The sequence below is a fragment of the Balaenoptera physalus genome (genome assembly GCF_965194825.1).
Source record: "Balaenoptera physalus genome assembly, chromosome: 15".
NCBI classification, from domain to species: domain Eukaryota; kingdom Metazoa; phylum Chordata; class Mammalia; order Artiodactyla; family Balaenopteridae; genus Balaenoptera; species Balaenoptera physalus.
The window spans coordinates 9,550,032-9,803,219 of record NC_138894.1 but is presented as its reverse complement, the minus strand read 5'-3'; the positions used below and the strand labels follow the sequence as shown (position 1 = coordinate 9,803,219).

The 253,188-nt window shown below is 39.9% G+C and overlaps 4 protein-coding genes and 1 long non-coding RNA gene across 22 annotated transcripts in view; 2 read left to right on the top strand and 3 right to left on the bottom strand.

The window, feature by feature from the left end:
• Nucleotides 1-9,811: 9,811 nt before the first annotated feature.
• Nucleotides 9,812-22,186, bottom strand: TXNDC9 (thioredoxin domain containing 9). Of its 3 annotated transcripts, none has more exons than XM_082427375.1 (6): nt 21,980-22,186; nt 20,233-20,363; nt 17,161-17,379; nt 15,271-15,389; nt 12,329-12,583; nt 9,812-9,987 (listed from the first exon to the last, which is right to left on the bottom strand). In XM_082427375.1, exons 3-6 carry the CDS (start codon nt 17,347-17,349, stop codon nt 9,870-9,872), a joined length of 681 nt encoding a protein of 226 aa, XP_082283501.1. In that variant the 5' UTR covers nt 17,350-17,379; nt 20,233-20,363; nt 21,980-22,186; the 3' UTR covers nt 9,812-9,869. The 3 variants fall into 3 exon arrangements, with proteins under 3 accessions (XP_082283501.1, XP_082283500.1, XP_082283502.1); XM_082427374.1 differs by having other exon boundaries at nt 20,215-20,363; nt 21,980-22,185; XM_082427376.1 differs by lacking the exons at nt 20,233-20,363; nt 21,980-22,186 and adding an exon at nt 19,942-20,064.
• Nucleotides 21,341-87,690, top strand: EIF5B (eukaryotic translation initiation factor 5B). Of its 2 annotated transcripts, none has more exons than XM_082427253.1 (24): nt 21,341-21,559; nt 44,450-44,575; nt 44,679-44,763; nt 45,434-46,106; nt 47,524-47,741; nt 48,150-48,300; nt 54,126-54,221; nt 54,715-54,804; nt 56,400-56,474; nt 60,945-61,228; nt 70,848-70,955; nt 71,133-71,243; nt 73,641-73,708; nt 74,273-74,414; nt 78,970-79,101; nt 79,515-79,697; nt 79,840-80,001; nt 80,510-80,641; nt 81,703-81,834; nt 81,942-82,018; nt 82,140-82,304; nt 83,744-83,882; nt 85,611-85,772; nt 86,148-87,690. In XM_082427253.1, the coding sequence occupies exons 1-24, from the start codon at nt 21,525-21,527 to the stop codon at nt 86,253-86,255; spliced, it is 3,654 nt and encodes a 1,217-aa protein (XP_082283379.1). In that variant the 5' UTR covers nt 21,341-21,524; the 3' UTR covers nt 86,256-87,690. The 2 variants fall into 2 exon arrangements, with proteins under 2 accessions (XP_082283379.1, XP_082283378.1); XM_082427252.1 differs by having other exon boundaries at nt 60,942-61,228.
• Nucleotides 87,691-87,885: 195 nt separating this feature from the next.
• Nucleotides 87,886-171,034, bottom strand: REV1 (REV1 DNA directed polymerase). 12 transcript variants are annotated; one of them, XM_082427238.1, is made up of 26 exons: nt 170,770-170,914; nt 166,511-169,970; nt 165,752-165,795; nt 147,030-147,090; nt 145,568-145,694; nt 142,350-142,385; nt 133,423-133,591; nt 126,653-126,805; nt 123,204-123,907; nt 120,936-121,043; nt 119,358-119,474; nt 114,803-114,911; nt 109,746-109,874; nt 107,144-107,298; nt 104,821-104,940; nt 99,273-99,493; nt 98,830-99,002; nt 94,133-94,235; nt 92,842-93,007; nt 92,406-92,611; nt 91,003-91,236; nt 90,186-90,306; nt 89,316-89,536; nt 89,053-89,209; nt 88,671-88,773; nt 87,886-88,296 (listed from the first exon to the last, which is right to left on the bottom strand). In XM_082427238.1, the coding sequence occupies exons 4-26, from the start codon at nt 147,078-147,080 to the stop codon at nt 88,185-88,187; spliced, it is 3,795 nt and encodes a 1,264-aa protein (XP_082283364.1). In that variant the 5' UTR covers nt 147,081-147,090; nt 165,752-165,795; nt 166,511-169,970; nt 170,770-170,914; the 3' UTR covers nt 87,886-88,184. The 12 variants fall into 12 exon arrangements, with proteins under 12 accessions (XP_082283364.1, XP_082283359.1, XP_082283363.1 ...); XM_082427233.1 differs by lacking the exons at nt 165,752-165,795; nt 166,511-169,970 and adding an exon at nt 160,531-160,619 and having other exon boundaries at nt 170,770-170,916; XM_082427237.1 differs by lacking the exon at nt 166,511-169,970 and having other exon boundaries at nt 170,770-170,910.
• On the top strand, nt 88,780-99,451 carry LOC309644054. Its single transcript, XR_014254213.1, has 2 exons — nt 88,780-88,901; nt 99,332-99,451. It is a non-coding gene; the product is annotated as an uncharacterized lncRNA (long non-coding RNA).
• Nucleotides 171,035-217,217: 46,183 nt separating the features above from the next.
• AFF3 (ALF transcription elongation factor 3) overlaps nt 217,218-253,188 on the bottom strand; it is a 557,646-nt gene continuing 521,675 nt past the window's right edge. For all 4 annotated transcript variants that reach the window (XM_082427229.1, XM_082427230.1, XM_082427231.1 and 1 more), the window contains 9 exons: nt 249,709-249,910; nt 246,849-246,973; nt 236,052-236,115; nt 233,382-233,518; nt 228,469-228,540; nt 226,345-226,438; nt 224,174-224,223; nt 223,811-224,034; nt 217,218-220,885 (listed from right to left, as the gene is read on the bottom strand). In XM_082427229.1, coding sequence (XP_082283355.1) covers nt 220,764-220,885; nt 223,811-224,034; nt 224,174-224,223; nt 226,345-226,438; nt 228,469-228,540; nt 233,382-233,518; nt 236,052-236,115; nt 246,849-246,973; nt 249,709-249,910 — 1,090 coding nt within the window. In that variant the 3' untranslated portion in view covers nt 217,218-220,763. The remainder of the gene's footprint in view (nt 220,886-223,810; nt 224,035-224,173; nt 224,224-226,344; nt 226,439-228,468; nt 228,541-233,381; nt 233,519-236,051; nt 236,116-246,848; nt 246,974-249,708; nt 249,911-253,188) is intronic.

Here is a 253,188-nt window from a genome sequence, read left to right as displayed (position 1 = left end):
ATTATTGAGTTTTAAGAGTTATTTTTATATTTCAGGTAAGTCTTTTATCAGTGTGTCTTTTGCAAATATTTTCTCTCATTCTATGACTTGTCTTCTCATTTTCTTGATATTTGTTTTCACAGAGCAAACATTTTTAATTTTAATGAAGGCCAGCTTATCAATTCTTTCACTTATGGATTGTGCTTTTGGTGTTGCATCTAAAATGTCATCACCATACCCAAGGTCATCTAGGTTTTCTCCTATATTCTAGGAGTTTGAGTTTTGTGTTTTACATTTAGTTCTCAAATCCATTTGGAGGTAATTTTTTTTTCCTTTTTAAAAAAGTTTTATTGAGATTTTTATATATCATAGAAGGTAATTTTTGTGAAAGGTATAAGGTCTGTGTCTGGATTTGCTTTTTTTGGGGGGGTGGCATGTGAATGTCTAGTTGTTCTAGCACCATTTGTTGAAAAGATTATCTTTGCTCCATTATATTGCCTCTGCTTTTTTTGTCAAAGATCAGTTAACTATATAAATATATATACACACACACACATACACACACACATACACATACATACATACATATACATATACATATATGGGTTTATATCTGGGCTCTCTATTCTATTCCATTGATTTGTCTATTCTTCCACCAACACCACACTGTTTTGATTACTGTAGTTTTATCATAAGTCTTGAAGTTGCGTATTATCAGTCTTCCAACTTTGTTCTCCTTCAATATTGTGTTGGCTATTCTGAGCCTTTTTCCTCTTCATATAAACGTGAGAATTTGGATTGTGTTGAATTTATCGATTAAATTCATGAATCCGTGAATCAAGTTGAACCTATAAATCTATATATCAACTAATATCTTAACAGTATTGAGTCTCCCTATCCTGAACATGGAATATCTCTCCATTTATTTAGTTCTTTTTGATATCTTTCATCCGTTTTATAGTTTTCCTCAAATCTTGTACATATCTTATTAGCTTTGTCTATTTCATTGAGCGCTAATGTAAATGGTTATATGTCTTTAATTGCAAATTTTACTTGTTCATTGCTGGTATATAGGAAGGCAATAGACTTTTGTGTATTAACCTTGTATCCTGCACTTTGCTATAAACTTTTATTAGTTCCAGGAGGGTTTTTTATTTTGTTCATTTGCTTGTTTGTTTTTGTCAATTCTTCCAGATTTTCTACACAGACAATTATGTCATCTACAAATAAACAATCTTCCTTCTCAATCTGTATATATTTTCTTTTCTTTCTGCATTTGCTAGGACTTCCAATATGATGTTGAAAAGCAAAGGTGAGAGGGGCAGACATCTTTACCTTGTTCTTGATCTTAATGTGAAAACTTCAAACTTCTTCCCATTAGGTATGATATTAGCTGTAGGTTTTTGTAGATATTTTTTATCAAATTGAGGAAATTCCCCTCTAATCTCAGTTCCCTGAGAGTTTTTATCATGAATGGTGTTGGATTTTGTCAAATGCATTTTCTGCTATATCCATTGATATCATTATGTGATTATAATTCTTTAACCTGTGATTACATTGATTTTTGAATATTGAAACAGTCTTGCATACCTGGGATAAATCTCACTTGGTTGTGCTGTATGATTATTTTAATACACTGCTGGATTGCTTTGCTAATATTTTGTTGGGAATTTCTGCATCTATGTTCATGACAGATATTGGTCTGTCGCTTTCTTGTCTTTTTTTTTTTTGGCATTAAGGTAATGCTGGTCTCATAGTATGAGTTAGGAAATATTCTCTCTGATTCCATCCTCTGAAAAAGATTGTAGAGAATTAGTGTAACTTCTTCCTTAAATGTTTGCTGAAATTCACCTGTGAACCCATCTGTGTCTGGTGCTTTCTGTTTTGGAAGATTAGTAGTTGTTGATTTTATAATACAATAGAAAGAGGCATTTTGAGATTTATCTATTTCTTGTGTGAGTTTTAGCAGATTGTGTCTTTCAAGGAATTGGTCCATTTCACCTAGGTTATCAAATTTGTAGGCACAGATTTGTTCATATTATTTCTTTATTATCCTTTTAATGTCCACGCTCTGTAGTGATGTTTCCTCTTTCATTTCTATAAAATAGTTTGTGTCCTTTCTTTTTTTCTTAGCCTGACTAGAGGTTTATCAAATTTGTTGATATTTTCTAAGAGCCAGCTTTTGGTTTGGTTGATTTCTCTCTATTGATTACCTACTTCCAGTTTCATTGATTTCTGCTCTAATTATTATTATTTCTTTTTTTCCTGCTTGTTTGGATTTAATTTTCTCTTGTCCAACTTTCCTAAGGTGGATGATTTATTTAGACCTTCTTTTCTAATACATGCATTCAGTGCTATAAGTTTCCTTTTAAGCACTGCCTTTGCTGCATCCCATACATTTTTTAAAATTAATTTTTATTGGCGTATAGTTGATTTAAAAAGTTGTGTTAGTTTCTGTTGTACAGCAAAGTGAATCATTTATACTTATACATATATCCTCTCTTTTTTAGATTCTTTTCCCATAGAGGTCATTACAGAGTACTGAGTAGAGTTCCCTGTGCTATACAGTAGGCTCTTATTGGTTACCTATTTTATATATAGTAGTGCATCCCATAAATTTTGATAAGTTGTATTTTCATTTTCATTTAGTGAAAATATTTAAACATTTCTCTTGAGACTTCTTTGACTCATGTGTTATTAAGAATGTGTTGTTTAATCTCTGTTTGGGGATTTTCCAGCTATCTTTTTGTTATTAATTTCTAGTTTGATTCCACTGTAGTCTGAGAGCAGACATTTATATGATCTCTATTTTTTAAATTTGTTAAGGTGTATTTTATGGCCCAGAATGTGTTCTACCTTGGTGAATGTTCCATGTGAGAAGAGTGTGTAATCTGCTGTTGTTCAATCAAGTAGTTTATAGATATCAATGATACTTAATTGATTGATGGTGCTGTTGAGTTCAACTATATCCTTACTGATTTTTCTGCCTGCTGGATCTTTCCATTTCTGATAGAGGAGTGTTAAAGTCGCCAACGATAATAGTGGATTCACTTATTTCTCCTTGCAGTTCTGTCTGATTTTTTGCCTCACATATTCTGATGTTTCAATGCACATGCAAATTATATTGTCATGTCTTAGATTATGTAAGTCTCCTTTTTATCTTTGACAACTTTCCTTGCTCTGAAGTCAGCTCTGCCTGAAATTAATATAGCTAGTCTCAGTTTCTTTATGATTAGTGTTAGAATGGTATATCTTTTTAAAGATTAACATTTAATCTATATGTGTCTTTATATTTAAAGTGGGTTTCTTGTAGACAACACAGTTGGGTCTTTTGTAAAACTCCAGTCTTACAATCTCTGTTAATCAGCATATGTATACCACTAATCTTTAAAGTGACTATTGATATAGTTGGGTTAATAGATATAATATTTGTTTTTCTATTTTTCTTGTTCTTTGTCCCTATTTTTGTCTTCCACATTTTTTCTGTCATTTGTGGCTTTAATTGAACATTTTATGATTCCATTTTCTCTTTCTTAGCATATTAGTTATACTTTTTTTTAAGAGTTTGCTGTAGAGTTTGCAATATATGTTTACAACTAATCCCAAATCCAATTTCAAATAACACTGTACTGCTTCACAAGTACTGTAAATACCTTATAATAACAAAATAATCCTAATTCCTCTCTTCTATCCCTTGCATCATTGCTGTCATTCGTTTCACTTACACATAAGCATATATACATACATATGTGTGTACACACACAAGCATACATAGACGAATAAGGTATTGCTCTTATTATTATGAACAAACTGTCATCTTTAGATCAGTTAAGAAAAAAAAGTCTTTATTTTACATATTCCTTCTCTGATCTTCTTTCCTTATTTGGATCCAATTTTCTGTCCTACATTATTTTCTTTCACTCTAAAGAACTTTTAACATTTATTGCAAGGCAGGTCTACTGGCAACATATTTCCTCAATTCTGTTTGTCCAAAAAGGCCTTTATCTCTCCTTCACTTTTGAAGGGTAATGCCACAGGGTACAGCATTTTAGGTTTGTGGGCTTTTTTCTCTCAACATTTTCATTTCACTATGTTCTCTTCTTGTTCACATGGTTACTGAGGAGAAGTCTGTAATTCTTAACTTACCTACAGAAGAGTGAAAGGTATTTTTTCCTTCTGGTTTCCTTCAGGATTTTTTTCTCTATCTTTGATTTTTTCCGTAGTTTGAAAATGATAAGTCTCAGTGAAGGTTTTTGTGGGTTTTTTTGTCTGGCATTTTTCCTTCTTGGTGTTCTCTGAGATTTCCTGGATCCATGGTTTGGTATCTGATATCAATTTTTGGGAAAATTTCAGTCATTATTGTTTCAAATATTTCTTCTCTTCCTTTCTCTTTTCTCCTTCTGGTATTCCCACCATGCTTATGTTACACCTTTTATAGGTGTCCCACAGTTCTTGGATATTCTGCTTATTTTTTTTAGGCCCCCTCCCCTTTTTTCCCTCTTTTTCAGTTTTGGGGGTTTCTATTGCAATATCATTAAGCTCAGATATTCTTTCCTCATCCATGTCTACTAGTCTACTAATAAGTCCATCAGAGGTATTCTTTATCCGTGTTACAGTGTTTTTGATCTCTAGTATCTATTTTGTTCTTTCCTAAACTTTAGGTATCTCTGCTTACATTGCCCACCTGTTCTTGTATGCTGTCTACTTTATCCATTAGAGCCCTTAGCATAATAATCATGGTTTTAAAACTCCTAGTTAATAATTCTGACACCCTGTGATATCTGAGTCTGGGTTTTATGCTTGCTCTGTCTCTTAAAATTGTGGGTTTTTTTTTGCTTTTTACTGTTGTCATTTAATTTTTTCTTGATAGTTGAGCATGGTGTACTGGGTAAGAGGAACTGTTGTAAACAGGCTTTAGTAGTGTTGTGATAAGGTTTGGGAGGAGCAAAAACATTTTATTCCTATGATTACGTCTCTGACTTTCAGTGAGCCTGTGCTTCTGGACTGTGAACTTCACTCATGCTTTTTTTCTCCTCACCTCTTAGGTAGGACAGGATGGTAAATCAGGACTAGGGTTGGGTATTTCCCTTCCCCAGGGCAGTTAGGCTTTGGTCTGAAGGCCAGACCTTATTAAGGGGAACAGAATGCTCTGGCATATTTCAAAACGGTTCCTCTTCCCTTCCCCCTGACAGAACCATGAAGGGATTTTTCTTTGACATTCACTTTGAGAATCTGATAGAGATCCAGGAGGTTAACACTCACCAGTGTAGGGTCTCCCCTCCCCTGATGAATGAGTTCCCCTGGAGGTTTTAACTCTGACTTGTCCACACTGAGCCTCCAGAAATTCATCAAACTATAGTTGAGGTTTCCCTACCCTGGCACTGGTTCCCAAGGAGATTGCTGCTCCAGTAAATTGTAATTCTCTGTATTATCTGTTGGTCTAATTTTAGGAACAGTGGTTTTCCCTGTGACCTAACTTCTCTTATGGATATAAGAAGAGTTGTTGATTTTTCTGTTTGTTCAGCTTTTTACTTGTTAGGATGGAATGGTGACTTCCAAGCTTCTTACATGCTGGACCAGAAACTGGAAGTCTCCCTCTTTTTAAAATGTTTACTACTATAAATTTCCCATTTACCAGTATTTTAAGGTGGAAAGTCATTGACTTGAGATCTTTTTATCTTAATATAGGTGTTTACTGCTATTAATTTCCCTGTAAATGGTGCTTTAGTGGCAGCCCATAAGTTTTGTTATGTTGCATTTTTATTTTCATATAGCCCAAAGGATTTCCTAATTTATCTTGTGAACTTTCCCTTTGCCCCATTGGTTATTTAAGAGTTCATTAAATTCTACATATTTTTGAATTTCTCAGTTTTGTCTTTATTTCATTCCATTGTGGTCAGAGAACATACCTTTTACGACTTTAATATTTTTTCAGTTTATTGAGGCTTTTTTATGGTCTGACATATGGTCTATCTTGGAGAATGTTCCATGTGATCTTGAGAATTGTCTATTGTGTGAAGGTTCTATAGATGTGTTAAGTGTAGTTGGTTTATAGTGCTGTTCAAGTCTTATTTCCCTGTGGATCTCCTAACTAGTTTTTCTATTCATTATTTAAAGGGGAGGCAGGGTCATGTCTCTGACTAGTATTGCTGAATAGTCTTATTTTCCCCTCAGTTCTATCAAATTCTGCTTCAGAATTCTTGCAGCAAAATACAGAATTGTCAAGAACATGAGTTCTGTTGTGAGGTACACAGATGTTTACGTTGTTATAGTTTCTTGACAGGTTCTTTTCTATTATAAAATTACCCTCTTTATCTGTAATAAGCTTTTATCTTCAAGTCTTTTAGTTTAGCCACTCCAGTTCTCTGACTGGTGCTTGCATGGTATAGCTTTTTCATTGTAGATTTACCTTTGATTTTAAAGTGTGTCTCCTGTGGACACAATATAGTTGTCTTGTTTTTGTTATCCAGTCTGACAACCTTGGCCTAATCATTGTTAGGCATGAGTAATAATTCACTCACATGTATTGTTACTATGTATATGGTTGGGTTTACATGTCCTTTTACCTTTTTGTCTTCTATATATGTTACATCTTCTTTGTTCCTTTGTTCTCCTTTTTCTGGTTTCTTTAAGTGAATATTTTCTAGTGTAATATTTTGTTCTTTAATAATATTTTTCTGTATATTTTGGGAATTATTTGCTTAGTGGATACTCTAGGACTTACAGTATGCATCTTGTCAGAATCTACTTTAGCTGTATAGCAATTTAATTCTAATGAAATGTTACTCCTATAAAGCTCTATCACTTCTTCCCTTTGTTACACACATTGCCTTGCTATATGTTAAACATATAATACTTTCTATAATTTTGTTTTAAAGTAGCTGAATATATTGTTAGATTTTTAAAATTAACCTTTTAATTCACAATTTATTAGCTTTTTGTTGTTTCATTATTGAAGTATGAAATATTTGCTCCCACCTGCTTTATGGTGTTATATGCAAATACACATTTCCATATGTTATAGGTGCAACACCACAATTATATATATATGTATATTGTTTTATACAATTGCTTTTATATCAGCTGAAAGAAGGGAAAATAAGTCGTTACAATGTCTTTTATAATTTCTTACATTTTAATTGGCATTGTTTTTTGGTAAGGGTTTGAATAATTGTGGGATCTCACTTCCTTTCAGATGGAAAAACATCATTTGGCATTTCTTGTAAGGTGGGTTTCCTGGGAATGAATTCTTAAAATCTTGTGTGTCATTTTGCCTCCATTTCTGAAAGACTGTTTTGTTAGATATAAACTCTTTGGTTGAGTTTTTTCCTTTTAGCAGTTTGCATGTCCTTCCACTGCCTTAGGTCCTCATTGTTTCTGATAAGTCAACTGTTAATGTGGTTTCCTTGTACATGATGAGTGGTTTGTTTTCAAGATTCTTCTGTCTTTTAACATTTTTATTCTGGTATGTACGGGTGTGGATCCTTTTATTTTCAGAACCTGACCTTCTTGGATTAATGCTTTTCATCAAATTTGAGAGTTTTACGCATTGTTTCTTCTAATAACTTTTCTACTCACTTGTTTCTCCTCTCCTTGTGGCACTTCCATGACATATATGTTGATGTTCCATGTTTCTCTGAAGCTGTTTTTCTTTTATTCCTTTTTCCTGTTCTTCTGATTGCATTATCTATATTGATTAATCCCCACATTGGCTTTCTTTCTACTGCAAAGCTACTGTTGAGTCCCTCTAATGAATCTTTCATTGCAGTTATTATACTTTTTAAGTCCAGAGATCTCCATTTGGGTCTTTAAAAATAATTTCTATCTCCATTAATATTCTTTGAGGGAATATTATCATACCTCCCTTTACCTTCAGCATGGTTTTAGTATGTGTATTTGTGTATGTATGTATATATATTTAGATGCTTTGAGGTTTTTGTCTGCTTCCAATACCTGGACCCACTCAAAGGCAATTTTTTTTTTTTTATTGCTTTTTCCCCCACCATGTATGAGTCACATTTTCCTGTTTATTTGTAGATCTTATTTTTTTGGTTCAAAACTGGACATTTTACGTAATACAGCAGTTCTGGAGACTCATAGTCCCTTCTCCTCCAGGGCTGGTTTGCTTTTATGGTTAGTGACTTAGCTGGACCATTTTGGCTAAGTCCACTTACCCTGAATTCTATGGCCTCTGATGTTGCAGTATGTCACCTGGGCATACGCAGTGTCCCTGACGCCTCCCTTCAACCCCGAGGATGGTAGTTTTAGCAGGGCTCTCTTGCTGTTTCTTTCCCTGCCGTCCCTGTAAGAGTTCTAGTTGGTCTGTCTCCATTGTTATCACGCTGTGCTATTAACATCCACTAATTGATGGCGGACCTCTCTATTATTTGACAATGCCCTGGGACATAAATTGCCACACAGTTCAATCTAATTGAATTTAGGTTTTTGTAGTTGTTGAGGTTTGTTCCAACCGTAGGGCTACTCTGAACTGCCTCTTTGGTTCTGTGTTGAAATTCTCACTGGTCTTCCTTTCTGCTTGTTTTGCTATCCTGGAGATCCCAGGCTCCTCTCACTTCACTCCCAACCCCACCCGAAATCTCCTCTGTCTGCAGCAGCAACCTTATGCTTCAACTTCTCTCACTCTGTTCTAAATAAAGTCAGTCCCTTAAGGGAATGCTATGGAACCTGTTTTTACAGCCTGCTTCTCCCACTGGGCAGAACCTCTGTGCTAATCCCCCAGCACTGGGGATGGGGAGAGTAGCTGGCTTTGCTAGGAATGGTCTGTAAGTAGAGCAGTGGGTGGTAGCCCCTGATCTTCTCTGCTTGCCCCTCCTTCCATGGAACCTCCACCCTAGTCACTATTGCTCCAGTTTATGAGTACGCCAGGGCAACAGTGATTAGAAAACAGTATTCCTGGGGTAGATATTCTGTGCTACAAGTGGGGACTGGGTGGAGGAAGGAAGCCTCAGACCTCTTTGCTACTGCTGATTGGAACAGAGCTTCTGCAACACAGACGTTGGGGGAATGAGAGATGCTAGCAGTCTGCTCCTCCTAGGGATACACTGTAGGCCAAGACTGGGAGATGAGGGGAGGAAGGGTGCAGGGTCATGGTTCAAATACCACAGAGACTCACTATTCTTACCAAGATTGAGTATTTTCTTGGATAAATGTTTCTGTTTGCTGTATGCTCTTATGACAATTTCCAGAGACTTTAATTTCTAAAAAAATATTTCCCAGTTATGATTGTTTCACTGAGGGGTCTGTAGGTCTCATGTTGCCATTTCGAAAGTGCTTCGATTGTTTAATACATGTCTTAAAATACAAGCAATCAAGACCCTTTAAATAAGGCAGTATGTTCACAACCTGAAAAAGCTTTCTGTTGCCATCAGTTGATTCAACAACACCATGCAGCATACAGAATAAATACAGTTCTTTAATAGTTACTTAAATATATTCCAGAAGTAAAGAGTGTTTCTAATCATTTACAAGTGCTGCCTGTTACACCAGTAAATGTTACTTGACCTCTTTATAAAGTAAATAATGCTGGGTAAGAATTAGTCCTGGAATAGTGTGCTGAATTTCTATTTCCAATCCAGTAGATTAAAAACACAATTGTGAATGGTATAAAAATGTAAGAATCATATTGTGATAAAACCAATCTCAAAAATAGAGAATCCAGACCCTCCTCAGATAATTTTAGAACTCAGAAGTTTTCCTCAACTTAAACACGAGCTCCACAAAGAAAATATCACACATGTTTTTCAATGTGATGCAACTGCATAAAACTCTAGAATGTGACCATTAGGAGACGAATGTACTGAAATCAACAGAATATAGAAAACACATCTAATTCTGAAGTCAGGAAAAATAAAAAGACGATTTACAAAGAATTAATCATCATCAGAGTCAGAATCATATTTCTTTCCTCGAATAGTTTTCTTTTCCAGCTTTGTGAAGTTTGTTCCAAATTTCCTTTGGCTCTGAAATGGTGGCTCCATTAAATTTCCACTAAAAAGAAAGCAAATTTAAAAAACACTTATTCTGTATGATTTAGTACAGCTGGTATACTAAACTGCACAAAAATCTATCCTCACTATAACACAAGGAATAGAGTAAAACTTTCTTTAAAATGTTGGTGTCAAGGAAGAGGTATATTATTTACACTGATAGTTAATAGTTTTAAAGCTTACTATGTACTACTAAATGCTTTAGATCAGCGTTTTATTTTCTTATCATTAATTACTGATTAACATTTCACAGGATGCACCAACAAAATTGACTGAAAAAGCACAGAAGGAAATCAGTTAATTTTTATCTGTTTTGGGTATGCTGAATCTGTATTAGATTCTTTCCTGAGAATGACACAGGAAAACCATGCTCTATTTTTGATAGCCTGTTATGACTGATTTGATTCTATTTAACATCTTTTAATGCTTAGATCTCTATAGACATCAACAAAACTCATGGAATTCATTATCATTAACCCAGAATTAGTATGGAACTCTTTTCATGACGCCTGAAAAATATTTCGAAAATATCTGGAAATATTCCTAGCAGCTAGATCTTGGTTTTGAAATAATCACTTGCCACTGAAAGGAACCATGGTGTCTCGGAGAAAAAGCCAATTCCTATGGAGAGTGTAACACGAGGCCCCCTAAAAGACCTTACGTGCACCAGAAAGAAAGTGCTCAAAGAATTATGGGGACGTGTCAAAAGGACACAGAAGCCAGTATGAAAGGCTCTCACTTGCCAAATCTGAGGCAATCTGAGCTTCAAAGTAAATAATAACAGCAACAGACTATAACCCACTGAATAAAAGAATCCACAGCCCATTCTAATACAGATAAATGAAGAAGTAAATTAATGTGGGGTCTGGAAAAGTTCTTCCTTAAATCACCAGTTGGCTTGGTGGACAACTGGTTAACCAGTGCACAGTTACCACCACCAGCAATGAGACAAACCATCACATATCTCCTGATATGGTACACTGAGAAGAAAGAATACAACATCACTTCCATAATTTACCTGTGGAAAACATGCAGAATCTGAATCTAATTTTGAAACAAACTGGGAGATGCTCTATAAAATAACTAGCTTGTACTCTTCAAAAATGTGAAAGTACTGAAAAACAAAGGAGGGGAACAAGTTGCTACAGGTTAATGGAAACTAAAAATACATAGTAAGTACACGGAACCCATTTTTCCAGTATGGAGGACATTATTGGGACAATGGTGAAATTTGAATAAGGTCTGTAAACTATGTATTTTATGTTTTAATAAGTTGTACTGTGGTTGTGTAAGAATGTTCCTGTTCTTAGGAAATGCACACAGAAATATTTAGGAGTAAAGGGACAATATATCTACAACGTCCAATCAAATGGTTCTGAAAAAAAGTTTATATATATCTAGAAAGAGAACGATAAAGCAAATATAAAATGTTGAAAACTGAGGGACATGGGTGAATGATATACAAGAATTCAAGAATTCTTTGTACTAGTTTCCAACTTATTTAAAGTTTGAAATCACTTCAAAATAATTTTATTTAATATTAACATTTTACTTAATATTAAGAAAATAAAACCTAAAACTCCAAAATCAATCACTACAATGTAGGAATGATTTATGCATGTGGAGGAGAGATTCAGTGATAAAGGAGGAAGGGAAGTAAAAAGATGGGAGACCTTCCTACTTATCAAAAGGCACTCTGACTGGAATAACTGGAAAATTTTACCTGTTATTTTTGCAAATCAAACACAGGCACAAAAGATAAGATGATATGCTCTGATTTGTGGAATTAGATAAATTATTTGTCTAGAGATTTGGACAATGAGATAAGTGGAAAATGGAAGTTGGATTTTATCAACAGATCGTTTTCTGAGACTGTTTCCGAGAGTAAGTAATTTAAGCTAAGCATAGAGATGAGATTTTATACATTTTATCAGATCCTACAAGTGATACAGGAATATCTACTTTCAAACATTAGATTTTTAATGTAAGTCATTATCAATTTGATTAATCTCGTTTAAATCAGGAAGGAGTCAATTCTTCTGGAGTGTCATTTTGGGTTTCCAGATTAACAGAGAATTAGGTTCCATAGGATCTGTTAGTTTGAAAACTTTTATAGTTAGATGGACTCCAAGATCCAAGATCAATTTTATTTATAACTCTGATTTTGCTGTAAGATCATGCTAATGTACACTTTAAGAAATATGCCTTTCCTTTGTGAAAACTTTTCTACAACTCAGCTTAAAGATCTTAGTTCCATAAAATAAATGTTAACATAAAAAAATTCTCTAAAAAATCAACTGGATATGTGAATTAATATAAATTGATAGTTTACTAAAAGTTACCTGTAATTGAGAATATCAGAACAACCCAGCCTCCATTCTAAAGTTTCTGTGGTGAAGTCATCTGTATTTCCTAGGTCAGAAAATCCAACAATAAAATCTTGTGTTTTTCCATCTTTCACCAGTGCTAGCGTGGGAATGACTTTGATATGCAGTCTCTCACAAAGGAAAGGTGCTTTTTCCACATTCAGCTTCAAAAATTTGGTCTCAAGATGTTTCTTGGACAATATCACCAAATGTCTGTCTAGTATTTGACACCTATAAATAACAACACATAGAAAATCAAAAGCTAAAAACAACAGATTTCTTTTTCAAAATAAATATTAAGGCACATCTAAGTTTTCAGTTTTTCTGAATCTCATAATTTGGCAGCCAACCTATGCTTCTATCAGATAACCTCATTTCCATTTCATAGGTTAGGTATCTCTTTTTCTACATCTCATGATATCGTATTCTAGAAAGTCAGGTCTCCCTTAATGATACTTATAAAAAACAAAGTATTCAACTTATGCCTTAAGTGGTTCACAAAGTTGTCATGTTCATGGTTAAGAATAAAAAATTGTCATTTCCCTTATGCATGTTTCCTGGCATCTCACAGGTGACAAATCTGAACTTGACAGAACTCGGAAAACAGTTCTCAGAATTAGAAATGAACGTGTGGTGCCATATTCGGAAGTCACTAAGAAAAGACTGAATGGTGTCACTGAGAAGGAACCCTTCCAACTGTGCAACTCTGTTAGTGAGAAGCATATCAAGGTTAAGGGCTACAAATATGGTCATTACGGTTCTAAAGAAATGAAAATTACCAGCAGTAACCTTTATTAAGCCACCTGAATGAAAAGGAAAGTGGAAAGCGATATTTTCTTTAAATTATATTTTAAACTGGCCAACCCTCTAGTGTTTCTGAAAGACTACTGTAATAACCTTTTGAGAAGTAGTTCTTACCCAGAGGTGATTATTACAGTCAACTTTTAAAATACGCAAACGAATCAAAATTCTCTGGGCGTTGAGCTGAGAAACATGCAAGTGATTCTCACGCCCAGCAAAGTTTGAGAACTACTGCTTTCGATGACTAAGACCCGAATGCTTCGTAGCTGGTTTTACTAGCAGGCTTTTTGGGTACTTCTTGGTATAGTTTTTCCTGAGTTAGGTTTGGGTCCACGGAGTTTCTTATAACCTTGATGCATCATCACCTCTGAGTGATTCTTTTTATATATCATCCACGTAGTGCAGCAATGGGATTTTAGTGAAAAATGGTAGGGGAATAAGCCGTTTTTGAATGAAGTTCCGAACAAGTGACAAATCATTTTGAGAAATACGTTCTTGAAGATTTGTACAAAAATCAACTCCATTGTGTTACTGGAGTAATACGGAATCTATTTTAAATAGGTCTGTGTCCCACTTGTCAATTAGTCCATTTTTTAAAAATCCAGAAGTAGTAGTTATGGTGTAGTTAAAACAGCATTAGGCTTAAAACCTGGGTTCAAATCCTCTTTTATCATTTAGTAGCTGAGTGACATTAGGTAGGTCACTTAATCTCTCCAAGTCTTGGTGTCCATGCATGAAGCATAGGAATTATATGTACTTACCTCAAACGGTGATTGTGAATGCTCCAGGATTTTATACAACATGAAGTATCTAGCGTACTATGTGCTAGAAACTTTGATATCTACCTATCTATATATCTCTCTCACCTCATCTCAATCTTGACTTTCCAGTTCTGTCTTAAGGTAAGTACTGCTGGTGCTGCATTGTTTATAAATCCATCAAGTATACTTACTGAGTACCTACTATGTGTAGTCAATGCTGCTCTATGGCTAGGAACCCAGAGCACAGTGGGCCACGACACAAAGGCAAACCCTCTGCCTTCACAAAACTAACAATCTAGTGGGCAGAGACATCTAATAAATAAGTGGACAAATAATACCAATCTTCTATTTACCTTCCTAATCCCTTTCCCACTTTCCCTTATAGGAGATTTCATCATCTCAGTTATTTTCTTTCATCTTTATTTTCTTAGTCAATAAATCCCAGGCAATCAGTCCCTGAAAGGTGTTAACTAATAGCCAGGTTGTTGGGTGATGAGGCAAAGACAAGGGCCAGGCAGGCTATGGAAATGCGAGAAGAGGGCGGGGCTGGGATCCCAGGGAATAACAGACTCTGCATTGGAGTGTGTGTCTAAGGGGGGCAGGAGCTACTCGGCTTCAGTGAATTGCTTTCATACAATTCTAGGTCTGTTATCAAGTTATCTGATACTTAAAAAAAAAAATTTTAAATCTGATTAGTTGCCAACATTTAAATGTTGGCAAGTATTCAAATTTGGGGGCTAAAAAAAAAAAAGGCTTGAGTCCTCTGGTTTAAGATATAACCTCTTCTGGGGCTATTTTCACTTTGAGGGATCTGCCTCCAAAAAGAGGTTGGCAGATCTGGGTTCGTCTAATAGAAATCACTTTATTCTCCTTCCCACCATGCCTGATAGCCCCAACTCTGCTTCAGGTGAAAGGCTTGGTCAAGCCACTGTCTCCCAGTGAATTGCAAGTTGAGAAGAAGTGACTGAATTCAAAGCTCATGTTCAGGTGTTGGCCCCATTTACAACACTGTGGCTGTATCATAATAGTAGGGACAAAAGTAGAATTCTTTTGGCACTGATAAAAAAAATTAAAGTGTTCATTTCTAAGATGTTTTAAAAATTAGCTAGTGAAAATATAGTTCAGGAAATAGCCATTTCTATGGAAATACTGATCTTCTATAATTTGTACTTTTGTATGTTACTGGTTTTTAAGTTAATCTTTAATGATTGCTTAACTTTAATATAATTCTAGTACAAAGAGACAACTTAGGAATTACTTCCTTTTATATTTTTCTTAATTTCTCTATTAAGTCAGTGCATCTCTATTCAACAATCTCATCATGTTCAAGAACAGTCACTGAGGGAAACAAATTACCTCAATGTGGAGTCTCTGTAGAAATGGCAAACCACTTTTTTACTCTCCTTGACTTCTTGAAAAAAGTCTCTCTCACTAGGGATTTCTCTGTATTCCCCATGTCCTTTTGAAAGCCATTCCTGATTTGGAGAAAAGGGAAATATCACACATTTGAAATATCTTTTTCAATATCACTTTATATTTTATGTCCAAATCACTATAATATTTTGTAATCAAGCTGATTTTATCTTAGAGAGAAATGAATTCCTTTCGGTGATGTACTTTCCTATGTTGCTAGTTGTCAATGCAAATACAGTCTGTGGGCCATGACTATCTCCACAGCATGGCTCATATTTAAGATGATTACCTCTCTTGGTAACTTAAAACATACATTTTCTTAGAACTTCGAAAGTAAAAATTCAGACTATAAAGAGACTTAGAATGTAACCGTCTACTTAATTTCTCTGCACTGAAACTATTAAAATCAGAAGCATTTGATCCAAGTTACTATGTAGCTTTAAAAAATAATGCTTGTGAGATAAAGCCAATCCGTCTTTGGGGAGGGGGCAGGTACTGCAGCTCTGAAGCTCAGGAGCCCTGTTTGCTTTTGATGACTAACTCAGAGACAGCAAACCTCCTCTGTACTGGCCACCAATGGTATAGTATCCTGGGAAGAAAAAGGTGTTTGTCTTCACGTGGTGTCCAGAAACAAAGATCCCGCAAGTCACCTAATCCAACTCCCCAAATCAATAAATCAACCCTTATCATCCATGTCGCACAGACATTTCAGCTTCTTGAACCTTTCCTGTGGCAGGAAGCTGGTCCCCTCAACTGGAAGCTTGTTTCCTTTCTCAGGAGCTGGTTTTAATAAAAGCGAGGACTGGACTTGCGGGCAGAAGGCATGGGCTTGAATCACTGCTCTACCACTCATCAGGCTGTGAATTGTAACAACCTTTCTGAGTCTCACTTTCCTCGTTTGTAACGTGGAGATCATAAAGCAACTATCTCACTGACTTACTGTGAATGGACAACGTGAAAATAACTACAACAGTGTCTGGCAGGTGTGCTTAAAAAGTATTTGTATATGTACTCTCTGTTCTTAGAAAAGTCTTCTCACACTGAATCACAGTATATCCAGAACAATGGGCTGTGGATCCCAGCTTGGACCTCAGATGAGAAAGAGAAATTCTAATCTCCTTCACGTCAGCCCTTCAGATATCCTACATCGCCTATGTCCTCCCTGCTTCACACTGAACATTTCCATTTGCTTTTGACTTCCTCATATGAAATGACTTCTAGACTCCTTCGTCTTCTGGCTGTCCTCCTCTGAACAGTCTTCCAGAAGTGGTCCAACTAGAAAGGGGCAGGAGTGCCATCTCTGGACTTACACAGCCGAGACTGTGTCACTAGTTTTGGTATCTATACATTTCGTGCTGGCTTACACTGAGCTGAGACCTACCGGAGGCCCTGATATTTTTCTCCTTATTTCTTTGGTAAAGCTTCCACAGAGAGTTTAAACTCTCACATACACTCCTTAATGACGCATTTGCTTTGAGCACAGCTAAGTTATGACAGGCTTTCTCATAACTCCACCTGGAAGGGAACCCACTGACCCCTCTTCCTCCCAGTGTTCTTCCTCGTCCACTCTCTCCTCAACCACACAAATCAGAGCTCGGAAGATTATCCTGGGCACGTGTTTCTTGTACTTGACTGTGGATTAATATACTGATAAGGCTAATTCTGAATGTGTCTTTAAAACTAATCTTTCTTCTGGGCAAATTTTTAACGGCATTAGGTACTCTGAGGTCAAACCACCCTACAAACTACAAGTGACTACTGCAGCACGGGTATAGATAAGTTGTTAGAAGCATACTGTTAGAGCAATTTCAGAAAGCAGGGCAGAGAGGTTACTTGTTTCTGCTGCTGAGCTTTCCTCAGGGCCTCGAGTCTCTTTTCTTTGAGGCGTTCCAATTCATCCTCATCCATCTGATCCAGTTTCTGAATTTCCGAATCCAGCTGTTCTTCCACTTGTTTGGTGGTCTGTAGCAACTGATTCTCTAGGACTTTTGAAAACATTTCAACAGATGCATTCGCTTCCATTTTTCTAAATGGTACAGTTCAGCCTTGATGCTGGGGAGAAGGTTTACAAAGTTAGAGAAAAAAATAAGACAGTTTTCTCTTAGTTTCAAAAATGTTAGCAAGTATATAATTTGTAGTCCACAAAGTGTTCTGCTGACAACCAAGCACGTCATGTTAAGAATTTTTATTTAAATGTTTTAAAATTTAATTTTCAATGGATCATAGTCACACTACTCAAAAACGATTTAGACCAAAGTTTAGGTGCTTTTGATTTAGTCTGTGTTTTACTATCCTAAAGCAAAGACAAATCTGTAAGACCATCGCCAGACCAGAAAGAAATGAAAGATGAAATTAAGCCTAGTGCTGTATACTGACAGTGTTCTTTACCAAAGGAAAAGGGAAGAAAAGCAGGAATGACTGTGAACATGATAAAGTTTAACTGCAGTGAGGTTTTACACACACATATACACACCAAACTTTGCTTCAACATAGAGCAGGGTTGAGCAAAAGACATATCTTTCATCTCTGACTAAATGATTTTCGTTTAACTCTGAAGAGAGCTCATTACAACTTATGTAAAGAACTCTGCCTGATGTTCCCTAAGCTTTAGTTTCCATTCCTGTTCTCCCATTACCTAATAAAGTCTATGAGGCCACAAAGATTGATACTGGTATTGATTTACTGACACTCAGTGTTCTTAACTTTGAGGTCAAACAATATAACACTACAAATATTAAAAAGAATATTGATTTTTCCATCAATCCTCTATGTAAGATAAGAGTTTAAAAATAGAATCTAGGGACTTCCCTGGTGGTCCAGTGGTAAAGAAACCAACTCCCAATGCAGGGGACGCGGGTTCGATCCCTGGTCGAGGAACTAAGATCCCACATGCTGCGGGGCAACTAAGCCCTCGAGTCGCAACTACTGAGCCTACACGCCTCAACTAGACAGTCTGTGTGCCGCAAACTACAAAGCCTGCATGCTCTGGAGCCTGAGCGCCACAACTAGAGAGAAGCCTGTGCCGCAGTGAAGAGCCCGCATGCCACAACGAAAGATCCCGTATGTTGCGACTACTAAGACCTAACACAGCCATAAATAAATAAATAAATATTAAAAAAAATAGAATCTAATTCAGATTAGAAAAGAAGATCTCTCTCAATTACATATTTTATATTGGCACATAGTTGATTTATAATGGTAATTTCAGGTGTACAGCAAAGCTATTCATTTATACATATACGTGTATCCTTTTTCAAATTCTTTTCCCATTTAAGTTATTACCAAATATTGAGTTCCCTGTGCTATACAGTAGGTCCTTGTTATCTATTTCAATTACATATTTTAAAAGAAATGTATTATTGTTGCTGGTAGAAAATCAAATGTTTTATGGGTACCCCTGAATTTCAATTTATATTTTGCCTATCAAAGCAGGAGGCTGTTGCATCTCAGTTAGTTATGTGATACATCTGCAACAAGTACTGAAGCACTTTCAAAAATCTGAATAAACTTGTGAGCTTATTCACCCAGCTTCAGACACGCAGCCTGGCCCACCAAACCCTCTATAAATGTTGAAGTGAAGAGAAATAGTCTTCTTGCAAACTTCGCTTCTGATTCCATTTTTTTACACATGAAAAGAAGCTGAAAAGCATACTCGGGACCTCCCTGGTGGCGCAGTGGTTAAGAATCCACCTGCCAATGCAGGGGACATGGTTGGACCCCTGGTCCGGGAAGATCCCACATGCCGCGGAGCAACTAAGCCCGTGCGCCACAACTACTGAGCCTGAGCTCTGGAGCCCACGTACTACAACTACTGAAGCCTGCGTGCCTAGAGCCCGTGCTCCGCAACAAGAGAAGCCACCGCAGTGAGAAGCCCATGCCCCGCAACGAAGAGTAGCCCCCGCTCGCCGCGACTAGAGAAACCCTGCATGCAGCAACGAAGACCAAACGCAGCCAAAAATAAATAAATTTAAAAAAAGCATACTCGACTTCACCTTTGTATTCCTGGAGCTAGCAGTGCTGAGAACACTGCAGATGCACAAAAAATGTTTGTCAACTGTTGAAGGAACATGTGCGTAGCTTTTGTTCAAATTATCGTTAAGTTTCAAAAGTATTTCCGGGTTTAAAAAAACCCAAAATGTAACTTCCTCATAAACGCTATAAAATTTTAAAGGAGCTGTATTTCAAATGTAGCAAATGAATTTCACACTCCCTACCTCCCAAGAAAAACGTAACGCTGTGACTCTCAGGACTGGGGCCGGATGAGGCAGAAAGCTCGACATTAAACATTGACTTGCATGTCAGACCCCGTTCTTTACCAGGGGCGTAGCGGTTGCTTATCCCTGGAGGTTTATAGGCTAAGCTCAGAATTCAATTCTTCGATAACTGGGAGGAGAAACGATTAACAAGGGCTGCTCTGGGGGCAGGTGGTGCTGGTCACCGCATTCAGAAAGGGGGAAAGGAGATGGTGCAGAGATCCTGAGAACTTCATTCTCCAAACAACAAGCTTCTTTTTTCCAGTTCAACTGAATGGTGGGCAGGGACTTGTCCTCAAATTACCTAACCATTTCCTTGATTCCCCGGCATGCACCCGCCAAAACAACCAGGGGGCCTCACCCTTAACTGCACGCCAGCCGCTTCCCAAAAGCACCCTCGCCACTCCCTGCGCCCCCGAAGACAAATGAGGGCAGAGTTGAGGTGGTCCCGGCTTCACCGCCTCCCGGGGCGCATGCGCCAATGCTTCCTCCGCGGCGCGGACACCCTCGCCCGAGCCGCGCCCACCCTCGCCCGAGCCGCGCCCCTCCCCCGGCCAGGCAGGAGGCTGAGCAGCCGGGTGTCCATTAGCACCGAGATGCATGGCCGGCTTTTTCACACCACTCTCTGCCTCACCTGAGCTCTCGGTGATACCTGAGAAGTGAGGAACCAGCTTCTCCAGAAAAGCAATGCACTCCGGCGTCAGCCTCGTAGCAGCTGCGTGGGCCTGCGAAGCGGCCGTCACTTCCGGCTCCTCATTGGCCGCGGCTCTCACGCGATACAATCTGCGACGCCCCAGGAAGTGGAGGGGGGGAAGGGAGGGGACGTGCGTTCGGAGAGCGCTTCTGCGCGTGCGCTCCTCCCCCACCCTTCCCCCGCCCCACAGCCCGGAACCGAGGTGGCCCAACCTCTCCCTCCCTCCGTGTAAACAGCCCGGAGAGCGAGGGAGCGAAGTATTCTGGAGTTTGTAGTTTCTTAGTGCTCAGCCTGGAGTTGACGGTCTTAGCCTCTGACATAATGTTACATCAGAAATGAAATAGCTACTGTCTTGCTCAGGAGTGCTACTCCAATTTCGTTTCCATTCTGTTTATTGAACATTTCCCCCTTTTAAAAAAAAGTTGAAATATAACTTATACGCCATAGTTTTTACATAGTTAACACTCGTAGTGTCATCGTCCAGATCCGTATATAGAACACTTTCACAACCCTAGTAGGTTTCCTCGCGACTTCCCTGACACACATTTTTAGAACTTGCTCTCGCTTTGAATGTAAAGATTATGATCTATTTTGCAGAATTAATGGGTGTGTCCTTGTTTTATGATTTCTGGTTTGTTTGGTTTTTTTTTTTGGTAAGTCGTGGACTCATGTGCTGGATTTCTCTATCTCCCTTGGGAACACCTAGACAGTTCACCAGGGGTTCATTGTGGTTCTTTACTGAACTTCACGCAGCTGCGAGTACAAAGGGACAGAGGTTAAAGGTGGAAGGGAAACCGAAAGTCTACTCCTGAACTGAGATCCGATTCCCCAAGTCTGCGTTCCCCACAGGGAGAAGGCTGACGGTGGAATTTCAGCCTCATTGTCCACCTCCGGGTTCTAGAATCTGGAAACCGCACGGGCGTCGGTGCACGGCTGACGCTTGCGGGAAGGGGGCGCTCGGGCTCCTGCCTGGCGGGCGGGTCAAGTGGAGACGCTCTACCCGAGGCGCAGCTCTCCATGAGCCGCGCCCTGCGTCCACACGCCGAGGCGGCGGGGCGATGCGCTTGCGCACTCGGAGCTCACACCATATGTGCCCTGTCCCAGTGCGCGGGTCTGTGGAGAGCCGGGTGCGAGAGGCGGCAGCGCGCGGCGGGGGACGGAGCCGAGCGGAGACCGAAGTCGGTCGGGGGACAGTGGGTCTGTGAGAGACCGAATAGAGGGCCTGGGGCTGCGAGCGCCGCTGACACACGATGGGAAAGAAGCAGAAAAACAAGAGCGAAGACAGGTAGCCAGTGTCGGGGTCCCAACGGCGGCGGCCGGCGCGGCTGAGGGGGTGGCGCGGGTCCCGTGGGCGGGCGGTGGACCGGGGTCGAGGCTCGAGAGCGGCCCCGCGGGGCACCGGCTGGGGCCCACAGTGGGTGGCGCGGGCCCGAGACCCCAGTTCCGGGCGGGCGCGGAGGGCCTCCGCGGCGGGCGGGTTCCCAGCCGAGACTCTGTCCCTTTGCCGCTCCTCGCCCGGCCCGGGAGAAGGGGTGTCCGGCCTGAGGAGCGGGGCAGTCGTTTGGGGTTCGAGGCCCCGCGGGGCAGGGCTCGCGGCCTCGCGGGGCCGGGGGCGGCTCAGCCAGCGTGGCCCGGAGGTTGGGAGTTGTTTTCGTGGCGCTACTCTTGCTGGGGGTCAGGAAGAGTTCTTTTTATGTCTTTGTACCTTTGAATTCTTGGCGAGAGAGGGAGTTGGGATCCGCTGTGTCTCCGGCCAGGTGTTCCCACCCTCGGAGCCGCTCAGGTGCGTTGGAGTTACCGGGAGGAGCGTAGCAGCAAGCTCTCTCTTAACTTCATTTAATTTAGGTACAGCTTTCAATTACTTAAGGGCTGATTGTCCAGACTCCATGCTTTTCGCGTTCCTTCTTCCGGCCTTTTGGTCATTTCTTTGCTCTCTAGCACCTCCCCTAAGAAAGGAGGAGGAGATGAAACAAACCAACCAGGGTCGGTCTTTTCTAACCACTTAAAAGACTTCTGGGGCGAGGGAGCGTAAGGGTGTATGTAGAGTTGCGTACCCCGAGATTATTGGAACATTTCTGGGTGTCATATTCGGTTGAGTTCTTTACCCTTTTTCATTGAAAGGGTTGTACTTCCTGGGAGTGAACAACATTTGTTACTTTTTGCCTTTCTGTACTACTTACCAAACTTAGTTCAAATACTGGGGATAGTAAGAGACATTCAAAAGACAGAAACAACCTGTGATAGCTCATTTTCACTCAAAACGGATATGTGGTCTTGAAGTTAAAATCAGATTACCAGTTGTGAGTTGGAATTCTGGGTTGTGTCCTCACTGGCCTTCACCTTTCTGATGAATGGCGTTAAAAAGACACCAAGGTGAGTCTTGTATTTCAGTTACAGGTCTATTGGAGGAAGTTAATTGGTTTCAAGAATAGAACTTATTGTAAATCAAAGCAGATAAATAAGAAGAAAGAAGCAGAATTCTGGGGTGATTTAGTGGGAGAGAAATTTCTATGCTTTTGACAGGATGTTTTGGTGCCTAGGATACTTTTTTTCTTCGACCTCATACAAGAAATAGAGATGAGTGTAATAAAGCTTCCTGTACCAGTTACCCAGCTTCGACCATTGTTGTCACATGACTGGCCCTGTTTCATCTCTCTGCTAGATATGGTAAAGCAACTCTCAAAATCCTTTCATGTGTAAATCCTTCAGGTGTATCTGAAAGATAAATACTTGAGGGAAAAAAACCCCACAGGAACACAACATAAAACACAACCACAATGTCATCGTTAAGCCTAAGGAATACTAGCAGTGATTTCTTTTTTTTTTTTTTTAATAAATTTTCTCTTTTTTTTTCTTTTTGATAAATTTATTTATTTATTTATTTTTGGCTGTGTTGGGTCTTCGTTTCTGTGCGAGGGCTTTCTCTAGTTGTGGCGAGCGGGGGCCACTCTTCATCGCGGTGCGCGGGCCTCTCACTGTCGCGGCCTCTCTTGTTGTGGAGCACAGGCTCCAGACACGCAGGCTCAGTAGTTGTGGCTCACGGGCCGAGTTGCTCCGCGGCATGTGGGATCGTCCCAGACCAGAGCACGAACCCCACGAAGCCCCCAACATAAATATTTTTTAATCTAAAGAACAAACTTCTGTAATCCTGATCCAAACAAACCAATTGTAAAACACAAAACGAAAAAAAAAAAAAAAAACGCAAAACCGAATTTTAATTAGAATCAGTGAAATTAGAAAATTGACTAGACAACTGATAATATTTAAGAAATCACTGGGCTTCCCTGGTGGCGCAGTGGTTGAGAATCTGCCTGCCAATGCAGGGGACACGGGTTCGAGCCCTGGTCTGGGAAGATACCACATGCCGCGGAGCAGCTGGGCCCGTGCGCCACAGTTACTGAGTCTGCGCGTCTGGAGCCTGTGCTCCGCAACAAGAGAGGCCACGATAGTGAGAGGCCAGCGCACCGCGATGAAGAGTGGCCCCCGCTTGCCGCAACTGGAGAAGGCCCTGGCACAGAAACGAAGACCCAACACAGCCATAAATAAATAAATAAATAATAAAATAAAAATTAAGAAAAATTTATGTATATGTTATTTTAGCTACAGTTTTTATTTTTCAAGCTCTTTCACGTTGGAAAAAAGCTATTCAGAGGAGAGATTTATTTTTGTGCGTGTATTTTTAGAGAAAAGTGAACGTCTTTTGCGAATTCATCAAGATTTTCATGGATGACAAAGTTTAAATTGCAAACACTAGAGCCTGTTAAATGATTGGTTAGATAGTATAGAAGGAATGCTACTGGGTTTTTTCCCTCTCCGACTAAATCTGCAGTGTTTACTTTTCGGCTCGTGTTGAAGGAAAAATGGTGGCAGTGTAATGGAAAAACACATTTTCTCATAAGCCAATATCAAGTTTTTTTGTTTGTTTTTTAATGCTTCGTGGACTCCTCCCACCTCTCCTTCCCTTCCGAGCTGTCCTCAGCCAGACGTGTTTCTGCTCAGGAAGAACTGGGTGAGGAATGAGCAGCTGCTTATTAGCTATCAAGTTAAGGCATTGAGCCACTTCTCAGTTATTGGAAAGGACATAAAATACTTGAGTGTTTTAATCCTTATATTGTTATTTTAAATTCTTAGCCACTCAGTGTTCATTTAAATTTAGATTTTACTATCTAATCTGAGTAATTTTATTCGGATTACATATGCTTTGTTTTATCAGTGACTGACCTTTGTTTAAACATTGAGTTCTAGAATCTTGTTTCAGCTTGTGAAATTCTGAGAATGAGATTTTGATAGGTGTTCGGCAAGTTTTCCTGCCTTTTTCAGTTGACTGGGGTAGGATTCAGTATTCATGGATCATATAGACAAAATATAAGGCCAATATTTTCATTTCTTCTTATAACCTTCCCAGTCATCAGCTTACATAATGGGACCATATCTTATGGGATCTTGTGTGCTCTAGCGATGTCTTACCATTTCCATTTATACAACACGATGAATGTTCTCTTATTGATGTGTGCAGAGAAAAAATGATCCTGCTTATCTAGTTTTTCACAGTTAGCCTCCAATTCTTCATTCTGATCCTTTTTTTTAATCCCCCAAGTGTGGTAGTTATATTTTTCAGGTTGTAAGGAATGTGGTACGTTACCTTAATAAATGGGATTAATACATCTACACCCCCTCACAAAGGATATAGAGGGAAGGAAGATCATTATTTCACCTATCTCACAGTCAGACATGAAGGTGGGGATGTCATTCAGGAATTAGGAGGTCTTTCAGGATTGAGTACAGGTATCTTCAGCTATGATTCTCTATGCTGGTGGTGAGCTAGTATAGTAGCTCTTTGTTTTTAACTACACATAATGCTCCTATCATCCCTGGCAAAATTCCTCCTTTTGGGGGAGTTCTGGCTATCTCTGAGACAGCTGCCTACGTTTTAGATTTTTGTCCTGGTGTCAGACATTCATCCTAGCCAGGTATGATCAGGGTATCGGGTCCCTCTCCTGTGATAGAAAGCATGGTGATCTGCTTAAGGAACCTGTCCAGAGGAGCTGTGAGCATAGCAGGTACTCTAAAGCGTCCCAGAGAGGAAGTAGTCCAAGTGGCAAATAGTTCAAATAGTCTAGTTCAACAAAGGAATTTATTTCTCATTTGAATATATTTGAATTAATAATAAACTATCTGCATACATTAGATCAAAAAAGAAAAAAAGATGTATAACCTGAGAGTTCTCTTGGCTTACCTTGTTCCTACATTGATACTTTAGGTAATCAATATGTGGAAGGACGGGAAGAAGTCCTAGTTTATAAGTGAATAAGTCCTAGCTATGAATGAATAAGAAGTCCTAGCTATAAATGAATAAGAAAGCAGATGATAAACTTGTTAGCTTATAGAAACCTCTTCTGCCTTCTCTACTGGTGATCTCTGGGGAGCTGATGTAGCTACTTTTGATGTTACTTGCCCACTAGTTGTGCTTTACTTATTCTAAGTTTATTCCAATCTGGCGGTTGATCTATACGTTGGGCAAAGCATTGTTTAACTGAGGAACTGAGTGTCTGCTTAGGTTAGAAAAGCAGTTCTCAAACTTTTTGGTCCTAGGACCCCCTTACACTCTTAAATTACTAAGGAACCCAAAAGGCTTTTGTTTATGTGGGTTATGTCTATCAATACTTACCATATTACAAATTAAAACTGAAAAGTTCTTTAAATATATTGATTTAAAAGTAAAAATAACATCACATTAACATAAATAACACTTAAATAATCACTTTCAAAAATTTATGGAAAGAGTGGTGGTAAACATTTTGTAAACGTTTACTATCTGTCTTAGTAGAAGATATCTTGATTCTTGCCTGCTTGTGCATTCAATCTGTAGCAATATCACACATCGTGTGGCCTCTGGAAAACACCACTGTACAGTTGTGAGGAAATGAGAATGAAAACTAGGCTAATAGCCTCATAGTACTATGTTGAAAATAGTTTTGACCCCTTGAATTAGTTGAGACACCATGAATTGTGTTGGGGGGAACTACTCTGAGAACTGTTTATTTAGGGATTCCTAAACCAGATTTAGGCATTTGTGAGACATTTCCCAAGCCTTTCAACTTCCATTCATGTTTGTCCAACAGGTGCTTAGAATGTTTGAGAAGCACTCAGAGGACAACTTAAGACATTTGTGGGTATGTTCATGCTCTTGATATTTTACCCACTTATGATTTTTTTGATTTTTTTATGTAACGGGTGAGTTTATCAAGGTCTATTAAAAGTCTTTTGGGACTGATTTTAATTGGGAGTCCCATTAAGTTTTTAGATTATTTGGTACACTTATATCTTTATGGTATTGAATCATTCCCTTCAGGAAATATATTGTCTGTTTAAGCAGTTAAGTGCCAGCTGTTGTTCTAGGTGCTGAAATATAGTGATGAACAAATTAGTAACATGACATGCTTCTTTATTTGGTTAATTATCAGTAAAACTTTATTATTTTCTTCGGTTGAACCTTTAGGATATTTCTTGTTTGGTTTATTCCTAGGTATCTTATAGTTTTGGTTGCTGTTAATGTAGGAAAACTTTTTTTCAAGATGGTCTGACCAACTTAACTCTCTCTTATTATTAAAAGTAGGTGTTATTAAAGGATGAGGCCTTAATTGCGATTTGGTTATTAGTTTGTGATAATATATAACAGAGGGGGAGACCAGGGAGAAAAATTAAAGACATTACAGCAGCATTCAAATGTTTTAGTTAGTGACACACAAATGACTCCTTTTTCCCTCCCTTTCTAACTTATGCCTTGTGTCAAATATGTACTGTTAAGAAATTTCAAATCAGGTATTTTGAACTATTGAAATAATCGCAGTATACTACTTGCTCTAGCAGTAATCACAGTATTTACATAACTTTAATAATGAAGACACTTAATGTAGAAGAAATAACTATGCTGTAACCAGTTTGAGAATCTGGAGGAAGGGAGAGGTATAAAGATAAAAGAACTACTTTATAACATATAGAAGAGGAAACAGATTTAGCATAATAATGTGCTTGAGGCTTAGAGCCTCTCAGCTGTTAAGCCAAACCAGACTCCAGAACCTGTGGTTTTGTTTTTTTTTTGTAACTGTGCTGTACTAGCTGATTTAAGAAATCCTGCTATTCCAAAATGTAGACTTTCCAAAGGATCTTTACTGGTGAAGCAACTGTTAAAGAGGAACAGTTTAACAAAGGAGGGAGAATAGAAGAATGACAGCCGTTGTCCATAGGTCAATCAGTGCCAGAATTTCTTTAAAAAAATGTTCTCACTTAACCTTAGTTGAATAACTGCCTGTCTCATAGCCTGTTTAAAGTGAAAACAGTGATGATTTAATGTTTCATTCCTTCCCATTTCAGACATGGTATATAAAATTTCAGGTATATTTTTTCAGAGGAATCCCTACTTTTCACCCAGGTAGCAGTCATTGTTTAGAATCATTGGTTTTCAAATCTCCCTTTGGTGATAGAAAGATACTTTCTATTGAGATTTAAAATAGTGTTTGGTTTTTCTGTTTTTGAAACTTTCTTCATACTGTAAACTTATATAAACAGTCTCTGAAAATACAATAAGTACTGTGTTAATTAAATTTGTGTCATTAGGTTTCAGGTACTGAGCTCTGGTGAAACTAATGGATGTGATTGATGATAATGTAGTAGTTGGAATTTTTTATAAGTCTGGGATCACATGTCCTAAGAATTCATTGTATGGGTGTGCCACATTTTATTTACCCGTCCATACATCAGTTAGTGGATTCAGGGTTGTTCCACTTTTTGGCTGTTATGAATAATACTGCTAAAAAAATCTGTGTATAAGTTTTTGTGTGGACTTGTGTTTTCAATTCTTTGGGGTATATACCTAGGAGTGAAATTGCTGGGTCGTAGAGTAACTCTATGTTTTAACTTTTTTAGGAACTGCCAAGTAGTTTAACTTTTTTTCCAGGAACTGCCAAAGCTGCTGCTCCATTTTATATTCCAACCAACAGTGTGTTAGAGTTTCAGTTTCTCTACATCCTCATCAACACTCGTTATCATCTGACTTTTTGATTATAGCCATTCTAGTAGGTGTGAAGTGGTATCTTATTGTGACTTTTGGTCTGCACTTCATGATGGCTTAAGATGTTGAGTATCTTTTCATGTGTTTATTGGGCATTTGTATGTCTTATTTGAAGAACTCTCTATTCAGATCCTTTGCCCATTTTAAAATTGAGTTCTTTATTATTGAGGAATAAGTTCTTTATATACTCTAGATACAAATCCTTTATCAGATATGATTTGCAAATATTTTCTCCCATTCTGTGGGCTGTCATTATTTTCTCCCATAGGAGGTTGTTGTTTCACTTTCTTGGTGGTGTCGTTTGTAGAACAAAAGTTTCTAAAAAGTCTGATTTATCTATTTTTTCTTTGGTTGCTTGTGCTTTTGATGTCAGATCTAAGAAATCATCACCAAATCTAAAGGCATGAAGATTTACTATGTTTTCTTCTAGTAGCTTTACAGTTTTAATTCTTACATTTAGACCTTTGAGCAATTTAGGGTTAATTTTTTTATACTGTCTGAGGTAGGGGTCCAACTTCATTCTTCGCGTGTGGATATTCAATTGTCCCAGCACCATTTAAAAAAAAAAGACTATTACTCCTCTAATTCCTTGATCAAATCAATTGACCACATGTGTAGGATTTTATTTCTGGACTCTCAGTTCTGTTCCATTGATCTGTATGTCTATCCTGATGGCAGTATCACACTGTCTTGATTACTACAGCTTTGGTATTAAGTTTTGAAATTGTGAAGTGTGATTTCTCTTTGTTCTTTTTTGAGATTGTTTTGGCTATTTTGGGTTCCTTGCATTTCCATACAGATTTTACAATTAGATTCTCTCAGTTACTGCAAAAAAAAAAAGAAAAAAGGGGCAGCTGGGATTTTGATTGAGATTGGATTTCTTCTGTAGATCAATTTTGGGAGTATTGTCAATGTTATGCCTTGAGATCCATGAACATGGAATGTCTTTCCACTTATTTAGGTCTTCAGGTTTTCTTTCAATGATTTTTGTAGTTCTCAGAGTACAACATTTGCAACTCTTAAAAAATTATTCTGAGACATTTATTTTTTTTTATGCTATCATAAGTGGAATTATTTTTTAATTTCATTTTCAGATTGTTTATTGCTAGTGCACAGTTTAAATACAGTTGATTTTTATATATTGATCTTCTGTTCTGCAATCTTACTGAATTCGTATTAGCTTGAATGTTTTTTTGTTGTGTATGTGGATTCCTTAGGATTTTCTATGTACATGGTCCTGCCACTGCAAGTTCAGATAGTTTTCTCCTTCTTTTCCAATCTAAATGGTTTTTATTTCTTTATTTTACCTTAAGCTCTGGCTAGATCCTGCTGTACAGTGTTATATTGAATGGGGTGAATGGACATTCTTGTCTTGTTTCTGATCATGGGGTGGGGGGGAAGCTTTCAGTTTTTCGCATTAAGTGTGTTAGGTGTGTTTCCCCCCGCCCCTCCCCACCGTGAATGGGTGTTGGATTTTGTTACATTGCTGTCTCTTCATCTGTGAGATGATTATGTGGTTTTTGTGTCTTATACTGTTTATACATGGTGGATTACATTAATCAATTTTCATATGTTGAACCAACTTTGCAATCCTGGGATATATCCCAGTTGGTCATGGTGTGCAATCCTTGTTATATGTTCTTGGATTTGGTTTGCTAGTGTTTTGTTGAGGATTTAATTTTTTTTTTTAACTTTTAACTTTTCTATGTACTTGTTTGAGGTCTTTGGATAAACTGCATAAAATTGAATTCTTACTAAATCAATTGGATAACATCTTTAAGAGTTTAAAGTTAGTTACACATTGCTTGTGATTTATGATATATTTGATCTTATTTCAGCCATCCTGGTTTGTTTTTTATTTGTGCCAATTCTGCAATGCTTTGTTTCTATTTTTCCCCCTTCTTATCTTGGGTTAGAGTTTATACATGCTATTTCTATTTTTTTTTTAAGTGGTTTGACTTAAAATTTTACCTTGCATATACAAAGTCAATATTTAAAGCCCTGTAAAACAGTACAAGGACAGTAGTACTGGTGTCTGGTATTTTGTTTTATAATCCCCCACTTCAGGTCAGTGACCTTTTACTTAAGATTGGATGTTACTTAAAGGCATTACTTGTCAGGAATGAACCTGGGGGGGAAAAAGGCACATACTTACTGGATTATCCATTGTTCTCTTAAGAATTTAAGAGAACAAAATGACTATGAAAAGTGATTTTCTCTTTCAGACATGTTAGTAGCTAATACGTCTTAAAAAATGAAATGTTGGGATTAAAGTTTAAAATTTTAATTTTTTATTATAAAAATTTCAAGCACACAGAAAAGTTGAAGGAATAGTATAATGAACTCATATACTCATCACCTAGATTTAATCATTACTAGTATTTTGTCCTCGTTTTTGCTTTATGTATTTTATTTTATAGACATCTTGACATTTTCTCTCTAAATGTTTCCTTATGTAACCATAATACCCTTATCCCACCTAGTGCAATTAACACAAATTCTCTTATATTTAATATCCAGTTCATATTTCAGATTTCCAACTCCACAATGGCTTTTCAAACCAGGTTGCAGAGGAGGTTCACCCTGCATTTCATTGTGGTGTAGCTCATAATGTTTAAAAGTCACACTTTCATTATAGGTATCTGGCTAAAGTTATTCTTTTTTTTTTTGTCTGTGTAAGTCTTCTTTTCACGTTCTCACTCTGAACTTAGAATTTTCAGGACTTGGTTATCTCAGACTATTGGTAATTAGAATGGAGGGGAATTATTAGAGAGACTTGTAAGTAGCAGTTGCATTCTGTGCTGTTGTTTGGTTTAAGAACAAAATGCTTTTGCAGGCCTACAAACTTGTCACTCCTGAATGATGACTGAAGTGCTAAATTATATTAGTTTACTCCCATTCAGGTTGGTATGAAACACGTAATCAGTTTTGTGAAATTTTTTTGAGACTGAATTCATATAACATAAAAGTAACCATTTTAAATGTACAATTCTGTGAGATTTAGTACATTCACAGTGTTGTGCAGTCTTCTCTGTCTAGTTCCAAAACATTTTCATCACCCCCAAAGGAGTTCCTGTATCCATTAAGCAGTTACTTTCCCTTTCTGTCCTCCTCTGAGCCCTTAGCAACCACTAATATACTGTGTCTTTTGATTTACCTATTCTGGATATTTCATATAAGTGGAATCATACCATGTATAACCTCTTGTGTGTGGGTTCTTTCATTTTGCACGTTTTCGAGGTTCATCTATGTGTAGAATATATCAGTACTTCATTTTGTTTTTATGGCTGAATAATATTCCACTGTGTATGTATACCTCATAATGTTTATCCATTCATCCGATGATGGATGTTTCAGTTGTTTCCACCTTTTGGCTATTGTGAAAAGTGCTGCTATGAACATTTGTGTCTAGATGTTTGAGTACCAGTTTTCAGTTCTTTTGAGTATAGTATATACCTAGGAGTGGAAGTGGTAGATCATCCTATGTTTAACTTTTTGAGGAACCACCAAGCTTTTTTACAGCGGCTGCACCATTTTACAGCACCACCAGAATGTACAAGGGTTCTGATTTCTTCATATCTTTGCCAACAATTCTGTTCCTTTTTTTTTTTTTTTTCCGTTAATAGTCATCCTAGCGATTGGTCTCATTGTTTTGATTGGCATTTCCCTGGTTACTAATGATGTTGAACATCTTTTTATGTACTCATTGGTCATTTGTATATCTTTGGACAAAGGTCTGTGCAAGTCCTTTACTCATTTTTAAATTAGCTTGTTTCGCTTGAGTTTTAAGAGTTCTTTATATATTCAGGATACTTGATCCTTACAAGGTACATGATCTGTAAATATTTTCTCCCATTATGTGGGTTGTCTTTTCACTGTCTTGACATAGTATCATTTTTACAAAAGTTTTAAAATTTTGATACAATCCAGCTCACTTAATTTTTGTTACTGTTGCTTGTGCTTTGGGTATTGTATCTAAAAATCTACTGTTAAGTCATGCCAGGCTGTGAAGATTCACCTATGTTTTCTTCTTAAGAGTTTTATTGTTTTAGCTCTAACATTTAGGTTATAACCCATTTTGAGTTAATTTTTGTATATAGTGTGGGGTAGGGGTCCAAAACTTCATTCTTTTACGTGTGGAGATATAGTCCCAGCACCATTTGTTGAAGAGACTATTTCTTCCCCTATTGATTGGTTTTGGCACCACTGTCAAATCAGTTGACCATGGGTGAATGGATTTATTTCTGGACAGTTTTATTCTTTTGATGTTTATCCTTATACCAGTACGACATTGTTTTGGTTACTATAGTGTAAATTTTCTTAAATAAAAAATTTCAAACGTATACAGAAGCAGAATAGTGTAGTGAACACACCTGTCAATCACCTGGTTTCAGGTATTACTGATTCACAGATAACCTTGTTTCATCTGCATCCTACCCACTCTCCTCTTCCCTCTCCCCATTATATTGAAACAACCCCAGACATTTGTAAATATTTCAGGAGGTTACATAATCAATTATAAGAAACATTTACATTTTAAATATAAATTTAAAAGAATGATATGTTTCCATTCATTTGGAAAATTCACATACAAAGGATCCTTGTCTGTGTTAGGTAAATAAAATGTAGTTGTAGTTTTCTCTCAGTGGGATTTTTAAACTGGTGTTTGAATTTATTATTTCAGAAAATTTAATTTGGTAGTTTTACTACGATCAAAATATAGTAATTGTTATGGTGGTAGACAAGGTTTTTATTAAGCCTCAGTGATGAAACTGGTGAGCCTTTCTAATTGTATGAAAATTGTGGTTGCCATTCTAAAATAGGGCTTTTTCTTTAATAGTGCCTGTTAAGAATGTGTTACATTCCCTGCTGGTTGTTAGTTGTAAAAGGTAGGGAGGTGGGGACTTCCCTGGTGGTGCAGTCGTTGGGAATCTGCCTGCCAGTGTAGGGGACATGGGTTCAAACCCTGGTCCGGGAAGATCCCACATGCCGCAGAGCGACTGGGCCTGTGTGCCACAACTACTGAGCGCGTGTGCCACAACTACTGAGGCCCGTGTGCCTAGAGCTCGTGCTCCACAGCGGGAGAGGCCACTGCAATAAGAAGACCGCGCGCACTGCAGTGAGGAGTAGCCCCCGCTCACCATAGCTAGAGAAAGCCTGTGTGCAGCAACGAGGGCCCAGTGCAGCCAAAAATAAATAAATAAATAAATAAATATTTTAAAAAGGGAGGTGAATTGAGCACACAAAAAGGAGTTTTCTGTTCTCAAAGGAGCTTACATTTTAATATAGCAAATTGGCATATGCACAGATAATACAGTGAGGAGATGAAGGGAGAATGTGAAGTTTAGGTTAAGTATGGGAATGCTACCCTTGAGATTTCAAATTTGCCTCCTAAAGTTATTACATATGTCTTCCAGATCCCTTTCTAATTAAATCTGCCATCAGGAGAGCAAGCCAGATTGGAAGGAATGGGAGTGTGCTGTATGTTTCTGTCTCTTGAGTAGCAAGGGTTGATGATAAAGAGTATCCAAGATCTTCAGTTGCCTAGCTATTGCCTGCACACAGGTGCAGCCAGACCATTCTAATGATGGTGTTGTTCAGCAAGTGAGAAGTACCCTCTCCTGAGAGTAGTTACCTGCATCAAAATTTTATTAATATTTGTTTGGTTATGCCAGGTGTTACAAAAGGAAATTAGGTGGGAAGAATCCTTTAACAGTATTAAGGACCAGAGTTACTTGTACGGAATACAAAGATTATGAGTTCACTATCTGTGAGTGCTGGAAGTGCTCAATTTAATCAATTAATTTAGAACATAACTTGTGTCCTTAAGGTGTTAATTGAGAATGTTGACTTAGGTTATCAATATTGCTTATATATATATATCTTCAGGCCCAAAACTAAGTATAAACTTACCTCTTATGCAGTTACGAAACCCTAAATACACTTATATCAAACAGTAACAAATATAAAAATTTTTGAAGTTCGAATTTGCAGCATTGATGTGAATGATAGTGTTTTATTGATTCTAAACCAGTGCTTCTCATATTTTAATGTGCGTGTGATTCACCTGTGGGTCTTGTTGAAATGGGGATTTTGATGTAGTAAGTCTTGGGTGGGACCTAAGATTTTGCATTTCTAACAAGGTGATACTAATGCTGCTTATCTTGGAATTATTCTTTTGAGTAGCAGGATCTAAATCACCATTTTATTGTGAAAGTATTGCCTCCTATAATGGACTTCTTTTGAGTTCAGCATGCATATACTAGTAAGAACTCAATTTTTCTAATCTTTTTCAGTATGAACTAATGATTTTCACCTTTGTTTTATAGCACCTTCTCTTGGCTAAAATGTTTAATTTACATATTAAGTCTGCTTCTGATCTTTTTCGTCAATGTGAAACAACTTAGTGGAGGTTTGTAAACAAAAGCTTTGGTTGACATTCTATGACAGTGAACTGTGATAAAGTGTCTATCCGTATGATTCATGGAATGTTCATCTTAAATCTATTATCATATTAAAATTAAAACAAATTAAACAGATAAAAGTTACTGGGGAGAATTTTCAGTCTTCTGAAATTACCCACAACCCTGCGTTTCCCCCTCCTAACCCATCTCACCTGCCCCCTTTGAGGGTACACGCTCTGGTTTGAAAAAGCTGCCCTAAACTGATTTTATAGTTAAACACATTGGAATCCATAAAAATGTGTGAACTTAGATTATGTATATTTGGAGGTCTATAAGATGATGCTTATACTTGCTTTTGTATTCTTACCGCTTCAACTATGAGGTATTTAGAAAGTGGAGAATTAGGCTGAATTTTGTGGAAGGTAATAAGATACATTCTGTTTGCTTGCATTGTACAATGCAGTATGGTTTCACTTCCCTTTTAAAGACGTCAAGACCCAGTTCATAAGGAAATTTTAAGCTCGGAGGGCTTTTTTTTTTTAAAGGCATGATTGGGTACCTCTGAATTTATTAATGGGTTGTGGTGCTTAAGATAGAACTCCATTGAGGGAGTGGGGAGTGAGAACTGTTGGGTTGTGCAAATGGTGAGAGCTAGTGAGGAGCAATGACTGCTGGGCTTTTCCCTCTTTTGTCTTGTTTTTCTTGTTTGTATATGTAACTGTTGTCAAGGAGTGCTGGGTAAGAAGAGATGGAGGTTGGAGGAAAAGAGATGCTAAAAGGCATCTTATGGCGAAGGCAGGACTAGATTTCCCTGTTTCCTTTATTGCTACTGGCACTGCTGGGATAGAGTTAGGAGTAAAGAATGGGATTCCTCCTTATGTTTTTCCTCTTGTTTGCTCTTATTGAGCCTGTTTCAGGGGAGGAGCAGAAACCAAAGTAACGTGAAAAGGGTTAGATATCACCATTTCTTCCCTCAGTACTTAGAGATTATGAAAAAATTTTTTGTTTTTTTTTTGGTCAAGTTGGGGGTGGGGAGAGAAGAAGGACTGGTGTGGTTTCTACTTCTGTAGGCCCTGGTATCCATTAGGAACAGAAAGAAATATGTGAGTGCTTCAGTTATTATTGTATCATAACAGGTCATCCCAAACTTAGTTGTTTAAGACAACAAAAATCATCCTCTGTCTTGGTTCTGAGGCTTGACTGAGCTCAAGATTGGTCTTGCTTGGAGGTTCCATGTGGTTGCAGGTAAATGATGACTGTGATGGAGTCATCTTAAAGGCTACCTCGCTTGCACATCACTCACTTCTGGTGGTTGATAGTCGCTGTTGGTTGGCACGTCAGCTGGAACACCTATCCTTGGCCTCTCTGTGTGGCCTGGACATCCTCATTAGCTTGGCAGTGAATGTCTCAAGAGCCCAGAAGTAGAAGGCCTGGGCTTAGAAACTGTAACATCATTTCTGCCATATATCCTGTTGAGTAAACAGTGACACAGTCTCATATTAAAGGGGAGGGGCATAGACCCCTACCTCTCAGTGTCAGAGAAATTTTGAGCCAGGATATAAGACCTCCTCAGAGGGTAAAAATAAAGAGACATTGGAGAAGAGGGGTTGGTAGGAGAGAATCCTAGGAAGCTTGGAGATTTTGAATCGTGGAATAATTTGGGAAAGGGTTGGATTTCCTATGTTCTTGTAGAACTTAAATCAGACAACTTTTTAGTGGAAAATGTCTGTCATTAATAAATGAAATTTGCCAAGTTCAGAATTGAGAGGAGATTTGCAAACAAGTTAATTTTTCTTTTACTTCTTTACAGTGAACTTTTTTTTGTTATGTATATTTAAAAGGCTTTAGTGTATTGATCTCTAAGTGAAGTGTCTCATTTTTTATTTTTATATATGATTTTTATTTGACTATTCCAAAAAGCCAAGCACCAAAGTTGATCACATGCCTTTTACATACAATTAAGAAATACCATGTTTTTAAAAGATTCCTTCACAGTAACGTCATTTTAGTTACATACTACATTGTGTTAATAAAAATTGAGGTATTATAAAAATATTGTGTTGATTCTTATTTTTATAACTTTAAAAATGGGTAAAATGACTTATATTAGGTATATATAATTTTAACCTTAACTGTTTTCAGTAAACTGATAAATCCATTCTGTAACTTCTCATCCATTTTTATAGTATCCCTAGAAATTTAAATTCTCTTTTGAGGTGTAATTGACACAAAATACACAAAGTTAAAGTGTGGAGTTAATAAGTTTTGATAAATTATACAGTTGTGCTTCTTTCACCTAATCATGATTCTGAATATTTCCATTAACCCAAAAAGTTGCCTCATGACCCTTTGTAGGCAGTCCTTGCTGGCCAAAAATCACTGTAGCTTTTGTGTTTTGTGGCGGGTCACTGTAGTTTTCACTTTTCTAAAAATTTGTATAACTAGAATCATAGGGAATGTAGCCTTTATTGGCTGGCTGGGTTTCACTTAAAATAATCTCTTTTGAGATTCATCCATGTTGGTGTGTGTAACATTAGTTCTTTACTTTTATCATTGAGTAGTATCCTTTTGTGTGGGTAGATGACAATTTGTTTATGAATTATCTGGTAATTGGATATTTAGTGGGTTTTTTTTCCCAGCTTCTTGTGATTATGAATAAAGCTTCTGTGAACATTTGAGTACAAGTCTTTGTGTGGACATATGTTTTCGTTTCTCTTAGGTAAATACCTGGGAGTGGTATTGCTGGGTCATATGGTAAGTGTGTATGTTTAACTTGAAGAAACTGCCAAACTGTCTCTTCCAAAGTGGCTGTGCCAGTTTTGCATTCCCTCTAGAGGTGTGTTCCAGTTGCTCCACATCCTCTCTCAACACTTAGTATGATCAGCCCTTCATTTTAGTCATTCTGGTGGCTGTGTAGTGGCATCTCATTGTGATTTTGTTTACATTTCCTTATTAGTTAGTGATACTGACTATCTTGTCATGTGTTTATTTTCCATCATTGTATCTCATTTGGTTAAGTGTTGAAATCACTTGCCCATTTAAAAATTGTGTTCTTTAATGTTGGGTCACAGAGATTTTTTAATATATTATAGACAAATCTTTCATCAGATATATGTATTGCAAAAATTTTTTTTTCTCAGTATGAGGTTTGCCTTCTCCTTTAAACAGTGTTCAGTTTTGTTAATTAAACTTTTAAGATTATTATAGATTCACACGCAGTTGTAAGAATTAATACAGAGGGATTTGTGTCTTTTATTCGGTTTCCTCTAATGATAACATCTTGTAAAACTGTACAGTATCACAACTTGGATATTGATGCCGATACAGTTCACTGATCGTATTCAGATTTTCCCAGTTTCACTTGCACTAGCACACGTGTATGTTTGTGATTAGTGTTATACAGTATTATCACATGTGCAGATTTGTATATTCACTACCGCAGTCAAAATACAGACCATCATTGCAAGGATCTCTCATGTTGTTCATTTGTAACCATAATCATATCCTTTCTGTGCACCTCCCCTCACTAAACCCTAGTAACCATGAATCTTTTCTATACTTATATGAATTTTTGAAAATAAAAAAATTTATAAGTGGAATCATGTATGTATATAACCTCTGGGAATTGGCTTCTTTCCAGTCAGTCTGATTTTCTTGTGATCCATCCAAGTTGTTGCATGTATCAATAGTTCATTCCATTTTATTGCTGAATAGTATTCCATGGAATGGGGATGAACCACAGTTTATTTAACCATTCACCCATTGTGAAGGACATGTGGGTTGTTTCCAGTTTTTGGCTGTTGCAAATGAAGCTGCTACAAGCATTTGTCTACAAGTTTCTGCATGAGATAAATTTTTTGTTACCCTGGGATAAATGTGCATGAGTGCAATTGCTGAGTCATATGGTAAGTACATTTTTAGTTTTCCAGGAAAATGATAGACTGTTTTCCAGAGTGGCTGTACCAGCTTACATTTTCACTAGCAATGTGTGCGTGATCCAGGTCCTCTTCATCTGCAGCAAACACTGGTTATCATCAGTGTTGTTTGGGGAGAGGACATTCTGATGGTGTAGTGATATCCCATTGTGATTTTAATTTGCATTTCCCAAATGGCTATTGATGTGGAACATCCTTTATTTGCCATCTGTAAATACTCTTTAGTGAAATGTCTTTTCATGCCTTTTGTCCAGTTTCTAATTGGATTGTTTGGGTTTTTACTGATGTGTTTTCAGAGTTCTTTACATAGTCTAGATACTAGTTTTTTTTTTTCAGATACGTAGTTTGCAGATATTTTCTTCCACTTTGTGGCTTGTTTTTTTTAATTCCCTTCATATGGTCTTTTGCACAGCAAATATTCTAAATTTTGATGAAGTCTAGTTTTTTGGGGGGGGGTGGGTTGTACTTTTAATTTCAAATCATAACTCCTTGCTTAGTGCAAAGAACTAATAAGTGGGTTCAACAAGGTTGCAGTATACCAGATCAACATAAAGAATTCAGTCACATTTTTGTATATTAGGAATGAGTATGTAGAAACAGAAATTAAAAATACTACTTCAGATTACTTTAAAAATTAAATACGAATTTTGTGAAAATCGCAAAACACTGGTGAAAGAAATCAAAGATCTAAATAAATGGAGAAATATGGTGTTCATGGATTGGAAAACTCAATAAAGATGTTGGTTTTCTTTAAATTCACATACAGTTAATGCAATTGCTATTAAAATTACAGCAAGACGGACTTCCCTGGTTGCGCAGCGGTTAAGAATCCGCCTGCCAATGCAGGGGACACGGGTTCGAGCCCTGGTCTGGGAAGTTCCCACATGCCGTGGAGCAACTAAGCCCGTGTGCCACAGCTGCTGAGCCCGTGCTCCACAACTACTGAAGCCCGCGCACCTAGAGCCCGTGCTCTGCAACAAGAGAAGCCACGGCAATGAGAAGCCCATGGACCACAACGAAGAGTAGCCCCCGCTCACCGCAGTTAGAGAAAGCCCGTGCACAGCAACAAAGACCCAACGCAGCCAAAAATTAAAAAAAAAAGAATAAAAATTAAAAAAAATTACAGCAAGATTCTTTTTGTGAATTCACACAAGAATATTCTAAAATTCATTTGAAAAGTTTGAAGGAATTAATAATAGATAAAACAATTCTGATAATGAAGAATAAAAGGAATCACTTTGATTTCAAGACTTTTTGTATAGCTACCTTAATCATGACAGTTTATTAGTGTCAGAGGGAAAGACATAAATCAATAGAGCAGAATAGAGGACTTAGAAATAGCCCCATACAAGTATGGCCAAGTGGATTTTGACAAAGGTGCAAAAGCAGTTTTATGTATATAGGATGGATAGTTGAAATGTTGCTGGAGCAGTTGGATAACCATAGGCAAAAGATCAAAATACAAAACATTAAAATACCCAACTTTTGTAATATAACATAGTTAAAAATCTTCAGGACCTATGAGTTGGTGCAGAGTTCTTTTTCATGACACCAAAAGCATAAAGAAAAAAACTTGATAAATGGTACCTCATGAAAATTCAAAATTTTTGCTCTGGTTAAAAAACCCTGTTAAGTGGATGAAAAGACAAGCTACAAATTGGAAGAAAGTATAGGTAAACCACATATCTGACTGATGACTCATATAGAGGGCATATAAAGAGTTCTCAAAACTCAACATTAAAAGAAAATCCAATTAGAAAAGGGTAAAAGATATGAAGACACATTTCACGGAATGTATATGAATGGCAAAGTACACGAAAAAATGTTTAACTTCACTAGCCTTTAAGGAAATGAAAAGGAAGACCTTGATATCACCACACATCTATTAGAACAGCTTAAAGGAAAAGTAGCCATAATGCTAAATACCAGCTGAATGTGGAAAAATACTAAATACTGGATGTGGAAAAAATACACATCTCCATTCATTGTTGGTGTGAATATTAAATGGTGAATCCACTTTAGACAGTAGTTTGGCTGTTTCTTAAAAAAACTACCTATGCAATATTTTTAACATCTTCATTTTAAAAAAATTAATTTTTATTTTTGGCTGCATTGAGTCTTTGTTGCTGCGCACGGGCTTTCTTTAGTTGCGGCGAGCAGGGGCTGCTCTTGGTTGCGGTGCACCGGCTTCTCACTACGGTGGCTTCTCTTGCTGCGGAGCATGGGCTCTAGGCGTGTGGGCTTCAGTAGTTGTGATGTGCGGGCTCTAGAGCGCAGGCTCGGTAGTTGTGGCACACGGGCTTAGTTGCTCCGTGGCATGTGGGATCTTCTCGGACCAGGGATCAAACCCATGTCCCCTGCATTGGCAGGCAGATTTGTAACTACTGCGCCACCAGGGAAGTCCCAATAGCTTCATTTTTTTAAAGGCCATTAAGTTATAACATTTTTTCTGTCCTGATGATGGAGGAATGTGGCCTATGAAAACACTGAGTTGAATACCATAGAAAATTGCCTTTTATTTCTGGAAGTCTGCAGTAAGTTTAGAATAAAGGATTGGGGCTGGAAGGGCAAATATTAGTAAGACTACTGTAGCTTTGATAAAGGGGAAGTGATCTGCAGAAGGATGTACCTACATAAAACTACTCTTACACATCCCTTAAAGGTTTTAAAGCTTTCATTATCAGCGTGACTGGATTGTAGATTTGACTCTTGGTTTACTGAAATCTTTAAGCTGTAGTATGTAATGGGTAGGTAGAAAAGTAGGGCTGAAATGTAGGTAGAGTATAGTTTAAAGTCTCAAGTTAAATAACTGATGTTATGTGTCACTTTCATGTCCTTTTGTAATATAGTTGACATTTTAGGACGTTCTCTTGAATCAGGGGTAGGAAGTTCAGTACACATTGAAAGAACACTTTAGAAACCATGGTAGGTAAAGACTGTTAAGCATGTTGTTATATCATTGATATATTTTGTACCTGTGTCAAATAATTTTCGGAAACTTGATTACTGTATTTCCCATTTTCTAGGAAGTCAGTACAATTTTGGTGTCAGATTTGGGCTTGAGTTCCTGGTATGTAACTTTCTAGCTGGATGCCTTTTATAAAGTATCATCATCTTTAAGCTTAATTTAATAGAGTTGTTATGAGGATTAAGTGACATATAGTATGTCTGGTGATTGGTCAGCACAATGCCTGATGAACAGTAAGCACTCAGAAACTGTTAATATCTATTACTAGCCAGAAGAGCTTTTCAAACTCAGCAGCATACAGATGTAGTCCGATGTTTTGTTATTCTGGAAATGTTTGTTAATGAATACTGTGGCAGTATAGGCAATCACAAACTATTTTGATGAGATGAATATAGTCAGATGAGGGCTGGCAAGTTTTTGGAGGTAAGGTGCCAAGCATCGATCATTAACCACCTTCCCTTGTCACCCTATCTCGGAAGCTGCTGTAGTGTGGAATATTGGCAGAGCTGCCTTTGGAGTTGGTACTGGTTGATCTCATGCTGCTGGGCCGGATGGTTGATGCTGGGCCAGACTTAGGTTTCTGTTACCTGATGAGACCTGAGAATCATCCTTGAGTCTTCCCTCCCCCTTTCTATATACAACCAGTTGGTCATTTGTGTTGCTGATTGATCTCCTTAGTATTTATCTGACTCATATATCTTCATCTTGCCTGCCACTGCTGCAAGTCAGATGTGTGTTTGTCATCCCAATTAGCTAGAAAAGCTTCCTACCTTTTCCTGCTTCCTAACTAGTTGGGATTCTACCCTATCATTTATACCAGAGGTAGCTTTCTAAAATGCAAATTTGATTATGCCAGCAGGGTTACTATCTTTGACTTCGGAATCAGAACTTCCTGGGTTCAAATCCCATCTCTGCCTTGTGTGATCCTGGACAAGTTCTCTGTGCCTCAGTTTCTTCATTTATAAAAAAAGAAAAACCATTCAAATCTGACCTGGAAAGATTGCTAAAAATACACTGCCTAGCTTCCACCCCCAGTTTCTGGTTCCCTAGATCTTGAGTGGGCTCAAGAAATCAATAACCTACAAAAAGCTTCTTAGTTGATTCAGATACCTTTTTATGAGTCCTCCTGAGGCACCATGCATGTTATTACCTTTAGGTTTTTGTGCTCATTGTGTCTGATATATGCACCCTCTTTGCCTGGTTAACTCCTTTTTCTCCTTCAGTAACTTGGGTCTAGGTTTCTCCTTTGCTAGGAAGTGTCTGACTTTCTCATTCTGGATTTGGTGCTTTGGGAAGTCACCACCAGTACAGTGGTTCAGTGTTCTATGATCCCCCTCAAATACACTGTCAAAAATGTAGAACAAAAGCACATTTCAATTCTGGTCACCTATAAAAGCATTAAATTCCTTTAATTCATGGCACTTAGCATTTTGCAATTCCTGGTTTTTTACTCATTTGCTCTCTCTCTCTCTCTTTTTTTTTTTTTTAAACTTTGGGTTTATTTATTTATTTATTTATGGCTGTGTTGGGTCTTCATTTCTGTGCGAGGGCTTTCTCTAGTTGCGGCAAGTGGAGGCCAGTCTTCATCGCGGTGCGCAGGCCTCTCATTATCGTGGCCTCTCTTGTTGCGGAGCACAGGCTCCAGACGCGCAGGCTCAGTAATTGTGGCTCACGGGCCCAGCCGCTCCGCGGCATGTGGGATCTTCCCAGACCAGGGCTCGAACCCGTGTCCCCTGCATTGGCAGGCAGATTCTCAACCACTGCGCCACCAGGGAAGCCCTCTCTCTCTTCTGTGAAGCTCCTTGAGGATAAATTCTGTATTCTCAGTGTCTTGTTACATAATCATTATATTTATCATATTAGGAATTATCTTTACTGAAGTGAAGCATTTTCACAACAAGGCATCCACCAGTGGAGGCCATGTTGCGTGAGGTCTTTGTTTTCTGATTGTATCATTTATTTGAATTCATACACCTTTTCTACTTGTACATCTCAGACCTCCTTTGTTTTCTGTAGGTTTTAACTGGAACTTAGTTTGGTTTATTATTCCAAGTAATATTGGTAGATGGAGAACATTGTGGGATGGAACCAGAAACGAAACCAGGAATGTAAAAGATTGTGAGCAGGTTTGGTTCTGGATTTTGGGGTGTTTTATTTACTGAATCATTCCTGATTTATTTAGATTTGGATGTGTGGTGATGTTTTGCTGAAAGCATTCAAACTTTGTGCATCTTGTTTTCCCTTTGGTAAAATGAGATAATAGACTAGATGAAAGTTCCTTTCAGCTCTAAAATTTTTGCTATTCCAAGTAAAAATGCAAAGGTTTCCAAAGATTTAGGTGTTACTGATAATCAAATAATAAGAATCTTTTTCTCTTTTAACTGCTCTTCATTTTATAAATAATTCTATTCAGACACTCGCAAAAAAAACTTTGGTATCAACAAAAGTGAATTTCCTTTTCTTTTCCTTTCTTTTTTTTTTCTTTTTCTTTTTTAGGGTTACTTGAATACAAGCATGAATTTCCTTTTCTTGATTACCTAGATTTTCTTCCTGGAGCTGTTCATTATAACTCTTTCTGGGTTTGAGTGTAACTCAAACTTTATTGAAGCAGATACGGAGAGGCTTATGAGTAGTTATAACTCAAGGGTTGTCATGAAAAAACTTGCCAAGTGATTTTTCTCAGTGGGCTGCTAATGCATGAAAAAGGCTAAAGTGAAAAAAAAAATTCTCTGTAAGTGAATGTGACAGATTATTTTGCTCTGGAATGACATTTAGGTCTTCTTTGTTTTCATTTAAGTGCCAAGGATGACATTGATCTTGATGCCTTGGCTGCAGAAATAGAAGGAGCTGGTGCTGCCAAGGAACAGGAACCTCAAAAGGCAAAGGGGAAAAAGAAAAAGGAGAAAAAGAAGCAAGATTTTGAGTAAGTATATTTTAAATATATTTGATTTTTATTAGCTTTGGTACTAGATTTACTTATTAAACTAATTCAGTACCTCAAAATATATATTTTAATCCATTTCTAGTGAAGATGATATCCTGAAAGAACTGGAAGAATTATCTTGGGAAGCTCAAGGCATCAAAGCTGACAGAGAAACCGCTACAGCAAAGGTGAAACACAGATTGTTGTTACCTGTTTATGCTTCTTCCTAGCTCCAGTTTTAGGGACTGTTTTTGGAAACTTCTGAGCAACATATATATGTTAGTTTAAAGTTTCCATAAAATTTGATGCCAAAGGGGGAAAACAGTTTTTAGGGAATCAATAATGCATTTTAAAACCTTTCACAGATACAAAGATGCTTTATTTGGAATCTAAAGGTATTTTGTGATATGTTGTCTGTTTATAAAATTGGTACATTTGGAAATATAACATTTCCCAACTCTACCTGCAGTTTTCTATATTATTGATACTTCCTTTCCATCCTTTGAAATTGGATAAGCCTCAGAGTAATGAGAGAGGGATGGATATTTTTTCTTTCAATTTTCCCCATAGGCTTTTTATGCCATTTGAAAAAGGTAGTAAATGTGGACTGGTGATTAGTGTTTGCTTCAGAGCACCTGGATTCTGAAATTTACAGTGAATATGAGATGTGCCTGAGGCCTAGGTTAGCTTCTGTTACTTGCTTGAGTTTTATATTCTTGTAAAAACGACCTTATTTTAAAATTATTTTGATAATTTTTCCATGTGTACTTAACGAAGTACATGACTTTGAGGAGTTTCAATTATTAAAAAAAATAAAGTATAACTCTGTTAATATTTCTAACAATGGAATTTTTTTAGCCAACAGAAAGTAATGAAGATGAATCCACCTCAAAACAAGATAAAAAAAAGAAAGGACAGAAAGGCAAAAAACAAAGTTTTGAAGATAATGATAGTGAAGAACTGGAAGATAAAGATTCAAAATCAAAAAAGACTGCAAAACCCAAAGTGGAAATGGACTCTGGGAGTGATGATGATGATGATTTTAGTAAACTCTCCAAAAAAGCTAAAGGGAAAGCTCAAAAATCAAATAAGAAGCGGGATGGGTCAGAAGAGGATGAGGATAACAGTAAAAGAATTAAAGATTGTATCAGAGTACCTTCTTCTGGTGAAAGTAGTGATGAATCAGATGAATTTTTGCAGTCCAGGAAAGGACAGAAAAAAAATCAGAAAAATAAGCCAGGTCCTAATGTAGAGAGTGGGAATGAAGATGACGACTCCTTCAAAATTAAGACAATGGCTCAAAAGAAGGCAGAAAAGAAAGAGCGTGAGAGAAAAAAGCGGGATGAAGAAAAGGCAAAACTGCGGAAGCTGAAAGAAAAAGAAGAGCTAGAATCTGGTAAAAAGGATCAGAGTAAACCAAAAGAATCTCAAAGGAAATCTGAAGAGGAAGCTGTAAAATCCAAAGTGACTCTTGATTCTGGAGCACCTCCTGCCTCTGAAGAGAAAGGAGATGCTCGCATAGCTGCTGAAGGTTGGTAATAATATCGAGGAAAGGGCAAAAGGCTTGGATTCATAATCAGCCTAAGTTTTGATCATTATGCCCCAAAGTCATTTTGTTGTTTGTCCTTGGTTATAAAGGTACTAAATTGTAAGAAACTTTAAAAAAATTAGGTCTAAGTACTCTTTTAATTGATTTTCATTGTTAAACATTTATGTATGTAGTATAAAATATCTTTCAAATGATTTGTGCACAAACTAGGATTTTTACGGAATTTCACTGTGGAAAACAATTTTTTGCTGCTGATGAAGACTGGAAGTTGCCTAATGAAAAATTTATTCTTCCTTTTGATACCTCAGTGTGAGATAATATCTGAGTTCTTTCCTGTTTTTAAAAACCTAATTCGATCTATGAAATGGAAAAGTAACATGCTGAAATTAGTTAACATCTTTTAACCAATACTGAGGCATGTTTTTGTACTAGAACCAATTAGCAAAAAAGAAGCTTTCTAGTTAAATTTCCCCCTTATTCAGAATGAAAACAAAAATCAAATGATTTATATAATTTTTCTTTAGACTAGAAAACTTTTAATGGGAAAATTGACATAGCTTTTTTTTTTTTTTTAATTATTTAATTTATTTATTTTTTGGCTGTGTTGGGTCTTCGTTTCTGTGCAGGGGCTTTCTCAAGTTGCGGCGAGCAGAGACCACTCTTCATCGCGGTGCGCGGGCCTCTCACTGTCGCGGCCTCTCCCGTTGCGGAGCACAGGCTCCAGACGCGCAGGCTCAGTAGTTGTGGCTCATGGGCCTAGCCGCTCTGTGGCATGTGGGATCTTCCCAGACCGGGGCACGAACCCGTGTCCCCTGCATTGACAGGCAGATTTCTAATCACTGCGCCACCAGGGAAGCCCGACATAGCTTTTTAACCACTCAGATTTTTACTGTCTGGACGTGTTTGAGGAGAACCATCAAGAAAGTAACTTCATAGTCTTTCATTCTTTAGCATAATGCTATAGAGTCCTTGGAATATATTTATATTTTTGTATGTTATTCTTCTAATGTCTATCCCCTTAAGGTAGGCATCATTCTTATCATCCCCATCTTACAGAAGCAAAACTAGCTACAGAATTTAGGAATTCAGACACCATGGATTAAGAAGATACATTAGGTACTGTATATCTTCTCCCTGATGACAGGGTCCTCCTGTCTTCTTGAATCCCTCAGGACAACTCAGAGTAGCACCAGCATTGTAAGCTTCTAAGGAGGCCAACTGGGTTGTTCGGAGCTTTTCTGGTTACTCAAGTGCTCAGGAGGCCTTGATACCCAAAGCCCTTAGCCTGCTGCTGGCATCAGCCCTGGCCCATTATGGTTCCTGCATTCTGGGGTTTGCTTACCATTGCCGTAGGAAACAACTTTTAAAAATATTCTTTGCCTCTCTTCTTTTTTGGTAGATGACAATGAAGGAGACAAAAAGAAAAAAGATAAGAAGAAAAAGAAAGGAGAAAAGGAAGAAAAAGAAAAAGAGAAGAAAAAAGGACCTAGCAAAGCCACAGTTAAGGCTATGCAAGAAGCTCTGGCTAAGCTTAAAGAAGAAGAGGAAAGACAGAAGAGAGAAGAGGAAGAACGGATAAAACGGCTTGAAGAATTGGAAGCCAAGCGTAAAGAAGAGGTATGTCATTGTGAAGTTGCTGACTTTGACTTTGTGTTTTACTTAAATCCGCTTCTCATAAAATATCTCTAGCTTTCTAATTCTAAAAATTTCTTAGTTGCATGGTAATTCAGTTACACTATTGTTCAGATATAAATAATAAGATGAAGAGGTAGAGAAAATCCTACCTTATTTCCTCAGGTACAGACAGGAGTTGCTTGTGCATCATTGCCAACACATAGTCTACTGTCATATGATACTAATTAAGACTCATTATGTACAACATTTAAAGTACTTTCATTTGGAAGCTCCTAACATAATACTTTGCATGTATCTCAAGAGCTTTGTTAGAAATTTGGGTTGTTTATGTTTAAATTTTGTAATTCGTTAAGCTAATACAATTTTTGTCTGATACATATTCTTTTATAGGAAAGATTGGAACAAGAAAAAAGAGAAAGGAAAAAGCAAAAAGAAAAGGAAAGAAAAGAACGCTTGAAAAAAGAAGGGAAACTTTTAACTAAATCCCAGAGAGAAGCCAGAGCCAGAGCCGAAGCTACCCTTAAACTTCTACAAGCTCAGGGTAGGTGGTGTTCTTAATTAACTGAATGCTCTAGAAACTTCTCTCATGCAGTTATATCTCTATAATGGTCAAAAGGAGAATTGAATCAGAAGGAGAATTCTATGAAAATGCTGTGAAAAAGTCCAATAATAATGTAAGGAATAGGTGAGATAATTTCATTATTTAGGGAGATGACGTCTATACTGTGATAAAAATTTGTGTGTAAATGATAGTATGTCTGTAAATGAAAATACAAAGTAGTAAAATGAGTCCCCATGTAGACATCACTCAGTTTCAACAATTATCACCATTTACCATTCTTGTTTTGTCCCCCCTCCACCCAGTTTTTTCCCCTAGAGTATTTTAAAGTGAATTCCAGATGCCATTATTATTTTACTCACATTTTACTTTAGTATGTATCTCTAACAGATAAGGACATTTTACTTTTTAATATAAGTGTAGTATGTATTATTATATTAAGCAAAGTTCCTTGACATCTTGATTTTGTCCATGTCTAGTTTTTTCCACTTATCTCCAAAATGTCTTTTATAATTGATTTGTTCAAATCAGGATCCAGATTAGATTCATGTGTTGTATTTGGTTGATAATGTCTGTCTCTCATTGATACCAGTACCACCCCTATTTTTGGCATGGATTTATTTGTTGAAGATACTGGATTTTTTCCTAGAATTTCTCCTATTCTGGATTTGTCTATTTGCATTCTCCTGGTGTTGGCTAACTTATTTCTCTATACCTTGTAATTTTTTAGATCTAGCAGTTTGGCTACTTCTTAGTGGTGCTTTACCACTTAGTGCGTCACGTGAGGAGGCATGTGATCTGCTTGCCTTCTGGTGATGTCAAGATTGATCAGTGAGTTTAGCTATTGGCAGCCTTGTCCATTAGAAAAGTTCTTCATTGACTTTTCATCTAATAATTTTAATTCCAATTGGTGATCATTGCCTATATCCAGTACTTCGTTAGGAATTGCAGAATTGTGATAGTCTGTCGTTCTTTCTGCATTTATTAGCTAGAATCTTTCTGTAAAGAAAAGCTTTCCCTGAAATACAGTTCATGCAGGAAAACCAGGATATATGCTTAATTCTTTCCCTTTCTTTACTAATTAGCAAAATAATAAATTGGTGTCCCCTTAACCTCCAAAGGTGACCAGTGAATTTAATTTTGTTTTGCATGTATATCACTTTATCTTAATGGAGTTTTATATAATTGATACGTTTTCATCTCCTAAAGTCATTTATGTTTTTGATACTCAAATTATACCATCTTTGGCTAGCAGGAAGTCATTCACGTTGGTCCCTGTGACTTTTTCACTTGACTACAGTATTCTTGGACCTCTTCCTTGCTTTCTAACACCACGAGATATCTCAGGTTCATCTTGCACATTTTCTCCTCTAGACCTTGAAATCAACTGTTTACCCAAGGAACCTTGGTTCCTTTTAGTTCAGAGACCATAATATGAACATTTAATCAATTATGTTTTTGACAAGCAAGATGATTTAAAATAGTGCCTTTGCTCCTTTGAGAAGAATATTTTGCGACCTCTCTTAATGTCCTGTCCCTACATTCCACAGATTTTTATATTATAATAATTTTGGTGCTTACGGTGTAATTAAAGTAAGAGCTACCATCTGTTATGTATTTAATATGTACCTGATGTTACCTTTGACGTTATTTCCTCATAAATATCTTCATTCCCATCATATAGATGAAAAAATGGAGACTCAGAAAACTTTAACAGCTTGTCCAAGGTCCTAGAACTAAGATTTAATTGATCTGTGTGATCAGCTCTTTGTTTTGCATTATATGGTCAGCTGGGAGCAGTAAATGTAGAGAAACACAGTACTTAGATTTCAGAAAGTCTTATTCTCAGTTGGGGATATAGCTTTTTAAAAAACAAAAGTAAAGAACAAATTTGAGTACAACTAGCACCCAAATATCAGATTTGACTGGTGGCTATCTGACAGGCTAGAAGAACTCTTGGAGAAATTGGGATCGGACCACGTAGGGAGTAATTTGCCAATCTCAGAAATGCTGTTTTATGGAGTAGTTTGACTTGTATTTACAAGATTAGATGAAAATTATTTAAAATTGTGAACTTGGCATCAATCTTTAGGACAGGCTTGGAAGAGATGGTCTCTCAAGTGGCATCTCTGGCCCTAGTCTCTTTTCTTATTCTTCATAGTGTTGCCCAGTTTTTGCCCTCTTATGGGTTCCCTATTGTCTGTTAATAAAAATGTCCAAACTTCTTAGCCTGACATTAACGGCCCTCCACAAGTGCATTCATTGAAAAGATACTACATGCTACGTCTCACCGTATCTTTAAAAGCCGCCTTGTTAAGTAAATATTATTTACCACATTCATTACCTAGAATAATATAAAACTTATTCATTGAGCTCAAAAGGTGTTCTTAGAGAGGGTATCTGCAGATATTTTCAGATAATTACGCTGAATTGTGTAGCAGGTTACCTTTTCAGTCTGTTCCATAGCCTTTAGCCTGTAACTACTAAGCATATAGCAAGTACACATTCCCCTAAAAGACACAAACTACCAACATGCAAAGAAATGCATAACCTGGGTAGTCCTATATCTATTTAAAAAATATACTGCTATATCTATTTACATTTTATCTAAGTTAAAAAAAATTTTCCAACAAAGAAAACTCCAGGCCTCTATGATTTCACTTGGGAATTCTAACAAATATTTAGGGAAGAAATATTGCTAGTTATGAACATTATCTTCCAGAACTACCCAACTCATTTTATGAGGACAGCATGCCCTTATATCATAGTGAGACAAAGACTTTACGAGAAAGGAAAACTGTAGACCAATATCCCTCATGAACAAAGATGCAGAATTTTTCCACAAAATATTAGCAATTTGATTCCAGCAATACAATTGACCCTTGTACAATCTAGGGGTTAGGGGCAACTCCCCATGCAGGCACAAACCTGTGTATAATTTTCTAGTCGGCCCTCTGTATCCACGGTTCCGCATCCACATATTGAACCAGCAGTGGATCTTCTAGTACTATAATACATATTTAGTGAAAAAAAATCTGAGTATAAGTATCTGTGTAGTTAAAACCTGTGTTATTCAAGGGTCAACTATATAAATATTTATGTTTATGTGCGTATATTTATGTATATTTATATTTAGGGATAATCTATTATGACCAAGTGGGTTTTATCCTGGTAATGCAGGGTTGGTTCAGTATTTAAAAATCAATAAATAGTTCACCATATTAATAGACAAAAGAAGAAAATCTACATGATCATCTCAATAGATGGAGAAGAATCATTTGACAAAATTCACCATTTATATATAATAAAAATTCACAAACTGAGAATAGAAGGGAACTTCCTTCCCTGATATAAGACATTTACAAAAAACATACAACAATTTGCAGTTACTGGTGAATGACTGAATACTAATAAACACTAATATTGTGATTAAGGCAAGGATATCCACTCTCATCACAATCATTCCACATTGCACTGGAATGTCCTAACTCAGGCAATTAGGCAAAAAGAGAAATAAAGGCATGCAGACTGGAAGGAAGAAGTAAACCTGTCTATTCACAGATGACAATTGTCTACATAGAAAATCCCATGGAATCTACCCCCCACAAAATCCTACAGCTTAATAAGTGAGGTTAACAAGATTATAGATAAGGCTAGTATGCAAATACCAACTGTATTTCTATATGCTTGCAATTAACAGTAAAAATAAAAAATTAATGGTACCATTTACAGTATCCCCCCATAAAAGTAATTGAAACACTTAGTATTTGTGGAATCTATATGCTGAAAACTATAAAACACTGACGAAAATAATCAAAGACCTGTGTAAATGGAGAGATGTTGCATTCATGGATTGGAAGATTTGATGTTGTTAAGATACCAGTTCTCCTAAACTGATTTGTAGATTCAGTACAATCTCAATCAAAATTGCAGCAGAATATTTTGTGGATATCTATAAGCTATTTCTAAAATGTGTATGAAAAGATAAAGGAGTTAGAATGGCCAAAGTATTTTTGAAAAAGAACAAACCTTGGAGGACTCACAATATCCGATTTCAAGACTAACTGTAAAAACAGTAATCAGTACAGTGTGATACTGGCAAAAGGATAGACAAATAGATCAATAGAACGGAATAGAGTCTATGTATGGTCAGGGTTTTTTTTCTGTCATAGGAAAAGACAATTCAGTAGATAAAAATATGATGTTTGCAACAGGTGATAGTGGAACAATTAGACATTTATTGTGTAAAAAAAAAAAACCTCAAAACAAAAAAACTTAGTCCTAAATCTCAATCGTTATATAAAATTTAACTCAAAATGGATTGTAGATCTACATATAAAATATACAACTAAAAAACTTTTAGAGGAAAACATAGGAGAAAATCTTTGTGAGTTTGTGTTAGGCAGGGAGTGCTTAGTTACAACTTCAAAAGCATAATCCATAAAAGGAAAAAAATATAAAATTGAGGAAATCCAGTTAAAAACTTTTGCTGTGTAAAAGACACCATTGAGAGAATTCAAAGACAGTACCTGAAAGTCACACGTGATAACTGTGTGTGTGTGTGTGTGTGTGTGTGTGTGTGTGTATAAAAATATATATAAAGATAACTCGAAACTCAACAATGAGAAAAACAATCCTATTTAAAAATGGGCAAAAGTTTGAAGAGACACTTCACCAAGAAACTATTCAATATAAGCACATGGGAAGAATGCTCGACATCATTAGGGAAATTCAAATTAAGACCACTATGGGATATCACTACACATTTATTAGAATATGTAAATTTAAAAGAACCCAGCATCTGTCTTTACCAAATGCTGGTAAGAGCAGTTGGAACTCTCATATATTACTGGTGGGAATGCGGAATTGTAAAGCCACTTTAGAAAACAGTTGGCAGTTTCTTACAAATTTAAATACAGTTGACCCTTGAACGACACGGGTTTGAACTGTGTGGGTTTACTTATAGGTGGATTTTTTTCCAATAATAAATACTACAGTAACTACATGATTTGTGATTGGTTGAATCCGAGGATGTGGAACCATGAATATGGAGGAAACATGTATACAGAGGGCTGACTATAAGGTATATGCAGATTTTCGGCTGCGAGGAGAGTTGGCAGCCCTGACCCCCATGTTGTTCAAGAGTCAACTGTACATATTTATCTTAATGTCCCATCATTCCCACTCCACAGTATTTACCCCAGAGAAATGTTCACAGAAAAATCTGCATGCAAATGTTCCTAACAGCTTTATTCATAATTGTCAAAAACTAGAACTCAAATGTCCTTCAGCTGTCTGTCGAATCAAGGAACTGTGGTACATCCATACAATGGAATACTATTCGGCAATAAAAAGAAATGAAGTACTGGTACATATAGCAACGAGGATGACTCAGATCCATTATGATGATAGCCAGACTGTAAAGTTTTATTTCTGTGACTTTCTGGAAAGAGCACATGTTTTGGGTTGGAGAACAGATCAGTAGCTGCCAGGGGCATAAGGATGTGAATAGGGTTTAACTTCCCAGAGCAGCACAGGGTGATGGAACTGTTCTGCATCTTCATTATGATGGTGGTTATGTAACTACATGCATTTGTCAAAAGTCAGAGAACTGGACACCAAAAAAATGGAATTTAAACGTATATAAATTTTAAAATACCTTACATTAAAAAAGAGGGTTTTCTATGAATGTTCGTTTATATTTTAGGGTATGTATCTCTGAGGTGAATAAAATGTTATCTTCTTAAGTAGTATTTCTTAGGTGACAAGTAGTATAAACCCTGAAATTTTCCATTTTTATCCCTCAGGTGTTGAAGTGCCATCAAAAGACTCTTTGCCAAAGAAAAGGCCAATTTATGAAGATAAAAAGAAGAAAAAAACACCACAGCAGCTGGAAAATAAAGGTTTGCATACAAAATAGCCTGTGATTTAGAAACAATTTTGTTTGCCTTTTCCCCCATAACCTGCAAGACAGAAGTCTTAAAAAGAAATGAACAAATCAGAATTGTAACTGAAACTTACTTCCTATACCTTGTTTCTTGTTATTATCATTCTCAACTGATTCAAATGACAGGTTAGTGGGAAAGTGCTTTTGTTTGAAGAATCTGGATCCTATGCTATGAATAACTGTTTTTAACTCTGAAAAGCACAACTATCATTCTTATGTTTTCTGTTTCCTTCTCAACCTTCTGTAATTTTACATTCTATTCTTGAGCAGAAAGAAAAACTAGTTTCCTGTTTAAAAAAACAACAACGCATAGCTGATATTTAAATGTTTTCTAAACTTGCTAAAGAATTTAGGTTGTACTACTGGTTTTTATTCAGTACTTAACAGAGTATCCTAACAAATTATGCACTGAAAAGTATTGTTAACTTGGTTTCTGTTCCTGTTTTCAGTATGTGAACCAATGGAATTAAGTGCTGCTGTAGAAGTTGTGGAACAAGGAGTACCTGAAAAAGAAGAGACACCACCTCCTGTTGAACCAGGTCAGTAGTGTTGACTAATTAATTCCTATTAAATATCACTGATGTGTCATAAGTTGTCTTGGTTATCGTTAGTTTGGGGAAACCAAATGTCTGGCAAGATGACCTTCTTCATAGTTCTTTCTTTTCTCTAAATCATTTCATTTCCACTGAAAAAAGTGTAGAGGTGAGACTTGAATCACTTTTGTTCTTTACAGTAGTGTTGGTAAAATGTTTTGTAGAGAGGATAGAGAGAGGTATTTGGATTTTCTCTTTTCTTTTGGATGTTTTTATTTATGGGTCAAAATTCTTAAGCGGTACCAAGAAGAACTAAAGTTCTTTATTTAATCCTTTGGAAGCAAATTGGAAGCATTTTTAATTAGAACTTTCATTAAGAGTCATAAAAATTGGCATTTTAAAATCTTCAGAGGTCAGCTTCTCTTTACTAAATTAGTAAGGGGATTCAACTTACTCATTTTGTATGTGTGTTTTGAGATTGGAGAAAATCTCTGGATTTTTTTTTTCTTTAAGATAAACATTGTTCTAATTCATGAGATAGCTGTTGCTAGGAGAGCCAGAGGCTGGCTAAATGTATGTTTCATAAAATCAGGAGAATCTCCAGTGTTTAAAGACAGGAATGGGAGCAGCTTTAGAGAATGTTAAGACTGACCCACGCTGGTGAAAGGTGTTACTGATCCTATTCTTCTTCCCCTCTTATTCTCAATATAAAAAGGATCATTTTCCTGGGCACACCTCAGCTTAACAGGATGAGATTAGAGAAATTCACATTGATAGACTTAACATCAGTTCCCTATTTTAGGTGATATTTGTAGCACTAGAAAGAATTGCTAATTTAGGAGGAGTTAGGGGTATGTGTTTCTGACTCATTTCCTCCTCAAGAAGGCGTATCCAAACTTGTTGGCAAATAGTAATTATGACAGGGAAACAAATACTACAGTGTCCCAATCTCATCTTCCTTTCATTTGAGAATAATTTTGCTTGATTAGATTTCAGTAAAAAGAGTAATTTTTGTTAATGAGTGTTTAAAGTCTATAAATTCAAAATTATCTCTTTCTGGCTATTTTTTGGGTTGTAAGCACAACGTACTGTTCTTATTTTCAACTGGAATAGAAGTGTAGATTTGTACCTCCAACTATGTAATTTAAGTTGTATTTATATATATTTGTAGAGGTTAAAGCAAAATAAACAGTACATTCTTACGTATAAAGTATAGGTTGAAGATCAGAAAGAAGATATATGTGAAATTTCTTTTATCCTCAAGAACTGAATGCCATCATTTACCCTTTTCAAGATCTAAAGGAACATTTCAATGAGTTGCCAATATTTTAATTACCTCAGATATGAAATGTGCGTTAAGTTTAATATAGTGTATTCAAAACACGAGGAAATTGTGAAGCATTTAGTAATAGTAGAGGATTTAACATGCTAGATATATTGAAAACTAGTTCCAAAGGTAATGAAATTGTGTACGTACTTTTTGCATAACTAAAACATTTCTTTTTTTATGTCAGGATAATTTTCTACATAATTTTTTTTTCTAAAAGCAATCTTATGTGTCTAGATATATTCTGTGTCTTTAATGGAAATTTTATTTACAGAAGAGGAAGAAGAAACTGAGGATGCTGGATTAGATGATTGGGAAGCTATGGCTAGTGATGAGGAGAGAGAAACAGGTGAGTAGCTCATAAGCACACACTGATAAGTCCAGTGGTTATTGGAGGTGTGTATATATTTAAAGAAATAGTCTCCCGATGATGAACGCTGTATGAACATTCCTGGGGACAGAGACCAGTCTTGCTCTCTCCATTGCCATGGTTCCTAAGTCCTCATATGGGTCCTGATTTTATTAATAAATGGTTTTTCAGAAAGTCATTTGTAAGATAGTTGCCTAGGCTTTAGAATACATTTTTTCCCAGAGTGATAATGTTAAAAATGGGGATAAGTTATTAAAGCTAACCTACCAAAAAAACCTCTTGAACTTAAAAGGTAATACAAAGATAATACAAATGAATAGTTTAGTTCCTAATCACTATGAATAAAAAGTGTTTTTGTCATTTCTTCCTGTCTTTTTTAAGGGTTAATTTGCTGGCTTTTTGCTAACTTTTTGAAATGAATATTTGGCTCTGTTTTTTCAGTCGTTTTTCAAAACTACATATTTTTCTTTAAGCCTGGCTTTAGCCAAATTCTGTAAGGTCTGATATGTTGATATTTTAAAATCTCTATTTTGATATATTAACTTTTACCTGTGATTTATTTAGAAGTATATATATATTTTTTAAACATGAGAGATTTTCTATATATATATTTTTTAACTTATTTATTTATTTATTTTTGGCTGTGTTGGGTCTTCGTTTCTGTGCGAGGGCTTTCTCTAGTTGCGGCGAGCGGGGGCCACTCTTCATCGCGGTGCGTGGGCCTCTCACTATCGCGGCCTCTCTTGTTGCGGAGCACAGGCTCCAGACGCGCAGGCTCAGTAGTTGTGGCTCACGGGCCTAGTTGCTCCACGGCATGTGGGATCTTCCCAGACCAGGGCTCGAACCCGTGTCCCCTGCATTGGCAGGCAGATTCTCAACCACTGTGCCACCAGGGAAGCCCCAGAAGTATATTTCTTAATTTATGAAAGTGAGGACTTTACGTATCTTTGTTACTTCATTGTGATCAGAAAAATACATGGTTCTATCCTTTGAAATATGTTGACTTAACCAACCATTTGTTGGGTTGTAAATTATTATAAATGTTTCATATGTGATTGGAGAGAGTTTATATTCTGCATTCGTTGGGTGACTTGTTACCTATATTTAGTTAAGTTTGCTGATCATTTTGTTCACCTCTTATGTTCTGTTCTGAGTTTTTTTTTCTGGTGTGCTTTTTCTCTCTCTCACTGAGAGTTGTGTGTTCAAATCTCCCATCGTACTTGTAGATTGTCTATTTCTCCATGAGTTATATTAATTTTTGCTTTACATATTTTGGTGCTATATTATTAGATGAATGTAATCTTATATCTTTCTGATGAATTAACTGTTTTATCGTTTTATTTCTAGCGATGTCTTTTGCCTTAAAGTCTACCTTATCTGATATTAATAGCTATACCAGCTTTAATTTACATGATCTTCTGTCTTTATTACACTTTCTATATCCTTAAACAGCATATAGTTGAGGTTTTAAATCTAGTTTGTCAATTTTTATATTTTACCTAGAGTACTTAGCCCATTACATCTAACATTTGATAGAGTTAATAAAGTATATTGACTTTATATTTATCATCTTATTAAGTTCTTCTTATTTGTTCTGTTTCTTTTTCTCTCCTTTCTAACCATCTTTTGGATTATTTGAATTTTTTTCTCCTTTCATGAGCTTGGAAGTTTTGTAATTTTCTGCTTACTTTTAGTGGTTACTCTAGAGAGTTTTAACGTGGATCTTTTTTTTTTTTTTTCCCTTTTTCTCTTTTTTTCCCTTTTTCTCCATCTTCTCACCCAGTATTCCTCCTCCCAGTCCTTATCACCTCCTCTCACGTCAGCCCCCACTAGAAGATGAGGACTTGATTTCTCTGTTCCCTGCAATGCCTGTGGCAGTGCTTTGCACACTAGACACCCCAAACAAGGATTTGTGCAAGAATAAATGGATGGGTGGGCAACTGCTCTGTGTAAGTGCCCACCTCTTCCTGATAGATGCCTTTTAAATCCTCACAAAAGCTGAGAGGGGCTGAGGGGGTTAGGAAAGTTGTCAGAGGGTAGGCAGCTGTCCTTAAGTGGTGGAGCTGCATCTGGAGCCGCCTGGGCCTGATTCCAAAGCCTGCCTCTTCCCCTTTCCCTCTACGGATTCCATAATGACATGGCTCCTGCCCTCAAATCTGATGAGAGACAGAAACTAATGCAGAAATTAAAAAACAGTGCCTGGCAAATAACAGGCGCCAGTAAACACGTTTCGTTGTTGAGGGAGCGAAGCCCTAACAGCGGTGTTCAGACATTTCTGTGGGGCCCAAAGGAGACACCTAAGTGTGTTGGATGAGGGGCGAGGAAGGGGCTGTAAAAGACTTCTAGAGGGGGACACTTGAGGGGGACCTTGAAAGGTAGGTCCTTTCCAGGGGTGCGGGAACAGCACGGAGGGATGAAAAGAAAGCAATCTGAGAAAATGGAAGACCTTTAAAAGCCACGATAGGGAATAGCCTTAGTGTTAAACCTCCCCCAGGCACCCCCATGGCTCCAGCCCGAGATCAGCAGACAGTGCTGGGGCCTGACAGGCTACAGAGCTGGCAGCAGGTTGGGGGACTACGCTGCACAACGGCTGCACCCTGCCTTCCCCCTCTCTGCCCAACCCGGACCACCACTCCTCGGCCTTCCGACTGGGCCTAATGTGGATCTTTGAACTATCACTGTCTACTGTTACCTTCTTTGCAGGCAATGTAAAGACCAAAGAATACATAAACAACATTTAACCAATTCTCAATTTATATACCATTGTGCTCATTAATTTTAATTCTCTGTTTTAAACCCCATAATAGCTTTTTTTAAAAAGCAGTTAGTATATATTTAAGTTTACCCACATTCTTAGCTTTTGTTATGCTTCATTTTTTCCTGCACCTCTGACCTTTATTTGGGATCATTTCTTCCAGCCTGAAGAATACCTTTTAGAATTTCCTTCAGTATGAATCTGTTACTGAGACATTCCATTTTTGCTTTTCTGAAAATATCTTTATCTCATCTTCATTCTTGAAGGTGACATACTGAATGAGGAATTCTTAGTCGTAATTTTATTAATACTTTGAAGATATTAGTCCCTTGTCTTGGCTTTTATTGTTTCTGTTTAAAAGTCAGGTACCAGCCTAGGGCTTCTCTGGTGGCGCAGTGGTTGAGAATCTGCCTGCCAGTGCAGGGGACACAGGTTCGAGCCCTGGTCTGGGAAGATCCCACATGCCGCGGAGCAACTGGGTCCGTGAGCCACAACTACTGAGCCTGCGTGTCTGGAAGCCTGTGCTCCGCAACAAGAGAGGCCGTGACAGTGAGGGGCCCGTGCACCGCGATGAAGAGTGGCCCCTGCTTGCCCCAACTAGAGAAAGCCCTCGCACAGAAACGAAGACCCAACACAGCCAAAAATAAATAAATAAATAAATAAATAAATAAATTTATTTAAAAAAAAAAAAAGGTCAGGTACCAGCCTAAATTTTTCATGTGTCTTTCGTTTTCATCAGTTTTATTATAATGTGGCTAGGTTTGTTTTCTTTTTATTTAATCTGCCTATATGTTTTTATCAGTTTTGCAGTGTTATGAGCCACTATTTCTTCTCAGGGATATTAGTTAAGCCTATGATAGACCTTCTTACTCTATCACTGTATCTTTTCCTCTTTTCTGTATTTTTTACCTATTGAGTCTCCATGGTTCATTGTAGATTGTTTCTTCTGATCTGTGTTCTGGTTCATTAATTTTCTCCTCAATTGTTTGCAACTGTAGAAATAATTTGATGGCAAGGTTGGTGTTTTCTTCCTCCAGAGAGAATTTATATGTACATCTACCAGGAGTCTGAGTGAACTAGCAACATAGAGTTATCTTATTCCACATGTGGAATTTAGAGAATCTGGAGGTGATGTGCCAATAATGGGGAGGCCCTGTTTACTTCTCGTTTATCCTTACTGCTACGATACAGTTTTTCAGGATTTCACCCCACGATAAGGGTATTACCCAGTGTCCATCTCCCTCGCCCTGTGGAAATCCTTGGTAGGCCTGAACTCCCAGTGCCTGGACCCCTAAGCTTTCAGGAGCCACTACGAGCTTCATAGCTTTTCAGCTGCCTCCTCCAGGATCCGCAAATGACCCCACGGGGAAGAAAGTACTAGGCATCGTGTCCACCTCCCTGGGTTTCTGTCCTCTCTTGTATCCTGGCTTAGTAATGCTTTTCTTGTTTATTAGCTTAAGTATGGTTAATGCATTACGTTTTTACTGTTAAATGGCAGTCTTCATTGTAGCAATGTAGACAAACACTTTGCATTTATGATGTATGAAAACATTAATTTGGAATTAATGCTGTATTAAAATGTTACTGCCTTACTTAGTACATGTTCAGTATTATTTTTCCTTTAAGATCTCTATCTTGATAGAAATCCCATTTTTAACTTTCATTTATTTCAAAATCTCTTTTCCTGAAAGTAGGAAACACGGTGCATATAGAAGTAAAAGAAAACCCTGAAGAGGAAGAGGAGGAAGAGGAGGAGGAGGAGGATGACGAAGAGAGTGAAGAAGAAGAGGAAGAAGAAGGAGACAGTGAAGGCAGTGAAGGTGATGAAGAAGATGAAAAGGTGTCAGATGAGAAGGATGCGGGGAAAACATTAGATAAAAAGCCAAGTAAAGAAGTGAGCTCAGAATCTGAGTATGACTCTGATGATGATCGAACTAAAGAAGAACGGGCTTATGACAAAGCAAAACGGAGGATCGAGGTATTTATTCTTCCTCTTCTCTTTCCTCCTTTCCTCCCCACTCCTCTGTGATCATTAAAACTATACAACTAAAGGCTTTTATTGAGGAGCACTTTTAAAAATACAGTCTCAGAGTGGTATCTTTGTCCAGTTTTTGTGGAGGCATAATAGGTCTTTAACGGGGTCTAACCCAAGGACCTCACTCTTACCTAAGACAGAATGGTGACTGCTTCATCATTTTTTTCTTTGTTCCTCCAAATTTTAATGTGCTCGTTGAGTGATGGTTTATCGGTATACAGAGGTATTCTGAGCTTATGCCCTCTAGTTGAGTTTTTGCCTTATGTATTTAGGTTAGTCATTCTGAGGCATCTGATCCCTTTAGTGGTTTAAATCTGGTGGGTTAATGAGGCTTCTATCAATATTTAGTCAAGTTCACATGCCTAGCTGGCTTACTGTTTGACCTACTTAATGAGGTGGACTTCTACTACTACTTCTACTAGGCTTCAAGAGAAAGTTTTCTTTAGTTATGTCAGCTTAGCATAAATAATACACTAAAAACTACTTTAGTTTGCTTTGAGGATGCTAAACTATTTTAAAGCTAAAAACTGTTCTTAGCTTTCTTTTTCTTAATCTTTTCATATGTAATTCTAGTTTTTAATTTTTGTTTTAATACCTATATATCAGTATTTGCCTTTTCCTTCTGTAAAGTCTAGATAGGAATAGATTTTCTGAATCTCTAAAGGACTAACAAAGTCTATTATTGTAAACTGGGGTTTCTCAACCCCAGCACTGTTGACATTTTTGGGCTGAATAATTCTCTGCTGTGGGGCACTGTCCTCTTCATTTTAGGATGTTGAGCAGTATCTCTGGCCTCCACCCACTAGATCCCCTCCCTTCTCCTGCGTGTGTCTCTGCTTCTTCCCCACAGCACCTACTCAGGCCAACTCCCTTGTTGTATACCTATGTGTAAGAGAGACAGTTTGTGTACTGTGTTTGATGATTTAAAAACAAACAGAATGGGTGTAATCAGAAAGTAAAAGTTACCCCATTATCTCACTCCCCAGTGAGATAACAAGAACTACCCTTGTTAATGAATCTGTTTATGAGCCTCATGTTAAAAAAAAATTCATTAAAAATTAGATAATAAATTTTGCGGATGCATATTATTTTCCACGTAACAATATGCTATGGGCCTCTTTAACTCAACAATTTTTAAACAGCTTGGTTGCGATATGATTTACATACCATAAAATTGACCCATTTTAAGTGTACAATTCAGTGACATTTTGTAAATTTACAGAGTTGTGCAACCATCACCACAACTCAACTTTAGAATATTTTCATCACCCCAGAAAAACTCCTTGTGCCAGTTTGCAGTCATTCCCCATTCCTAGCCCTATGCAACTACTAATCTGTTTTTCTGTCTCTAGAGAGCTGTCTTCTCTGGAAACTTCATTATAAATGCAATCATATAATATGTAGTCTTTTGTGTCTGGCTTATTTCACTTAAGCCTATTCATCTGTGTTGTTGCTCTATCAGTACTTTGTTCCTTTTTACTGACAAATAGTGTTTTGTTGCATAAATATACCACATTTTATTACTGTCCATTCACCAGTTGAAGGACATTTGAGTTTCCACTTTTTTGGCTATTATAAGTAGTACTGTTATAAACATTCTCATATGAATCTTTGCATGGAAGCATGTTTTTATGTCTTTTGGATATGTTCCTAGGAGTGAAATTGCTGAATCATATGGTAAATTTGTGTTTAACTTTTTCAGAAACTACTAAACTATTTTTCAGAGTGGCTTTGCAACTGAAGATTTTTATCAGTTGAGGGTTCTAGTTTCTCTACATCCTCACTAATACTTGTTATTGTCTGCTTTTCCATTATAACCGTTATAAAGGATGTGAAGTAGTATATCTTATTGCAGTTTTAATTTGCATTTCCATGATGTTGAGCATATCTTTGATGTTTATTGGCCATTCCTATAATCTTCATTGTTGAAACATCTATTCAAATTTTTGTCCGTTTTTAAATTTTGGAATTTGTCTTTTTATTATTGAGTTGTAAGAGTTCCTTTCATTTTTTAATAGTTTCTTTTGAAGTGCATAAATTTTTAATTTTGGTAACATCCAGTTTATTAAATTTTTCTTTTACTAGAGCATGCCTCTGGTGTTGTATTGAAGAAATCTTTGCCTAACCCAAGATCATGAATATTTTGCCCTGTGTTTTCTTCTTAAAAATTTATACTTTTTGTTCTTGTATCTTTAACTCTTTGTTAAGATAATTTTTTTGTATGGTGTGATGTAAGGGACTAACATCATTTTTTAATGTAAAAATTTAACCAGCATCATTTGTTTAAAAGACTACTCTTCCCCCATTGTGTTGTCTTGTCATTTTTGACAAATCAAGTGATCAGAAATGTGAGACTTTATTTTTCGACTTTTGAGTTCTGTTTCATTCATTTGTATATCTGTTCTTATGTCAGTACCATACTGTTTTCAGTTACTGTAGTTTTATGGTAAGTTTTGAAATTGGGAAATGTAAGTCTTCCAACATCATTCTTGCTTTGAGATAGTTTTGACTATCCTAGGTCATTTGCTTTTCCATACAGATTTTAGGGTCAGCAGTTTCTGCAAAAAGTCTACTCAGACTTTGATAGAGATTGCATTGAATCTGTAGATCAATTTTATGGAGAATTACCATCTTATTAATATTAAATCTTCCAATCCATGGAAAAAGGCTGTCTCTCCATTTATTTATCTCTCTTAAAATTTCATCCAGCAGCGTTTTGTAGTTTTCAGAGTACAGGATTTATGATTCTTTTGTTAAATTTATTGCCAAGTATATTTATTGTTTTTGATGCTCTTGTGAATGGAGTCACTTTATTTAATCTTCCATTGTTAGTATAAAGGTGCAGTTGATTTTATAGATCTTGTATCCTGCAACTATACTGAAATTTTTTTATTCCAGTAATTTTTCATGGATTGCTTAGGACTTTCTGTAATCAGTGTCATGTCATCTATCAAAGACAATTTAATTCTTCCTTTCCATTCTTACTGCTGCTTATTTCTCTTTTTTTGCCCTATTTCCCCGGCTAGACCAATATATTGTTGAATAGAAGTGGTAAGAACAGACATACTTGCCTTGTTCCCAGTATTTTGGGGGAAAATGTTCAGATTTTCACCATTAACTATGATATTAGCAGTGGGTTTTTCACAGATGTCCTTTGTCAGTTTGATGAAAATCCCTTCTTTTCCTAGTTTGTGGTGAGTTTCTGTTGGTGAGTGGATGATAGATGCTTTTTGTATATTTATTGAGATGGGTTTTTCCCTTTTTTTTGACTAATATATGATGTATTATGTTAATTGGTATTCAACCAACCTTGCATTCCTGGAATAAATCCCACTTGATCATGGTATATAATCCTTTTTATATGGTACTGGATGTCATTTGTAATATTTTGTTGAGGAATTTGTGATCTATACCTATGAGGATATGGATCAGTAACTTTCTTTTCTTAAGATGTGTTTCTCTGGCTTTGATTTCAGATTAATATTAACCTCGTAGGATTAGTTGGGAAGTGTTCCATCCTTCTCTACTTTCTGCAAGAGTTTGTGAAGGATTATATTATTTCCTGTTTTGAATGTTTGTTGGGATTCATCAATAAAGCATTTTTGGGGGGAGGATTTTAAAATTACTAATTCAGTTTATTGTATTGTCATTTTCTTTTTCATCTTGAGTCATTATCAGTAATTTTTGAGTTTCTGATTATTGTTTTTCATATAAGTTGTGAGCATAAAATTGTTCATAGCATCCTTTTACAGTCCTTTAAGTTTCTGTAAGGTCAGTAGTGGTGTCTCTTTTGATTCTAATTTTGGTGATCTTTGTCTCCTCTTTGTTTTTTTTTTTCTTGGTCTGTCTGGCTAAAGGTTTTCCATCTTCTTGAGCATCTCAAACCAACTTTTGGTTTCATTGATTTTTCTTTATTTTTGTTTGTTCTCTTTTTAGTTGATTTTTTATTCTTTATTATTTTCTTTTTAGTTTGGGTTTAGTTTCCTCTTCTTTTGCTAATTTCTTAAGGTGACAACTTAGATAATTGATTTGAGACCATTCTTTTTTTCTCCACATCATATAGGCATTTACAGTTACAGATTTGCCTCTAAGGTACTGCTTTAGCTGCATCCCACAAATTTTGACGTTTTTTGGTTTTCATTCAACTCAGATTTTCTAATCTTGCTTTTACTATTTCTTCTTTGATCATGAATTATTTAGAAGTGTATTGTTATAATTTGCAAATATTTGTGGATTTTCCTTATTTTCCTTCTGTTAATTCTAAATTCTGACCATTGTGGTCAGAGAACATACTTTGTATAGTTTCTGTCATTTTAAAATAATTGACCTGTTTTATCTTCTAGCATATGGTCTCTTCTGGAGAATTTCTTGTGTACTTAGGAAGAATGTGGATTCTGCTGTTAGTTAGGTTGGTTTTGTTGATACTTCTGTTCAAATTTTCTATACATTTGCTCATTTTATGTATAGTTTTTCTATCCATTATTGAGAGTGGACTATTGAAGTTCCCAAATTTATTGTTGAATTTTATTTCTCCCCTCAATGTTTTCAGTTTTTTCTTCATGTATTTTGGGTCTCTGTTAGGTTTGTATGTGTTTATACTTGTTATACCTTCTTGAGGATATAGATATGTCTCTCTTGTCTCTAATAACATTTTTTGTCTGTTATTAACATAGCCATGAATCTCTCTTATAGTTACCATTTGCACGGTATGTTTTCAGTCTTAATGCTTTCAGTTTATGTCTGTGTCTTTGACTCTAAAGTGTCTCTTGCTGACAGCATGTGCTTTAATCTTGCTGTTTCATCCAGTCACACAATGTGCCTTTAAGGGCATTTAATTGATTCACATTTAAAGTTATTATGGGGAATTCCCCACCGGTCCAGTGGTTAGGACTCTGCACTTTCACTGCTGAGGGCCTGGGTTAAATCCCTGGTTGGGGGACTAAGATCTCACAAGCCACTTGGTGTGGCAAAAAAAAAAAAAAGGAAAAGGAAAAAAGAAAAAAAAAGTTGTCATAGATGTGATTGAATTTTCTTCTCTCATTTTGCTATTTGTTTTCTACATATTGCATGTCTCTTGTGTCTTTTTCTCTTTTTTTAAGTTATTTTCTTCATGGTTACTCTAGGCATTACAATATGTATCTTAACTTCCTATTTTCTATTACTAGTAGCTTAATTCTAGTTAAAAAAAGATTTTGTTCCAATATAGATCCATTTCTTTCTTCTTCCTTTATGCTATTATTGTTACATATATTATGTATTATTGTTACATATATTATGTATTATTGTTACATATATTATGTTTATAAATGTTACAAACCCAATAAAACAGTGGTGCTATTAATGTCTTATTTGATCTTATATCTTTTAAAGGAATTCAGAGAAGAAAGGAGAAAAATATATTGATAGTCTTTAATATTAGCCTAAATATTAACGTTTCTAGTATTCCTTATTTCTTCCTATGAATTTGAGTTTCTGCTGGTGTCATTTCTTTGCTACAGTATAGCTCCAGTACCTCCCTCGCCTTGCCTTTGTTCTGTCTTTGTAATATTTGTTACATCTTTATCTGTTATAAGATCAAGCATACAACTTTAGAATTATTTTTGAAGTTATCTTTTAAATCAGCCTTTAAGAGAAGAAAATAGAAAAAGGTAATTTTTACTGTCTTTTATATTTACCTATATAATCATCTTCTACCATCACCCCTTTTTTCTTCATGTGGTTTTTAGTTACCATCTGGTGTCACTTCATTTCACCTGATAAACTTTCTGTGATATTTCTCATCATGCTAATCTTCTAGCAGTGAATTCTCTTAGTCTTTTTAAGTCTGGGAATTCTTTATTTTACCTTCATTTTTAAAGATAATATTGCTGCATGCGGAATTCTTGCATGACAATTTTTTTCTCTTGTTTAGTCCTTTGAATATGTTACTTCATTGCCTCTGGTCTCCATTGCTTATGATTAAAATTAAGCTGTTACTCTTATTTGGGTTCCCTTCTACACAGTGAGTGATTTTTCTCTTGCTGTCAAGATTTTCTTTTTGATCTTGGCTTTTAACAATTTAACTAGGGTGTGTCTTGGTGTGGCTATCTTTTGTATTTATCCTACTTGGAGTTTTTTGAGTTTTTTAGTTGTGTAGATTGATGTTTTTTGTCAAATTTTGAACATTTTCTGCCATTATTTCTTCAAATATTCTTTCTGCCTATTTCTCTGTCTCCTCTCCTTCTGGAACTCCACTGGTGCACTTGAGGGTATCCTGCAGATCTCTCAGGGCTCTGTCCGTTTTTCTTCATTCCTGTTTAGTTTCTGTTAATCTATCTTTAAGTTCTTTGATTCTTTCTTCTGCCAGGTTATAGCTACTGTTGAGCCCCTTCAGTGAATTTTTAAATTTGTTACTGAACTTTTTAACTCCAAAATGTTCAAGTTTTTTTTTTTAATAACAATTTTTTTTCTGTTTATTGCTGTCCTCTTTTGACGAGTCATCATCACACTTTTCTTTCAACGTGGTTCCCTGTTTTTGAGTCTTTGTCTGCTGAGTCCAAAGTCTGGGTCTCTCAGAGATGCATTCTGTTGGCTCCTACAAATGTGGTAGTTTGGGTTTGTTTTTTTTTTAATTTATTTGCCTAGTGAATCAGGTGGACTAATTCTGTTATGTCTTTGGCTTCTATTGTATGCAACTGCTGATGCCTCTTCTCAGTTTTGTTTGTTTGTTTGTTTTTGTTTTTTAAGTTCTTGTTTTTATTTTTAAGCCTGGCTTCCTAGGGCTTGCCCTGGGTCAGTGTCTTAGTATCAGCTGTGGTTTGTCCGTGGTTGTGCTCAAACACTTTGAGCCAGTAAGGCTTCCACCATTTGCCAGTGGATCTGGTAGTTTTCTAGTCCCCAGTGGTTTTCACAAGGCCTCTCATTGAGCCAGGAATGAGTAACTCACCAAGGACCTCTTTGGTCTCTTCTGACAACCTTGTAAGGGGCACAGCCTTCTGGACCACCGGAGATTAGTAGTATCTTATCAAAGCCTGGTTTGTCGGTCTTGTTCCACAGACCTCCCTGTTAAATGTCTGACTGATCTTCCTGGTTATCTCTTGTCTCACCAGTATCAAGACCTTAGTCTAGTTGTGACTTTAGTTTTACCTCTTTGTTTGCCATTGGGGTCACTCCTGGTTTTGGCAGTGCCCTACCGTGTGAAATCCCCTGTCCCTCTCTCATATCACTTCTGCCCCGTGGAGCTGTGGGAGTGAGAGGAGTGTGATGGAGCAACTCCAGTCTGAAACTCCACAGTTGCTCTTACTGATGGTCAGTAGATTTTCTTGAATTAAATGTTTCTCAATTTGTTATATGTTGTTGGCCGATTTCTAGAGTCTTTAAGTGGCTGTTTAGACTATTTTGTCTAGTTTTATCTTTTCTTTTTAGGGAGAGGACTTGATGAGCCTCCTCATTCCATCATTTAAGAAGTCCTGCCTCACAACACCTTTTAACAGCTCCATACTGTATTCCATTTTATAGAAGGATCCTAATTTAATTTTGTATCCAACTGCTTGGGCTGCCACAACAAAATACTGCAAACTGGTAGGCTTAAACGACAGAAATTTATTTTCTGACAGTTTTTGAGGATAGAAGTTCAAGATTCAAGAGCTAGCAGGGCTGTTTTCTGGTGAGGACTCTTTTCCTTACTTGCAGGTGACTACCTTATTACCGAGTCCTGACATGGCCTTTCCCCTGTAAGTGTTGAGAAAGATTTTTGATTTTCTTTTATAAGGACACCAGCTCTATTGGATTAGGGCCCCACCCTTAGGACCTCATTTAACCTTTCCATTACCTCCTTAAAGGCCTTATCTCCAAATAAGTCACATTGGGGGTTTGGACTTCAGTGTATAAATTTGGAAGAGATACAGTTCAGTCTATAACACACTTCACGGTTTTGAAACCTTGCTATATACTGTAATTTTCTGGCATTCACCACAGACTTCCTAAGTAAGACTCTCCATTGTGGATAGGATACCTATATGATTCTATGCAACCAGATAGGTATCAGCCCTGGGGTTTTGGAAACACTCATTAAGAAATCCTCCACTGGGGCTTCCCTGGTGGCGCAGTGGTTGAGAATCTGCCTGCCAATGCAGGGGACACGGGTTCGAGCCCTGGTCTGGGAAGATCCCACATGCCGCAGAGTAACTAGGCCCGTGAGCCACAATTACTGAGCCTGTGCGTCTGGAGCCTGTGCTCCGCAACAAGAGAGGCCGCGATAATGAGAGGCCCGTGCACCGCGATGAAGAGTGGCCCCCACTTGCCGCAACTAGAGAAAGCCCTTGCACAGAAACGAAGACCCAACACAGCCATAAATAAATAAATAAATAAACCCAAAGTTTAAAAAAAAAAAAAAAAAGAAATCCTCCACTAAAGAAGATTAAGTAGTTACTGATTCTTGCTATGATAAATACTCCAGTGAGCAAACTGTTGTACACCTGCATCTCTGTATACTTGTCATTGCTTCAGAGCAAATACTTAGAGGTAGAATTTCTGAGTCATGGTCTATATATACTACATTGCCCTCCAGAAAATTTCAGCACTTCATCAAGTATGGGAGAGAAAGGCAGTTTTCAACCATATCAAGTTCTAACTAAGGTCCCGTTTGCTTTTGAGTCGTACATGTTGTGAAGCTGTTGTGTACTACTCTTCGCTAGTAAATACTTGCGTCTCACTTTTGACATTCCAAAATGTTTTTTCATTACAGTTTCTATAGAAAGAATCAGTGTCTAGTGGTAGAAATGAAAGAGTTCTTACAAAAGTGGTTTTTTAGATGGAAAATAGTGACAGTTTTGTAAATGACATTGCTTCAGACTTTTTGTGAAAGTGTTATTTCATTTGAATGCCAGCTTTACTGTACTTCAAAGGCTGTCATTTTAAAGCGGAACTGCTAGCTTGTGTTTTGTTTGGTTCTCAGAAAGCTGAAGTATTTAGAAGTAAATGCTACAGTAAATACATGTAGTTCAAGGACAGGCTTTCTCATGCTTAGTGGTTACTTAGGAAGGTAGGAAGTGTCATTTGGATGTGTTAGGCTGAAGCTTGCAGTAACCATGTCCTAATTGAAAAGACATAGCATTTGTACACTGGATACAGTTTTGAAATATATTGCTTTAAAATTTTTAACAATTCTTAAGTTCTAATGAAAGTGTTGGAATGCTAGCATATACCTCTTTTTATGTAAACCTCCACGTAAGTTAGAGGTTGTACTATATACTAAGTTTGACAAAACGATCAATTCCTTTTTCTATTCATTATATTCCATTAAATTAACTATGTACAAAAGTGTTCAGAAAGTTTGAGCCAACACTTTACACCATTTTTATTCATAATTAGCAGTGCTGCTCAGAAATCTATTATAAACAGGTGTCTCCTTGTCCAAAGGTTGTAAAGTTCACATTGTAAAATGCAGTTACACGTAGTTAAAGCAGCAAAACAACTTGTATGCAGGTTGTGGCATTCCCTTGCAAAGGCAAAATAATTTAAAGGAAGATGGTACTGAGGGTTTGAAACAGTATTTAATTTTGTGTTTTTTTTTTATTCCTAGAAACGGAGACTTGAACATAGTAAAAACATAAATACAGAGAAGCTAAGAGCTCCTGTTATTTGTGTACTTGGACATGTGGACACAGGGAAGACAAAAATTCTAGATAAAGTAAGAAAATTTGTGCATTGATATATAACTTTTTGAATAAGTGAATGATACCTTATAAAAAGCTAATAGAAACCATAGCACACATGGGCAGTTCTGTTTACAAGTTGCTGTTTTCTTATTGCTTTTGCTTCTTTTTGCATTTTGAAATTTGAATCTGAATCTGCCATCTTATCCCAGCTCCGTCACACGCATGTACAAGATGGTGAAGCAGGTGGTATTACGCAGCAAATTGGTGCCACCAATGTTCCTCTTGAAGCTATTAATGAACAAACGAAGATGATTAAAAATGTAAGTACACTGTTTCATGTGTTTTAATCTCTGACAAAAATTAAGGTATTATTTCAAACACAGATAAAAGAACAGAATGGTACAACAGACCCATAATGCTCACCATTCATAATTAACACACGCCATCTTGCCCTTCAGATCTCTTTTTTAAAGACATAAAACATGAAATGTTGTAGGAGTCCTCCTTCCCTCTTGCTCCAAGAGGCAGTCACTATTATGAAGTTAAGTAATCTCTAAATGTTGATATTACAGTCCCATTATCTGATTACTTCTATAGAGTCCTCATCTACTATTTGGTCATTGAGTGATGGGGATGTGGAGGAAAGGCAGAATTAATGCCTGATCCTTCACCTTTATTTACCAGCTCTTAAAATAAAGAGTGATTGGTTTGGTTTGCTATTATATTATTATAAACTCATGGATTTCAACATATTTACTGTGTTTTTTCTTATTTTTCTATTTTTTTAAATTTTTGGCTGCGTTGGGTCTTCATTGCTACTCACGGGCTTTCTCTAGTTGCGGCGAGCTGGAGCTACTCTTCGTTGCGGTACCCGGGCTTCTCATTGCAGTGGCTTCTCTTGTTGTGGAGCACGGACTCTAGGCGTGCCGGCTTCAGTAGTTGTGGCTCGCGGGCTTTAGAGCACAGGCTCAGGAGTTGTGGTGCATGGGTTTAGTTGCTCCACGGCTTGTGGGATCTTCCTGGACCGGGGCTTGAACCTGTGCCCCCTGCATTGGCAGGCGGATTCTTAACCACTGCCCAACCAGGGAAGTCCCTATTTACCATGTTTTAATCCATTTCAGTTATTATTGTGCTGAGATAGTTCCATTTTTGCCCAGTGATTGGCTCCTGAGTCTTTTTGATACAGTTCTAGTAGTCTTATTTGTGTTTGGTTACATCGTGCTGTCTGATGTAACACATAGCACATTATTACATGCTGGTATCTCTCTTCATTCCTTATTTAGTCTCAGTTCTGTGTATAGAAAGGGTCTGTGAGCTTGTCACTCAGTTTTTGTTTTGTGTGTTTGAAATTGTTTTATGCAGCTTGTTTTCTGGTAGATTGCTGAAGAAGGAGTAATGGGAATAATATTACTTGAGTTTTTTGAATATTTAATAGTTACTTTGTGGCCTTCATCCTGGAAAGTTAGTTGGCTACATGTAAAATCCTTGGTTCACATTTTCTTTCCTTAAGTATCTTGACTGTTACTCCAATTTCTTCTCACATAAAGCATTGCAAGTTTGATTACAAGCTGGTTTTCATCCTCGTATAAGTTATGTAGTCTTTTTTCATCTTGCTTTTGGTTGTTCTGGGTCAGTTTTCCAGTTACATGGTGTTCCATTTCAGTATGTAGTTTAAAATCTTTATTTTAGGACAGTTTTCTTGAATTACAGATTTCTGAATTTGTAATTTAAATTTTATTTTGGTGTTTCTATCTGTTACTTCTCTGTGTTAGTTACTGGAGAGTTTATAACAGCTTATTCCACCAGTTTCCCAGCTCTAAATCTGGTGTTATTTTAGCACATAGTTAAAAAGCATGATTTTTATTAGGCCTGTATGAAAGTTCTCAAGATAACCTTTATATGGCAATTGTAATTATATTGTTTGTATTCCAGACAGCGAAGTGGAAATAATTATGGTGAATTTTGATCTAAGACCACCAGAATGCAAAATTGAAATGTTTTGCATTTGAATCATTTTGACCTAGATCACTGGATAAGATTTTGGAAAATCATTTGAAGATTGACAGAAGTATAGATAAGCACAGAAAAAAGTTTTGTGTGTGTGTATGTGTGAGAGAGATTTGTTGGTCAGTGCTACTCTTTAGATTAAAGGAGGATGTCCATATCTGGCTTCTTGCAATGTTGTTTCCATTCATTTGTGTGCTTTTGTCCAGAAAATCAAGTGTTGAGGATAGTACTTGAATAAAGCAGGGTATGGACTTATTCTTTAATATTTTAAGTTGAGGTGGTAAATTTTCTTTAAAACATGCTTTGAGATATTTTTCAGAGTTTAGAATTGCTTTAAAATTGGACCAGATACATTTTCCAAATACGGAGAACCTCTTCTTCTTTGTCAGCTTTTTATAAATAATCACTCTCAGATGACTACTCTGTCATTTGTCACTTACTAATAATCTGTTCAGATTTAGACTACATCATAGTTATATAACTTTAACAAGGGGAATATTTTCTCATTTCAGTTTTTTTTTCTGAAAAATTCCTTTTGATATTAATGAAAATATTAACTGTTGTGCTCTGTTGGTTGACACACTATTTTAAAACAGTTCATTTGGAAAAGGAAGTGATGTTGAAGTTTTCATGGCAGAATAATTGTTTTGTAAAGAAGCTTTCATTGTTTTGGCTTTGTTAAGCTCTCCACTTTCCCCCACCTTTTCTAGTTTGATAGAGAGAATGTACGGATTCCAGGAATGCTGATTATTGACACGCCGGGGCATGAGTCTTTCAGGTAAGAATGATTTGTGTCTTTTGTCATCAGGCAAACTGCTTGAAACCATTAAGTCTCAAAGTTCAGTGAGTGAGGAGTTCTAACTAGTCACTAGTCTTGGGGTACTGTTTTGAGATCTGTGGTCCCTGTAACTGCCAATCCTCATCTGTGCCTCACTGATTTAGTAGTACTTTATTTGGATACTTGTTTTTTGTAGAGAGAAGTCTTTTCCACTTTGAAAGAGCAAATCCTAATACATACCTGGTCTATCTCCTATGAAACCCATTACAGGTGGAATTTTGTCCTGTTACCTCTTGGCCATGTTCCTTAGCGCAAAAAACTTGGTCAGTAAAATTGGCAGAAATAATGGAGTAACTTCTGGAACTAAGTCATTCCAACTGATGTCAATTCACTGTCAGATAAGCATTTGGCAAGTTAAGGGCTAATGGCACTTGAATTTAATGCATGTACTTCATTTTGTTCTTTTTTGTTTAGGTTTTACAAAGAAATTAAAATTTTAAGTTTTTTAAAATAAAAGTATTAATTGCAATATTTCTATTTATGCATCTTTTTCTTTTCCAACAGTAATCTGAGAAACAGAGGAAGCTCTCTTTGTGATATTGCCATTTTAGTTGTTGATATTATGCATGGTTTGGAGCCCCAGACAATTGAATCTATCAACCTTTTGAAATCTAAAAAATGTCCCTTCATTGTTGCACTCAATAAGGTAAGCTCTCCTTCTGAAAAATTAAGTTGTGAAAATATGCTTCTTATTTTTTTTGTGGTTAAAAAAATGTATAACTTTCATGTAAGAAAATGCACTTATGCTAAGTGTACAGTTCAATGTATGTTGACAAAATTACACGCACATTTAACCACCATCATTCAGAATATAGACTTACCTCCATATTCCCAGAATGTTCCCTCATGTTCTTTTACAGTCAGCGTGCCCCTTCTGCACCCCCAAACACACCAGCCTTCTTTCTGCCGCCATAGACTAGTTTTGCCTGTTTTATAATTTCATATTAATGGAATTATACAGTGTATAATCTTTTGAGTCTGGCATTTTTCACTACTCATGTTAATATAGATTTATCCGTGTTGCATAGGTCATAGGTTGTTCCTTTTTATTGTTCAGTAATATTTCATCATCTGGCTAATACATCTTAACACTTGATCCATTTACCTGTTGAAGGATTCTTGGATTGATTACAATTTTAGGTTATTAGTGAAGCAGCTGGTAAACATTTTTACACGAGTCTTTGTGTAGACGTTTATTTTCCTTTACTTTTAGTAAATATTTAGGAATAGAATTGCTGGGTCATATGGTAGGTATATGTTCAACTTTATGAGAAGATGACACATTTTCCCAAAGAGATTGTACCATTTTACATTTTTTAACCCACAATTTGGAAGAGTTCCAGTTTCTGCACATTATTGCCAACACTTAACCCTACCTATAAGCCATTCTAATGAGTGTGTAGTGCCAAAGTATACTGGTTTCATTTGCATTCCCATGATGACTGGCATCAAACATCTTTTCATGTACTTATTCCATCTCTCTCTCTCTCTGTCTCTCTGAAGTATCTATTCAAAATCCTTTGCTCATTTTTATTCAATTGTTAGTTGTCTTAATTCAGTTTTAAGAGTTCTTTATATTGTCAGTAGAAGTCCTTTGTCAGTTATGTGTATTGCAGATATATTTTTATAGTCAAGGACTTAGTTTTTCATTTTCTTAATGAGGTTTTTGGAACAGCAGCAGAAATTTCTAATTTTAACAAAATCAATTTATGAGAAGTTTTTTTTTTAATAATTTGTTGCTTGTGTTCTATATAAGTAATCTTTTCCCACCCCAAGGTCATGAAAAATTTCTCCAGTGTTTCTAGATATTCAACATTTAGATTTATGATGTTTTTAAGTTAGTTTTGTGCATGGTGCAAGGTAGGGTCAAGGTTAACTTTTTTCCAAATGTATATCTACTTCAAAAACCCCTTGTGAAAAGATTATTCTTTTCCCCATTGAATTACTTTGCAGTCTTTGTTGAAAATTAATTGACCATGTAGATACATGTTTGTTCTTAGTATTTCTCTTCTCTTCCATTGACCTATATGTCCATCCTTATGCCACTGCTAGCCTGTCTTGATTATTGCAGTTTCATAGTAACGTCGTGAAAGCAGGTGGTGGTTAAGTTCTTCAACTTTTTATTTCTCAAAATTGTTTTGGTTATTTCAGGGTCCTTGAATTTCCATATAAAGTTTAGAATCAGCTTGTTAGTTTCTTCCTTCCGGGAAGCCTTCCGGGATTTTTATTGGGGTTGTATTTGTAGATAAATTATGGGAGAATGGACATTTTAACAAAATTGAGTCTTCCGATCAGTGAACATGATGTCTGTCTCTACATTTACTTTACTTTGTCTTGACAATATGCTACAGTTTTATTATCTTGTGACGTTTTAAATTCACTGATTAGGCCTAGTAGCTTTTGTAGCTCGTGCGGGAGTTTCTATATACATGATTATGTTATCTGCAAATAAAAACTGTTACACTTTTTCCCTTATCTGTATCCTTTATCAATTTATCAATTTATAAATTTTTTTCTTCCTTATTGCACTAACTAGACCTTCTAGAACAATGTCGAATAAAAGTGGTGACAGACATCCTTGTTTCTTCTCCATACTTACCATTAAGTATGATGTCAGATGTAAATGCACTTTATTAAGCTGAGGAATTTCCCTTCTATTCCTAGGTTGCTTAGTATTTTTTCTTTTAAGTCTTGAATGGTTGTTGATTTTGTCAGATGCTCATTCTGCACCTCTTGATATGCTTATGTGGCTTTTCTCCTTTATTCAGTAACAGTGTGAATTGCTGTTGCAGTGGGGGTGAGGGGCTTTACTCTTTGTTATCAGGACTTTATTGTTTTTAGAGCACTTTAAGGTTCACAGCAAAACTGAGGGGAAGGTACAGAGATTTCCGGTATACCCCTGTCTTCACACATGCACAACCCCCTCCGTTCTCAACGTCCTCCGCCAAAGAGGTACATTTGTTACAACTGATGAACCTCCTTTGGACGCATCATTATCACCCAAAGTTCATCGTTTACATTGGGGTTCACTCTTGGTGTTGTATACTCTATGGGTTTGGACAAATCTAGAGGAGACTGACCACTAAGGCTTCTTCACAGCCACAGCTTCACTAGAAGACCTTTGTAAACTGAACCCTTTCTAAGTTTGTCACTTTTTTTTAAAGGAGAGATGACAGTTCTCATTAAGCTCTGATCTGTACCAGTTGCAGAGATAGGGTTGTTTTCTCTCCATTCTAAGTCATGAATCCTGTTAAATAGCAATAACAAGAATTTACTGAGTGCCTAGTAGGTAATGGGCACTTGGCATATATTACTTCCAACTATTGTATTAACTTTGGAGAGAGATTTCATGAGTTGCTCTAATTCAGTTTGAGCTTATAAGTTTCCGAGTCTTCTATTATACACACCTAGTAGATCATTTCCTTTCACTTCATTTTGTTTTCTTCTAGGAGTTTAACTGTTTGTGTTTAATCCAGTTTCTCTAATTTATGAAGGTCATTTTCGAATCTTCATTTATTTTCTAAAGTTATAGTTACTTTGTTCAAACACAGACAAGGTCCTCCCTTAGGAGTTTTCTACAAGCCTATGCTTTTGACCTCTGACTTGAGCGTGGATTTGCCAGTGGTGGACAAATCTGGATTAAGCAAGCACGGTGACCCTGCCAGATTGCGGTCTTCGTTGTATCTTGGAAATCTCCATTTGCTCTTTATTCCTCGAACGTTTCTAGTGAAGATGACAGTCTAACAGGATCTCAGTCTGCTCTTCCTCTGCAGGCACTACCTTAGTCACTTGCTCTTTCTAGTTTCGTTATTGTCTCCAGAGAAACCACATCCTAGGAGCTCTGAGTTAGCAGAGTGGGATGGTGGTGGTTAAGCGCTTGGCTTCCCGGGTTTGAATCTTGGGTTCATATCCTGGCTTTGGCACTTCAAACTGTATAAAGAGGGTCCTTAATTAGCCTCTTTTTGCCTGCAAAACAGAGCATTACTGGATTTTTGTAAGAATTAGAGGCGATAAAACATGTCAAGTGGTAAGACTAGTATCTGATCAAAGTAAGGGTTCAAAACAGGTTAATTATTATTATCAGGTGGAAAAGCTGTGACATAAATATTTTTATTCTTTCTGTAAATTTGGTATATCCTTATTTTTTAAATTGAGGTAAAATTTATATACAGTGAAATGCACGGAACTTAAGTGTGAAATTGAGTTTTGATAAATGTATGTACATCCTTGTTACACAGCCCAAATTAAGATATCAAACTTTGCATCACCCAAGAAGTACCTGTATGCCCCATTCCAGTCAATCCGCAGCCCCTCATAGCAACCACTGTTCCAAATTTTGTGCCCATGGGTTAGTTTTGCCTGTTTCTTGAACTTCATGTAAATCAAATTTGACAGAATATGTTCTTTTGTGTCTGGCTTTTAACATTTAACATTATGCCTCTGTGATTTCATCCATGTTGTTGAGGGTGTGAGAAGTTTGTTGCTACTTAAAAAACATGTCTTCATTTTTTAGAGCAGTTTTAAATTCACAGAGAAATTAAGGGGAAAGTACAGAGATTTCTGATATACCCCCTGCCCTCACACATGCATAGCTTTTCCCATTATCAATATACCCCACCCAAGTGGTACATTTGCTACAGTTGATGAACCTATACTGACACACTCAAAGTCCGAAGTTTACCTTAGAATTTACTCCTGGTATGGTGCATCCTGTGGGTTTGGACAAATGTATCATAATGTGTATCCACCATTATAGAATTATACAGCCTTTTCACTGCCCTAAAAATCCTCTGTGCTCTGCCTATTCATCCCCCCACCTCCCACCCCCTGGCAACCACTGATTTTTCTACTGTCTCCATAGTTTTGCCCTTTCCAGAGTAGTCATATAGTTGGAATCCTACGGTATGTATGTAGCCTTTTCAGATTTTCTTCTTTCACTTAGTAATATGGTAAAATTGCAAGAAATGGCAGCCTCTCATGAACTGGTTGGAGGCTGGTAGGCAGTATGGTACTTCACATTTAAGAGGGGATGCAGTTAAGCAGACTGTGAGGGGCTTTTGGTACAATGAAAGTAATACACACTCTTCCAGATATGTGTGATACACATTTGGAATTTCCTGGAGCTTTTAAATTAACCTTAATTAACTTCCTGAGTGTTGTGAATGCTTTAGAGATGTTTCTTATGAAAAATACTTTTCCAGATTGATAGGTTGTATGATTGGAAAAAGAGCCCCGACTCTGATGTGGCTGCTACTTTAAAGAAGCAGAAAAAGAACACAAAAGATGAATTTGAGGAGCGAGCAAAGGCTATTATTGTGGAATTTGCACAGCAGGTAAGAAAGCTTTCCCTTCTTTACGAAGAGACTATATCATAGAATATTTTTTCTTCTTTTACCTTGTCTTTATAATTAAGTCACTATTTTCATTAATACTGGTTCTGTTCCGCTATTAATGGCAATTAGCATTTTCATTCTTTTCCCTTCTCCCTTTTCCTTTTAAAATCTTTATTTCAAGACCTCTCTTTGTAGTCTGAATGTTTAACTTTTAAAAACCAAATTGACTTGGAAAGAAACTACTTTTCTGTGATATGGTTAATACCTCCAGGATATACATGATCTAAGTGCTTTTGAGGAATTTTCAGAATGAAGAGCCGTTATTCATCCAGCTTCTAGTTAGTCATTTCTGTTCTGGAGACCTCCTTCCACCACTTGGCCTGTGGGAATGACTTTGCTTTTTATGTCTCTAGGGGTTGAACGCAGCTTTGTTTTATGAGAATAAAGATCCCCGCACTTTTGTGTCCTTGGTACCTACCTCTGCACATACTGGTGATGGCATGGGAAGTCTGATCTACCTTCTTGTCGAGTTAACTCAGACCATGTTGAGTAAGAGACTTGCACACTGTGAAGAGCTGAGAGCACAGGTGATGGAGGTACTGGTCAGCTTTTCAGTTTATTCCCCCCACCCCCACCCCCAAACAGGCTTCTTGGTTGGGGATGTTTACTAATTTAATTTAATCTCAACATGGTGCATTGTAGCCTATATTTCACTGCCTTTGCAATAATGTCTCTTAGGTTAAGGCTCTCCCAGGAATGGGCACCACTATAGATGTAATATTGATCAACGGGCGTTTGAAGGAAGGAGATACAATTATTGTTCCCGGAGTAGAAGGGCCCATTGTCACTCAGATTCGAGGCCTCCTATTACCTCCTCCTATGAAGGAGTTAAGAGTAAAGGTAAGTCAGGGTGGTAAGTGTTGGCACGTGGGGACTTGCACAGTGTTTAAAAATTCTACTGAGGTGGTTTCTTCACTTCAAGAGCCACCTGGCTTAATACACAGCACACACCCTTCACTCGTTTTATTTTAGGTGTCTTCATACAGGAGGGACCATCCATCAGAGTAGAGATGTGTGAAAGTCCTTGTTTACCTACTAAGTTTCTCAGAAAAATCAAAATACATTGTTTTCGTCCTACACTGGTAGCTAGTTACTAGTATGTTCCTGGTTTGTATGCCCCTTCTGCTCTGTGACTTGTCTTTTTACTCATTCTGTAGTATCTTGAGAAACAGAATTATTTAACTTTAATGTTGAATTTATCAGTCTTTCATTCGCGCTTACTGCTTTTTGTATCCAGTTTAAAGAAATCTTTCCCTGTCCCAAGGTCATGACAGTATTGTCTTACATCGTCTTCTACCACTAACCACTTTTCAAATAAACGTGATAACAAATGTTTTGATCTCTGTAGAACCAATATGAAAAGCATAAAGAAGTAGAAGCAGCTCAGGGGGTAAAGATTCTTGGAAAAGACCTGGAAAAAACATTGGCCGGTTTACCCCTCCTCGTGGCTTATAAAGAAGATGAAATCCCAATTCTTAAAGTAAGTTATTTTATTTTTTCCTCCAAAGCTGTTTTGAGTTGTACCTTGTGTCAGTAGAGCACATGCTAAGAATGATGAATAAAATGGGCATATTTGTCTCTGTGAAGACTCATCTGGTGGTCTCTTAACAAACAGTTGATGCTTTTAAATTACTTGAGTTTGTATAATCATGAATTGGCATAAATGATAATTTATATATATTCAAGTTAGAACATTTTATTTAAATAAAAAATGAAACAGAAGCTAGAAGTTTATTCCTTTTTTTTTTTTTTAAGATACTCAGCTATATAGATGGAACTAAAAAAATCTCTTACTAGGTTTTAGGAGTCATTTTAAAGCCTGTCTGCCTATTTTCAGGAACAGATGGCACACATGAGCCCAGCGGAGTTTCACAAAAGCAAACATTGAGACATATTTATTCTCTTGCCAAAGAGAAGATACCACTGTTGCCACCACATGGCTCTTCTCCTGTGCTGGGACATTATTCTTTAGGCAGCACCCAGTCCCTGTCGCCAGGGAATGGGCCCCCTTAGGGCCTGTGAGAACAGGGCAGGCATCCCTGCGGCCAGTCTTGAGTATGAGTGGACTTGTGCATCTTTAATGGCATCGACATGGTTGTTTTACTTATTTCTGGTCAAAATCTCTTCACCTTCAAAGGAGCGATGATGGAGTAAAGGGCTGCTGAGATTAGGGTATTTCATCATTAAATACCTTTGGGCTACTGTAACATATTACATTCATGTAGTACTTTTTAACTTTTAGAAGATTCTTATTTATCATGTCATTTCATTCACCCATCTATCTACTCTGCCAAGTGGTGCAGAGGTTAAACATATTTTGACATTAGTAAACCTAACATAGAGGTGAAGTGGGATACAGCTTAGTTATGGCCCCCAAATCTCTCCTTCCTTTCCTGTACAGGTTCTGCTGTGCCTTGCCCTTCCTAAGCCTTGGTTTCTTATTTTCAGATGAACACCTAATCAAAAAGAGAAACAGTTTAATTCTAGGCTACTGAGATAGAGATGTATTTATAACCTTGTCAAATGTAATTTCTTTTCAAGGATGAACTGATCCATGAGTTAAAGCAGACACTAAATGCTATCAAATTAGAAGAGAAAGGAGTCTATGTCCAGGCATCTACACTGGGATCTCTGGAAGCTCTACTTGAATTTCTGAAAACATCAGAAGTGCCCGTAAGTAATGGTACCCAACTCCACGAGAGTCAGTGGTAGGCATTGTTTATGGTGCTGTTCCTGTTACCCAACACAGGCAGTTAAACTAGGAAACTCCCTTTTTACAGTATGCAGGAATTAACATTGGTCCCGTCCATAAGAAAGATGTTATGAAGGCTTCGGTGATGTTGGAACATGATCCTCAGTAAGTAGTTTCTCTTCTGCTGTAAAGGCTTTTCTGTTGCCTATCTATTTTATTTTAGTAGAACTGTTATGACATGGTCTGTATTTCATTGAATGATCTTTGATGTGTTTTAACCTTTTAGGTATGCAGTAATTTTGGCCTTTGATGTGAGAATTGAACGGGATGCGCAAGAAATGGCTGACAGTTTAGGAGTTAGAATTTTTAGTGCAGAAATTATTTATCATTTATTTGATGCCTTTACGAAATATAGACAAGACTACAAGAAACAGAAACAAGAAGAATTTAAGTAAGTCGGTGATTTTTACCTACTTTGGATCTTTGGTAATAAAGTTGATTATTTGAGGATTACCAAATACCAGCCAGGTGTGTAGACAACAGAAGCGTGGCACTCGCTCGTCTCCCGGAGGCTGCATCCTCAGGTGGTGTGTTATACGCCACAGATTTGGCCCACCTGAGACACTCTAGCAGTGTGTGAACCAATCCTCTCTGTAACATTTCTGCTTAGTTTTTAATTTTCAACTTGGCAGACCTAGGTTGTGTTAATGGGTGAGTAGTTGCTACCTCTGGGGACTTTATCTTGCTGGAGTTCCTCATCTGGGGTTGCATGGAATGGAGGTGACACCATGAGAGCGTGGAAAATTAGAAAACGAAAGGAGGCGAGGCATTCCCTGCAGGTGTCATTCCTCGAGCAATGACAGAGCCCGTGGTGCTGGGGAGCCCCTGTCAATGGACCTGACCAGGTCCCTGTCTCTCGGAGCTCAGGGGAAGACAAGCGAAGAATACAAGAAGTTGGGATAAGCGCAGGATGAAGCAGGGCAGGGCCTAGATAAGGCGAGGAGAGCTGTGGTTAATAGTGTGGCGGGGAGGGCAGCTCAGCTGGGGAGAGTGAAGCGAGCCGCCCAGACACCCGGGAGGTGTCAGGTGGAAGGACAACATCGGCCAGCAGGGCCGCGTTCAGAGGTGGAGGCAGCCACAGTGACCCTCGGGGAGAGTGGCAGGAGCTGCGGTAGGGAAGTTGGCAGCACCCGTGTCCCGTAGGACCCCATAGGCTGTGGGCGGGGTTTAGGGGGCTGCTGGTTGGAGCCTGTCAGGAGGCCCCCAGGACGTGGGGGGCAGGACGTGGTGGAGGCTCAGACCAGCGTGACCAGAGGGAGGGACGGCTCAGTCTGAGGTACATTTTAAAAGTAGACTGTCTGGTAAATGCCGGGATTTAGATTGAGGTGTGCTCTATTTAGATCATGAAACCTGAAGGGGAAAGACTGAAGTTTGATTAAGAAAATGCTAGAAACCATTAAAGCATTCTAAGCATATGCTTGATAAGCAGACAAATAGTGTCCTTTTGGATCAACTGATTTGGGAACGCGGTAGAGAAAAGGAGGATGTGGTGTGATGCCTGTGTGGTCCTCAGAATAGGCCTCACATGGGCCCCAGGACACACCTGATGGTGGATTCCACCGAGGCACCCAAGCTCCATCTTCAGGGGCGGGGCTCAGCCTTTGTTCTGGGCCCGGTGTGCTCCTGTGATGCAGCTGCTTTGAGGGGAGGGAAGAGAATGAAGAGAGGGTGCAGCACCCCAGGGACCTCTGAGCGCCGATCGATGTGCGGCCTTCCTGCTGCTCTCAGCTGAGGGGAGAGGAAGCCTCGTATTCACCTGTATTTGCTTTTTTATGCTTTGAAGTGATTCTGTAAGCTTAAAAATTCTTGGGTTTTCTTTTTTCCTTTTAGACACATAGCAGTATTTCCCTGCAAGATAAAAATTCTCCCTCAGTTTATTTTCAATTCTCGAGATCCGATAGTGATGGGCGTGACTGTGGAAGCAGGCCAGGTGAAGCAGGGGACACCCATGTGCGTGCCTAGCAAAAATGTAAGTTCTGGTTGTACTTTTTAGAAAGTGTGTCATCTCTTAAAGCAGTTCTGGGAGTCCAAGAGTGATAAAAAACTGAAATCAAGCAGAGCTTGTCACCTCCTGTAATTTATACAAACTCGGTATCAGTGTTCCTTAATCAGTATTGATTCTCAAGCACCTGGTGTCAGTGCTTCAGGTAATGAAAGTTGCAGAATTATTGCCCTTCAGAAGTTTTTGATGTTTTGAGTCTGGGGGAAAGCTTAAAAAATAGTATAACGGACACTCACGTCTTTCCTCTAGATTAGCATCATAGCTAAGAAAAAAATAACATTAATTCAATAAAATCCTGTAATTCACAGTTCACATTCACTTTTTACCAGTTGTCCCAAATGTCTTTAGTAATGCTGCTTGCTGACCTGGCCCAGGGTTCCTTTGAGGTGCACTGCATTTGGTTATTAGTGTTTTAGTCTCAATTATGAACAGTCTGCCATTCTTTTTAAAGAAGAGTCCAGAACAGTTTCACAGATGATTTCTCAGCTTGCATTTGTCTGCTTGTCCCCTTGTGACTAGATGCAAGTTAGAATGATTGGGAAGGGTACTGTGCACACAGGTGCTCCTGCGTGCCTCTGCACTGTCACACGGGTTGTCACTGTCGCAGCGCAGACTTGGGTGATCAGAGAAGGCGCTGTCGGCTCAGCATCGCCGTCAGAGACAGTCTTCGCCCTTTGTAATGACTCAGTCACCTGGGGGCACTGAGAGTCCCTGTGAACTTCCCAGCGGCTTTAACCACCACTGACAGTCCTCGCCTGAGTAGTTATGACATGGATGGTGGCAGTATTATGATCCCCCCTCCCACACGCTTCTCTAAAGAACCTTCTCCCCGCTGGCCTTTTCATTAGGTATCTTATACATGCCATTTTTTCTTGATACCCCAGTTATCCAGCGTTTGATCATTGGGAGCCCGTTCAAGCTGCCTTGTGTCCTTGCACATAGCACTTGGGGCCCTTTCTTCCTCTGTGGCGCAGTAAGGTGCTCCAGGCTCATCTAGGACTTTCCCTGCCCCAGCCTTGGTTCCTTTAGTGGGAGACGGCACCTGACGTCCTCCGAGTGCTGTGACCCACTGCTCCTGGGAGTCATGCTTCTCTGCCAGTGGCTAAGCTAGGACACTTTCTGGCAGCAGTGATCTCCTGTGTGGCTTCGGCCAAACCAGATTACCTGTCTTTACTCTCACTGCCCTGTGTCTCTTCACAAGACAGGCAGCAAGGGGGGATGATGATGTTGTTGCCGTCCCCAGACTGTGACTGAGGTGAGCAGCACGGCCACCGGGGCCCACACGACGGGTCCCTGCCTCTCTGCCGCCGTCCCCATCACCCCAAGCTCATTTCTGACTCAGAACTTCTGTGCCTGCTGGTCTCTCTTACTCTGGCAGCTGTCACGTGGAAGGGCAGGGTGGAAACACGTCGGACGGACAGAACACTTTCCACATGTCCCAAAGCACACGAGCGACCTCCTTTTGTCCTCACAGCCATCTTGTGAAGGCAGACGGGGTGGGGTGGTGTCACCCCCAGTTCTCCAGTGAGAAAAATCACACTGCGGAGAGACCCAGAGACCAAGGTGATAGAGGGGCCCAGGGCCCAGGCTTTGCAGCTGGCTCATTCACTCCAGTGACGTCAGCTGTCCAGTTCAGGCGCCTGTGACTGCCACGATTCCTCTGCCCACGTTGTAGTTTCTGTTCTTACTTTACAGTTTGTTGACATTGGAATAGTAACAAGTATTGAAGTAAACCATAAACAAGTGGATGTTGCAAAAAAAGGACAGGAAGTCTGTGTCAAAATAGAACCCATCCCTGGTGAATCTCCCAAAATGTACGGAAGACATTTTGAAGCTACAGATATTATCGTCAGTAAGGTAAGTATCTTCGCTCAGCAAAAGTGGCCCCTTTGAAGAAAGGGGGCCGTCGGCTCTTTTGATGGCCTTTTACTCAGGAGCTGAGGGCTTACGTTTAGAATCTGATGGGACTGGATTCTTCGTTAGGGCTTGGCCTGTAGCCTGGCCTCCTGACAGAGTGCCCACTAGGACTTCTAGGTCAGATCCCCAACAAACAGATGTGGTACTGGCATTCTGGTCCCAGAAAATGCAGGCAGGCAGGCTCTGCTTTGGCAGTTTCTGCCTGAGCTTTCTTTGTGCCGAGCAGCATCTGGTAACAAACTCTGGGGCCATGTGCTCTTCTTTGGCACTTGTTTGTTACATTGTGTTGTTCACTCTGTGCCTTGGGCCTTACAGATCAGCCGGCAGTCCATCGACGCCCTCAAAGACTGGTTCAGAGACGAAATGCAGAAGAGTGACTGGCAGTTAATTGTGGAGCTGAAGAAAGTGTTTGAGATCATCTGACTTTTCCACACGGGTCAGGAATTGGAGTAAATGCAAAATGGTGTTGTCATACTACCAAGAAAACAAGGCAGACAATGGAATGGACCTATCTGAAAACTGACGAGCTAAGCATAGAAGGAAGAAAATAGGTGTATAAGATGTTTTCCATGAGAAACCAAGAAACTTACACTGGTTTGACAGTGGTCGATTACACGTCCCCACAGCTCCGGCGTGCCTGCTCACTCGTCCACGCCTTGCCCAGTCCTCCTCTACTGGCTGCTGTTTTAAAGGTTGCCCTTCCCCAAATTTGGATTTTTATTACAGATCTAAAGCTCTTTCAATTTTATACTGATTAAATCAGTACTGCAGTATTTGATTAACCAAGCTTCTGCAGATTTTCTGATTCTTGGGACTTTTTTGAGGTAAGAAATACTTATTTATGTATATCCTTCCCACAGTGGTGGTTTTCTTTTTCTTTCCCCCATGCGTTCTTCTGCCATATGCCCTTAGGAATTTTTTAAACTAGAAAATTAGGCATTCTGATATTTATCTGCTTTTGTGTGAAACCATGGTGTAAAGCATAACTGGCTGCTATTTACTGCTTGTGTGGTCATGAGAGTCCACTGTAATCAATCAATCAATCAGCACAGTTCTGAACTCCAATAAAGAACCTAGACATTGACCTGCGAGCTCTGCTAGGCTTCATGTCAGTCAGTGTAGCTGCTCTTCTGTGAGTCTCCATCCCCGTGCAGCTCGTTCTCTCAAACTATGTTATTAACTAAACTATCATCAGTCATACCTTGTGTACTAGCACATGTTAACATTAGGAATTCTTATACATCAATCAATCAATCTTGGTCTATTTTGTCCTAGCAAATTCTATCATGCATACATTTTCTGATGAGACAATCAGTAGGGTGTTGATTACCTGTTTGGACTTAGTGTAAACACTAAATTGTTACAGAGACATCATAATGGTTTCTTCATATTAGTAATCTGATTGATTGATTGTTGCTAGTTTGTTATGGTTTTCCTGAAGAATGTGGGAAGTGGGTCCCTGAGGTAAGAGATCTATTAGCATCAGAGTAATTCTTCTGGCAGATCCCTAATATCTGACTACCTATTTATAGCACAGTGTTGAATGAAGTCAGTGTAGGGTGTTGGAAGAAAATGTTCCTGAGTATTCACTGGCATAAACTATATTTTTAAAGTGTTATGGCATAACATATAGCATAGAAAAAAACTTTTATATACATTTGAAAATCTGGACCATTCTTCATTAATGATTATTGACGTTTCTCAAGGGCCAGTAGAGGCAAAGACAAAACCGCTAAACCATCTGGGGGGCATAATTTTTCCCAGGAAAAACTTAAATCCTCAATTGTGTGTGTGTGTGTGCTAATTCAAAATATGTAAATTCCTCCACTTGAAAGAAGTAAAGAAGATTTTCTTAACATGTTCCTGTGTTCATGCTTTGGGTCAGGAGTGATCAGAGTGAGTATTTGGAAGCTTTCTTTACCCTTGCTCAGAAAAAGTAGACCACCAGTCTGGGCCCCCTCAGGCATTTCAAAGCTTAGCATGAAGCGTGTAACGGTCCAGCCATAATAGTTCAGGATTTGCTTCCTAAAGGATTCACAAAAAGGAGCCTGTACAAAATATACATACAGTTCTTTAATAAACAACTGTAAACACTTCACTGTAAAAATCCATAAAACTTTATAAACAAACATTTTGTAAATAGAATCTATGCTACAGTAAAAGAATTAACACAGTTATTTACATGCAATACTGACAAATTTGGCACTTATTGAAAAGAAATGTACAAAAACACTTGGCTTAAAAAGAAATTTAAAATTATAAAACTCAGAGCATTACTGTCATGCACTTTGCAAATACCTCACAAGCACTTATGGCACAGCTAGCGGAGAGCAGCAGGCTCCCTGGTAATGTTCATGTAACTTTTAATGTGCTTCCGTAAGTCTGTTGTAAAACCACCTGAACATTGTCGAGAATAAAGTCAAATGCCATGTTCCAAACCGACTCCACCGACTGCTGCATCAACCTGCAGGTGAGGAGAGACAAGCGATCAGGAAAGACCGATTCCTTCAAGAATCTGTTTAACATATATATTGATATTTAGGGTTTAAGGGTTTTAACGTCTGTATATAAATACACTCAAAAACGTACTTCTGTGGTTTAAACTATATAAACCTTGGGAAACCTCGTTTTGACCCTTTTTTACTCCCCAGTGTTATGGTACTTCTTTCTCTGGCATTCAAAATACAGGGCTTCCCTTTTCAGTAATGCTGAAGAGCACAGTTAACGTAACTGATGGCCAGAAAGGGCACAACTCGCTCAGCGCCTCACCTCCCTCCAGTAGCTGTGGTGACAGACATGCCGTTTTTTTCCCTTTGGGTAAAAGCACTGAATAGTTACCTTTTCATGTATTTTATAACTAGGTCCAGTTTTTCCAAATCTTTTTCCTCTATTAGATCAGTACAGTATTTCACAACTTGCAGAATGTCTTCTTCCATTGGATCTAGAGAGGGGAGAAATCTCAAATGAGGACCACCTTATGCTTTTGAAGGAGAAAGGCAGAGGTTTGCAGGGATCAAGGAAACTACGTGCTACAGTAGTGACTCAGAGCTGCCACACGAGTGGGCTGTGGTAAGGAACCTTTCCGAGCTGCCCCCAGAGGTCAGAAGGTTGGGGGGTGGCTGGTTTACACTCAGAGTTAGGAAAATAATAGTTCCTCTATAGAGCTGAGTTCATGTTCTGTAGTCAGAGGACATCACATCTCGGTAGCAGCCAGGCCAACCTGAAATGGTAGTTATCCATTCTCTGAGCAAGGTCTTCACATCACTGAATTCCACAGCTCCAGCTAGGTTGGGCGCTGGGGGTCTAACACACCCAGACGGCTCAGGCTGCAAACCAGAAAGGCCAGCAACACCTGAAGTGGAAGCAGAGAGTTCTCCCTGTTAAGAAAACAAATGATAGAAAGTGCTATATTTACATAACATCGAGTACATAAACATCTGATGAAGGAGAAGGTCAAAGTTTAAAAAGGATGAAAGAAATTACCAGAGGTTTCTCAGAGGCAGGACCTTCATGTTTTAGAAACCCATCAATTAACTTCTGGGGACTGCCACAGGCCCCTGGCAGAGTTTTTGCAGGACTGTTAAGCAGCATGTTCTTCAAAGGGCTCTGAATCTTTTTGGGGGAACTGATGGAGCTTTTTTTCTTGTTTCTTTTCTTTTCTTTCACCGCTGCTGGTTTTAGCTGCAGCAGTGGGTTCTTTGGCACTAAAAGAAGATGGACATAAGATCCTCAACACAACATGCCTGGAGAGCAGGACGGGCCCCTTCCTCCTCCCAAGAGCAGCCCTGAACACACACATACACACACGCACGCACGCACGCAGCACAGGCCTCCCTGAGGGAGGCGGCAAGTGACGGTGGCCCCGTGATTCCTAGGGTTGCTCAGCCACTTACTGGTAATGTTTGGGACCTGCTAGTCTATACGGGGCTCGCAGCAGTCAGTGAAAACTCAACAGGCGAATTACTTCCAGCAGTTCAGCAGGCAGTATTCTGTTTTCATTTTAAATGTGGTATTTGTGACGCATGTTCAGAAACCTTCAGATTCTGGGCTTTAAACCTACATCCTCTGAAGGATCGGTCTCAAAGGACAACTGGCTTGACAGATAATCAATTCAAAAGATTTCTGGGTAATAGCTTGTTCAGACTTTTAAGTCAAGAAGCTACAGATACAAATCCACCTAGGACTCTGACAGCACTTAGCCTGTACTGCGTACTAGTTCTGTTCCCCTGATGTGAAGAGCACTGAACATGACTAACAGCTTAAAGACTCTGGCCATCATATATATACCACAACAATCAAACAATTTCATTTCTCACATCTTCACTTCTGTTACGTGTCACTTGCAAAGCTTACCGGATGTGCTGGCCTGCTGCAGGTGAGGGGTGCTTTCTCCCTGCCTTTGTCTTTGATCGTAGGCTGCTTTCAGCTCCTTTTGAAGCTCTGCAGGAAGGGCCGCAAACACCTCAGGGTCCACCTGGTGGAAAAGAGAAAGTTCGAAGTCAAACCTGAGCTGACTCTAATATATATAGGCAGCTGGTTTATATTTTTCACGAAATAGACTATTTCAAATCATACTTTTCTGATCTGTATGAATTAGGTCCTCAACATCAAAGCTCATTAAATCCTCACAAGGTTATAGGGTGAGAATAAGGAATACAGCATTGAATGTGAATTGACTTAATTAATTAAAAAAAAAACAAAACAAAAACACTGTGCAGAACAACCAGGGCAAGAAGCACTAGTAGGAAATGAGAAGCACAACGCAAGAGAACAGGTGCATATGTGACATTCTTCTTAAACATCAAACTCTGATTGTGTTACTGTCCCTAGTGTACGGTTACACATCTTCACCCTGGTACTCGAGTGTGGCCCAGGGTCTTCTCAGGCCAATGAAACAGCAGAGTGTTTCTGTCTTTGGGGTGGAAGCTGTAAGCACCCACACCCCATAGCCTCCCTCTTCGCTGCCCCCTGTTGTCCATACTTGGCTGCTCTGTCAGTTTGTGTCCCGCAGGTGATGTGGAGACGGGCCATCCCTCCTCCCCCAAGGGACGGTGTCAGCCACTGGGAGGTCAAGGGGCAAAGGAGAAAAGGAAAAGAGAAGTGCCCTGAGCTGGAAGCCAGATGGCCGAGGATATTCACGCTATGGTAGAAAGGCCTCAATTCAACTCACCTGTGAAAATGCTGGAAGGGCTATTACATTAATTCCCCCATCGCTGTTAGATTCTTGAGGTTCTGGTATTTGTAACAAAACTGTCCCAACTGGCTGTGGCAACATTCCTGTGCTGTAGCCATTTGCTGGTTCTCTCCTCCTGTCGCCAGGCAGCTCTCCTTGCTGCACAGCACACACTTGCTCCACCTGCTCCCGGAGATCAGGTGGAAGCGCTTCCAAGACAGACTGGTCTAGCTGTAAGACACCCGACAGATGCTGGGACAATGCATTTCCAGAGTCAACGCACCACTTTCACTTCCACTGCAACATCATGGATGGTGAACGCAAGGTGCAGGTTATCAGGCTAGGAAAGCCACCCCCAAAGCAGCACGTTTTTGAAACATCTTGGTCTTTTGCCACTGATGCCTGGCTGGTCATGCGTGGACTTGAGATGACAAGGGCAGGCCCCTGGCCGGTACCCCAGGGTCAGCTCAGCCATGTCTCCTCACTGAACCAGACAGGCGGGCCCTTGTCAAGCTCAAATCTTAAACTTTGCCCAGGGGAAGTGGCCAGTGTCTAAGGCGCATGTCCATTTCTGGGATGAGGTAGAGTCCTGGGTCAGAGGTTTACCATTCAGACATGAGACTATCTGCCCCCAAATATAAATTATATTCGTCTGAGCAGCAAGCTAGGAAAAAGGGATTCTAGAAGCTCAACTCTCCAGCCTACACATTAGAATCCTCTGCCTATCCATCCCTTTGAAAACAAGCAATTCCATATGCTGGTAGGCCAGTCTTACCTCGCTAGGAGCCACTATTTCAGGGTAACTCACCAGCACCAGGGACCCAGTGCGAGCATTTCCCAACCGCCCCTTTCCCTGGCCTCACAGCCAGCACATCCCACCATTAGGGGAACAAAGAAAACTGATTTTCCCAACAGAGCTTAAAGTGCTATGTAAAGTTTCCAAGAAGCAAAAATGCCAACAGCATACCACGTTTACAGACCACACCAATGGAATTAATAGCTTGTGTTAGGAAAATCATTCACCCTATAGAGAGAACTGTTTGCAAGTGCTGCAAGAGAAACCTCTGACAAAAGGCCTCTACTAATGAGCAGCAAAGCCGTGCTGTTGAACAGAGCTGTGTCCACGTGATCACAACCGTGAGGGAGGCCCAGAGGCTGCTGACCGTGGCAGTTCACAGAACGGGCTTTCTCATCCATGTTTTACAACCTGCCAGAGTTGCAAGTCTCTGCAAAAGCACAATCTTGCCCTGAACTTGTTTCCCATTTGGAACTAACACCACGATCCACCCTGTCAAGCTGCCCTTTCTCCCTTTCTTGGCTGTACTGATAACTTAAAAACATCATTCCTACTGTAAAACTACTTTTACACTGACAACGTATTTACAACTATAAATACATACCTGGGAAGGTGATGGGACCTCTATACTCAGGTTAAGTCTTGATTTTAAACTGATGGGAGAATGTAGACCATTCCATTTCCCTGAGGACTCAGCTTTGCTAGTAATAACAGGACTGATGCTTGATGTCAGATGTGAAGAAAGAGATGGCAAGAAAGTGCAAGTTCTAGAGGCAGATGAAATTTCCAGATCCATAGCAGCCAGAAATACTGAAAATACAGGAAATGACATAAAATAGCCTCTTTATTGCGGGGGCGGGTGGGGGGGGAGGGAGCACTTTAATCCATTACAGATAAAGCTTTATTACTGATTCATCATAATTCAGAATGTCAGCGTGTTTCTGAGAGTCACAGGGAGCAAGGCCGGACGACCTGTACACTAACTTCACACTCCTGACGGTATAAGCTCCAAAACGAGAACCATGCTGACGACCACTGACCTTCCTTGTGCTCCTCTTCTGTGGGCTTCTTAGCTTTCTGAACTTGGAGGAGGTCAAGGACAGAGTGTGACCCACCAGGACAGTGGCTTGACTGAACTGCCGGGCGACTGGCACACGCAGAAGGGTTTGGATTAGTTGGAACCAACTGATTCACATGAATCCCAACCTAGAACCAGAATAAAATAGGTTTCTAGGAAAAAAAGTTAAATTCAAACAGCCTTTTATACAATTTATTACAAAAACGACTTCTATACTAGCTATACTAGCTACTCTCAATTTTACAGTATCTAATCTACCCAAACATAATCTCTTCAAAATCAGGAACTCCAAAAAAGTGGAATACTGTACCCACTTACGTTCTCATCAATTGAGTTTTTGTGTTTATTTATTTTTGGCCACGCTGTGCGGCTTGTGGGATCTTAGTTCCCTGACCAGGGATCGAACCTGGGCCCACGGCAGTGAAAGCGCCGAGTCCTAACCACTGGACCGCCAGAGAATTCCCAATTAAGTTTTTAAAATAAAACTTGAACAAAACTTAACTAGGGGACAGTCTACTTGCAACCTTACTTTACCTATCATTTTTGTCAATAAAAACCGGGCTTGGGGGTGGGGTGGGCAGTGGGTATGCGGCAGGCATCCGCACAGATAAGCACCACTCCCTGCCCATGACAGTACTCCAGGGAGGAGTTTCATCACTGTTGGCTTAGTGACTTTTTAATCCTTCCACAACACCCATACCAAGTGAGTAACTATCCTTTACTCACACACAACCTACAAAGGTTAATCTTTAAGAAAATGAAGGCTTTTACATTTTTGATGCCCTCTCACTGATCATGCATCCTCATGTGCCCATGGTAAACTCTCCCTTCTAGATCATCATTTGTGTCAGACATCAGAACAAACTTCTGATGAAAAAGAACCTTAAAGGTCAGGAAACATTTGCAGCTTCACACTCCCCCCAGCCCCGTCTCCTTCTGCGGGAACCAGAGCAGGAAGCAAATAACACACGTTAAGATAGGTCTTTGGTGGTTTAAAAGAAAGGCATTATAAAAATTCAAGATATGAAACTTACTATTCTAAGCAGAAAACAGATTTCAGAACAAATGTGAATTCTTAAATAAGGAGACCAGCTCAGATGAGAAAGTCGTTTTTCAGTTTCTCCTTATATTACATCAGTGGAGCTGAAAAAGCTGCATATAAACCCCCTAAACTGCACCATGACCACCCTCCAATCATCCCTCAAATAAGAAAAACATTCCAGAAAATCCTGCTTTAAAATGTTACTACTCACCCCTCTCATGTCCGATATGTTGAGTTTCATCGTATGAAACATGTTTAGTGCAGCCTTTGCAATTACTTTTGCTCTATCCGTTGCCTGGTCAAGAGTCACAGTCCTGTAAGTGACAGAACTAACTTTTTTAAAGGAACAAAAGCTACATTCTGTATGTATTCCCTGGTACCTCAGTAGTATGGAATGGCTTAAAGAGTTAAAGCTGTAAAGCAAGTTATCAAAAAGTTTAAATAAGTATTAAATATGATCCTTAAAAAAGTAGGAGATAGTCTTCCTTCAAGGAAGCCAATAATGCTAAATTAATTACACTGGCAACAAGTGGGAAAAGAAAAACCATCAAGAACATTGGGACTTTCAGAGAGCTGGTCAACCAAAAATAAGTTGAGAAAAATGTTTTAAAGAAATGTACTTCAGTTAATGTATATTCAAATATAAGCTTATTATGTTGCAACTAAAGCCTGAGCAGTAAGTACAATGTTTTAGATTCCCAGAGATGTTTTAGGTTACAAGATTATCTATGTTGAGGTACGGTTAATATTCAGAAGAGAAAGATGAATCTCCCAGATTCTCCTGACTCTATTTTCCACATGTGAATATGCCCAGTACACGGGCGTGCGGATGCAGAAACGTGTGCACACCTCTGAGGAAGGAAGTATGGTGGCGCCGTGTCTAAAATCCAGAGAGACTACAATACGCAATTTTTACACCTGTAAGAACTCAAGGGGGACCAGAGAATGTGCCAGCAATATCAGGTGCCCAAGACTACATTTACTCTCTTTTTTCAGTACTATGAATACATTATGTATTTATCTATGGAAAGTACCTATTTCTTTAAGGAAATCGTTTGCAAAAAATTTCCATTGGTTTGTTTCCTAATGATTACCTTAAATTTATTTCACACAGATAAATAGAGAGTAACTTAAAAGCAAGATTTGTAGTGGACCATAGTGGTTTAAACACGTGTTTATCTTCATTTCTTTCCAAAACAACACTAAATGGACTTGAAATTATTTTTGAAAGGTGTAAACTCGTAAAAGATAGAAAAGGGACAGAAGACAAGAGGAGAGGAAAAATGTCAGCCATAATTTAGAATACTCAAATGCCTGCTAAATGCCTAAAGCAAGGCACCAACTTTGAGATAAGCCAGTTTATGCTACAGAACCTCAGAAGAGCTCAGCAATTAGAGGTGTCAGGTGTGTCTGACAGGAAGGGGAGAGAATACATGGGAAGCAGGCTCTCACAGCTGGCCATCCTCCTTCCCGGACGGCTTCCCAGAGATGGGAATGTTGACACAGAGAAGCTACGGGGGGTCAGGCACAGCAGAGGAAGAGCGAGGCCCCTCGCCCGGAAGCAGCACAGTACACCCCTTCCCACCCAGACCCCTCTCCTCCCGAGTAACCAGAACACTAGCTGCCACCGGTCCATCTTCTCACCCAGCCCCTGAGTGGAACATCTCACAGGAAGAACCGCAGATGCTGCCAGCTGGTTGAGGTAACCAAAGACCAAGCCCCTCCAGCCACCCTCCCAGAGTGAAGCCCCCTGGTCTGCGTGTCCCACTAAGAGTGCAGAGGCTCCCACAACATTTCAGCAGTTCACGTATGAACAGCCAAGAACTATCAGATAGATAAATGCTTGAAGAAAATCTCTGATATAAAAGACAGCAACCAAAACAGGAAAAAAGGAACTCAGAGAAACAGACTGACACTGGGACTTGAAGAACATTTAAGAGGTTAGAGAGAACTCTGTATCTGTGAAGTAAGAGATACTATAAATACTTAATGTCCAAAGAATAAATTTTAAAACTCCAATGTAAAATGTTAGTATTGATAGAAATGAAAAATTGAATACTGGCAAAGTACCTGGCACGAAGACAAACCAATACCATCCCAGAACACCTGTGATAAAGAGAAGATCCTGAAAGTTCCAGAAAGAGCAGATCTCCTATAAAGAACAGGCAATTAGAAGAGCAGTGAACTTCTCAATAGTAACCCCGAAAAAGATGACGACAATGGAGCCTTTAAATGTCTGAGGAAAAATGATTTATAAGATATGTTTATAACCTTTAAGTCAGCACACCACTGAGCGTGAGGACAGACAGGTTTACACCCATGAATTCCTTCTCAAGATACGAGGAGATCAGGGATCTAGGAAAACAGGGATCCAATGCAGAGAAGGGGCACCCCACGACTCCAACTTTTCAGCAAGTCTTAAACGAATTCAGACCGGAGTAGCAGGTTGGGGGCCCCAAGAGAAAGGCCTCCAAGAGATCAAACCAGTAACAGACTTGCTTGATGTGTTAAAACACAGTCACAGTGGAAGGGAGTTTGGGGATAAACTCAGTGGCAAATTCACAAAAAGCAAGCAAAACGAGATATTCAGTTAACTCCAGGAAAAACATATTCAAGAGGAAAGAAAATGTGATCCTAGTGGACACTATGGACCAGCTATGTACAGTATGTACAGGTCATAATAATGGGACAGTGGAGAGTGACTGAACCAAAACCCGACCCGACTGGGGGCACAGGAAAGAAACGCATCTGGGGAGAAGAGCAACAGGCAGTGGAGGAGAGAAGGGAGAAAACCCTCTTCTACAGAAGCAAGTCAGGCAAACGAGGTATATATCTAGAAATATGGATGTAAATATCAGAAGAAACCACAAAAACGTTGAAAAGTGTGGTGCTCAGAGCTGGCGAGAGGTGCAAAGGACTGGAGGCTGTATTTGACCTTTTCAATTTCGTTTATCACATTTACATATATATATATATATATATATATATATATACACATACACACACACACATACACACACATACATATATATATTATATATATACACACACAATTCAAATTAAAAACACATATACAGAAAAGAACTCCAAGAATAATTCTTTTCCCAAAAGGAAAACTGTTATAAGAAAAATTTTCCCAAGTGATAATCAAGCCACAGATCTCAATCTACACGTGGCTCTTTGACTGATCCAACTTAAATTTTGTCGTTTCGATGACAGTATCAAAATGTGCCTGTGAGTCACATGATTGCCATGCAGCTTTTGATTAAGGCCAATTACAAGAGATTACAGAATTATTATACACTTCTGAGTTTACTAAACCACACAGGACTTCAGTTTGACTACAGCACGGGTCCAAACGACTTCTGGGAAGGGCCAGATGGAAAATAGCTTGTACTCTGTTGTCTCTTTCACCTATTCTTCATTTTTTACATAAAAATCATTCTTAGCTCCCATGAATCATGTAAAAACAGGCCACACAGGCTGGATTTGGCCCACAGGAAGTAGTTTGCCAACCCCTGAATTAGAGGAAATACAGGATCAGTATTATAATATTTCATAAGCTCTCACCTAAAGCATTTCTTATGCAGTTACAATACCACCAAAATGTTAGGCTTAAATTAATGGCTTACAATTGGTCTACATCTTATTACATTTATAAAATTACACTTGTTTCAATTAATCACGTGCTGTTTACGCCTTATCATGTCTCATCCAAAGATATTTATTTTAAGGGCATGGCAAAATGTATACTTTATTGCCAGCAATGCAGGCAGATTTTTGAACTGTCCTGTGTTTACCAAACAAAAGTCTTGTTAGAGATAAACACTGAAATATCTGTGGAAATGATACTGTATCTGAGATTTGCTTCAAAATAACTGGGGGGAAGGAGAGGAAGGATGGTGCAGGTGCCCACCAGCAATTGTGGAGATCAGGTGATGGGTACATGGGGTTCATTACACTGTTTTCTCTACTTACATGTTTAAAATTTTCAAAATAAAACTTTTTTAAAAGTTTAGGACAAAAATGAACAAATACCAATAACAGCAAGCAGATATGTGCTTACCAAAAAAGCCGAATGAATATTATCCTTGAATTGGGGGAAATAAAGTACAGTTAAAATCCCAGTTTTTCTTAATGCTGTAATTAGATTTTTGGAATATCTGGATTTTCCAAAAAGGATTAAATGAAGGCTGATTTTCTTATTCTGCTTAGACAGAGTGAGCCCCTAGGTACTGCTGAATGCATCACAATATACAGTTCTAAGAAACTATAAGATATTTTAAAATGCACAGACAGCAAGAGGAAACTACTACACTGTATTTTAATTTATCTGTCAATCAACCAAAGCTTTAAGATACAGTGTACTGTGTAGTATAAAATGGCATACAAAATTAGGTATTTTCATATTGGTCACAAATCTTACATGAAGTTTTATATTAGTGGCCCTCACATTAAAAAAATAGGGTTTTAAAATGCCTTCTACCAGTTTCCAGAGACTACCATAGTCTGATTAATCTTTTCACGAAAAGAAATTACACCTCCCTAAATGAAGTAAATGTCTCATTGAAATCGTTTTCTGAATTATTACACTGACGTTTCCCTGCAGGACCCTTCCGCCAAGTCCACAACCGCCTCCCTTTCTGTCCCTGCACTAAACTCGACAGCCTCAAGACCCCAAGAACAGTCTGCCCGGTCAGGGACACACAGACAGGCTGGCCTGGAACCTGGCAAGTCAGCGTAGTTCTGACAGCCTTGGGCTGAGACCTGGCTCCGCAGAATGTCCAGGAACATCAGCGTTTTGCAGATTTTTATTCATACTCTTCCTCAGTTTTTTTCATTTTCCATTAATTGTAATAACCTGCACTGAAACATCAATATCCAATATCCTTTTTAAGATAAGCTTACCTGGTGATGTTATCACAAATTCCATGGCCTCCAAATTTTGCAGTTTCTACAGGGGCCCCCGGCTTTCGTACCATGATTTTGAGAGTCAGGCGTTTACCCTTCACGCCAGCAGCTTCAAGTCGCCGTTGGATTTCTTCTGAAAGACTCAGAAGAAAAGCTTCTGCTTCTTTTGGCTACAGAAAGGCAAACAAAAAAAAATACCCTCCATGTTATTTTCCTACACGCCTAACAATTCTTCTCAAGTAGATTAACTTTCAATATTAAACGTGTACGATTTAGTGCCCTGCTCTTGTCTACTTAAAAACAAACATTCTGCCAGTTCTGGGAAAGGCAAGAGTTTTAAGACTTAATTTCAAGCATCAAGAGTCTATGGTCTAGTTGGAGAGACAGGACTATGTGAAAATATAAAGAATATAAGGTAAAACCTGTGAAGAGAGCAGTACCTGGGTAAACCTTATTCCATAGTTGATCTCAGCTGAAACAGATTTTCTTTCCTTTTCAGTTCGAACTGGTCTATCGTCCAAACCACGGCAGAACCTATAAAGCATCTGACCTGTTTTGGGACCAAATTCTTTTTGGAGTTTTGCCATGGTCATATATTGCAAGTCTCCACAAGTTCTAATTCCCAAAGATGTCAACTTGGATTCCATTGAGCGTCCAACTCCTAGGAAAGGGACAGTTCTTTAATTCTGCATATAAGCTATTAAAAACAATTGAGCATTATGAAATAACTATTCATGCACAAACAACTAATTTAAAATAATCTCCCTTAAAATTCTGAAGTGACATAACTGAAGCATCTCATAGATTAAGAATTTTTTTTTTGGTTGGTGCAAATCATACTAGTAAAGTTATTTCTAGGAGCTACTTCTCAATTTGGACTCTACCTATAGGTGAACCAGAACTTTTCAAATGTGTATGACTAAGTAAGTTCTCCAAAAAATGTGATTTTTATTTATTACTGATTAAAAAGTTTTCTATCTTATTTACAAAATCAACTAAGTTACAGATTCGTTTAAGCTAGTCTATAGTATGACTTACAGACATACTAGGAGACTCAGGAATGTTAGGGATTCTACTATGATTTTGGCAAGGACCAAACTTCTCAATGGTTCAGCCACATTTTCTCTGAATGGGAACTAGAACAAGAAGTCATGACAGAGGTCCAAGCCCACATGTCACTTGCTCTCATACTGGACAAAGTGGCACAAGTGACGTGGGGATGAAGTTTCCTGAGCAAAGCAGCAGCGAGGGGAAGACAGACAGATGTCTTTTACCACAAAGATTATCTCCCTGGAAGGGCAGTCAGTGTCCCGCAGCTGGGCCAGCGTGCAGCAGCCCCTTGTCACCGTCTGCAAGATGCAAGGTTGGAGCCTCGCCCAAAGGATGCTCATGAGCTCTGCTGCTCCCCATGTACCCAAAAGCTTAACGAAGGTACACAAGTCTGGGAAAGCGATTTAAGAGTAACCTGGGGGAACTAAAACTCTTATTAAAATGGTCTCCACACCATGAGATCAGTATTGTCCATCAGTGAGGAAGACTGCGGTCTGGCCTTCTGTAGGATGTTACCAGGGAGCTCAGAGTGGAGTCTGGGGTCGCCTACCTGTCACCGTTATTGTCACTTCTGGCTCCAGTTCTCTGAGTGGCCCTGGTGGGGGGAGGAGCATTCTCGTCCAGGTTCTGCCAGGAGAACCTCTTGGAGCAGTTACGCAGACACACGGTTAGGAGGGAGGTGGTCAACTTTACAAAAGGTCTATGACCACAGAGGTGGGCGAGACAAGTTTAACCCAAGAAAATCTGTCCCCTAATGGAAGTCAGATGAAAGGTGTTAAGGGTGCTGTACCCCATTTGTGCCATTTTCAAGTTCAAGTCAGAGCAGAGAACAAGCAAGAATAGCAGAGTCTGAGTTAACAACAAGAGAACCCTCCAGAGGAAGACCATTCACAAAAAGACAAAATTCTAAGTGAAACCTATTGGAGTATTTTTCAAGATGGGGAGGAGGAACCCAACGAAGGGACAAATCAGATACGAGGGTGGCCAGAGCCAGAGAGACACGCTATGCAGCTGTTCGTGTTCAGGGAAGGCTTTCTGTCTCGATTTTTTTCCGTCCCATCGTTGCCCCAACTCCCCACCCTCAAGATGTGATCATGATCTTTCCCTGACACATCTGGGCAGCTGATCTGTTCTCCCTGATTTGCAAAATCAGCAAGAGGCAATAATCCTGCATTAACTGTGTGTATTGGGATGGGCAGGGGGAAAACCTATAGTTTTTGAGAGTCTCTTGAGTATACCAGAACACAATTATTATTCACTAAGAGGTACAAAAGAAAGGCTATTACATTAAATATCACCAAGTTAACCACGATCAACCTAATCTAATTGAACTGTCCCTCTACGGAAGAAGAGAGGTTCCTCTCCATTACAAGCTCATCTAATGGAATGGAATGGCCTGAAGTTGAGTGGGGGAAGGAGGCATGGATGGTCTACCTCTAACCCCTATGACGTTTGCACAGGGGGGAAAAGTTAGCTTGGAATCAGCACCAAGACCCCGAATGGGTGCTAGTTTGATTGCTTCGTGTGAGCGTTTTTACGGAAAGGAGGCCCCTCTAAGGAGGAAGTAACAGGGTCTTGAGAGTCAAATTGAGTGCAGCCACCTAGAAAGGGAAACATGAAGGAAAATGTGCTAGCGTAGAACCAAGGTTCTGAGAAGGAGAGAAGAAAAATGCAGCTGTGGAAGCGGCCAGTCAAGCCACTGGACGAAGACGTGGCATCTGTCCTTGAAGGGGAACCACGAGCCCAGGCTAAGAACAGCCAGGAACGCCTCCTCCCGGCACCCGGACCTTGACAGTCCAGAGACGCAGAAAAGTCAAGTTCCAAAGCATCAACCTTTGCCATCTAAGTTAGCACCGTTCAACAGAACTTTCTGTGGTGATGGAACCGTTCTCTTCTGTGCTGCCCAGTTCAGGAGGCACCCGCCCCATGTGGTTACTCAGCACTGACTGCAATGTGGGCAGTACAATGGGGAAGATGAATTTTAATTTTATTTAACTTTAATTAATTTAACCTAAAATTTTCTAGCTTCACTTGGCTAGTGGCTCCCATATCAGGACAGTGTAGATGGTCATGTACACCTACACGGCCGCGGTGCTTATCTGACACGAGAAGAAAGAGACGGAAACCTCAGAGTGGGTGCACACACCCAGCAAAGGACGGACAAGGGGCAGAAGGTCCTACAAGCCAGGGTGGAAAGCCTTGCAAAGAGCCACAGAAACAGTGGAAAGAGTTACTGCATTTAAACAGTTGCTGGGGACAGTCCTTTCTTTCATTAGCTAAACAGATCTCGCTGGGTAATTTATATTGCTAGCACAACATGCAGTCATTACTCTGTGGTGCCTTCATAAACTCACTAGCGTGTGTTCCCCTTTTACGCGGCTGTAATGATCGTGTGCTGTGTGCCAGGCACGCCGTGTGCTCAGTCACCGGTCAGGGCACACAGGGACAGAGGGAGCTGGCGGGGGACAAGGGGGGAGGTGCGTTTAGCGTGGACCCGCTTCTGGTTATTGGTTACAGAGCAGGACTTACTCAAAGCATGTGCCACAAAGTGTTAATAGTCACCATGTATTCATCTTCAACTATCTCTGGGAGACGACAGATTTTTAACAAAGATGAACAGGTTTCCTTCTTGTAAGAATTCTCACAGCTTACTACTGGGTGGGCCCCTCCACCACACAGCGTTCCCGCATGCATGTGGAACCTTTTCTCAAAGGGACAGCTTGTACTTGAGGCGGGTTACCATCTCAGGGCGGGAGTAACAGAAAAGGCTGACGTTTTACATACTGAAATGTTCTAAATCTTCCTGACAATAAATTTGGGGATTTTTATAAAAGTCAATGGTCTTACACATGAAGATCTCTTGAACAATTCTGGGCGGCCACAGGCTACCAGCTGGTTCTGGCGGCGAGAGGAACGGGTGGATCGCCAGAGGAAGCTGATCCTGGCCGCCCCCGCCTCCCCCAGATTTCACGGTTCTCTTAGGAACTTCAAGGCTGTGCCTAAGAACTCAACCAGGACACGTAAATCCACACGTGCCCTTCAAAGAGTAAAGTCCTTCCAGCCAGGAAGCAAGTGAAGGTGAAAGGTAAGATGACTAGGTCAAGGAACTAAAACTAAAACCTCTCTGTTTCTGTGTAAAAAAAACCAAACCAAACAAACAAAAAACACTTACAAAAATGATGCAGTATAAAGATGGCGCTGTGGACGGAACTGTGTCTCTTCAAGATACCTATGCTGAAATCTTAATTCCCAGTACCTCAGAATGTGACTAACTGGAGAAAGGTCCTTCGTAAAGGTAATTAAGGTAACAAGAGGTCATATAGGTGGGCCCTAATCCAATAGCACTGGTGTCCCTATAAGAAGAGATCAGGACACAGACACACAAAGAGAAAACACCATGTGAAGACACAGGGAGAAGACGGTCACCCACACGCCACGGAGAGAGACCTCAGAGGAAACCCAGCACGCTGGCAGCTCACTCATGGACCTCGAGTCCCCAGGATCTTGAGGAAATAAACTGCTGTTGTTTAAGCCACGCAGTCTATGGTATTTTGTTATGGCAGCCTTAGCAAACTAATAAAGATGCCAAAGTAATGATAACTTTGAACGCAAATTTCACATGCACTTTAAATACACTGGTTCCTTCTTATATAAAGCTGCAATAGGACATGTTATTAAAACTCCTAAATTGTGTTGTCTAATAAGGTAATTTACTAGCATGATTTTATAAGGTTAATTACTCTTCAAATTTAACCTCAAACTGACCATCAAAATGTCATATTTCACATTTCTGATACTACCACATTCTTGGACGTTATTTACTAGGGAGTCAGTAGGCTTCAGAACTAACCCATCATAAAATGGCATTTGGGTCATTTAATATTTTTGGCCTATAAAAAAATTGCTAAGTTAGTTCAGATATACTTTTCTTAGGTTTAAGAACATGCATCTAAAAATACCACTAAATCCACTGTTAAAAGTGTTAAAACTTTTAACAACAAATGAATAAAAAAAAACCTTTCACCAAAAGTATACTCTCTTGAACTTTCCCACCACAAACACCTGGGAGCTTTGTGAAGCTAACGCAGGCTGCTTTACAAAAACAGGAGAGGATGATCTGAAATGGTATCCTGGATTACTATATGGCTTAGAGAAATTTCTTAAAAAGAGGTACCTACCATAGAAAGCAAGTCTAAATATTTAATAATTGTGAAATGAACTGCCCTACACACAAAAATTACATCTGTTCAAGGCCCCAAAGGGCAACCATTTTCCAGTTACAATGAATTATACTTGATTTCTCCAAGGACAGATTTTTACATGCTGGGTTAGCTAGCCACACTACACAAGAAAGTAAGATAACTAACCATCCTGCCCATTAGGTGAGAAAGGTATGCCTTTTTGGACATTTTACTTCAACCTGAGTTAACAAAATACAATACTTCATTTTAGGTTTTCTTCTTCCTAATATGGTTTATACATTTTCTACTTTTAAAACTATTTGTTTAGTAAACTCAGAAAAATATCACTAGTTTGGAAGGACAATTTTGTAAATAGGGGAATCGATTTTCAAAACTTTATCTTGGGTCTAGAAGTACACTATTTCAATTTTGATTTATTTAAAGAACCAAAAGTCAATTTCATCATATTCTTTTAAATATGACTTCTTAGAATTCCTTGATCTTGGTACTTGAGAAATACTTAAATACTTAAAGTAAAACACATGAGAGGCAAAACTAAAATGTTATATTAAGGTTCTGACAAATCAACTGAAAGGATATTCATTGTGGAGTTCTAAATTTTGTTTCCCATGCACCAATAAAAGATTAAAAAATTTTAATTCATTTTTTAAAAAAGAAAGAAACGTTATACATCTATGAAAAGCACTAATGAATACTAACAATAAATAAAAGTTAAAAAGAAACGATCTGTATTTACCTGGTAGATTAGTAACTAGCTGACCTCTGATAAAATCATCTACTTCTTCTGGTTTTAAGTGGTACTGGCCATCTGGTTTTGCTTTCCTAGTTGCCATTCTAGCCAGGAGAATATTAGAACCTATAAATTTTTTTTTTAAAAAGGAAAGAAAGAAAGAAGTCATTCAAGAAATATTCACAATTATTTTCAAAATTTCTTAACAAAGACATCTACAGACAGGTTACCTATCAAATTTCTAAAGAGAATGAAAATAATGTGCAACTTTGATCATTTCAAGCACAGTACACAACTGGCAGAATTCTGTTAAGTATTACAGATTATAACCAGCATGGTTCCTGGACAGATGTTACCTTCTGTTCCAAAGCACGTGACATTTCAACATCTCCTACCCAGGTAAAGGAATAGAGAAAACAGTCCTAATCTAAGATTGGAGGTTTATAGGAATTGTGGGCAATGATCGGCAATCAGTTCATTTTACCAACCAATGTTTATCTGTTTGTTTGTTTTTGGCCGTGCCACGTGGCTTGGGGGATCTTAGTTCCCTGACCAGGGATTGAACCCGGGCCCCCTGCAGTGGAAGCGCAAAGTCCTAACCACTGGACCACCCGGGAAGTCCCTCATTTTACCAACCAATGGATCCACGCTGGGTAGAAATAAGGCCAAAGAAATGCCATTGGACTTGGGAGGGAAGAGCCCAAAGAACCAGATGTCTCACTGTATGATCAGAACATGTGGAGGAGAAATTGAGGGTATAAGCGCCTTACAAAAGAAGACAGACAGTGACCGCGAGGTCCAAGGTGTGTGAATGGACACAGACAACTAACGCAGAGCAGAGAGAAGGCTACTGGAGCCCGAGAAGGTATCAGGCATCTGAGAAATACCTAAATGGGGTCAGATGAACTTCTGTGTAAATAATAAAATCTCCACGAATTACAGAAGACTTCTATAAAGCACATATCTTAGTTTTACTTACATTAAAAACGGTGTGTTTTCCTAGGGTAAATGTATAGATATTCATGAAGAGACAAAGTACTGGAAAGGCACACTAAAATGATAAAAGTGGTGAGTTCTGAAGAAAAGAGGGCTGAGAAGTGGAAACATCATTTGGGATTTTTGTCTTAATTATGTGCTTGAACTTCAAAGGACATATTCATATCATCCCAGTTGTAAATTTAAAATAAATACAATTTACAACAAAGAACTAAACCTGTGCCTGACAGTGGACTCCAGAAGGCAAGTCCTAAACGAATGCTGAGAAGGGTGTGCAGGCCACACACCAGGGAGCCAAAGGGCGGCCTGCTCGTAACCGGAGGGATGCTGTTAACGTGTTCATCATGCTCTGTATGTTCTGCAGCTTATGACGTTCTGACATCTTAAAAATCCCTCTGACGGGGAGTGCCTGCCCTCCCAGGGCTGGTTAATTCCTAAAGAGAGCAAGCAAGTTCCTGGGAGTGCGGCTCTCACACCCACGCCAGACACCCCAACCATCTCCTAATCAAACTCACTCACAAACCCCAAGAGAGGCTCTGGCCTAGGATCTCCCCTCACTCCCGCTTCCGCCTCCAGACCTGCATGTGGTGCTCCGGCACGAGGCCCTGTGTGGGGCTGCACGCCCTGCCCTCCTCTCGGGACAGGTACGCAGTAAAGATCTCCTATGGGTAGAGGCACTGGGCTCGTTCAGACAGGAGGGACACGGGGAAGCTCAGCGTGACAGAGGGGGCTCCAGAGCACACAGCTGGGAGAGTCGACAAGAGGAGGACCGATAATGGGAAGGGCTGAGGAAGCAAACACTGGGCTTAGAGACAAAACAGATCAGGGTTGGGGGGAGGGGATAACGGGGGGTGGGGCGGTGGATGAGTCAATAACAGCAACTTCTGGCCCCGAGAGAGAGTGAAGACAGGGCTGGCTGAGCGGTCCAGGAAGCTTCAGAAAGTAACTGAGTTACCACAAGACGCAACAACACGGAACTCCAAACCCCACTCACACTGCACTGCCTTAAATACCGCCTCTGTTCACTTGAAAGAAATACTGTTGACATACATTGCATCCAATATTCCCCATTTTTTTTTTTGAAGAACAAGAAATATTCCAACTTGTTTATTCCAAAGATGTTATCAATCATTTACTTACGTTTCCAGCACTTTCATCTCATGCTTTGCCTAACTGTGAGCCATGCTGAGAACTGTTTCAGAAGTGGGAGACCTATGCGGTACGGCGATAAAAATGAAACCTAAAAATCACTCCTAAAAATCAAGTGGTATTCAACGATCCCAGAGCACTGCTTTGAGGAAAATGAGTAGTACAAGATACGCTGGCTACTAACCGATTCCCACAGAGGCAGCGCATTTAGTCTGGTCTTTGATTTCCATGCGGACAGCATTTGCAAATTCGTCAGGAGTGAGTCTGGTCTCTGCGAGGATTTCAGTGATGTCTACCAGAGCTTCATCACAGCTGACAGCTTCGATGCTGTGTGTGTAGCTGCCAACACAGAGCAAAGGCAACGAATCACAGCCACAGCTTAACATCAAGCAGCCACATGTGGCAAAGCAGGCTTCCTATGGTATCTTTCTTTGACATTTCCTTACAAGACTTAAAATGCTAAAACTATTAGCATTTTAATTGAACTGGCCCAAGTGCCCCTATTTAGTCACTTAACTTTTAACTGCAAAGTTAATCAATGTTTTCTTTTTTTCCATATTAACTACCAAAAATACAACAGAAATGACCATTTCAATTTCTCTATACTGAGAATACCACTGTAAACCTCTGAATAGTTGAAAAGTAGTAAGTGAATTGGAAATGTCACAACATTTAATTTCAAAAATGTTCAAACACGATTTACCAGAATCCTTGAGGAATAGAAAGATCACACAAATCAAACAAGCAATTGACAGTCTCCTAAACAAAAGCGCCCAGGATACAGTAGGATATGATGGCCAGTCACCCAGATGCCTGTCCAGAAGGACACCAGCAGCACTCCCTGCACGTGGAAACGCTTTGAGTTTTGATTGTTGTTTGGTCATGATCTACTCACACAAAGGACTGTTTCACTTCTCCACAGAAGAGGAAGAGGAAGAGAAGAATCGCCATGTGGCTCTGACGCTAATTAAATATGTGGACCACAAGGCCAGCAGAGGCCTCAGGGCCAGAAATGGGTCTTCAGTAATCCACCTGGTGAAGTACCAGGAGGGCCAGGCCTCGCCTCTCACTACACCTTACTGTAGGTTATGAATCAGATTAATTACTATCAACAATCATTTAAGAAATGAGTGTTTTGTTAGGCTTAACTCCCGAGAGAAATCTGCAAGAGCAGAAGGGTATTCCTGATATGAAAGCTGCCCTGAGGCGTGGAGAATATGAAGCAGAGGCAGGATTTCCAAAGGTGGGAGGAGAACAAGGAATTTTCTTCCCCAAAGAACAGCCACGTGCCACTAACAATGTCTCCACCCACTAAAATTATATGACAGCGTCCACCAAACCCCCTGATCTGAGGTTCAGGCTGGCTGCCCGCTCCAGGGCCTCCGTAACCAGAACACGGCAGCACCCAGCTCAGCCCACAGGCGGTGCTGCTACTGACCCCAGCTTTGGGACAGGACTTGAAAAGCACGCTCTCCACTTGGTCACACTGACATTCCCACGCTGGGGTCTTCAGGACAGCTGTGATTGTAACTGGCTTACCATTCAGCCCTAAGTCCACAGACTGATGCCAGATAACTTCACCTGCCCCTCTGCGTTTCTCTCTCCTGCTGAAGTAAACTCCTCAAAGGCAGAGCCTGGATCTGACTCCACTCTCATAGGATTGGCAGCATCAACAGTGGTTTGCACTCGGTAGATACTCCATAAACAGGTGTTCAAAATAACGCGTAAGAAAGGAGAGGAAGAAGTGAAGATAGAGGCAAGAACCTCCCTTAGAATATCAACACAGCCCAAGGGTTGGCGGACCCTGGTCTGCTGTCTAGAGACCTGTTTTGGTGAATAAAGACTGAAGGGAGCAGAGCCAACCCCGCACCTCGTCTGTGACTGCTGCCACTGTCCACGGCAGGGCTGAGCAGCTGGGACAACGACCTTATCCAGCCTTTTATGGAGAAAATATGCCAACTCCAGCTGTAGGGCATACAGGGCCGGACATATACTTATTTAAAATTTTGAGTTTTGAATTAACATTCAATATATCTACACTGTAAATATTCTAAAAATTAACCTCTTTTTCTCAAGCCAACTAATGACCCACCTCGAAGCTACAGTTGACCCTTGAACAACACTGGTTTGGACTGCACGGGACCACGTATACCTGGATTTTGTCAGCAGTAAACACTGGAGCGCTACGCGATCGTGGACACAGAGGAGCCGTGGGCACAGAGGGCAGCTGCAGCGACACGTGGCCCTCCACCGCGTGGAGGACAGCACCTCACCACCCCAAGTTGTGCAAGCGCCAACTGCACTGCTAGAACCTTTTATAAAAACTATCTTCTGGCATCCCTAATGATTTTAGAGGACACAGGGTTTGACCGTCTCTACTTGTTAACGTATAGTTCTCATTTTAAACAAAACCATAATTCAAATGTAATAAAAGAGAATAACCAGGTTAAAAACTCCAATCCTTCAGCTGTCTGGTTCCACGGAGGGAAACCTGGAACCGCTGACGAGAAGTCCTGCAGGCAGAGAATCAGATTGACATCACCACCAGGGAGCAGCTGAACAAGCCCAGCCGTGCAAACACGTCCCTGAGGCCTGAGCCATGTTCCTGGAGGTGCTCGTGGGAAGGAGAGGGGCCGTGACACCAGAAGCCAGAGGAGCGGGTTCCCGGAAGAGAGGAGCGTCCAGCAAGAGTGACCCCGACAGGCCTGGGCAAACTGTACTCTCTTCAACATTAGGTAAAAGCAGTAAAGGAACAGACAGGAGAGTGAGCGCAGCACACACTGTACCTGGCCAGTGTCTCATACATTGTTCGTGCAACTTCCTTATACGCGTGAAAATCATAGGGGACAGCCTGAAGATTGGGACAAAGTTGTTTCGCTTGCCCGAAAAACATTCCATTCCTAATGCCAACTTGTCTAGAGAAAGAACAAAATACAGTGGAGGTTAGACTAGGAATTTTTAAATGCCAAATCAAGTATCAAATACTGATAGTATCTCCCCAAGCCACTGATACACAATTTTCATTTAACTCCATTCTCATGAGGGGTAAAAAACAAGCATTAAGACAACTTACAGGTTTGTTTTCCCCCCAAAAGGAAACTGACAAGATTGTCGGATGCGTGTAAGTGACATGTGCAGATGTGCCCAAGTACGTTATTCAAAGGCCAGGTTTGGCTCCTGCCTCTGTGAAGACGTCTCCTGAGACTCAGACCTCTGGCGCCTGTGCAGAGATGCCAGCATACCACACGCCGGTGATACCACAACCACCGCAGAGCAGGAGCGTGCTGTCAAAACGGTCTGCTTCCCCTCACACGTGGCCCGGTTCGGCCAGGGCTCAATCCCCCAAAGACAAAGAATATAAACAGCAGAACCACACAAAACAGCGCTATGCGACAGACAGACACAGTGTACTCATCCTATTACCACCCAATTCCCAATTGACCAATTCCAAGCTCCTGCGGTGGCTCCACAGTGGCTGAGATGCCAACAGCATTGGACATGGTGGGACATCACTCTGGGCAGGGGCCAGGGTTCCAGAACTTTGAGGGACCTAATTGAAAATGGTAAATTTCAAATCTTTTGCGTGTCTCCACGCCCCACTTACCTGTGGTAATTTGGAGCATTCAGCACAAAACTGTAATTATGGAATTATACATAATGAGTACAATTCCATGTTACTACTATGCAATGAATCGAAAAAGAATCTTACAGTAAAAACACAAGCAGATAATAATAAGCAATGTTTCCCCAGATTACATACTCATAGGTGTAAACACATCAAATGGTTACTTTATACATCTACCCAATAAAGATTTACTCAGTGCTCACTTAGTACGGAGGTGTGCCCTGTGGCACAGAGGCCTGTGGCGCCTGCCCATCCCAGACCACCAGTGAGAGCCAAGAAGGAAAAGACTCCGCCAAGCCATTCAGATGAAAGAAATGCAAAATGACATGCATTTTTAATGTATATAAAAACAATAATAGATCATCAGACTGCAAAGCCCAGAGTAGATGAGAAATATCTAATAAGACGGGAAAATGACAGTAAAGGAAGAGATGATTAACAAATCATGGTAAAGAAAACAATGCTTTCATTCATTTAACAAAAATTTATGTCTCAGGCACTATGTGAATAAAGCGTATCCCATGACATCCATGATGGTGACCTGCACTGGCCTAGGAGAGGACGGATTCAAGGTGACGGACCTGGTTCATAAGGCAGGGAAGTGTGTGCAAAGGAGTTTACAAGTCTACAGAGAAGTGCAGAAACACGCTAAAACGTTCCAGTAATGCTAGATACATAGGTTCAGCATGTAAAAAAGCTAAACTTACAAATTAAAGGTAATTATTCATTTTTAAAGGAATGTCTTACATAATTCCTGTAAGCACAATACTCTTATATTTACAATAAATTCATTTTCAAATTTTTCACTTACACAAAAAATTTCAGGGACATATTACTTAGAAAAATATAATACATCAACTTATGTACTCATGCATACCTACATCTCACAGAGAAATGTTTAGGGATCACTAGACACTGTAAGGAAGTTAGGAACAAAAAAAGGGTAAACCTCAGAGGCTTCCCATAACTAAGGGAAGCAAAAGACCTGGTGGTTGGGAAATCAGACTTGTTTCATATAAAATAAATGAGTAGGAATTCCCTGGCGGTCCAGTGGTTAGGACTCATCACTCTCACTGCCAAGGGCCCGGGTTCAATCCCTGGTTGGGGAACTAAGATCCCACAAGCCATGCAGCACAGCCAAAACAATAAAATAAGATAAATAAATAAAATAAAATAAGATAAATGAGTAAAGACAACTACAAAACAGCTTGAAATAACTTCACTACAGTGACATTTATTCCTCTCATATGAAGTCTCAGGCAGGAAAGACTACCAGTACTTCATAAGCTGCAGAAACAGTTTACTCCCAGGTTTAAAGTGAAGGCAGCACACTCCTTCTTCCACGTGCTATATGCTCAGACAACGGTATTTGGTGTTGCATTAGACAATATTAAAAAAAAGTAACCAGTAAATCACTGTCACTGTCAATTCAATATACCGAAGGACATCCATACCACTAATTAAGGATTGTAAAGTGTCCTTACAAAAGCACGTGAAAACAGAGGTTTAGAAATGATTTGCTCTTAAAAATTTATGATTCTAGGATATTTGTATATCATTACCTATCCGTCTACATTATCCACCTTCTAACTTAGATGCATAAAGCTAGTTCTCTATGGAAAGTGTGAATATATTCTGACCTACATATATACATTCTACCTTCCTGTGACTTCTACCATCTCATGTTCACGCTCCATCCTTTGCTGACCCCATTATTATAAAGTCTGTGTCTACTGAAAGCTCACCAGTGCCTAAAGCTGGGATGAACGCGCCCACAATACAGTCCCCACGCCAAGCCCAGAAACGTTTCTCTGATCCAACTGTGAATATACTTATTTTTTAAAAAACCTTCTCACTTAAGGAAAATATAACTATTAGGTAGCCACAAAAAAAAAAAAAAAAAAAAAGGGTATTCAAGAGACCTTCATTAGGAATAGCCTTCTGGAAAATGAAAAATTACAATTAAAGGACAAAAAACCCATTGCTGTGGGTTTCATGTTTTTCTTCGCCAACTAACACAAATTCATTTTCATCACTTTCTGCATCTCCTTAAAATAAATATTTACTCTCTAAGCAACACTTAAATGGCTTGCTACACAGCATTTGGCCCTCATATATCGTCACCCCAATTATTCTGTAGCACATTCAGCTTGACAATCGCCACCTGTGGTACAATACAAAGGCACTATCCAAACACCAACAGAGGCCCGGAGCCCAGACACATCTGTGGCTACTGGACTCGAAAGCCACCAGGAGCTGGCAATGCTTCTAACTTTGAGGTGGCCTTGGTGCTCACTCTCCAGCCAGCGTCCAACCTGGGCCGCCGGGAGAGAAGGGAGATCCTGCAGAGGCAGTACAGAAAGGCAGCACTTCCGTTTCGCCAACAGCAAAACCCAAAGACTGAGCATGTGTTTCTGGGTTTCATCACACCCTCCAGATACGGGACACGATGCCCAGTCATCATAAGCACACTGCCTGTAACTCAGCAGGGGGAAAAGACTAGGCTACTGAGCACAGTGTAAAACCAGCTCTCAACTGCCTGTGCTAATAAAAACATAATAATGCAAAATGTATTTAGCTCTGACGTATCTTTTTTCATTAAAGTAAGGTTCAATTCCTTGGCTACATTATCAACTAACAATGAAAAAGATTAAAACATAATTCTGTCAATGAGAAAGGCAAAGTTAGTTCAGGAGTAAAAGTCTGACAAGTCATAAACAGAAAATAATTTAAAATATTTTACGGACTTCCCTGGTGGTGCAGTGGTTAAGAATCCACCTGCTAATGCAGGGGACAAGGGTTCGAGCCCTGGTCCAGGAAGATCCCACATGCCACGGAGCAACTAAGCCTGTGTGCCACAACTACTGAGCCTGCGCTCCAGAGCCCACGAGCCACAACTACTGAGCCCATGTGCCACAACTACTGAAGCCCACACGCCTAGAGCCCATGCTCTGCAACAAGAGAAGCCACCGCAATGAGAAGCCCGTGCACCACAACAAAGAGTAGCCCCCGCTTGCCGCAACTAGAGAAAGCCTGCACACAGCAACAAAGACCCAACACAGCCAAAAATAAATAAATAAATTTATATTAAAAATTTTTTTAATAATTATGCATGTTTGAATATAATCCTTTTTTCTTAAATATCCTTTTTATAAAATAATTGGCAAGATTTAAGCAAACCACTCTGGTTAGATGATGTTACGTTGAGATACTTTTTGTTCAGACTGGACTTGCCTGAATAACCCCAACTTTAAATCAAGACTGAAAAATGTTATATATATCAAGTTGTTGTATGCCATTAATGTTACATGTCAATTATATCTCAATTTTTTAAAAGTATGAACGACTAAGCCATAAAGACACTATCTAAAAGAAAAAAAGGCTGAAAAAATGTAGCTGATGTGACTTGACTCTGTAATTAGTAAATACTTTAACACTTGCCAACAATGTGTAAATAAATGCTTGCTGTGCTATAAAAGGTAAAAATGTTTGTGTTCAGTTATCAAGAAAGAAAAAATAAAGAATACTCTTTTAAATTAATCACTTCATTATTACTCCATTTTTACAACTATAATAATCGATTTTTAAAAAACGATTAATTTTTTTAAAGTATGAGGAACATATGATATATATGTCTGTTTCTTCTAGTACTGAAACAGCTGGTTGTAATTAGGATTAGTGCTAACAGGTTGACAACACTGCAACTTTAAGCGAGGAGATGATTAGTCATGCCATTATGGAACTGTTTAGTTATAACTTAACAGGCAATCAAGTTTTAACATAACTTAAAGAAAAAATACCAAATATTAGGAGGTTTAAATAACAAGGGATTTTTCCTGGTGCTAAAAGGGAACGATCAAAGTAGATGACATTAAGGCCCTCTCCTATCCATAAATATCTAATTCTTTAATTCTATACTTCAAAAGACAATGGTTTAAAAATGACAATGTCCAGCTTCTTTTGGTTTCCAACCATAGGACCCACTGGTTCATCAGGACACTAAGGTATTTATTTAAAGTTATCTAGCATTTGTGAAGGGAAAGAAAAGGAAACTGAAGGGATTAAGGCTAGAAAGATTTCTTTCCATAACATGTTTCTAACATTTAAGTCATAGGCTTGACCACCAGCATGTCTAAATCCACTTCAGAAGATTATATAAAAATGATCAAGTAAATTAATTATTCATTAAGTATTACAACACCCTTAATTTCTACATACCTGGCTTCATAACTACAAGATGCGATTTCAGCCTTTGACAAAACAGAATCAATTCCATTTGTTTGTGCGGAATCTTGATTCTCCCACGTTGATGAATCTGGTATTTCTGCTTTAAAAATAAAATTTAATGAATGTGTGTTAAAAACTGATTTTCCTTGACTTTCATTCAAGAAATTTGTTTACCATTCCTTTCATATATAAATGTTCAATAAATTCCAAATATAGTTATCTCCATTGACATTTATCCCCTTATTTAATAAAAGAAAATCTATAACTCTAAAATGGTTTGCTTCCAGTATATTCTTCACCAGCAGTCAGACAAAAACTTATAATAAATCGAAAGAGTTCTGTTTTAACAATAGTTTTAAAAAACATATACCAAAAGATAAGTATAAAATATCCCTTTAAGTCTGTTGAGATGGACAAGGATGAAAAGTGGTCAGGAAGATAAACCCCCTCCTACAGCCTCGAAAGGATGACACAGCTCTCTGGAACGGGAAACAGTTAGTGGGAAATATAATAAATTTCTCTGAATGTTCTTGCTGTTTCTTAAAAACTATCTGCAAAACTTAAAGCTAATTAACAACATTTTCAACAAACATCAAATTCCTACAAGTCATTTGATCAAAAAATAATTTAAAAGGTCATATGCCATAAAAAGTTCCATCCTAAATCTAAGCTTTTTCTTTTGAACACACATCAGGTAAAAGAGCTTCACAATATTATCCCCCCTTTCAGGAAATTCTACTTTTGGCTTAACAATGCATGTGCAATTAAAAACATTCAAGTGAGATGAGACTATCAATTGCTTTATAGACTACAACTCTAGCCTAAAGAGTAGAGCTCACAAATAAGTCTTAATATCCAAACCAAATTTACAGATTCACGCAAGAATATTAAGGCACTCAGTCTAGAAAGCCTACTGACTGCACGTCACGTAACATCACTAGCAAGTGAGAAACAGATTAAAACACAACTTCAGTTATATCTCTTGGGATACTACTGAGTTCCAAGAAGAATATGCTTTAAAAACATCTATTCTCAGTCATAGTTCTACTATTCTGAACAATCAGTAAAATAAGACTTAAGATAGCACTTCAGCTAATTCTAGACAAATCTATTTAGAGTACAGTGTAACAACACGTTAACTAACAAACCCAGTATTTATCTATTTATTTCAGAGACATAATGTTCCACAAAAGAAATCAGCCAAGTAAAGCACCAGCAGGTAAACGTGGCAGAGTGTCCGGCTTTACGAGCTGTAACAGCTCTTCCTGGTTTGACCTCAGTAATCATCATCTTTCACCCAACTATGAAACCCACACAAGCAATTCTGGATTCTGGCACCCATACACATGAAGTCTAAGTGCAAATCAAACTCTGAGGATTGGCATATTAATGGGGTCAAATTCCACTTGCATCCAAAATAAAAACAGCAGTGTGTACAATCTGAGCCATGATTTCTGATACCTTGTGACTAACATATGCTGTCCTAGGACAAATTAAAGACAGAACACAGAGCAGACAGCCCAGTGTTCTGAAGGGTTTTGGAAGGCTAAATATCAGCTTTAATAGTCCATTATTCTAAGCTGAAAATCTGTAAGAATTTTGGGGCTGTCAGTATCACAGTTCAACAGGGGCTACTCCTAAACCAAAAACGAAGAGCCGAAGCCTGAAGAGCCACAACCAGCTGCCTTTCAAAGGGGCACCGTGAGTTATGCCTTGTGAGTTATGGGGAGTTAGGGGACTTATATTCGAAGGGCTAAACAACCTAAGAACTTGTTTTGAAAATCACGGAAAAGTCATGCTTGTGGTGAGAACAGTGCCCGTGGTCCCTGCTCCCAACGCCCTGCCTGGGGTGGCACCTCGAGTTCTCTCCTCTGGGCGGGCTGACCTGGTCCACAGCGCGGCAGGGTGCGTGGTCCCTCCACGAGCGGAGTGAGTTGCTTCATGGGAGATTCAGGGAAATGCAGGGACACACTGTCCTCACTGGAGGGCAAAGTAGAGAACTGCTCATCAAAGCTCGACAAACTAGACGGGCACATGGAGAATGTGGAGGGACGGTTGGAGAAATCAGAGGCCAGGACCCAAGTCTGTGAAAAAGAAATCGCTGAGAATAAATCTATGACTAACACGATTTTAAAAACTGTTGTTCTTTAGAACGAACACTGAAGTTGTTGAAGGGATAGGAGACGTCTGCATTCTGGAATTCAGGAAGGGAGAAAAGGTCCCAACCATGAAATTCTGAGTATAAACGGATTCCAAATTCAAGATCGTCAATGAGAAGGCTCGCTGCTAAGTACCGCTCAGGAAGCAGCTGCCAAAGAAGCCAGGGATGGAGAGCCCTGGTTACGCCGGTCTGATTAGACAAAGAGTCCCTGAATATGACAAGTAAGAAACTAAGTTGCGATAAAGGGCTAAAGATGCTATTTGTTCTAATACTTTGCCTAGACGTACAAGCCAAAACATTAGAAGTGAATTTTTTTAAAAAGCTACTGTACAGAAGGCAAAGATTCTAATTCCTAAACTGATCCTCAATATTTTAAAATTTGGTGTCATATCTAATAATAGGAGCCAGAGGAAGAAAGATCAGAGAATAACAAGGAAAGAGGAACAAAAGCATGGAAAAAACAAGTTCCAAGTATAAGCCTAGCTGCAACCAAACTTTGTAATAAAGGACAATCTATTCATGTTATATGTAGCAAATATTTTGGTAAGATCCTAATGGGTCAAAAGGCTTAGGACGTACATAAAAGTGAATGATATCAAGTTAAAGAGAGAGTATAAAATACAAAGTATCATATTCACTTTTTCTAAAAAGTGACAGGAAAATCTATTTTTGACAGTTTTCAATGGCAAGTGAAATTTCAATACTTCTCCTAATATTAACCTTCTGGTTTACAACTCACACTTAGAGGCAGAGCAAATGTGAGTTATAAAAGGTCATTACAATGTTATGAAAACCCAGTGGCTACACTGATGAACACAATTAAGTAACCAATGCCAGAATTCTGTTTATAAACTGTTTATGGTCAGATCATTTGTGATGCGAGGAAAGACATAAGAGAACCAGCTCTCTGCTGCTCTAAGGAATGTGTAGATGTAGATTGTAAGGTAAGGACACGTGTGCGAACACAAGATTCTATCCATGGGAGGAGCTCTGAGCACCGAGTAACGAGAGATGCTATGAACGGTATACACAGGGTATTATTCTTCCCTCTTCAATGTTCATTCAATATTTTACTGAGTGCCCAATGCGTGACAAGTATTGTGCATTCCCTTAAGCTACTTATTTGTTTTCCAGAATTTTAGATTTCATCTTTAAAATAATACCACACAGAAAAGACAAAAAGAAAAACCAACCTACCACAAAACCAAACTACTAATACTTAAGAAACTACCCATATTGTCGAATACCATAATATAACTAAATCTCAACAAGCTCAGTATTCCCTAACCTCAACATCTACTCACTTCACACAAAACACTAGAATCCTAAAAATTCTCTTAAAAGATTTAATGACCGGGAAAAGCTTTAGGAAATTTGCAGAATACAGGTACACATGAAGCATAAAGATGTATCTGTAATTATTTTCCTTTGTACCTATAGCATGTAAACAGATGACCACAACCAGCAAGAGGAAAGTAATCCCGAAAAGGTTCTCAGAGATGTCCACTGGCTTTCCTTTTGTCTTAATTTCATTAAGAGCATTTCTAAAATAAGCCCAAAGTGTTATAACTGAAAACTAGAGACCTGAAATAATTGGGATGAAATTTAACTGCATGCCTTCCATTCTACTGCATATCTAATTTCTATTTCCTGATTAACATTTTTTTGAAAAACTAATTTAAAAAAATTTTGGCTTTCCAGACATCCATGAGGAAACTGATCAATGCCAAATAATTTCACTTCTAAGCAAATATTTCTCAGGGAATTTAATGGGGGGGGGGTGGGGAGAAACATGAAAATCTTAACAGCACTGTGATTAGTATAATTTATGATTTTTGTTTATTAATAGCCAAAATTTAAGAACCAGAGAGGCAAGAAAAAAGTTTCTCATATGAAATAGGTTCAACAAAGATATGGGGAATGACTGCTGGCATTTATCTTCTTATTCCAGTAAATTAAAGCCTTACTGTTTCTCACTCCACTGGCTCATACACATCTTCAGCAACACAAACTTTAGTGCCCTTACTGGGATCCGTGACCAAACAAGTAATTAACTTTCAAGTCGAGAGGCTTCCACAGAACGATGTCCATGATTTTCATCCCCAATCTAAATTTATAAAAAGCAAACTAATCACACCTTTTAAAACATTCTTCACTCTCTTTCCCAGGAAAGTATCGTTATCCAATTCAACAAAGTGTAACTATAAGCCACTCATTTGTACTGCATTCGGATTTTGCTTTAAGATGTCACTGACACCCTTAAAACCCTTGAATGAAAAAGCTAATTATTTCAACTCTGCTTTTATTTCTGTAACAATACCAAAGCAAAATCCAGAAGTCTTCAACAGGAGCACTATGACTTCAAAGAGGGCTCGTTATCTGTACCTGCTTTGCCTGTCAGGATTTTATTCTGGTACCACTGCCACTCCAACTGGGGGTTAGCGCCAGGGCGCAGAGGTGCCCTCCCAGTGCCTCTGTTACTTGTGACAGCCACCGGCCTTCCTGTAAGGAAAGAATAAAAGCTAAGTACAGGAACACTAACACTTAAGAAATATGACATCTCTCTTTAGCTTTACTTAGGCATTAATCCCTAAAAGAGCCAAAATCTTTGAAGATTATCAGTCGCTATGCAAAAGTCATCTATTGATAAGTTTCTCTGTATCCCCCAAAAGTAAACTATTTATGACAATTTTGATGCATTTATTCAGCTTAAAAGCAACACTATCATAGCTTTCTATGGTTTTTGTCTGGTTTCTTACAGTAGAAAACAGGCAACTCAGATCCTAGATTCAGACTGGCAGGGTGGGGAGAGAAAGTAAAACTAACTGTATCTAGATTTTTAATATTTCTGGTATCAGAAAAGTAAGGTAACATCTAAACTAATCTTTATTTTTGCAGCAAGAAAAAAAACTAATTAAATGTATATGTAGAGGAATCACAATCTGACCTACTATATAATCAAAGGTGAGTATATATAGTCCCGAAATTTTTGGTTTAGTTATCTTTCATGCGTCATTTCCTTATACGGGTATGTGTTAAGTTACAAGATAACTCTAACGTTGTAAAGCAATAGCATGGATAATCCATGTATATATAGTATATATATATACATATACACACGCATATATTTCACTGAATGCATTTGTTGTGAGGACAAAAAAAAAAAAGCATTAAAAAGTCACTCATGGGCTAAAATCAACTCTTTACAGTCTAAACACTCCTATCAGAGCTGAAGCAGCAACTGCCCGTGATAAAAATAAAGCCCTAGTATTAACCCCAGCAGTTTCTATGCTTTCCTTAAGGGAAAAATTCACTCTCAGAAGACAGTACTAATATAGCTATCTCTTTCGGACATAGAGAGAACTCTCAAAAATCGAGAATAAATATTTTCAAAAGTATTGACTAGGTCACAAATACCTAAAATTTCCATTAAAACAAAGACTGCACAGATGACAACATATTTTAGCAATATTCAATAATACAAAATTATCCTACAACCAAAAAGTGGGAATGTTCCCTAGCATCAGGACAGTTAATCAAGTTATTCATTCAAGAGAAAGCATAGTGACCCAAGTTGCAAAGACATATGCTACCATAAAATTTCCATTTATTGACAAAGTAATAATAAATATAGATAAAAATATAGAAAATGCCCAAAGCAGGTCCCTATCTACATCAGCCTTGGATGTTCAGCTGAGGAGGAATATTCTTCCCTAAAGGCCTGGTCTCTACAGGGAGGCAAAAACTTTTCTAATTTCCCTCTCTTTCTTGATAATGGAGTCCAGAAAATTTGGAAGTAGGAATGATCTTGCTAAGGAAAATTAGAATATTTCTTAAAGAATATTTTGTGATTTTGCCAAGGAAAATTAGAATAAATATTTCTTAAAAATTTTGTTTCCTTCCTTAGAATAAATGTTTATAACAGTATATCAGTTTTCTTAATACATAAACAAGAATACAGACCTTTGAGATCTGGTCTATTTCGTATACCCACTGATACAAAGAAGCAATCCATATCAACATGCATTATACAGCTCTGATGTCTGGGTGAACTCAATACTGACATATTTCCTAGAAGGAAAAAGAGAATGTTCAAACCCCAAACTAGTTTTTAATATTTAAAAAAAAAATCAGGTCTAGTTAATTTTAGAAATTAATTTTTAAATGCTTACAAGCAGAATAAAGTTTCAAAAAAAATACAGATTCTATAATAGACTACTTCTATCACCTCAACAGAAATCAAATTTCAGTTTCTTTGGCTCTAAAAATAATTCAGAGATACAAATTTAGTTTCCAAACAGAATTTAAAATCAATTGTGAAGACATCATGTTTTCCTAGTCTATATTCTAACAAGTCTCTAATTAAAAGTCTGTCTAAATGCTTATCTCCAAGTTATTTCTGTGGGCTGAATGGTTTATAAAAATGTGTAAAGATGTTTTCATATATTTAGTTCCATGGACCTAAGTTACTTTAGATGATTACTATTCTATGCAGTAACAACATTCCTTGATAAGATAGCGGTAAAAACTGCTACTGTTATCGAGTGCTCTGTAAGTAGGTGTCAGGCACTGTTGTAAGAGGTTTACATGTATTAATTTATTTAAATTCTCACAACAACACTATGAAAGAAGTAAGCTTATTATCCCCATTTTGCAGATTAATAACTTGAGTCATACAGCCAGTAAGAGGCTGAGCTGGAATTCAATCCCAGGCAGTCTAATTTCAGAGCCCCATAAGCCACCACACTTGTAAAAAGTGATGATCTCATAAAGGAATTTTCCTCTGCTAGATTTAAGAATAACAGTACTGAGGTTAATCTTCATAATAGGCTTCCAAAAACTTACATTTACTCCCCAAAATGTTGAGACAACTCTATTTACCAAATTGTGACTGTGAAAGAGTTTACCTTGTTCTCACTAGGTGCAGGGCACCGGACCTTTGTTCCTATTATCTTCCTGTACTATCACTTGTGTGCCGACAGGAAACTGAGACTCAGAGAGGTGAACTCACATGCTCTGCATCGTAAGAGTGGCAGAGCCAGGATGTGGACTCAGGCTATTACCTAACTCCAAAGCCAGGGACTTCCTTGCTACCCTCTATATTCCCTCGAGAAATCATCTATAAAATCAATCTTAACAATTATAAGTCTGCTGTATAAAAGTATTATACACACATAATGTACACAACTCAAAATAATGGTTTTAAAGATTCCAGTCATACAGAATGCATATACTAAATGCCTACTGAATGCCTTCATACAATATAAAAATCTCTCATCTTATTCCCATTCATAGAACTGATTCATAACAGCTCTTTGAAGCTTTCAAAATTAAACGACCTTTAGGTAACAAGGCCAAGGCATGATAAAAGGAAAACCTAATACCTATAACATTATTTTGAAATATCTCATAAATAACAAAAAGCATTTGGAATACATCAAACACAGCAAAACATAACAGAAAAAACCCAGATGGAGAGGTTCTATCACATTGAGAGAGAACCACGAGCTTCTCTCTGCACCTCAGTTTCCACAGCTATAAATTAAAGGGTAATACTAGAAAATCTCTGAGATCCCGCCCCAGGGGGAATCCATGTAATCCATTAAAAGCAACTAAAACCTCAAACCAGATACCAGTTTATAACGACAGGCACAGAAATACAGCCTGTTATTGTTGGTTTTGTTTGTTTTTGATGACAAGAAAACTATTTAAAAAACAAAATACAATTAACCAACCTACTTATATGTGCAAATACTTAATCTCACTAAAAGCTTACCACTATAATTATAATAGCTATTATGTCAAAGTTATTTAATTACTGAAAAATCATTATGACGCAAGCTTTTAAAAATTAACAATTACTCTTACCAAACCAATTCATTCTTACAGGAGTTTAAGCACTGAATATAAAATGTTATATTTTACAGTTCAAAACTTCAATAACTGATAAGGTCTACAGGAAGAATGAATGCTCAGAATCCCAACCTCATTACTATTTAAATTACCTAAAAAATGTTCACTTAGCCACACTCAAATCTAATTTTGTAGAAAATTTTTAGTAAGAAAGCTTTCTATCATCTGTTATACTCACTGTTACTTACATAAATTGCTATTCCTAAAGACTTCCATGTTACAAGACCTTAGTATTGACCAGAATACCAGTGACAGATTAAGAACAAAATGATCAAGCATGATTGTTTCTTAAGAAAACAATTTTTAGTAAGTATCTACCTGGGTCAGTTACAACAAATGCAGACCTGCCTGCTTTCATTTTTTTTAACTTTTCCCTTCCTGGAAAGATACCACTACTTTGTCTCTGCAGGGTACTGACAAACTCAGTCAATTCGCACTTCCACGTGGAAATGTGGTGCAGTCTCGAGCGAGAGTAGAAGTCCGAGATGAAGCTGCAAGGTCTGGGTGGCACAGAGGGTGCCGCCTTGCTCGGTGAAGGGACTGAAGAAGTGCTCTTTGTGCTTGAAGGCCCCTGAACAGTGGAGTGGTGAGCACCATTGACTCGAGTGTTGCTGTGCAAAGGTGACGGGGAGAAGGAATTAGTTCTGTGTGGATTCCGCAGAGCATCTGTGCTTCTGGTGCTTTGCTGGGACTGCTGCACAGCGCAGTCTCTGAAGCCGCCACCGCTCCTCTCGGCTGCTTCCTCCTCGTGGGCAGGGTCGGGGGACAGCCTGCTGGCAACACCGCTGCCCCTGGGCACCAAGCAGTCCTGTGTCTTTAAGGCACCGTTAGAGCTATGAGTGTGTCCGTTACAAACGGCACTGCCATCTCTGGGATGCGGAATTCCGTTCTGTTTCCTTCCTGGGAAGAAGGGCTCCGGCTCCACAAAACCCAAGTCATTATCTGCATCTTCTTCATTCCAACTGTTCACTCCATTGACTTTGACTTCATTTTCCGTCTCAATCTTCTTAATTATGTGATTTCTAAAGCAGGAAAAAAAAATTGTTTAAATGAATAATGTCTGACTTTCAGGCTAAAACAATTTTCCATTTAAACACTGTCTTAGTGGTACACACTTTAATATTCCCTCCACCAAATCTGAATGATTAAGCCACAAATTTTTTTTCATGATTGCTCTTCTAATAAAAGATAATTCTTTGCTAAACTGAAGGAGCAAGGTAACTAGGAAAATTCTAGCACATTAACAGACTTTCAGGTTCTTGGGTTTTTTTAAAATTCCAGACACTCACAGAGAAGAAAATAGAATAGGATCTTTTTCAGATTGAAGAAAAATCCAAGAAACTGTTTTCAATGATTTTTCCCACTATAAATTAACTGTAATCTGTAAGCTTTAAATACCCAGTTTGTAGCACAGTGTCCGGCATTTACTAGGTAGTCAGTAAGTATTTGCTAAATTAATACAATATGAATAATTCCCGTAAGAACGGGTAAGAAACCTTATTTGAATTCTTATTCCTATTTTTACTTTCAGTTTTATGTAAGGCACTGTTCAACACATTAAATCCAATACTGCTACAATCCTGAGGCTCGTTATTTTCCCCCAGAAAATGACTGACAGACTATATTCACTAATCCATTAATGGGGTCAAACTGTTGCACAAGTAGATAAAAAGTAAAAAAAGTCAGGTCAATGTGTATGGCTAATTCAATAAAATTCATACCTAGAAAAATGAGGATGTTCGCCCTATTGACAAGGGAATTATTACCATTTCATTTCTAAGAAAAGCATTATTTAGATGCCAGGGGGGTAGGTCCAAGGCAATCTGAACCAAGTGTCCTGATGACAGGTTTATAAATGCAGTAACTATGACAAATGTTATGTTAAATTCACATCCTGGCTCTTCTAGATGTCTGGTAATGCTCTGTAATAGAGACAAGATTCATTTGCATTCAAAAGAATCATCTAAGTAACAAAAACAAAAATCTGAATTACAAAGCGGTAATTCATTCTACTTAGAAAAGTCCACAGCATTAGTCCAATTACAGTTCAGGCTCCACATGAGGGTGCCACATGCAGCACCAAGGCACAGGTGAGATTACCACGGCATTACCAGGTTTAATCTAAAGTTCCTGCTCCTAATACCAACTGGGTATATTAGTCAGGACAGCCTGCCTGCACTGAGAACCACGCGTGAGCTGGATGCGAAACAGCACCACCCATCTCTGGCTTGGCTCTGGCTCTGGCTGACCGTCTCATGGAATCTGACAGCCGAATCTGAGTCGGTCCTATCCTCACAGACGATCCCACCAGTGAAAGAGGAAAAGATGACCGACAGGAAACGATTAAGAGAGGAAGGAAAGAAAACCTCATTTGATACATGTCAGAGAAAGTCTGGCCCTTGAGATAGAGAGCGAGGGAGCAAAAAGTCACATAAAGGAATTTCAAAGAAATTTATACAATGCACTGAACATGCCAAAAATAAAGAACACAGAAAGCAACAAAAGTGAAGTCAGAAAAGTCTTAAATCTAGTTTTCTGTGTCATAAATATTAAGGTTTTTTACTAGCAACACACGCAACAGAAACGCACACATTGGCAAGAAACACACTGCTCCTGCCCATCCTTTCTGCACTGCGGTGTTTCGGCCCAGACAAACGGCCATTTATAAAGTAGCTGTACTAGAAATATATCACGAGTGGATACACATTTACTAGGCAACAGCATAAATGGATCAATAATTTAAATCTAATAGGTAAATTCTTCCTAAAGTCAACACAAAGAAGAATTTCAAAAACACACACATATATATTTTCTTTTATTAGTGAAGTAAGAAAAAAATGAAGTTGTATATTCAGAAGGTTTTCTGATATTACTTGTACACCTTGATGGTAATAAAAAACCAAAATTAAATGTTTTAGGTAATGTGAAAAACAACTGAATACACTTATAAGTGAACCTATAAGTTAAAGAACAAACGACAACAAAACTACAGAAGGTAGTGACACTGGATCATCCCAAGTTAATTCGACTCCTGGTCTTTTGGAAAAAATATGATCAAACTCCCAAAGCAAACAATTTAATAAATAAGGAGAAGGCTAATGATAATGAACCATGATAATGAACTACTACCTGATACACAAGTTAAGGCAACACACCAATTAACTGTGAAGCCAATTTACCCAGGATTACTGCAATTAAAGCTTAAGTCAAAATATTTTTTAAAATCAGACACATGGAATAAAGTCTAGATTCACCTCTAACTCTAAAACCTTGAGGGTCATCAACTAAATTTTAATTGATATAAAATATTTACCTATTTAGAATTGTTACTGATTTAGAATTTTTCAAAAATAACCTAGAAATGTTAACATTTTCACTACCTGTCTTTCTATGCAGTGGCACACAGCAAAAGTATAGCTGGAGTAGTTAGTTCAGTTTTCGAGAAAGCAATATTCTATAGCAAATTACTTGTGTCAAAAATAATTACTGCCATGAAAATCCATGGAACATTTTACTTCTAATAATTTAAGATCCATTGGTTTAACACGGGAATCTAATGAGAGTGGAAAAGCTTTCTTGTTTACATTTTATTTATGAAACTGTCATGATAAAAATAATTTTTAGGTAAGACACGCACCCCTGTACTTCAACAGGATTAATACAGACGAATAGCCAGTTTTTATATTTGTTTCTCTCTTCAGCAGAGCAGGGGCCATTCTCACTGCAAAAAACCAGCTCTGTAGTCTCCCCAACCTAGACAAACTTACACCCTGTCGTTGAGCTGTTTGGTGGTGCTGCTGGGACCTGGTCCAGGGTCCTCAGGTTTGCACACAGGATTAAAGTTGAGACCTTTCTGCGTGGAGGACTGCTTGCTATACAGCTGATACGGAATGTAGGACAGGAGTCGTCCAGCTTTGATGCTAAAACAAAAAAGTAACACCAATTTAAGAGTTTAATACTTGGGGAAAAGGAGCTTCACAAAAAATGAATGTTCTCAATGACAGGAATATTTCACCAACAACATGCCATCTCTTTTTCTAGTTTATTCCTTCTCCCTTTGTTTTAGTGGTCCTAATACAATCTTACTTATTAAACACTTAAGAATGAGACCTTCTGCCCATGAAAAGACACGTCTGAAATTTTAAAAACTAGTAGCCAACGGTCTCATGTTGAGGAAAAGAAAATAGACTATAGAGTAGGATGAGACAAACTTCAAGCACGAAGTTGGACTAGTCAATATTGTAATCGTCATGACTTTAATATTTAACCACAGTCTTTCCCCCAAAAGATTCACACAGAATCATCAAGATTTTCTCAAATCCTATCTCACATATTAAATTTTTCCAGAATAAGGGAACTGGATGAGGATTCCCAGTTTCCAAGATTCATGTTAGGTCTATTAAATGTGAAAAACTGTAAAATAAAAGGACAAAATAAAGAATCTCAACTTTAAGATTAACAAATAATTTACACTATCTTATGTGTGTAAGAGTGATAGAGACAAGGCCACTTGAAGACAGAACTCTGAGAGAGCAGAAGCTATCATACATATCTATATCGTCTTCCAAATGCTCACTATATATGCATCAAACACCACCTATAAAAACCAGGGGAACAGCAGTATTATAATACTAGATTAACTGACACTCCCCAATGCCTATTATACTTCAGAACTAAGACTGATTTGATTAAACTGAGTTTTGCTATCTAATAAACTGAGTTACACATACGGTTACTGTATCTTTAAAAATACCATTTTCAACTCAAGTTTTAAAACAGCCAACTAATATGCTTAGGCTAACATCCAAATTTTAAAACAGGCTCCTTAAGTATCAGGAAATATTTCAAAGCACATGTGTGCCTTTAAACCTAAAATATATATTAAGAAAGCCATACTTTAATTATTTAGAAAAAAAATAATACAGTAAAATACTTTTCTTATTATCTGACAAATCCAAGAGTTTCGACATTATTTTCTCAAAGCACACTCCACAGAACTTAAAAAAAAAAAAGACTGAATTGGCTTAAAACAAACAAAACCAATTTAAAATATTAAGTCAACAACTGTGAATACAGAAAAACATACTGATGATATACCCTAAAAATGAAACTATACCATATTATAGACTATGTCCTTTATGTAATTATATCAATATACAATCCTACCTAAAGTACCTTCAACTTCAGGTGGAATTACTAAATATGCTAAACTACTAATTTATGACAGTTGAGAACATACTAGTGACAACACACTTCAATTTTCATTTACCTAAATAAATGTACCATCAGGCTAAAAGTTAGTTTTATCAAGATTACAGATTACATTCAAATACTAGAATTAAAATCCTAAAATTAGACTGTTTATTAATTTACTTTATTCTTTTAAAAAAATTTTTATTGGAGTGCAGTTGATTTACATACAATGTTGTGTTAGTTTCAGGTGTACAGCACAGTGAATTTTACTTTATTCTTTATCAAGCTAACTTCACTTCCTTTAGCAACTGGTCTTAACTGCCTGGCTATGGACCTTTGTCTTCTTAGTTATTACCTATCTCGCCTGCTCTCCCACCCTCAGAAGCAGAGGGACTTACCCCTAACCTTAGCCTTCTGCCTCCTTCACGACACACAGCACAGCTGTAACTAAGGGGTACATGGAGACTGAAACTGTGCTCAATATGCCAGCTGCACATCTGAAGTAAGACCAACGTGCAATGAAGCCAGGACACGCCCCATTATCACGCTGGCTTCCCCCATCCTACTGACAGCTTGCTGGGCGACCCAGACGCTACAGGTGCTCTCTGTGGTCTACACTGGTCGTACACGACTCCTAACAACAGCCATGTCACCCAGCAGAACGTAAGGCTTACATAACTAAGTCCGTGGAGACTGACATAAAATAAGAGCCAATTTAAATACTGCAGGTCTCTAATCAGACATCCTCAGAGATGCCCAGTAAAAGAAACTAAAGCCCAGTGCACTACAGTAACGTTAGACAAGAAATTCTTTTAATTTCAAGCCCAAACCACTACACATCTGTGTACATTCTTAACTATCCCTGCTTATCCATTTATCCATCTACAGATATATGGAGAGAAACATTATCTGAAGGTATATTTTTAAAAGATCTTCTTTTACAAAGTCTCTCAGGGATTCATTTCTAACATTTTCTAATTTCACTGCTTATCCTAAGCACAGAGGAGTTGTATTCTATATTTTCTACCATTCTTCGTACCAAAAAAACCCCCAAAAACAACAGAGCCAAATATCAAAGCCCATATTTCAAAACCAAATGGAGCTTCACTTTACCAAAAGATATTACTACATGGCTTCTTTATATACTGAGCTTTCTTCCCATGTACACTGAAAATAGATTCTGATATATATGAAAGAGCTTACATTCTATACAATGCATCAGGCACATACTCATTGCATGTGACATATTCACTTACTTTGAGAAGTTTTAACTCTTGGCTTGTCCTATAGCCCCAGTAAAGTTATCTAAAGCAGAACTTTGTTCTCTAAATCATTTCCTGTTTCCTATGCTGAAAATGAATTTACACTGTCAGTTGTAAACAGAGTCTGGGAGATTGTGCAAAAATTAAGATACAAGAAAAGTCACTACATTTCTATTCCAAACTTTTTATTATAACTGTAGCAACAGCATCTTCTTTAGACGAAGCAATTCTGCACATCAAATGTCTGTATGGTTCCAGTCAACATCCCAGTCGTTCTCTATTAGAAAAACCGTATGACACTGTATACCCATCTGCCCATCCATTCACGCATCTATCCTTCTTCCTCATTCAGAAGTGGATTTAAGGCAAGAAAGGATGTAATAATGTGCTAAGGACAAACTGAGCTGTTTTTGCCTATTATTCTACCATTAAGCAAACATTATTCTTTACGCATTCAAAATTAAAATTCCCTTTGCCACCACCTCTCCCATTACCCAAACTTACCAACCACTCACCAAGATCCCACAAGCTCAGAAAAGGAAATAACAGCTATGAACATATGTATATAACTTTTTGCCCTTTATCCTTCAGGGCCCAGATTGCTTTTTATTTTTTACTACAGATACTGAGAGAGTTAGGCTATTCATATTCATTCTTTAGCTCGTGAAGACCAAGACTCTATTTTCTAATAAATATTACCTACAACAAATCATGGGGTGGCGGGGAGACTGAAATGTGTACTGGTTAGTTGGCCAAGTAAAAATAATTTGAGAAGAATTCTGTAGTGCTGTGAGAGAAAAAAGTAAACGACTCAAGATTAATTTTTTTTAAGTCAAATCTATACCAGAAACTAGAATCACACACATTTTCTACGAGGAATAAACTGAGGCAAGACACAAAAAAAAACATAAGGGGATGAAATAAATCATGAGATAAAATTGCAACCAACTTTTATTTGAGTTGAATAAGCACTCTAATATTGACACTGAGTGTAATTAGAAACAAAGTTTTAGTCCATACCAAGTATGAGATCTTCAGAGCATCACAAGTACGTGACAAACGTGCTAACATTACAGGTGGGAGCTTAGAAAGAAAGGACACACTGACTGGGAGCCAGTCACCCCCCACGAGAAGACCCGAGTTGGCAACAACTGGACCCTCTCATCTCACAGCAGAGCCCGTGAGAATCCAACTAGAGGAGGCAGGTTCCCACGCCACAGAAGACTCAACACAAAATGAACAACGAGAACAAAATGGACTCGGAATAACTTAGGACCATGTTTTCAACTGTGCTCGGGCCCGATGAGGCAGTGAGGTGAGCCACAGCAGCTTCTGTAACTACTTCACACTTCAAATTTCAACGTAAAATTGTCTGAAGAAAAGGATTAAGAGAAAAATTTGAAAATCACTAACTTATACTATACTGTACTATATACAAACATAAGATTTACAAAGCAAAGCCTTCAGTGACATAATCTGACCTTAAACTAACGCCCACAGGCTTCTCATTAAAGGACTCCCCTGCCTCTCGGAAGTCATGACCCCATAATCATGCCTATATTAACTCGGGTTTAATGGCACCTACACAGACACCAGGGAATTCTAATCAAAGCAAAGTAATCATCCTGCACACTTATGAGTGGTAGTCGCTTTTCAAACTGCTCAAGCTAAAAACAGGAAAACTAATTATAGAAGAGAATATCATGTATCATCCATTAAACAGCTAATATGATGTTCAAATTTTTAAGTATAATAAAATCTCATTAAAACACTGCTGAGAAGGAGAAAAGATGAACAAGACTGGGATTAGAGTGTGAAAGAAAACAGCACTGTGATCTAACGTGGAGGAGCCCATGCTTATGACATCATAGACACTGGGCACTTTTTTCATATATTAGGGTATAGCCCAGACTGAACCATTTCCACATGGGCCAACTCACCCATAACAACTTAATTAAATGGCAAAGAGCAGACCCAAATATAAGTCAGGAAATCTGGGTTCTGAATTCTGTCATTCTTGAGCAAATCAGTTAACCATCTTAGCCCTGCCTTCTCATATATAACATAAAGCAACTACGCCATATAACCATGATTCCAAAGTCACTTCAGTTATTTAAAAACAGATAATTAAGCCTGACTTCAAACTAAAATAAAATCCATTAACGTGTATTTTATAACTTGTAACTGTCTCAGGTGCATTTTTTATTGTATTATCTCTCTAGCAGCATTCAGCACAAAAAAGAAGAGCGGGTATAAAGAAACAGCTGTAAAGAAGACCACCATTTTCTAAGCAAGTCAAGTCCCACCCAGCAAGAGCTCTTTTCACCACCACTTTCCTTGCCCATGGATCTCCCCCATCCCCTCCAAAGCCAAACTAATATCCCCAGATCAAAATTCTTGCCCCGGCACAATGAAAGGATTGTCTTTAAGTGACAACACACAGTTAAACTCTGGAATGATACTAACTTCTGATACGGAAAACTTCACAATTTATTTTTAAGAAGACACACAGCTAAAAGCTAGGTTCATTAATCCTATATAATGAATGGACAGTGGCTGGGTCCTGGGAACATAGCACAAACAAGTTCTAGGGATGGACCTTCAACTTAATCTGCCAAGGCTTAAAAAACCCTAATCTATAAGAATAATTTGGCTTTCCGGAAGACAAATGCACTTTTGACCTTTTGGAATTTATTTTCTGATACTCGGTGATGTTTATAGAATAAAAATAAAATAACAACAGTAGCTTCTTACATATTATGCCTCTGCAACGCACAAGGCATTGTGCTAGGTAGTTTGCACAAATTATTTCTAGTTGTCACATAACCATAGCGGGTAGACAGCAGCCTTCTTTTACAAATGAGGAAACAAGGTTCAGAATGGCTGCATAACTATTCCCATTACACAAGATCACAGGGACCCTGAATTGCTGAGTTGGGATGTGAACCCAGGTATGTCTCCAGAGCCTAAGCCCAGCCTTTCCACTATAATACACTGACTCTCATGAATCTATGCTGCTGTTCGATTTACTTATTTTTAAAAAAAATTTTCGGTCGCGCCATGTGGCATGTGGGTTGTTCTTAGTTCCCCAACCAGGGATCGGAACCACACTCCCTGCACTGGGAGCATGGAATCTTAACCACTGGACCGCCAGGGAAGTCCCGAAACCTAACAATTCGAAATCTACTGAATAAATTAATGGAAGGTGTCAGAATTAATGAAATATAGGATAAGAAAAAAGCTCGGCAGCTGACTTAAAAAAAAATAATTTCTAAGTTTGTTTCATTAACACTCCATTATATAATCTGACCATTCTCTCATATACTGATTACAATCTAGTCATAAAATTATGATTTTAATACTTTCACTTTTAACTTTCATAAATCTAGCAATCACTCATATATATTATATATGAATCACTCAAGTTCTGGCTCATCACCAAGGTTCTAGACGACATATTTAACCTTAGGAAGTTAGTATGAATGGCCAGCACTGATTTACAACACACCAATTCCACACCAACAGCCAAGGAGCCATACTAACCGAAAAACAGGTACTAATAATACCGCAAACTGCCGCCCACTCCTAGTGTTCCGGGTCCACGTTATCCTCATCTTCTTTTTTCCCCCACAGCACGTACTGACTTTTAACACATGACATAAATTTACTCATATACTGTTTATTATCTGTTTCCCCTTATAAAATGTAAGCTCCAAGAGGTAGGAGAGGGACTCTGTTTAGCTCACTGATGTATTTCCCAAGTACACAGAACACTGCCTACTCGGAACAGGTGCACAAATATTTGCTCAGTGAACAGCATGCTTTGTCAACCCCCCCATCGCTGCTTCCTGCCGCTCACTTGAGTCATCTCCCCTAATTCCTGGGAGCTGAGGTTGCAAGAACACTAATGTCAAACCCCAGGCCACCTGAATCATCACGCGAGGCTAAGGAGCACAGTGGTGTTTTTTAAGACCTGGATTACTCTTCACCCTTAAGAGGCAATGCAAGTTAGATAAGCGTTTATAAAAGAAAAAGTATTCCAATTTTTAAAACTCATTGATTTAATTAAAAATTAAACTTACCTTTCCACAATCCATTCTGGTCGAATTACTTTTTCTCCCTTTAACTCTTTAATTTTGGCATTAGGAAGATTTGTGGCAATGATGTGTGTTGTTTTGGATCTGGAATAATACACATGATATTGGCCTCCATGCAACATCATTAGCTTTCTCAATTCCTCAGCAGATGGATCTGTAAAATTAATAATAAAACATGTTACAAGTTTTACATTAAGAAAGTAGAGCCCTAGCTGAACAATCCCTTAAACAGGATGATTTAAAGAACGTATCACTGGTATACTTTCTCCTTGGCTGTGTTGCCAGTAAACAAGTTGGGAGGAAAATCACAAAGTGATAGAGCTATTTTGCCTTAGCACATCCGACTCTCCTGGCTGCTAAAGGCACAGTCAACCAACACAAAAACATCTACTGCCAAGCAATGCCCAGAAAAGCAGACAGACACCTCGAGTAATGAATTGAATACTGATAATAGAGCAAATATTTTAAAAATTTTGACATTTAGCTATATTGACCTTGACATTTTTATCTTATATTTAAAAATACTTACTATGAGCAGACTTACTGTAGAGCTTATTAGACTTTACTCCTGTGAAGCTTAATAATTTAAACTTTTATTTAAAAAATATAAGGGTTTCCCTGGTGGCACAGTGGTTAAGAATCCGCCTGCCAATGCAGGGGACACGGGTTCAAGCCCTGGTCCGGGAAGATCCCACATGCCGCGGAGCAACTAAGCCCGTGTGCCACAACTACTGAGCCTGCCGCTCTAGAGCCCGCGAGCCACAACTACTGAGCCCGCAAACCTAGAGCCCATGCTCCACACAAGAGAAGCCACCTCAATGAGAAGCCTGCACACCACAACGAAGAGTAGCCCCCGCTCGCTGCAACTAGAGAAAGCCCGCGTGCAGCAACGAAGACCCAACACAGCCATAAATAAATAAATAAATGTTTCTTTCAAAATGTGTAAAAAGATGATTGCCTTAAAAAAAATTTTTTTAATAAATAAATAAATAAAATAAAAAAATAAGAAAAGTTAAAATAATCTTATTCAGTTTCCTAATACAAACTTGCATCAAAGCCAAAAAATAAAGTTAACCAAAACAAAATAAGAATTGCAGACCAAGAAGCACTCTTTTTTTCCCCCAATTTTGTTTCAAATTATTTTATTCTTAATAAAACTATAGAAAAGTATCTTAAACAAGAATCAATGTGGTTTATGCTTTCCCATAAAAAAATGTCTGACTCACTAAAGTTATGTTATGACAGGCATTACTAGTATCACATGAAACTAATTATTTTCAACAGCTTCCCTATTTCTTTCATCTATTAACCTAAGGGAAACTGTACCACACTTCTCCTAGCAACAGCTGTACCTGGGGGTGAGGCTGGGGATGGCCTCCACAGGAGGCTTGTGTATCTACTTTGTTATTCAAGCAACAGATTTTCTTTAAACACAAATAATACAGGTCCAAGTATTTAAATAAGTACTTTTATTATAATAACTATCTAATTCAGTGAGTTTTGGTCTTTAGAAGAAAAAATATGTTCCCTCTATACCGATTTTGGTAAGAGTTCTTATCATGAACAGATGTTGAATTTTATCAAATGCTTTTTCTGCATCTATTGAGATGATCATGTGGTTTTTGACTCTTCTTTTGTTAATGGGGTGTATCACGTCGACTGACTGATTTGTGTATGGTGAACCATCCTTGTGACCCTGTGATGAATCCAACTTGGTCATGGTATTTGATCTGCTGTGCTGTTGGATTCGGTTTGCTAATATTTTGTTGAGAATTTTTGCGTCTATATTCATTAAAGATATTGGCCTGTAGTTTTCATTTCTCCAAAGAAGACATAGAGATGGCCAACAGGCACATGAAAAGATGCTCATCATCACTAATTATTAGAGAAATGAAAATCAAAACTACCATGAGGTACCACCTAACACCAGTCAGAATGGCCATCATCAAAAAGTCTACAAACAATAAATGCTAGAGAGTTTGTGGAGAAAAGAGAACCCTCTTACATTGTTGGTGGGAATGTAAATTGGTGCAGCCACTATGGAGAACAGTATGGAGGTTCCTCAAAAAACTAAACATAGAGTTGCCATATGATCCAGCAATCCCACTCCTGGGCACATACCCAGACAAAACTATAATTCAAAAAGATACATGCACCTCTATGTTCAGAGCAGCACTATTTACAAAGCCAAGACATGGAAACAACCTAAATGTCCATCAACTGATGAACGGATAAAGAAGATGTGGTATACACACACACACACACGGAGGAATATTACTCAACCATAAAAAAGAATGAAATAATGCCATTTGCAGCAACATGGAATGACCTAGAGATTATCATACTAAGCAAAGTAAATCAGAAAGAGAAAGATAAATATCATATAATATCGCTTTATGTGGAATTTAAAACACGACACAAATGAACATATCTTAAAAACAGAAACAAACTCACAGACATAGAGAACAGACTTGTTGTTGCCAAGGGGGAGGGGGGTTGGGGAAGGAAAGATTGGGAGCTTGCAATTGCAAGCTAGTATATACAGGATGAATAAACAACAAGGTCCCACTATATAGCATAGGAAACTGTATTCAATATCCTGTGATAAACCAAAATGAAAAGAATATATACAACTGAGTCACTTTGCTGTATAGGAAAAATTAAAACAACATTGTATATCAACTATACTTCAATAAAATATATTTAAAAAATGAAGAAGAAAGAAAGCTAACAAAGCACATACAGACATGCCAGGTTTGATTACTTCTTGTTAAATTCTTACAGTGTAGAATTCATCTGTTGTTACTGACTGCACCTACTGGAGCTGCTCAGTAAAAATATGTTAACTACATATGCAAGTCACATATATAAATTTTTCTAATTGCCTCATTAAAAATAGTAAAAAATTAATTTTAATGTTTTTATTTAAGTCAATAAATCCAAAATATTATCATTTCAGCATGTAATCAATATATAAAATTGGGATATCTCACACTCTTTTTCTCAAACTAAGTCTCCAGAATACAGTATATATTTTGCATTTACAACACATCTCTATTTAGACTAGTCACATTTCAAACGCTTATTAACACACGTGGCTAGTGGCTACTAAACTGGATAGCGCACTGGAAAGAGGAATGAAAACAACTTTCAAATAAAAGTAATTCAAAATTCATAATTGAAGGTTTTCAGGGGCTAGGGATCACAGAAACTAAACTAGAGCATCATAATGACTTCACATACAATAGTGGAAACTGAACATCTGGCCAGTCAGGAATCTACAGTTTACTTACTTTCTCTCCCTAAGATTAAAGCATTTGCTGATAAACAAAACTGATAAACCTCTAGCCAGACTCATCAAGAAAAAAAGGGAGAGGGCCCAAATCGATAAAATCAGAAATGAAAAGGAGAAGTTACAACCAACACCACAGAAATACAAAGGATCCTAAGAGACTACTACGAGCAACTATATACCAATAAATGAACAACCTAGAAGAAATGGACAAATTCTTAGAAAGGAACAATCTCCCAAGACTGAACCAGGAAGAAATAGAAAATATGAACAGACCAATTACCAGTATTGAAATTGAATCAGTAATTTAAAAACTCCCCACCAGCAAAAGTTCAGGACCAGATGGCTTCACAGGTGAATTCTACCAAACAATTAAAGAAGAGTTAACACCTATCCTTCTGAAACCATTCCAAAAAGTTGCGGAGGGAAAACCACTTCTGAGCTCATTTTATGAGGCCACCATCATCCTGATACCAAAACCAGACAAAGGGGACTCCCCTGGTGGCTCAGTGGTTAAGAATCCACCTGCCAATGCAGGGGACACGGGGGGTTCAATCCCTGTCCAGGAAGATCCCACATGCCGAGGAGCAACTAAGCCCGCGCGCCACAACTACTGAGCCCGTGTGCCACAACTATTGAAGCCCGTGCACCTAGAGCCTGTGCTCTGCAACAAGAGAAGCCACCGCAATGAGAAGCCTGCACACGGCGACGAAGAGTAGCCTCCGCTCGCCGCAACTAGAGAAAGCCCACGTGCAGCAACGAAGGCCCAACGCAGCCAAAAAAATAGTCAGTAGACACTGTCATTCTAGTAGCACCAATATATATATCAATTTTATTAAAAAACATCCACCTCTTTGTAGACAAAATAAAACTGTCATTTACTGCTTTATAATCATAAGCAGGTAAAAAGAACTGAGGAAAGAAAATTAACATTAATTTAGCACCTATTGCACTCATGTACTTTCCATACTTTATCTCACTTAATGCTCACCACTGGTGATTCCAAGATTGGAATTCAACAACAGAGTCTTGGCATCGCAAGTTCTCTGTGAGATGATTATTGTCATTTCAATGTTATTCTTACCAAAAACAAAAAACAAGCATATTCTGGATAATTTGGATAACCGTGATTTCATTGCGCAGGTTTTGTTTATGAAGGTACTGGTGCTGTCAGGGACTGCTTTAAATGTCATGTGCTAATGAAAAGAACAGAAACCAACTTAAGGTGCAAATGATGCATCTTCACCAAATGAAGACCAAAAATGTCATGGTACAATGTTCAAATGTTGATTATGTAGTGACAGAACAGACAACATCAGTGGGGGGAAAAGGTCACTAAAAAACACATTTGCTGGATATCCACATGCAAAAGAATGAAGTTGGACCCTTATCTTATACCATACACAAAAATTAACTCAATGGACTAAAGACCTAAATGTTAAGACCTAAAACTATAAAACTCTTAAAAGAAAACACAGGGGAAAAGCTTCATGACATTGGATTTGGAAATGATTTCTTAGATATGACACCAAAAGCACAGGCAACAAAAAGAAAAACAGATTAAGTTAGACTACATTAAAATTCAAAACTTCTGTGCATCAAAGGACACAATCAACAGAAGTAAAAAAGCAACCTGTGGAACTGGAGACAATATTTGCAAATCATCTATCTAATAAGGGGTTAATAGTTAGAATATATAAAGAAGTATTTCAACTCAACAACAACAAAATAACCCAATTTAAAAATGGGCAAAGGACCTGAATACACATTTCTTTAAAGATGATATACATATGGCCAACCAACATATGAAAAGATGCTCAACATCACTAATCATTACAGACATGCAAATCAAAATCCCAATGAAACATCCTTTTAATCCAAAATTCTTAGCTCTTCAGCATCCTGAATGAGGTTTTTATAAAGGAGACCAACTTCAGATAAAAGAGGACTGTAACACGGCAACATTTTCAAGTTTTAATAAATCTAAAAACAGGTTCTAAAATGCATCTTATAGGTTGAACAACGTATATACCTTTCTTTTCTATGTTACATGTATCCTTTCTTGACAAAGCACAAGATACATCAAAGAACATCTGATCAACAAGAAAATAATTTTTACTTAAACTGTGTTTCTCGCTGAATAGGACTGTGCAGTTTTAAAAACTTAACAGATATCTTGGAAAGAAAGCTTTGCAAATCCGTAACACTCACAGTCCATAACACTCCTACTGTTAATTTTACAGAACATTCTTTGAGAATATTCTGTATGCAATCAAATTTTAGCATTAACTAAAACCAACCACAGAAAGTAAGAGACAGGTAAGCACAGAAAAGGTAAAAGGCACATATTAAACACTGGACCACGATTTAGGCCTAAAGCTCCACATGTGAAATTCCACCACAGCAAACGCCATCACATAACATCAGAACAGCCACTGAAGACCACTGTGACGTCTCTGGGCACAGCTTATAAAAGTTTTGCTCATCTGGTTAAAATACATTCTATAAACAAAGTTTTAAAATCTTGTGCAAAAGCTTTCCTTGATAGATCTCCATTGAGAAAGCAGTCATCCTCTGTACCATTTCATCCTGCATGTCCAAAGAACTTGATTAATGTGGCTGTGTCACATATATGCTAGAAAGAAGTAAGCCAATGGCTGCTTATACCTCCTTTGGTCTTACAGTAGTTAATATCTTTCATTATTTCATTTGAGTCTCACAATCCTATAAATTATAAAGATAATTTAGCATAGTTTACTGATGAGGAAATAGAGGAAAATTAGAAGACTTGTGCACAATCACCTAGCTATTGTGCAGACCCCTTTGTCTTCTGACCCCTGGACAATACTCTTTCTCCAGTAGCCATGCTTACTCTCTTTTCCTCTCTCCTCCCTAAGTACATCAGACTTACAAAATTCAACTAAAAGCCACATACACTCAACCAAGTAAAAACCAAAGAAAAGTCTCAAAAGCCTAAAGAACACATTTTTGAGTACCTAATAGGTGCAAATACCTATCAGACACTGGCAAAATTACAGGGGGTGGTAGAAATTAATACAGTAAGTCTCTCCCATGTAGGAGGTTAAATTCCTACATCCCTGGATTCACACCATCAGTCTCGCAGGAAACAGGAGGAGATACTATGTATATATCCATAGAAAATAATTCCTGGAAGGTATCCATTTCAAAAAATTAGATTAGAGCATTAAATGGACTCTTTTCCTAAATCACCATATTCACATGCTCAGAAAATTATCAATGTTAAGGTTAAGTTTTCAAACAAATCCCTACCACTTCAGATATAAGTCTGTTATACTTGTATATTCCCTTGATTTATTTTGCAAATCATACCCAGGCCTGCCCTGCTTTTCCACAAACTTCAGCAGTGCCTAAGTCACCAGACCTGGTCTCTTATCCACCTACTGAAAAAAGCAGAAAATTACCAGAACGCCTCTTTCCATATTCACTGTCCTGATCCAACTCCACAGAAGAGCAATTACAGCTCCCTAGACTTGAAGCACTAGCTCACCTGGAGAGCTTTCACCAAAATAAACATGCCCAGGGCCTATTTCCCAGAGATTACAATTCAGTAAGCCTAGAGTGTGGCCCATTTCTTATTTAAAGACTACCCATTTAAGAAAACTGAGTTGAATTAGCATATGAGTGAACACATTTTACATTCTGATGTACAAACACAAAACTCTGCTATTCATTCGTAGGCTCAACTAATATTTATTGAGAATCTTACAACGTGCCGGGCAGGCTTCTAGGCCCTGGTACTCTCGGCCGTGCTCCACAGCACTCTTATTTCACTGGGCAGACAGAACGTAAGTCACATAAATACCAGTTCAGGAGCAAATAAATTCTATGAAGAGAAATGAAGCTGGATAAGGGATTAGAAAGCAACTGGGGGGCAAGATACATGTATTTTACATAAGGCTGGTCAGGGAAAGTCTCCTGGAGAAGGCAACATCTGACAGAGCTCTGAGGGGTGAAGACCTGGAGGAGGAGGAGCCAACCGGAGGCCCCGCAGTGTTCTCTCTGATCCACATCTGGCCAGGGTCACCACACAGAACGGGCTTTCTGACTCCCCAAAACTCAGTACATAAATAAGACCTGGCAATACAAGACAAAACTCAGGTGTCAAAAGTAAATGTTTCTAGCAATAAAGCTATGAAATGTATATCCTGTGGACCGGTTTAAGGAAGGAGGCAAATCTAATTTAACTGGGTCTTAAGGGATGAACATGATTCCAGTTCGCAGAAGTGAGGGAAGGAGCTTTTCATCAGAGCGAGAGCACGAACAGCAGCACAGGAAAGAGAAAGTACAAAGACAAATCTAAAACATCAGGACAATCCTGTTGACCTGAATTAGAGGATATAAAGGTGAAAACGGAGGTTACGGTTAGGACAAGAATGCCTTTCCCCATTCTCGTCTAAAAAACACCTTACTTATCCAAGACCAGTTCAAAAGTCAGTTCTTCTATGAAGTAATCACGCTAACCCTCAAAGGCAATTACTTCTATGTTGCCACCCACTTGGCTCTGTTCATGTCTAATGCCCAGAGATAACTTTTTTGTCACAAAATCCACATTCTCCATCACTGTCATCTCTGTTCAAACATAGTACCTAACACACAAGCAGCATACAAGATATATTCGTTGAATTAATTAACATAGGGTAAAATGGGATGAAAGGTCCAAAGATTGGAAAACTTAACAGAGTAAAGATGTTTACAATTCTCCCTAAATTGAGCTATAGGATTAATGTAATTCCTATCAAAATCTCAGCAAGGTATCTATTTTGTAGACACAGAAAAGCTTCTTCTAAAATTTATGTGGAAAAGCACAGGCCGTAGAAAATAGCTAAAACAACCTTTCCAAAGAAGAATAAAATGGCAATGATCACTCTACTCAGTATTATGGCTTACTATATAGTGCAGAGGTACAGTAATCAAGACCATGTGGTACTGGTGAAAAGACACATATGTCAGTGGACTAGAACATGGAACCCAGAAACATACCCATCCAAATATGCCCAACTGACTTTTGAGCAAAGTACACAAGTAATCCAATGGAGGAAGAATGGCCTTCTCAACAAATGGTGCTAGCAAGTGGATATCCACAGGCCACAAACAAAAATATTCAAATGGACCATGAACTTAAATATTAAACATAAACTTATAAAATTTTTAGAAAATTTTTGGGATCTAGTACTAAGCAAAGACTTTTGACTTGAAAGCACAATCCATAAAAGGAAAGATTGATAAACTGGACCCCAACAAAATTAAAAACTTTTGTTCTGCAAAAGACCATGTGAAGAGGGTGAAAGACAAACCACAGACTGGGAGATAATATTTGCAAACCACATATCTGACAAGGAGTAGTATCTAGAATTATATAAAGAACTCTCGAAATTCAACAGTAAAAAACCAAACAATCCAATTGGAAAACAGGCAAAGGACATGTACAGACGTTTCACTGAAGAGGATCTACAGGTGGCAGATAAATACAGGAAAGGATGTTCAACATCTTTAGCCATCAGGCAAATGCAAATTAAAACCACCACGAGATACCACTATACATGTATTAGAATACCTAAATTAAAACAAAAAAACCAACCTGTCTGTACAAAATGCTGGTGAGGATGTGGAGCAACTGGAATACAAATTAAAACCGATATTACTACATACCTATTAAATTTTTAAAATAAAAATCACTAAATGCTGGCAAGGACACAGAAACTGGATCACTCATAAATTGCTAGTGGGAATGTAAGTAATACAGCCACTTGGGAAACAGTTTTGCAGTTTCTTAGAAAAAAACGAAACATGCAACTACTAGATAACCCAGCAATTGCACTCTTTATGTTCACACAAAAACCTGTACACAAGGGTTCAGAGCCAAAAAGAGGAAATAACCCAGAGGTTCTTAAATGGGTGAATGGTTCAACTGTGGAACACCCGTACCGTGGGATAAAAAGGAAAAAACTACCGATGCACACAACAACTTGGACGACTCTGCAGCGTATTATACTGAGTAAAAGGCCAGTCCCAGGAGGTTATATACTGTATGTTCTATTTATGTAACATTCTTGAAATGAAGAAAGTACAGGAACGGAGGCCAGACTAGTAGCTGCCAGGCTGAGAGCGAAGGGGAGTCGGTATGGCTCCACAAGGGAGGCAGGAAGGATCTTGTGTGAAAACGTTGTGTCTTATCCGTATCAATGTCGGTTTCCTGGTTGACACAGCACCATCTTCTAAAGCGGCGGTCCCCAACCTTTCCGGCACCAGGGATTGGTTTGTGGAAGACGGTTTTTCCACGGAGGTGTGTTGGGGGGGGGGGGGGGGGGCGGGGGCTAGGGGGTGGTCCAGGCGGTAACGCGAGCGATGGGGAGTGGCAGACGCAGCTTCACTCGCACACCGGCCGCTCACCTCCTGCTGTGCGGCCCGGTTCCTAACAGGCTGTGGACGGGTATTGGTCTGGGGCCCCGGAAGCTGGGGACCCCCGCTCTATAGGATGTTACATTGGGGGAAACTGGACAAAGGTTCATGGTCTCTATTTTTTCTGCATGTGATTCTACAGTCAAATTTTTTTTTAATTAAAAAAATGAGATGGAAGGCAAAGAAGTTATTAACCTTCGAAAGGAAAAGATGCTGTTTGGGAGAAAAAGAGAGATGAGAGAATGGGTTAACAGAGGCAGAGTATCCAGAAATGGGGGAATCTTATCTCTAAACTCAAGTTCAAAGCTAACTGTGTTGGAAGGGATGTGGGTTACCAAAGAGAAGTTCAGATGGCAGAACTAGGAGCTTTAAAGGAATTAAGAAAACTTGGAACATCAGTTAAAGTCTATGAGGAGCATGATTAAGAACCAACAACAACACAGTATTCCCTACTTGTCTCACTGCATCTAAAGCACTATTCTTTTCTTGCTGATTTATCACACTGTTAGATTCTGTTTTATCTATAAAGCTTCAAAAGTAGTCACGAAAAGTGAAAATTTTTCTAAAAAATTGTATCACCACAACTTGCATGTCCTTATGAAATTCAACATAAAGGAACTTTACTTAAAGAATTATAATATAATCCTAACAATAACAAGAATAAAAATTAATATTATCTCTATCTTAAAGAAAAGGATAGGGATAATAATAAGTCCAAAAGAGAAAATGTCTTACAGTCACATAAAAATTAGTGATGAAAGTAAATTAGAATTCCAGATTCTCAACCATGGTAATGATTACTACAATATTCATTTATTTCTCCCTCACACAAAGAATCTTTTTTTCTTCCTCTTATGTAAATAAGGGTGCCCTTGTAAATTGGGGACTTCCAAAACTTGCTGATGTAACGAGCAATGTTTATTTCTTTTTATTAACATCCTTAATCTTTTATAATGCATCTCAGGAAGGTCTGTGGAGCTTGAACATTCTAAGATGCCTAAGTAGAAAAGGTGCATGTGAATTTTCCCAAAGTCGCACCATCATTCGTTTTGAGATAACATTCTTAGACTAAATTGTCGATCACGCCTCCTAAAACTCAACCAGGCAACTGTATCAGCTAAATTAAAACTTAACTTTAATCAACAAGTACCCCCTGAGTGGTTATACCCATCACTGTAGAGGCACCAAGGACACAATGGTAATGAAAATGTGGAAATGAAGCTCTTGCTCTTGTCTAGTAAACAGGCAACTACAATAAGACCTAATAAATGCCAAGATGTGAATAAATACAAGGAGCCAAAGCCCCACAGAACCTTGAGAAGTCACCCCCACCAGTAGCAAGACAATCAGACAACCGAGCGGGAGTGCTAAACGGAGACCCTAAAAACGAGCGGTATCAGCTGACTGAGAAGTGGGGAGGAAAAAACGTAACCGACCAACACAAATATTTATAGCCATTCACCTCAAAAATCACAACAAAATGATCTTAAGAGGAGAGGAATCCTCAAGAGAATAAAAAGAAAACTTTGGCAGTAAAATCTGACAGCCAACAGACAAGTGATAACTGACGGGGCAGATCAGAGAAAGATAAGATCTGCAAGATGGGTTGGCTGTGTGGAGACCCAGAAGACACTGCTTGGTGCCAGTGAAACCAAGAGAAACTCATGAAAACAGAGGCACTGGGCACCTCCAAGAGCGGGCTTGTGAACAGGATGTAAAACAGGAAGCCCACGGCTGAAACTGTGAATTAGGATTCCAGAACTCCTCTCCAACTCACAGTGAAAAACTATCCTGTCCCTTCCAGATACTGGACTTGATGACAACAGGCACAGCAGGAGGCGAGAAGGGATGGAGAGGAGCAAAGAACACAGCAGGGAGATTACATGGCACTCTACTCCCTGAACGGTGAGATTCCTGGCCCTCTCCTTCCCTCCTGGCCACCAGGATGCCCGCAGCTGGGTTTGCACCCTTCTCTAGCAAGAGTCTGGGAAATCTGACACACACACTCCACCCCCTCCTCCACCAGCCCAAAAGGACCTCCGGATAATTACAGGTGAAGATTCGCCAATGAAGTGGCCCTACCAGATGCCCCTCTACTGAAGCCCCCAGTTTACAAGCCCCACGTGTGTGATGAGTTGTTTCAGCAGGAGGATCGTAATTTTCCATTTTAAACCTCACTTGACTTTAAAAAACTATGTGCTTTGGTAAAATTTAAAATGGCAGGCACAGGAGGAGGGAAAGGAAACCTGAAGGAGGGGTATCTAAGCAGAGGGTTTTACTTTCACCTTTTTTATATACAAGATAAATAATTAAGAACAGAATTTAAAACAAATCGCTCCCAATCCTAATAAAAATACATGCCAAAATGGGGTACCTAAAAAATAAAAAGTACTCAACCTGTATATCCATTAACATAGATGGCGACTCCACTAAAAATTGTAGATGAAGCTCCATCCTTCTGTATAGCAGCATCTGATCGAAACTGTTGCTCCAATTTCTGGACCTTGGCAGCCATATACCCACCCTAGAATTAAAGGAAAGGTAAACTAATCACAAAAGTTTTATTTTTCTTCCCACCCTCCCCTTTTTAGAAAGAAATTTATATTTAAAAAAAATAATAAAAAGACCTTATTCTGTGCTAGTAACCAAGGTATAAGGATGACATAAGATATAATGATAAACATGAACCGTAACGCAAGGCAATAAAACAGGCAGGTCAAGGGAGACTTTTCCCTCTGTCAACTCAATGTTTAATAATTCTATCACATTGTTACAATGGTAAAAGTTACGTTAAAAGAGGGAAAAGGTAAGTCAAGGTTAGTAAGTGTAATGCCACAAAATATTGTTCTTATCTACAAAATCAAGCAAAAGTTATACCAAAGCTTAAATCAATTAAAAATTTGACAAGTGGTCAGTAAGAATATATTCTGACTGGCTTCCACTATCTTCTGTGTATGGGAAGCTTAATATTAATAAATTCAAGTAAAATGAAGCAGTTTGACAAACCAGTAAAGTCTTCCATACATGTAGATAAGAATACAATAAATGATTCAGTGGCTAAACTCTGGATCTAATCAATCTATTTGGTAGTACTACTAATATTCATAACACCAACCTCAAAAAGAAATAAAAACATTATTATTTTTGCTAAAGACCTTTACAACTCTATGAATTCAGCCACACCTTTCCTGAACATCGAAATAATTAAGGTTAATCGATTAAGACTCTATCAATTTTACTTTATCAATAAGGTCTTTAAAATAAAGCTGTAGGTGTCTAGAAGTGGTATATATTTTTTTCCAAAATGGAAATGACTTGTTTTTGATTGTTCAAATATTACATGTTGTCAAAAAATTTTTTAAGAAAATTTAAATTAGCTGTGATCCCATTCATTGCTAACGTTTTGGGATCTTACTTTCAAAGGTATTTCTGTGTCTCAGAACACAGAGGTTTTACACAAATAGGATCATATGTAGTAACAGTCCTTTATAATACACCCTTTCAGTTAAGGCCATCTTGCCAGGTTAAGAAGTATACAGCTAAATGATGGGTGTATACTGTTCCACGGTATAGAGATAATCCCCTATTACTGGATATCTATGTTTTTACTGTTTTTCAGTATTATTAGCAATGTTGCAATAAAATTATCAAACAATAAATTCTGTGCACCAGAACATTTACTGCCTCAGGACAAAATTTCTCAAAGTTTAAGCTTTCAGTACATTGTGAAAACACAAAGAGTTGGTGTCTAAAGTGATTTACAATTTAGAAAACGCCTTCAACCACATTATAAACTAAAAGAAGAATGAAAACTACCTAGACAGTTCAATATAATTATTTTTATTCTTTTAAAACACACCCATTTTTCCCAGTCATCCTCAGCTCGCTTCCTCCATCCACCTCGTCTCATGGTGGAGCTTCTGTATTAGGGGAAGAAAGAAACACATCAATTTCATAACAAAAGGTATTATTAATTGATATCTTATTTCAATATCAAGAAAAATGAGAAATTAAAATAAATTCAAATGTTCAATTCATAAAAGTTCAAAGTATCATACTGAGGAAACTTTTTCCAAAGCATATCATTCTCTGGCTTCACAAGTGAAATTTGTTCCCCCCAAAACTCCTTACAGGTAAGTATCAGGTTTTAATTATAACTATTTTAAATTTTAATTTTAACAGGAAAAACTTTTATGCATTTCTGAGCATCAATTCTAACACCTTCCTACATAAAACATCGCCACATCCAACTAACATACTGTGCTTACTTGTTAACATTAATAAGTGTTAATGGAACCTAAGAAAACATTTTCCTTCATGCACTGCCCTATATAATATGGCTCTTAAATTCTGTCTTTGCTATTACATACTGCACACTTAAGAGTACAGTCACAGTGTAATTCATCTATTATGCAAAAATCCTAAAAGAAGTCAATCAAAGCAACTAGGGGACATGATGCAGAAAGACTATCACCAATAATAAATTAGTAAATATGGCATTCTCCTTAAGGCAACACATGACCAACTATATACCATGAAGCCACCAAAATGGCTCATCTCAAGTGTCAGCTCGCTTAGTGGTGAGCAAGGTATAAATCAAAGCAGGCATTATATGACATGCCTTGTAAAGTCAAATTCTTCTAACCCAAATGGCTACATATTGGGACATGACTGCATTATTCTTCACAAAATTAATATGATCTCCATTTAAGTATTTTTCTTCTAGTAATTATATAGGTTAATATCAAAGGGTTACCATACACCACTGGAGAAGCCTTATACATTATCCAAGATAAACTGGCTTTGATATGCTTTAAAAAAATCTTTTATTGAATAACACCTTAAGATAGCCACACTCCATCCACACACATCAGCAGATATTTTCTTTCAAATATTTCTATTCTTAGTATATACAGGATTTATAATTTCTCCTTGCTGACTTTATATTAATTATGAATTTTTACTGTCTACTCTTAATAGGTGACTGAAAGACATGCAGAGAGAGTCAGAGTTGAGTCCAACAGAGAGACAAGGGGCAGGTAGAAAGGGTTGAGAGCAGGAGGCAAAGTGATTAACCCTGATCAGGTGCTGTGGATGCTGGAGGAGAGAAGGGCTGCTTTGCTTTGTTTTGCCTTTTTAAGTTTGACGAAGGTAAGGGCATGGCCACCCAATGTGTTCACCCTGAGTCACAGGACTGCCATCAGTGCTGTTCAATACTACTTCTGATTTCAAGAGGCTCACTTTGTCCAGTCCCTCAAGACTTCTCCCTTATCTTAAAGGAGTCTGGGAAATGTGTTAACACACAGTTCTTGACTTCATATAAACTCTGACTCCACACATCTGCTCTTACAAGTAAAGAGTGTGGAAGTTCTGGCCACAGTACATTAAGAATGCATACTCACAGGGGCTTCCCTGGTGGCAGAGTGGTTGAGAATCTGCCTGCCAATGCAGGGGACACGGGTTCGAGCCCTGGTCTGGGAAGATCCCACATGCCGCGGAGCAACTGGGCCCGTGAGCCAGAACTACTGAGCCTGCGCGTCTGGAGCCTGTGCTCCGCAACAAGAGAGGCCACGATAGTGAGAGGCCCGCGCACCGCGATGAAGAGCGGCCCTCGCTCGCCGCAACTAGAGAAAGGCCTCGCACAGAAACGAAGACCCAACACAGCCAAAAATAAAATAAATTTATAAAAAAAAAGAACTTAAAAAAAAAAAGAATGCATACTCACAAAAATTATCTGCAACTATTAATCTGCTAAATGAACATAAATTAAAGAACAAAATACATTTTAAAAGTTTAGAGGGCTTCCCTGGTGGCGCAGTGGTTGAGAATCTGCCTGCCAATGCAGGGGACACGGGTTCGAGCCCTGATCTGGGAAGATCCCACATGCCGCGGAGCAACTAGGCCCGTGAGCCACAATTACTGAGCCTGCGCGTCTGGAGCCTGTGCTCCGCAACAAGAGAGGCCGTGATAGCGAGAGGCCCGCACACCGCGATGAAGAGTGGCCCCCACTTGCCGCAACTAGAGAAAGCCCTCGCACAGAAACGAAGACCCAACACAGCCATAAATAAATAAATAATTTATTAAAAAAAAAAAAAGTTTAATTCATCTGGCCATCTACTTAAAAGCCTCATTTATTTAAAATCTACCAGGTACCTGTTGCAAAAGGCCAATATGAAAATCTTTATCAACAGTTTAATGAGGGTAAACCAGTATGAAACAAAATCATTTTTTAAAAAAAGTTTTAAAGGTCCTTCCCCCATTCCAAAGTAAAACAGCTATCCCAGACAAATGTTTAAAGTTTTGAAAAGTGAAAGGAATGAAGGACTGAAGATGTAATTTCATCAAATTTCAAAGAATATAATTTGACCTATGTACAGCAAACTCCTATTAGTCCAGGATTCAATTAACATCAAGAAAAGGAAAAAAGAAATAAACATATTTCATTTTACACATTCAAATTCTACTTTTGAGAAAATCCCATAACAAACAGTGAACTAGGTAATCTGGACCTACCCTCCCACTGAGGAGGAAAGCCAGACAAAACATAGTTTTAAAAAACTGCCTCAAGACACAGAAGGCCTAGCAAATAATGAAAAATCACTGAGCCAAGATTCAGCAGATGACAGAGGAGACCTGCCACCTCACATCACCTCCCCAAACTGGGAGACCCTTTCCCTCTGAGGCATCTGGCAATTCTCAAGGAGTGGCTGAGAACAAACACAGAGCTAAGGCAACAACAGCTAGGGCTCTCTTCCTAGGACAGAGCTCTCACACCTGGGCGTAGGACCCCAGGATCAGAGTAAGCTGGAGGCAGGCCAACCAGAGTATCCTGCCCCAGGTCATCTCAGTCTCTGAAAGCAGATGCAGGTGACCCCAGGCTGTCCCATGAGTGCCCCACAGCACCTGGCAGAAGGAAATGTGGATCCTCTGAGGATGAGACAACTTCCTAAACTTCATATATTTCTACAAATGAGTTTGCAAATATAGTATCTGGTACACAAATAAAAATCACCAGGCACACAAAGAAATGATCACATGAACCAACAGGAAAAAAAAAAAAACCAACAAACAGACCTACAGAGACTCCAGATACAGAATTTAAGGTAGACTTTATATTAATCAAGCTTACCCTGCTCAAAGAGGGAAAAGACAAATTTCAGAATATCAGTAGAGAACTGGAAAATATTAGAAGTAACTAAACGGTAACTCTAGAATTGAAAGATACAATATTAGAAATTAAGAACTTAATAAATAGATAAAACCAAATAAAAGCATAACTGGAATTAAGTCAGAAGAAAATGTCCAGATAAAGCACAAAAGGATGGAGAATATGGATGGGAGGAGAAGAGACACAGGGGATACTCGAGAAGTCTAATTTAAATAAATTGGAGGGAAAAAGAAGAAAAATAGAAGTTATATTTAAAGAAATAATGACTAAAACAGTCTAAAACTGATTAAAGATATCAAGCCACAAATTCAAGAAGCCCAATGAGCCCCAAACAGGAAAAAATAGAATCTATATCTAGACATATAATAGTTAAACTATGAAAAACTGAAGACAGAAAAAAAAAATCTTAAAAGCTGCCATGGGTAGGAAAATCAGAGATTCCATTCAAAATACTCAAAGGAGCAGCAATTAAACAGACAGCTGTCTTTTCAACAGAAACAACAGAGCCAGAAGACAACAGTGCTGAAAGAAGATGATTACTAACTTAGAATTCTAAACCCAGAGAAATAGTCAGTCAAGAAAGATGAAATAAAGGCACTTCCAGGCAAATAAAAAGAGGTTAATGCCACGAGCAAACTTGTCTAAAGGAAATTCTAAAGGATATCCCTTAGAGAGAAAGAAAATTCTCTTGGATAAACGATCAAAAACACAGAAAAAAACCCACAAGGAAAACAATAAATATCTGGATAAATCAATGTTAAAAACGGACTGAATAAAACTACAATGACAATCAATCTGTTATTGTTTGTAGCATAATACACAGCATACGTGAATCAAAAGATTATGCATAAAAGACTAGGCGTGAGGGACTTATTTCTAATCCAGGCTCTGCCTCTAACTGGCTTCATTGATCTCTGGTAAATCTCCATCTCTCTGAGTCTCAACTACTATCTTATCCGGGTCTCTCAGTATCAGACGTTTGGGTAGTTGATTACTAGAGTTCCCCTTGGTGCTCTACACAAGACACACTGAAGAACTATTTTCAGAAACTAAACATAAAAAATGAAAACTACTATATTCACATACTTTAGTAATGTACTTCAATTTCAGAAATTTGATTATGTAACAACTTTGATGTTCTACATGTTTGTTTTATTTATTTATACTTTTTTAAAAAATGTATCCCAGAGAAGATTTAAGGCAGCTTGTCCTATCAAATTCATTTAAATAATCTATATATAAAGATGGCCTATGACAATGGATTAGGGGTAAAAACCTAACTGTAAAACTGGTCTTTGCTGAATATTAGGAGTAGCAATTAATCAGCCCTGTCATTGTTGGATGAGATCAGTTGTGTAACTTTCTTCTGTCCAACAGCAGATGCTAGGTAGTTCAGTTAGGGTTAGGGTTGTAACCCTAACCCTACACAACGTTCTGAATTACAATGTATCCTCTTGACTAACCCTGCTCACAAAGAAGAGAATGCCCTTTAACAACAAGCCATCCAATTATCAAGCCAGACTTGCAAATAAAAATTGCCTTCTAGTTTTCAGATGAAACTCTTGCAGACTGGGTTCCCAGTCTAGTTCCACAGTGCATGATGGCCTTGAGGAAAGTGATAAACATTTCAGAGACTGTAATTCACAACCTAAAATAACCTACTAACCTCGTCTTATCCAAGCATTAATGTAGAAGCCAATTTCTGGGTTTTAAAAAATTAGTTTAAAAAAATGAATAAAGAACGAATTCATGTATGCAAAAGTACCCTGATTCCTAGCATTTAGGGTAGTCCCTGAATAAACATTAGCTACTATTATACTATTCTACCCTGCTAGGCCACAGAGTGAAAATCAAATGAGACCGCCTATGTGGAAACCCTTTGAAGACTATAAAATACAAACCTTGTTATTTTAAATAAGCTATCTGTGGTCTACAACACAATAGATTCAGTGACTCAAGACCTGGGCTCTAATGCCAGCCCAACCACGCTGCTTGGCTACATGACCTGGGATGAGTCCAACAGCACCGTGGACTCCTCAGCTACAAAACAAAGTCGGGTTAGTGCTCCTCGGAATCCCACGGGGCCGTGAACTGTAGTCAGGGTGGATGTGCGGGAGGAAACAAGAGTTGGGGGTAAAAACAGCAAGCAGGGACCGTTCCACTCCCTAAACCCACTGCAACTTTAGCAACCCTGCTTTTATAAGTTTCAGATTACTTGGGGTCTGATTAAGATAGTCTTAAAAGAAAAAGCTCAAATTGAAAAAGACTGAGGGACTTCCCAGGCAGTCCAGTGGTTAAGAATCATCTTGCAGGGCTTCCCTGGTGGCGCAGTGGTTGAGAATCTGCCTGCTAATGCAGGGGACACGGGTTTGAGCCCTGGTCTGGGAAGATCCCACATGCCGCGGAGCAACTAGGCCCGTGAGCCACAACTACTGAGCCTGCGCATCTGGAGCCTGTGCTCCGCAACAAGAGAGGCCGCGACAGGGAAGAGGCCCGCGCACCGCGATGAAGAGTGGCCCCCGCTTGCCGCAACTAGAGGAAGCCCTCGCACAGAAACGAAGACCCAACACAGCCAAAAATAAATATAAAGATAAATAAATAAATAAAAGAGCCTTCCCTAAATTTAAAAAAAAAAAAAAAAAGAATCATCTTGCAATGCAGGGGACGCCAGTTCGATCCCTGGTCAGGGAACTAAGATCCCACATGCCGTGGGGCAACTAGAGAGCCCGTGCAACGCAACTACTGAGCCCACGCGCTCTGGAGCCCGCGCATGGCAACGAAGAGCCTGCGCGCTGCAACTAAAGATGCTGTGTGCCGCAACTAAGACCCGATGCAGCCATAAATTAATTAATTAAAAAAAAAAAAAGATTGAAACCAAAACTAAGTCTAAAGACTTCGGCTCTGTTCTCTGTTCCTATATGTGACTCTACAAAATGGGATGGATATGTCCCAGCCCTTGAAAGGTTCTAAGCTAAACGCACCTATTAGGCCTCAAGTAATGAAATTAGAAAGACACCACACGAGAGGCATCAGTGCAGTCCCACCCCGCCCCCCATGTCTACACAGAACAGCAGCTGCCAGAGGAGGCAAGTGCAAGGCAAACAGGAGAGCAGCCCTGTGAGCCCAGGGGCCCTGGGTGCCCACAATGCGAAAGATTTCCTGACTCTCTCATGCTCTCCACAGGCATGTTCAAAATGCTGTGAAGAGTGTCAGGAAGATCCTGCTTACTAAAAACTACATGGAAATTACTGATGCACACTTTCCCCCAACTCAATTTCATATTTGCTGGCGCACACTGTCACCAGTTCACTCTGGACTTCCAATGTGCATCCTAAGAGGCTAGTCAAATCCCACTAAAAAGAACTTCATTCTGTCTTCTGTACTATGATTACTGGTGGATTTTAATATCTCCCCACAGAATGATACTAGTCACCAAGAGAAATCATTTTCATGCAAAAGTGCTATTTATCTATTTGTTATAGAATTATTAACACTGGAAGGTTCTAAACAGTTCACCACACACCAGAAAAATTCCCACTACATACACAAAAATGCCCAAATACATATTCGCCAGTGTTAATCTGTTGCTTTCATATTCATAACTCTCAAGTATACTGACTACTAATTCAGTAATGAAGCAGAGGCTTTTATTCAGTCTCATTCATCTAGCCATATGTACATGTATGGGTTTATCTTATCTTCATTTAACAGTTACTTAAGAACTAGTTGCTGACTGTTGGTGGGAATGTAAATTGATACAGCCACTATGGAGAACAGTATGGAGGTTCCTTAAAAAACTGAAAATAGAACTACCATGTGACCCAGCAATCGCACTCCTGGGCATATACCCTGAGAAAACCATAATTCAAAAAGATACATGCACCCCAATGTTCATTGCAGCTCTATTTACAATAGCCAGGACATGGAAGCAACCTAAGTGTCCATCAACAGATGAATGGATAAAGAAGATGCAGCACATATATACAATGGAATATCACTCAGCCATAAAAAGAAACGAAACTGAATTATTTGTAGTGAGGTGGGTGGACCTAGAGTCTGTCATACAGAGTGAAGTAAGTCAGAAAGAGAAAAACAAATACCGTATGCAAACACCTATATATGGAATCTAAAAAAAAAAAAAGTTTCTGAAGAACCTAGGAGCAGGACAGGAATAAAGACGCAGATGTAGAGAATGGACTTGAGGACACGGGGATGGGGAAGGGGAAGCTGGGACGAAGTGAGAGAGTGGCATGGACATATATACACTACCAAATGTCAAATAGATAGCTAGTGGGAAGCAGCCGCATAGCACAGGGAGATCAGCTCGGTGCTTTGTGACCACCTAGAGGGGTGGGATAGGGAGGGTGGGAGGGAGGGAGACGCAAGAGGGAGGAGATATGGGGATGTATGTATATGTATAGCTGATTCACTTTGTTATAATGCAGAAACTAACACACCATTGTAAAGCGATTATACTGCAATAAAGATGTTAAAAAATAAATAAATAAAATGGGCCACACTCTTCAAAATGTTAAAAAAAAATAAAAGTAAACAATAAAAAAAATTATGAGGAAAAAAAAGAAATAGTTGCTGAATGAACTGGAATACAGAAATGAATACACACTGGAAGAATGAATGTGCGTATCATGGTAGCACACTCATCCACAAATGCGACACAAATGCAGAGAAATCAGTGCGCAGCCACGCAGACCATCACCAGGCAAGGCCACAATACAGCAAGTTTACTTGCAGCTCCCACCACATCGCTGCTCAACACCTCCTTTTTCCTTCTTCAGGGCCTCCTCCTTCTCTACCTTAGTTAGCTGTCAATTCTCTGCTAACAATTAAGAAACTGCTTACTAACTGGCTTAAGGTATGACGCATCCCAGGGACCTGTGTATTTAAAAGGACTTCTCTAGGACCATTCAATGGGGGAAAGCACCATCTTTTTGACAAATGAAGTTGGGAAAACTGGATATCCACAGGCAAAAGAATAAAGTTGGACCCTTATTGTACACCATATACAAAAATTAACTGAAAACGGATCAAAGACCTAAATGTAAGACCTAAAACTATGAAGCTCTTAGAAGAAAACATAGGAGAAAGCTTCATGACATTGGATTTGGCAATGCTTTCTTGGATGACACCAAAGCACAGGCAACAAAAGAAAAAAATAAATTGGACTATACCAAAATTTTAAAATGTGCATCAAGAAGGCACAATCAACTGAGCAAAAGGCAACTCACAGAATGAGAGAAAATATTTTAAAACATCTACCTGAAAAGGGACTAATATCCAGAATATATAAAGAAGTGCTACAGCTTAACAATAAAAAATATACTGATTAAAAAATGGACAAAAAATTTAAATAGACATCTCTTTAAAGAAAATATACAAATGGCCATTAGGCATATGAAAAGATGCTTAACATCACTAACCATCAGAGAAATGCAAATTGAAACCACAATGAGATACCATCTCATACCCATTAGGATGGCTACAATCAAAAAAAAAAAAAAACAGAAAATAAGTGTTAACGTGCATGTGAAAAAACTCGAACTCTTGTGCACTGTTGGTGGGAATGTAAAATGGTGTAGCCATTATGGAAAATGCTATGGTGGTTCCTCAAAAAATTAGAAATAGCACTGCCATATGATCCAGCAATTTCACTTCTGGGTACATACCCAAAAGGCTTGAAAGCAAGGTCTCAAGATATTTGTACACCCATGTTCACAGCAGCATTATTCTCAAATGCCAAAAGATAGAAGCAACCCAAGTGTCCACTGATGGATGAATGGATAGACAAAGTGTGGTATATACATAAAGTGGAACATTATTCAGCCTTAAAAAGGAAGGTAGTATTAAAAAAATAAATAAAATAAAATTCAAAAATTCAAAAAAAAAAAAAAAGGAAGGTAATTCCAACAAATGCTGCAACATGGATGGACCTTGAGGGCATTATGCTAAGTGAAATAAGCCAGTCACAAAAAGACAAATGCCATATTATTCCACCTATATAAGGTATCTAGAGTGGTCAGATTCATAGAGACAGAAAGCAGAATGGTGGCTGTCAGGGGCTGGGAGGACAGGGAGCTACTGTTTAATGGGTACAGTTTCAGTTATGCAAGGTGAAAAGCATTCTGGGAAGACAGATGGTGGGGATGGTTACACAACAATGTGAACGTACTTAATGCCACTGAGTGGCACACTTAAAAATGGTTAAGATGGTAAATTGTATGTTATATGTATTTTACCACAATTAAAACTTTTTAAAATATATTTTTAAAAACAAGCAAAGAAAGTTTAAAAAAAGGACTCTGACACTGGCAACTGGGTTCACAGGGACTGCCCAGCTGCAAGGAAGGGGGTAACCGGGATGTCCACTTATGACACAAAGCTCAGAAGGAGGCTGTTCTTCTCCAGGACACTTGTATAGCACATCTCGGATTTTTTCCTGGGGAGGGCAGTGGGAGGCCGTGCGCAAAACTGATTTACTAGGGCCAAGTATCGTCCTCACGAGTGACTGACAAAGTAAACGAAGTGCTAGGACACAGTCACTGACAAAGTTTAACAAAGCTGCTCCACTGGGCTCTCATCTGTCCTTAAATGCTAAAGGCTTCAACACCAGATAAAGAGCTGTTTTGAGGTTTTGTTTTGGTTCAACCTTAGAGACCATCATTGTCTAAGGCTATAGTTCTCAGACCACTGAAGTTATTAGAGCACAATGAAGATTCTTGAATTTCAAAACCCAGGGAAGCAGAACCTTCTTCTAGACCCACCTACATACTAGTCAGGTTTTGACTTTGAAGAGACTTTCACCAAGGTATTAAAAACAACAGTCAGACACCTGTGTAAAGGGCATTATTATGCCTTTGTAACAATCTTTTGTCTTCACCATATACTGGCTTTTAGAAATTCTAAACCGCTCTGACAGTTTATATCGTAATACAGCATGTATTTCATGTATTTAAAATACCTTTGAAAAACATATAAAAATAAAATGTCAAGATATTTAGACCAAATAGTATTCCTAGTCTAATAGAACCCTTAAAAAAATTTTTTTTTAACCTGGTCTCTTCACCTTCAGTATACTGAAGCATTTTCCTACTATCAATTTTTTTATGCACAGTTAAACAATTCCTGTACTATATAATACCATTTTGATCAACACCAAACAAACACAGACTTCAAAGAACTTTAACCCACCAAATAAAAGGGGCTACAATATACACAGCACTCTCTAAACAACAACTTATATGTGTGGGTACATAAGCCTTTTCTAGAACTGAGTCTGATCTATCTTTTCTTGAGGCATTCTCTATTATCCTCCAAATTTATGATTTGTGTTTATACACTGCTTTGTCGTGTTTTCAGTATTCAGTCTTGCTAAGTGTTCCTTTTCAAAAATAGTTTTTCCTTCTCGATTTATAAAAGCACTGTATGTTTACCGCAGAAAACTGAGAAAATACAGGAAACAGAAAAGGGAAGGGAAAATTTCCATATTCCCACCTTCTTTTAAAAAATTCACCTGTTGACTGACACTTTACATTTCCTTTTTTTCAGTACTCCTTAAATTTTTAACATTTAAATTTTAAAAATTTCAACACACCACTATATCTTACATTTCCATAGTGCTTTTATTTTTCCAAGGGGTCCTTACATATCCTATTTATCTTGACAACACATCCATGGAGTAGGCAGGCCAAATACTAGCTATTTTGCACACAGGCGCCTTCTAGGGTAGAAGAGTTAAGATAAAATATATCTGATAAGGCAGCACGGGCCGGTTTGTGGTACAAAATCACACTTATCTTGTACAAACCTATGTCTCCAAATCTTCAGTGGAGAAACGAACAATGCTATCAGTATAATAAACTTCTGAAAAGAACACTCCTACTGAATTGAACTAGCCTAATACAATTCAACAAAACAGATGCTTCGACCCTAGCACCTGTCTGGGTCAGAAACAGTAGCGGCCATACATGTGACAGAAGGACTAAGGAGGAAAACAGGTCCAACAAACAGCTTGCATCTAGACCCCAACTGTACATGTCCATATTCATGAGAAGTAGAGACCCAGAGACACTACCAGCTTTAACTGACCTTTTAAGCAGTCAGACCTTAGTTCTTTCATTTGTGTACAGAGGTGGACCTGACAAACTCTAGTCTCTTGCAGTTTTTTAAATGTATGATTCTATATATCTATCCATTTTTTAAAAAGGCTTTTAAGATAAAAGTACACGTATTATGCTACTCTGTCAAAAAAAATCAAAGGCTATGCACAGACATGGCTATACAGTAAAGAATTAACCCTGCTCAAAGAGGGGTCTGGCCTTTGCTCTTGGAATGCCCTGCCTGACAAATGTCCGTTTATCTAGGGGCTAAGAGTCACTCCAGATAGTCTAACAACGTGATTTGTGATTTACGGTGGAGGCTTCGGACCATGCACTACCAACCTTCTGAGAGTCTGGAGACGGAAGGTCAACCTCACCTATCTGACCGAACTCCAATAAAAACCCTGGACACTAAGGCCTAGGTGAGCTCCCCTGGTTGGCAGTACTTCATGGGCATTGTCAGTTGTCCTGAACAGAAGCCACCTCCACCCCAGAGCCCTGTGGTGAGGACAACTCAAAGCTCCACACGTGGACCTCTCCTGTGTGCCCCATGCCTTTGGCTGCTTTTAACCTGTGCCCTCTCTCTGCAATAAACCATAACCACAAGCACAACGGCTTTCAGGAGTTCTGAGTCCTTCTAGTGAACTGCTGAACGTGAGGGTGGTCTTGGGGATCCCCAAACTCTGGAGTGGCAGAATGACAACTGTCCCCCAGCGTTCAGTCTCCCTTTCTTTTAGGAAAAGAACACCTCTCCCACCCTCTCTTAGTGGGGAGCAGGGTTGCCAAGAGGTTACATTTCCTCAGCTCCTTTAAATCAGGAGTGGCCACGTGATTAAGTTCTGGCCAATGAGATGCGAGCAGAGTAACGTATACAAAAATCTGTGCCATCTATCCTTAAAGGAAGTTGTTTACTTTTTTTGGAATGCAGCTGTGAGGTAACTTGGCTTCAACGAAGAAAATAAGGACAATACCCTAGCAGATGGCTAAGCAAACAGAAGGAACCTGGGCCCCCGAATGACCTAAAACAAGCAGTAGTTCATCAGCTGTGAACCACCACCCCCATCACAGGGGAGAGAACTACTTCATCACTCTCTGCATCACTGCGTTCTCAAGTCTCTATCACAGCCTTGCACCCTGGTACCTGGTTAGCCTGCACCCTAATGAACGTTAAGTGCATTTCATTGTTTTCATATTATGACTTAGAGACAGTTATTTCAATAAACGACACAGAAATAAAAGGGGAGACAAGCAATAAGATACTTAAGAAAAATGTCTGGATACACAGGCATCCCCCACTTTTCAAAAGCTTACTTTGCACCACTTCGCTCTTACGAAAGACCTACATTAGTACCTGTTTCCGCTAACCAAAAGAAACCCCAAGAAGATTTTCACTTTTACAAAACAAAAAGGGCAAAGCAAAAAGAGCATTCAGCCTGTCTTACAGCAGCCTGCTGCAGAGGGAGCGTGCACCCCGGGCACCTTGGTACCGCCCAGTCCTTGCCCGGGAACCTTGCTCAGCATCTCAGCATCAAGCCCCCATGGTTTGGGACTGTGTCACTGTCTGTGAGCATCTGTGCTTTATCTTGGTTTATTCTGTCCATCCGTTAGCTAGATGAGCCCTGCGGTAATGGTTTCTTTGCTTTTGGCCATTTCGGCTTAAGAAAGGTTTCACAGGAACACTCTACTTTCAGGTAGCAGGGGAAACCTGTATTAAAACTGAAAATGCATAACAAACATCTATAATGTCCCAGTTTGAAGCTGATCTTATTAAAAGCAAATGTTCTATCCCAAACAATTTAATATAACAAATTTCTCTCTTATTCTCTTGGTTATTCATAACAATGAAAATACGCACCCCTCCCCAGCTGCAAATGACTGATCTAACAAAATCAGTCATTTGAAAACAAGCGGAAGGAGGCGTTCTAAAAGAATCACTAATAATTTTCTTCCCTGTAATTATAGATTTCCATAGATGGGAAAGAAAATGAAGACACCGTTTTAATAAAGTACAAAGAACCTCCTTCTCTGGCTTTCCAGGGTGCGGCAAGATGAACTGGCTTCCCAACACCTTCCCTCACCTTCATGAACTCCTATTGCTCATTAAGTATCTCCACCAGGATGTCCCACATGCATCTCAAAGTCAGCATGCCCAAAAGTAGGGATCAGGCTACAGAGAAAAAGAAAAGAATATTCTGGAGATGATATGATACAAAAAGAGTCTACAAGAAGGAGTAAGAAGCCAGTGACCTTCACTAAGGAGAGACAGCACAGTCTCACAGGAAAGCCAAAGGGTTATCTGTAGAAAAGTTCAAGGTTGCAATAAATCAAAGATTCCAAAGGCCACAGCAGAAGTAAACAGGGACAGAACTCAGCTGGAGAATAAAGGAGGTAACATCAAAGAAGAGGGGGCTGTATCCTGAGCAGCGGTTCTCATTCTTGAGCCTTCACCAGTATCACTTAGAGGGCTTGTTAAACTCATTACTGACCAGGGGATTTTTGCAGAATCTAATGCCCGTGGCCGGCAGTTTTTATTTTGGCTGGCCAGAAATTAATTCTGTTATTTCACTAACACTTTGTGGGTTATTACATTCAATAGTTACACCCGACACACCTGTAAAGTCTTCTAACTTTTGTGAAATGTTGTCTTCAATCCACTCTTCTGTGGAAGAAAAGGAGCATTCTCCAGCATCGTGAGCTTCATTTTCACTTTCCGTATCAGAATCAATCACTAAGGTTTTTTGTCTTTTTGTTGCTCTAATATTCACATCGTCTGAATCAGAACTATATTATGAAGAACTATCATCTTCTGAGACATTAGTATATACGTTGCTCGGACAATCAGAGAATGTATCTGCATAAAATTCACTGAAAAATTCTTCTTCACTCAAAATTTTGCAATACGTCATTTTTGAAAATTTTACGTTTGTAATATACACAAGGTTGGAACAAAAACCTAAAGGAGCAAAATGTGAATGATAATGACAGTCATAAGTTGTATAATGAACCCTTGATCAATTTTAAGCTCCAACAACTTCGCATGGTGATGTTAATTGCATCACTCTCTAAAAATGTACTGATATGTCTCCGGTCAATAATGTGTTAAAACCGACTGCTGGGCCCCAACTCCAAGTTTCTCATTTTGTAGGTCAGGAGTGGGGCTGGGAATCTGTATTTCTAAAAAGTTCCCAGGTAATGCTGATGCTGCTGGTGTGAGGCACATACTTTGAGAACCACCAATTTTGCCTGTAGGGTACCTAGAGTGGCCACCGAGAACAGAGACCAGGACCGGAGAAGTTCAGAAGTAATGAGACAGAGTATACTATGTAGAAAGAATGCTGTTACAGTGTGCACTAGTAGAAAGAATTTCACAACAGGCGTAAAGGCAACTCCCCAGTTGGTCTGGGAGGGAGATCTCTCCTGTCCTTTGCCTCCCACTCCCTCTCCCCCCAAATCCCAGGTCTGATCTAACAGGTTACTCCATATTCACTGAGTATTTACTGTAGTTTGCAGTTTTCAAGATGAGTAAAGTGTAAACCACAATCCAAAGTTACCTGTTAGAGAAGAAAGATTTGCATAGAACTACAATCAGGAGCCAACATTAGAGGCACTGACAAAACACAACAGACAACACAGAAGACAGCAGTAAAGCTCACCTTGGAGAAGAGATCCAAGAAGGCTTCACTGAAAAGGCGGACCTGAGCTGAGGGCAATGAGTAGGATTTGAACGGGCAGAGGGGAGTAAGCGGGTGAATTCAAGAAGAAGGAAATTCTTGAGCAAAAACATAAAAGAGAAAAAGATGTTTAAGGCAACATTCTGGGGCTGACACAGAGACAGTGACAGATGAACTAACAAGGTAGCTGAGGGAATGTAACAGAAGGCCCCGAATATCATACTAAGAAGTTTGAACCCTCCTTTGTGAAAGTCAGGAAAGGAAGTGTGAACCTGTGTATATAAATGATGGGGGATGGGATGGCTGCACACAGGTGGGAAAGGTTCTGGCTCCGGAGCCTCATCTACACCAAGATTTATTAACCTGTCTCGGCAGGAGTCCTCATCTCATGTATTCCATCCACACAATGCATTAGATTTCCAAACTCACAAGGTGAACCGGCATACATGGTGGCATACAACTAAAAACAACTCCTTCTGAGTAACTGCAATTCAAAAAATATGGTCAAACTCACTCTTCTCTAGATCTGCTATCAGTTCCATCTGTCACGAATCTCTTTTCTCACAAATCCTTATGGTAAATGTAACTGCAAGTGAAAATAGAGTAGAATGTTGAAGAAACTGCCACTGCATTACCTTCTGGCCTCTCTTCCCTTGCTTCATGCCAAGAACCCCCTATCATATATTAAAAACAACAACAATAAAAAAAAACCCACTACTTTTTAGGATGCTATGACATTTTAAGGAGATGCTACATTCTTCAACACTGAGAAGTCATCCTTATTTAGCACTCTATGCCTGAATTAATAGACGCTATTTCTGAGAAACATTCAGTGAGCTCCAAGAGAATGTAATAACCTTTAAGTGACAATCAGAAGTAAGATTTTCTACTGGGCATAAACAATATGCAAAAAAACATTATTAAACTTGAACAGCTAGTAACTTCAACTCAAGATCTAAAATTCAAAGTGGCAACTAAGTTACTACAACATTTTTACAGCTCTAACAACAAATACATTATCAACACCTCCACCTTCATTAAGTTTAGATTTCCTTTCAGTTAACAGTAGTAATAACCTAAGCCTAAAATTACAAGCTCAAAAAGAAACACCAAAATCAAACTTTTTGAGCCAAAATTATTGTGCTTTTAAAAAAATACCAAAAAGTATGTAGTTTATAACCCTACCTACAACACAATTTATGTAAATAAAATATTTCACTCAAATGAACATCAACCCACGTTTCAAATACTATTATACCGATTAAAAAAATGCTATAATTTTCAACAGAAGGCAATCTTTCTACATACATAAATATATTCAAATGCAACCTGCTCTAATTTTTAGTATACTGGAGATCTCCGAGCTACTACTACAGAGGTGTGTTCTACTTTGAACTGTAACAATTGTGCATCTGTTCTCACCTCTTCAGCTACTGTTCTCTAATGAACAGTGTGGCTGGCCTTTGTCCCTGGTTCCTGGGAGACTCTAAACCCTTGGAATTTCACAACTGATAGGAGTCTCGTTGTTATCCATGGTGGACCCCTAGGACACATCTTTTATTAACAGGTGACTCCCAGTAGGCCCCTCATTTCAAGATGGGGCTAGCCATGCTGGAAAGGCCAACCAAGTGATTAGAGGGTTGGCTTTGAGCCACATGCTATCAGCCTGACCTCCTGGAAAAGGAAGGGGTCTGGAGATGAAATTCGACCTTGTGGCCCATGACTCAATCAATCGTGCCAATGTAATAAAAACCCTGGACCCTGAGGCTTGGGTGAACTTCCCTGGTTGGTAATCATAAACTGATGCAGGAGGATGATGTGTCCTGAGCACACGGAAGCATCATGTTTGGGACCCTCCCAGACCTCTCTTTGCATATCTCTTCCTTTGGCAGGTTCTGGTTTGTATCCCTTATAATAAAATGATAATTCTAAGTACAGCCCATTCCTGAGTTCTGTGAGTCATTCTAACGAATTATCAAACCTGAGGGGGCTGTGGGAACTCCCAGTTACGTGGCCAGTTGGTGAGAAGTGCAGGTGGCCTGGAAGCCCTGGAGCCTGCAGCTGGCACCTGAAGTAAGGGGAGTCTGGTGGACTGTGCCCTTAACCTGTGACGTCTGTCCTAACACTGGGTGGTTAATGCCAGAATCACACTGTGCCTATAAAATAGGAGATACTGCCCTACCTCTCTTCTCAGGACTCTATGGCAGCTGAATGAGAAAAAGTCAAGCGAAAGCACTTTTTAAGGCATAAAGCATTAGAAAAAGTAAGGGACTTTTTTGGTTATGCTCTCAAAAACGTTAAAGAAATTGTTAAAATATTTTTTAAATTCAGGATCGTCCAGCTTAAATTTTTAAAAAGGCTTAAAATAGGGACTTTCCTGGTGGCGCAGTGGTTAAGAATCTGCCAATTCAGGGGACATGGGTTTGATCCTGGTCTCAGAAGATCCCACATGCCTTGGAGCAGTTAAGCCCGCGAGCCACAACTACTGAGCCTGTGTGCCACAACTACTGAAGCCCACACGCCTAGAGCCTGTGCTCCACAACGAGAAGCCACTGCAACGAGAAGCCCACGCACCGCAACAAAGAGTAGCCCCGCTCACCACAACTAGAGAAGACTGCGTGCAGTAACGAAGACCCAACGCAGCCAAAAATAAACAAACAAATAAATTTAAAAATTTATATAAAAAAGGCTTAAAATAGCCAGTAAGTCATCTAGAAATACAGCTTATTATAAGATAAAATTGAGAAATTTGATGAAAAGCATTTAAGAGTAAGGAAGCTAAATCATAATTTCAATTACGTAACTAAGAGTAGTGCCTAAATGATAAAAACATATTAGCAATCTCAAGTGTAGAAATGATGGAGTTTAGAAAACGTAAAATTCAGCTACTATTTTCTGACTAAACTTCCCAAGAGCTCATTTTAGTCTTGGTTCTGATCAGGCATGATTGAAAGCAATAGACAACATTTTGGTTACTCAGATACTGGGCTCAAGTAAAAATGGTTCACATCACAATCAACTTTTTTGCCCATCCCTAACTAATCTTTTAATTTAAGGATAAAGCCACAAGATCTGATCTTTAAAGATCAGGTCTTTAAAAAGCTTGTCAAACCATCTTATGTGCATAAGACAGTTACTTGCCTACATGAATGAAAAAGCATAATTTCTAACTACATTATAGAATCGTTTCTATTACTTTAAAGCCAGTGATTAAAAAAAAAAAAAAAAAACCTCATGACTTTAAATCACAAGTTTACATGAATATATTGCTCAATTCTCTAACCTCTTCAACATACGATACTAAGCATACACTGGTCTTACCCTGCAGGATGAAGGGGGCAGTTTAGTGTAGCAGAGAAAAAAATGGCTTTAAAGTATTAAAACAAACAAACCCACCCCACAAAACCCTAGATTCTGGTCCTGTTTCTCCTCGATCATCAGATGATTCTCTGGGTCTCATTTTTCCTCCAGGAAAATACAGGGGCATGGCCTACAGAATCTATAGGGTTCATCCTAGCACTGGCATTCTGAATCTACTTAAGTGTTGAGAAGTCAACAACTCATAATTTAGATATTCTTCAAATTTTTAAAGTGTCACAAGTAGATGTCAAAAATCATTAAAACTTACCATTGTGTAAAAAAGCTCCACACCAATGAGTCCTTCCTTACTTACTAAACACAAAAATAATAAAGACTGGCTCCATGATCAGCAGAAACACATGCATTTACTTGCTACCTGAAATTTCTTTTAGCCTTAACCAAATTTAAAGACATTGATGTTTTCCTAAATCTGAGGCATCACATCTATTTTATGCAAAACCTTTTCAAACTAATTACAAAGCTGACCTACCACGACACACATGATGCTGACTTATTTTTAATGATTTAATAAGGAAAAAATGATTTTGCATGTCATCAACCTATTAAAATGTTTCACACTCATAAAAAATACAGACATTTAAGTATAGTAGAGATGGTCCCTAACTTATGATGCTTCGATTTACAATTTTTCGGCTTTATGGTGGTGCCAAAGTGATACACGTTCAACAGAAACCACGCTTTGACTTTTGATCTTTTCTGGAGCCAGAGATATCGGTACAGTACTCTCTTGTGATGCTGGGAAGGGGCAGCGCCACAGCTTCCAGTCAGCCGCGCGATCCGGAGGAGGAACCACTGATACACTTACAACCACACTGTTTTTCACTTTCAGGAGAGTATTAAATAAGTTACACGAGATGTTCAACACTTTATTATAAAATAGGCTTTGTCTCACTTGATTTTGCCCAACTATAGGCTAATGTAAGTGTTCTGAGCACGTTTAAGGTAGGCTAGTCTAACCTATGATGTCCAGTAGGTTAGGTGTATTAAATGCATTTTTACTTACAACATTTTTAACTTATGATGGGTTTACTGGAAAGTAATCCCATTGTAAGTTGTGGAAGATCTGTAGTAGTTAGAGCCAAAAAAACAAAAAAAAACAAGAAAAAAAGGAAAAGAAACAAACAGCCATAAAACGATGAAACTGCCAGCAGTCAAGAAGAACAACACCTACAAATAACCTGATGAAACACAACGCAAGTTTCCAAACAGAAACCTTGTTTCTACCTGCCTCATGGCAAAGTGGTTGCGACCTTGGGTTACGGGATCAGGTGGAAGCAGACTGAAATCCTGGCTTCCTTCTCACCTGGGTGACCTGCCCAAGTAGCATCATCTCTCTAAATCTGTTTCTTTAAAACTGCGTCCACCTGACCCGGTGGTTGTGAAGATTAAATGAGACCCTGCACTAAGCAAAGAGCCTGACACACAGTAAATATTAATGATTTAGCAATTATTATTAAACTTTGTAACAAATGTTACACAGAGCAGTATTTTGATTTTTTTTTTTTTTAGGTTTAAGGCCCAAAGTTTAGGATCCTATTGACTAAAGTTCAGACTGAGAAATGAAATAAAACAATGTTCCTACAAAGAGGCATTTTACTAAGGACAAGTGGACTAAGTAAAAATAACTGGTACTACGCAAGGGCAATCACCACAAGCAGCTTAGTTTCTACGAATACAGTTTGGGGGTGGGGAACCCATAATGAAAGAAGGCAGAAATTGAACACACTAAAGATGGTAAAATATCTTTCCTTTCCCAACTACTACAGGGCTCATACTTCAACTGTATCTCAAGGATTTTCCTGTCTTCAGCCTCCAGCAAGTCCTTTCATCAGCACAATTACATCTCTAGCTGAACTTCAAAGGGAAATATATAAAAGCCACTCCAGTGGGCGGCTGTTGAGATAATCACTCTTAGCATCTTCCACAGATCTAAGAATAAAAAAGCTGACTTACACATTAAGACCAAATACCAGTCACCATTCTTAGCTGTTTATTTTTTAATCCGTTCTAGACATCCACAAAATGTATTTATTTTAAAAAGGAGTTCCATAAATATAACTTTGGTAGCCAGAAAAATTCAGTGAAAGTAATAAAGATAAAATTCAATGCTTGCATTTTTAATCTCACACAAAAACACAAAGTCCTAAGTGAATACTCCAAGCTAATTTCAAGTACTGGTTTTCAAAACTGTGAAATAACCCTGTTCTAAGAACTTTATATACATTAACTCAATTATTTCTTACCATAATCGTATAAAGTAGGTATTATTGTCCCATCTTACAGATGAGCAAACTAAGGCACCAAAAGATATTAACTAGCCCAAGGCCACACAATCAGTAAATGGCAGGAGCCAGGATTCTGACCCTGGCTGTCTGACTCCAGAACTAATGTTTAAATCAACTATACCACTCGTTCACTTAATTCACTTAACAAATTTTATTGAGAACCTACTATGTGCCAAGCACCCTTCTAAGCACCAGAGACAGAGCCATGAACAAGTCAGACAAGGCCTCTGCCCTCCAGTGGGGGAGAGGCTTTGGAACAAACAAGTCTTATGGGAGAAACGGGTAAGTAAGTGAAGAGTGTATCTCTGCCTCGTAATAAATGCTATGAAGAGAAATAAAGCAAAATGAATCAAAAGTGACAGAGAGAGGGGCTGGCTTCTCTTGTAGGGATCAGAGAAGAGATCACTCTGACGTGATGACATCTGAGCAAGATAACCACCAGGAGGAAGAGGTGGCCCAACTAAAAGAACAACAAGCATAACACCCCTGAGAGAGGAACAGTTTGGTTTGTTCGAGAAACGGCAAAAAGTTCTGATTCAATTCTAAGGCTAACAGGAAGCTTTTGGAGGGTTTTCACCAAGAGAGTGACAATATGATTTATGTCTTTAAAAAGATCACTCTGTTATGTGGGGATCAGTCGGAAGGGAGCGACAGAAATAGGGACACCAGGGAAGGCACTGCTGCAACAGTCTAAGGGAGACATACTTGAACTCAGACTAGGATTCACGTACTGTTTATAAGTAGATGAGATACTAAAAGGACAGCATGCAACCTAATTGCCCCTGAAAAAGAATTTTTTTATATTCCTCCTTCCTCATCTCCCATAGATTCTTTTTAATATCCACGTTAATGCTTTAGTGGGAGCTGTTATAGGAGGAAAGTAAGATTAAAAGGTATTTCCTTCATTTATAAATGTTCTATTTAATATACTCCAGGATTTATTATAATATGTCACATACACTCATACATTCTTGAGAAGCAGAAAGAGCTTTACTGCTCTTTAGTTTAGGGCTTGTTCATTTATTTGGAGACAAGAAGAGGTACCTATCAGCTCTTGTGATTAGCTTTCTTCTCACGCTTTGTCTCAGCACATCTCAGCTCATTCTAGACTGTGAACTGCAATAAAAAGGTATACCAAAGGGAATTTGTATTTACGGAGCACCATTGCGTACCAGGGACTCACTAGATGCCTTACATTTAAGAGCTCATTTAATCCTCAGTTACCCAAGGTAGGAAATATCTTCGTTATACAAATGAGAAAAAAATCAGAGATATTAGTAACTTAAATTGTCCAAGGACACACAGTTAATAATGGGTAGAGCTAGAATTTTAATCTACATCTAACTCTTAAGTTCTTATCTTTCTACTACAGCAGCTATCAAAGAAAGGACTATAAAATATACATTACATGTAGTCTCTCTTATTAGTGACTAGCTTGTTGCTGGTGGGGACGGGTTTCTTTCTCTTACACAGAATCTGAGTTTTGCAGTTGGGGTTGGAGAAAATGGAGTGATCTTACATATTCAAACACATTATTTTGAAAACGTATTTACTACTTGAGGTTTCAAAGAAATTAATCCTAAAAGAGTGATTCCTGCCTTTAAAAAGAAAAAGAAAAACTTAAATACGTATTGTTTACCATGAAATAGGAGTAATGTTCTATGACAAGTTTGGCACAGATTCTGCCCACAAAAGACCTGGAGATAGAGAAAAAGAGGATACGGATAAAAAGATAATCATCATAACACATGAGAAGTGGCAAATAAACAGCCTAAGAATTGAATGGAGATCCTTCTAGACCAGGGAAGGATCACTGGAAAAAGAGGGACGCTAGGTGCGCTTCCAAAAGTCTAGAAGTTCAGGGAGGGAACTACACGCCCGCAGCATCTGCTCCGGCTAAGACAAGGCTACGTAGGAAAGCTGAGATGGAAGTGTGGAAAGCAGGTAAACGGTACCCCACAGGACGGGTTACCGCGAAGTCCACAGGAAGAACCGAGGTTATCCTATGTCCTACCCTAAAGAGGAAATGGCTAATTCTGGAAGACGATAGTGGAGAGGCCGGGGAGACAGACAGAATTAAGAATCGTTACATCAAGTCCTTACTAGTTACAAGGCCTTTGATGCTATGTGCTAGTCTCGTTATTTTCACTTAAATGATACCATTTCTATGCTGGACGTGACCTGAAAAGATGTAGAAGATAGAAACAGCAGGCTTACACCACCTGCAGTTTTTTAAAATCAGGGGGGTCGGGGGGGTCAACTAATGAGTGATACACTAAGGTATTTCTTTACAAACTGGGTTTCAGTAGAAAGAGCAGGGAAACATATAAGGAAATGCCCCTTTCCGTCTGCACAGGTGCTGAATCATTTTCACAAGGAGTGAAGTGGGAAAGGGGCACTTGCCAGGACAGTTGGGGAAAGGAGCTCTGCCTATCAAGGCAACAGATAAGTAACAAGGAAAAAATAAGTGAGTAAAAATTGCCTTCGGATACTCCGACACCGATGCCGGGATCCTACGCGGGGCAAGGTTGGGAGGGGGGGAGATGCGGGGTCACGGGGAAGACGCCGCGGCGGGAGGACGGGCGGAGCATCCAGCGCGTGGCCCCGGCCGGCAGCCCGCGCGCACGAATGAATGGCGCGGTCCGAGCGAGGCCGGCGAGGCGTCCGCCGGCGGGGCGCGGCGGGCAGGGCCGCGGGCGGGAGTCATCGGCGCGGCGCCTCAGCGGGCGGCTGAGAGCGGGCGGCGGGCCGGCCGCGCCATGGCGGAGGGGGAAGGGGAGGTCACGCGTTACATAACCCGGCAGCGGCCGCGCTCCGGGCGCCGCGGGCCGCCCAGGCCGCGAGACCAAGGGCCGCGGGGGCCGGGCCGGCGCGCCGCCCCCGCCCCGCCTCAGGCCGCCCGCGCTTGGGCCGCCGCCCGGCGACGCGAGGCCGGTCCCACCCCGCCCCCACCCCCACCGCCGGCCCGGGGGTCGCTCACCTTCCGCGTTGCCCCAGACCACCATGCCCGGGCACGGCCGCCTCCTCCGGCCTCGCCGGCCCCGGCGCCGCCGCCGCCGCACGGTGCCCTCGCCTGGGGCGGGGAGGAGGGCCGGGGAAGGAGTCGCACCGCCGCGCCGCGGTCCACGCTCGCCCCACGCTCGCAGCGGCCGCCCTGAGCGCGCCCAGTGGCTGCTCTGTCCCTCCCCCTCCGACGGGCGCGCGCGCCGCGGCTCCGCCTCGCCCCTCCCCCTCCGGCGGCCGGCGCGCTCCCAGGCTCCTCCCCGCCCTTCCCCGCCCGCGGCGGTCTCGGCCCCGGCTCGCACTCCGCCCCGCGCTGCGCAAGCGCCCGCCTGGCGCCTAGCCTCGGGCGACCCCGAACCACGGGCGCGGCGCCCCTCCCAGGCCCGCCCGCGGGGGTCAGCGCCTCCGCGGCACGTGACCGTCTCGCTCGCGGGGGCGGAGAGGAGCGCGCCGCCCGCCCTGCACCCCGAGACCTGCGCGCCTCCCGCGGGGGTTGATGCGCTGTCCTCGTCTCTCCGAGTCGCCGCCCCGCGCTGCACTCCCCAGTCCGGGAGGACACTAGTTCAGGGACTGACCATGCTTAGTAACCCTGGAAGATCCGTAAAACACTCAGGTCCCCCGCCACGAGAGGTTGATTTACAGTGACATCTAGTGGAGGAAGGGACACACGTGAACTGACACTTTGCTGTGTCAGGGAGCGACCGGGAATCAAGGCCCACAGAGGTTAGTGGGAATGAACGCTGCGCCGCGGGGTTTAAGCGTTGCCAGCTCCCGCTGGGGCGCGAACACCATTCCCTGCGCGATGAGTCCCGCCCTGCATTGCACCTGGATATTCGTAAACCTGCGGCAGGTGTCCCATCCCACATGCAGCACTGGGATAACACGCGAAAGCAATTTGCTACTACTGTAAAAACAAACAAAAAACCATCATTATGTGTGCTTAAATGCAATTTTAATTGAGGGCCTTCTGGCTAAAGACAATTGTTCCTTAAGGACCATTTTCCCCCTCTTGGCAATGTCGGTTTGCCCGGGGATCCCACATCGCTATTATAATAGTCTTTATTGTTGTAATGCACAAACATGAAGCGAACCTCCCTGCAAAGGCTCGACACTTTTCCCCCTTTTTCCCTTACCTGAGAGACTTTAAGAGTTTTCAAGTGCTTAGGAAACAATTAGTACTCTTTTCAAAACTGATTTTGCAGAGCTGAGGCTTGTTTACTGGTGATTCAGAGAATATTCAAATGACTTTGTTTCTTTTTTCGAGCCCCTTCGTTTTTGCCACTTTAGAAACTTCTACAAATGCACTTCAACCTCAGTATTCTTGTCTCTAACCCTACAAAATCACGTTGCATGCTTTTCTGAAACGTCGTAATTTAATACAAACGGCGTCATTTCAATAGACTCACAAACAGTTGCCAGCTGCAACATCAGGGTATCATCTGCTGAGATGCCACAGAAAAACAGTGGCAGCCCCTTATTAATTATGTTTTTTTAATCCATCTCTCTAAATGTCAGTATTCCACTAACATGAAATGGCAAAACTCGATTTTCAAATTGAAGAACGATCTGTGGACTCTACTGGAAAAAATACCGTTGTATTTCAATTTTTTCGCACTCTCTCCTATTTGAGTCAAAGGTTCTTGTTGTTGTTATTGTTGTTTTCTGTATTTTCTCAAGAAAGAAACACAGACGCTGAGCTAACTGACCTTGGCAACACCTTTACAGAATATAGTAAGACGGTATTAACTGCGTTTTAGTGCAAATTAGTAGGCAGGCTCCGATAAGGGAAAAAAAAAATCAGGTTGCTCTCTAGATACAATAGGATAAAAAGAGAGATAAAGAATACATAAATAAAATGTATACAAACCCCAGAATCTTTGCTAAAGTTTTCTTTTCGCCCATTCTAGAATATTCTGTTATGCTATCCCATAATATATTCCACAATGCCTGAAGACCCTTCTATTTCAATTTTATCCAGTCACCTACATTCATTCATTCATTTATTTACTTCCATTTATTCTCATGAGGACTGTCTTTCCCAGTCTAAGGGGAGTTGGCCTGACCTTTGGGTAAAGCAGCTGAGATGTCTACTCTGGACTCCCACACATGGGGGAGAACTTTCGTGGCACTGCACCTTATTCCTCTTTTCTGAACTTTATTAAAAATCATTTTTGAAACGTCTAATATTACTGACATCTCAAGAGCCTATGAAAGTGCAGACCCGTGACCCTTGCAGGGACAGCCCTGGGTAAGGACATGGATCTGTTATCTTTTAATCTCTGTATCCAGCAGTAAACTTTTGTCGGAAAGATCCACATCTAGTCTCTCAAATACCAAAAACAGAAAAAAAAGGAACATGAAACCACTAAAAAACAAAGATTTGTACTCAAGTCCCTTGGGTGAAATACACACTGTAACTCGTGCTTTGCTCTTAGGAAAGAGTGATCTTGATGACTGTTACAAGGCAATATATGCTTTTATGTTATAAGGCAATTTATGCTGAAAGACGAAATAATAACAAGAATGAGCACAAGCCCACAGAAACTTAGAAAGGAAATTGGAACCAGCATTGGCTTACCAAGACTTAATTCTTCTAAAAACAGTATCTGTCTTTCCAGAGTAAAGAAAGTCCACGGACAGGTATATATACTGTCGGCCCTCCATAAGGGCAGGATTCCATCTGTAATTGGCTGAATCCACTGATGCAGAACCCTGGGTACATTAGCCTGACTGTACCACACTATTTTATATAAGGGACTTGAGCATCTGGGGATTTGGGTATCCATGGGGGTCCTGGAACAAATCCAACATATTCCAACAACATAGTTCCCATAATTCAGGATGATTCAATAATTAGTTATGATGAGCATTCTGCAATGCCGGTCACTGTCACGTCAACAGTGAACAAAATGCACGTCCCACCCTCAAAAAGTTTCCAGTGTAGTGAGGGAAGCAAATAAATACCACGCGCCTGCCATATAGGCTCAGGGCTGCTTCCAGAGAGTGTTCTATGGAGCACACAGGAAGGGTGTCCGGGAGGCTTCCTAGAGAGAATGACATCTCAGTAAGGACTAGGAGACTAGTGGGGTACCACTGCCCATGGAAGGAGCAACATCTGTAAAGGCAGAAAAGGGATGGAGAACAGGGAACATTCCAGAAACTTCGAAGTGTGAAGTACAGAGGGGCATGGGCAGGGGGTGGGGGGTGTGCTGAAAAAGGAGGTTGGAGAGGTAAGAAAGGGTCAGAGCATGAAGGGCCCCAGAAAGTATATGAATGGGTTTTGACTCTATCCTAAAGACAGTGAACAATTAAAGGGCTTTAAGGGATAAGGTGACTTTAGAAAGTTACTCTGCTGCATGGAAAATAGTTTTGGGAGGCAGTCAGGAGGACTTGTAATCGTCCAGGTGCCCAGGGGCAGGCCAAGAGGAGGCAGGGGGTTGGATTTGAGCAGGGTAGGGGTTTTGCAAAGCAAGTATAATGAAAGAAGAAAAGGGCAAAGAAGTCGAAGACATATGCAAGGGAGGAATCACACTGATGGATCATGGAACTTAGTGATTTTTTTTTTTTCCACAGCATGAAACACCTAGTAGTTTTGTTTATTAAGTATGTAGAGCCAAACAACTTAGTATTTGTGACATAACAACTTAGTTGCCATTTGAAAAAAAATAATACACATAAAGTGAAAGCAAAAATAGTGTTTTGATTCCATTCTTAAATAACCATTGTTACTTACTAATGGGAACTTTGTGCCCACTGGGCAGTGTAAAACTTCTCAAACAGTGGGATCGGATTGGGTACTGCCACCCTCATTTCCCATTCCACATTGGCAAGAACCATTCATACATATTGCTATGTACCTCATATTCCATTATACCAAGAGGTAGAGGTTGTCCCACTACTAGTGATACTAAGTTAAATCACTTGGCTGGGTGGTGACAGCCAGATCTCTATGTTGTAAAACTACATTTTCCCCTATGCATGCCACAGAGTAGTACCTTTTACCAAGTGAGTATTCTCTTCAACAATCTTTTCACCTAGTGGTTTCAGCATCCATTGATGATCCTGAACTGAATCAACTTTTTCACTGGGTTGCAAAGGAGTGACTTTCTACTTCCATCATTCCTTCCACATTTATTAGCTAGCATTTTTCTTCAAAGAAGAACTGTCCCTTATCAACTGGGGATAAACTATCATTTCTCCCTAAAAAGGAGGGCAAATGCTTCATTCTTTCCCTATAATTACTAATTTTCATAGAAAATTATTGTCTGAATAGTTACCTCTAATTGTGGTAAGTGAGCTTTTTCTTCCTGTTTCTCCACCTCTTCTTGAAAAATTCTAATGAACTCCTAAGTTTTAATTTACTTATTGTAATCTTGAGATTGATATTATATATATATATATATATATATATATATATATATATTTTTAGATGCACAAATGGTCCCAGATTTTTCCCCTTCAAGTTCGCACCTACCACACCTCCATTAGTTATTTAAAGTTTTTTTTTTTTAATCTAGTAAGGCTACCACTATTACCCTTCTTCCCCACCCCACCCCCCAGGTTTTCTTAGCTATTCTTGCTTGCTAATTTTTCTATTCTAAGATCAACTTGTGTAGTTCTGGGTGGAGGGACTTGACATTTTTATTAGGCTCTCATTAGGCATACATAAACTTGGGGAGAATTTTTGATAGTGAGTCATCCTCTCCAAGGACATGGGACATCCTTCCATTTATTCATTGTCATATTTGAATCTTTCAGAAGTTTCCCAAAATTTTATGCACATTTCTAATGGTCTATTATTACTTTTTTTTTTTTTTTTTTGGCTGCATTGCACAGCATGCGGGGATCTTAGTTCCCAGACCAGGGATCAGCATAGAGTCTTAATCACTGGACTGCCAGGGAAGTCTGGGAATTCCCTATTCTTATGTATTTTGTTTTTGTATTTTTATTGCTATAGTAAATAGAGTCTTCTTATTTATTATGTCTTTTTATATTGGTTATTGTTTATATGAAGGCTGTTGATTTTTGTATATTAATTTTATATTCTACCATATTAAAATGGCTATTATTTGTATTGGTGCTTTTCATTGATTTTCTTGTGTTTTTCATAAGAAAAACACATAATATGAAAATAATAAAAAATATATAATATGAAAATAATTTCATAGATATTTTAATTCTTCATTTACAATTTTTATTTCTCTAATAATTTTTCCTTGTTTGATTGCATATATACAATGGAATACTACTCAGCCATAAAAAAGAATGAAATGATGCCATTTGCAGCAACATGAATGGACCTGAGATTATCATACTGAGCAAAGTAAGTCAGAGAAAGACTAATATCGTATGATATCGCTTATATGTGGAATCTAAAAAAAAAAAAAAGATACAAATGAACTTATTTACAAAACAGAAACAGACTCACATAGAAAACAACCAATAGTTACCAAAGGAGAAATGGCAGGGAGGGATAAATTAGGAGTTTGAGATTAACAGATACACACCACTATATATAAAATAGATAAACAAAAAGGTCCTACTGTATAGCACAAGGAACTATATTCAATACCATATAATTACCTGTGATGGAAAAGAACCTGAAAAACAGTATTTGGATATATAACTGAATCACTTTGCTGTACATCTGAAACTAACACAACACTGTAAATCAACTCTACTTCAATAAAAAAATAAAATTAAAAAAATCTCTTTATGGTCATTTTTGTGAGATTTGGAAAGGGATAATGTGTTCTCAATCCAGAGTTTAACAGGAAGTCTCCTTGTTTGATTATTTTTAAAATTAACAAACGATTATTTTTCTTGTTTGCTCAGGTCAGTTGTTCTTTCCTGATGCTTGTATCAGATGTTTCAGAGCGTGTGTATTCTGACTGAGATCGATCAATAATCTATCTGAGTGATAGATTTTTCTTCCTGCTTTCCTCCTCTCCCTTTCTCTAAATCTTCTTCTCGTGCATGAGGCAATGTATTTTATTTATGAATTGCCTGGGAACACTCCCACCAGTCACCAGCCAGGAAAAAGCATGCCATAACCATTTAAAACTACAAGGAGTGTTTCCTTAGACAATGTGAGCATGTGTGAGTGTGTGGGGTCTGTGTGTATGTTTGAATTTGAGGGTGTGGCCTTATGAACATTTATTCTCCGGTTAGAGTAGGAAGTCACAAAGAACCATACAAATGTAATTGCATTCCACCTCCATTTATCTTAGGCCTCAGCTGGGCGGGAATTCCGAGGGAATTTGGAATCAGAACAGAGAGGGGGTATCCTCATGTCACACACCATCTCAGGAGCTCTGGAGAATTTATAGGGTGGAGGCCAGGAAGCCTCTTCTTGTGGATTCTTATAGATGATTCCTGGAGCCAAGCAGCCACAGGTAGAGAGAACTCTTGCTGGGCTCCCTCTCAGGGTTTTTCCAGGCCTTGTTAGATCAGTCCCATCCCTGCCCTGAGCTCTGTGACGTAGGCCTGTGTCCTCGCAGTGGATTTCTCTATCCAGTGTGAGTTGACTCAAATTGGTTTCAGTAACTTACAGCCAAGGATATTTAAAAAAGATTAAAGATCTGTCTGTGTTTCACTGATCTGCAAGGTTGATCCAACTTTCCTGGGAGAGATAAAGCATCATCATAAAGAACCAAGGCCAGGGCTTAGGACCAACTTAGCTCTCAACTCAACTTTCCTGGGAGGCCAGCAAATTCCCATGACCTCAGACTATTCGTGGGACTTTAGCAGAACTTGATCTCAGGGACTCACCATGTCCCACCATACGGAGAAAGCAGCATAAGAACATAGGCTCAATTTATCAGCACTCCCCTTTTCCCTTCATTAGAATAGTCAGCAAACCCAAGGAACATTATAAATTGCTGTGCATCTTGGGCTTCGTGGGAGAGGATGAGAAATGTACTCTTAACTAGCATGAGAGACAGGAGGGTCACATTTCTGGATTAAAAGTAAGCGCACTTCCCCAAAGTTAATGTCCTAAATGATGCTATATATCTCGTTTTTGGACTGTCTTAGACGAGGTCTTTCTTAGGGTCTGTCTATAACTAGAATCCAACATATTAGGAAAGCCCAAGGGGAAAATACAACCAAAGTTACATACCAAATCAGCAGGAAAACTGAAAATAAAGCACAGGGACTTTTCCTGCCGGCTCTTGTCAACAATGAGTCCAGGGACCTGCAGGGACCTTGAAGGATGGAGTCTGTTTCTTGATTTTATTGGAAGATTTCCCTTTTGTAGATGTTCCAAATACAAATACTGAAGGAAAAACGATTAATCCACATGTGAAAATGATGACCTAGGCTGATGGTATTCAAACGCAAATGCCACTTTACATGGAGAGGTGGTTCTGTTGTAGAAACATCACTGGGCAAGCAGTCAGGGACCAGGTTTCACCTGCGTTAGTGAGCTGCTTAATTTTGGACAAATAGTTTAACTTCTCTAAACCTCAAATTCCTGGTCTGTACAATGAGAGGTCTGTAATAAACAATGTTCTCCCTAGTTCTAACATCCTATAAAAACCTTAATTTTTTGAAAAGTTTTATTTTATGGTGGAGTATAGTTGATTTACAATGTTGTGTTAGTTTCAGGTGTATAGCAAAGTGATTTAGTTATACATATACACATATCCATTCTTTTTCAGATTCTTTTCCCATATAGGTTATTACAAAATATTGAGTAGAGTTCCCTGTGCTATCCAGTAGGTTTTTGTTGATTATTTTAAATATAGTAGTGTGTGTATGTTCATCCCTAACTCCCAATTTATCCTTCCCCTCCACCCTTTGGTAACCATTAGTTTGGAAAACCTTAATTTTAAAGGTTTAAAAATTGAATAAAATGAATTGGAATGATGGTTGTATTATGCAGTCCAAAATATTCAGAATAATTCATTTAATTTTAAAAAGCTAAAATGGTTAAGAAATATATTCAATTAAGGATAGAAAGAACAATAGAGAGGGCTTTTGTTTCTGTCTTTTTTTTTTAAGACACGAGGAAGTCAGAATAAAGATAAGGGGATTATAAAAGACAAGCAGAATTAATCATTATATGAATTTAATCAGGGAAAGATTAAAAAAATCAAGAGGCTCAATATTGCAAGCAGCAGTCATAATCATCAGCTTTTAAACCACATATACAAGACATCAAATATTTTCACATAGGGGGAAAAGGGGGCTCAGAGTACAAAACGAATAAAGAAAGACTAGATTTTTGAAAAGACAATTTCATTACTCACAGTGGGAGAGAGTGAGGAATTGCCAAAATCTAGGAACCTCAGCTGATACTCAGGAGACTGAGTGAAAGGGTGGTGATGGTAGAAATGATTAACAGGCAGAATGCGTTTCAGCTAAGCAAAGCACCAAGCTCAGATATTATTGTCTCAAAGGTGTTCAGCAAAGAAGTAGAGATACAGATAAAACTTGAAAAAAAATTATGGGAAAAAAAACCCCCAATCAATATGAAGAAAGATTCCAAAGCAGGGAGAAGCACAGTTACCTTGAAGGGAAAACAATCAACAACTGAAAGATGAAATCAGAATATACAGTAGTCTAGGCAAATACAAAATCTATTGTGGGGAAATGGCCGAGCAGGAAGCTATGGAAAAGTAATTGGAATTTTGAAAAGCGCAATTTGGTCTCATTTTTAGACACAAGCTTAGTCATCCGTCACCAAACTTTTGGGCATTTCTGGAGGTTTATTGCTGTAATGATGATGTAAAGCTGATGCCTGGGCTGTTCTATACACAGTGATTTTTAGTAAGGAGTATTCGAAAATTCCTGCAGGGGAGATAATTTCAAATGCTGAGTCAGAGGCTAGGAATTTGCCCCACTTACGAGCCAGGAAGAGGTAGGAAGGTGGCTCATCAATGCCCTGGGACTAGAACACCACTGCTCAGAAAGCCCAGATTCCCAGAAGGAAACTCGGGAAGGGCAGCAGGAAGAAGAAAATTGCGAGGAAAGGGGCTTCTGGGGTGAACAGCATCTGTGCAATTTGCTTCCCCCTCTTTAGCAAAATTCTTATTTTGGCCTCCAAGACCCTGTGCTCACTGGCCCTGCTTCCTCGCCAATGTCACTTTGTCACACTCTGTCCTTTGCCCACCACTCTGCAACCAAACTTTGTGCCTTTTCCTCAACTTCACCTCTGGCTCTTTCCCTTATCTGTTCCTCTGCCCGAAATGCTCCTTGTACGCTCTCTGTTTGACCAGCTCCTGCTTCCCGTTCAGGTCCCAGCTCATCGCTTACCACCGCAGAGTGACCTTCCATCAACAGCCTGCCCGAGTTGCCACCACCACTCCTTCTGTCCACTTTCCATCACATCCCCTACTCTATTGTGTGTCTCCTTTCTTATCACAAGCCCAAACGGTCTCCATCATGCCGCCCTCACTGGAGTATGATCTCTCTGAGAAGAGGGATTTGGTTGTCTGTGTCCTGCAGGCATTGGTTGCCTGCATAAATGAATGATAATTACTCAGTTCCCACCAACTCTTCTCCCAAGTATCCCTTGTCTCTCCATCTTTAGTCCCATGACTGTAGTCTTAGGACAATCCCTCATCCCTTCCCTCTTAGACAAGCACGACTGCTTCCTAAATAATTACCCCATCCCTTTCTCTGGCCCTTCCCACATGTTAGTTTCAGATGATTCTTCCTAAGACATCACCTTTGTTATGACTCACCCTATGATGAATTTGTCAATGCTCTCCAGCCAAAGACCACTGGGGACACACCTGTAGTTAGCAAGCTGGGTTTTATTACTCACTGTGGAGAACACACAGTATGGGGGTGGGGGGACTCTGTCAGAGTGTGAGGAAGAATCTACTATAAGACTTGGCTTTAGGTGGGTGATTTGGAAGAGGGTTTAAGGAATTGGGGGTATACTCTAGATTGGATGTCAGAAGCAGGGGTAATTCTATGATTGCTTGTCTCAATAAATCTTACCTGTGGGGAGAGGAGACCAGAAGGAAGATAAAGTTGTAATTGGTAAAGAAGCAGCTGCCACTTGTTTGGCTGAGAAAGATGGTGTTTGGTGCTTCTTGAGTGGCAAAGTAGCCTTATTTTTTCCATACTTAAGCAAAATTATGAAGTGGCCTTGCTTTGTCTCATTTCATCATGGTCTCAGAGTGACCTTGTCTGAGAATGGGATTCTGTGAGATTGTTTATATCTACTAGAAGACTAATACTCCTCGCTGTGTCAGGCCAGCTTCTGAATGTCACGGACTGCTCTTTTTTATTTCTCATTCCCTTTTGGCCAAGGGCGGATGAAGTCAGGCCACCGGACATCAATCATGACATCCACATTTCTACCATTGCCCAGATTTTGTTGATTATGATCAGAAAAGTGTGCTTCGAATGTAGTCTGTGGTTGATCAAAGGTTACTCTTTCCTTCTCTTTCTGTTGTAGGATGAGTTGTTGAAATTCTGATGTGACAGTGGTTTCCCAGATGTATTTAGGATTCTGGACAGAATACATCAGCCAGTTGCAACACAGGCAATTATCAGAAGCAGAATGACTATTAGTCTTTGTCATTGGGCTTGAAGCCAAGGGCCTAGACTATGAAACCCAGTCAATGAAAGTGTTCTGTAATCCACCAGAGTCTGTTCAAGAGAGCCAGGTGCCTTTTTCCTTTAGCTTACTCAAAACTGTTCTATTTACCCTGCAGTGTTTATATAGGTGCAGTCAAAGTATATGCTAGGGCACAAACTCCCCCTTGGTTGGTTAGGAGGAAATCAAGGGCTGTATGATTTTCCAAGATAACTCTAGATACTGAGTTTAGACTAGCTCTTTGGGTTTCTGGATCAGAAGTAGTGTCATTTATGACTTCTGCTAAAGGTAGAAACAAGTTTCAAACCACTTTTCTAACTGTATTATCCCCATTATGGTAATCCCTCTGGAAGTTCTCCCCAGTCGTTTGTGCTTGCTTCATTTTGAAGGTTTCTGGGTATCCTTCTCAAGGAAATAGGATCTAGTAGAAGGATGGTGTTCTAAATACCTGGGCATCTCCATCAACTACTCTGAATAGACAGGATTGGTGAGTGTGTGGTACAGAGGGATAAGCTTGATGTCCATTTAAGAAGTTGTATCCTAGTGGAGCACAGAGAATTGGGAGTCTAAGTATCACTCATTATACTAGGATTGAGCCGCTACTGTGTACCTTAACATGGACACATTCCTTGAGTGAAACTAAATAGTTCCTGTAAGGCAGGCTGAAGTATCTCTGAAAAGAACAAACTCTCGTGATCAGGATAGCCCTAATATTAGTGCTTATTCCTGGTTGACTAGGCTTTGCTAATAGGACTGTAATGATCTCAGCAGAAACATTTCATGGATGGAAGGTCAAAGTTCAATTTTTGCAAGATTGGAGGTTGGGATTAATGATGCAAGGGAAACTCAAGTGCCAGAAGGAACTGTTAAAGGGAATTTTCCTTCTGAAAAATGTAAAGGAATAGCTATTACATGTTTGTCAACAGGTCAGTTAAGGGCTTACAGATCCACCAACCCACTGGATTCAGAGTAGCAGCTATGGTCTGGGAAAAACATATAAGAGAGTTTTGCTTTTCTGTAAGGGGTAGGAGAACACAGGGAGTTAGAAATAAAAGAGTGAAGATAAAAGGGATTAAATCAGTGTTTTGGAAGGTGTTAAAGTGGATAACGGGCCACATTGTATAGTAGCGTGAAAGGAAATCAGAAAATTGTTGAAGAATATGAAAATTCACCTTGTTCCATCATCTTGAGTGGAAGCTGTCCATTTCTGAGGTCTATTATTTGTCCCGTCCTCTTGAGTGGACACCATCCATCTCTGAAGTTGGCAACTTCTGGATGATTCCCAAGAATCCTCAGTATAAGGTCTCAGATGGAATGGAGATCCAGCATTCAGGAGGAAGTGATGTATATCTCTGGATCTGGGAAACATGAATCCAAGAGCCAATGCCTTGGAGTTTTACTGCTGTGTTGTAAACGGTAACTGACATGGTCCTTTCCACTGAGGCTCAAGGGCGGTTTTTCTCTGGTGCCTTTTCCAGACAAAATCTCCAGGTCACAGACCTTGCAGAGGCTTTTTGGGTGGGGGGGTGGGGGGTGTTTTGGAAATGCAGCTCTTACTTGTTGATGTTAAATCTGGAAGTACCTATGAGTCCTTTGCAATAATTAATCATACCTGCTTGTAAGAATACTAGTATATTAGTTTCCTAGGGCCGCCATAACAAGTACCACAAAATGGGTGGCCAAAACCAACTGAAATTTATTCTCTACAGTTCTTGAAACTAGAAGCCTGAAATCAAGTTGTAGGTAGAACCATGCTCTTTCTGAAGGCTCTAGGGAAGACTCTTTCCTTGCCTCTTCCTAGCTTCTGGTGGTTGCTGACAATCCTTGGTGTTCCTTAGCTTGTAGAAGCATCGCTCCAATCTCTGTCTCTATATCATATGACCTTCTCCCTGTGTGTCTCTATGTCCAATTTTTCCTCTTTATATAAGGACACCTGTGCTTGGATTAGGGCTCACTATAATCTAGCGTGACCTCATCTTAATTTGATTGCATCTATGAAGATTCTTTTTCCAAATAAGGTCACATTTATAGTAGGTATTGGGGGTTAGGACTTGAAGATATATTTTTAGGGGACATAGTTCAATGCACAACAGATAGAATCTAAGATTGGGGGTGAAATTCCCAGGCATATGAGGCAATCTGTTATTCATAAAGAGAGACTCTGTAGGTTTCATTTTCTAGACATTACAGCTAATGGTAATACTTTAGGCTATGGGAGTTAAAGGTTTCTGAGAGCTTTGCTAATTTTGTTTTGAATTCCACTAGTTCTATCTTTTATGAGGATTGTGGATGATTAGTTTCACAGTAGAAGACAAAACTTTATGGAGTTCTTTAGTAAAAATACCAGTAAAATGAATGTCCCTCTCACTGGAGAAGTAAGTGGAAACTCCTCAAGTTGGAAAAACGAAAGCAGGCAATTTTCTTTTTTCTTTATTTTCTTCTTTTCTCTCTCTTCTTTCCTTCCTTCCTTCCTTCCTCCCTCCTTCCTTCCTCCCTCCCTTCCTTCCTCCCTCCCTCCCTTCCTTCCTCCCTTCCCTCCTTCCTTCCTCCCTCCTTCTTTCCTTCTCTCCCTCCTTCCTCCCTCCCTCCCTTCCTTCCTCCCTTCCCTCCTTCCTTCCTCCCTCCTTCTTTCCTTCTCTCCCTCCTTCCTCCCTCCCTCCCTTCCTTCCTCCCTTCCCTCCTTCCTTCCTCCCGCCTTCCTTCCTTCCTCCCTCCCTCCCTCTCTTTCTCTCCTTTCCTTCTTTCTTTCTTTTTCTTTTTTTACCATGGTTAGAGCAGTAGCTCTCTGAGAAGAAGCTTCAATCTGCTCTGAGAACAAAGAGTCAATAACCAGGATGTATTCATAACCCGGGTAGGAGGCATTTATAGAAAGTCTATACAGAGTGTTTAAAGGGTCCCTGAGGTTTGGTTCCTGTCCACACCTGGTCCCCAGAGTTTTGCCAGGATTGTGTCCCTGGCTGGTGTGATGTATTTTGGAAACATCTCAGCATACCTACACAATTATCCCACTAATGGTAGTCTAACACTCCTGGCAAGTGATTTTTGCTATTATGTATAATATCATAAGCATTTTTGCTAAACTTCATTTAAATTCTTTTTGGCACAACCAGAGAGAGTGCCAATTTTTTTTGCCATCCTGAGAGTGCCAAATATTATCCACATGCAGTGAGCATCCTAATTCCTTCCACTTACTTCTTCTGAATCGGGGCTTGTCTCTGATAGTTAATAATTGCCTCTTTTTTTTTAACATCTTTATTGGAGTATAATTGCTTTACATCGTTGTGTTAGTTGCTGCTGTGTTACAAAGTGAATCAGCTATATAATAACTGCCTCTTTGAATTCCTCCAAGGCCGCTCTTTTCCGTGTGATTACATGAGCAATTATCTTGGTTAATGTTGCCCTTTTTTTTTTTTAGCATAGTAGTCAGCTAGAGCATTACGGGGAGATTCGAAGTCTTTGCGTTTTGAATGACCTTCCACTTTTATTATAGCTATTTCCTTAAGTAAAAGCAAAGCATTAAAAGTTCTTTAACTTGTCGTCTAGTTTTTATAGGGGATCCTGTCGATGTAAGAAAGTATTTCTGAAGCATTCTGAAGTCAGTGACTATTCTTAAAAATATATCCACTATCAGTATAACTAGTTGCTCTTTTATTCTTTTCCAGTTGGTAGAACCAGGTGAGGGCAATTACATCTGAGCTGATTTGATCTTGGGGAGTGGTTTATCTTCCAAAGGTGAATTCGGTTTTGTGGTAGCATAACCTGCTTGATAATTTCAAGTTTCTGTTTTTAAGTAGGAACCATCCACCAATAAAATCAGGTCCGGGTTATCCAGGGAATCTGTAATAAATTGGTAGAGACATAGATAATACCCCAAGACACACTTAAATAATCATGAAGTTCTCCTTTAGGTAAAGGAAGGGGAGAGGTTGGGTTTCATGTGTTGCAGCAACAGATAGTGATATTGAAAGAGAAAGAATAAATATTTCATTGGATGTCAGGCAACAAGTTGAGAAACACTGACTACTTTCCATCCATAAAAGAGTCTGTCCACAGAGAGCCATTAAATTTAGTGGTGACCCAAGAACTAAGCCAGTTGAAACTTCCAAAGCTTTGACGCTGCTGCTATAGTTCTTAGATGAGGTAACTTTGTCTTAGCTGCCAGATCTAATCAAAGACTAAAATAAGCAATGGGCCTCTGATGACTGCCAGGTGGTTGAGTCAACATTCCTGGTGTTCAGATCTTCCATGAATGAAAAGGGTTTACGATAATCAGGCAACCCAGGTTTGGGGGTTCTTGCAGACCTGTTCTTAGGTTTCAGAAAGTTTATTTATCTTCCTAGTAGAGGTTCAAGGTCTGAGGATTTAGTTCATGAAAAGGAGATTCAATATCAGACAAGTTTGACATCCAATGCCTGCAAGATAACAGTCATCCTAGGAATCCTCCAAGTTGTACTTTAAATAGTTGGCCTTGGAAAATTCTGAATAGTTTGTCATTTTTAATGTATTGAGAGAGTTGCCTTCTTCTGATATTGTCTGCCATAAATAATGAACTTGTTGTGTTGCAAAATTGTAATTTCTTTGAAGGGTTTGTGTCTCCTCTGAACTAAGGTCTTTAATAAATACACAAAAATCAATCTCAGGGCTTCCCTGGTGGCGCAGTGGTTGAGAGTCTGCCTGCCAATGCAGGGGACACGGGTCCGAGCCCTGGTCTGGGAAGATCCCACATGCCACGGAGCAACTAGGCCCGTGAGCCGCAACTGCTGAGCCTGCGCGTCTGGAGCCTGTGCTCCGCAACAAGAGAGGCCACGACAGTGAGAGGCCCGTGCACCGCGATGAAGAGTGGCCCCCGCTTGCCACAACTAGAGAAAGCCCTCGCACAGAAACGAAGACCCAACACAGCCAAAAAATAAATATATTAAAAAAAAAATCAATCTCAAAGCTTTGCTCATTTTTTGAACATAGTAAAAGATCATCTACATATTAGAACAAAATCACAAGGAAATCTCAAATCTTTAAGGTCCCAATTAAGACTCTGAGAGAGATAAGAGGAGAGCTTCAGTAAATTCCCGAGGCAAAACAGTCCAGGTATATTGTTTATTTTCCCATGAGAAGGGAAATAAATATTGACTGCCTGGATCTAGTAGGATGCTAAAGAACATAAGTCCATCACAGAAAAGTGGGTGGTTTTGAGTAGTACTGAAGACAAAATAGAATTGGGGTTAAGGCCCGTTGGGAAAAGAGGAATCACGATCTCATTTACGGTACCACAGTTTTGCATAAATCAGAATCTATGCCCATGAGGCTTTTTACCAGGCAGTCCTGGAGTTTTACAAGAGCTGATGCAAGGAATAATAAATCCCTGTTTTACAAAATCTTTTATACTGGGTCTCAATCCTTCCTTAGCTTCAGGCTTTATATGGTATTGAGCAAGAACAGGGAAGGGTTTAGAAAAGTCAATTTCTATGTTGATGGGTTTGGTTTCCAGAATTCTTCAGGAGAACCGTTGTCCCAGAGAAAATTAGGGACCTCACACAAGTGCTCAAATTGAGATTGGGTTAGATTTTTAGGTACAGGAAAAGTGCCATCTAAATTGCACTATTAAAGAATTATGCATGGGAGAGTCTTTGGGTGTTTCTAGCAATAGTCCAAGGAACATTTGAGTGCGCAGTTCCATTTACACAAAACATCCTTGCCAATAAAATTTCCTGGTATGGTATCAAAGAGAAGAAATGCATGTTGACTACTGAGGGGCCGAGAGTTACAGTCACAGGCTGGGTAATGGGAAGAGTTTGAGCACTGTTTGAAATTCCTAAATAGTTTAATGAATCTGAGGAAGATGGGTAGACGTTGTGGTAGAATTTACAACGACAGAGTAGCATTCATATCTAAAGGAAAGATTTGCTTTTCTTATTCTATTATTAAAGATAATTCTCCTTGTTGATTTAGAGGAATCATTGGAAATTGGGCACTACAATATCCCTCAGAGTCCCTTCATTGTTCCTGTTTGGAATAACAAAGGCGCAGCGTAGCTCTCTTTCATTTTAGTTCAGATGGGGTAGATATTTTTCCAGTGCCCCCCACCCTTTTTTTTTTTTTTTTTTTTTTACAGTACTGGCAAGTGTCTTTATCAAAGGGTAAGTTTTTATTGTCTCTTGAGGGAGAGGAGGGTGGATTTAATTGCTTTAATTGTAACATGATGTGCTTAGTTTGTTTTTCTTTTGGGTTTCTAGAGCCTCTTCAAAATGTTCAGCCAAATGTTAAAGTACATGTAAGGGGGTAATTTGCAAACCACTTTTTAAATGTACCATATCTGCAATTTCTACCTTTAAATCACCAACAAAGAAGGGTGGACAGGGCATTAGAAATGATATCAGGAGCTAAACCAGGATATTGTCTAAATGTGCTGATTAGTCTGCTGATGAAGACTCTTTGGATTTTTTCTTTTGCTATTTGCAAGATTGAATCAAAGTCCAGCTTTTTTGTTTTGTTTTAGCATGAAAGTCTTGTGTTATAGTTTCCAAAATGTTCTCATCCATTTGCTGTACTTTAAGATGTCCTGATTGAGTAAAATGTATCCCATTATTTTCATTAAAGTTTTTTTTTAATTGAGGAAAGAGTAGATTCCCATGCTCTTGTAAGAAGTCATACAGAGAGATCCCATGTATCCTTTATCCAGTTTCCCCCAATGGTAGCACCTTGGAAATTGAGGTACAATTTCACAAGGATATTGATGAACCACCAATTTGTTCAGATATCTCCCCGGTATTACTTGTACTCATTTGAGTGGATGTGTGTACAGTTTTATACTTTGTGTAGGTTCATGTATTTACCACCAACAGTCAAGGTACAGAACAGTTCCATCACTGCAACAAGCCCTCCTGTTGTCCCTTAAACACCACATCCACCTCCTTCCACTCCCTTTGCCCCAAGCTCCTACCCACTGCAACCAATAATCTGTTCTCTGCTTCTAAAATTGTGTTTTAGGTGTTAGAGAAATGTTATATAAACGGAATCATGCGACCTTTTGAGATTGGTTTTTTTCACTTAGCACAATCCTCTGGAGATTCATTCAGTTGTAGCAGGTATTGATAATTCGTTCATTTTTTATTGCTGAATAGTATTCCTTTTTAACTCATTCACCCATTGAAGGACATCTAGGTTGGGCTTCCAGGTTTTGGGCTATTACAAACAAAGCTGGTATGAGCATTCATGTACAGGTTTTTTAAAATTAATTAATCTTTATTTATTTATTTATTGGGCTGTGTTGGGTCTCTGCTGCTGTGCTCAGGCTTTCTCTAGTTGCAGCGAGTGGGGGCTACTCTTCATTGAGGTGCGTGGGCTTCTCACTGCAGTGGCTTCTCTTGTTGTGGAACACAGGCTCTAGGCACATGGGCTTCAGTAGTTGCTCCGTGGCATGTGGGATCCTCCTGGACCAGGGATCGAACCTGTGTCTCCTGAATTGGCAGGCGGATTCTTAACCACTGCGCCACCAGGAAAGTCCCTTTGTACAGGTTTTTGTATAAACGTAAGTTTTCATTTATCTGGAATAAACACCCGAGTGCAATTGCTGAGACGTATGGTAGTTGCATGTTTAGTTTTATAAGAAACTGCCAAACATTTGGCAGAGTGACTGCACCATTTTCCATCATCACAAACAATGCATGAGTGATGCACTTTCTCCACATCCTTGCCCACATTTGCTGCTGTCATTATTTAGGTGCTTTTGTGCTGGGTACGATTTTAGCCATTCTGATAGGTGTGTAGTGGTATATTGTTGTGATTTTAATCTGCATTTCTTTGATGGCTAATGATAAACTTTTTTTCATGGTCTTATTTGCTACACATTTCCCTTCAGTGAAATGTATTTGTGTCTTTTGCCCATTGTTTGACTGGATTTTTTTAACTGTTAAGTTTCAAGATATTTATATAGTCTAGATACTAATCCATTGTCAGATGTGTCATTTGCAAATATCTTCTCCCATTTTGTAGCTTGTCCTTTTATTCCTCTTAACAGAGCCTTTTGCAGAGCAAAAGTTTTAAATTTGATGAGGTCCAATTTATCAGTTTTTCCTCTTATGGAATGTATTTTTGGTGTCAAATATAAGAACTCTTTACAAAGCTCTAGATCCCAAAGATTTTCTCCAATGTTTGCTCCAGAAAGATTTCTAGTTTTTCATTTTACATTTAAGTCCATAATTCATTTCAAATTAATTTTTGTATAAAGAATAAGGTTTAGGTTGAAGTTTATTTTCTTTATTTTGCCTGTGGATAGCCAATTGCTCCAGTACTGTTGGTTGAAAAGGCTATCCTTCCTCTATGGAATTACTTTTTCATCTTTGTTAAAAATCAGTTGAGTAGGGCTTCCCTGGTGGTGCAGTGGTTGAGAATCCACCTGCCAATGCAGGGGACACGGGTTCGAGCCCTGGTCCGGGAAGATCCCACATGCCGCGGAGCAACTAAGCCCGGGCACCACAGCTACTGAGTCTGTACTCCAGAGCCCACAAGCCACAACTACTGAAGGCCGCGTGCCTAGAGCCCATGCTCCACAACAAGAGAAGCCACCGCAATGAGAAGCTCGTGCACCACAATGAAGAGTAGCCCCCGCTTGCCGCAACTAAAGAAAGCCCATGCGCAGCAACAAAGACCCAATGCAGTCAAAAATAAATAAATAAATAAATAATATTTAAAACATCAGTTGAGTGTATTTGTATGGGTATATTTCCAGGCTCTAAATTTTGATCCATTGTTCCTTATGTCTCTCCCTTGCTAGTACCACACTGTGTTGATTGCTCTAGCTATAAAGTAAGCCTTCATATTAGATATAATGATTCCTCCCACTGCATTCTTCTTTGTCAAGATGATTTTAGCTACTCTATAGTCTGTGCCTTTTCATGTAGATTTTAGAAAACTTGTTTATGTCTACAAAAATCCTTGCTGGGATTTTTGTTGTTGTTGTTTTGGAATTACATGAAACCTATATAGATCAATATGGGGGAAACTAACATCTTTACTATGTTGAGTTTTCTAGTCCATGAACATAGTATGTTCTTCCATGTATTTAGATTGTCCAAGAAGCTTGCTGCAGTGGAATTCTCCCCTATGGGGCCACTGGGATCTCTGGGTAAGTCTTAGGCTAAACAAAGAAGTTTAGCAGGCTGGGTGCTTCCTGTGGTAGGATTTTTTTAGTGGGTAGCTCCATATATGGTCGTTTCCTGTCTTTTGGTGGGGAGGGGAGTCTCAGGACCACAGGGAAGGAGAGCACCACCAGGTTAGGCACTTGTGGCAGGACCCCCTGCCATTATTGTGGGTTTACTTGGTGTTGGTGGAGGGATTGCTGTTTCATCATGGAGGAATGAGCCTACTTGAGTCACTATCTGTTGCTAGGTTCAGAGTCGGGAGAGACCATGCCTGAGTGGCCTTCTGTTGGGTGGTTAGTTGGGAGACACCCTACTGCTATGTTGGTCATCCATTCCTGGGTCCCTAAAAAGCTCCCCTTCCTCTTTCCACCTTCCAGACCTCTCCTTTGGTTGCATCTGGCATTGTCTCCAGGGTTTACAGTTGTACTTAGGTGGGGGAGCAAGGAGAGATGAGTCTATGGCATCTTGTCCAAACTGGAAGACTCTGTTTTAACTTAATTTTAAGATAGTTAGAGAGTTAAAAGAGAGGAGCCACAATATACATATCACCTTATAAGAAAACGTAACTTTCAGTCAAAAGACTGGAGAAATGGAATTATTTCCATTAAGAATTAATGTAAAATAACTGGATATGTTTCAGACTTCCATCCTCCAACATTTTACCCATTTACACTGTTCCCAAATGTATGAAATAAAACCTTAAATGTATTATATAAATAATAAAGAAGTAATAAAAGACTTCGTGTGATCACTCATACATCAAAAATGTTGGTTTTGAGCTTAAGAATATTGGACACATGCAGATGAAGGAGGACCCTGCTGTTGGCTGAACATCTGAAGGTCCTTGCCTTTATCCTTTTCTCAAGGATAGCACTGTCCAGAGGAAATATAATGCAAGCAACATGTATAATTTTTAATGGTGATGGATTTTTAAAAAATTAATTAATTAATTTATTTTTGGCTGCTTTGGGTCCCTGTTGCTGCGCACGGGCCCTCTCTAGTTGTAGCGAGTGGAGGCTACTCTTCGTTGCGGTGCACGGGCCTCTCACCGTGGCAGCCTCCCCTGTTGTGGAGCACGGGCTCTAGGCATGCGGGCTCAGTAGTTGTGGCTCACAGGCTCCAGAGCGCAGGCCCAGTAGCTGTGGCACATGGGCTTAGTTGCTCCGTGGCATGTGGGATCTTCTAGGACCAGGGCTCAAACCCGTGTCCCCTGCACTGGCAGGCAGATTCCCAACCACCGCACCACCAGGGAAGCCCATGGTGATGGATTTTTAAAAATTATTTAAATTGAGGTGTGGTTGATTTACAATGTTGTGATAATTTCTGCTGTACAGCAAAGTGACTCAGCTATACACATATATACATTCTTTTTAAAAATTCTTTTCTATTGTGATTTATCCCAGGAGATTGGATATAGTTCCCCTTGCTATACAGTAGGAGCTTGTTATTTATCCATTCTAAATGTAATAGTTTGCATCTACTAACTCCAAACTCCCAGTCCATCCCTCTCCTTCCCCTCTTCCCCTTGGCAACCACAAGTCTGTTCTCTGTGTCTGTAAGTCTGTTTCCGTTTTTTAGATAGGTTCATTTGTGACATATTTTAGTTTCTACATATAAGTGATATCGTATGGTATTTGTCTTTCTCTTTCTGACTTACTTCACTGAGTATAATCATCTCTAGTTGCATCCATGTTGCTGCAAGTGGCATTATTTTGTTCCTTTTTATGGCTGAGTAGTATTCCATTGTATATAAAGTACCACATCTTCTTTAACCATTCATCTGTCGATGGACATTTAGGTTGTTTCCATGTCTTGGCTATTGTGAATAGTGCTGCTATGAACATAGGGGTGCATGTGTCTTTTTGAATTATAGTTTTGTCCAGGTATATGCCCAGGAGTGGGATTGCTGGATCATATGGTAGTTCTATTTTTAGTTTTTTAATGAACCTCCATACTGTTTTCCATAATGGCTGCACCAATTTACAGTCCCACCAACAGTGCAGGATGGTTCCCTTTTCTCCACACCTTCCCCAGCATTTGTTATTTGTAGACTTTTCAGGACATTACGTTACAAAAAAAAAAACAGAATACACATTCTTTACAAATGCCCACAGAACATTCTCTAGGACTGACCACATACTAGGGCACAAAACTAACTTCAACAAATTTAAGAGCACAGAAATTATTTCAAGCATCTTCTCTGACCACAATGGCATGAAACTAGAAATAAACCACAGGAAAAGAAATGAGAAAAAAAAGATTACATTGAGACTAAACAACATTCTGCTAAAAAGCCAATGGGTCAATGAGGAAATCAAAAAGGAAATTTAAAAATACCTTGAGACAAACGTCAATGAAACCACAATGATACAAAATCTATGGGATGCATCTAAAGCAGTTCTTAGAGGGAAGTTCATAGCAATACAGGCCATCCTCAAAAAACAAGAAAAATCTCAAGTAAACAACCTAACATACCACCTAAAAGAATTAGAAAAAGAAGAACAAACAACACCTAAAGTCAGCAGAAGGAAGGAAATAATAAGGATCAAGGAGGAAATAAATAAAATAGAGATTAAAAAAACAGTAGAAAAAAATCAATAAAACCAAGAGCTGGTTCTTTGAAAGGGTAAACAAAATTGACAAACCTCTGGCCAGGCTCACAAAGAAGAAAACAGAGAGAACCCAAATAAACAAAATAAGAAATGAAAAAGGAGAAATCTCAACATATACCAGAGAAATACAAAAAACCATAAGAGAACACAATGAACAATTATATGCCAACAAATTTGACAACCTAGAAGAAACAGATAACTTTCTAGAAATATACAGCCCACCAAAACTGACTCAAGAAAAAATAGATAATTTGAACAGACCAATCACTAGAAGTGAAATAGACTCTGTAATAAAAAAACTCCTTACAAACAAAAATCCAGGACCAGATGGCTTCACAGGCGATTTCTAAATAATATACAAAAAAGAACTTATGCTGATCCTTCTCAAACTCTTCCAAAAGATTGAAGAGGAGGGAACACTCCCAAACACATTCTATGAAGCCACCATCACCCTGATACCAAAACCAAAGACACCACCAAAAAAGAAAATTACAGGCCAGTATCTTTGATGAATATAGATGCAAAAATTCTCAACGAAATATTAGCAAACTGAATCCAACAACACATTAAAAGATCATACACCACGACCAAGTGGGATTCATCCCAAGTTCACAAGGATGGTTCAACACATGCAAATCAATCAGTGTAATACACCCCATTAATAAAAGAAAAGTCAAAAACCTCATGATCATCTCAATAGATGCAGAAAAAGCATTTGACAAAATTCAACATCCATTCATGATAAAAACTCTCACATATATAATTTAAATTTTTCTAGAAGCCACATTTAAAAAGTAAAAAGCAGGTCAAATTAGTTTTAATAATATTTTAACCCAATGTATCAAAAATATTATCATTTCAACATATAATCAATAAAACATTGTTAATAGGATAGGGTTTTTTTTTAACGTTAAATCTTCAAAATCTTGACGGTATGTTTTACTTACACATATCTCAATCCAGACTAGCCTCATTTCAAGTATTCAGTTCCACCCCTTTCCCCGCCACCCCTTTTTGCTTGACAAATTCTTCCTGTAAGACAGTGAGCACAGAATAACCTTGAATGCTTGAATTCTTTTTTTTAATTTATTTTTTATACAGCAGGTTCTTATTAGTTATCTATTTTATACATATTAGTGTATATATGTTAATCCCAATCTCCCAATTCATCTCACCACCACCACCCGCCCCACCTCCCCGACCCCACTTTCCCCCCTTGGTGTCCATATGTTTCTTCTCTACATCTGTGTCTCTATTTCTGCCTTGCAAACCCATTCATCTGTACCATTTTTCTAGATTCCACATATATGCGTTAATAAATGATAATTTGTTTTTCTCTTTCTGACTTACTTCACTCTGTATGACAGTCTCTAGGTCCATCCACGTCTCTACAAATGACCCAATTTCGTTCCTTTTTATGGCTGAGTAATATTCCATTGTATATATGTACCACATCTTCTTTATCCATTCATCTGTTGATGGGCATTTAGGTTGCTTCCATGATCTGGCTATTGTAAATAGTGCTGCAATGAACACTGGGGTGCATGTGTCTTTTTGAATTATGGTTTTTGCTGGGTATATGCCCAGTAGTGGGATTTCTGGGTCATATGGTAATTTTATTTTTAGTTTTTTAAGGAACCTCCATACTGTTCTCCATAGTGGCTGTATCAATTTACATTCCCACCAACAGTGCAAGAGGGTTCCCTTTTCTCCACACCCTCTCCAGCATTTGTTGTTTGTAGATTTTCTGATGATGCCCATTCTAACTGGTGTGAGGTGATACCTCACTGTAGTTTGATTTGCATTTCTCTAATAATTAGTGATGGTGAGCAGCTTTTCATGTGCTTCTTGGCCATCTGTATGTCTTCTTTGGAGAAATGTCTATTTAGGTCTTCTGCCCATTTTTAGATTGGGTTGTTTGTTTTTTTAATATTGAGCTGCATGAGCTGTTTATATATTTTGGAGATTAACCCTTTGTCCGTTGATTTGTTTGCAAATATTTTTTCCCATTCTGAGGGTTGTCTTTTCGTCTTGTTTGTAGTTTCCTTTGCTGTGCAAAAGCTTTTAAGTTTCATTAGGTCTCATTTGTTTATTTTTGTTTTTATTTCCATTACTCTAGGAGGTGGATCAAAAAAGGTCTTGCTGTGATTTATGTCAAAGGATGTTCTTCCTATGTTTTCCTCTAACAGTTTTATAGTGTCCGGTCTTACATTTAGGTCTCTATTCCATTTTGAGTTTATTTTTGTGTATGGTGTTAGGAAGTGTTCTAATTTCATTCTTTTATATGTAGCTGTCCAGTTTTCCCAGCACCACTTATTGAAGAGACTGTCTTTTCGCCATTGTATATCCTTGCCTCCTTTGTCATAGATTACTTGACCATAGGTGCGTGGGTTTATCTCTGGGCTTTCTATCCTGTTCCATTGATCTATATTTCCGTTTTTGTGCCAGTACCATATTATCTTGATTACTGTAGCTTTGTAGTATAGTCTGAAGTCAGGGAGTCTGATTCCTCCAGCTCCGTTTTTTTCCCTCAAGACTGCTTTGGCTATTTGGGGTCTTTTGTGTCTCCATACAAATTTTAAGATTTATTGTTCTAGTTCTGTAAAAACTGCCATTGGTAATTTGATAGGGATTGCATTGAATCTGTAGATTGCTTTGGGTAGTATAGTCATTTTCACAATATTGATTCTTCCAATCCAAGAACACGGTATACCTCTCCATCTGTTTGTGTCATCTCTGATTTCTTTCATCAGTGTCTTATAGTTTTCTGAGTACAGGTCTTTTACCTCCTTAGGTAGGTTTATTCCTAGGTATTTTATTTATTTTTTGTTGCAATGGTGAATGGGGTTGTTTCCTTAATTTCTCTTTCTGATCTTTCGTTGTTAGTGTATAGGAATGCAAGACATTTCCGTGCATTAATTTTGTATCCTGCAACTTTACCAGATTCATTTATTAGCTCTAGTAGTTTTCTGTGGCATCTTTAGGATTCTCTATGTATAGTATCATGTCATCTGCAAAACAGTGACAGTTTTACTTCTTCTCTTCCAATTTGGATTCCTTTTTTTTTCTTCTCTGATTGCTGTGGCTAGGACTTCCAAAACTATGTTGAATAACAGTGGCGAGAGTAGACATCCTTGTCTGTTCCTGATCTTGGAGGAAATGCTTTCAGTTTTTCACCATTGAGAATGATGTTTGCTGTGGGTTTGTTGTACATGGCCTTTATTATGTTGAGGTAGGTTCCCTCTATGCCCACTTTCTGGAGAGTTTTTATCATAAATGGGTGTTGAATTTTGTCAAAAGCTTTTTCTGCATCTATTGAGATGATCATATGGGTTTTATTCTTCAATTTGTTAATATGGTGTATCACATTGATTGATTTGTGTATATCGAAGAATCCTTGCATCCCTGGGATAAATCCCACTTGATCATGGTGTGTGATCCTTTTAATGTGTTGTTGGATTCTGTTTACTAGTATTTTGTTGAGGATTTTTGCATCTATATTCATCAGTGATATTGGTCTGTAATTTGGTTTTCTTGTAGTAACTTTGTCTGGTTTTGGTATCAGGGTGATGGTGGTCTCATAGAATGAATTCGGGAGTATTCCTTCCTCTGCGATTTTTTGGAAGAGTTTGAGAAGGATGGGTGTTAGCTCTTCTCTAAATGTTTGATAGAATTCACCTGTGAAGCCATCTGGTCCTGGACTTTTGTTTGTTGGAAGATTTTTAATCACAGTTTCAATTTCATTACTTGTGATTGGTCTGTTCATATTTTCTATTTCTTCCTGGATCAGTCTTGGAAGGTAATACCTTTCTAAGAATTTGTCCACTTTTTCCAGGTTGTCCATTTTACTGGCATAGAGTTGCTTGTAGTATTCTCTTATGATGTTTTGTATTTTGGCAGTGTCTGTTGTAACTTCTCCTTTTTCATTTCTAATTTTATTGATTTGAGTGTTATCCCTCTTTTTTGGGATGAGTCTGGCTAAAGGTTTATCAATTTTATCTTCTCAAAGAACCAGCTTTTAGTTTTATTGATCGTTGCTATTGTTTTGTTTCTATTTCATTTATTTCTGCTCTGATCTTTATGATTTCTTTCCTTCTACTAGCTTTCGGTTTTGTTTGTTTGTCTTTCTCTACTTCCTTTAGGTGTAAAGTTAGATTCCTTATTCGAGATTTTTCTTGTTTCTTGAGGTAGGATTATATTGCTATAAACTTCCCTCTTAGAACTGCTTTTGCTGCATCCCATAGGTTTTGGATCATCGTGTTTTTGTTGTCATTTGTCTCTAGGTATTTTTTTATTTCTTCTTTGATTTCTTCAGTGATCTCTTGGTTATTTAGTAATGTATTGTTTCGCCTCCATGTGTTTGTGTTTTTTACGTTTTTTTCCCTGTAATTTGTTTCTAATCTCATAGCTTTGTGGTCAGAAAAGATGCTTGATATGATTTCAATTTTCTTAAATTTACCAAGGCTTGATTTGTGACCCAAAATATGATCTATCCTGGAGAATGTTCCGTGTGCACCTCAGAAGAAAGTGTAATCTGCTGTTTTCTGATGGAATGTCCTATAAATATCAATTAAATCTATCTGATCTCTTGTGTCATTTAAAGCTTGTGTTTGCTTATTAATTTTGTCTCTGGATGATCTGTCCATTGGTGTAACTGAGGGGTTAACGTTCCCCACTATTATTGTTACTGTCGATTTCCTCTTTGATAGCTGTTAGCATATGCATTATGAATTGAGGTGCTCCTATGTTTGGTGCATATATATTTATCATTGTTATATCTTCTTCTTGGATTGATCATTATGTAGTGTCCTTCCTTGTCTCTTGGAACACTATTTTCAAATCTATTTTATCTGATATGAGTATTGCTACTCCAGCTTTCTTTTGATTTCCGTTTGCATGGAATATCTTTTACCATCCCCTCACTTTCAGTCTGTATGTGTCCCTAGGTCTGAAGTGGGTCTCTTGTAGACAGCATGTATATAGGTCTTGTTTTTGTATCCATTCAGCAAGACTGTGTCTTTTGCTTGGAGCAGTTAATTCATTCACATTTAAGGTGATTATCGATATGTATGTTCTTATTACCATTTTCTTAATTGTTTTTGTAGGTCCTTTTCTTCTCTTGTGTTTCCCACTTAGAGAAGTTCCTTTAGCATTTGTTGTAGAGCTGGTTTGGTGGTGCTGAATTCTCTTAGCTTTTGCTTGTCTGTAAAGCTTTTGATTTCTCTGTCGAATCTGAATGAGATCCTTAGCGGGTAGAGTAATCTTGGTTGTAGGTTCTTGTCTTTCATCACTTTAAATATATCGGGCCACTCCCTTCTGGCTTGTAGAGTTTCTGCTGAGAAATGAGCTGTTAACTTTATGGGACTTCCTCTGTATGTTATTTGTCATTTTTCCCTTGCTGCTTTTAATAATTTTTCTTCATCTTTAAATTTTGTCAATTTGATTACTATGTGTCTTGGTGTGTTTCTCCTTGGGTTTATCCTGCCTGGGACTCTCTGCACTTCCTGGACTTGGGTGGCTATTTTCTTTCCCATGTTAGGGAAGTTTTCGACTATGATCTCTTCAAATATTTTCTCGGGTCCTTTCTCTCTCTATTCCCCTTCTGGGACCCTTATAATGCTAATGTTGGTCCGTTTAATGTTGTCCCAGAGGTCTCTTAGGCTGTCTTCATTTCTTTTCATTCTTTTTTCTTTATTCTGTTTCATGGCAGTGAATTCTACCATTGTGTCTTCCAGGTCACTTATTCGTTCTTCTGCCTCAGTTATTCTGTTATTGATTCCTTCTAGTGTATTTTTCATTTCAGTTATTGTATTGTTCATCTCTGTTTGTTTGTTCTTTAATTCTTCTAGGTTTTTGTTAAACATTGCTTGCATCTTCTTGATCTTTGCCTCCATTCTTTTTCCGAGGTCCTTGATCATCTTCACTATCACTATTCTGAATTCTTTTTTCTGGAAGGTTGCCTATCTCCACTTCATGTAGTTGTTTTTCTGGGGTTTTATCTTGTTCCTTCATTTGGTACATAGTCCTCTGCCTTTTCATTTTGTCTACCTTTCTGTGAATGTGGTTTTCGTTCCACAGGCTGCAGGATTGTAGTTCTTCTTGCTTCTTCTGTCTGCCCTCTGGTGGATGAGGCTATCTCAAATGCTTGAATTCTAAGGCATAGGAGGTGATAATTTAGCAAGTGGAAAACAACTGGCAAATGTCTCAAGAAGTATTATTCCAGCAGAATAGGAAATATTTCATTCATCTGAGGCCCTCAGCTGATTTTCTATATACCCTTTGCTTAATTTTTTAAAAATTGGCTTATTCATGGTGTCTTTTCCATCCAAAATATAGGGCCTGAATATATTTTCATATTATTTTGTACTATACTTCCAACAGGAAAACGACCCCCAGCTTCAAGGAAGCTAGGGGATTAAGTGCCTGTTTTCTGCTCAGAAATGCATCAGCTCAGCCACTTCTGGGAGCTTCCTGGGTACTTTCTCCTTCAGGATCTGGTGGGCAGGATAGAGGGAGGGGAACTCTGTTTGCAGCCTTCACAGGGATGTCAATCCCTTCATTGATGGAGCCAGCAGAGGGCTACAGCTGCTTAGAATGGAATGAGTAAACTTGAATGGTCTGAGAGCAAAAGGTAAATCTATGGGCAGAGCGAACTCAACACAGCCAGCAAGGAGGGACCCCTGAGAAAGGCCAGTGTTTGAACAAGGATGATCTGGAATAAGTAGTAATGATCAGAGAAAGGGTAAAGTACTTTGCCTGAGATTAAAAAGAAATAATAGCCCAGCAACTGATGTATGTGCTAAGGGCCTCGCTTTATTGATATATATATATATATATATATATATACACACACACACACACACACACACACACACACACACACATATATATGGTTTTAATGAGGGACCAGCATTTACATTTATGGCTGAGTTAACGGGCTTCTAGAAATAAAAACTGAACATAGAGAGCAACATTTACTACTCCTATAACATTAGAAAAATCTCTAGCAGCCTTTCTCCTTTCTCTCCTTCCTTCTCCCCCCTTCCCTGCTTCCCTTCATCTCTCCCTCCAGCCCTCCCTCCTCTCATGCTCATTTACTCAGCTAGCATCTACTCTGTGCTAGGAATTGTGCCAGGTACTGCAGACAAAGAGAGAAAAGACAGAGTCCCATCCTGAACTCGCAGACTAGCTCACACTCTGATGCCGTAAAAGTCTGCACAGAGCTTTCTACTAGGGAGTGCAGGAAGTGGGGGGTGGGCGGGGGTGGAGCTCTGAACAAGGTGCTTCCAGGGTCCAAGGCAGGAGGGAGAGAAGTAAAGGAAGGTTGTATTTGGGGGTGGTGGTGGGTGGTCTGGATGATGCCTGTCTGAGTTTTGAAAGGTAATAAGGGACTGGCTGAGTGAATTTGGAGAAAGGTGGTCTAGGAAGTGGGACGAAGGTGTACAAAGGCATGGAAGCACTATTGTGGGGCTTAGTCCAAAGACCTCAAGTAGGCTCAGCATGACTGGAGCCCTCTATGGGGACAAGGGAGTAGGCTGAGATAAGATAGGAAAAGACCAGATCACTAAGGGTCTTTATATATCAAAGACTTTGGATTTTCTTCCAAAGCAGTAGTTCTCAGTGTGGGGAGACTGTGCCCCTCAGGAGACACCTGGTAATGTCTGGAGACAGTTTTCATTGTCACCACTTGGAGAGAGGTGCTACTGGCATCATCTAGTGGGTAGAGGTCAAGGATATCACTAAACATCCTATAATTCACAAGACAGCTCCCCAGGGCTGACTCTTTACTTTGCAAGGTCCAAACGAGAAGACAGCTTTTGACCTAATGTACACTGATCAGGGTTCCCTTTGACCCTAGTATACCAATGCTCAATCATTTGTGTCTTGGTTTGCTTCCCCCCTTTTAATGTTTGTAGCGAATACAGGCTGTTGGAAAGTCTTTTTTTGTGCTGGGTTCATGAATTAACAAACCATGAAGAGCTCATCACAGTAAGAAAGAAATACTATTTTTCTAGATATTAAGAATGTGGAGGGTAGGAATTATCTCCAAATTCATTCATTCGTTCACTCAACAATGAAAGCCAGACTCTCTGCACACTTTGCAGGCCACCTGCACAGCTCACCACAGCCCTTCACATTGGTTTTGGAGGTCAGGACGGTCCACGGGACTTCCCAAAGTCTGGGAGGGTCCTGGATCACCATTCCTCATGCAAAAGCCCACATCTGTGAGTTTGTGTTCCTGTGACTTCTCTTCCTGTTCAGAGTCCTCCCTGCATCGTAACTTATACACATTCTGGGTTACAGATATCACCTCTTCTACTTCTCAGTTGTTGACCTCAGATGCAGAATTTTCCATCCACAGCAAATATCTGGAGATTTTCAGACCAAATATGTACATTTTTAGAATGGGTCTCTCATAGAAAGATAGATATAAAGTGTCAATTCAGTGAGAAAGGATGAATGGGCAAAGATTCAGACCCTGCTCCCTGTCAGACTGTCAGACTGTAAGGCTAGTATAACCTATGGGAGGGGTTTCCTTGAAAGTGGGAAAGGTTTTTTGACCCCTGACAGACATTTATCTGAGTACAGCCTATGGCCCACTCCCCCTAACCGTAATGAATTCATATGAATTAAAAGAAATTAGACAGATATATAGATTATTCAACTCTGGTTCTCTCTTCTTCCCTTCCTCCCACCCTCCCCTGCCTCCCTTTCCTTTCCCTCCTTCCTTGCCTTCCCCTCCCCCTCCTTCCCCTCCCGCTAGGAATCAGGTGTGTATGACAGTCAGCAGGTCTCTCCTATTACCCTAAGTAGGAGGGAAGGAGGCTGGGACCACAAAGAGAAGGAAATGGGAATAGAACTGATGAAATCCTCTAGCCCCTCCTATTTCCTGACCAGCTTGAGGTTGGGTTATGTGGCTACAGAAAAGAGAATGAGTAGAACCCATAACTGCTTTCCTGCTTTTTCTTTGTGTTCTGGAACCATGTGAAGCACTGTGAGCAGAGGGGAGGAGAGTGGCCGACAGCACTTCCCCTTAGCTGTGTGGCCATGGAGAAGTTGACAGCTCTGGTTTCAGACAAGGTATGGAGCCCTTAGCACCGTGTCCCACATGTTGGGAGGGCTCAGTCAATGGCAGACATGTGTGCATAGATGTATTACACAAAATGCCAACAAAGGAAGAGAGAAAAGCGATCATCTCATCCAACTGGTCGACCTCTCAGATGTGGAGACCATGGCCCAGAGAAGTTAGTGCACTTTTTCAAGGTCACAGGCAGTATGATCCCTGGAACCATCCCCTGGAGATCAGATTATTTGGCTGGAATTCTTAAAGCCTCCCACACCCTTGGAGTGAATAAATCAAAACCATTGAAAAACCTGTATTCCGTCTTGCATGTGTTCTTTGGCATGTGTTTTGGCCATCGCTGAACTTAGGGTTTGAAGCTACCATTTTCATACAAAAGCAAAACAGAATAAAACAACCCATTCAAGATGACTTACAAATCGAAGGCACCTAATAATAATACCTCGCATTCCCAGAGAGCTTTTTATCTACAGAGCACTTCCTAGACAATAAGTAATGAATTCTCCAACTCCCCTTGGGAATAGAGACACACACATTCCCACATGCACCAGCAACTTAATTTACATGAAATGAAGGAAAAGACATTCTAAAGCTGTGTTCCACTAAATCATAATATCAACCTCAAGCCCAAGATGAACATATTGAACTCTCCCAGGAAGGCAGTGACGCTCACCCACTGGGGAGTTTCCTCTTAGATCCCAGCACTGCCTGCATGGGGAGGACAGATCACGAGTGTTCACAGAGAGTCAGTCTTCCCTGGGATCACGGTCCCCCTGTAAAGGCAAACGACCTCAGGTAAATGACTTGTTAGGCGGCAAGTGCTGGTGCAGTGATTGGATTGGACTGTGGGCCTTCCTCCTCTGCTGGGCATCTCCCCTTCTCTCCACTGGGCCTCTCTGGACCTCCCTGGCACCCCTACCTCTCCATAGTCTCCTCCTGCTAATTAAGGGGAAACAGTGTGATGAGGTGTCATGGATGTGTCAGGGATTTCCTGTGAGACGCCTCGCGGGGATATGGGCATTTTGCAAAGAAGAGCCTGGAGATGGACATCCAGGAGTTGTCAGTCACCTAGGGAGGTGGAGCAGTCTTCCGAATGCTCCGTGAACCACACTACCTGGCTGTCGCCTGCCTCCACCTCCCCAAGGGGAAGGTCCCCTGTCCAGGCTCACGTGTCCACCTGTGCATTCAGCACCCTGGACCCTTTCCGTGGTCTTGCCTTACTTACCTTGCTTACTTACCTGCTTTGAGATGACATCAGCTACCACTGAGATGTCTCCAAGTCCCACATTAGAAATGTCCTGGGCTAAATGATGGCTCCATAGGGGCACAGTGGCTGAATGTGGAACTGCCCTCCAGGTCAGCAGGCTCTGTAAGAATCATTCTGGTGGAAAGGATGGAACCACTTTACTTGCCTCTACCCCTCACCCTCTTCCTTCCCATGGCTGTGGCCATGCGACCTCCACCTGCAGGCCACCCATCCCAGGCTCTAGACTCCGAGCTACCCTGAGTCAGGAGGCACATCTCAGTGTCTGGGCAACTCATGGTCAAGTCCCCTTGGTGCCGGTCCAGCTCTTCCGTCTCAGCACTGATAACGTGTTATGTTATTTTTTCCTGGGCTAGGTCCCTGATTTACACCCAGGCTGGGAAGTGCTGTGTTGACCAGCAGTGGATTAAAACTGCCTGACTTCTGAGTGTGGTTCTCTGAAGGCCAGAGTAGAAATGGTCTCAACATGGTCTGTGATGGAGAAGACATTCCTACCTCCAGGGAGCATTTTTAAGGTGAAATTAGGGGTGGGTTCCAAGAAGCCACCTTATACTAGCTTACGAGTGTGGCAGAAGCAACAAAAGCCAAAAAGAGGGCTTCCCTGGTGGCGCAGTGGTTGAGAATCTGCCTGCCGATGCAGGGGACACGGGTTCAAGCCCTGGTCTGGGAAGATCCCACATGCCGCAGAGCAGCTGGGCCTGTGAGCCACAACTACTGAGCCTGCGCGTCTGGAGCCTGTGCTCCGCAACAACAGAGGCCGCGATAGTGAGAAGCCCGCGCACCGCGATGAAGAGTGGCCCCTGCTCGCCACAACTAGAGAAAGCCCTCGCACAGAAATGAAGACCCAACACAGCCATAAATAAATAAATAAATAAATTAATTAATTAAAAAAAAAAAAGCCAAAAAGAGCCAGTAGGGAGGAGAGACCTGCCAGGGGTCCCACTGGATATACTGCCCAGAGGCATGGAGAGGCAGCAGCAGGACTGAACAGCAAAGGGGTTCTTTAAAGGGCAGAGCAGCAATGGAACCAGAAAGGCCAGGGTAACTAGAGCTGGCTCGCTAAGATGTGGCCGCCAGTGGGGCTGCAGCCTCAGTGAGATCCCAGCAACGTGGAGTCCAGAAGTCCAAGGCAATCTCAGAAAAACAAGTTAGATAGACGAGGAAGGAATGCAGACCAGCAACATACAGAACCACCAGTAAGGAAGCCTGAGCTGCATCAAGCCCAATCCCAGTACGGAAATGCTCCTGCCACTGGGAAACATTAGAACTTGATTTTACTAAAGAAGAGAGGATCAAGATGGTCAAAGAGATATAATCATCACCATCACCATCACCACCATCACCATCACCACCATCACCATCACCACCATCATCATCAACATCAACATCATCACAGTCATCACCATCATCACCATCATCATCCACAAACTGCACTGAAAAACTAGAAGCAGTGCCTTAAAAGGTCCAGGAACTTTGAGGCAACTGTGAAGGATGGAAGGATCACCATGAAGAGAATACCACAGTTCTGAGGTTGTGCAAAACTGAAAAGATAGAGGCCTGCTCCAGGATGCGATGAGCTTGGAGGTCAAGAACACTGGGAGGATCCTGGGAGGGTAATCACTTGGGTCACACGGAGGCGCTGCCACCTCTCTACCCTGAAGGTCGAGAAGCAGGCAGTAGTGGTCTCAGTTCCCCAGTATGGTGCACTGGGTTCAGATGGTCATGATGGGGAGGCCAGGTGGGGCCCTGGCAACACCCAGGCGGGATGGGGTGCTTTCTAAATTCAGGAGACCAGATGCAGTAAATAGGAAGAGCACTGGCGGAAAGGCTGAAAACTCACATGTGAAGTTCAGCAGGCAGCCAATGACCCCTAACCGTTTGAAAAAGCCATGAAAGAGAGGTTCCAACCTCAATGAGTGGAAAAGTTTACATCCAAAGAAGCAGAGGTAATAGACCAAACAGAACAAAAAATTGGCACATATATAATTAGAATCCTCAGAGTGAAATAAAATGATATTGCACCCATAAAAGAGGACGTTTTAGAGAGCTTAGAAATGAAAAATTTGATGATTGAAATAAAATTCTCGGTAAATGGTCCAGAGCCCTGAAGCTGATGAGAGAGTCAGTTGAAAGGCAGAGCCGAGGAATTCTCTCCAAAGAGCAAAAATGGACAAGGAGACAGAAAGGATAGACACTGGTCAAAAGAATGGGAAGACAAACCCCAAAGTTACCAACAGCCACCTAACAGATCTTCAGAAGATGAGAACAGAGAGCACCAAGGGGAAAGGACATTCAGGCAGGAATGGAAGACAGTGTCCCAGACTGAGGGCAGGTAGGGGCCCCAGAGACAGCTGAGCAGCATGAAGGACAAACAGAAGGAAAGACTCTTACCAGTAATGCCACAGTGAAATTTCTGACATCATGCATAAGAGAAAACTCCAAATGCTTCTGAGAGTAGGAGGGGAGGGAGGGGATGGACTATATAACTACAAAGGTAACATTGGATACAAGAAGAAACTGGAGAAATAGCTTCAAACTACTGAGGAAAATCCTTTGGGATCAGCATTCCACAAGTGAAACTATGACACAAGTGTGAGGGCTCAAAGTGAGATATTTTCAGACATGCAAGGATCCCAAAATTTGACATCTCAGATCTGATCTGAAAGAAGAATTAACTCAAGGAGTCTGACACAAGAAGCAACAAAACAAATGGAAGTCAATATTTTAAACTCCGAGCTGTAAGTCACATACCACAAAGCTCATCCTTTGAAAGTGTACGATTCAGTGGATTTTAGTGTTTTCAGAGTGTTGTGCAACCATCCCCAGGATCTAATTCCAGGACATTTTCATCACCCAAAAAGAACTCCTGTGCCCATCAGCAGTCACGCCCCAGGTCTTCATTCTAATTTAACAGGATGTTAAAATCGGACTCCTTTTCTCTCTTTTCTGAGGAGTCCTCAAGACAACAGGAAAAGGCAGAATAAATAAAACTTGATCCATCCAACAAAAGATAGAAAAGAGAAGAGAAAGAAACTACAGAAAAGTGTGGCAAATGAACACATGGTGAGATGGCAGGAAAATCGAAGCATATCAGTAACCACATCCAGTCTGGCTCTGTTAAATTCATCCATTAAAAATAAGGAGATGCTCATAGTGGGTAAACCCTAAGTTCAGCTATATGCTGGTTATAACCACAAGTGAGAGACAAATCTAAAGCAAAACCACATAGGGTAATAAAAGATCCTGGGCTGGAAAAAGATACAGGCAAGCTAACATAAATTATTATATTTGCCTATAAAATATATTGTGCTTTAGAAATATAACATGGGACAAAAAAGAATTTGAGGCAGAAGCTTAGGAGGGCAATGAAGGATATTTCATATAGATAAAAGGAATAAACTGTCAAGAAGATATATCAGCCATGAGTGTTTAAACATCTAAAATACAGCTTCAAAACACGTAAGACAAAAATGTAGGACAAAAAAGGAGAGAATGAACCAATATGTGTGGGAGGTTTTCATACAGCCCTGAAATGGAAAGATCAAAGAGACAAAACTAGGAGTTTTATCAACAGAGGTAGGGCTCTAGGAGTATTTGTTGGCAAAAGAGCAGTTCTGGCAAAAGGATTCCCCCTCCTGGCCCCATGCTCAGCACCTCCCCCAAGACCCCTTTGCCTAGAGGTCTGTCCCCCACCCCCTGCCTTCCCTGGATGCCTGTCTCCATGCTTCAGATAAGGAAGTATTAGAAGCCCACGGTTCATGCCATTGCCATTAGGTTCTCATTCTGATGTAGGCAGGGTGGCTGTCCCCACAGGTGTTTGGGTTCAGAAGAGTCTCCCTGTCCCCTCTCAGGTGCCTGAGCCTTATCATAACCAGTCCTCTGTTAGTCGTGAGGCCGAGGAGGCTGGGCCTGGTGGGACCCAGGGGTCTGGAGAAAAAGTGGGCAGTGGGTACGGGTCCGGGCTGGAGAAGGCTCAGGAAGTGCAGGTGGTCGAAACCCAGCCACATATTCCTGGGCTCATCATCATCATCAACCACAAACGGCACTAAAAGACTAGAAGCGCTGCCTTAAAAGGTCCAGGAACTTTGAGGCATCTTTGAAAGATCACCATGAAGAGAAAACCACAGTTCTGAGGTAGTGCAAAACTGAAAAGATAGAGGCCTGCTCTAGGATGCGATGAGCTTGGAGGTCAAGAACACTGGGAGGATCCTGGGAGGGTAATCACTTGGGTCACACAGAGGCGCTGCCACCTCTCTACCCTGAAGGTCGAGAAGCAGGCAGTAGGTCCCCCCCCTGGGAGGGCAGAGGTGTGAAAGGCAGGGACCTGGGCTCAGGAGCTGGAAAGTAATGCCACACCTGGGAAGTTAAAAAGCAACATGGCCGATTTCCACCCCAGGCCCTCAGCCTGCGGAGACCAAGGGAAAGGCACCCCCCCATGCCGGCGGTGGCTGGGGCCTCCCCAAGGGAGGTGACCAAGGGGAGCTGAAGGGCTGCCAGCCCGCCTGAGTGCCCCCGGCTGGGCCCGGGCTCTGCTCTCTGCCTCGGGGTTGCCTGAAGCAACCCCCAAGGTCTCATTAGACCCTGCTCCAAACCACCCAGGTCTTCATTGTAGTCTAACAGGATGTTAAGATACGACTCATTTTCTCTCTTTTTTGAGGAGTCCCCAAGACAACAGATGCCAACTACTCCCACATCCCAAAGTGAGGTGAGACCCACTACGCAGGGCTTCCAGTGCAGACGTCAGAGACCCGCGGTCAGACCCACCGCAGGCCCATAAAAGAAGGTGGAGAGGCCACGGGAAGGACTGGGAATTCGGGAGAGAAAGAGTCGCCAGTGTGCTGTGAGCCCCACCCTGATTCCGGGCACCTCTCCATCACCTCGGGTTCAATGAGAGGGCCTCGTGGAAGGCTGAATCCACCTGCCTGCAGTCTGGGGAGTACCGTGACTTCTCACACTCACAGGTGTGCCGGTCAAAGCTGCCCACGGCAGCAGGGAAGGTGCCACGCGTGGACGTGGCCGCTGTCTGTCACCCTGGGGTCAAAGGGGACGGCACGGATCCATCTGCACAAGAGGTCTGCTCCGGGCTTGTCTGAGAGCCTGACCGCAGTCCCGCCCAAGACCTGTCCGAGAGGGACGAGGAGGCCTCAGCAGGAGAGGCTGGGGGTCTTGCCAGGCGCCCACACACGAGGAAAGGCCATTTACTAGTCTCCCAGGGCGGCCTTAACAACATGCCACAGTCTGGGTGGCTTGAAGAACAGAAATCCATTTCCTCACAGTTCTGGAGGTTGGAAGTCCAAGGTCAAGGTGCCGGCAGGGTTGCGGCTGGTGGTAGATCTCCGTAATGGGAGTGAGGGAGTGGAAAGAACAGAGGGGTTTCCTTCCAAAGACCCCTCAAGGACGCCCAAGACAGAGTCAGCACCAGGCAAGGAAACCAGCGTGAGGTACATCCGGGCCAGTGAAAGAAGAGCCTCCCTCCCCCTGCTTCAGGCTGGAGGAGCTGGAATCGCGAAGGAACAACAGGCAAGGACAGTGAAGAGGCCAACCATATCCCTTTGCTAACTGCCCACTTTCCACCAGAAGCTGGGGAGGGAAAAGCTTCAGCTTCAGATGGAGTCTGAATAATGCACAGGCCAGGCCCTTTAAGGTCGAAAATGAGATAACTTTTGGATGAGATGACCACAGGAATTTTTCTTATCTGAGGGTGCCTGGCAAAGTTATGGGCTCAACCCTAGATTTCATACAAGGGTCTCAGAAGAACTGACCCTCTAGAGGGGGCTGGAGAAGGCAATGGTGGGTGGGTGTTGCAGGTAGGAAGTATAAAGTCACTTTCTGAGTGTTCCTTCTGCATTAATTCATTCTGTCTGTTCTATGTTCCCATATACTAGCAATGAAGTAAAATCTACATCCTTGACGACCACAGGAGAATCTGTTCGACTCCAGAAAGATCAGCAAAAGTGGCCAGAAAGACTTGAAACATGGTGAGACGAAAGTCCCAAAGAGGTGAGGGGGTCAAGCCTGCCTGTCAAGCGCTGGGAAATCTGGTGACCTCAGGCAGACTGACCCAGGTGTTGTCTTTTGAATGGGACAGAATGGCCAAGGTGCCAGGTCCACACTGGGTGCCGGAGCATCTGAACATGGAGCACTGGGGCAGAAAGAGGCTGCTGGACTCTGGAAGCACAGACTAACTGGACCAACTTTATATTTCTATCGTACCCTCAGAAACACATATTACATATATCACATGCTCCAGCTTGGTGGGGGACACCCAAATACTAGCCCAAGAACCCTGGAATGGGCGGTGTCTCTTGGAGAACAGGGAGTGAGAATGTGCAGGGACTTGGCTGGTTCATGAACCCATTCTGCACTTCCCATACAGTTCTTTCAGCCATGCTACTAAGGCACACGTTATTTGTTTTTAAACCGGGCTAGATGTCACCTGCTTGAAACAAGTTCATTTATAGGAAATTTAATACATAATTGATGGTTAATTAAAAAACCACTTTTTGCCCAAAACAACTTGCAAAAGAAGAACAAAGTTGGAGGACTCACACTTTCTCATTTTAAAAATCACTACAAAGTTACAGTAATTAAGACAGTGTGGTGCTGCCATAGGGCACAGTCAATTGTTTTTGGACAAGGGTGACAAGACAATTCAATGGGGGGTGAGAACAGTCTTTTTAACAAAGGGTGCTGAGACAATTGTATATCCACATGCAAAAGAATGAAGCTGGACCCCTTTCTCATGCTATACACAAAAATCATCTTAAAGTGGATCCTGCATCTAAATTTTAGAGCTAAAACTTTAAAACTATTTGACGAAAATATAGGAGGAAATAAATCTTCATGACCTTGGGTTAGGCAAACACTTCTTATGTAAGACACGATGAAGGTGCAAGAGACAAATTTCAAATAGATAAATTAGACCTCATCAAAATTAAAAACTTTTGTACTCAAAAGGACACTATCAAGAAAATTAAAAAATGACCACAGAATGGAAGAAAATATTTGCAAATCCTATATCTGATAAGGGACTCGTATCCAGTACACACACACAAAAAAACCCCTCACAACTCAACAGGCAAAAGACAAATAACCTTTTAAAAACGGGTAAATGATTCAATAGACGTTTCTCCAAGGAAGATTTTTAAATGGCCAATAAGCACCTCAATATCATTAGTCATTAGGGAAATACAAATCAAAACCACAATCTAATACCACTCACACTCAGTAGAATAGTTATCAATAAAAAAAGACAATAACAAGTGTTGATGAGGACGTGGAGAAATTGGAACTCACATACGTTGCTGTTGGGAACGTCTAACAGTGCCGCTCCTGTGGAGAACAGTTTGAAAGTTCCTCAAAAAGTTAAACACAAAAAAGAAAAGGGGAAAAGAAATGCAGGCTTACATCAGTCTTAGCATGGACTGTTTTCAATGTTCGTCGGCCGTTTGTGTTCGAACTATGTCATTTAACAGCTTCCATTTATGCACTGCTTTATAATAAACAAAGCTCTGACATGCAAACAAACAATAAACAACAATCAAAAACTCTCTTAGCAAGAAAATTCCAGGTTCTATCACAGATTGCTTTATTTCTTTTTCACTCCAAAGTGACACTTAACTTCTCCTGCCAAAAGCATTCTGAGACCAGTGCCCCTTTCCTTAAAATGCTGTCATCCATTCTCCTAGCTCAGAGGGATTCAGACTTTTGTAGAGGAAAAGATAGTTTGTGACTAGTGGATTATATTTAAAACAAAATCGTGTAACCCAAGAGAAAGAACATTTTACTCATAAGAAGTTCTAGGAAGAGACAGTAGGATGTTTTTGAGACAGAGTGATGTGGATTTCAAGGTTTATTAAGACATTAAAAAAGTAATTTCACTGATGCGTTAGCATTTACCTTCAAATATAAAAGTGCTTACTCTTATAAATCCTTAAGGCTCATTCTGTTACAGTACAGTAAGACACTTCCCCAGTCCAGAACTATGCGGCACGAGTTTCATGTGACTTGCAGACACAGCAAAATCTCCAAACAGTCAAATAAATGGTCGATGATTCCATCATCCTTGTACATGTCAATTTAAACTCAGACAAAATACAAGATCCCCGTAGACAAATCCTTAATATTAGTTGTACTTCTCCACTCCTTCCTAATATCTTGCCCAAATAATTCACTATTGAATTATTCACGATTTGAACGTGGACTTCTGTTTATTTGTAATATGATAAATACAGCTGTGTGGGAGTAATTTCTTTTTTTTTCTTAATACAAGAGGGAGACAGAGAAAGGGGAGTTAACATTTGCACTTCCTTAAGCAGATCCGAGCAACCAGCAAAGTAGAGCAACTTTAGGCTCCAGGCAGGCAGACATCGTAGAAGCAGCCTGGGAGTTGAGGCCCCTCTTCGGGAAGAAGAGCTCTGGGGTACTTAGTGAGAGTCCACTGGAATTTCCTTGGAAAAAGCGTTCACGCATTTTGAGAAGAAAAGCTGGAGGGAAGTGTTCCTTACTAAAGCCACTGTTCTTTATTAATTCCTTGGGTTAAGATTTTGATCACATTCTTAAAGACGCAGGTAAGAGCATCACACGATTTCATCGGGAGTAGGGTTTGTCACGGTGACGCTTAACAGACCATTACGACTACTTGGGTTAAAACAGTGACGATCCACACAGATCCTGGACTTTCTCACCATATCAAGTGTTCTCACGAGAAGCCCCAAATGAGCATCACACAACAAAAATGAACTTAAACTCTTTTAATAGTGAACAACTAGACAAAAATGGGAATGGTATTGGACCTTGGTAAATACAGCACTTTATAATCAATGCTACAATATGTACATTTTTTACAGCATAAATTACTGTACAGAATTGTCCGACTTAAAATCCTCTTCAATTGTTGAGACAGTGGTAAGACCAATTCCTGTAAGAGGAGAAGTGAAGGCCCTTTAATTTGGTTCAGTGGCTGCTTCAACCGGATTGCTGGCAACGTCTCGAGGGGGATGAGCAGGATTCTAATTTGCTGGCAGCTTTCCCAAGACCGAGATGCAGAATTTGAAATGGTGTTTGATGTGACACACTAGGCCATTGATATCAGAATATTGAATTAGACTTGCCAGCTCCATGAATAAACATCCAAGATGACACAGCAAAAGGAAAATGGTGGAATTAAAATTCCTGCTCCAACTGAGGCAAACTACGTGGGAGTGACTTTGAACTTGATTCCACAGAACCTCAGCAGTAAGCAGCTATTGTGCTGTAGTAGGCGTGTCTGTTCCTTAATATCCTTCCTGAGATAAGATGAAATCTGAGTATCTAGCTGGAGTATCTCCACCTCCTCACGCTAATACACCTTCTGTTGCCACCCTAGAATTTTTAACCTAAATACCCAGAGTTTACCCCATAAGGTGTTGTGCTCCCGTGGAAAGTGTATTGGTATTGATTCGGGCTTAAATCAGGCTGGATCTTTCAGGACCTTCAGCTGTTGTCCTAAAGGAAAGGGGGTTTCCAGTGAATATGAAAAGAGGCCCTTTTGAATGAGTGTTCCATGATTATTTTGGTTAAGCTCAAAGCACTGATTTAGGGACACAAGGAAGCCCCTGTGTCTAAATAATATAAATATTAAGTAAAAGCTAAAAAACTTTGATCCAACATTTAGGTCGTGACCTCAGTGGTGTGAAACACTCAGGTCAATGGTCAGATTTCGTCTCTGTCCTGATGTTTGGGGCTAGAACGGTCACCCTCTAGCTCGGCATCACAAAATCACTCAGTTCTCAGGTTGATTTTCTTTCTCCTGGGACCCTAAGGTTTAGCCTACAATTAAGCGATCATGTTGAGGCAATTATCTAACCCACTTGAGAAAAAAAATCCATCCCTTCCTCAGGAGGGGTTTCCTCTTTCCTGAAGCTCATGACATACCCAAGTCCCTTATGACAGATCTCCTTTCTCAGGGACAGACCTCCCAGAGCAGCTGTCCTCTGTCCCCCGGCCCCAAACAAACAAAAACTACCATCAGAGGCACAGGATTCACAGGAAGAGAAGTCAGCTTCCCGGCATTCAAAGGAAATCCAGGAGAGCACAGGTAATGCGACCGTGCTATGGGCATCTGGCTTGACAAGGATGTTTGAAGCCCGGTGTTCTCGAGGCAGGCTATGTTCTCATGGAAGAGGCACCCACTGGAAGCTTGGACCCAGTGTTCCCTCTTCCGCTTTCCATGTGGATACCCACTGCTTCCGTAAGACCAGGACGGGACGAGGAAGCGGAGGGTGCGACTGTACCACTGACTGCAGGGTACCTGGCGGCCCCGCTGCTCCTGGCCAGGCCAGGACACCCTGCCCCAGCTCCCTCACTGCTGGCAGGATGGACTCAAAGTGGTAACAGCGAAGCCTGAGGGGTCCCATGGAGGGGCCTGCGGCGACCCCGTTGTCATCCTCCTGGTCCCCTAGAAACGGGTCAGAGCTGGGACAAAGTGTCATCTCCCCCATCACCCACCTTTGCACCGTGGTGCCTGCAGAGACAGTGGGTTTCCGGAGCCTCTGTTCTGACAGCGACGCTTAACTCCAGCTGCGGGTGACAACTGGGGATCTCAAAATGCTGCCCCAACCGGGTGATCCTCCCACTCTCTCGGGGGGGAGGGGGGGTGGTCAGTTGATGCTCTGCGTTATATTTCAGATGGACGAAAAGCAAGCGTGGAGAGGGGCTTTATTTAAGAACCGGGGGCAGGGCTTCCCTGGTGGCGCAGTGGTTGAGAATCTGCCTGCCAATGCAGGGGACACGGGTTCGAGCCCTGGTCTGGGAAGATCCCACATGCCGCGGAGCAACTGGGCCCGTGAGCCACAATTACTGAGCCTGCGCGTCTGGAGCCTGTGCTCCGCAACAAGAGAGGCCGCGATAGTGAGAGGCCCGCGCACCGCAATGAAGAGTGGCCCCCGCTTGCCGCAACTAGAGAAAGCCCTCGCACAGAAACGAAGACCCAACACAGCCAAAAAAAAAGAACCGGGGGGAGCAGGCAAAGGAAGAGAGAGTCCAGGCAGCCCGCTTACTTCCCAGACTTCTCATCCCCAGTGTCGGCGAGTTCTAATATTGAATCTTTGTCTCCTGAAAGCCCCCACTGTCTCTAGTAACTGTTCTTCGAAATAGTCAAGATACAGAATCTGACTTATAGAACTTAGAAGGAAAAACCCCAAAGGAACAAAAAAATCAAGCCAGCTCTCAGAGAAGGACATTTTGGGTTGAGCTGGCAGCCCTGGGAACTTCAGGGGATCAATAGTCAGTTTGCAAATTATTCAAAGGAAAAGTGTTAATACTGCCATTTCACCCCACAAATAGGCCCCAGAGAGAGCTGGTAATGCTAGGAAAGCATTCTATCCCTAAAGATGGGTGTGTTAGGTGCTTAGGATTTTTGACACCTCACCTACGTGGCTCTATTTCAGGATTCGTGATCACTCACGCTGTAGATGAAGGTAACAGAGGAGACTCAAAGAATGTTCTTTAAAACAGGGGTCCCCAACCCCCAGGTCGCGGACCGGTACCGGTCTGTGGCCCGTTAGGAACCTGGCCGCACAGCAGGAGGTGTGCGGTGGGCGAGCGAGGGAAGCTGCATCTGCCTGCCGCTCTCCATCGCTCGCGTTACCGCCTGGACCATCTCCCCGCATCCCGCCACCATCCGTGGAAACACCATCTTCCACGAAACCGGTCCCTCGTGCCAAAAAGGTTGGGGACCGCTGCTTTAAAAAGAATACATACGTTTGGCTACTGTGGGTAGATGCTGTACAGTCAAGTAATGCACATTCCTCAGGGGTAAGTATTTTCTTTGCTCATTTGGGCATCTAGAAGTAAAGACATGATAAATACTGGGGAAAAAAATCAGTTCTGTTTTACGAAAAACTGAAAAAGCACTGGAAAACAATACGGAAACTAGAAAATGGTGATTACTTTTATAACCAAAGAGCACTGTTTGAAAATCCTAAACATTGGTACTATCTTACATCATAGTTGGATATAAATATTTTCTGATGAGCTTTTCCTGTGTTAGAAACGAGTGGAAAAACAAGTCCTTGATTCAGCTTTTCAGGTCTCATCGTTACTTCCTGGTGCTTAAAGACAAATGCTGATCCTTGTGTTGACTGGCAATTAGTAATTCATCCCTTAGATCAATGTGTTTAAAATTGGCTATACGAGGTGGATTTTCAAAGTAACACAGAGGGATTTAATCCCTTGATTCCCATTACTTGAGTCAGAGCTGTGAGTCTAAATCCCCTTGTAGCCGACCCCAAATTCACCCTCTGCTGCCTCAGAGTGCCAATTAAACAAAATAAAAACCAAAACCGTGGTCAGATGTAATTCGTTTGAGAACAGAGTTTTATCATTTTCCTCATGCCAAGCAAACAAATGGACCCGTCTGATGACATATACAGAAGAATGCAGTTTGGACAAAGAGAACACAAATCTCAAGTCTGAGCATTTCTTGTGCTATCTGTCAGGAAGCTGTAATATTGAAAAACTGTGCTCTTCTGGGAATGGGAAGACAAGGAAATAAACTCTGGCTCCAATTTGTTGGAAATGCAGTTTATGTTGTTGGTTTTTTTTTTTTTTTCACTTTCATTTAAAAAAAAAGTATTTCAAGACTCCACTTGATCCAGGTTTCATCGAAAATGGGTTACTTCTTAAAAATAGGATTCTGATGGGAACAGACTTCAGCTGAGTAGTAGGCAAAACTGCATAAGGGAAAGACAGTTCTTGAAAGACTATTGGGCGTTTCTTAGCCCAAACCACCTCTGAAAGAGTATTAAGCTCAGTGGTCTCTGGAGCAAGCAAAGCCAAGGACCCCGTCCAGGTCATCTTTGGGATGAGGAGGTCTCCATGGTGACCGGAGCTAGGGTTCTGCTGTCGTATTTGAATCTAAGGATACAGGCTGGGTAAAGTGAAGTAACTGTTTTGTTTCTGTGGCTGTTTCTGCTTCTTTGTTTAGTTTAGTTTGGGGAGAAGGGGAATGAAAAAGGAGGGAGAGAAGAGTAAAAAAATGAGGTTAACAAAAACCCCTCCCACATCGGGGGGGTACATCATGAAAAGCCACAGGTCTAATATTTCTGTCTTCGTTAGTTCAAAATTCTCTCATTTCACTCAACCAAATATTGCCAACATTATTCCACCATGTTGGTTAGAGATGGAAAAACCAGGTAGACACAAGTCAGGTGATTAACTTCTGTCATTATGGAATGTTGAGTCAAACAGTGTCCCAGGGCTACTGGTTGGACAGGCATCAGTAAAGTCATCAAAATAAACCCCTCAAGCTTCCTATGCAGCGTTTTCTGGGACACTGGGGGGTGTGTTCTCACACATGCATGTGCGTGTGTAAATATGCTGGGAAATGGGAAAGACAAATAGTAAACGATACTTACAATAAAGGAAAACATACTATTTACCCCCATGAAAAATATCAGACTTAGTGACGATAATCTGTGGAAGCTCCATTTAAAAATTTTATGGGGAATTCCCTGGCGGTCCAGTGGTTAGGACTCTGCTCTTCCACTGCAGGGGACACAGGTTCGATCCCTGGTCAGGGAGCTAAGATCCCGCATGCTGCACGGTGCAGCCAAAAAAAAAAAAAAAAAAAAAAAAAAAATTTTGTGAAACAACAAGGTCCATTCTAAAGAGATTATGAACTGGGGACCAGAATGCTTATTTGAATATATTTTTGATTCTGAAGTTTCCTTGTAAAAATATTCACAGAAATTGGTGGACATTTTTTTTTTTTACGTACAACTCAATGCCTCTCATTTACAACATAAATCATTTAATGTAACATTTGCAACCTTAGAAAGGCAGACATAGTTAATCCAAGTCAGTTTATAAATTCCAATTTCACATGGATTAAAAACTGCAGATAAATTAAGTCACAATAATATCCTGTACATGCATTAAGGCTGGTGACTGCTAGAGTGTCTTGGGTATCTACAGACAGGAAATCACACACAGATTACTGGGTCTGAAGGGTGTCTACATCATTTAAAAAAATCTTGCTTTTTTTTTTTTTTTTTTTGGTGATACAGATTTCAACAGTAACTCTGGAAAACTGTGAAAAATGTTATTTAAAAATATATATGTATATACTACTGCACAGTTTCAAAGATGTGGTTCATAAATAAGGTTGGCTGCACTGATTAATTTGATAACAATTACTGCACTTCTGAGGTGATTTGAACACGTAGTGACTTATACTCAATATTAGGCACTAGTCATATCCTTCAGGCGTACTACAGTTTTATGTTAGCTGTATTGTACATATATATTTTTAAATGTATGCATTTATACAAACTGTGTATTATGTATGGGATGTCAGAAATGTACACATCACTGTTATATAATACACACATCATTGTTGCAGATACGAGGGTACGTTTTAGTGCAGAAGGCTCATTGCATTGATTCCATGTGTTCAATCTAGTACACAATTTGTCAACTCTTCAGATTTTTTTTTCCAGTACATTCCTCTTTAGACAGTGGGTCCGAGTTCCCCTTTGTGATTTGAAAGTTTCCAGAAATGTGTTTTAACCGAACCTCTCTTTCCAAGCACAATTCTGCACATTAGTCTGATCTGTGTCGAATGGTAACAAATCCCACATTTTGATCAGGAATATATTTGGGTTCCTCTCTTTCAAAGATAACTCTAACAATTGTGATCCAGGTCCGTTCAGGTCATGGAAGGATAAGGCCAGTTGAACTTGTACTGAACTTCTGATGAAATAATGTCCTCAAATAGAAAAAAATGATGATAGACATTCTACGTTCAAATGGGAGACTCTCTAGAAGGATATACAGGAAAAGGATGAGCAGTGTTGTCTCTGGGGAATGGGACTGAATACTTCCTACTTTATACTTCTCTGTATTGTTCAAATTTCTACCATGAGCATGTATGACTTTCATAACCAGAAAACACAAGAAAGATATTTCTACTTTGAACAAAGCTAACTAAAAGAAACCAGCAACAATCAGAAGATGCTTCCTTATCAAAAGCATCAATGCCAAAGCAAGGAAAAACCACTGCCACCACTGCCCCCCCAACATGCTCTACCAATGAAACAAAAGACACTGAGAATGGCGTGCTGTGACGGCCCCCAAATGACCAGTTTCACGTTTTGTTGGAAACGCGGCTCACCGAGTGCTGATGTGGTGCTGCTGGCACAACTAGCCAGAGGCCACCTGTGTGTTTAAATGGGTTTCACAGGTGAGCACATCACGTGAACACCACCACGAGGCCTGAGACTGAAAGGTGGGCAAGACCAGAAAAGCATCCCAGGGATGCACCAAGGACCCTGGGGGCCATCCCTTTATGTGAGAGTCTGAACATTTCATCAGAATTCAGCAGGAGTGAGTACAACTAAGCCTCAGTCTTCCAAACAAACAAAAAAAAAAATTAAAAATTTCTTAAGTTAGACTCCAGTGGGATTGGGAACTCTAGCAACAATTAGTGAAAGGAATGTCAGAAGCACCTCAGTTGAATAAATGTAAAAAAGAAGTACTGTTAATATTTCCAGATGCTTGAAGGCCAACGTCAAATGCAAATTGCACAAAGCCTTCACTTGTTCATGTAAATGAATTTCAAATCACCAAAGCTATTCAATCATTTGTAAGGTTTTAAATCAGCGCTTAGAGCTAGGGAATGACAGCAATCTTATTTCCCACCTACAGATCAGGCTGACAAAGATATTAACATTGCAACCAAACCAATAAGACCATCAGTATCTGTTATAAACGTTTTGTGTTACCATCACCTTGAAAAGTGGATTGTTCCACATATCACATCACCTTTCTCGGGCCGTCTTGGGGCAATTTTGTCAAGTGAGAAGCCTCAAGGTCATTATTTTTGTTTTTAAAGTATAGGGAGTATATCCTCTTTTCCAGGAGTTTTTCTTTTTTTTTTTTAACCAATATTTTTATACCCAAATATATTTAATAAGAAGACCAAATCTAGGGTATGACGAGAGACAATAAAAGAAATAAATTTCAGACAAAAACTGTAAACAAAGATGTCAAAAAAACTAAAATGTAAACTTAATTAAAAAAAAAAAGAAAAGAAAAGAATCAAGGGCAAGACGGAAACATACCAGACTGGTCGTTGCTACCCCAGACAGAACCGCGATCCTTGCAGGAATAACTTATTCTGTAGAGTAAGCAGCTTGCTAATCAAAGCCTGCAACACATCGCCCAGATCAAAATGCATTCAAGGCCCACAGTGGCACTTTCTCCAAGAGTGAGAGGATTAGATAGAATCATGATAGCAAATAGTTCTTGACCTGATAAGCAAGAGAAACAGATCCGAGTGAAGGGACATCCTAGGTAATGTCCTCATCAGGCCAAGAAAACTGGTAAGAAAGCTATCATGGAAAGAAAAGACTAGAAAAATATCGGCCGACAGACACCATGTGGCTCCACAGCCCCTGGGTCACAGTGGCAGGAAGAAGAAACACATGTGCCGGGCGGGCTCCTGGCGTGTGCAGAAGATTTCAGTTACTCACTGAGCCCCCAGAAGCAGTTGTTACTGCTTTCATGTTGGTGAAGTTTCAAAGACACTGAGGTTTTACCAGATCTCAGCGTTATGGTCATACTGTTTTGGGGGGCAGGGCAGGGAAGGCCCGTGGGAGTCAATTCACTTGCTTTCTAACACGTTTAGTTGACGGTAAAGTTGGCTGGAAGGGGCAGGTACTAGACAAAAGGCAGGGTATTTGGTAACATGCAATCTAGTAAACGTCCAGCACAAAAATAACTGACTTATTTTCATTATTCAATTACCCATTAATACACACAATCAAAAAAATAATAATTGGGGGAGAGTATATTAATACTGAAAGTAATCAAAAGTATAAGAACTAAGATCATCTTAACTGGCAGTCAAGCTTTTGGTGTGCTGTATTGCACCTGGTTCACTAACCCATGAGATTTTCGTTGAATGTTCTAAGAAGTCACGGTTTAGCTTTGAACTAGAAAGTGTGTGTGTGTGTGTGTATGTGTGTGTGTGTGTGTGTGTAAGCGTGTTTTCTCTAATCAGAAACGTCTGATCACTTTGTCTAGCCTGGGAGTATGGAAACTAGACAAAGAAAACGTGTTCTAAAGAGCTGTGTATCTTACACGCTTACACAGGCAGCTTTTCTACACCCACACATACAAACACACATGCCCTGGGAGAAAAGACCATTGTTCGATGCTGAGAAAATATTCACCGCCGTTTGAGAAATGCTGTGGCTGGGAACTTCAGGAGCACAGTGTCCAGAAATGTTGAGCCGTCCGTGGAGACAAGAGTGCCCTCCAGCCCGAAGGCGGGGCCCCTATGTCAGGTGGGTGCTGTTCCGCAGCCAGTGCAGGCCCTGCTGGGAGTACTGGACCAGGTGCTCCATGCTGCTGTGCAGGGTGACTGGCCCCATGAGCAGGTCCAGGTCACTGAAGAATTCTAGGGGACAGAGAGGGTCGTTAGAGGGACACACACTTGGTCCTCTTTATAAACCAAGCCTTCTCTGTCCCATCACTTGACACGCGCTCAACCTAACAAAATAAAGCCCCCGAGAGCTCACCTATATCCCAATAATCCCTCAACTGGCGACTTCTAGTTCAAACGAATGACATTTACAACACTGAATTTAATGGATGCTGTGTATTTTACATGTCATTTTTTCACTGTTCTGTAAGTACATTGATTTTAATAGATTTAACCTTCATGTTTAAAATATATACATGTATATAGACAGAGAGGAAAAATATGTATGTATTTTACTGAAATAATTCTGAATAAACAAAAGAAACATGGCATGGCAAAACCCAACCCAACCCAAATGAATGGCATTTATTTAGCCAAAGAGCGAAGAAAATGTACTTCCTCAGGCTGCATTCTCCTTGTGCAGTAATGCGTCCCACCCTGAACTTGGCCTGCAGCTCTCCCATCCCTTATACTGTCCTCAGCTGTGCTACGTGCTGAGCCCGTGGGGGGAGGGTGGGAGTCCGATGGAGGAGGCTCCAGGCTCCTGGACACAAATCAGAGATGGGTTTTTCTTTCTTTTTTTTTAAAATTTAATATTTATTTATTTGGCCACACCGTGTGGCATGCGGGATCTTAGTTCCCTGACCAGGGATTAAACCCGGGCCCCCTGCAGTGGAAGCACGGAGTCTTAACCGCTGGACCGCCAGGGAAGTCCCTCTTTTTTTTTTTTTTGGAGCATCCAGCTTGTTTAAATTGTCTTTTATTTTTATTTTACTGAAGTATAGTTGATTTACAATGTCGTGTTAGTTTCAGGATTCAGTTATATATCTATTCTTTTTCAGATTCTTTCCCCTTATAGGTTATTACAAAATATTGAGTACAGTGAGTTCCCTGTGCTATGCTGTAGGTCCTTGTTCACAGATGGGTTCTGAAACACCTCTACTGAGGTCACCTTCTAGTCCTTGGACATTCTCTGGGTTTGTCCTTGCCTTAAATATTTATTACTGCCGAGGCACTACACTAGGTGCAGGAGGGCAGAGGCAGGGAGCACATCGAGATGAAGAATGTGTAGGCTCTGCCATCGCAGAGATCACGGTTTGGTGGCTCATAGAGACGAATCAATTCACGTGCCTGCCAGGCTGCCCTAACTGGACCACTGAACAGCACTCCTTGAAAGTAAGAGGCTGGGAGTATTCTTTCAAAGGTGCTCTCGTACGTGCTGAATGAGGTCCGGCTGGGGAGGCTCCGAGAAGAGCCAGGGTCCAGGTGGCCAGGAGGACAGTGCGGCAGGAGGTCAGGAGAAGAACAGGGGAGGAGGGGCAGGTCTGGGGAAGCCATGAGGACTTTGCACTGGATGTGCAGCTCTGCTGAGGGACGTCTGGCAGCAGCTGGCAGTACCATCTGGAGCCTGGCCTGCTCGGGCTCTCCCAAACTGGCCGCGGACATTTGTACCTTTGTCCCTTCTGTTTCATCTACTTGTGACATCCACCCCACTCCATCTCAGCCACTCAGTTACTATTTGCTTTTCAAAACGCTGTTCCGTGCCAGCTCCTTTGGCGAGCCTGCTGGCCTCAGCCCCTGGCACTGACCTCCTTGGCACCCCACTGGATTTTCAGGGTGCATCACCGCCGCACTACTGTTATGTCCTGTCTGGTTTCATTATCAATTTCACGTACTCAGGCCTATCTGTGCCATTGGTTCCTTATCTCATCATGGACATCCTGATCTTAGCCTCAGAGGCACATGTTACCATGGGAACAAAATTTGCATTTAATGGTTTGATAGCTCAGATTTACACTCTCACAAAGCACTGGAGAAAGAGTAGTAAATTGGTATAATCTTATGGGAGAAAGTTAATAACATATACCAATACATATCTTAAAAGAATCTATACCTGTTGACCTCCACATTCTATAACTCCCTCCTATGACAGTAATCAGAAATATGAACAATTGACATGAGGATATTTATCGTTAACGTTATTTGTAACAGTGGGAAAAAATTGGAAGTAACACAAATGTCCAACAACAGGGGAATGGTTTGAGAAATCATGATACTTATGATTGCATACCTCTATATTGAAAGTATTATAGAGTCGTCATAAAAGGTGTTTCTGAACGAGTTAGTGACATGAGAAAATGCCTGATATAATGTAAAATGAAGAAAAGACGGGATGTAAAACTGTATATATCCTATGATCTTATTTTGGTAAAAATCATGCATATTTGGAGAAAACGAGAAGAAATTTCAAAAGGTTGTTTTTTTTTTTTTCCGTAGAATGTTAATAGTAGTTATTTCTTAGTGACAAGATTACGGATGATTAAAAAATTTTTTTCTCTATAGTTTTTTTGTACTTTACAAATTTAGCCACAGTAAACATGCATTCCTTTTGTAATGAGTAAAAACAAACATTATTTAAAAAGTAATGCAGCTTACCCATAAAACACGTTTGTTTTCAGTTGTAAGCAGCTATCACTTCAATAGCTAGTAACATTCCTACTCATCAGTTAATTAATTCATCCAGTATTTCAGACCCCCAACTGTGTTCTAGGCACTACGCAGGTCTTAGGAATACAGAGTTGAATAAAATGAAATTCCTACCTTTAAGGAGCTCACTGTCCGAAGGAAAAAAACGTGTGTGTGTGTATCTATATAATTTATATCTGTATCATTGGTACCTATATCATCTCTATCTCCATCTCTATCTCTGATCTTTCCCACAGTAAAGATAAAGGTAGGTAAAAGGCACGGGAGGCCCTGAGTGAGGGGGAGAAGTCAGGCAAATTCACACAGTAGGTGACAGCTTCTACTATTTCTTCTTCGCCCGCTGATGCCCAAGGATCAGGGTGTCTCCCTGAGCGGTGGCTGAACTACGCACGTGCTCCCCAGAGGCGCACACACCTCTGTTCTCCTTGGCCAGGTTGTCCGCCATCTCCCAGTAGTCATAGCTGTGCAGAATGCTGTTGGTGATGCTGACGTGGTTGGCTGCCATCTGGTGGATGCGCTGTGGGATGCTGACGATGGTTGACGGGGACAGGGCGTTCCCATTGGAGAGGCTCCCCTGAGAGCCCACGGAGCTGGTGGGGGAGGGGTTGGGAGACATGGGGGATGGGGTGCCAGTGCTCCTGGAAGGGGGAGAGCATAGGAAAACAAGGGGGAGAGGTTGGTAGGGCAGCCCCTCAGGGCACTGCAAGCAGAGGAGCACCTTACCCAGCGTCATGCAACATCTCATTTATCACCTTCACTTTGGAAAAATGAACTTACTTTCCACTGGCCCCCCACGGAGATGGGGCTTGGGCAGCTTTAGATGAATTCTGCAGGAAAATAAAAACATTGTCAGTGAGTACCATCTGCTTGAGTTTAAACAGCCCACAGTAACATGTTCTCAGGTGACCGTTGAGAGAAGTAATGGCTGACATTGTAGATAAAATGCAGATTCACAGAAATTGGATCTGGGGAGTTTTTAATTACTAGGCTATTGGCTTCCTCTCTGGAAGATAGTGGGAGGCAGCTGCCCCCTCCCACTGACACAATGAGAATATCTTATTTTTAAACGTAGGGCATATTTGCAGAAACTGTTGACATATATTTAATGCCTGAAAATATATGAGACATCAACTGTTACCATTTTAACTTATGAAGCTTAAAAGTATTTCTCTTAAAGGAAGTTGCTCTTGAATGTTTCTAAAAGAACAGATTAAAACGTATTTCCTTAACAATAGTGAATTCAAAAATTCTGATTTATTTAAAAGTCTGATATAGGATACGTTGCATGAGCCAGTTGTTTGCATCAGGCATTTAAAAGACATTTTTGCCTTTGGCAAGGAAAGCTTCTAAATGTACAGATAGATTTCCTCCCTGAGAGCCCAATAATGCTTTCTTGGACATAAGTCTATGAGACTGTTAAGGAGAAAATGGACTTTATAATATTGAATTTTCCCTTCCAGAGACAAGAAAATAGCCTCAGCCTGGTTCCCCAGAGACAAAGTGTTTCTTTTGGTTAAAAAGAACTTTATGAAGTGGTGACTGATTTTTAGTTTTTAGTGGAGGTGTTATCAAAATGGTAAGAAATGGCCTTACACGTGAGAATTTTGCAAAATTGCCTTCAGGCCTCTTCCACTACCACTAAAGTCTTGTGACTATAAAAAAAAACATGGGTGGGGACAAAGGCCTTTTTTTCAGAGCCAGCTGTACTGGTAAAACTCATTTTTTATGGACCAATTATCCTTGTTTCCTAAAGGTTTCATAATCTCTGAACTTAAAGTAGTATTTAAATAGCCTTTGATTTAGGGTATCTACCAATACCTTCTAGGGGAGAAGCTCTGATATTTAAGCTGTATTCTCTATTCATTCTGTACAGTTTCATGGACTGCTTACAGACATTAAGAACATCTTGGATCCCTTAAAAGTTCTGCTGTAACCTCTGTGGCTTACAGAGTTCAGATTCCTTCTTTATTCAAGCGTTTTGCTAGACTGTAATAACTCTCTTTAGTATTAGCTCTTGGATTCTAAATTTTTGAAAACTACTTATCTTGACCTTAGGCGCCCAAAGTAAAGGGAAAGGCTTAGTGTCAGTACTTGTCATTATGACTGACGACCGTCAGTGGACCAAGACAATGGCTTAGCACCTGGTCACTGCATGCATGACCAGGAAAGAGACAGCACGCTGGGTGGACATCGCCCGCGGAATGCCCAGCACAGCCGGCTCATCTGAGATCATCTCCAAGAAGTGGAGCTTGGGGATTAAAGATCGAAAATGATGGTTGTGTATCTGACAAACAGCCGGTGGAGGTAGAAATGGCGTAATTTCTTGTTTCCACAGTCAAATGGGCAGCGAAGAGGCCCAGAAATCTCAGATGAATTATTCACAACAGTACATCAGAGGCTTTCTGGTCTTTTTCTCCCCCTTTTTTTCATTCTCCCAGTGAAAATGACTTCATTCCCTGAGATAGGTAAAAGTTATTAGCATGGTTTGCAATTCTATCCTTATACGTGCACATTGTTACTGTTCTAGCACCTCTGGGTTCTAACAAGCCATTTCTTACCATTTAAAATAACACCTTTATGAAAAATTAAATTAGCTACTGGAGATAGCTAAGAGGAAGTTCTAAGGAGTTACTTCTCAGAGGAAGAAGTTCTAAGTGAACATGAGCAATTTATGTTAGCTATAAAGATGGATTTGCTAGGACACTGGGATAGGTAACGGGATCTTCCTTCACTAGAGGCTATAAAAATACTTGGACACAGGCAGAGGGATAAACTAGATGGGCCCTCAAGGCCATCCTCTGAGCCCTGAACACCACGAGTATGTCATAAATGGGGTTCGTGTGGATATCAGCTCCTGTATTATCCCCAAAGCAATGGATTCCACCTTGAAAATGTCCTTGACAGGGAGACAACTGGGTACAACATGTTGCCTGTTAGCCAGACAGTACCTTGAAATAGTCGATAAGTGCTTTTGAATACTTTACAGCGTGATCCCTTTTGAGTCGAAACATCCGCCAGTACAGGAGAGCCAGGCATCGGTAACTGCAGCAGAAAAAGAGAAATAGGCCCCGAAAGTATGAGTGGGCCCTGTGCTAACAAGACTTAAAAACAATCTTGCTGTTCCAGATGCACTCAAGGTCTATAGCACAGTAGGCATCTGACCTTCCTATTTGTTCAATGTTAACTCAAGATTTCAAGGAGTTACTCCATAAGTATATCACTTCATATAAAGAAATATGAATACATGAAGAATATATATAACTAAAGAATATAAATATGAAGACATAAAGCAGCTTTATTGCTTCTTTGTTGGGACTGAGGGGCTTGTCATTTTCTTCTTCCACCACTAGGAGACAGTCTCTCTCCATGAGAGGAGGGAGGAAGCTCTAGCACACAGCTCTCACTGCTTACTGGGTGCATTTCAGGGCACAACTACCTTATTCTGATTTGCCTTGACACCCTGGACTTCCGGCAGCGGCTTTGCTAAAAGAATAGCCAGCCCTTTCACCTGTTTTTATTCCCTTCACTACCACTGTACTAGACTATAATTAGTTCAAATAAAGTAAAGGATATGAATGTATTCTATAAAAACAATACTGGGAGTAGTCACTATTTTATGTTACAGTTTATATATTTGTTATTTACATACTAGTATTCTATTTTATATAATATTAACTAATCATTGTTAATTTATTAATCCTAATAAGGAACTTAAAGTTCAAAAAGAGCACAGAAAGCATTTCCTGAGCCATACTCACTTTTTTTTTTTTTAACATCTTTATTGGAGTATAATTGCTTTACAATATTGTGTTAGTTTCTGCTTTATAACAAAGTGAATCAGCTATACGTATACATATATCCCCATATCTCCTCCCTCTTGCGTCTCCCTCCCACCTTCCCTATCCCACCCCTCTAGGTGGTCACAAAGCACCGAGCTGATCTCCCTGTGCTATGCGGCTGCTTCCCACTAGCTATCTATTTTACATTTGGTAGTATATATATGTCAGTGTTACTCTCTCACTTCGTCCCAGCTTACCCTTCTCCCTCCCCGTCCTCACCATATCCACTTTTCCTTGGTGCTTTCCGCTCCTAATTATTTGCTAACTCAGACCTGGTGTTGACATACTAGAATACCAACATACCAAATACAACATAGTAGTCTCTTAAAAATTTTTTTTCAATTTTAATTTTTCAATTTATTTTTTATTTTAATACAAGTTTTAAAGGTTACTTTCCATTTACATTAATTACAAAATATTGGCTCTATTCCCTGTGTTGTACAATACACCCTTGACCAAGAGTCTCTCTTAGCAAACCAAACTCCAGAGGATGTGATGATGCAAAACTACTGCAGACCCTCTCTTTTGTGTATGTTGCTGTTGTTGTTGTTATATTATTTTGAGATTCGATTCTCCAACTTGCAGATCAGGTTCTAAAGTGGAGTTATGAACCATCAGAGAAAAAGACATTTTGGCTCCCCATCACAGGAGGAACCAATAGAGAGGGGTCCTGCGATTTGAGGGAGTGCTAAGGAGACGTCATGGGGAAAACTATTATTATAATCATGATCATTGTCATCATTATAGAAAAAACCCCTATTACGTGTTGATTAACATTTAAATATTGCTTTTATTATCAAAGTGGAATGAACTGCTCCTCAGTTTAATGTGTTGAGAACTTGAGTGCATCATCTTGATTCAGTTCTACTAATCCCACATGTAAAGAGACAGATGAATTATTTTGATTGCCTCTTAAATGTTAAACACAAGAGATTACATTTGGCACAATTCACATTCAAATGATTAAAACACAGACTTACCTGATTTTAAGACACACACACACACACACAGAAAAATGGGTCCTTGTGCCATGGACCTGTTGGTTTTCAATCACTGTGAATTCACCTCATGCACAGGACAGCAGGGTGCAGTCTCTCCCTGGCCACCATGAGAACTGCCTTTGGTTTGGTGGGTCAGAAGCGCTAGGAAACCATCATGCGTTTCAGCACCTGGTTTGCCAGTGAAGATGCACGAGGCTGGGGAGGCTATTTTAAGCTGATGTGATGCACTTACCATAATGCAGCCAGCTGTTTATCCTCTGGTGTGGCATTGGGGCCTGAGTGGGTTTTTAGTCTCATAGCATATCTTAAAAAAAAAAAGGAAAGAAAAACAAAAAAATTAAAGCTTTCTTATTAACAATGGAACATCTTCTAGGATGGAAGGTCTCTCTGCCCAATACTTAGTTTTTCATAGTGCTTGCTGACAGTTCTTTCTTAGAAGCCAGCTGAGGCTGCCCCATTTTTTCTAAGCACGACATGATTGTCATGACTAGAAAATGGCTTTTATGACCATCTAGCAACTTTCTGCTCTTTAACAATACCAGTCCAAATGCTACAGATGGTCAAGAGTGGTATCAGTTCAAGCATTATCCACGTATACAGTGACACATCCATTTTTACAAATTCTGATTTATGGCTGAGTGGCTGACAAGATGGGAGCAAAGGTCAATCCTTCCAGGCCAATCTCCAGAAAAATTTTTATTCCTTGTACTCAGATGAATGCTTGGATTTATTCCTTTTTTTATTGTTATGGAACTCTTTGACAGTAGTATAACTGTCCTGGATGCATAACTAGTAGATTTGATGAACTTTACTCAATCTCACTTATTTCTCTGAACCAGAGGTCTATGGCCGTTCCTTTCTCCAATAATATACCAAGTTACTTGCAGACTCTTGGACAGAGCTGAGGCAGTATATGGAATGGTCAGGGAGTCCTGGGTTCAAGTCCTTATAGTTGTGAGAACTTAGACAAATTAACAGCTTTAAGCCTCCATTTCCTTATTTATAAAGTAAGATGAGTACTGCTGATCCCATAGCATTGCTGTGAGGATTAAGTGAGAGAGTGTTTGTAAAGTTCTTGGCACAGTGGGCTGGCTTATTGCAAATTGCTCAAGAAATGATACTGTTATTACACTATCTCCACAGCATGCAGACTTGTAGTGTTTTTTTTTAAAATTTATTTATTTTTGGCTGCGTTGGGTCTTCGCTGCAGTGCGTGGGCGTCTCACTGCAGTGGCTTCTCTTGTTGCGGAGCACGGGCTCTAGGCGTGCGGGCTTCAGTAGTTGTAGCACGCAGGCTCAGTAGTTGTGGCTCACGGGCTCTAGAGCGCAGGCTCAGTAGTTGTGGCGCACGGGCTTAGTTGCTCTGCTGCATGTGGGATCTTCCCAGACCAGGGCTTGAAGCCGTGTCCCCTGCATTGGCAGGTGGATTCTTAATTACCACGCCACCAGGGAAGTCCCTTGTAGTGTTTTTGAGTGTATCTCTTTGCTTAGTTTTCATAGTGGTTTCTCCGGGTATTACAAGTTACATATGTGACTCATCACAATTTATTGGTATCAATATTTTCTACTTTGCTTTAAGAGCTGAAACCTTACTTCCATGTCACCGCTTTTTTTTTTAAATAAATAAATAAATTTATTTATTTATTTATTTATTTTATTTTTGGCTGTATTGGGTCTTCGTTTCTGTGCGAGGGCTTTCTCTAGTTGCGGCAAGCGGGGGCCACTCTTCATCGCAGTGTGCGGGCCTCTCACTATCGTGGCCTCTCTTGTTGCGGAGCACAGGCTCCAGATGCACAGGCTCAGTAGTTGTGGCTCACGGGCCTAGTTGCTCCGCGGCATGTGGGATCTTCCCAGACCAGGGCTCGAACCCGTGTCACCTGCATTGGCAGGTGGATTCTCAACCACTGTGCCACCAGGGAAGCCCCATGTCACTGCTTTTAAATAACATTGCCTTGAGCATCACACGGTGGTATAATTTTTGTTTCAATCATCGACTGTGATTTATAAAACTCATGAGGAGGATAGTTTACTTCATGTACCCATAGTTCTGCTCTTACGTTGTTTTTCCTTCCCTCCTGTTGGTCCAAGATTCCTTCTTTTGTCACTTCCTTTCTGTTTGAGAAACTTCCTTTAGCCAACCTTTAAAGGCAGGTCTGTTAGAAACAAAGACTTTTTGTTTTCCTTAGTCTGAGAATGTTTTTATTTCCCCTTTATTCCTGAAGAATGAAGTCTCACTGAATCTAGAGTTCACAGTTTGACAGTTTTTTTCTTTCAGCATTTAAAAAATGTTGTGCCACTCCCTTCCGGCTTCCATGGTTTCAGATAAGAAGTCAGCTGTTATCTGAATTGGTGTCCCCCTATGGGTAATGTGTCATTCCTCTCTCGTTGCTTTCAGGACTTTTTTTTTCCTTTGTTTTTAGTTTTCAGAAATGTAGTTTTGACATGTCTTGGCATACATTGCTTTGGCTGTTTATGCTGTTTGGGTTTTTCTCCACTTCTTGAATCTGTAGGTTTATGCCTTTTGCCAAATTTGGCAAGTTTCAGCCATTACTTCTTCAAAATATCTTTCAGTTCCATTCTCTCCCTCTCCTTCTGGGACTCCAATAATGACATGGAGGTTCTACTGTCATTGTGCTTTAAGCTCTACCCTTTTTTTTTTTTTTTTTCAGTCTGTTTTCTTTCTGTTGCTCTGATTGGGGGTAAATTCTATTTTCTGTTCTCAAGTTCATTGATTCTATCCTCTGTCATCTCTACTCTACTACTGAGTCCCTCCAGTGAGATTTTTATTTGTATATTTCTCAGTTCTTTAATTTCCATTTGGTTCTTTTTCAAAACAACTTCTATTTCTTTGCTGAGACTTTAATTTTTTGTTTGTTTCAAGAGAATTTGTAATTATTTGTTGAAGCATTTTTATGATGGCTGCTTTAAAATCCTTGTCAGATAATTCCAACATCTGATTCATCCTGGTTATTGGTGTCAACTGATTGTCTTTTCTCATCTCAGTTGTGGTTTTCTTGTTTCTTGGTATGATGAGTGAGTTTCTATTGTATCTTGGACATCTTGGCTATTATGTTAGGAGACCCTGGGTCCTGTTTAAATCTTTTCTTTTAAAAGGAAGTCACCCTGTTTAGGTTTAGCAGGCAAGTCATAACCTACTTCTGTGGGCTGTGGTTCCATTTACAATTTAATTTTCAGAGGCTTTGTGGTGCAATTTTGATTTGTGGTGGCAGGGTTCCACCGGCCAGTGTCCCCCAGTCACTTGGCGTCCTTTGGTGGAGAAAGGAATTCTCTTGCCTACTGGGACAAAGAGCACATCCTAAGCTGGGTACCTGTGGCATGATCCCCCTTGGGAGTGCTCCCAGCTCCCGAGTGTCTCTCAGTGGGGGAGGGGAGTCTCAAACCTGGTGGGCAACACGCAGATTCAAGTGGTATATTAATGCTGTTTTCTAACTCAGATAAGAAAAACTCCTTTTTATCTTAGTTTTTGGAGTAGTTTAAGGGATTCTATTCAATCATTTAGAAAATGGATTGTGTTTTCCACCCACGCAAGGTCCCATCTCTGGTGTAGAGCGGGTGTGCACATCAGGACCTCCAGTTTATTTGACATCAGGCTTTTATCGTTGTTTGGATTTATTTGTTTGTTTTTTTAAAGTTTGAATGCCTTTAGGCAGGCTATGCAGTTCACCAGAGGCCCTGTGACTTGCTTATTTGTTTATTCCTCAAATATTCACTGAATACATACTATGTTCTAAGATCTTTCCCAGGGATTATGACCACATTAACGAACAGATCAAACAAAAACCAAAAACATCCTTCTGTCTGAGGCACTCACATTCTAGAACACACTATGGCTTTGTGCCTGTCCACTTACACCCATATTCTTCCATGCCTGCCTGTGGGCATCTGAGTCTGTGCCTTATTCTGAGGAAGAAACATGAGAATCTAGGATCTCTTAAAGTAATTTTTTTTTTTTTTTTTTTACTATGGCAATTTCTTTTCTTCACTGCCCAAAATGCTGTACCATGTAAGAAAACAGTATGAAGGAATCACCAATACATTGGTGTAATAGAAATATTTTAATGAGAAAAATGGTTGGACAGTGTTAACTTTCAAAACATTCTTGAGAAGTGCTTTTTGAAGATGATGTGTTCTTGATACTGGGATGACAAAGCCAAAGGCTGTCATCCTTTCCTATTTCCTGAAGGAGAGTAGTGTAAAATACCAAGGAGCAAACCTGGGCCAATGCATACCAAGAAGGTTAAATTTAGGATGACTAGAAATCTTCCATCTGGAATGGTGAGACATGGTAAACCATATTTACTCTTAGGTTGCCTAGAATTCCAGAATTAGAAAAGTCTCTTAAAGTTAGTTTTGGGAAGGATTATTTCATATAATGGGTATTAGACATTATCCCAAGCAGCTGAACCAGCTAAAGACATAAAACATATGATGAAGGTTCTCAGTAGTGTTAATGGATGAAATTCCCTTAATGGTTCATTAAAGAGACATTAAGGATGTGCCTTTCCATGTTGCCATCATGGAAGACAAAGAGTCTCCCACCCAGGTCCTTGCTGTGCCCCTGTAAGAAACCCTGCTTCTGTTCACACTACAGGTCTTAACCCAGGCCGGGGATGGTGCTCACGTCCAAGTCTTAGACCAGAACAACGCCAGCACCTTTTCAGATAGTGCGTCGTAGGATGGATTTCCTTTCCTAAAATCCCCCTGAATCTTCTTTCCTTTCATTAAATACTTCTGAATCATTTACTGATGAAGTTAGGATTTAGATTATATGAATCTGGATCAGATTAACAAAAAAAAGCAGCATGGAGATGAAGTGAATTCAAATTCTGCCACCTCCCAGCTGGGTGAAGTAGACATCTCACATCTCCCTCAGATTCAGCTTCCTTTCTGCAGCCAGTGGGGTTAGAGGAGCTGCCGCCACCCCCCAGCACTCACACAGAGAGCGAAGGAGGCAGGCTCTGCAAAAACGTCTTGCAAGATTGTCCGCTCTTATCTGGGGGATGAACACTGGTTCTTGGTAGCTGACAGTGCAGGCTGACATTCTTTTCTGTGTTCACAGCACTTACATACATTCCTCCCTCCACCCCCAACCCCTGCCCCCAAGCAAGAAAACGCAGCGCTTACCTGATGAGCTCAACTGTTTCTGAATACATTGTATAAGGAGATTTGGATTCCATTGGGCCCTGCTCCATTGCATTTCCACACTCAATGAATGACAAGGCTGCTTCGGCATAGTTCAGAGCCTTTCCAAACTTTTCCACCTGATCAAGAGAGTTAATACAGTGTCTTCCTTAGGAATAGTTTTTCAAACAGTGTTGTCACATAATCTATACACTGTGAGAAACCCGACTTTGAAGTTCCAAACTCCTGTGAATGGAGCTGAGAGAAGACAGAGACAGGGTAATACCTTCTCTAGGTATTCTCGCAAATTGCTACCGGTTTAGGGTAAGTGAGTAAAAAGGTTATACAGAATTATACCAAATCCACATCACAACTGCCAATCAGAATTGTGCAGAACTTCACGGTTGCTTTAATTTCTGTTGCCCTCTTTCCAACTCCTAATGGTTTGTCAACTTCGCTCCTTGGTCCTCACTGCTGTGCTAAATATATATCTACGTTCACAGGCCTGACTCCATGTAAGGGTTTTCACACTTTCGGGGTATACTCTCACTTTGATGGTTTAAGGCCTTCGTTATTATCTTTTACACTATTTGTGACATTTAAATCTCCATGCCTTCCTTTAAGTATGTATTTTTTAGTTGTTTCGTTAGCAGGTAGAACGTCACCCTAAGGGTGAGGGTGAGGAGAGAAAGGGAGAGGAGGTAAAGCTCAAGGCATGATTTCAGCTTGAAGGACACAACGTTGAAAATTAATAAAAAATGACCTTCTGGGATTATAGGAGGTACCTACATTTATGTTAATCTTTACCCATATCAGTGAGGATAACAAAGCATCAGCTTTACGTTCTTAGGTTCTCATACATCTAAACGTACACATCAGGTGCGTGCATGGTTCCATGCGTTCTTCCTCTCGGTGGGTGATGGCACACTCTAAATTTGAATTGCATCATCTCCCCAGTTTTCAAACATTCATTCATCAATCAAAACAGAATCACACAGATACTCTTAACTACTGATCTAAGTCTTGCCTCTAAAAAAACCTCTCATTATTCATGACACCTCAGGAAAGGGAAATGTAGAGCAGAATTCTCCCCCATTAGCAAGTCAAAATTTTAAACAGCTTATAACCCTAAGAGGCTATAGAGCAATATTTCTCGGCAGTGCTTTCAGATTAAGGAAGTCATTTCTTTCAATAAGTATTTGCTAAAGCACCTGATTCTGTGTGGTCTGTACTTGACACACAAAAGCTCCTTCCAGGAACATATACGTGGAGAGAAAAAATGTGCACTCACAAGAGAGCTCAAAGTGCAAGGCAGTCTGTGATTAACTAACCGAATGCAAAGCAAGCAGTCCAATGCCAAAGACAGGGCAGGAAGGGAGCAAGTGATGGGGCTACAGGGAGGCTGGGGAGGAAACTGGGAAGGAACAGTATGATTTGGCTGAATTTGTTAGGAGGACACTGAAGGTGTGGGTGTGCGTGCGAGTGCGAGTGTGTATGTGTGAGATGTTGTGAGTGTGTGAGTGTGAGGTTCCGCAGGTGCAAAGACCTGCCAGCTGGCACGAGTCAGGTGTGCTTAGAGGCAGCAGGGGGCCAACATGGCTGGAGCAGAGTATCGCTGGGAAAGGCCAGGTTGGGCAAGATGACACTGACTGAGGAAGCCTGGTAAACCTTGGATGATTCAGGCAGGAAATTTCATTCTGCTTTAAAATTCAATGTGACCATGCATCGGTTTCTTCGGGTGACCAGAACTCTCCATCAGACTGTGGGATTGTGAGGACAAAACTCTACCTCCTATTTCCCTTCTGTATTTTCTGATACCCCGTGGTTATTTCTCTGTACACCAGTGGACCTAGGCAGTGAGCTTCATATAAAGAAATGTTTGGTGGGTAACATCAGTAGAGTTGGGGGGTGGGGTACAGTTATGGTTTAGGCATCTGCAACCCTGGAATAATACTCTGAAATGCCTTATTCACCTCCAGCGCCCTGATTTCACTTATGAGCACTGGAGGGGAGCAGAACTAGAATTACTAGACAGGAAAGACTCCCTTTGGATGAGATCTTCTGACAGAACAACCATATGATCTCTCTTAGAAAACACCAGAAGTTTTCTAACTCTTGCCTGAAGGCTTTAAGCTTTCTCAAATAGATTATCCAAGTCAGAAAAGTTACTCTCTGAAAACATCAAATCATACAACTTCAGGGTCTTACGTGCAGTGTAATAGTTTCTGGGTTGTCCAGATTCATAGGAAACATTCATTTTGGCAGGTACATATGAAGAACACAAGTCTTTTTGAAAAGGGATTTGATCCTGGGACCAAGCCAAGCGTTGGCCAGGCCAACAAGGGAGAAATATGCAAACTTGGGTGTTTTTTTTTTTTTTTTAAGGAAAAAAACTATTACCACCCACTGACTCCATTGCCTCTGGTTCCTATTCAAACTTTAGGTCTAAATTGAAATCTTAGTTTAACCAGGGCTTCCTCCCAGTCAGACATTATTGGTCGAGGTCATAATTTACTGGGCGATGAGCACTGGATTATATAAACATTTTTGCCTTGAACAGACCCAGCCATCCTTGTAATAGATTTTGTAATGACCCCAGCTATGCTGCCCCAGTGATGAAGCTGCGGTACAAACGTCATTTGGAGGAACGGATCTGGAGAGAAAAGGTCTTACCATTGCATCTGCTTTATGCTTCATTCGCTTAGCTTCTTGCATAAAATAATCCGCACTGCGTGGCCTACGAGGAGAGAGTGATACGAAACGTCATTACTGGGCACGTGCAAGATCTTTTGAAAATATTCTTTCCTTTGCTCACACTTGAAGCACAATTTCAAGACTCTTCTTACGATGGAATCAAGTTTTTTTTTTTTTTTTGCATTTCTGAACTACTATAGCCTATATGTAAAAGACTACGATTATATTTCTCTTAAGTTAACAATTCAAAACACACTCAATATATGCAGATAAATATATACATTTACAGTGATTTTTAACATGGATCCCCAGTACCTAATTTGTGAATCAGAGTTTTTATTGCACGGTTAAGAAAACAAGTGCAAAATCTTATTTCACAGGTTATTTACACAAAACAATCCCTCTTTAATGTAAAGATGGCAGAGATACCTCATAATAATTGTATGGATATGTACAGGTGAGTATATTTCTGTACCCTTATGAAAATCAGTGTTGTTTGTATGCATAAATGGTACCTAAAATTGCTTGTATCTCTGTATCTAGTTATTTTAAAGCTTTGCAATGAAAAATGAAAAGAGGTAATGCTGTATGATTACATTCCAGTTGTAATAAAGTTAATTGTAAAATGATATCTTCCTTGTCACAATGCAAACATGGCATGTATTCTCTCTAATTCTGGTAAACATTAACACCAGACATGGGCATTATTAAAACAATAACCCTGGGGCTTCCCTGGTGGCGCAGTGGTTTAGAGTCTGCCTGCTAATGCAGGGGACACGGGTTCGAGCCCTGGTCTGGGAAGATCCCACATGCCGCGGAGAAACTGGGCCCGTGAGCCACAACTACTGAGCCTGCGCGTCTGGAGCCTGTGCTCCGCAACAAGAGGGGCCGCAATAGTGAGAGGCCCGCGCACCGCGATGAAGAGTGGCCCCCGCTTGCCGCAACTGGAGAAAGCCCTCGCACAGAAACGAAGACCCAACACAGCCAATAAATAAATAAATAAATAAAAAGATTACTAAAAAAACAAAAAAAAAAACAATAACCCTGGCCAGCGCTGACTCTGCTGGAGATGAAGGGAATTCATCCAGAGATGGATCTGAGTGTGTGACATGACCCCAAGTTACACTAAATTACTCAGCAGACAGTAACTTTAAATGCTTCATTGGACAGATTTTTAAAAATCTACATACTTTAGGTACCATCAGCATAAACTTGTTTTGCATTGTGGGTCTTTATATAATCAATAAACTTGACCTATTCATGTACCCACCATAAGCCAGGACCCCCTGAATGGGAGATAAGATGTAAGCAGTAATATTAATCATGAACTGTTTAACCTATTTAACACACTTATTTTGAACTGCCTTCTTTCAGCTAAGGGGTCTTTTCCCCAATGCAATATTAGGTAGTCAGAGCATCCTTTTATCCTAAGGGGTCAAAAGGCTTAGAAAAATCACACATACCATGTCAATGACATTACCATCTAAAACTATAATGCTCAGTTGAATGGTTTTAATCAATCAATCAAACAAATAAACAAACCAGGATCAAAGCAAATACTTAATTTTGGGTCACAAATCACAGAAGCAAGAAAAAGACCTTGGTTTTCTGTCTCTTCTTCCGCATAAAATATTGTCAGTACTGTAGTAACATGCTGGGAATTTTTAACATTTCCAACAAAGAAATGAGGAACATGGCTGCAGGATTTCCCTAATGTGCATAATGAAACTCTGTCTCTCAATCATGAGCCCTTCACCATTTTTCCTGCCACGAAGGCCTGGACTCTTTCATTCATCATGATGGGTCTTCATTGGTGGGTGAGGCCTGAGGTTTCCTTCAAAGGAAGGCCCTGCTCTGACCCGCTCTTCTTGCTCTAGTTTATTTCCTCAATGTTCACGCTTCTTCCATTTGAATGGCGTTTTCGTTGACTTTCACGATGGTTTATTCTCCTTTGTCCACATATCGACCTTTGAACACATACTGGCTATCTGTGGGGTCTTTGATGCCGACTGTGGCAATTTACATGATTTTTGTTCTTGTTTTTGTTGTTTAATGGACTGATTTAATTTTTCTGAGCAGTTGTAGGCTCAGAGCAAAATGAAGTGGAAAGTGCGGAAAGTTCCTGTGTACCTCGCGCTTCTGCGTGTGCAAAGCCTCCCTCACTACCAACATCCCCACCAGAGCAGCACATTTGTTACAATCGATAAACCTAAACTGACATATCATTGTCACCCAAAGTCCACAGTTTACATTTGGGTTCACTCTGTGTGTTGCACATTCTGTGAGTTTTGCAAAATGTATAATGACACGTATCCACCATTATAGTATCATACAGAAGAGTTTCATGCCTTAAAAATCCTCTGCAATATCTTTCGTTTGTCCTTTTGCTGAATGCCCCAAAGCCGAAGACCAGACCTACCTCTGCCCAAACCCAGATCTGACTCCTGAGCTTCAGATGGGGTCCTGGAGCCTATTTGTTCAGGACAAGAGTTCAGGCATCTCCATCCATCTCTCCCCCACTGTTATCACATGCTATGAATGCTCCCTTGTAAACATCCCTTTCTTTCCCCAATGACCATAGCCACCAAGTCTAGGCTTTCGTCACCTCTCCAGGCCTCTAGTTTCACACCCATCCAATCTATTCTGAGCTTTAACCCTTGACCAATGTTTGTAAAACGTGGCTTTCATTATATCACCATCCTACTCACAGACCTAAAATCCATCTCCAGGGCCTATGAGATCCAATTGCAGTTCAGGTCTCCAATAATCTTGCCTAACCCTCTCAACCGTACCACTCACCCACCAAGTCCCTCAACCGCAGCCAGAGCGGCGTCCTCACTGTCTGGCTGGCATGCCATCGCTGTCTCAGAAGCTCTGCTCATCCTTTCCGTCCTTCCTGGAACACTCACGCCTCCGCTCATTCATTAAGTGCTTATGACGAGCCAGACGTTACCTGTCCCTCAAATTCTTAGGCCATAAGGCCTTCTTGGTAATTTTGGTCCATGCTCAGCTATGTCTTTCCTGATCTCAGATACCACCTCTTGTTTACACTTCACTTCCAGGCATTTAATTACCTTCTGAGCTGTCCTGGGCTACAGTCATTGCATGTATGCAATTTTGCAGCTGGACCATTTTCAGCGGGGGCCCTGTTGTAGACCTCTTTGATCTTCCCCACCCTGTAGTTTTAGGTACATGGCAGAAGAGAAATGAACCCCCCCTTGCATTCATATTTTGAGTTTCGAAGAGAGAGAGAGAGAGTTGACTTCTGATGGGGTGCAGCCTCGAAGCCAATGAGCCAGAGAACATCTCCATGGCAACCGGAAATTCTCCACATCATTATCTGTCCCACACTCCAGTGTAGGAATTTGGTCATTTTTCTCCTGCCCTGTTTTTTGCAGACCTTGTCACTAACGGATGGTCATTTTTTCAAATGCACTTCGTTTTCATGAAAGAATTACTTTGGTAATAAGCAAAGGCATCTGCTAGCGTCCTTAGTTACCCCTGGGGTGGCAGTGGCACCTAATTCCTAATACGGGTACCTTAATCAATGCTGGCTTTACCTGCAGCATGTAAATGTATTCTTTAAACCTGAGATGGAGACCGAGTCACAAACTCTCACAATAGTGTAGGTGGATAAGTAACACATCTATTTTCTGACTATATCACAGCAGCTACAACATTAACCTGAGATGCTGAAGAAATGTACTATCAGGGACTGTTTAGGATCACATGAGAACTCTCATCTTTGCCTCTAATGGAGGGCTTATTACACTGAGTCACTGAAGATTGCCTGATGATTGGTCCGTTTTTTTTTCCTTTCAGGTGATTTCTAGAGCCACACTCCTAGATCAGATCATTATCAAGGCAATGGGATGATGGGATGTCACCCAGATTGTCCGGCAAGGCAGTGGACACGTGCTGTCATGAAGGCATCACTCCGATGGTGACCTTCAAGTCAGCAGGAGAGTAAAATTGCTCTCACCATTGTGGCAGTTACAGAATATAACATGGCACAGGCACTAAAATGAATCTAATGATCGCAGCGTTCAAACTGATTTTTCATCGAATGTTCTTTCTTTTCTTTCACATGGAAAACTTAGAGTTTTGCTTTTCATTGTGATCATAACGTTCTTCACATCGTTTCTCACAGCGATGGTATTTGATGGTGATACGTGAGCAACCCTAAGAAAAGTACAGTTCAACATCATGCATGTAACTAACCGTGTCTCTGGGGCTCTTCAGAAACTGGGCTTGAGCGATCCAAAAGTCAAAGCCGAGCGACGTGTATCTTTGTTATAAGAGCTCTCAGCAGCAAAAAAAATGGGAGCACTTGATCCAGAGGGAATGCGTCCTCGTCACCTCCCACTGCCCCCACCTACACACGGAGCCACCTTAGTTCTAAGCAGCGGCGGGGGCTGGGCTACCCTAAAATTTCTTCTGGCACCAGCGTATTAGAGCAACCTCGCTCTCTGTTCTCCTTTGTGGCTGAGATGGCATTGAACGCTCTCCCACGGAGAGGCTGGCAGGCTGCTTTCTGTGATTCCTACCTCTGTGAAATGCACCTCCTCAGCAGAACCAGACTGTTTTGTGAAAACTGGCAGAGATGGCGAACTCAACGTGTCTGAACAAACGGGTTCCTTGGCATAGCAGAAGTGGGGATCATTTTCTTAGGGAAGTTGAAATCCAAATCAGACAACTAGGCAACTGCACACCAAATGAATTCGTCATCTGATAGCCTGTCAGCTTGTCATTTAATAAGTCCCCGAGGTGTTACTGTGGCCCAAGCTGTGAGGTACTTTCTTTACCAAGAAGAAAGTGTAAGAAGTGAGGTAATTGTTTTTCATGCACTGAGTAAGTGAATGCTGTTGATGAGGGCACTGCACAGCCAGGGACCCCGGTGCTGCCGTTGGCTTTATGAGTGCTTCCCGAAGGAAGCAGGAAGACTGCTTTTCGGCAGCAAGGATTCGAATGTAGCTTTTGTTTCTACACCCTTGATGTTGGCTGGGACCCCCGAGTCCCTGGCTTCTCAGAAACATAAGCAATCACTCATTGTGCCTCCTACAGGCCACAGCCTCTTGCAGGTGACTCCTCTCTCGGCCACACATAGAAAACGGCGTGTGCTTTTCAGGACACAGGCTAAATGGCAGGTTTTTGTCACGTGATCATAAGCAACTTTCTATCGAAATGGAGACGCAGCAATTTGATTGTTGTTCTTCTCTGGGTGTGATATTTAACAAATGAACTTATTTACAAAACAGAAACAGACTCACAGACTTAGGAAACAAACTTATGGTTACCAAGGGGGAAAGGGGGTGGGGGAGGGATAAATTAGGAGCTTGGGATTAGCAGATACACACTCCTATATATACAATAGATAATCGATAAGGACCTACTGTAGAGCACAGGGGACTCTACTCATTACTCTGTAATAACCTACATGGGAAAAGAATCTGAAAAAGGATATATGAATATGTATAACTAAATCACTTTGCTGTACACCTGAAACTAACACACCATTGTAAACCAACTATACTCCAATATAAAATCAAAAATTAAAAAAGGGCTTCCCTGGTGGTGCAGTGGTTAAGAATCCACCTGCCGATGCAGGGGACACAGGTTCGAGCCCTGGTCCGGGAAGATCCCACATGCCGTGGAGCAACTAAGCCCGTGCGCCACAACTACTGAGCCTGTGCTCTAGAGCCCGCGAGCCACAACTACTGAGCCTGAGCGCCACAACTACTGAAGCCCGCGCGCCTAGAGCCCGTGCACCGCAACAAGACAAGCCACTGCATTGAGAAGCCCGCGCACCACAAGGAAGAGTAGCCCCCGCTCGCCGCAACTAGAGAAAGCCCACGTGCAGCAACGAAGACCCAACGCAGCCAAAAATAAGTAAATAAAATAAAATAAACCATGATAACTGTAGAAAAAACGACTGATAAAAAAGAAAATTAAACAAAAAAGATAAAATCATTTTACAAGCCCTTAAAATGATCAGAGAGCTCAGATTTCAATCAGGGAGATCTAAAAGGCCTTGTCCCCAACTCCTGCCCTCCCAACACCCCCAGCCAAGTCCTTTTTTTTTTTTCCTTTCTTTCTGTTTTGGTTAGAAAAAATAAAAACCTGGCTGAGAGGGGTTTCATAAGGGAAAAAATTCCATATGAAGAACAGAAAGGCACATGAATGGTATATCAGGAAAGGTGGGGTCCAGCTTTGAAGCGACTGGGAAGGGGAGCCCCTCGGGAGAGGAAGCACGGCCACGGCAGGCCCTCCGTGGGCGCGCCTTGCCTTGATGTAGCATCACCTACTCAGGGATTTCAGTTGGTGTCCTCTCGCTCAGTCATCTGGCCTTTCACATACAGGAATCTTCCACGCTCTATAAAATTAAAACCCTTTTTATGCGGCTGCTGAGCACTCGTATATCACAAATGCCGACTCCCTCTTCCTGCCCCGCCAGCCACATCTCACAGGCCAGGGCTTCAGCACCGCCTGGCGAGGGGGTCTTTCCTCAGCGTAGGGAGGTTTAAGTAGTTGGGCTCCTGGTATTGGTGCCACGGGGACAGATGGGACGTCTGGTGGTGTGGCTGAATGTGATGATCGTGACTGACTCTTCCTTGTGAAATGTGGGCAAGAGACAGCACATCCTTCTGGAAACAGCAGGCAGGGCTGGCACCCGGGGTTCTCTGGCTCCCCGGCACAGCAATATGGCACGTGGGAAGAGGGGCCAAGCATTTCACCACTCAGCTCTGCTCCGACGCCTGTACTGAGGACTTCGTGACACAGTTGTTCAATGGATTTTCCACCGCCAAGAACTCCCCTGTCACTAATTATGACACCAAGTAATTTACAGCTCACGGCTCTGCACTAATAAGATCCGTTTCCAGGCTTTGAGCTGAATTAAGTGCTGTCACTCATGGACATAAATCCTTACAGATTTTTTTTTAAACGAAAGTTTGGTAATTACACCAGTGTCACCTTAAAATCAGGGCTCTCGAGGAGAGAAAGCGGTGCACGGCTAAACGTCAGGGGTGAGCGTGCAGGACAGGCTGACCTGGATCACAGTTTTAAAACAAAGTATTCGGTTCAGTTCCATCTACATCCTGAAGGCACCAACTGGTGCCTGTTGAACGGGCAAGTAACCTAGGAAAAGGGCCTGGAAGCCCGTGAATTTAAATTGACTTGCACGTAGTAGATTCCTTACATTCACAGAAAGAGAAAGAAAAAAAGATGCAGGCATTACCCCCTGGGAATGTTATTCTAATTCAGCTGGGGTCATTCAACAGTTGTTATTTGAGTGCCCACTGGACTCCCGTGGCTGTTGTCTGAATCGCATGTTTATTCAACCGTTATCGAGTATTTATAATACAAAAGGATGAGTTTACTTTATAAACAAAAGCTACGTGATGTGGCTTTAAAAGTTACATGACAGGATGGCATCTGTTACTCATTGGAGCGCTATAACTGGATTTCCATCAACTCTAAATCATTCCACTGCTAATTCTCTAGTTCTTTCTTTCCTTCTGGTGGCCTCTCTTTGGTCATGTCACTGCCTGTTGACACTCTAGTGAGGAGAAGTCAAGGAAAATGACAGGAGCCAGGTCATGGTCCTTGAAGCTGGTGCAGAGCAGAGAGGGAGCAGGAGGCAGCTAAGTTTGTGGTCCCAGGGAAGCTTCCTGGAGAGGCCACCCTTGTGCCTCCATCTTCCCTCAATTAATAACTGAGAATGAATCAGTCATATACCCTTGCTCCTACCCCTGGACCTCAGGACACACCAACTGAACCTGGGAGACACTTTACATACTTTTAGGTGACTTCCTAGCCCAATGATCTCTTTTTCACTATTATCATTATTTTTTAAAGTATTTATTTATTTATTTGGTTGCACCGGTCTTAGTTGTGGCAGGCGGGCTCCTCAGTTGTGGCATGTGAACTCAAAGTTGCGGCATGCATGTGGGATCTAGTTCCCTGACCAGGGATCAAACCTGGGCCCTCTGCATTGGGCGCGTGGAGTCTTAACCACTGTGCCACCAGGGAAGTCCCCCCCAGTGATCTCTTAACGGACATATTTTTATTGTTCCAATGAAGAGACAATGCCTGTTTTTGCTTTTCAAGCTTGAAGAATCTTCCCACGACTTTCTCAGTTCAGCGGTTAAGCGGTTGTTTGAGTTGCATGTTTCTCTTACTGTCATGGATTTCAAATCAACTGGGACACGTGGCAACTGGAAGATGTCTCTCTCTCTCTATGATGGATATGAAAGAGTGCTTTTTTATTCTATTGTATCTTTATCCATAAAGGGAGAAGCATTGTATTGTAGCTGTCAGCCAGAAAAATTACACACATTGCTAATGGGAAGAACGAATGATAACAGCCTCTTGGTTGATACAGATAGGGACAAAATTATATTAGTTGCAGTCTCAGCAGATTGAGAAACATTTCCTCTTGTAAACAGTCCAAGACACTGCAGGTAGAAGTATGACCATTTAGTTGTTGCTGTTTCAGACTTAGCTTTCTGGTCCATACACTGGAAAATTCCTTACATTTTAATTTCCCATACATGTGTGTGTTTAAACACCATGCCCTTGATACATCTGATGCTTTGGGTACCTTACTGTCAAATGCATGTGATCATGTTGTAGATTATGACTGCTTCTCCTTCTTTTTTTTTTTTTTTTTGCTCCCTGAGTCCAGATCTTCTATAATACCTGCAACTTTCTTTTTCCTTTTAAATTTATTTTTTATTGAAGTATAGTTGATTTACAATGTTGTGTTAATTTCTGCTGTACAGCAAAGTGACACAGTTATACATATATATATTTACATTCTTATTTATATTCTTTTCCATTATGGTTTATCTCAGGACATTGAATCTAGTCCCCTGTGCTCTACAGTAGGACCTTGTTGTTTATCCATTCTATACATAATAGTTTGCATCTACTAACCCCAAACTCCCACTCCATCCCTCCCCCTCTGCAAGCTTCTTGAGATGAATAAGGGCAGTTTTGGGACTGGTAAAAATGACAGATGGGCTTTGAGTGATGTCTAAAGCCCCGTTTCCATTCTTATAAAGACTTGATTTGTAAGACAAGTATAATTGTTTTTAATTCCTCAAAGAACTGGGTTGCAGCCTGAACGATACGGAGGCTGACCCATCCATAGAACTACTTTGTCTTCAATTTGCTTCTTAATATTAGGAAGAGCATCTTTAATTAAGATGAAAATCAAAAGATTGCTATATCTTCTGAATGCAAATTTCCACACTGTCATTAAACACAATTCTAATCTCCTGTTTTTGCAAACGGTTAAAGCTCCCTGGAACAATTTACACCACCAAACCCTAATTATATATGGAGTTGACCGCCTGATTGTACTCCCATTACACGCCCCCCACCCCGGGGATTAATTACCACCTCCCTTGATGCCCAGGGCAGCGGCGAGGAGGGGAAGGGGAGATGCTGAGGGTCAGGAGAGAGCGTGCTTGGGGTTGAGTGCAGCTGCGGCGGCCACGGGAAGAGGAGAAAAACACACGTCCTCCTGGGCCACCCTTACACTTTCGTAAATCCAATGATCTGGGAACGTGTTCAATAAAGAAACAAAAAAATGTGGATTTGGCTTTCAACCCTCAAAGTCTGTGCCCTAAGTAGCTTAATGAAGTCCAAGCAGGGCTTGAGGACTACAATTCGGTATTCTTGTTTCTCGGAGGTGAATCAACTGATGGTGTCTATACTCTGGGTGAAGTTAGGATTGGAAAGTAGGACGGGAGGGAGATGAGGGTGGAAAAGTCATCACCACTGTGCCGAGCTTTCAATTCTCCAGGTGATCGCGCTCAGGAGAGACCATCTCACTGGATCTCGGAAGAGCCTGTCATGACAATCACTTTTTCTGATTAGGAAGCTGGGACTCAGACACATTCAGCACCATTTTATTTTCTGACTTTGGGTGAGGTTCGTGGCTTACAGTCTGTCCCCGCAGCCAGACTGTCAACAGTCAGAGAGCAGGGTGTTCTCTCACTGGCGCCCGCTTCTCCAGGGATTTAAGGGCGTGCCTCAAACAGACACACACTGCACGCTTGGTGAACAGCTAAAATTGAAAGGAGGATTCAAGCCGAACTCTTGAAACCATCCCTGCCGCCTTCCAGGCTTGTCCTTGACACATATTTTTTCCCCAAGAGCCTAAATAATTTTCAGTATCATGTTATCATTTCTCATTTGTCATTTTCAGCATCTCCAGAGCATTCCAGGATGTTACATTTATTCATTTTCTTTTGTTTCTCCTCCTCTTAAATTGATGCCGGGAACGGAACTAATACTTGGGTTTCAGTGTTAGGATTGGGAGATGGATGACAGGATATTTTCTCCTGTATAAGAACTGTTTACACTTTTATAAAGACTACAGCATTTTAGAGAAAAAAAAGCTTTCAGGAGTGAATCACTATTATTCTTTGCCTGTTATAATGTACAAAAACAAAAAATGCTTCTCTTTCTGGTAGCATACAACCCCAAATGCAGGGGCTTAGAAATATGACTCATTGATGCCATTTAGCTTAGTTTTCTGACATCCTGGATGCAACCCTGTTAGCACTGGTTGTTCCATTCACCCAGAAGCCCCCCAGGACTCAGGGGTACACTTGGAGTGAAGCTGCAATTCCCTTCGAGAGGGTGACATTTAACAGATCAGATCACATGACAGAAATGGCCACACTGTGAATGAGACGCATATTAAACCATCTCCCTGCTCCCACTGATCTGGCCTCACCATATCAACCAAGAGTCCACACTTACATGTCATCGAAGATGAGTTTCTGCCTCTTGCAGTCCCTGTGGCCGTTGGAGCCTGGAGACCATGGCTCTGTCTGTGGCCGTGACTTGTGGAGAACGTTGTTTTCAGAATTGTTGTGAGCCGCTTTCTAAACAACAAACAAACACACCTGTATTTGAGAAACTGGCCACCTGGCTGAAGGAGCAACCTGTTAGAATCGCTTGTGTTCTGTGTCCTAGGTTAGAGCTGATGGTGCTTTCTTTGTTGAAATAAAGAAGAAGAAATACTTGCATTACAGGTCTCAAGCTGGAGGTTTTTACATACGTCGTCGAATGTCATTCCCACGACATCAAAAGGGAACTCTCAGTGTGCCCACTCACGCAGATCCAGATCCTGAACTCGCCCAAGCTCAGATGGCTATTGTGGGTGGAGGCTGGGGGCTTAGGATTCAGGCTCCTATTCTTCCCAGTTGGCTAGACCCATGGTTCTCCAAATGGACTGCATCAGAATCACCATTAACACACAGCCAGCTGGGCCTCACCGCCAGCATCTTTGACTCAGTACGTCTGGGGAAGAGCCTGAGAACATGCATTCCTAACAAGTTCCAGGTGATGCCGGTCCAGGACCCAAGCTCTCAGAACCGCTGAGCTATAATCATCCCTCACAAAAGAGGTCACTCAGGTCACAAGTGACTGGTTCTCATCAGCTGTCTGTGAAGAACAGGAAGAGCCAAAGGCAATCACTAGAAATGATTTAAAATGTGTTTTAAGAAGGAACACTCTTGATCTGGGGAAAAATTGAAACATCCTTTTTTCTGGGGATACAGACATTATAGAGAGCACCTATGGTGTGTTGAAGGTCTGGATCATAAAACACCCCTTTTTTAGTTCGGAAATTCAAATGGATTCCTCTGAAATAATTAAAGTGGAGTGTATATCAATGCTTCTTTAAATATGGACCGATTTTATGCGTAGATCAAGCCTCCTTGTTACGAGAGCCTCCAGGACTCTGGGCGTTTCCTTTCTGGCATGCAGGGTAGTAAATAACGGATGTGTGTGAGCCCTGCTCTAAGTGGCTCTCCCCAGCCAGACTGTAAGCTATCCTGCAGGCAGAGACTGAACCCGTTAGATCATCAATGCGTCTCTGTTATGTAGCAAAGTGCCTGGGACACAATAAATACTTCCTTGATAAACACCCGTTCGGTGAAAGAATGCCTCAGTAAAGTCTATAATTGGTTTACGATTCTCTGCACATCATAGCTGCTTGTGATTGAAGGATCTAGAGGCAAAGAAAAGTTGTGTTTGGTTTAAAATTGGAATTGTTAGCTTTTTATTTGTTTTTTCTAATATGGTCTTCTCAGATTCGTGTATCCTAGAACTAAAGATAATTGCTCCCAAATGAGGGTGCATAAAGGGGTTAATTTCCTGATGGTTCAGTAAGATTTAGGCTCTTGCCGGACCATCTACCAACTTCTTTTGCCTCTTTAATTCATGGGATAAAGCATGAAATGCTGCCTTCCCGCACTTTCTTTGCAGAAAGAAATTTGCCAAGTCTCATTTCTCCCTGCCTCACAAAGCCCCACTGGTTTTGAGAGGCACAGCGGGGAGAGTTTGGCATTAAATAATGTACCCGGAGGATGCACGGTCCAGGGCCGCCCGCTGTTAGATGGAGGGTGGCAGGAAAGAGGAACTTACATGCAGTGTTAGCTGCACAGGGGTCCATAGGGGTTGGGTTCTTTAGACGGTTCTGCCTCATTTAAATCTTACACCACCGTCTTGCAAATGAAACAGGCTCAAGAGATTAAGCAACTGACCCAAGGTCACATGGTGACTAAGCTATGAGGCTAGAGGTGAACCCAGGTTCCCAGGGGAATACAGGGTGTTGGAATCACCCTTGACAAAGTCACTGGAAGAAGGGTGGTGGCAGCTGTCCCACATTGGCCACTGAGGGCAGCGGGGAGCCCTGCAACTTTGGCCTTGGGCTCCAATCCCAGATTTAGCTCTGCCCCAGGGCAAGAAATCTTTTCAAATATAAAGATTGGTTGGTCCAAAACTCCCAATTTACTTTGTCCTGGGAGAGTTACGTTAGGGCTAATTCTTTTCAGGATGGGAAATGAAGTCCTCCAAAGAGTGTTCCTAAGCAGAAGAGGCTTAAAATGCCTCCTCCGTTTCTTCGGCAGCTGCCTGTGCAAGAGGCGAAGAGCAGCTGCTTTGCCAGGTCTTCCCAGACCAGCATTTAGGGCTGCTTTGCGGGACCTCACTGGTCACCACGTATCAATGTAATCTTCCTCGACCAGGACAGGCTCCCATTGGTAATCCACCCGTTGGACCAAATGGAGGTATGATGCCTCCGCAGCCAGGCATCCCACAGCAACAAGGAATGAGACCCCCAATGCCGCCTCACGGTCAGTACGGTGGTCTTCCTCAAGGATGCCAGGTTACCTTCCTGCTGCTACGCCGCCATGTGGGCAGGGACCGCCAATGGGGGCCCCCTTACCAAGGTGGGCCTCCTCGACCTCCGATGGGAATGAGACCTCCTGCAATGTCGCAAGGTGGTTGTTACTGATCTTACGTCATCCAGTCTAATACGTTTGGAGATTAAACCTTTTCTCAACTTGTGCTGTTTATACAGCCAAGCTTTCTGTCAATAAGGCCTCCTTGGGACTTTAACAAACATTATCTTCCCACATACCAGAAACTATCGGACATTTATTTTACCTGGGAAAATTTATTTGGAATACTAAAGCAGGAGCTTTTCCTGAAGTTGCAATTAAGAAAAAAAAAAAAAAAGCTTGTGCTCGGATTGTGCTGGGCTAGAGGCAGAGTAGAGGGATGTGCTCATTTTCACTCGTGTTTTAATTGGGGCAGAAGGGCGTCAGCGTACCGTGAGGTCTCCACCATGGGTCTGCAGCTGGTTCTCAGCCTTATGCTTTTTGTTGGACGAGGCGGAAGTGAACAAACCATTGCTGTTGGATCTGCTGGGGGAAGTCAGGTCCTCGCCGGAGTATTTGTGTTTAGATGCGTCGGAGAGGGGTGAGGTGGGTGACCGGAGCATTTTTTCATTTTTATTTATTGGGATGGCCAAGCTGTAAAAGGAAATCACAGTAATGGAATGTCACACACTCAGCACATGGCAAGGTAAATGTTTTATATGTGACCCTCCCATTTAAAACCTGCTGGTAGGAAGACGTTTATTGGCATTATTATGCCAGGAAACGATTTTATGGCATTAGGACCATAACAAACAATAAACAAATTTCGTTCATTGTTTCTTTACTCGTCCTCCCAGAAAAAAATAGTAATTCTGGAGTTAAATGACTAAGCATAATAATAACTTCATTTCCCAAGTTTTTCATCCAAGGATCTCAAAATACACGACAAACAACTTACTGTTTTCCTAACAAGTGTAAACAGCAGGTAACGGGAAACTCAAATTATACACGAGATCTCCACTTCCAAAAGGACTTTTGCTAACACCTGAGCTTGTACTAATTATTATATGGAGAATAACAGAATCACAGAATAACCAAGCATGAACCCACCTTCTAATTGTTAGGTAGCCAGGCACTGATCAGAATAAACAAAGAATAGAAAACTGTCATTAGAAATGACATTTTCTGATTCCTAGCTCCTTATTTTACCTTCCAAACTATTGTCTATGCCTGAATATAAATCCCCCCGCTGCCAAAGACCATCAGAGAAGGGAGTCATATTTGAGTCTTTGCAATGTATATTATGTTGATAGGGCTCTCTCTGTTACTTTACTTTGAAACCAAAATTGGGGGAAGACATATTAGCCTCAAATAAACTCAATCATTGCTAATTTGGGATGCTTCTAGAAGTCACCTGGTAGAGTCAGTTAAAATAAATTCATTTAACAAAGATTTAGTCATTATTCCCGCAGTTGTGACTTCTTAGTTGCATGTGTTGACTATCACTGCAAACAAGCCATTAAAGTCACTTTTTATTTTTAAGCAATTTCCTTAGTTGGTGGTCACAGCGTAGAAATTACAAACACAGGCCTCTAGAACAAATGAGAAGCCAAGGTTCTTAATGTTATGCAAACAGATCTGTGTAGGGAGAGAATTTCTGATGACAGCTTTCTGGTTCAAAAAGTACTGTGCATCCAACAACTTAGCAGTGAGAAGGTGTGTTCTCGAAAACTTCCTTGGACGAGTCAAAAGTGGCTCAGCCAGTGAAGATGAAAACACTGATGTTGAAGACGGATATGAACCGTCTGAATATAATTGTTTCTTGACATGTGAGTGAAAAAGTCTTATTTCTAAGTCTCAATTATTTTACACACTACATGATTTTAAATGTTTGCAGAAAACTAAATTATTACATTAAATATTGTCATGAACGTATGATTATTTCTTCTTCATCATTATAAGTTTATCTATTCAAGTTGACCAAAGTAACTTTGAAACGTTCTTGGGATCGCATCTTTGGGATGGGCAATCACCATATATGTAGGATTGTCTTATTACACAGGTAAAGCTTAACAGTGGTAATCACAATTCCAGAGGTACACAGGCCACCTTTCCAAGAAAAACTCAAAGCACTTTCATATGCATCGAGTCCTTACTTAACATAAGTGAAACTATCAGGGCCAGGAGGCTCTGCCAGCAAAAGCTCTAGAGCAAGAGCTTGTATCCTGGGGTCCCTGCACTTGCATGGAAAAGAAGTCGCATCTTCACTTTCCTTAACCTCTCACCAAAACTGAGCATTTCCTTTAATTATGAACGAAGGCAAGAAACCAGAGTAGTGGTTTAGCAGGAGTACTGCTTGCAATACCTGTGATTGTGTCTCCAGTGGAAATCACAGATATTTTCATGCCTTATCAGTTGTTGCAGACACCTTGAAATATGGTTTACACTCATCACTACTAGAAATTAGGGTCATTACTAGATCTGCTAGAAAGGTTATTTAAGGCATTAACAAAGAAGCACATATATAACTCTATCACACATTTAAAGAGACATTTTTGAGCCGTATTTTCCCCATTCACGTTTCCTCAATATTTTGGGATACCATCTGCTTGGCACAGAGGACTGTGGGCTCGGCCAGCTTGTGTGTGCTGCTCTGTCTCGCTCAGACCCTCAAGGGCCCTCGCCCTTCTTCCCAAGGTGATTCTAACACTGCAGTGGGCCTGTGCTCAGGCACCCTCGCTCTCCAATTTCCTCTCCGGGTTTTAGTACCACTCTACATCTTCTCCTAACCTTTCAGTTTACATTTTTATGTGTTGCGCTGAAACATTAATCTCCCCTTAAAAATTCTATGTACACAGTCAGGGAGAGTGAGGAGTGTCTTAGCAGAGGATAAAGTGGTTTCTGAGCTGTGCTATTTCTAAATGGAAAGGACTTTTCTATGACTGATGATAAGCTGCTCACTTATAATAAATATCTGGGACCTTGCTTTGCTAGGAAGCCTTTGTCACAGAGGGGATTCAGTGCCATGTGGGTCTCTCTGGAACCCCTTGACAGGAGAGACTGGGTGGCTGTTTCGCCTTGGAGACCCGGATCCTGTCTATCACCGCAAATTCAGTCTACGCCCAACGCCTTTAGGTGTGTCATATGGAGATTCTGCTCAAGTTTATATTTTTCATTTGTGTAACTAGCTTAGTGTTCTCACGGGTTTACTGGCTATTAATTCAGTTTGTAAGTTTTCAGGGTAGAGGGTGTGTTTTTGAAAGGACAGAACTGTGTGTAACTAGTAACTGGTCTTTTGTTATAAAGAAGTACTTCCAGCGCACCTGGAGCTGTGACAAGAAGCACACGTCCAGGCACACTGGTTAGTCTTGGGTTAAACCAAGGGAAGCGAGTCTGCATGAGACAGGCTGGGACCTGGGACCCTCTGCTGCAGTGCTTGCACCTGGACAAACATCTCCTTGAGCCACAAAATACAAAGAAACTACAAGGGACTAAAAATAACTGCATGCACGGGGCAGTTGGAACAAATTATGAACAAGATACAAAAAGACCAAAAACCCAACTGCCGCTTCTGAGGAGTCGGGAGCAAAAAAGCAGGGTGTCAGGAGCAAAAGTAGGTTACTGCACATGCACCCTGCACTCAACGCCACCAAGGGGGTGAGCAGACCTCCTAAGCCACCCCTCCAGTCTAACCCCTGGCCCCACCCCACCCTCACCCTATTTAAGGAATCAGCTTGCCCCCCATCAGACAGCGAGCAAGGGAATCTGTTACTTGTCTTTGTTCCCTCGTGCTACAGCATGAGCCCCAGTAAAGCCTTGTCTGAATTTCTTGTCTGGCCTCTTATCAATTTCTATTGATGAAGGAGCCCAAGAGGCTTGGTAGGTAACATGGAGACCCAGAGCAGAGCAGTCATTCAAAAATCCGACTCTCC

Coding starts and splice junctions, on each gene's coding strand:
- TXNDC9 (XM_082427375.1), bottom strand. CDS start 17,349: ATGGAAGCGAATGCATCTGTTGAAATGTTTTCAAAAGTCCTAGAGAAT. Junction 15,390..17,160: donor AAGCTCAGCAGCAGAAACAA/GTAACCTCTCTG, acceptor TCTCCAAATCAG/GAATGGCTTTCAAAAGGACA. Junction 9,988..12,328: donor TCTGATATTCTCAATTACAG/GTAACTTTTAGT, acceptor CTTTCTTTTTAG/TGGAAATTTAATGGAGCCAC.
- EIF5B (XM_082427252.1), top strand. CDS start 21,525: ATGGGAAAGAAGCAGAAAAACAAGAGCGAAGACAG. Junction 71,244..73,640: donor AAACGAAGATGATTAAAAAT/GTAAGTACACTG, acceptor CACCTTTTCTAG/TTTGATAGAGAGAATGTACG. Junction 80,002..80,509: donor TGAAGGAGTTAAGAGTAAAG/GTAAGTCAGGGT, acceptor TGATCTCTGTAG/AACCAATATGAAAAGCATAA.
- REV1 (XM_082427242.1), bottom strand. CDS start 147,080: ATGAGACGAGGTGGATGGAGGAAGCGAGCTGAGGATGACTGGGAAAAA. Junction 99,003..99,272: donor ATGGAATAAGGTTTACCCAG/GTACTGCTCTCT, acceptor GCCTTTCTGTAG/CCAAAAGAAGCAGAAGCTTT. Junction 89,537..90,185: donor GCAGCAGGCCAGCACATCCG/GTAAGCTTTGCA, acceptor ATCTTCTTTTAG/TGCCAAAGAACCCACTGCTG.